A 288,358-nucleotide genomic window follows, 5' to 3' on the forward strand; every position below is an offset into this window, starting at 1 on the left:
CATTTCACAAAACATTCAAAGCACCTCTCAGTATTACTCAGGAAACATCACAAATTACAGGTTTCACAGCGACCCTTGAATCTGACCCCCACCGCTCTTCCAGAAAGACAATATAATTCTCACGATGGGTTACGTAAGGCCTTCTGTATTGTTCTCTACTGTGTCTGTGTACCTAATAAATTGGCAAGAGAGTGTATGAGAGAAATGAATATGACCTTAGCAGAGATGGTGTAAACAAGACAATTAGTGAAATCAAAAATGAAATGTCATTGTGCTGCTTTTAAAACTTATACTATAAAACCTTATTTGCAAACCTGAAGAGGTCACCTGCCAAGAAAATGTCACAAGTTGTTGTGAGAATTTGAACCATCACTTTCCTGGTACAGATAGTCTTTTCCACTTTGGCAAGAAACTTTATTTCTAATTAAAAGCATACATTTAGCACTTCAAAGGCTTTAATCCTCCAAAGGTTTAAACACACTGTATGTCAGCTGTTATACCTGTGACAGTGTGCAAACTGCATAGTTTCTCTTAGTGCATTCCTTAAACCTGAAAATTACAACTTCATTTAATTTAAACTGTATTGAACAATAAGTAGTTCAAGCCAAGCTACACAAGTGGACACCTAATAATCCAACCAATTCCCTTAATTAAAATGCCATTGGTGCTTGTGTTATGTATCAGCTCACATAAAGACACTGCTGTGGTGGCGGTCACAGCTGGACCACTCAGGTGAGAAGTCAGTCTTATCGTCAGCATCAGTTGTTTTAGCTCAAAGAGTGTTGGAGTTGTACAGTACTCTGCCAATTCTTAAATGAACACATTGGAATGCACCAACATCCTACATCATCAGAAGATGCTGCTGCTCAGCAAAATTACAAAATACACTTAAAGAGTGTTTGGTTGGATCCCCAGTGTCAGTACGTGATTGACATGTTGGAGAATTGGAGCCTCAAACCTCAAACATTCACCAAAGACGGCACAACAAGAATTTAATTGGTCTCCTCTGACGTAATCTGATAACTAGAATTCATACGATATGAGGAGCAGAAGAGGTTTGTAAGTGCAGACTGAAGGGAATCAAATAACACACTGAATCCCTCGAGTTCAAAGTTCAAATGTTGACTTATAACAAATAATTGGCACTGCTGTTGGTGACAGGGATGTGGCAGTGACGATCATGGTGGTAGAAACCATGCTGATGGACTTGCCACGACATATTCGGGATGTTTTGATGTGTCAAGTTTTTTTGAGCTGATCCGCGCTGATTGGACATCTTGCCTGACCTAATCTAACCCCTTAACAGGAAATGGATTTCCCATAATGAAATTTCACTGAACTAAACCAAGGCAATGAGACTCATTGACAGCCGTGTCTGAGCACACTCACGGGAAGTCTTCCTCCAGCCCTTCCAATATAATACACTCAGTCATGCTTTACTTCAAATGTCTCACCAATTCCTTGGAGACACTGTTACCTGCCTGCACTGTCAGACCTGGTTGCCACTGACGAACATGGACAGATTCCCAAACACACAGAAAATCTCTGGAGACACAACCTGCTCCGCATTAGCAGATTAGCAGTTGTAGAAATTGAAAGAGCGCAGATGTGAGGGTTTTTAATTGTCAAGGGTATAAAAGGTGACAGTGATAGGACTGTCAACCTACTCCTGGAAGACCGTTTTGCTCTGAATATCTGCTTACAGATCAAGAACTAGAACTGCCATGTTATTGTACTGCTTTAAATGTAATGTAGGTTGCATAGCAAGACTGCTGTGAAATGAGAGCATTGGTTCAAACTTGTACTTGTAGTTGCATTGTATCCCAATTTATAGGCAACTTCAGGATGAACTTTGCACTGCTTTGACCTGCAGAACTGCCTGCAGAGGTTCCACAGTGGTGTGACAAAGAGGATCACTGACAAAGTGATTCACATTCTGCCTAAATGTTGCCAAAATTTTTATTCGGATCCTTTCTCAACATTTTTGTCTTCACTTTCTACTGGCATTGTGTTGTCATCTTGACTGGAGGGCAATATGAAATGAAGTGAATATTTTTAGCGTTGAATTAAATAGAAGGAAAAGAGAAAGTGGAGGAAGTGCCCAAATGTTACACCATCCAAACTTACAATTTTTACTTAAATCCTGTTGCTCAAGAGTCTAATAATGTGATAAAAGATTTTTTCTGGGGGGGGGGGGAGTAAACGTATATGTGTTTCTTTAGGTACTTGACTGCACACCAAGTTATGCTTTCAAGAGACAGCACAAGCGGGAGACAACTAATCCAAATGAACAGGAGATGTTGTAATTTTATTCGCTGTGATCAGCTGGATCTGGTCTTGTGCATTCCTGCTTTCGTTCATCTCAATCTGCTCATCTGTAATCCACATTCTGAGGAAATGTAAAAGATGGTAAAATGGAGTCATTGCACTTCTTCTGCAACACATCTGTACAGATGGGCTGTTGTTTCTTATCCATTGATCAGAGGAGAGCCAAGCTGCAGATGTGGTTTATCACAACAGCCTGCCCATCATTGAAAGGCTGTTAGTGAGCTGGATGTGAGGCTTATCTAACCTGCAAAAGGCGTGACAGACAGCCGCCTGAGCCAAGGCTGCCTGCTACAAAACTGTCAAGGCACTGAAAGGTTCTGCACCAAATTAACTTCACCCTCTGACCTTTCAACTCATTCCCCACTTTAATGGCTTCATAAAGATGAGAGCGTGTTGCAGATATTGGTTATCTGCGATGGTTGGATTCAGTTTATATTATTAATCCCATCGATCTTTCGGAATTTGGTGTAATGCAAATCACACAAAAAAAAAAAAGAAATCGACATCTATGGCCTAAATCTTAAAACTGATTTCTGATCATCTGCCTCACCCCTGCGTCCACTTCCCTCTCTCCTCTCCAGTCAAACAATAACGGAGCATTCACTCATGTTCACTACTGTTAATGTTGGGTCTCACATATGAAGATATATGAGGTGAACAAACAAAAGTTTGTCATTCCCGCTCTGCCTAAACAACGCCTGCATTCATTATTGGGTCTAGCCAGCGTGGGCCAACGTTGCCCCACTGCTGCTGCACGGCGCACAAAGGAATGTTGGATGTTTGCTCAGAAAATAACATAAATGATTGTGATTGTCTAAAGAGTTATCAAGAGACGAGACGGCTGAATGTGTGACGATCCTGAGTATACTGAAGATACAAAAAATCCAATAATGGATCCAGTTTTCATACCAAACAACATAATAGGTTGTTTTTGAGTTCCTTGCAAAAATTGTCATTCTAAGACTAATGATACCACCATAATCTGTGCATTTATATTATTATTATTATTGAACCAGCTAACTGTAATTTGAAAGACATCACCCACGGTAACAACTCCAAGAGAGAGAGATTCATCATCCAACTCTGCTGTCTCTCAATGCTACGGAGACATTTTGTAAATAAACAATGATCCAAACCTTATTTTTGTTCTCAACTGCAACTGAAGTCTCATCAAGCTAACCTAAAAAAGCTCCTCTGAGCGTAATGATGATACTTGCTCAGCATCTAACAAAAGACAGATGAAGTTGGAGACTAAAGCTAAATCAGATAGGGTTTAAGCTGTAGAGGTTAAAGTTGTAGAAAAGTTTAACCAGTCAACTTTCAAAAAAACCTGACATCACGGGATGAAACATTATTTTCGTATAATCTTGTTGCATTCTGCTGTTCCCCGAGCAACAGGGAGAATGATTGCTGCTGCGACGTCCTTTCCTGAGCTGTACAGCGAAGGTGTAAATTGGCATACAATTCCATGATGTTGTATTGCTTCTCATGTTGGGATTTCTGGTAAGCGTAGCCCGCACAAATGGGCCACACAGCGAAATGCCTACACCGTCGCACAACCGCTGCATGAACCCTGCACAGACATTTCACAATACAACAGCTGCAGTGCCTGTTTCTTTTAAAACCAGCTTAACTGTAGAACAGTGGAAAATTCAAACATCCAGAGGAGTTTTGGGAGCCAAAACAAAGCATTACAGGTACATTTTCTATGTGATGAGGTGCTGTAACATCTAAATTATCATATGTCATCTGTTGTTTCTCCGGTCAACCCTTTAATTTGTTTAGCCCCCAGGAGCTACTATGGGGGCTTTAGACCTCTGGTCATGTTGTTTCTCTCGTCAATGTAAATAGCATCAGTGGCTGAAACCATATGCTCCCTCCTGTGTCCACTGGCACTGTGGGGGGAGGGTGTAGAAAGTGCAAAGGCAACAGAAAACCAGAGCAATGATCTTCAACCTATTAATTCATCTTTTCCGATTGGAAATTCCTTCCTGAAATAGAGAAGGACTATGCTCTGCCTTCGGGGATTTGGAAGCGCGTTTACGAGGAGGAGGGGGAGGAGGAAGAGGAGGATGTGGGGGATGCTGGAAAGAGGGGGGGGGGGTTGGAGAGGAAAGAGAATAGTTCATTTCCCAAGGAGCTGTGGCAGAGACTATCGGGTTCTGAGGAGTGTTCTCTCAGAGAAATTCCATTGCCTTTGCATTTTTGCCCTCTGTAAACAGTGTTTATCTACCCTCACCAACTTTTCTACATCTGGATCCTTTTCTGCATTTTCATGAGCTGCTTTATAAAGCATAACAAATCCACTTACACTGCAGCTGTGATGCCTTTAACTGAATCATGCTGCTTTGCTAATGCATTGTTTTAAATCCCATTTTTAAAAACAATTGAGCAGAAGTGTGCCTCCCTCTTTAGTTTGCCTTCCTGTGTGTGTGTGTCCCTCTCTCTTTCTCTTTACATTGTCATTCGTTTCCTCCCCCTACGTGTTCCTGTAGTAGTGTGTCTTTGTACACCATGTGTGTGTATGAAGCATCGCATAATTGTTGATGCCATGAGTTGGGGAAACAAGATGTGGGCGAGTGTCAGGCCAGATTACATCCAGCTGGTCTCATTTCTTTGGCACCCATACACCAGGAACTTCTGACATGATGTAAATAGTCATACGGCCTGAGGATGAAGACGATAGTCTTCGTCATCATTATCATTTTTATGATCATAATCTTCCCACCTCAATTCCGTGGTCCCTTAGGCCTCTTTAGCAGGATGTAATAAATTCAGACAGAAAAATGTAAGTTTTGTTGACTCAGAAGAGAGACCCTGAAATATATCGTATTTATATTTTATGAAGGTTCTGTGTGCAGCATCTCATGTAAAACTACTAGCACACCTTCAGCTTCATTGCGTCATCGTGTCTCTATTCTGCTACTCTCCTACAAGGTAAAACAGCAACTTTTGTGTTAACTCAATCTATCTTGTTCTATCTGGCACCCCCTCAGGTTTCATATGCAAACAACCTTTCATGACATAACGCATGTCTGATGGTTCATTTTTACCCTAATAGCATGCAAATGGGTACACACACAAATATGCATATGTAAATTCATGCAGCTCACATTGTGTGCGTATACAGGATGTAGTCTTTGATAGAGGTATCAGAGGTGTTTAGCGTATACGACTGTGTAGGGTTTAAGCAAAGGTGTGGAAAAAAACATTAGTATCGATTGCTATTTAAGGATTGAGATCCACTTTAACTGCAGCTGCCTTTGTTTAATTTCAGTCTGTCCCTTTCAGCAGTGTGTGCTGTTTACTGTGACCTCAAATAGATGATGTCATCAGCCAGCCATCACAGCTACTAGTGGGAGAGCATTCCTTTGGGACAGTCCTTTCCCATCATTTGTAGTTAAAGAGGAACTAGGAATGTCCTCTCCCTGGGCCCTGACTACCCAGCTTCCTTTGCATTTGCAGCAAAAGCCAAAGCCATGAGCAACATAGCTTCCCTCTGTCAGTGTGTGTGAGTTTGTCACATACACACACAGCTACACAAATATTGTTATGTAAACCCACTGCCATGAATACCTTGTCACATGATGAGCCACTGCCCTGCTGCAAGCTCGTACACAAACCTCCCTGTGTATCCTGATCTTGGGGCGGCACGGCTCAGGAGGAACAGGGCTCTCTAGTAACTGACAGGTTAACTGTTTGATCCCCACTCCTCCTGTCGGCCATTTCAAAGCATCCATGTTTCTCAGCCTTAATTGCTCCTGATGAATAGGATGGTGACTTGCATGGCAGCCCCCACCCTCAGTGAGTGAGAGTGTCTATGAATGGGTGAAAGTAGCAACATATGAAAGAGCTTTTTGAGTTCCATACAGGTTAAAAAAATAGCACAATAAGGATAAAGTCTGTGTGAGGACGTCTGTGTCACACACCTTCCACTCACATCTGAAACAAAGTGATAAACTGTGTGCTTCAGCAGAAAGCATCTATGCTCGAAAATAAAGCGAGCCTCCTGCTGTTAACCCCCAAGTGCTCAACACATCCTCAATGTGAGATGCAAGCAGACAAATTAATGTTTTATCTAAAATCTGTTGATAAGGAGTGCTGAGTGCTATCATCTGAACCATGAAAGCACAAATTACTGTGTTTGGACAGTTGTGGTTGAATACCTTGTGTTTCCCCATCTGCAGCACATCTGCTTGCAGATATGTGATGTTGTGTGACCTTAGTAAGGGGTTGCAATCCATTCATGCAATCTATCATTTCTCTAGATGACATCTGACTGCACCCATCCCCCAAGGGAATGAATGCAGTGAACGAATACTGAGCTGTATGTACCAGAGCATCAACAACTCTGGGTGGATAATACTTTCCTTCATGAATAGCGCCCCGATAAGCCAAGCATGACAAAAGTTCAACGTGGTGAAATAGGTTTTATCTGTGGAGTTGTTGTGACAAGGAGAATAATTGCATCACAGCCAGCATGACATGTAATCCAGTCAAGGAAGAATGTATTTAAATTCACAAGGTTCGATGGACAGTGCTGGTTTCGCAGACAGAGATGCTCATTGGTGCTGACGAAGGATCAACAAACATGACAGTGGGCTAACGCTGAGTCACCCAATGCGTGCACAGCCTGCTATATCACTCACAACCAAAGAATCACAGTGATTCAAGTGATATGTTTGAATTCACAACCTCAGTCATTGTTCACAATGAATCTTGAGTACAGAGGTGAAGTTTTTTTCACTAAAATTTTGTTCAGATGTAGCGAACTTGTGAACGTAGCAGCCTCAACCACACCACTAATCACATCTGAAGTCCACTTATCTCTGGACAACCATGCCTCTCTTTCCTTTCCCTTTTTCCTCCCTCATCCCTTCCTGCTCTCCTCCTCCTCTCCCTGGCATCTCTTCCGACTCAGTCCAGTGATTCCTCTCCCACGATTCATTCTAAGTACTGTTTGGGGGTTGGTGATCAGCTCGGGTGGATATCTGCCTGAGACTGAACCCCCACACCGGGTCTGTCTCAGCACATCCGACCAGTGCAGCCAAGGGACAACTTGCCTCCACTTTCACACACATCATTCATCTACTCAGCATTCAATACCTCCTAATCCCATTCAATCTTTCAGTGACATATTGTGGCGTGGATTTTTAAATTCTAATCCAACTAGACGACTAGTTTCCTGCAGTCGAACCAATATTTTATCTTAAGGCACACAACTTTTAATTATCCTTTTTGATTCACATTCCACCATGGACATGGCATGATCATTACAGCCTTTCACTTTTGCTGTAATTCTCTTTGATGTAAAGTATAACATGGTTTATGTTGCTTGTATGTGTTGAAAAATGTCCTGAGATTTTTTGAATAAGGATTCACATTCTTGTGGGTTAAAATAACAACACTTAATAAGCCCCCCCCCCCCCCCCCCACACACACACACACACACACTCTTCTTTATAAGAAACATTCCTACTGGAGAATGAACTGTGTGCTTGTGATTCCACCCAGGTCATTCTCCTCTTCATTAGTTCTGTATTTAGTCTTAATGAGTCCATACAATTAACACAGTAACTGTCGTCCTCCTTTTCATTGTGGTGTGCATTCATTCATGTTCCATGTGGGAACCGTAAACCATCAGTATCAAATTATTTTATTCATCAAAGACAGTATAATTGGTCACGTCAGCCGTGTATTGCATGTTGAACACTCCAAATGTCTGATATTTTTAAGGAAAAATAGACAAAGTTTCAAAGATATTGAAACATATAGACACAAAATTATGTGCCCCCCCCCCCCCCCCCCCCATCCTGATCTACTGTCTGACATACTTCCAGACTCCCTTATGTAAAAGCTGCTTCTCTTCTTTTGGATGGTCAAAGAGTGTTGAACTTCAGTAAAATTAAAAAATTGCAGACTGAAGATAATATACAGTACCTATCGCAGCATTTCTACCTGGACTACTCAGGAGGCAATAACAGATAAAAAAGTTTTATACCTGAATGGGATAATCTGTTGCAGGATGTCGTGACTTAAATGAGTTTCTGGAGTGAGGTTAACGGTATTTGGCGCATGCCACCATCCACAATCTGCCATGAAGCAGAACTCAGATCCGGCTGACAGAAGGAGGCGGGGGCGTAGCACCTCCTCTGGACATGAACCAAATTGGTGGCGGTGGGGAACCATACACTCAGGCAACACAGTTTGTATCTGGATTGTTTCATTGTGTTGTTGCATTGATTGGATTTGTCTTGCTTCAGATGGTGTTATCTGGCCGGATCTTTCAAAAAAGCATCCATTGTAACTCCAGCTACTAATATCATACTGCACATAATGCATGGCCCTCAAGCTGCACATGCATTAAATGCATCGCAGGCACATTTTAAAGTACACCAATTGTTTCGAAGTGCAGAGGGTGCACCTAAAGTATTTTGAGGGGGCATCTCTCCTCCAAACTGGCTCAATTTTGGAGCATCAAAGGGGGAACTCAGTGCTTGAAACCAGCTGCTCTGTGCTGTGAGCATTTCAAATCTAACCCCTGCGGTGCGCCACAGGGACGCCAAATGATGCGTGCCACTCGCTGTCTGTGTGGGCTGTAAGAGTTTTTGCATAACCTGAACCTGACTCACTTGAATAGAGATTTTGGGAAATCTTCCTCAATTCGAATGATTATTGAGTTTCGCCAGTAACGTAGCCACAAACTTCCCAAGGCCAGGAATAATGCATTACTCAGTATCTTCCTTTGGCATTGCTTTGTGTACTGACTCTTGCCATCAAACTGAGATTTGCAGGCAGATCCTCTTTAGTTACCTTTCTGTAATCTAATATTCTACAAGTTTTTTTCCATTTGAAATTGTGGGTTTACATGTGTTTTTATCAGACTGTAGAGTTTACGCTGTAACTCAAGAGGTCTTAAGGTTTTAGGGTCAATATAAGAAACCCCTTGGATGAGGAGTAAAACATCATCTACAGCCAGATCCTGTTGCCCTTCGCTCAGCTCTCTTTGGATGAGTGGGAGACGGCAGGTTAGAGCGGGGCTGGATGGGAGAACGCAAGGACTGAATCATCTGACTTTAGCTGACACGAGCCACTTCGCTTTCAAAGCTATTTCTCAAATGTAATTAAAAACTAATTGCATTTCACTTTCAAAGGTTTTGATGCTCTATAACAACTTCAGCAACACACCATCATGCTGAAGAAAAGTCCTGCCTCTGTCTCCTCCAGAATGGATGTGGATCACAGCGTGTGTATACCGTGGAAAGTTATATGGGTTAAGAATACATTTTTATACAAATATTACATAATAGTTGATATAAATTCATAGGGTTATACAATGAACTAAAAAAAGATCAGAAATATTGATTGGGTATGACATACCTGGCATCGAATTAGATATTAATTGAAGATTATATATGTTTCTAAATGTCATGGGTTTTAATGATTCCTCACAGGCCAATTAAAATGTAAATATTAAAAGAAGCCTTCTCCCTGTGTGTGAAAAATCTATCAAAATATGAATAATAGATTGACTGGTTATCGCTTTATGCAGCATTTCTCCTACAGGACTTAATCATAGCTCAGCTTGGTTGTAGCCTGGATGCACAGTCGAAGTGTAAAACTAATCAAATGTGATCAAAATGTGTAGATTTTAAAAGTTGATTCTGATTTATTTCATCTTGATGTGTCTTCTATGGTTGATACCATTTCAGCTCTTTGGCTTATCCTAACTCCTTGTTCGCTGGCGCTGATTCTAAGAAATGAGGACTCCCACTAGTTATGCGCCATTCAAATCCCACCTACAGATTTATGAATAAACATGATTCTTTATTGAAGCAATTCGACTGTTTCTTTCTCAAGTCAGGCAGAAGTAGATGCAGAAATGATGCTCCTGTTGCATGCTTATTGTAATGTACTTAGGGATTTACAGTTTCATGTCAGTTTGTTTACATGCATGGGGCTGCTGGCTTAACAGAAAGAAAATAGGTTGTTTTGCTCACATCGTTATTCATCTCAGTGGCGTACTCTCATGACACATTCAGATCAGATTGTACAGTTATGAATAGTTTCATGTTCATCAACCAATGTCCTGTATGTATGTGTCAGTTGGTACATCACTTCCCAGCCACTTAGATATTGACCCAGAGCAGGACTGTGTGGGTGTTCTCTAGGTTTCTTGATGGATATTCAGTAGGGCTGAAAAAGTCCCAGTGCCTGCCCCTGCATGGCTCCTGATGACTGCTGTAGATGGTGTGTGAATTATAGTACTTATTTTAATAGGTATAATGAGGAACAGATGATGTGAAAAGCTTGACCTCAAACATCATAATGTAATATTTTAGACTCCTGTCTCTCTTTCTGAGATAAAATGTGTTTGCCAAAATGACAGAAAACAACAGGAATCCTTTTTCGACAGATGAGCTTAGGATGTCATCTGAAGTGGAACACATGCAGCCTGTTGGTTGACTGAATGGTAGAAGAAAGACAAACGTCTGCTAGAGAGAACAAAGTTGCGTTAAAGCTTCCCATTTGGTCCTTTCAGTTAACTTTGAGAGGCTAAGCGGCTAACTGCTATAATCTTAAATAAAGGAGGAAGTGAATGATCCTTTAATACAAACAAAGGTAAGGGACAGATTTTGTTCAACCTCTTTGGAGATTATTTTCACCCCACAGTGATATTAGGAAGTGAAGCAGATACTTTCCAAATCGATGTTCATCTGAAATCAGTGTTAAGTCACTGCCAGGTTTGAAGGATCCTGTTTAATGAAGCCGTCATTGATTTTTTTAGGTCCTCAGTTACAATCATTAGCAGGAGGTAAGGAACTCGGCATCAAGGTTTGATGGAGTGTAGTTTCAGCCAACTTCACCAGGGATTCTGTTAAATATATTTAACAATGTGAAGAAAAAAATGTCAGGTAAGTTCCCCTGAAATTGCACTGAGGCGACCACAACATAGTAACTCTGTCTGGTGTGGGGCAGCTGTGTTCTAAGGAGGAAGAGGAAGAGGAGGAGGAGGCGATTGGAGGGTGGATCCTCAGTGCTCTCCAGCTGTTAACACGGCCAATGTTACCCACAGAAAATATCAGCTGCTCAGCACTGATTGTTTTATCAGCAGGGTAATTTATAGATGTCAAATTTAATGTGAAAATAACAGGCAACATTGTGCTGCAGCCTCATGTCATCATCGTAATTGGCCGTGAGTATGGGGGATAATGATAAACAACCCGTCGTCTGGTTTTGCGGGTCAGGGCCCCGTTTCTCAGTCTCAAACAAGCAGGAAGCCTTATATCCTGGTCGTCTAGGATACTTAAATAGTCATTTCTGGTACTTGAATACTGGCTGTGTGCGTGCTTGTTATGTTTATGTGCAGTTAATGGAGGAAGTCCAGGGAAAGGCCATCTGTTACATTCCCACCTCAGCTCTCTCTCCCTCTCCAGACTCCTGTTGTTTTCCCTCCCAAAATCTCCTCCTACCTCTCAATAACCTGATTTACTACTGCCTGCTGCATCTGAAACCTGATGGATTTTCTTTCTAGTGTCACATAATTAAAAGCAACTGAATGGGACCCAACTGATTCCAGATGAAGGAAAGTGAACATTGTTAAGTATAAGTAGATCCTCCAAGGGGGTATTGTCTTTACTCATGTCAGTTGGTTTCTTTGTCCATTTGTCAGAAGGATTACACAAGAATAACTGGTTGGATTTTCACAAAAGTTGGTGGAGGGGTGTGGCATGAGCCAGAAGTTTTCCTGAGATTTTAAATTTTGTCGCTAATCCAATTCAGAATGCTGAAAGCTGCATTTTCTCAATAGGTTGCATGAGGTTATGACAGGATTAAGCTAAATGTACTGTGCCTCCTTTAATGAAACTTGCTGGACAGGGGGGGAAAGACCCTTTACAATGACCAGATTAATTTAACACCCTGAAACAGCAGCATTTTTCCTACTGTAGGGATGCACGATCATATCGGCACATTATTTGTATCTGAAGATATTGATCATTTTCAAAAATATATCGGCCCAGTTTTCGTCAATTCTCCCCATCTGTTGTTCAGTCGGAAACTGCAGTTTATATTATTTGTAGATGTTTCCAAATGTTGGATGAATAAATAAAAACTTCCATCTTCAAATTCACTATGTTAAAACATTATTTTTTCAGTATGTACGAAATGTGAATACTTGTTCTTACACAGAAAGTATGGGCATCAGCTATCAGCAGTAAATTAAATATCTGGATCTTCAGGGCCCACGGTGAATATCTGTGCCTTACTGAGCTCCCTTCTGCTTCCTTGGTGAAGGAAGGACTAAGAAAAGCTGAAATCTTCTCAGTGGGATTTTTGGCATCACTTATTTTAGCTTTGTTTGGCTTTCTTCAGGTAAGCTACTCTATGTATCTACATCTCTCTCTATTTTTATGTCTTCTTTTTTTTCTCTCCTCATAAAATGGATCTGGTTTCTATACGTCAGCTTATTTGTGCCTGTAATTACACGCTGCAGCAAAAACCTGTTTGCCAGGAATTGGTCAGTAAATAACTGTGAAAAGTGCTGTATTGTCAGAGCAAAGTCAATGAAGAGATTAATAACACAAGTTCATACAGTAGAACTCTCTGATAATTGCTCTCAAGGGGAATCCAACTTTGCGCGTGTGTGTGTGTGTGTGTGTGTGTGTGTGTGTGTGAGAGAGAGAGAGAGAGATGGGAAAGACAAGCTATGACTACAGTAAGAGCAGCTGCAAGTAAATCACAGCAGAGCCACATTTATCACAGAGGCTGAAACATAATTAGCCTGTTGTAGCAAGGGCAGCCATATTCTCCAATGACAGACATATGCACAGACGTTTATAGCTTCATATTCTCCATGAACCGTCGAGCTGGATGAACTGTTAAACAACAAATCCTCCATCAGTACTTCAGCACGTGCCTGCACATGATTAGATGAAGTGGTGTAGCTTTGTGCTGTGTGTGCACATGCGTGAAGCAGTGTGTGTGTCCTAATTGGACTGCTACTCTTACAGCGCCCCTACGTGAGAACGCTTCTGCTAAGTCAGGTCATTTTGTGTTTGTATTCGGGGAAGCCTCGATGTCGGGCTTGTCGTACAGATGTTTAGTCTTACAGTCACAGGGCAGGCAGGGATGTCAGTGCAATGACATCTGGACAGGAGTGAAACTAAACTGCATATGTTTGCTGTGATTCTTAATGAAGCTTCGCCACCGCTGTACTCTTAAAAATCTTGCTGTAGAGGGAATCATCAGGGAACTCATCCAGCACAAAATGACCTATTAAAACTGACATGCAGGGAAGATGCGGCCATTGCAGCCATTTCCTCACTTATATGGATGAATATGACAACTCATTCTACCAAAGTTTCCCATCCACAGCAGTGTTTTTAATATGTGAAGCAACCATTAGTTCTCTTCATGGTCGTAGCATGTCATTTTTTTTGTTGCAGCACTACAAAAATGTACAAAATGGAACTGAATTATGATCCTTTTTTCATGCTGGCCAACAACTCACAAGAAGGTCTGCATTGGGGGGCAGACTGTGGTGGTGGCCCCAGCAGTCGGAGACAAGGTTTCCATTTCCTGTGTCCATGAACCCATGCATGATGTTTTCCCAACCTTACCTGAGTGTTTTTGTGCTTTAACCGAACCTGGCCACGTTGTCTTTTTATGTGCGTGGAAATGAATTTTTAGGGGATTGTAGTCAATTTCATGGTCACTTGATAAATTTCTACTTATTTTCTTGAAACTTTGCACTTTTTCATGACACAGTAAAATAGATTGATGACATTTGTGTGTCCACGATCTTGGTGGTACTGGTAATGGAAGCAGTAGAAGAATGATAAATAGTCTACTTCTAATCCTCTCATACATCTGTACACATCTGTGTGTGTGTGTGTGTGTTTTACACCTTCTGAACAAAAACTTCAATTGAAGCAAAAAAGTGAGGACGCTACAGTTGCAATTTGGGCCTGCCATACTAGCATCACTGGCGAAGATCGCAGCAGATGAGTGTGGTCCTAAAAAGAAAAACTATCACAAAACAGACTTCATTTTACTCCTAATTTACCGGCTTCACTTTGTGTTGTGTTACACACACAAAAGCCCATCTCTTAGTCATCATGTGCAAGTCTTACATAACCCTTTAATTTCACTATCAAACCATGCAAACTGTATTTAATGATATTATGGCTCTGCAACTGTGAAAAAGAAACAGTAAGCTATTGCTCAAGGGAACAACAAACCTGACTGACACTGAGCAGAATTGGAAGTACCCCCCAGTATTTTAACCTATTTTGCATTTTGGACACAACATTAATTTGATGTGGAGCACATGTTGCTATATTTTCTTAGCAATACCAAGTTGTGGTGTAAATGTTTAACCTTTGTACTCTCTGTTTATTACTGTATCCAACTTATCAACTCTCTCACTTTCCCACTTTTCCCGCCATCTCCTCTTCCTCTCATGTCCAGGGTTGTCTGAAGGACTACGAATCTCAGCAGTAATACTGACTGATGCCACATCAGGCAACGACAGGTGCTATGGGGGCCCCAGCGCATTTTGTGGCGCTTTTATCTTCCACGATGCTTTGTGTTGTTGTTATCTGGCTCCTGCAGCCTGCTGTGGAACTAAACAGTAAACAGGAAGTGCTGTGCTGACACAGCTATGCCACATAACTGCTGTACTGTCGAGCCTTCGCAGCACTCTGAGCTAATTTTAATGATAATCAGCCACGCTCTCTCTCTCTCTTTGTTGAAGCATCAACCACTCACACCTGAGCTCATGTGAGTGTATATTTATGTGAATGTGTGTGTGTGTGTGTGTGGGAGAGAAAGAGAATGCAAGAGAAAAATGAGAGCTTAGCTACGTGTACTCCAGATTATTGGCTTCTGCTTACCTTAATGCCTTTATTCCATGAATCCAGTCATTTTTTGGTGACTTATTCTCGTTTGACTTTGACATTTGTGTCCTGACACTTTTTGCACGTGTGTCAGATATTCATGTATGCAAATTAGATGCAATTCACCTTGTGAGTTGTATGCTATTGGTAGGGGTGAAACCATTCTGTTGGGGTGAAATAAATTTCCTTATGGTTTATAGGATTGTGTCTGTTAATAGTGTGTGTGTTTGTGTTTCCTGAGGTGACTCAAATGCAAATGAGCTGTGAGGACTCGGATGGAAATCAACAGGTTGTCTCCTCTAGGATGATGTATCGTGTTTATGATGTATCGTGTGTGTGTGTGAGAGAGAGAGAGAGAATGAAAGACACCACAGTTACATGAATCGGTTCTAGCAGCATTTTGTGGTCCGATTATGCTAATCTATCTCGAGTAGTCTAGTAAAATATATACAATATCTATATAGAATCTTTAAAGACTAATATCTGATCAATTTTATGAAAAAAAAAATCCGAGAACAGTTCAAGAGCAATTGTGTTATTGTTCATCTCTAAATCTAAGCTCATAGCACATAACTATATTATTATTCTGCTGCCACCCAGAATAAAAACAGGACAGCATCTGTTACCACTCATCAGTAATAATAAAAATGTCAAATATTAAATGACTTTAAATGAGAGATTTTCTGTCGTTAAAATATATCAGAAAGGGGTATCGTTTTTTTTTGAAGGCGCTCACATCACTGCAGAGGTCAGACTGGATAATCCGAGTTCATTCAGTGCAAAAGAAACACAATATAGAGGAACATGTCTGGCTTTTTTGAAAGTGGCAGGTGTCAAACAGCGCCACAAACTGCTTCCCTATCATTGAAGCCACATGGAGTTGCCATCATCCATTTACCATTGTGGGTTACAGTCTGACAAATCACCTCCAATCCAGACTGACAGCTAATCTCAGTTAGTGAGGTCGTAAACAGCAGCAGTAATTGAGACTATTTTGTTGTGAGGCATTCTGAACAGCAAGAATAATTATTGTGATTGTAGCTGTGAAATATTTCCCACAAAGGGGTTTTCAGAGGAACATCTGGAGCTTCGCATGCTGCTGTTGTTGTTGTTGTTGTTGTTGTTTTTTGTTTTTTTTCCAGGGACAAGCTTTCCGCCCATAAAGGCCGGGCCTCCCAGATTGGGGGCTGTCAGACACAGATGGGATGATTTTCAGAAATCCAAGAAGACTGAAAAAAATTGTACAAGACCTTAATTGTTTCTAAAGACAGAACTAGTATTTTATGGAATTTTATATTATTTTAAATATGGTTTTGTTCATTTCAACTGCCTGCGAGGAGAATGGGGGTCTATTGCAACCTTATTTTCAGGGTCCTGAGCTGAAAAGATAGTGAACTCCACAATCTTTATTTTATTTTTTTTAAACATCCTGGTTTACCTAAAGCTGCCTAGAGCCAGGAGGGTAATTAGCTTGTGAGGAAGGACAAAAGTAGTTGAGAAAAGTCAAACTTATTTGAGATGTCTAAATGTTGTTGGTATATGCATTATTCAAACAATGGACTTAACATTCTGTACTCTTGCAGCATGTTGGGAATTCATTATCAAGGGGCAGTCTGAACAAAGCATTTCTTATTATTCTGAAACCTAAAGGCAAGGAACCCCAAATCTTACATTGCATTGCATCAGTAGTTCTTCTGTCATAAGTGGTTTATTTTACGGATAGCATGTGTTATTCGGGGTCTGACTAGCATTAGCAGTAGTTTAACGTCAACCTACTACACCTCCTTTAACTGTATCTAACCTTCACCACCAGCCACCCCCGCCAAACAGGATGCAATGTAAATTCCTTCCTTCCTGAGGTCAGTATACCCTCAGTAATGTAAATGCATCCGTGATTACCAGCCATAGGGATGTCAAACCTGACCATCTAGTGACAATAATGAAAGACGTGTGAAACTATAGTTTTTATAATCCTAAAGCGCATTTTAATATCGTGGTACTTTGCAATTCTTGAAAAAACAATACGTTTTCATTCCTACCTCTTTAAATACAGCAACTTGGCCAATGGCCCTTGATAACGAATTATAATGTTTGATGTTACACCCCTCCGACAAGTATTTTGATGGTAGCAGAGAGATATAAGAGAATGAGAGAGAAACAGAATGACAAGCTACAAATTTACAAGGGGTTAATATGTCCATCCATCCATCCATCCATCCATTTTCTACCGCTTATCCTGTAAAGGGGGGGCTGGAGCCTATCCCAGCAGCCTTCAGGTGAGAGGCGGGGTTCACCCTGGACAGGTCACCAGTCCATTGCAGGGCCAACACATAGAGACAGACAACCATTCACACTCACAGTCACACCTACGGTCAATTTAGAGTATCAATCAGCCTCGTCCTCTCTTGATGTCTTTGGACTGTGGGAGGAAGCTGGAGTACCAGAGAGAACCCACACAGGAACAGGGAGAACATGGAGACTCCACACAGAAAGATCTCGTGCCCGAGCCGCGGCTCAAGCCCCGGAACCTTCTTGCTGTGAGGCGACAGTGCTGACCACTGCACCACCGTGCCATCCGACTTGATATGTGAGACGAGCAAATCTGGTGCCAACATAACCAAACAAATAGTTGCACAGCACCTCAGGGTACACAGTATCAGTACTCGCAATCATATCTGAGGTGACCACAGACAGCATAGCAATTTAAATATAACAAAGCAGTTATGTTAATGCCGTGGTTTGGATCTGGTTAGTTTGAATAAATAATGTTAGGGGTTACATGCACTTTCTGCTGAAAGAATGACTTCAGAGGTGAAACTGGCTCAGAGTATTTTAGAAGTGAAGGTCATGTGAATATCCATGACAAAGATTTCCATTCCTCTAATATTCGACCCAGGCTTATAACAACAATTATTCTTGAATAGTCCCCACCTGATAATACCCATAGCCTCAGCTGTACTCATATGTCATAGGAATGCTAAGTTGTCAGGTATTATAGGTCAGATGCACATCCAAAATATAAATAAACATGTTACATCTAAAATTCTGTTCAATATATGTAATTAAATCATTAAAGATACGTATTTTATTCGTAATTTTATAACCGCTGTTCATCACCCCTATGAATGGCTTTTCTCATTTTTTTTTTGCAAATGAGCTCTTTATATCCACTACGACATGACAGTGTGTGATTTACTAAGTTTGGGAGGTTAGCTGGTCCCCGTGGTGAGTAAAAGGTGTCTGGCAGAGGGGGATTTTTATCTGCAATGCAGCAGTTGGGTGAACCGAGGAGAGGACTCTGACTCTGCCAGAGACTTAAACACCCTCCGATTGATCCATAGCATCTTTGTCTGCGAACCCAAAGACCACTACTCTTTCTCGAAATGTTGGCTGAAGTCCAAAGTGCTGCTGTTTTCTGATCTTTTTGGACTAAAACGGGTAAACGTGGAACTTGAAGAAATCCATATTTGTTTCACAAACTGAAACTCTGTCCAAACACAATCCCTGTCACAGCTTTATCTTGACCTTGGACTGTATGAAAGGACCATCTACGATTTCATTGTTGTGCCCCTTCTGCAAACAACAGACACTTTCAGCTTAAACTAGAATGTCATTATCATTTTGATTGTACATCAGCTCATAAGAGGCAGAATGATGCCTCTTTCATTCCTCCTCTCGACATCTGTTACTTGAGCTGACTGAGCACGAGCTTGTAGCGCTACTTTTAAGTACTAGAGAAGAAGAATTGTGAACATAAAGACAGGATCATTTTATGAAAGAACCGTAGAGCAGAAAAAGAAGAATGAGGAGCTTACCCATGCTCGTCCCTTAGCCGTTAGCAACTGTTTTTAATGTATAAAACTGCTGTGGTTTCAGTCGAGTGAACATTCACATCACAATGCTGAAGCAGACGAAAAAATGCCGATACTCCTTTATGTACATTATTATGTGTTTCTAAAGTGTTTTTTTTTACACTTCTAGCGACTGTCTGCAGCTCAGGAAGTAAACAGTGGCGGGAAGCTAACATTGCCACTCCAGCATTAAGGGGCCTGTTGATGTAGCGTTAACAAAAACACCCGAAGCTACAGCAGTAAAGCACGACATTAACAGTAACAGCAGTAAAGATGAATGGCCTGACCATGGATGTATAAGGAGACCTGGATAGAGTGTCTGACGCTGGCCTTCATTCATTCCTATGAAACTTGGGGGAAAAAGACATGTAAAGTAAAAAAAAAAAAAAAAACACCACAGACTTCCAGTTTAACCCCCTGTTACTTGTTATTCGACTGAATGAATCAAATGATTATAAGAACAAGAGTCATCTTCTCTAAAGCATCCACCTTTTTATAACCGCTTCTTTTGCAATATCCTTCTTTAGAAAAAAAAAGTCTATATGGGGCACAGTGCATCATGTGATGAACACCATGCTTGTAATTACTTGGTTTGACCACCATTTGAACTGGCTTCAACCCTGTAGTCTCTTGGCCTTTTCTGAATCCTTTCACACTCTTTTTTTTTCTTTTCTAAGATGTCGAAGAATTAAACCTGCTGGTCAAATCAGCTGCTTTCTGTAATAGTTTCATTTTCAGTGTCACTGACCTGAATTTAATCCTTTACAAAATTCTTTTCTGTAAAAGTCTTATTTTCCTTCAACAAAATACTCAGTTCTGCTGCCAATATTTTATGACACAGTGGTGACACCCCCAAGAGAGATTAATACTAGGGCTCTAAAAACTGAAATGGACGGCGGGTAACTTGCTCGAGTTTATGAATTTACTAGAAATTCTTCCAACATCCTGACGTGAACCCAGCGTATTTTTCCGGTTAATCAGTGCACCCATAACAACAACCCAATTATTTATTACAAATGCAGTTTGTCTGGGGGTTGACATGCCTGAATAGGATGAACCCAGTTGCAGGAGCTCTGGATGGACATAGCTCCCTAGTGCCAATATGAAAATGTTAATCCTGAAGGCAATGTGAACTGATACCAGCAAGTGTGTCGACAACCGCCTTCTTCAATGTTCTAATTTCTCAACATGTATATATAAATGTGTTCCTTGAAGCTGATGGTCATAGGCTGGATTTAATGCTACATCAGCCCATGGCTACCCCTTTATGCTTCAATGAAAAGATTTTAACCTCTGAAGGCCTAAATAAAGGCCATCTGCCTGTCTCATTAGTGCCAACTTTCCTGCGTTTATGCCTCCAGAGGATAAAGGTCTGTCATGGGAGATGGTTGTATGATATTTTTGATTCTTCTGGGTTAAGCTGAAAGCTTCAGTTATTCTACCGTGACCTTTTCTAAGCACACAAATCTTGTATCTGCAAAAGTCACAGGCATACAACAGCTCAGAATTTGTCTTCACTTCTGGATGTCAGGAAAAAAAAAAGGTAAACACACAAACATACACACAAAGAAGCAGAAATGTTTATATCGACAAGGATCACCAGAGGTGTAGATCTTGGGCTTCGTGTTCTATGTGGAGCCAACAGATTAGGAGGAAAGAGGCAGTCCTTCGGTACAGTAAAGAAATATAGGGAGCGTGACACTAGTCACAGAATCTTGGCCGACGAGGGAGGGAGTGATTTACTAATACAGTCACAATTGTGTCCATACAACACATGAAGACTAAGGGAAGTTACAAACTTCTTTACATGATGATTCAAAGAAATTTCAAAATCAACATCAAAAATTGGCTTTTAAGATGCTAAGAATGTCTAAGATTTTGACCAACATTGTTCTCAAGATAAGGGACAATAACTGTAACATAATGCTAATTACTAATACTCAGTTTTCAGCTTTATTGTTTCCTTTGAAATTACTATTTGTTTATCATTACTGATGAAATTGGGAAAGCTTTTTGTTTTTGCTGTTTTACAAGTCTTGATAAAGTAGGAGTTTCATGATAATTGTGATATTCAAAACTATCAACTTTTTATTTCTCACTCTGAATATCTCATAAGTAGTCCAGTGTCAGTAATAATTTAGTGAACACTCACTACATAGACGGCGGGATTCACTCATTTATGTGCTTTGCGGACCTTAATCCTGTTTTGCCAAAAGAAATAAAACACACTGAAATATGATTTTGAATGTTAAATTATTGTTTTGTTGAAATTACTCAAAGGTATCACACGAGTAGTCTCAGCATGCAATTTTCTGACAAGGATAATTGGGGGAAAATCTGATATCAGGAGAGCCCAACTAATTGGTGAAACAGTCTGAATACACAATACACATGCAGTAGCACATGAACAATATAATACGAGTGTGATGGATAACTTGTGACTGTGAGGTCTAATGCTTTGTCACATAAAAAAACATGATTTATGGCCTCATGACCCTGGTTTTGTCAAATGTAGTAGCCTAAAGGCCCATCTGTTATTCATAAGCATTCGTGTTCAAAATTATGTGGACCAAAGATTGTTCCCTGAGGTACACCATAGGTGGGAAATGTTTACTTGTTGAGACAGCTTAATATAGTATGACCCTGTAATACTCAGATATTTAAACCATATATTTAAGAGTTCTACAGTAGATTTTTACAGTATTGAGCTTATCCAGTGATAAAGAAGATCATTACAGGGCCTGACACTAAGTATAATTAACTTTGTTGAACTGTGAATAAAAGATAGTTTCATATCTAAAATAAAACATAAAAAATCGGTACTATAATTCAATAAATAATTAAATACTGAGGCTTTGCTTAGTAGTTTTTGAAACACTAAACTGTAGTTTTAGGTTGTATGCAACTAATCCTGGAGGGAAAAAAAAACTGTCAGTGAGTGAATTTTGGACAGGTGATTCATCTAGAAATCATTCCTGTACTTCATGTTCTTTTCAGCGTTTTCAAAAATACATCACACATCCTTAACTTTATTTGTAAAACACAATAACAGATGCATTTGAATATGTGTTTGGAACTGTTCTGTAATGTGCATATGGGGAATGAAAGTGGAACATACCGTGTTTCTCAAAGCATGCCCGAGGTTAGTACCGGGAAGCACATGAATGCTCATTAAATCTGTTTGCCAGGTCATTGGGGTGTATAAAGGTACGTTTGCAACATCACAACATCCAGCTGAAAAATTCCTGAATAGATTCAATGTAAAAGAATGAGAGCACATGCACTATTTATTTTGTGGATGCTGTAGAAACAGCATGAAAAAAAACATTAACAGGGAAGATCTTGAATATGGAAGAACTTCAGTAACGAGAAGGAGCTTAGATAACTACATAAAGGCAAACTCTGCCTATAACCCAATGTACAATTAGGAGACGCGAGAACATGCACTCATGATATTGTGTTACAACATAATGTAATGTTTATGCAAATCAAATGTTTTTCATGTCAGGCTTAATCACTATGTGTTGCATTAAATTTTAAATTCAGCTTGTGGACATCTTCAGGCCAGGACTCTCATCAAATATGTGAAGTTTGGGAAAGATCTGACCATGTAGAGTCCAGTTACAACACTATAAATACTGTCAAATGCCGTGATTGGCCATGTTGCCACAGTAACAATGTTAAACTAAAACTCAGTCCTCACAGTAACCCACGACTGAGTTCTTAAGGGTTTTTTTTTCTGACCAAATTTGAGATAGATCTGGTGGAGCCACCGGAGTACATCAATGTGTCTGGCCCAAAATTAAATGGAGTCTCTCTTGGCTCCTCCACCGGATTTGGTTAAAATGAGCCTCATAGATCTGGCGTAATAGTGCTGGCAGACGAACAAACAAACAAAAAGACAAACACCATTGAAACCATGACCTCCTTGTCAGAGGTAATATTGTAATCAAGTACATGATGTCTCAGTCTGAAAGAGAGTCGTTGAAAGAGATGATGATGATGATTTTTGTTATTCTGGCTTGAGGAGAGGGAAGAATGGAGGTGGAGAGGACATTGGGGGTCTTTAAAATCTGTCCCTTGATAGCCAGTGAGGGAGTGCTATAACAGATAGCAATGCACAAAGAGAAAGTGTGGAGAGTGACACTGAGATATGAAAGGTGTTGGTTGGGGGGGGGGGGGCAACTACAAGCCTTTCTACTTTTACAGAAATGCCCCATTTTTAGTGATAGGGATGAATGACAGCACTCTGAAATGATAGAAAGCTATACTGCACAACTTAAATATGCCATAATCTTTCCCAGACACAACTAATCTGCTCTTTTAACCCAATCTTAAATCACATTAAACTTGAGATGACCCATTTCAAGCGCTTAAATAAATGAACATTTCCCTTTTCTATCTTTGGATGAGCACAAGTGCTCTGCGGTAATTGGGAGGATCATATGGGTCAGATTGGCAGTGAAACAGCTGAGGTCCCAGGGTGCAGTCACTGTAATCACCAGCAGGGGGTGAACAGGGGCCATACACAGCATTCTCCACGCAGTTTCCTCCTCCCCCTCCACCACCAGCAGCACGCGGTTGCGCACACTAAAGTACACACATCCTCCCTCTGTTCCATGTGACAGAGGGAATGGGAGGGAGAAATGTGACTTCGCTAGAAGGCCAGACAATTAGTGGCTGTTGGAGGAACGCATGACACACATCCCAGCTGAGAGAGGAGAGCAAGACTGACAGAGGGAGGCAGGCTCTCGCTCAAGCGAGGAGAGCCGAGAGATAGAGAGGATGAAGGAGATGGGTTTTATTTGTATGTTTAACCACCGCGAGCCAAGGCTGGGAAGAGGAGAGGGCGAAATGATGTGGACCTCCATGTGACACTCAACCTGCATTGTTTTCATTTCACCGTGTCCGTCTTCATTTGTCTCTGTCAACATGAAATTAAAGCCTCAATTAACGAAATGTCACTCAAGGACAAATTAAAACAGATGGCTAAATCACCCCCCGCCACCACCACCACCTCCTTCCCCTCCTCCTCTGGTGGTGCCATTTTGACGCGGGCTTTAGTGTAGTTTTTATGATTATAAATAATTGTTGGGTTTTTTTTGTGTCTGACACAGCTGTGAAATTCAATCATGTGCATTTCATGACGCTGATGGTGTTTTAATACACCAGAGTACATCGATGAGTAATCTGCATCACGAATGAGCAACCATGGATGACGAAATTTCCTGTGAGAGATGTAATTTGATGATGTAGCGTATGGCTGTATGAGCGTAAAGCTCTGTGTGGCTCCATGGTATTTCTTTTGAGAATGGACGCTGCCTTTTAGCAAAAGCGTGTGTGTGTGTGTGTGTGTGTGTGTGTGTGTGTGTGTGTGTGTGTGTGTCCATAAACGCGCACAAATGCAACATGCACAACCCCCTGACGGAAAATTAAAGCAATGGCACCTAACGTCGTTCTTCAGTGTGTGACCACAGTGCTCAAGGTTTATTGGCCAATTACATCACTCTAATGCCTGTATCGGAATGTGTAGTTTTGCATGTACTGTTTAGAGTTATGGGTTCTGGCCCATTGAATACACGCACACGCACGCAGTGTTTCATCCTCAATTCACCTTCCTTCCTCTGCATCCTTCTCAGTCAAGGCATCCCGCGGAAGACTGTGTGTGTGGGTATCTTTGTCTGTGGGCTCAGAGAGAGTAAGTGTGTGTGTGTGTGTGTGAGAGAGAGAGAGAGAGAGAGAGAGAGAGAGCGAGAGAGAGAGAGTTTTACAAGGGAGGGACAGACATTCTCCAGCCAGAGAGAAAATCATCAGTCTGGGCAGCCAGGAGTAGCAGCAGCATCGCTGTCTGCCTCCCCATCATCAGCACCACCACCCGTCTGCATCCCGCTTTGGACTAGACACCCTGTGCTCTGACACTGTCTACAAGCAGGGGTGTATGACCTGTGCAACCCAGCTCGCAGCAGTATACGGCAGCATCCTCGGTCCCCTCATCACGCGAGAAAGGGATCACAGTGACCGAGAGAGACGGGTAGCACAGAGGTGGCATGGATGAGGTGTGTGTCTGCGCGGAGGCAGGGCTGAGGGATGTGGTGTCTGACGGACTCGGAGCGATGCTGTGAGCTCGGGTATTAGCAGGCAGCTGCGCACCAAGCCGCTCTCTCCCTCCCCTCCCCAGCGTCGCTGTTCTGCTCTCACCGACCATTCACTGAAACCGGGGATCGGCTCCACAGGGCTCGCGGTGCACTCCTCTACTGGCGTCCTGCACGGGGATTTGACACAAGCAGGTATGTGCAGCGGCTTACACCGTTTGGGCACTGGATGCGTGTTTGCATGCCGTGGGAATATTGACTCATTCACTTCATCCTTTTTCTTCTGGATGCCCCTCTTCCCTCTGTGGCCCTGTCAGACGATTGATGAAATGTTAGTTTTGAATGATGCGGTGTGATGGCATCATCTGTTGGCGTGACGGGGATGAAATAATAGACCTATAGGAACGTAAAGTGTCACGATCTAATTTAGCCGATATTTTGTTGTTGTTGTTGTTCAATACAAAATCCACATCATCCACATGGACACACTGCAGATTCCAACAGTAACCCATTGCTTTTCCTCCTCTAACATTTCCCCCATGCTGTTAGGGTACAGCTTGAATGCATGTGAGCTTTGCTGTAGTGTCACATAGTACAAACGCGATGAGACCACTTTTCATCATACCAGCCAAAGAAACGGTAATATTTTGATTTACGAGGGTGGGCAGTCTGTTGTGATGTTGGCTGCTTTCCGAGGGCTGCAGGCAGATATTTGACTTTTGGGAAATACACAGGTTAGGAGACAGAATCAAGGATGGGCGTGAGGGCAATATGATCTGAGGATGCACACACCCTCACATACTCAACCCCCACTGGTTTGCTATTCTCTCCTCTCAAAGCAGCAAATCCATGTTCAGAAGCACTCGTGCACGGAGGCATGCATGCCGCACATGTGAGTGCATGCACGGCTGCACACACAAGAAGCACAGACACGTATAGGCTACGCGCCCACATGTGCAATAATCCACACTTCACCATAATCCATAATCATGTGTTCTGGAGACATGACGTAACACATCCCTCATCTGTATGAAACCTATCTGTTTGTAAAGGTTTATATACTGAATCTGATCCAGGATATGGGAATGAACAGCACACAGTGCAGGCCCACAGCATCTAGTATAATTGCTCGCAGCATAATAACATTAAATTGGCATACTTGCGTTCTCATCCAGAGAAAAGAGCAGATTGCACTATTGTGGGAAATAGGTTAGCATGCCTCCAACTGAAACTCGTGTTAATAGGAGAGTGGCAGGGATCGCATGGCTGTGAAACAAAGTGGTTCAGAGTGCTCTGCTAATCAGATGCATTAAGGGGGGGTGGGGTGGGGGTGGGGGTCCTTGGACAGTAATGCAGGGCTTTGAGCAACAGCAATGCCTCAGAGCTTGGGGAGTGGGTGTGGCTGAGGTGTTCCCCTCTCTCTGGAGGTTTCTCTCTAGTCTGACTCATAAATAGGAGGGGTACTAGGACCACAGGGATCCCCAGAGTTGGTCACAGTAGCAGGCCACTAGTTTATGGGTGTTTGCAACATGCATGTGATCGACTGATAAATAGGAAACGTGCATATTATTCTATACAGCAGTTGGACACAGAGTGCCTTGCTCAAAGGCACAGAGGTGTCAGACTGAGGAACTGTTACTGGGAGCGGTCACTCTTGCATCCTCATGCATTGAATGGACAAATACAAAAATGTATTTCTTAGATGTGTGGAACATGTATATGTGTTAACATTTAAAACAATTTGGAACATGCAAATAAATGCAATAATAAATACAAACTGTAAGCACTACATGTTTCAGGCAGGGCGGTCTTTTATAGTGGGTGGAGGGGGCGTGTGACATTCCATTTGAGGAAGTCACCTATATACATAATGTGTAAATTGCTTATTAATCATTATTTGTAAAACCAGTATGTTGCACTTATCTCTACTTACAGTGAATGGTACAGTCTATTATTCTGCTTATCATGCCACAAAATGCAGACAGGATGAAGATTAAGGCAGAAATGTGAATACTCCACATCTAGCATCATTTCATGCACTATGACCGAGTAAGAGATATATGCATATGCTGCTTTCAGAGCCAGGCTTTTCTGGATTTTGTGGTCTAATACACATGAGTGGGAAACACTGATCTAGATCTATGTCACCCTTTTTCTGCTAAATCTTGCACCATTACGCTGTAATGGGAGGATACAGGCGCTACCTCATAGGCATTATCAAGTCATTTGTGTATCAGCTCCTGCTCTGGAAGAGGGTGAAGGCTTCATTCGTCAAACCTTAACATGCACGTGTCAGGATGTTGGCTCTTAAAAGAGAAAAGCTGCTCCCTAATTGTTAATCAACACTTATTTAACACTCGTTTAGTGTGATTTGTGCAGACAGAGTGCAGCCACACAGCCACAGCACAGTGCTCTCTTTCAGTGATTTCTACAGTAAACAGCAGCGTATCCCAGACGCTGTCTGGTTACCAATATTTAAAATATGCATCACAAAGTAAGTGAGTAAGTAAGTGTATAACAATTTGAGATGAGTGTTGCATGTTGATGCTTCATAATGGTTGGCTAATTCAACAAGAGGAAAATAAAGCAAGCCAAAAACCAAACAAACATTTTTTTGATAAACTACCATAATTTGTCTGATCCGTTATATTGGTATGGTGAGTTAGTTTGTGAGAAATTATGCAGAATTGACTTTCTTAAAGCAATTTGTTTTTAACAACTGATAGAAACCTGTATATGAAACAGGATTTGAACTAAATACATCTTATAGATTCTCATTGTCAGCCAATATTTATTCAAGCGGACGCAAGAATACAAACATTATAAATCATTAGTTTCACAAAAGAATTTAAGTCCAAGAGCTTTTTATGAATATTGATGGCTAGAGTTAATGAAATAAGTTATATTGTGTTTTCAACCTGTCCATCCATCCATCCATTAGTGGTACCACTTATCCCTGAGACGACTGGGGGGGTTGGAGCTGTCCCCAGCTAACACAGGGTGAGAGGCAGGGTTTACCCTGGGCAGACTGCCAATCAATCACAGCACCAACTCCTAGAGATAGATGACTATTCACAGCCACCCTAGAAGAAGTTTTTAGCATTGCCAGTAAAAACTATAACAGTAACTTAATTTGAGTGAAACCAAAACACCCAGAGGAAGCAGTTTACAATTTAGTTCTTCAAAATTAAAATTAATATTCATAGGTAATTTTTTTTCTTAGCTAATCAGATTAATTCCTTGCAGCCTACTTTCAACAATTCCCTCTTAAACAATAGACCAGTTATGGTTTCTTCTATTTGTGCATTTCTGACCATGAATAATGTAAGATGTCTCTTTATGTTGCTTTTCCTTTTTCCGAGCAACATAAAAACTATCACCTCACTTTCTGCTTGAGCTGCAACATTCCATTTCTCCTCAGTTCATCCATGTTATTGCTTTTTTCCAAATTTTTTTCAGCATATCATTTTTGTTGTGTTATAATTGTGTATGACTAAAATATCATTGAACACCAATCTGGTCTGTGTGCACCCCTCTGCCAAGGACTTAATCAATAGAGGAAAATAATTTTAACTCTATTGGATGTGACGACATCCTGTACTATCTATTTGTATATATCACTCTGCAGGGAGCAACAAAATAGGATAAATGTAGGCTTATCCTTTCGATCAGTGATAGCACTGATCAGTCCGAAAAACGTATTTGATCTGGGGAAGTCACAGTCATCAACCACCAGAGCTGAGTGACACCCCACTGTATTCATCAGCTGTTTGTAGCTGTCTCTGTTTGCTGCTGAGATTGAGCTTGGTGTATATTAAATTGTTGAGCTGATTTCCTGTGAAAGAGCTGCCAGCCATGACTGAAAACGATGAATGAGGGGTGAACGAAAATAGTCAAGTTGCAGCCCAACAGCCAAACATTGAGTTTACACCTGATACTCTCGAAGATTGTCACGATGAGCGACACCACTGACATTACTCAGTGTCATTTGATTCATTACCTCTGCCAGGGAGGTAATGTTTTCCGTGTCTTTTTTGTCTGACTGTTAATAGAATTGCACAAAAACTTTTGAACTGATTTCCTTATAACTTGGTGGAAAGATGGGGCAGATCTGAATGGGGGCAGATTTAAGACATCTCAAAAAATGAATGGACAGGTTGAATGAAATCTTGTGAAAACGTGATTTGAAAGAAATGAATGAGTATTTTTGTAGGTAATCTGGATCAAAGCATCGATACTGGATCCTAAAGACTGTTCTAGGCCAAAGGCAGAATATAGCTACTACCTGTATTTTTCTCCTTGGTCTCAGACCTTAAAAAAATCAAGGTAGATGTTCAAGGAGGAATCAAGTGAAGTCCTGCAGCGGCCCAGATTTTAACAGTGATGTTATTCATATCTGTAGCTGTGAGACTGATTGGACGCTAGCTGAAACAGTATAGCTCTAACCTTTCACTGTTGGGCATCCAGTACTACCCGCAAATCAAAGCAGCTGTAGTAGATTTGCAGTAGATTCTCCTCTAAATCTTGGGATTAATTTTGTTTTATTGGCCATTGATCTTAGGCACAGTAAATAGCCCTTAGGAAATACAAAGCAAATTTAGTTAAGATACTTAACACCCACTCAGGTGTTTTTAATTACTCTGGCTGATACGACATCTGCTTGGGTGTAAGATTGGAAGCTCTGATACCATCATTTACATGTTTTATGCCAACAAAGTGATGCTATAAGACGTCCAACCCCCAGATTCAGTAAAGCAAGTGAGAGAGGGAGATGTCAATCAAGCACCGTCTGTACATGCCTGAAGAGTCCTGAGAGGAGAACTACTCAGGCAGCATAACTGATATTACATGTTGGACTATAGGTCTGAAAGAGCTTTAAATGTTCACCTGAAGTGAAAGTGTAATCCTTGAAGATGGATTTTTAATGGGATATCTTCTCAGTAATAGGGGGGAAAAAAGATCATAACACAAATACGTCCATGTGGAGTAAGCGGATAAAACCCTAACCTATAGGTGCACCTGAGTAAGGCTCTTAACCCTCAGCTGCTTTCTGATTATCAAATGCTGCTCCTCTCAGTTTGTGTATGCAATTAAAGGCTTGAATTTCAGATTTAATCACTATCCAATAAGTCACTTATTTATAGACAGACTATCAAATTCAAATTTATAAACATAGCTCAAATTCACAAATTACGATTTGCCTTGAAGGGCTTCACAATCTGTACAAAGTACCTTGCACTCTGTCCTTAGACCCTCAATTTGGTTGAGGAGAAACTGCAATAGCGCTGTGTTTTTTCGCCCCTCATTTGCAAAAGGTTGCTTCTGGCATTTAACAAGCCTTCAAGTAAGCTGAGTCATGTACCATTTTACTCTTACTATAGAATATACTGCTATTCCTCTCCATCTGTCTCTGTAACCATTCCATTTTGTAATGGAGTTAAGTAAGAGTTTTTCATTTACCTCCAGGAGAATGGCAGCCTCATATAGTTATAAACTGTAGCTCACATCATCCTATCAGTACCATTGTTCTTAGACCTCTCATATAATAGCAAAAATACTGTTAAACATTTCTTCCCCAGGCCTGCCTCAAACCATCCAGTGAAGTTAACAACTACTCAATTCTCTGGATTCACTTCATCATACAGTGCTGGAAGACACACAGTTACAGTATGTTGGCGTTGGCAACCTAGCCTTAAGCCCTATTTGCTGATGCCTGGTCGTTCTTCAGAGCCCAGCAATAAAAACTAACCGTGAGGGTGTGTTTCACAGCTCATTTGAAGTGAGCATGACTTTGTGGTCATGAGACTGTAGACATACCAAGCTCTAAATCCCAGAACTAATGTGGAGCAGCTGTCAAATCCTCTGGACAACAAACATTGCTCTCTCGACTCACTTGGCCAGTTTCACTCAATAGCTAACACACACCTCTTGCAGCCACTCCAAACTGTTCAAATGTAACAATGTGAAGCATGACTCAAAATGACCTCTCTGTAGCCATATTGTCTGCTGCACATCCATTATCATGCTGGAATGGTTGAAGCGCCGAGCCATTCCAATTACGACTAATTGGGACATTAAATGTATGACAACATATTTCATTAACATCATTTTTTGTATTAATTAAGACATTATAATCAATATATGGAACATGGGAAAGATGACAAACACATTTTGTCTTCATTTAGGGTCTGAAAATGCACGTGTTGAAAAATGTAAAGAAATTTGCTCAGCTACTGTATCAGGACTAATTTACTATCCTAGATTTGTTTATACTATTAACACTGACATCATCATGATTTAGTATGGTATGGTAATGGTTCATGTTGGTACTTCCTGACTGAGGAAGCATAGAGCGCACCTACCATTAAAAAAATGAATTTTTTTTTCTCTTTTTCATTAGCACAGTCACACTTTTTACCCATATTTCATTAATAAAATGATACATTGCCTTTAGTTTGAAGTATCTTTATTTTCTATCTTTTTTATCATTATCTGAATAACCAGTTAAGAGACATTAACAGTCTATGTCTTATGTACCATTACCTTAATCAATTTGACACCTCATAGTTTTTGTTCTTCCCTGCGTGATACTTTTAAAATGACAGTATTTGAAGAATCTATTAACAAAATTTAAAATAAATATTTTTTCCTTTTTTCTTTCAGAGAGATGGTCCTTTCCTGGATTTAAAACCCCCCACTGACAAGAACACTGTTAGTACTTGACTCACCAAAGTTACATTCTTAAAACTGATGAAAACTAGATGACAAGGAACAGTCAACAGGATTGCCATCCATGGTTTCTATCCTAATCAAGACTATATCATCCTACATTGAAAAGATTTGCAAAGGAATGTTTACAAAGAAATTGGCAAACCCAATTAAGAAGAAAGAGAGAAGCGAAAATAAAGAGCCAAAATTGACCACAGATTTGCAAGCACACAATCTAACACTCTCTACCACACTGAAGACCACGGTTAAAAAGATTTCCAAATGCTCTTCAGCACGTAACATATCACTCGAAGAAGACGACGGAAAGAACGACTGCTCATCCCTGTCACCAACTTTCAGTTATCGTGTGGCTATTGCAAATGGACTCCCAAAAACCTCAATTTTTTTGAATAATAATGAAAGTATCTTTCCTGAGGTTCTTTCAATTGATAGCAGCTACTCTGACTCCCTGAATGAGACAAAGCCTATCCGGAGACTGGATGAGCATAAATCACACACTATGCCAGTAAGACGAAACAGGAAAAGCCTCATCAGTTTGGCTCCCTCTGATGGCAGTTCTGAGGGCGAACGAGTGGAACGCTCTAGTCTGCACACTCTTCGGCTGGGTGCCCTACGCAAGTTAAGAAAATGGAAGAAGAGTCAGGAATGTGTCTCCTCAGACTCCGAGGTGAGCAACTGGAGGAAAACTTTGGGCATCCGGAGCAAGTCCTTGGACCGTGCTGGACGCCAGCAAAAGAGCTCAACCCTGGAGCCTGGCTCATCCTCTACAGGTTGCATCAGTCAGACACAGGATGTCATGGAGATGATCTTCAAGGAGCTTCAGGGTATTAGCCAGATTGAGACAGAACTGTCTGAACTGCGTGGCCATGTAAATGCTCTGAAGAGCTCTATTGATGAGATCTCCAGCAGTGTTGAAGTAGTTCAAAGTGAGATTGAGCAGCTTCGCTCAGGATTTGTCCAGTCAAGAAGGGAAACACGTGATATCCACGACTATATAAAACAAATAAGCCACCAGGCCAATAATTCAACCTTGCGGTTTCTCAATGTTCCTGAAGAAAGGTTAGAGAAAACAGAACATCTTATATATAAATTACTTAAAGACAAAATGGGTCTCATTGATGCCCAGAAAACAATTAAAATTGAGCTTGCTCATAGGTTAGGCCAACAAAGAGAATGTTCTAATGCAAAACCCCGCCCTATTATAGTTATTTTTGCAACACCCCAAGATAGGGATTTAGTCTTGAAAAAATGCTATAAACTTAAAGGAACTGGTATCACAGTTTCCACTGATAGTTTAACTCATGATGGAAAGGAGAGAAAAGACAAATCAATGTCTTCCTCCCAAACATATGAAAGTATGGACATAAAGGTCTCAGGAAAAGATAAAGTAGTTGAAAGCGATGACTGGGACTCAATGGACAGTGATAAAGAACTGGATGAATTAAGCAGAAATAAATATGCAATGGTGATTTCAAAGCCTGTTCACAAGAGCAAATCAGAGAAAAAACGATCCCATGACCATTGCCGGTCAGGGGAGGAAGCAGGCTATTCAGGCACTGTTCATTATGCTGATGACACTTACTATGACCCTGACAAGCACGCAAAGGCTTACTACTCTGACATGACCCCTGGTTGGCTTTCCCAAAGTGACTATTCTACACCTAAACTCAGCCGCTCTGAGTCTGACTGCTCAAAACTTTGCCAGTCATACTCAGAAGACTTTTCAGAGAGTCAGTATTTTACACGAGCAAATGGCTGCTCCCTGCTGTCCTCCTCAGATCAGGAACTGTGGCAAAGAAAACAAGAAGACATGGCTTCCTCCTGGTATGCTAGTCCCAGTCATCCACTCAGCCAGGAGAATCAACCCTTTGAACACAATGAAGTTGAGACAACCGAGACTATTGATAGTGGGGTGAGCAATGGACTTGTCTGCATGTCTAGGGACAGAAGCCACTACAGTAGCTCCCAGCTCTCTCTGCAAGGGGACCTGTCACCCTGGAAAGACTGGCATCATATTGAGCAAGGTGCTGACTCTGGCTTGGAAGCCTCAATAGAAATTAGCAGTCCCTTTGACCCATCAACAATCCCAGGTTTTCCAGAGAACATCACAAAATGCCAAGAGGTTGATTTACAGTTTGAAGGAGATGAAGAGTTCATGATGCTTGACAGAGAAGCTTCTCTACCCATAACCACCCACATCATTCCTCCCATCATAGAACGAGAGTCTGTCAAGACATCTGTTCGGCAGTCTAAAGAAGGCTCTAAGGGGATCACAAAAGAAGGCACCAAAGTATTATCAAAGGATGCCACTAAATCAACTGCTAAAGCGACACAGAAACAGACTAAGTTAGCTCCAAAAGAGGAAACCACCAAAATATTACCAAAAGAAAGTCCTAAAGTATCTGCTAAAGCTTCCCCTAAAGTGACTCCAAAAGCAGCTCCAAAAGAGTCTCTGAAAGAGGTTCATAAAACAGCAGCTAAAGAATCCTCTCATACTGTCCCTAAAGACAGTCCAAAGCAAACACCTAAATATACCACAAAGCCCACAGCTGAAGAAGTATCTAAAGTGACATCTAAGGTAACCTCTAGTGATTCTCTTAGGGTCACTAAAGTGGCCTCAAAAGAGAGCCAGCCAATGACACCTAAAGAAAGTCCTAAAGAGTCACCTAAAGAGAGCCCAAAAGCCACCCCAGTTGAGACTCCTGCATCAACCCCTAAGGAGTCTCCAAAAGAGTCCCCTATTGAATCACCTAAACAATCCCCTAAAGCTAAAGAACCCCTACATGTCACATCTAAAGAGGGTCTGAAAGTTTCTGCTAAAGAGTTTACCAAAGAAACTGCAAAACTATCCACAAAAGAGGTCATAAAAGAGATTCCTAAAGCGCCATGTAAAGAGACTGGTAAATTAACCGCTAAAGATGGTCCTAGTATCCAGCCTAAAGAAGCCCCTGTGGTAGCCTCCAAACAGAGTCCCAAGGTGGCCATTAAAGAGATCCCTAAAGCAGTCACAGCAGAACCGCCTAAGGTAGACTCAAAAGACATCCCTAAAGTAGTCTCAGCAGAAACTCCAAAAGTAGTCTCGAAAGAGATCCCTAAGGCAGTCCCAGCAGAGACTCCTAAAGTAGTCTCTAAAGATACCCCTCAAGTAGCCTCTAAAGATACCCCTCAAGTAGCCTCTAAAGATGCCCCTAAAGTAGCCTCTAAAGATGCCCCTAAAGTAGCCTCTAAAGATGCCCCTAAAGTTGCCTCTAAAGATGCACCCAAGCAAGCATCTAAACCAGTTCCTAAGGAAAAATTTCCTGAACTAGATGTCAATCATAGCTTTCACCAGACCCAGAGCAAATCTACATCCATGTACCGCAGTCAGAGTGAGATTCGAACAGAGAAGGTCGAGGAGGTGCCAAAGTCTTGGAGCAGTAGGCTTAGCATAGATCTCAGTGAGAAGTCCTTTGGTTTTGGCTTTGGCTCTACACTGCAAAGGGCAAAATCAGCTCTGGAGGTTGTTTGGAAGTCTGGTTCTCAGACGACTCCTGCCCCTCCAGAGGAGCCTACAAACTCCTCATTTATGGGGCGTTTCCGCACTCTCTCCACCTCAACTACAAATAACTCCAGTGCTACAGCAGACTCAGATGTCTCCACAGAACCTGTCTTCTACAAGGCAGAAGAAGAGAAAAAAAGTGCTGAGGCAGATGCTGGTGAACAATCTGTGGACAATGAGACCCACTATGTTGAAGTAATGGAACAGGTACTGGCTAATTTGGAGAACAGGACTAATGCAAATGAGACAGAGGAGCCGGTGCAGGAATGTGAGGCTTCTCAGGACTTTGCTGTGTCTGATGACATTGAGGCCCCCCAAGACGATGATGTCTCTCAGGATTTTAAGACCTCACAAGATGTTGAAGCTGCTGGAGACCAAGAGGCAGGTAAAGAGGCAAATGTTCTAGAGTATGATTGCAGTTTGGATGAGCCATTTGATGAGGATTACAGTGAGGAGTATGAAACCCAACTGACTGAGGACACTGCTGAATATGATGCAATGGTGGAGTATGTGGATGTAGAAGAACCAGACGAGACTGAGGACAATGATGTTACAGAAGAGATGGAAGAAGGAGATGAGGAGCTGGAGGAGATAGAAGAAATAATAGAGGAGGCTGTTGAGGTGTGTGAAAAAGTTGAGCAACAGGAAGATGAAAACAAAAATGTTCCTGAGGAGAAGCCTGCAGAGGTCCTACCTAAGAAGCGTATGCGACCCACATTCAAGGAGGCAGCTTTGAGAGCCTACCGGAAACAGATGGCTGAGCTGGAGCAGCAGATCCTGGCAGGAGGTATGGCTCTTTAACTTCATATTGTGTCACTTGGATTAAATTAGCTTTACATTCTAAATTTTGAGAAACTTCGCATTTTGTTTTGTACTCCATATTGTGTCACATGGATTTCATTTGGCTTTACATTCTCAATTTTGAGAAGTTTTGCATTTTGATGTTATAGTCAAGTAAGCACTCATAAATTTTTCAGGTAATTGAAAGGCACAAACAACAAGTAAACGTGGATCTCAGGGAAAGGGCACTGCAAATTTACAATGGCAGCTCTTAAAAGTTATCATGGTCAACACTAAAATGTTGGGGCATTCTTGGCCACAGCAGCAAGGAAATTTGTAAAGTGTTTGCAGCTTGTGTTCTTGCTTACATGATAATTGCCAGCTGTGACAGTGTGTGACTGGTGTTATTTTCACCTTATGCGAATGTGTGTCATTGCTTGCATCATGGAAAATATGATCCTTGGAACCTACTGTTGTTGGAGTGATCACAGAGTTGGATTTAAGTGCATTGGCAGTGGTTTATATGCAGACATTGAATTATATGATGACAGTGGTGGTCAGCTTTTTTCATAACAAAACACACATAGTATTCTGGAATTCCTTGAATAATTCCTTGTCAACCTACGCAATGTTGAACCAAAGACTCTATCAACATGGCAGAGCTTAGTTTTTCTCTAATAATTATCTAGGTTTGTCCTTTACTAGAATTAAAGGCATAGACCACTTAAAATCTGAATTTTGCAGCTGTTTACTTCCTCTGAAAACAAAACAACAACAGCAAAATAAATGTACAAGATAGAGCTTAGTGTATAGACTGAAAAGTCTAAAGTTATATCCTTTTAATTGACTCAGTAGTGGCAAACATGGATTTGGATTATGATTATGGATTTATTTGTTTCTATTTGGCTATTTTCAAGGTAAGACAAGAGACACAATCTAATTCAGGAACTCTAAACAGTACGGAGGTAAAATACAGAGGGCTTAATGGGCAATGACTGGTGCAAAAAAATGTACGCTCCCTCATTATCTATGGGAAGCTGCATATTTGCTGCACAAGGCATGATGGGTTACCTCGCAACATCGATCAAACTAGTGGTGCATGAAAAAGCTTACTAACCATTCCAGGTGTGGGTTTGTAAGTTTGAATTACATGAATTTATGTGGTGAATACAAATCCAGGATTTTGCTTTGATTTCCTTTTTTTTTTTGGTTTAATATGATTGAATGTGGTGGCCCGGTGGTGCAGTGGTCAGCACTGTCGCCTCACAGCAAGAAAGTTCCTGGTTCGAGTCCTGGCTCAGGCACGGGATCTTTCTGTGTGGAGTGTGCATGGGTGGGTTCTCTCTGGTACTCCAGCTTCTTCCCAATGTCCAAAGACATGCAATTGGGGACGAGGCTGATTGATACTCTAAATTGACTGTAGCTATGAATGTGAGTGTGAATGGTTGTTTGTCTATGTATGTTGGCCCTGCGATGGACTGGTGACCTGTCCAGGGTGAACCCCGCCTCTCGCCCGTAGCCGCTGGGATAGGCTCCAGCCCCCCCACGACCCTTAATAGGAATGGGCTCGGTAGTGCAGTGGTTAGCACTGTCGCCTCACAGCAAGAAGGTTTCAGGTCCGAGTCAGGCACAGGACCAAGATGTTCAAGCTGCTGGAGACCAAGAGGCAGGTAAAGAGGCAAATGTTCTAGAGTATGATTGCAGTTTGGATGAGCCATTTGATGAGGATTACAGTGAGGAGTATGAAACCCAACTGACTGAGGACACTGCTGAATATGATGCAATGGTGGAGTATGTGGATGTAGAAGAACCTTAGAAAGGCACAGGACCCCCCCTCTGTGGGGTTTGCATGTTCTCCCTGTGCCTGTACCTGCGAGGGTTCTCTCCGTTCTCCGGCTTCCTCTGACAGTCCAAAGACACGCAAATTGGGACTAGGCTGATTGATACTCTGAAGTGGCTGAGCGTGAATGGTTGTCTGTCTATATGTGTTGGCCCTGCGATGAACTGGTGACCTGTCCAGGGTGTACCCTGCCTCATGCTCGAAAGCTGCTGGGATAGGCTCCAGCCCCTGCGTGACCCTTAACAAGATAAGCGGAAGAAAATGGATGGATGAATGGATGATTGAATGTTGAATTGAATGTTAGGGAATATCAATGTCTGATCACCTGACAGGTGTGTTGGGGAACCGGTCATTGATTTCAAGTTGAAAATACAGAAGATGGGAGTCTCTGAAGGTGGAGGCAGTGACGTTGTAGGCACTAGGCTATATATATTCCCATGGCATCATACTACTTTCTATTGCATTGAACTGTAGCTTAAGGCATGAAGTTGTCAAACATGTTTTCTGGAGGTTTGTCATTTATCATCAAAATGTAATAGACCTTCACAGCTACAATAGAACCGACCTCTGGAGCGACCATCAATTCATCGTAACAAATGAACCCATTAGTTCTTTCTTGTTTTTTAGACTGACGTTAAAGAAAGTGAACAAGAAGTATGTATACATACTGACTTACCACCCAAAATGTTCGGTATGCCACTGATGTTTTCACCATATATGTTTAAGTTCGAGATTCTTTGTACTTGACTGTGCATTTAGCAGAAAACTGTGCCAATGATTTCTATAACATTCCTTTTATTTACTGCAGTAGACGGCCTCAATCAAACAGCTTTATAGTTGAAAGGTCAAGGCTCTTTTTTAAGCATTTATGCAATTTAAAAACAAATGTGGTGTATAAATGGTTAAGATTGATTCACTGAAGTCTACTGAGTGGAATGAAACAGACCAGGGAATTCTAACTCTCACTTCAAATGAAAAAGATTTTGACCTACATATGAATTTACAACTCGGGCCCTCATGGTGAAGGAGGTACTTTACGTCAGAGAATAAAAGCTTCAGACTGTGAGGCTCTAGGATGGACGTGTACTAAATGTTTTGGTTTCCATATTAATAAAAAAACCCAGCATGCCTGTTTTTTTTAAACTTGAATAACTGTTGATATAAGATTTTTTCTTCTTTAATAAGACACATTAACTATGTGTCCATCACAAAAAGAACCTCCAGTGTAACTGACTTTGTATTGAGTGTGGTCCTGCGGTGCTGGCATGTCATTCTAAAAGTCATGTCATATAATTACCGTGTTGTGCCACCGTCACATGCGGAGGTGAGAGTGTGTGATCATTTCTTGTATTTCTGTGAGATTGTGTTGATCTAACTGACTGACTCATTGACAGATTGACTCACTCCTCGATGTTGAATCATGTTAGTGCGAGGTGAGGCATGCAGAAGACTCCCGGCAAATAACTCCAAATGAAATTTTGTGACCAGTTGTCCTCTCTGTGGAATAGCTTTTAGCTTTGTTCTCTGCCTTTTTATAACAGAGCTATTGGTTTTTGGGTTGTTTTCCTTGGTGTTCAGTTGTGCTTCTCCTCCTCTATGAACAGTGATATATTCGTCTGTATGGTGGAGGTAGTCAGTGATAGTTTTCGGTTCAGTGCGAAATCATTTGGCGACATGATGAAACGGGCTGAGATGATGAGAGGAAACCTGAGGAAAGAGGAATCATAAACAAAAGGAAAGCCAAGTGTGTATTCCGGGTGGAACTGATGTGTCATCTTAATTATGACATATATATGACAGTATGATTACTATAGTTTATTGTTGATGAACGGAGGCTACTCTAAATATAGTACTGATATATGATTGCAGTGACATGCACATTTTTGTGTTCAGCAAAATAATAACTTGAAATCACCAATCATCTGTAATATCAAAAATATACCTACACTGGCTTTGAGGTTTTGTAGATAAGTGGTTTGTGCACTAGATAGATATGTACTTTCATCATGACAGTATAGAAATTCGGCCCTAAATAAGTCACTCTGCATCTTAAACACTCCTGCAATTGTTGTTTTGTCACACTGGAAGCAAATGCCTTAGCAATAGTAATAGAGAAATAGCCATAAGTGGAATTACACACATGCATACTCCATACTCCCCTCATTAGCTTTATGCCTTCATCTCTTGTAGCTGATGTGTGCTCATCATGCTTGTGCTCTGAAGCGTGCTGGCTGGTCTGTGTGAAAGCTGTGATGGGAGCCTCAGCAGGACCGCCACTCCTGCCATGCCTGTCTTCAACTGGCTATAGCAGCGTCTGTATTCAGATGCTAATTCACACTCCCAAGGGCATTCTGTAACCAGGTCAGCCTTGCTTGGAATATTTATAGAGGTCTGCTGCTAGTGAAGTTTTCTGCTTGCTCCTGGGGGAGCAAAGGAGGTACACCCTCTTTATGCTTAGTGCGTCATTTCTGAAGAAAGTGTGAATATTTAAAGCATAGATAGAGGATGTGAAGTGTCTTCTTTTGTTTTAGGTGATACCACCCAGTTCAAATGGGGCTGATTCAATATTGCTGTTTTCATCTTGTTGCATTAACATGGAAAACCTTGTCTCAACACATTTTTCTCACAACATGGAGGTCCCACAACTGTAGTTTGTAATCTGTTGCCTTTAACTTTTGAGTTGGGCATTTAGGGCCTATTTACACTGGACTAGCTGTGTTGGAGTGATGCAAATCTGACCCCCTAAAGTCCAGTTCTTGTGAGTGGTGCGATCACTGATGCATGGTAGATTTTCTTGACTGTGGCACGGTTTGAAGAGGTGGCTTCAGCATGGTGTGATAGCACATGCACAAGCACAGTCACGGAACTTGAACATCTGGCAGTTCAGTGAACGAAAAGGATAAATTCTCATAGTATGATGATGTCGACAAAATAATCAGCCTTAAAGCAAGTTGCAAACCTACAGTTTTGGAATCCAATTTGAGAACACCATCTGCCACACTGGATAACGCTGCAGAGGACTGGAGACCCCACCGAACACTGAGCGACATGAGTCCATGTAGGCTCTTATTGACAGCTATGATGCAGGGTTGTAAAACAGTTACACTTCAGTGCAGTTTCTGTTACAGAATGTGCACTAACCAGTCAGGCCCGCGGCCATGCGAACATGGACGGTGGTGGTGGTGTGGGGGGGGGGGGGGGATGGCAATTAAGCCCCAGAACCATACAAGGGAAGAGGGCCAAGTGTGTCTGCGTATCCATAACACTTTTCTAGATTGTGAAGCTGCCACATTGTCCTTTTATTTTGTTAAGCCTGTCTGTTTCCTCTAAAAGTCTCACTCACATAATAACATCACACACAGTTGTCTTTGCGTACGATTTAAATCTCAGTTTGAAACCCAAAAGAAGGATTTTCGTTCGATCAGATATAGGTTGATAACCCATTTTACCCCTGTGCTCTATTCCTGGTTCATGCCTAGAGGGATGCTACTTTTGTCCAAAACTGAACTGAATAAACCAGCTGACATCAGCCTGCAGCAAGTATTCAGTTGTAGTTGGAAAAATAAAAGAAGCTGTGGGGAAAAGTGGTGCTACTGTTGCAGATATCGTAATATAATGTAGTTGATGCATTCTTTTTTAAATAATCGGAAATTGAGTGGTAATTTGGTGTCAGATGGGTAACTCAGGGCTCTAAAATATTCGCAGTGTAAATACTTTAAGTTTAAAGTTTAAAGACAACAAATAATTTTAAAAGTTATAGTGAATTATGACAGACTTCAGTGTAAATATCTGAATGACTACAAAAATGTATGAATGCGTCACTGAAGTGAAGCGCATCTCTTTCAGCACAATCAGATTGTTTTATCATTTTACTTTTGAAGTCCACCAAAGTTTTTAGACTTACAAATGCAAGTTGGTCGAAAAATACTAATTCAACATGGATTGTGAAAACTTTTTTCATATCGACTGTAGTTTCATCAGTGTTTTTGAAACTTATCGCATGCTTCAGGTAAAGGGTTACTTACCAGAAAGTCATTGCCGTAGGCAAGTTTTTAGCTCTTCTTGACCTTTTTAAAGATGCCATTTAAGTTAGCTGAAATGGTGGAGGAGGTTTTAAGAACAGGCCAAATTATATGCAGCTATAACTGCAAGTTTAACTGTGGAGGTTTCTCTCATTGACATTTTAGTAGGGGTGCTTGGTTACAATCCGGAGGTCCCTTTTAATGAAACAATTCATTGTCAATCTAGTAAGTTATGAGAGGTAGTGTAAATCAAATTAATGTTGTTGAATAAAATATGTCCCCCCCCCCCCCCCCCCCCAGCCACAAAGTAGACTTTTTAAACTTTACATAATATATCAAGCCGAGTTGGAACTACTCATGTCAACAGTGACTGTATTCCACTTCAGTGTATTAAACTGCCTGGAGCATATTAAACAACACCTAGATGCCTGCTGTTAGAAGAGGCAGAACTACTGTAAATAAGTGAAACATCATTCATATTTAGTGATTTGAGCATTCCCAGGGATCGTTCAATATCAACACAGGAGGCACGGAGAAACTGAAAGCTGTTTACAACTTGCTGCTGCGTCTCCAGTTGGCTTCCTTCACCTCCCTTCTGTCTGTGCGATGCTACTTGTTCCCAGGAATCCACTGGATTTGAGACAGAGAAGCAATCAGCAGATTCTGTCTGAAAGCATTTGTTCTCTTTTGGTATTTATGGCAGAGAACGGCTGAGTTGTTTGAATGAACTCAAGACAATTAGGGCATCTCAGTCTGTGTCCCACATCCAACATGATGTCCACTTCAACACTTCAACCCCCCTCAAGAGGTAAGATGCAGGCAGGAGTCAGATGTGTTTGACTTCTACACTCGGGACATGTCTTTCTGGTTCGTGCCACCCTTGGCCCGAGGTGGTCAAACACCCAAGGATCCATTAATGTCCACATTTAAGACACTTGACCAGACATCATCAGATAGAGTTTGGCTGTGGTGGCATCTCCTCTTCCCACACAGGTCAGAGTTGAAGTCATTCACTGAGGGAGGGCAGCGTCCTGTCACCATAATGAACATCATAACTAGATCAGAGCTGGCCATGTCAGAGGATATCACTTCTATCTACCTCACAGAATGTCAATGAGCAAAGAGAGGAATGGGATGGGTGTCAGGTGCCTGTGGCTCCAGTGGCAATAGAGGTGATTTCTTATCTCTCAGTTGATCAGACTTCAACTCTTTATTGCCTGGTTCATCTTCCAAGACAGGCCCATATGGTGAAGCAGCTGCTGTTTCAGATGAAGCAAAATGAAGATGATCAAGAGGTAATTCACTTACTTCACACAAAGCACCAATCAAGGGAGACAGAGGGAAGCGTCTTCAATTAGAATCGGAATTGGTCTCTGCTCCAGGTTCTTCCTGCTGTCCCTGTCAGTCTGAACATCCTGGTTCAAGAAATTTGTTTTTGTTAAGTGCCTCCAATCACTTGTAGTCCCATGTGCCTGCTAATCTAGTTTCCTGTCGGAATTCTCAACTTCAATTTCCCCTGTTGTTTCTGGAATTTTTCCAATCCCATTGGCTTTAGTGTCTCCTCCAACAAAGCAGACTGGAGAGGGTCAAGAACTTAATAGCTTTTAAGGAAGCTGCTTCTTATCAGGCAAGAGGAGGTGTGAGTATACAGGGTCCAAAGCAAATGGAGTTGAGGGCTGAACAAGTCACTTCTCTGGTTCTGTGCAACTGGGCCAGAAGTATGCTGTTGGTGTGTTACAAGCACTGATGAGGTGATAGTCTTGGAGATAAGCCGGAGGACACATGTCTCACTGGCCCCTGCTGCTTCCTATATTGACAATATTCTCAGCTTGGCTTCTAATTGGTGAGACTGTAGCTGCAAAATCTCCAGACTTTAGCCAAGAGTCTGCCGTGGGCACACAATTCAAGCAGCAGTTACTTGTTCAAGGTTATCCATGTTCATATCATTAAAGCCTCTATTTCCTCTGGCTCAGAGGACCATTTGTTTTACATGAATGTACGAGGCTGGATTTAACCCACGTGAGCACACAAGGAGAAGCAGGCAGCAGGTTTCATCTGACATTAATTTGGTATTTCTGTCAGACTACGGTGTAGGTGTGATGATTTAATTTTCAACATACAAAGTAGAAGGGAGCCTTTTTAATTGAAGTGCAAACAAAGAATGACTCCACTTAGGGACAGATTTATGAAGAGTTTGCTCAAGCGCAAACCCTTTTGTGTAAGAAAAAAAAACCTTGCTGTGGGGATTTTCTAAAGAAAGATGAAAAATATAGAAACAGGTAGTTTGGGGCTCATTGCATTAATAATATCAGGAACACTTTGGGGGCGCAAATATAGTGAGGGAGTATTTAAATGAATTGTGGCATATGATTTACTAGGGTTTGTGGGAGGCAATGAACTGCCACTTGCACCACTATGTAGGGAGTCGCTGTAACTTTCTGGTCTCCTTCTCATCCCCCCAAAGTTAGGTTATAGATAGACAATAAATAATAAGATGAAAGTGTTTTAAATGGGTGGAACTTGGGCCAAGGCGAGACCCATTCATTTTGATCAGGATTTACAATGTGAGGCCTACGTAGTTGCACAAGGTGGCATGTTCAGTATTCTTCAGATAAACATTCTAGTCACACATTTGCTCAGTAACCCTCCAAATGACAGAAGTAATCTCCAACTGTCCTTTAGACTTGGATGCGCGTGGGAAGAAAGTAGAAAAAGGACCTCACCAGTGCTATATTTTCCATATTTTTGACACCACTATCAAGGTGGGGATGTAAACAGTCAAGATGTAAACATTAAGGTGATGACGGTTATAGTACAGCCTCTGAGAAATAAGAAAGAATTCAGGAGCGGATTCTGCTGATATCTGTGCTTTTCATGCTGTGTTTGAGCTCATATTTTTGTTAAAACCATTCTTATTCCATGAACTACTTTGAGACATGAGGTTGAGCCCTGTTTCTCTTCTAAATCTCATGAATGGAAATTTTCTAAATACTTCATACTGTATTTTATTAATTTTCTTAAAAATTAACATAAAGCTATCATTGATGTTTTCCTGGATTTCACAGGAAATACTACATGGACCTCAGTGGCCGAATCACCCTCCTCGTAAACTTGGTACTGTTGATTACTGTATATTGTGAATGTGAACTACTTCGCTGTGTCCAAGATATTTGATGCTACTGAATGTGCATTATCTTTCCACACAAAAACATTGCTTGACCCCCCCCCCCCCCCCCCCCCCCCCCCCCGGGTGTGCTGGTTGGCACTGTACATAGCAGCTTCAGCCATCACTACTGTACTGTAATGCGCTTTAGATAAAAGAGTGAAATGAATGCCGTCCATTTGGAGGATGCACCGGCGCGTTAAGCCCATTCTTTAAACAGTTTCATACCTACACTTTTTTCCGGACCCAATGAACTGACTTTTTTGTCTGATGGCACAGCCTAGACTTGCAAACCAGGAGTAATCATTTCATGGCTTTGATTTGAGCGTCCATCCAAATTTCTTCACAAACAGTACTCATCCTCTTCCTCTTCCTCTCCACCATCTTCTCTCTGTGACTTGCTTTCATCATCTTTCAATGATCATTCTTTGTTAAGCCGTTTGTATTTTTGTTGCACATTTAACACAACATAAGCAAAGTGCTTCCCTAAAAATAACGCAAAACTGTCTGTTTTGCTTTATTTTTGGGGACAGATTGCATCTCCAGAGCAAAAACACATGCAGAGGTAAAAGCGAGAATACACCCGGGCAAGAGACAAATGTAAAAACCACTGAATAAATAGGGCAAAACAAATTGAAATAGATGAAAGCATCAAATAAACAAGCTAATTCAACAAAAGCGTAGATTTAAGAATGTTTCTTGAACATAAAATAAGTGCTTTGTGCCAAGCAAGACCTTAACTACAGTATATTAATAATTAAAATCAAATATTGATTTCACAAGTGAATATTTTTTCAAGAGGTTAATAAAATAGTTTAAAAAGGTTTTTTTGTTTTTTGTTTTTTTTAATTCCAACACAACCTTAATCATTACTGGAAGAGTTCTGTTGTTGAACCAGTGGTTTAGTGAGTCCATCTGGAAAGGGCTGACTCATAGCTTTTGGTGGTCGCTGGTTCCATGAATGATGCTGGCATGTCATTTGAACAGATGTCGTGCTGCCACCATGTCATACGGATTTAAAAGGTTGTGTTAATTTCCGTGGTGATTTCACGGAGTTCTACAAGATCTGGGTTGTGACATTTTGACCTTTTTTTTTTAATCGTCTTGTAACATTTGTTTGAAATCTTAAGTGGTCAAGCATTTCACATTAGTCGAATAGGTTTGAAATAAGCTCTTAAGCCTGACGTCATCCTACTATCACAGATTTTGGGGCTTTTTGGTTATATAATGCTTGTTGCGCTTGGGTGGAGGATTTTTTTTTTGTGCGAGGTGCACCTCTGACTTTCCTGTACTTTTGCGTGTCCACATGGGAAGACGTAAACATGTTGTGTTTGAGCAGTGAACAGTCCTGGTTGTACGTTCAGCCTAGTGTGGGCCTTTCTGCTCTGGTGAGCTTTGATCTATGTGTGGTTTGATCATGCGTGGCAGCTCTCAGCAGATGCTTGATTTACTGCGACTATTGCAACCTCAACACTTAGCATACAGCACACTCTTAGGTAGGTTTCTTACCGATCGATTGTGATTTTGTTCTTCAGATGTAAGGCATCTGTGCCATGAGGTTTAGATCAGCAGATCTTGCTTTATCTAATACTGCTGCAAATGAGACGGGGCTCTATACAGTAGAACTGGTGCTGATTGCTGTCCGTGGAGGCCACTCACAGCTTAGCTCTTTTCAAGTGTATTTTCACAGTGTGTGTGAGTGTGTGTGTGACTTGATGTCACCCCATCCAATGTTTTGACACAGTGGAACAAAAAAACACCCAAACATTAATTTCTCGACTAAATACATTTTCGGGCATTAAGGAGAATACATATTTAAAGTTTTTAAACAATCAAAGTCAGTAAGAGGGCCAGTCATTATGAAAAGTTCTTATGTGGTGAAAAAAAAAAGCTTCATAAAGCACCTTGGGTCCGTGTTGGTCTGGGGGGGGGGGGGGGGGGGGGCTGTCAGTGAAGGGGAAGATGAGGGTGTATATCTTGGTCCCAAGCTTTGTCGGGCACCTGTTTGGGGGACTGTAGTTATTTGATTTTTGGGTATGTAGGTGTATGAATATGTGTTTGTATGTATATCAGGTGATATTCAATATTATGTTAGATAAATTATAAGGCAATCAAGGACTCATAGACTAGGGGTAGGATTAAATAAGTTTGTACTTTCTATCCTTTTCAAAAATGTGAACAGATTCATCAAGTGCTCGACAATTTCTTTTGCATTGTGTTTTGCATTCTTTAGATATTCAAATAAATATTTCAATCAGTCAATTCATTTTATATTTTAAACTTCATTCATGATTATTTTCATAGGTTTTTTTGCCAACGTTGAACTTTCAAGTTGGCAAAAAAAATGTGAAAATTAAAGAGACACGCTATCCAATACAGTTTTGTGCTGTACTAACAAATACATGTCAACAACAAACAAGATGTTATGTCATTTTAACCAAAGCAGATAATTGATCATCCTGTTTTGAACAGCTGTTTTTCAGTCTGTAGCATATTACATCACGATTGCGCTGCCGTTCATCACCCGTGGATCAATAGTACCATAACTACAACTCTGCAGTCCAACGGTTAGCTCCCTCACAGTTTGTCTCGACGATGGCAAGATGATACCAACTGCTTATGCTTACCGAATGTCCCGTGTCTCTAGGAGTGTTGAATCATTGAATGTTATTGATCAAAAGCATCATTTAAACTGTGTTGTATTGATTTAGATGAATTTATTTTCAAGTATGGGCTTCCCATTCAAACTGTTAGCAGAGGTCTTTCTGCTGCATACGGGACTTTCTCTATAGTCCTTCTGTAGATGGTATTCCTCTGTTCAGAGCCACTTTCCCTGAGGTGCATGTTGACTCTATCCCCATTTGTGCATAAATCGTTTGGCAGAAAAAGGCAGTAATAGCATATTAGTGCCCTAACTATGTGTGTGTATATTCTCCAGTCAGCTGCTCCTTTCTAACTCCACCTTCCTTTCATTTTCTCCTTTCAGACTGCAGTGCTTTGGATACTCAGGTTTTAAGTCATTGTTTATCATGAGCCATGTGATCTCCTTGCACGTGCATGTGTGTTTCTGTTTGCGTACTACTGTGGTGAGATGTGTCACCCGAGAATTGGATTTGAAGTAATACATCTAGCTGAGTGTATACGTGGGTGTGTGTTTGTTCTCCTGTAGTTAAACTGAAATGACACTAGTGGGACAAAAGAAAATTTTGCATGTGCCTATGACGACTCATCCTGTTGTCACTTTACGCTGTTATCCTTTTATTCCCCTCTTTTCAAAACAATGATTTATGTTTCAAATTGGGTGTTTTGGTCAGTGAAGAGGGAGCATTACACAATAGGCATATCTGGCCTGAAGCACCAAGAGCGGCAAAATTCTCAGTCTTGAGTCTACAAATTACATTGATGTGGAATAATTTGGTCTTTTGCCTTTAGTGCTTCCCTCTCTTCTCCCTGTGCTCTACTCCTCCTCTCCTACTATTTGTTTTGTCCTGAATTGACTCCCAAAAATACAATATATTCCCAACTGTATCATGCTGTATATTCATTTTGTTTGTAAATTGGCCATATTGTCCTTTGTGTCTGGTTGTTCGCACTTACCTGGTGTGTGTCTATGTTGTTTTTGTTACATTGTGTTTCTCTTCTCCCTGCAGCCACGCAGTGTTCTGGACCCCAAAATGCTCGGCTTGCAGTCTGGAGGGTGAGTGGTGTCTAACTTTCTTATCTTATCACTTCAGGATCCCACAAATGTTTTATGTGCAGTTTTTTTTAATCCCCATGCTGAGGCACATGAAGCAGCGATTTCACAGGCATGCTGTTTGCCTGGCGTGCAGCTCAATTAAAGCAATACTTAAACCATAAAGTTTATTTTGATACAAATAGGTGCCATGCGCTTAAGAGGACATTTTTTCCCCACGGCTGCCTCACGTTTTGGGACACCAGAGGACAGAAAAAGCCAGCTACATAGCCACATATTGAAGCTAACTATGACTTATTGCCAAGAATTGTCCAAAAAACAAGTTTATAAATTTAGCAAAATCCACATCTTCTTTATTTAGTCTAGTTTATTTAGAAAAGAACAGTGTGCAATTTAACACTAATTATTCACAGGGAATTAAAAGATGTACAAACCAGATTTAGTAGGAAGTTAATTTCCATCTGCAGTCCTTTATCTTCCATGTGCTCAGGTTACTGGAATGTTACATTGGTTCAGTCTTGTTCAAGCGTTACTTACTTCTGAAACACCAGAACTCATCGTCATATAAAGATAGGTAAACAAGAAGATAATTAATTCGAACATTAAATAAGAGAACACTTATTGTTCAGCATGGGAATAGTGGGTTACCCAAGCGTGCAACGTATAAATATACTATATTATATATATAATATATTATTATGTAGAACCTTGTGTATCATATCTCTATCTATCTATCTATCTATCTATCTATCTATCTATCTATCTATCTATCTATCTATCTATCTATCTATCTATATATATAGATAGATATAGATATAGATATAGATAGATATATATGTACATGGATTATCCTGGACGATGTGCTTGAGATTTTGAAGAGATTTTTTTTGATAGTTTTGCTATTGTTTGTAGCTGGTGGCAGTCACTTGTCGTTAGCCTCAATCTAAATGTAAGTGGCTGGCTCTCACTGCATGCTGAAGAAACAAAGAAGTGATACAGCATTAAAAACTAACATCTTTTTGAGCTGAACACACCTATTTGTGTGTACTTGAAAGACAAAAAACACTTTTTGGTGAAGTTTTGCACTGTTTATTTTGAAATAGATCAGCGAGATTGGATACAGGCCTGTATATAAAAGATGTTTCACACCTTCATAACATCTGGAATGGAACCTTTCCTCTTGGCGTCACAGGTCTCATTATGATTTTGAAAATGTATGAAATGTTAATGATGAAAAGATATATAAATTAGGCCAACTGTTTTCATAGAATATCATGAGGGAAAAACTAGCTAATATTTAGCCTCCATGACCCAGCTTACTATGCAGCCATCTGCAGCATGCATTGTGCATAAAGGCAGCAAGAGGCATTAGGGCCCCAGGGTGAGGCAAGGGCCTGTGCAGCTCGTCACATTGTGTAACTTTAGGGTCATACCACTGATGTCGCTGAGAGGGCTGACAGAAAAGCTCGAGGAGCTTTATCTGTGTGGAGGCATTGGGACCTTGATGTCATGTTGAGGTCATTAAAGAGGCTTTGAGTGACAGTTGAGGTGATGCCACTGAGAGCCTCATGGGAAAGGAGCAAGACTGGTGTGAGAGCTGAGGCGGATGTGGAGTGTGCGCAAGGGAGTTACAGGATGGAGTGGGTAAGAAAGCTGGTACCTAAGTGAGGCAGAGCCGGAGGAAAAACCTTGCTTTGAGGAGTAAAGCTGCTTGATGGCCTAGTTTTTGATGCAATATTTAGAAAACATCATAGACAGTATTCCTATCTATCTATCTATCTATCTATCTATCTATCTATCTATCTATCTATCTATCTATCTATCTATCTATCTATCTATCTATCTATCTATCTACATAAATGTATATACACATACATACACATAGACATATCCTTGTATGCATGCATCAATAAGGCTTTTTTCAGCAGTATTATCTTGTTAAACAAATTACATTGCAGAATGACTATGTGTGGAACACGAGAGGATGAGAGGGATTACAAGGTGTGGATGGACCGCACCATGTGAGGAGGTTAGACAGGTTAGGTAGGAGGCATGATCCATGGTATTTGCTAGCTGTGTAAATCAAAGCCCGCGTTTCTCTGTAGTAATGCCTCTCCCACCATGGTATTATTATGATATTAATACACCTTAAATCTGTCTGCTTCTCTAGGGCTGGCAGTATTCTTTATGGTATTGACAGCATGCCAGATTTACGTCGCAAGAGGACAGTGCCTCTTGTCCGAGACCTGGTGAGTCATCTGCTTCAACAAGGTTATGTGTGATTTATGTCAAATCTATCTGAGTGACCCCATATTATACCACAATGGTGGAATCCTGCTCTGTGTGAGTATAACACCTCTTGAAGTGACCAACTGAACTTTCTTGTCAACCTGATAAAATGTCATTATCTGCAGAGTGATGGTGTTTGTTTCTCATCTTCGGCAGCTCAAATAATGGCAGTCATTTTCTTTTACCTCAAATCTGTGAGGGAAAAAAAAATAATTCTAGTCAAACTTAATCTGAGTTTGTAAAATCAAGTGATGTGTTTCAGTGTGTGATTGTGATAATTAAAATGACTAACCACGCATAGAGTAAATTGATTTTTAAAAGCTAAACTTTCATTGTGATCCAAAAACTTAGTAAGTACGGACACGATCAGTGATAAAAACAGAGCTCTGCTTTGTGGGAGTGATAAATTGAACTTTAGTCATAACTCTATGGCTTGATTAATTAGTCTACAGAGAGTGTTGGCATTGCATCACAGTGATGCTCCCCCATTTGTTTTTATTGCAGCATAATGTGTCATAACATATCCCACAGAAAGGCCTGTTGCAGCACAGTCTACTGTAGCAGTCTGCCAACTGGTTACTCTTTGTGAAGGACAACAGGCTGTTACTCTTTGTGACAGGCAGCAGGCTGCCATAATACCAAAAGTATTCATGTCTGCTGATAAATGTTTGTCCTGTACGTGCACAGTTGCCTTGTCTGTCTTTTGTATGTTTGTTTCTCATCATCATGTAATATGGAGAGAAATATGATTTCATCTTTTTAAAATTAAGTTAAAAAACAAGAACTGTTTTAACCTTTTTCTCTAAAGATTAGTATTCGTATGTGAAGTAATGCAACCTACATTTTATGTAAATGATGTCATACACATAGATGCTGATGAATGTTTATATCACAGTGAACAACATGAGTTGATGCTGTATTTGTCCATATCTCTCATGAAATTAATAACCAACAATGTCTTGGTAAGTATGGGTTGCTGTCTTATATTTTTAAATTTTTTTTTGGATTTTGCGTGTATATTTGCCATTCCTACATAGACCCATAACAGCTATGGGTGATATTTTTCTGTGAGTTGTCAGATTTCAGCCTAGCCGATGACATTTTTCTTTTTCTTTTTTTCTTTTCTTTTTTTCTTCTCCTTTTTGTTGCTCGGCAGGTTTTGAAAATTGGATGTAACATGAAATGTTGACAACTCAACCCAAAAATATATCTGAGAGACTTCATTGGCTTCTGATTTAACTGTGTGAGGCTTTTAAATCATGTAAAAGTGACACTGAATAAGCCTTTTACACGTGGGATGAAGTCAGTAGTCAGAAAACGAATCGGTCCCCTCTCATGCTCTCCTTTGTCAATGTCCCCCATTTGCTGTGTGATTGCTTCAGGGCAGCAACAGCGCTCGATTGGATGGACAGTGGGCTTCCCCTACATAATGGTGGAACGTAAAAATACAAACAAGCAATGTAAAAAAGTTGAAAATCGATTCACACTGAATGCTATATTGTAGCGGAACAGATATTATCTGGACAAAGGGTCATTGTATTGCCCGCAGCAACCTCAGCAGTGCTGGTGCATGTTGATAAACTTACATAAACACTCACGGTTCATGTAGAGGTCTCCTACATTCTCCATGGCTTCCATGGATCTTTACCAGAGCTGGGCTGAGCAGACATGAGGGTCGTGGTAAAGACTGATCCAATATTGTCAGCTGTCCATGTCTGCACTCCTTTGTTACCTAATTTCCTCCAGTAAGAGGTAAATGTTGATCAATCTCTGGTCACCCACACTCAGTGGATATTAATAGAAAATAGATCACTCATGTGTGTGTGTGTGTGTGTGTGTGTGTGTGTGTGTCTGTGTGTGTGTCTGTGTGTGTGTTTGAGAGTGTCTTGTGTGAGCGTGTAATTGTTTATAAGGTTTAAAGTTTGTGAATGTCTGAGCTGGTGTGTGTGCTATGTTCTGTGTGTGTGAGTCCATGTTGTGCAGTACAGCTGGCTTCACCCATACATGAATGTGTTTGTCTTGTGTTTCTCTGTTTGTGTCAAACGAATGTGCAGAGCAGACAGCAGAAACTCTGATCAAAGCTTCATCCAACAGACAACTGAACTAAAATGTCAAGCATGACTGCAGTCTAGTAACTTTCAATGCATGAATGGATAAAGAATCATGCAACGGCTGTATAATCTCTTTTGATGAGTAATTATCTCTCTTGAGCTCTATGCCTTAACCAGCAGTCCTGCATGGCAGTTGAGACACCTATGCGCTCAGAATGGATAAATACTGTTACTCTGCCGTTGGTGCTTTCAGTATGATGATCACACTGCGTACCTAATTCACTTTCTTTACTTCTTTCATTCTCTATTTGTGGCTTTCTGGATACAACAGGCTTTGGTAAGGTTACTGCCAATTTCCACTTCTCCACATTCGCTCTGTCATCAGCAACTTCCATTAGAAATAAGTTTCGTTGTGTTTTGAGCAATTATTTACTATTGTAGCCAGAGGCAGCTGGGTTTATGTGCATCTTTGTTTCCCCCCATTCCAATTGAAATCGCTCAGATTGTAGACTTCCAGTCAGCCGTTTACATTGGTCATGATCTTATGTGGACTCGTGATCAGAATGGAATCGTGTGTTGCTCTTTTCAAACCAAGCTGGAGATCTATCATCTATGCACTGCGGTAGTTATCGCGCAGCCCTAATATTGTGTGTCAGGCTTACATCCGTTATCGATGTTGAAGGGGAAACTTAGCTGAAATGCTAACCTCAGCTTTAACATCATCTCAGGTAACATCAAAAGTCTCCCAATCACATGATTCACCCTCAAACCCTCGTATCCACACCATGGGTCAGTTATGTTTTCAGCTGTCTCTTGCTCTATAGCCGCACAAAATGGAAATATATTTGTAATTTATATTAGTGGTTTTCTTGTTTTAGCACGAATAGAATTCTGTCACACGGTGGAAAACTGTGTTGTTCTACTGGTCTCTGTACATCTATTGCTATACTATGTTAAACTGCTGAAAGTTAAAGAGGATAAATGGATTTCTCTCTCATTTCCTCACTTTTTCCTTGTCTTCTCTTAGACCCTCACTGCTCGAAAGGCAGGCATCTCGTTCGCTCTGGTGAACCGGTCCACCCTGAATAATGAGGACCTGGTGAGTACTAACGTGCCTGCATTGCCTTCATGGAAATCATTGGGTTGTTATTGTGAGGTCATAGTGGGTAATATAGTGTTCTGCAGGGACATGGGATGCTGAACCTGCATGTTTTCTCATTATTTTTTATTGCATTTTTTTTTTAGAGTGGAGGGTGCAGGAACCTTGAGAAATGGGTCTGTTTCATTCATCTGTTGTACTTGAGGGTCCAGGATCACAGGGTTCCAAAATAAAAAATGGGTGTATTGCATTAGTTTTTGGCCTTTTTTCATTGAATTAACATCCAACAAGCCATTGGCGGTCTTTCTACCTGTCTCCCTTTCTCTCTCTCGATACTGCTGTTTATTGAAATGGTCCCTGTGTCTGCATACTCCCTCTACTCTTTCCCCGAGTCCAGTGATGGAACTATCATTTCATTTAGAATATGTCCAGCCATTAATAATGAGCGCTGTGCATTGTGGGAGGCGGAGTTATAGATGAGACCAGAATGTCTCAGTCAATAGCAAGAGACACTTCTGTGTTGACCTCTAAAGCTCTCTTTGTATTAATTGATTGCAGTTCTTTCCTCCCTGAGGGAAGATGGTTTATAAGCGACAAACAGCAGGAGAGAACACTTCCTCACTAAGACAAACAGGCAGACAATTTCATATCTGACTTTGTGCAATATGAGGATAAAAGATTACAGGCTTCCGATGTGCTCTGTGCTCCATGCACAAATATTTAATCTTTACAAACAAGAGATTTGGCCCCCAGTTTGTGTACGTTTTCATGTCACTTTAATGTCTTACACACTTGACTTGGACTTCATGGCGCACATGCTCTGTTGCCTCAAGTGACGGGGGTCTGGATTGCTTACAAATAGCTTTTTGTTTGAGTAAAGGGCTTCAGGGATGAACAGCACACCCCAGATGAGGGAGAAATGATGTGAAAGGTGCACATTTAAATTGATATAACTCGGAAGCTGATTCTTAAACAAGTTTGAGACGGTGCAGCGGTGGTTGGTATGTAATGATTGAGACTTTAGGAGTGGATGTCCTATAGCCTGTTCTGATTTGGGGAAATGGAGAGTTTAATTTTTTGGTGGTTGAGTGTTGCTTTTGTTCTTAGCAAAGCTGCAGATTATGCAGTCTTGGTAAATAGGTCGAGCAGATGTCGGAGTTTTATCTGCTACATTAAGTCCAGGAGAGTGCTTTCCTTTCAGAGTTGCAAGAGTGCTCTCATAAACAACCATAACTGTTTAAATATACGGAGGCGATATGGGGAGAGAAGAGTAAGAAAGAGTAATTGAGGGATGGAGGGATGGAGAAAACAATGGGCGACGAGTAAAGCAGAGTCATCCTGACCCTTGTACTGATGTTACTGATCAAGCATCCATTTTCTGCCCTCAGATCCCTGGAGAAATGTTTGAATACATCCTGTTGATACCAGCTTAACTTTAATCAACCTTCTTTGTTTTTCTTTGCTTTGATACATTTTGATATGATTTAATTGATGCAACAGCTGACTTGCAGTCTTTCTCAGTGTTATTCTCTACCTGCGTCATCTATCCAAACTATCTGCTTTTTAGAGCAGAAAGGAATGTTATGTGTGGGCCGGCTAACAGCCTGTGTGTCCGCTTAATGTTCGGAGCTGTGTGTGATCTTAGCACCAGAGCTTTTCAATTGTGACTGTTAACATAAAACTGGAGCTGCTGTACCTGCTGAGACAAAGGCAGGGACTCCGTTTGTTCACAGGAAGAACCAAGTCACAAAATGACATGGATCAAAGAGTACCTGGAAATAGGATGTGATGTGTTGCTTTAAGTCAATTCAGATAGCATCAGGCTTATTTTGAAATACCTGCCTTTCATTCCTAACTGGGGTCATTTTAGGTTGTTTTGTGAATGAAAAAAATATAATAGTTTGAGCTTAAATACTTGAAACCAACATTTTATATCTCTGTGGACAACTTGGGCTGGAATATTACAAATATAAAAGGTGTAGAAGGCTGGAAGTAGATGTGGAAGAAGGCAATGTCAATGAAGTGGCTGACAATGACAATAGGTGGGGAAATTGGAAAGGAGGGGTGAAAGGAGGAGGAGAAATTAGATTTCTCTCTGTCATGTTGCTTTCAGGCAGAGACTGCAGTTGTCAATCAGCCAGTGTCTTGCACAACATCACCAGGGTTACCTCACAGGGTAACACATGAAACGTACACAAGCGCTTTTCACACATCCACGGCGCGGTGTGACATGTAGTGTCAGGAATGAGACAGGCCAGGAAGGGAAAAAGGAAATAATAGAAATAGATTGTCGCCACATGCATGTCGAACAAAATGTAGGTATCTTTAAGGTTTCGTAACATCTGGGGAAAAAAAAGTATAGGATGGCGAGATAGAAGCTGTGAATAAATCTCAGACATCTGCTTCATCTCATCGTCTGCAGCTTAAAAGGAAAATCTCTCTCTCTCTCACTTGGTCTTCCTCTGTGTTTCATTAAAGGTCCTCCAGGGTTCAGCAGCCTCTCACAGTGTTAGATAGCCTTGTTGTTCTGTCATCTGGTGTCATTTAATCATCTCTGTAAGTGTGTTTGTGTGTGTGTGTGTGTGTGTGTGTGCGTGCGTGCGTGTGCGTGCGTGCGTGTGCGCGCGCGCGCGCCTGCCTCCGTCTGTATCTATGTGTGTGTCGAGTGGGCAGTGCAGTCGTCTCCGTGGTGAAGTGCCGAGCTATTGTTCAGGTGTTTTAACACATTGTCAACACACGAGGAGCTGACAGCAGAGAGAGAGCGAGAGAGAGATAGAAAGAGAAAGAGAGAGAGCGGAGAGGAGGGATGGATCTTGAAGATTTATTCAACTACCGTACATTTTCTTTTTTCCATCACTTTTTCACACTCTCTATTTCACTATCTTTTTCTCTCTCAATCAGGATAATTCTCTCTTTTAAAAACCTGATTTACAGCATCCATTGATTCTCCCTTCAAGAATTGGCAAGTTCAGTCCTTGTGGATCTCAGAGCTACTGCAGTAAAGCATTCAATTTGAAGAGGCTTCTGTTACACAGCAATCAGTCTAGACAAGCTTCTTGTCAACTTCACTATTTGGTCTGGAGAAGCTTTAATCAGTAAAGCTCTCAATCTTAACAAAGCCTATAGGCTAAGGTTGTGGTTAATCGAAGATGAGTGATATGTAAGGCTGCTTTACTCCCGTACAGCCTTCTATTCCATTGATGATAAGGCAATCAGATAAGAATCAATATAACTTCCAACAAATAATTTCTTGGAGTAATGTAATCTGTTAAGTCCCTCTGAAAACACTTCAGCACTCGTGATTGATAGTTGTAGTTTAACTAAATTATACACCAATAAGCTAGAGGACAAATGATCAGGATCAGCTCCCATTATTAGCCAGTGCCATTCAGCAGTGCTTCAAATTACAGCCTCCAAAATGACAGTTAATATAATTAACACGTCTTCTTAAACAGATTTGATAAAAAGTTGAACATTTTAATTCTGGACTGTTGTAATGCCCTCAATATGAAACCTTGCAGTGGTTTTAATGCTTTGATGTAAATGCAACTGAATCATCCATCCATCCATCCATTTTCTTCCACTTATCCTGTTAAGGGTCGCGGGGGGGCTGGAGCCTATCCCAGCAGCCTTCGGGCGGGAGGCGGGGTTCACCCTGGACAGGTCACCAGTCCATCTCAGGACCAACACATAGAGACAGACAACCATTCACACTCACAGTCACACCCACGGTCAATTTAGAGCATCAATCAGCCTCGTCCCCTCTTGATGTCTTTGGACTGTGGGAGGAAGCTGGAGTACCAGAGAGAACCCACACAGGAACAGGGAGAACATGGACACTCCACACAGAAAGATCCAGAGCCAGCTCATTGAGCCATCATTGCATTTTTAATTCCATCAATATAACGTCTGAATGAATGTATAGGTGATCAACTATTTTCTACCCCCTTTTTTTTCTTTTTTCCTTCTATGTTTCAATGCATGTTTTCAATGTTTCTTCTATAAGGATAATAATAAGAAACAATAAGTTAAACAAACAAAGATCTCGAACCGGAAATGTGAGAAAAAAAATCCTGCTGAAAAAAAACCACATATAAAACAATGAAAGCGTCACCTATTTAGCAGAGATAATGGAGATTATTGAAGCTTACTCAAGACTGCCTGCACCTTATTGTTTTTCTTGCCTCTCAATGGAAGATGCAGAATAACCCCTGTAGTTTTGAACAATTAAGCACATAGCAATTTTCATGAAAATTTGCAGTTGTGAAATCTTATTTTCTGTATCCTGTGGTGCAGTGAAAGTTGAACAGTGTACCCCTTCTGTGTTCATTATCTTCCCCCATCAGTCTCTGGATTACTTCTCAAAATCTTGTCTTTCTTTTCAGAAACTACATGTCTTCAAAAAGACCCTCCAGGCTTTGATCTACCCGATTTCATCCACGACACCCCATAACTTCGAGGTGTGGACGGCTACGGCGCCCACCTATTGCCATGAGTGTGAAGGACTCCTTTGGGGCATCGCCCGGCAGGGAATGCGGTGCTCAGAGTGTGGTGTTAAATGCCACGAGAAGTGCCAGGACCTGCTCAATGCAGACTGTTTACAAAGTAAGAAAGTAAATAAATCTATGCATCAGCATACTGACAGGTGGTGCTGAGTCACCTATTTCTTTCAATCGGAGAATGCTTTGGTGCGCACACAAAGATTTGAAAAGAGCGTGTCTGTAAGAGTAAGCTTGATTTGCAGCCAAAACAGCATCTCATCGTGAATGCATTGAAAATATGGATCGATTCTTGTTCTGTTCTTTGTACAATTTTTAATTTTAGTGTTATAGACTTGTTACAGTGGGTTGACAGCAGAAACATTAAAATCAATAAAGTGATATTAGTTAATCTCTGAGGCTGAGGGTCTGTTGTGGCTCCAACATGCATGTTTTCAGTCTGTATTTTTCGTCTCTTCCTCACACATTTCTATAAATAACAGCTATATGTCCCACAGTGCGTGTAAGCGCTGTGTTAGGAGCTGTGTATTACATATCCCCCAACACTCATAGCTACGAGTACATGCATTTAGACTGCTCGCTCAGTCGCTGGCACCCATTACAATCTCCAATCAGCGTTTTAATCAGGCACGCCCCCTGTAACAGACTCATTGAAACAATGTGACATGCAGGCCTCGGGATGATCCTCACGGCAATCCACTCACACTCTTAAGTGGATTAGCTACACCCTGGCTGTTATAAAAGTCAAGGTTTTTTAGCAGGTTTAAACAAGCATAACAATGTTTTATAATTCCGACTGTGATTCATCTTTATCATATTGAAATCTGCACTAATGAACGCACTGCAGATGCATGATACAGTGATCAGATATCAAAAATTAACCGTCGCTTGGGCCTCTTTTATCTCACCGACGCACATAAATAAACATGCATACATTCCCCATCCATCACAATGCTCATGCAGGCAGAGTCATAATGACGCACATTAGATCTGATTTGTTGCTGCTTGCGATATAACTCAACTTGGTGCGTCATATTTTTCATATAAATTAATGTCCCTCATATTCAAGCCTTCGCTAAATGAGTTCTCACGATGCTTATTAAGCTGAGGTAAATCTGTCTACATCTCAAGGTATGTGGAGTTTGTGTGTGTGGACATGATACATACTGCACACGTGCACTGGAAACGTCACACTGGCAGAGCTGTTTTTTTCCAGATATCATGTTCTGCACTTTAGATCTTAAGATAAAGAACAATGTTGAAAACCAGAGAGATGTTGATAATAAAGTTCCTTGAAAGGAGGCAGGAGTACACCAACTACCGAGACTAAACACGTTGTGGCTCCTGGCTTGTTTCAGGGGCAGTGGAAAAGAGCTCCAAGCATGGTGCGGAGGACAAGACCCAAAATATTATCATGGCAATGAAGGAGCGCATGAAAATAAGGGAGAAGAACAGTCCTGAGGTGTTTGAGGTGATCCAAGAGATGTTCCACGTCACAAAAGAGGAGTTCACCAGCCACCTAAAGACAGCCAAGCAAGCTGTACTGGATGGGACATCCAAGTGGTCCGCCAAGATCAGCATCACGGGTGAGTATGGTTCACAATTCAAACCATCCGAATCAATTTTTGCCACAGATCCTACCAAAGTGCCTGTCGGTTATAATATAGAGTGGTTCTATTAGCTTTTAATGTGATGCTAAACATCAATCAGATCAATAACATCAGACCAGTGTCCTGACACGCCAGCTTGTGACCCTTAACCTTTGACCTATTGACCGCGTCCTATTGCCTTTTACTCTGTCCTCCATCTCCAAATCAACAAAACTGGCATAACGAGCCAAGCTCATCTGAAATAACAAACACACTTATTATAATTTGTATTTATTTATCATTAACCTCATGACCATGGTCATTGACCTCTGACCTTAAACCAAAATGCAGACTCGAATGGTAGATATTTTGTTACTGATGCAACACACCCTGAGCGTGGGTTGTCATGAAATACGTTTAAATGAGGATAATCCAGTGTTTATTCCTGGACAGATGTAGAGCATTTCTCCTATAATCAACCAATTTGCTTTCTTCATAGCGCACCTGGAAGTCCTCTTGCATTGTAAATTTGTGTTACTCTGCAATGAAAACAAGTTGAGACCTTATCGTGATGTGACAATATTAAATGGCGGCATAGGAAATAAATATAAATTGAAAACCAATGAGGTTTTATCAGAGTGAGAGAGTACATTCACCACTGACACCCCTTATTATGAGCTCACGAGAAAGAGATGAGCCCATCACACATCATTTAGCAACAGTACTTATTTGGATTCCTTCAATATTTTCACAAGTATTGAGAAATGTAGATGAGTCAGTGTTGCCATGGTGATTGCTATTGATGTGACTATGAGCCCAATAGATACAGCTGCCACTCTCAACCACAGCACAGAAATGAGTGGAACCATTATGGCTTCCATTTGCAGGCGCAGTGCAGATAATGATGTAAACTGATGCCGCTGACATTCACAGCCATTGTGTAGTCCCACTGTATGTCAACATTAGCCCAGTTTAATATGCCTCTCTATAATCTAATACTGATTTGTTAATTTGGTCACATTTGTTCTGTTCCCACTTTGTATAGCTGCAGCAAATATGATTTCAGCCTGCTATCTGGAATATAGCTACAGATAATTATACTGATGAACGGTCTCATGAACCTCAAGATCTCTCTCAGGTGACCATCAACATCTCTGCCCCAGGTTAAAAGTAAGATGCAGCACAAATTGTGGAGGTTTCTGTCATTTTAAGATTAGTTTTATGAGATTCTATTAGTTTCTTCAGTTACATAATGGTGAGGTTAATCTCAAAAAAATATTTTACCTGCATCAAAAAGGTCAGTTGTTTGCTTGGCTGGCTGTTGATGATGCCAAACCTGGCTGAAGATGCACAGACGAGCGTATTGAATGTTCGATCTGGATCATCAGGCCATTATGAACCAGGCCTAGTTAAGTTGGACCGCATGAAAGTACAGATATGTGGTGATGAATAATGTACACAGCAATCTGTGTGTGTGTGTGTGTGTGTGTGTGTGTGTGTGTGTGTGTGTGTGTGTGTGTATGCGTGTGTGGTACACTGATGATGCCAACAAATCGGAAATAACAGTGTGAGAGTTCAACTTTTTCTTATGTGAGGCCCAGCGGTTGATGCATTTAGATTGTCCAGCTGTTATCAACCATTTCTTACTGAGGACTATAGAGAGAAACAAGATTATGAGGACGGAAAGATTGGAATATAATCTGGTAAAGAAATGGGTTCATAGTCAGAATATTAACAGCAAAACAGTAAACATGGAGATTTTATCATTATATGCGTTTGTCCAGCTCCTGCTTCTCTGCTCGCACAAGAATGTATCGTATTTATAATGGTAATGTATTGGATATTGTTCCTTTTTTTTTTTTTTGCTCATAATTCACAAAATTTATTTTCCTTTGGTAATTTTACCTCATTTGTCTTTGATTATCAGCTTTCTTAGTGAAATAGAATTTAATTTCATGTTTGAAATCATTGTCATCCTATGAACCGCAAACACCTAAAAAAGTCAGCAACCTTGAGGACTACGAGGCTTCTCTGCAGCTTCATTTCTTCATTTCATTGCATATACGACTCACTGCTATTCAATGACTGAATCTGCAGCTAATTAACTGGCTAAAGAAAGAAGGTCGTGGAGGTTGTCTCAATAGTGGATTCCATTTCTGTGGTAACTATGTCAGTCCTTGCTCAGCGACTGCCCACTTTGCATTTCTGGCATTGATGATACACCAGAGAGAAACAGAAACTGAGGGTGTGGGAGATAAATCAAGAGTTTGAGGGGATATGAATTGAGGGGGAGATGATTGGAGGTGAGGAAGAGGAGAAAAGAGACTCAAGAAAGCGGGAGTAGGAGTGCGCCGGGAAAACCCAGCGTTGCCTCTGTCAACACCCTTGGGTTCTATTGAACGTCCCATTTTGGGGCGTATTTATTGAGCTGTTATTTATTTATCATTCATTAGACTGACACTCCACAATCAATGGCTGTGAGACAGGCCTATTCTGGATCCGGTAAATGTGCACATTAGAAGGTCTGGCCAAGAAAATATCAGCCTTGAATATGAACAAACAATGATCGGCTAATTATAACATCCCAGCTGCTGTACGTGTAAGTGCACCTGCCACCTTCTTGTCAAACACTGAGTTACATCACTATTGAGGGTGCTCACTAGTTTTCTTCACGCAGATTTTCTTGATGTCATCAGACTAAGTTGTCTTTGCTTTGAATTTAATTAACGAGTATGGCTGAAAGACACCCCACCACATTTCACACTGTGAAACTACATTCTCCTCCGTTCTGTGACAGTTCTTACCGCCATGTTGTTCCTTTTTTCCTCTACGATCAAAGGAAATGTCTCACTTTTCTCATCTTTTGTTCTTTTTGTAATTCTTGCACTTCTTTTACTGTTTTAAATGCTCTTAGAAATGCTCCAAATGAACTTGTTTTCATATCAAGATGATTGCCCCTTTTAAGACTTAGCATGATGCACTCATTTATAGAGAGGAAAGTAAAGGAGGTGCACGCTTTGAAAAAAGGCCTTACACAGCCTGCAAGTTATTGAGGAAGGGGCTTTAGATTCTGTTGATAGTCAGCACTTTATTTTACTGACCTGACCTCTTCATACATTTGTTCCCCTCGTAGACCCCTGCTTTACCACAGGAGACATTTGATTTTGAGTACTTCTGGAACAGGCAGGCCATGGCTCTTCAAACCTCGATCCCTCCCCCAGCCCCTCCCAACTCCTGTCAGCATTAAGCTGAGGGATATATGTACCCTGAATTATTTAGCCAGTCTCTTATACATATTTAATGCCTCAGTGTCCTTTTTACCCTTTATGGTGCTGTGAAATACTATCGTGTCTCCCGACCTTCCGCTATATGTTCAGAAGCAAGATTCAGGGATTTCTCTGAGCCAGGTTTTAGCTCTGCATGCTGTTGTAGAGGTGGTCACACATGCTTTGTGGGGGTTCTACCATTAGTCTGGCTATAGAAGCAGATCAGTCAGATTATCTTAACATTTAGTACAAAAGTCAATGAACCAAAGCTGAAGCAAAGGCATCGTGAACTTGACTTTGAAGTTAACTTGTACAGCTGCAGCAAAGGACCGATTTCATAACTGAGACAAAATGTACATGAGAAATGATTGAATTATTTAGCCATATGTATGAGCATTCATCTTACACCAAAATCATGTTGTCATAAATGTTGCTTGAAGTGCTAACGTGAGTCTTTCCTTCATGTCGTCACTCCATCCTGCTCCAGTCATGAGCGCACAAGGGCTACAGGCCAAGGATAAAACTGGCTCCAGCGACCCATACGTCACCGTCCAGGTGGGAAAGACCAAACGCAGGACAAAGACAATCTTTGGCAACCTCAATCCGGTCTGGGACGAGAAGTTCTACTTGTAAGTGTTGTCTCAGAATTTAACCTCATTAAATCAGATAAGATGAGGAGTCTTCTGTCAAGGGAATCTTAAAGCATTATTGAGTATGTAAACCTGGTTTAATGTCTCTCACTTAATAGTTCAGAAAATTACAATTTGTTTCAACATCTTACTCACCAGCTGTGCTGCAGCTTTACAATATCATCCCTCAGGGTGAGCAGAGTTCTTATCCCCGTTGATTTAACAATAAAAGAAATCCTTTAGTGTATTACCAGTATGTGACTTCATGCTTTCTCTATTGAACTGTCCATCTGTCTCCTTGTTTATCCCCAATCTGTTAAGAGCACACTAGCCAGAAGAATATCACCTCTCAGTCTACTTGTCAGCAACCTGTCTCCTTTTTTATTTATTTTTTGTTTTGTTTCTTCTGGCTGCAACTAAAACCCAGGAGTAAGCTGGTCATATTGGGCCCCTTTTTGTGAGTGTGCAATAATCAACACCAACAAATCTTTGACAGTTGGTGTTTTACTGACCTTGAAACAGGCTTTGCTGGTTTGGCTGGTGTTTGGATTTTTTGCTCGTGATGGATAGGTGGGAGGAGAGGTACAGTAACATGGAGGAAATGCAAATGAAGTTGTTAGTTTTCCTTAAATGGGGTTTTTGACATGCGCCACAACCATATCAGATGCACTTGAAATAACTGGCGATTATAAAAACAGTCCTTACATTGTGAATACATATCTGTAGTTTAACCTTTTCAACCCAGTATTTAAGTGTACAGGGAATGTGAAGCTCAACATGTTTAAAGCAGGAATGTGAGTAAATCAGGCACCATATCTTGATATTCACTGTACCAATTGTCCCCAGCTACTGTGTATGGTAGGAAAGCTTCTCCCTCAGCTCATTAAAGCCCTGCAGCATCTGAAGGCAGCAAGATATGTTGATAAATCTGCAGCTTCTGATTTGATAAGTGCCGAGTCAGAGCGCAGTGCCATTATGCACAGCCGTCCCCTGTGTTTACATTCATTAAATCATGTGCATATGACATGAGGCTGCTGCTGCTGCTGCTGCTGCGGCACAAAAAACAAAAAATCTCTCTCTCTCTCTCTCTGTATCTGTCTCAACACACACACACACACACACACACACACACACACACACCTCATCAGACTGACCTGTTATAACTTGCTATCTCATGCGTTTACGTTGGAGATGTGGGATTACTAAAGCTCATTAATTTGAAAAAAAAACAAAACATCGTTGCCTCCCTCCTAAAGATTTTTTTTTAACAAAAGTGACAGTTTGTGTGTTACTTTTGCGATATATTATGCAATGGAACAATGTTGCCTAATTTAAATGACTAAGTCTATGAGAGACGCAGCAGAATTCCGAGTGAAATGGCATCAGTCATGCGATGCAATCAAAGAGCTTCACAACTTTCAGTGGTTCTAATCAACGTATTTAAACCCAGGCTCTTTGCCTGCGACAGCAGATTTACTGTTGTGTGTTCATGTTGTGTGTTCATGTTGTGATGCTCTGCAAAACCTGATATGATTTCCCTTGGAGGGCTCTTTCTATTTCTTCAGCCATTGTCATGCCTGACTTTAATTACGACAGCTGTTTTCCAGTTAAGAGACGAGTAAAGGGAGTTTAATAATCACCTTCAGTCAGTTTCCTCTTTATATTACACCACTTACATGAACCAAACTAGGAGGTTCATGAACACACAGTCTGTATGGCTGAGCGTCAGGAAGCTCGTGAAGACTGTAGCAGCTGTCCAATGATGGCAGAGATTTTTGCAATGATATATATTTTATTCAACACCTGCAGTTTCTCCCTGTGCTACCATATGCATAAAGATATTTTTTACATTTTGTTTAGAGTACCAATCTTTGCCCTCGTCCGTCCTCGAAATGCAGGTCTTTTAATTAACATTTTTAAATCTAGGTGAACTAAACCAGAACATGAGCGTATTATTAAGACTGTATCAGGGTTAATGTCTCCTGCCAGTCACAAACAGGCTCCACACCTGTAATGAGGCTTCACTGGTCGCTGTAATAAAACTCCTCCCATTACTACCGGGATGTAGATTAATAGAGCGATACATTACTGTGTGCTTGGCAGAGAATAAATTCCCAGAGTAGTGCAGCAGCAGCACACAGTGTTTCCCCAAGAAAGAGATTAGTTAAAAAATACTGCAGATTTGTTTTTTTTTCTTCTTTTTTTTCTTTCTGGCTTTCGCACCCAAGATGTCATTAGAACAAGATGTAATCTGTTGGATTTAATCTCAGACACGAACAGGCTGACCCCATCTGAAGCTGAGTGCTTTAGCCACCTCTGTTCTGTTTAGCAGTGTCATCACTGTGAAATGCCTGTCCGCTGAACTGACTCGAGGAGGGCCAAAAAGATGGATTTTTTTTAATGCTATAAAAGTTTTCACGAATGAAGAACCCTCGCTATGAATGTTACAGTCATTCGTGTTTAACATTCAGCTGTTCTCTGTTGACTTTGCATATTTAAAAATGTAGAGATGCAGAGTAAATGTCATGCAATATCTTGGGGTAATTCTTCCTGCCAGGCAGAGAACCCTTCTCCGCACATAAACGCAGGACATCTCACTCCTGCACACCCACGGGTGCACACCAACACGCATACTCTCATTTGGATCACGGCTAAGAATTGTTCTCCATATGTTACTTGGAGAACGGTCCAGTAGTATTTATCTTGAATTATGCATTCCGCTCCAGTGACTCACCTAACGTGATGAGCTGTCACTTAATGTGCTGTGGCTGTTGTTGTACATGACGGTGTGATTGTTTTGACGAAGCAAAGTCATCTTTCCCGTCACAGTGAATGTCACAACGCCACTGACCGCATCAAGGTACGTGTGTGGGATGAAGACGATGACATCAAGTCTCGAGTGAAGCAACACTTCAAGCGCGAGTCAGATGATTTCCTGGGCCAGACCATCATCGAGGTCCGGACTCTCAGTGGGGAAATGGATGTTTGGTACAATCTTGGTATGTACTATATTGTAATATAGCAGATGCGACTAGTTACTTTCATTTGAGAGTAACAAGTTACTTCATAATATTACTCTGTGTGTGTTTGTGTGTGTCTGTGTGTGTGTCTATTTTTTTCTTATAGTATTTGTATGTATGTATGTAATAAAGTGTTTCTGACTCCTAATTTCACATGCCACTCCAGCTTTTGCTTCCTGTAACAGTTCTGACTGGTCGATCGCAACACGTGGTACACTATGGCGGTATCAACAACTAACATGGCGGACACTGGCTGTTTTTAGCACCAAAAAAAAAAACGTGAAAATGTTTAAAACTCCAAAAGGACATAAAGCATATTGAAAAAATTTGATCGTAAAAAGACTCCTAGAATTCACTGAAGTTTCAGGCTGCATAATAAATGTTCTAAGATGACTTATGTTCTCCGATCAGATTGAAAATGACGCAGTGGTCATCATCCGGGAATTTTTTTACCGCAAGTAAACTGGTTACTTCATGGAAGAACTACAAAATGAAGCTGTAACACAGTAAGAAGAGGGTTGATTTCAGATGATGAGATATTACCAGACACAGAGATGTTAATAAATATTACAGATTTTGTCTTTTTATGAAAAAAATGGTCTTTATTTCATTACCCCATGAAAGTTATGTATTAATACCCCCAAAACTATGATATTAGATGAAATACCTGGATGCCTCCCTTTGTTGTTTGTCCTTTTTAGGACCACTTTATGTTTGTCACCGATAGCTAAGCAACATCCGTTTCAACAATTTGTGTCGAAGAAGATAAGTGCTTTCTGTCTCTTTCATAAAAAAAGCCAATTTTCTCAAAAGCGAATTTTTTTTCTACTTTGCAAATGTTGAGATTTTAGTAACTAAATAAGTAAAGAAAATTAATTATTAAAGAATTAAAACAACATAATGTTAAATCAAATCAAATGAAGAGCCATTTAATCCATCTTTTGCCACTTTTGATATTCTGTCATGTGGTTCTTGAGTTCTCTCGAACCCAAAGTCTACTTCATCTGACTGGTGTGAGCTCAGTGGACCGTCTGAAGATATGAAGATCACATGAAGATGAAATGTGGTCGAGTGCATGTGGTCATTACTGTTCAAGTCCTTACAGGACCTGTGGTTTCTGCTGTTTCCGCTCTCACACATGACCGCATTCATCATCCTGCATGAGGTTGGATGGCACCATAATGGAAACTCCAACTGCTGCAGAAGTATTATGACCAGAGGCTGCTCCCGTTGTTTGTCTCTCTAGCTAAAAGGAGGCAATTTGTGGTAATAGTGACCCCTGCCCTCTGTTGCTGCACTGTGTCTTTTTAAATATCCACTATTAATGTTTAAACAGGCCTTTGATGGTGTGGGTGTCCACCCCTCCAACGGCTCTCCTCTCTAAGCCTCTTCAGCTCCTCTTCAATCTGGGCTTTTGTGTTTATAGCACACGTCTGTTACTTTGCCTCGTAATTATTTTTCACTTGTCTGTCTCTTGACCAATTGACTGTAGAGGAAAAATTCACTCATTTGCCACAGTGAAGATGAATTGTATATGAGGGCATTTGCAGTCTGTAACGAACCTCAGCATCTGTGGCGTCATTCGTTCTCAGACCTCTTAGGAACGTGTTTTCTGGCATTTGTCAGCACGCGTGAGCTCGGAAGAAAAATGAACATTGTACATGATGCCACGGCAGTAATGTTTCTTGCATTAATCCTTTATATTCACAAGACATATAAGGATTTTGGAGTCTAATATGTCACACAGATATGATGGTTGGCAAGGATAGATTCACTATGTTGGACAATCAAATAATTTTTTCACGTATATCCTGTCACTTCCTGGAAGCACTCCTCATGAGCTTGATCAAAGTTGTCTTACTTGAACAAACACATTATTTTTGTCGCCTTTTTCTACCATTTGTTATTTAAAAAGTCGAATGAGAAAAAAAGAAATCAGTCTGTTTCCCCTGTGGGAAAAAAAGATTTGTTACTGTGTCTTTTCAGGTAAATGTATTTTCAGTTTAGCAGCCATATAGCATATGAAGTACCAGTTTAAGCCAATATGTTGGTAGTCTTTAGTTAATTTTAATTCATTCCAATTAGTTTAGACCAGGACTAAATTAAAGTTTCAGAGCACCAGAGCCAATATTTGTCAAAGTTCTGTGCCGCTAAATCCATGTAAACTGAATTGAATTGATTGTGTCGCCTGGTTGTGTGTTACAGATAAGAGGACCGACAAGTCTGCTGTTTCTGGTGCCATTAGACTCAAGATCAGCGTGGAAATGAAAGGGGAGGAAAATGTGGTTCCACCTCATGGCCAGTACACCTGTTTACATGAGGTAACCATTACATTGTGACTCAGGATAAGGAGAAGTAACTATATATGTCATATCTTTTCTAGAACAGTTATATTTACTAAAAAACAACAACAACAACAACTACAGGTTGTGAGTATATTTTCAACAAAAACTCCTAACATTGTATTCCTATAGGAACACGTTGAAACTGTCTCCAGCTGTGATGAATGTCTTAATCTACTGGCAAACATCGAGCAAAGACGTCTCTTATACTACTTGCTGTGACACTGTGCTCCATCACCGTATCTGGTCCTCTCTTATCTCCCGTGCCACTCACAGAACCTGTTCCACTACTTGACCGAGGTGAAGAACAGCGGGGTAGTGAAGATCCCGCAGGTGAAAGGGGACGAGGCCTGGAAGGTTTACTTTGACGACGTGTCCCAGGAGATAGTGGATGAGTTTGCTATGAGATACGGAGTGGAGTCCATCTATCAGGCTATGACGTTAGTACCACCCTGATCTATGGCCTTTTACTTCACCAATCTGTCATTGTCTCATTTGAGAGAGTGGAAAAGAGAAGCTGATAAGAGAAGGAGAACAGAAGGAGAAGAGGAGTAGTAAAGATGTCTCCTCAGCAGAATTAGAGCTTGCAGGACTATCGAGCTCCTAAGTTTGATTGATTAATTGCTGGTCCCCTGGGAAAAAAAACTCCTAACCTGCCTCCTAACATTGATCATGGACATACATAAACACTCGTTTCCCGCTCTGTCTCCCCTGATCCGCCATGACCTCGACCATCCATAAATAGCACCCTGAACGTGGCTTCCACACACACATACATGTAAAGAGCCGGATATTAAAATCATTATGTATTGATTAGGTTCATGCGATGCCATGTTATGTTATGTCGTTTTATGTAACGGCACCCACTTCTGTGTGAAGTTCTGCGTGAACATTTGCGCTCTAACCGTTGGAAGTACTGAGGATTTCTTTTGCATTTATGGTCACACTGTAAAGAGTGTAGCTGTGAGCTTTACTGATATTCTGTAGAAAAATGAGCCCCTCGGTGTGTTTGATCCACAAGTTTTCGTTTGTAAAACTTGAATGACCTTTCTTGAGGATACTTCAACATCCAGCATTAATGGCATTTACATCCACATAAGTAAGAACTCCAGCTGCTACTGCCACAGCATGTTGCTAGCAGTGCATTTATGTCCCTTTTAAATGCGGTGCTGCTAGGAAGTTCTTGGGTGACACCTGCTTCAGAGGAGCTACACGCAGCAAGATGTGAGAGATGTGAGATATTCTTGGGTTATTTAAGTACAGACAAGTCAAGCAGGAAGTGGCCTTGTTAGCAGCTTTTCAGGTGGAGTTAATGCTTCAGGCTTGATTCATTTAGGATCTTATCAGGAATTTATGAAAGGCCCCATCTTTCTGCTTTCTCCATCACAAAACCTTCACTCCCAGACACTCATGACATGATAGCTGCATAAATCTCAGCTGCTGCAGAGACTCACTCTATTGGCTCCCTACAACCGCCAACATACTACAACATATACTCCATCATCACTCCCTAACTGCCTTATCTCTCAACCCCCATTTCTCTGTCTCTGGTTCTCATAATGTTTTTCTCATTTTTCTCTACCATCCACAACAACAAAATGATATATGAGTGTAGTATGTAGCATCCATTGGTAAAAAAAAAAAGGCATTGTAAGAGAATTAATATGTTGCTTTTGAAAAATTGGCTGGGACAGAGCTCTTAAAGTAGCGTGGTAGTTTAGCAGATGCCATCATCAATTTTTTTTTTTTTTTTTTTTTTTGCACTGCTCTCCTTGCTCGCCTAACCTCAAGTGCTCCTGGCTAAATTGGAGGCTGAAAGCAGGGTAATTAAGGAGACCTCCTGATGAGAACACATTTGTGTTTCTATTTGTGTGCATGTGAATGTGTGAATGCACATGCATTGGCTGCACTCAGGAGGGGAGTAAATCTGTGATCATTACTTCTTTTCTATGGAGGTGATGCTTCTCTGAGCAAGATTCTTAGCTTCAGTATCTCTGTACTGTACTGCCAACATGCAGCTCAGTAATACTCACTTGTTACTTATAATAAATGAAAATGTTTACTTTCGTTAATGAAATGATTCCTTCCCTCACATTATATAACATATTATATAATTTACAGAAATGTAATTCCAATTATTTATCCCACAGGCAAAGGCTTGAGAGATATCAGTTTAATTCTCCTTTGGAAACAACGATATGTAGAATCAAAGCCTAAGATAATGGATGAGATTTGTTTTTGTTGTGGGGCATTTTTGCATTCATTAGACGGCTGACAGGGAGGGAGAGGGAGAGGGGCACAACAAGCAGCAAAGATGCGGATTTGTTGACCACATAAAAAGTGAGATTCTACGTTTGATTGCATCAAGAAAGAGCATTAAACACTGTACTGCAAAGAGCACCAACTAAATACAGATATCTCTTTAGGTTTAGGTTTATATTATAGTTAACATGCAGATTATTGCACTTTTACATTTTTTTTGTGATACTGAATAACAAGGTTTTTATGTGCCGTATGGATGGAGGTGGAGTTGGCATCTGCTCTTAATATTCACTACACTGTTAAAAAGGAGCATATGCTCCTCACTCAGGCAGAGATCTGTGCTCAACACAGGCCTCTCAGGCTCGGGCCAGCAATTAATTACTGCTGGGTAGTGTTGTTACAGATGTGCGTGCGTGTGTGTGTGTGTGTGTGTGTGAGTGAGAAAGCGAGTAGAGAGAGAATAGTATTAGTACACCACATACAGTAGTCATATTGCCATGGTTTATCGTCAAAGTTACTAGTGCCTACTTTGCAGTCTTCAGTGATTTGGTTAAACACCTTTATTTTCTGTGGATGATGCTCAAGCTCAGTTCCCTGTTAATGTCGTCATATATTCTTCTTTCTCTGGGAGTTATTGTTTAATCCTGCAAAGTAGTCAGAGGGTAAAAAGAATGAATTAATACGACACTGCAAAATGTCTGCTCAGCTCATGTTTGTAGTTACTGGAGGCAATGAACAGAAAAGGGGGAAGGGATTTTTGTGAGCTTTGGTTTTATGTGCTCTGGACAGTGTTCTACTTAAAATCCGTATTTTGTGGATTACCTACGGGCATATTGAATCTTTTATCACCTTCTCCGCCTGAAAAATTTTAGTTGATGTGTGGACTCAGATTATCTGTAATTTTCCCCATGGCTATCTGTGAAATAAAATCCCAGACATTATGTCTATGTCCCTCATCATGATGCCACGAATAACCTGAGCTCACTACAGGGAATGACTATTTACTCTCCACTGCAGGCATTTCTCATGTCTGTCGGCCAAATATATGTGTCCTGGTGTACCGGCAGTGATGAGCAACCTGCTTGCAAATATCAATGCCTACTTTGCCCACACCACCACCACCACCACAACCACTGCCTCTGCCTCTGATCGATTTGCTGCTTCTAACTTTGGGGTAAGTGTACCTAATCTTGTCTTTCAATCTGTCAAAAGTTTTATATAGACATAGAGTACAAAATAAAATTGTGAGTTATGATCTCTGGGTAAATCTGTGTAACGTATTTTGGTGTTCTATACCCAGATATTGAACTACTGACATTACGGTATTTTGTTGATGTGATTTGAGGTATTGTCTAAAATAAATGTGCATCTAAAATCAACAGAACCTCAAGCCAGTGCTTTCCAATTGGACATGTAATAAACTAAAGTTGTAAGGTATTAAATATTATTCCAAGGCATTGAGCTGAGTCTGTAGCTAAACCTCTGCATTTTATATCAGTGAGTAAAATTGAATGACTGCAGGCGTACCCGTTCTACTGAGCATGCAGTGTCGTAAATTTTTCAGAGAAAAAAAAACCCCGTGTCTGACATTCTGAAACTGAATTATGTTATTCTCATCCTGCCAGAGGGAAAAATTTGTCAAATTACTGGACCAGCTGCATAACTCTCTGAGGATAGACCTCTCCAAATATCGGGTACGTATCAACAGTTTGCTGGTGGTGGGGTGTGACTTCAAAATAGGGATTATTTTAACTTTTGTGTTGAAAAAAAAAAAAGCTGCAAGAACATTTGTAATTTTCGATGGAAATATAGGTTGTTATTTAGTTTGCTACATTATTTTCATGCTCCTCTCAGCCATCGTATTTTTGACTGAGATAATGGCATCCATGCCTTCGTCCTCTTGGCTGATTTGTTAAAAGCTCCCTGGTTCACTCAACTTTGTTTACAGTACAGTGTGTGCTTACTATATCTGGAATGAAGCAGCAACAGATTCACATGGATACGAATACCGAATGGGTTCTGTTCTCTCTGCATACATGATATTAACTGGACAGTTTTCTTCCTTTGCTGTATTTTTCTCCCAGTGCAATGCAGTTTGCCTGATATGAAACACACAGTAAAGTCACTCAGGATGCAAATACCAGGGATTAAATGACAGGATTATAGTAAAGAAAATAGGATCATAGCTGTGTGTGTGTGTGTGTGTGTGTGTGTGTGTGTGTGTGTGTGTGTGTGTGTGTGTGACGTAATGTGAAGTATGGTATTTTATGATGTTACATGGACTCTACTGTCCCTACAGTATATGCAGAAAAAATAAGGCAAGTTTAAGATTACCATTACTGTTCAAGGGAAAAAAGACTATTTGAGTCCATCTTAATTTAAGGTAATTTGGAATTAGTCCATCACCGTTTCAGATAGTGGCCCCACTGGTGTAATAAACTGACTCTGCAGTGTCCCGCAAATACCTGGTCATGGATTACGACACTGTAAATGTCTGAAACTAGGGTATGTATTCCCAATGTAAACTATAGCACCAACAAATTAACTCTGGTCAACAATATAACGCATTTTACTTTGAAAATACATTCAGCTAATTATGCTGCTAATTATAAGCCCCCTGCCATGTTTGTTTATATAGGCACATTTCACTTTGAGGTAGTTAAGAGGCCAGAGTTTGTTTGAATGTAAATTGTACTGCAACAGTTCTATAAAGGCTCCAACAATCAGTGTATGTAACAGTATGAGTAGTTGCAACAAACTGTACCTTTGTGAGAATAACATTATTTTTTTTTGTTAACAATGTCAGGAAAGTATAGTCAACTTAAAGACATAAATGACCCTTCATTAGAGTGTGAGTGGAACTAATTTCCCATTCGTTACATAAAGGCTTTTAAGCCTGGAACCAAGCAAATCAAAATGAATCATCGTGAAAACAAGTAAACAAAGAAAATTCAGGAAAACTGAAAAGAAGACAAAGTTTGTAAATAATGTAAGCAGTCCTAGAATTCAGCAGTGGCAGTACCTCGACACTCAGCGTAACATACACAGGGACAGTAAACATTTCCAGCACAGGGAGATCCAATCATGTAGGATTACTGGTAGCGTAGGACTTGATATCATACAAAGGTGAGGCTTTGACAGGAGTGTGTACCATCATTTCACAATCTCCCAGCCAGTTCGGATGGGTACGACATTATTGCTAATAATCAAAACCTCTGTGGAGACTATGAATGTGATTTTCCACTTCCGTAACATTGCTGTTTAGCTCAATGTAAAATTATTTGGGGGAAAAATGATAACACATATGGATTAGATAAGACATCATCCCCCCCAAAAAACTGATATGAAGAAAGTGGAACCTTGCAAACAGAAATTCATTTGCGATAGCCCCAGCTCTGGCAGTGCAGGGCCACCAAAGGTGCTGCTGTATTTCTACTCAGGCAGATTGAAATCCTGACATTCAGTACATAATCTTCTAGAACAATCCCATGAGAGCTAATCCTGTTAGACACAATACAAACACACACACACACACACACACACACACATACACACGTACACGTACACACACACAGACACCAACTCACCTCCATTCAGCTGGTGCATAACACAATGAACTGTAACTGAAAGATGACCCTCTCACTTTTAATGGGACGCGAAAGGCAACGTGCCACTGAGTAGGTGATTGCTTTAGTTGCCTTGTAGTGTGCCACGGCTCATTGTGTGAAACTACGTGAAATTACAGAGACACAGATTACGGCTGATCCTGCTGTCCAACCATGAAGACACAAAAGAAGATATGATGGGGAGGGGGCAGCAAGTAGATTGCGATTGTGAATGAGATAGAGACAGAAAGAGAAAGAGAGGATTTGAATGAGGCATAGAATTTTATGTGCAAATAGCAAGAGAGGGATAAAGAGGTTTATGCAGAGGGGTACATGAAATGAGGGGAGAGGGTTTCAGAAGACGGAAGTATGATAGGGATTTGGAGAAATGAGAGATGGCTTGGAAAGAGGATAAGAGAAACAGATAAAGTAGGCATGGTGGGTGGGCAAAAGAGGAGGAGAGATAGCTTCTTTTGTTTTCAGGTGGCCTGGCTGTCTGACAGTGACACGTTCACTGGGAGAAATCACAGAATATCGCATTAGGCTTCGCTGGCCAGCACTGCCCCGCTGATCTCTTGTCAAGCCTGCTACAGAGCGAAGATTCACACACACACACACACACACACACACACACACACACACACACACACACACACACACACACGAACACACAGATCATTGGCTACCCTCTTTCATTCTTCCACTTTCTGAAGTCATCCCACAGAGAAATCCTGCCACGATTGGACAGGAATAAGATTCAGATCTGGCTGCTCCATCGGTTCATCGTATGGATTTCCCCATAATGACATTGTGGGAGAGATAGAGTTTGATTTTGTAAAACTGAAGGCTTGAATCAGCAGAAAGGGAGAAGGGGTGGATCCAGGATAAAACTAGAAACAAATTCAGCTTTGGCAGTTTGAGTCTGGTCTGGCTTCACTCCGCCTACACACACACCTGTCAGGGCAAGTACACCGACTTTCACGCAGAAGCTCAGTTACTAAATTCACATGTAGCTCGACAGGAATGACAGCTCACATACACAACATGATGCCAACAGCCTATAAATAAGCTAACACTCACAGCCTAGGGTGCAATAACTAGAAATGCATTTGCCTGTAGCTTAACAATTTACAGTGCACACTCATTTAATTAAATCCAAAAGCATATTAACTAAATACCCCGATGAGTTGAAGATACCCTGAAAACAAAGCTTAAAAACTGTCAGTAAGTCAGTAAGATTGATAACAATGTAACGTACATTTTTGATCCTAAAACGCATTACAGTACCAGCCTCTTAATGTCGACGTCACATTGATTCCTTTTCATAACGTACATAGGCAAATGAGCAGATTCCCAATAGTCATCATTTTTTCTCTTAAGCCCTCAGCTCATGTGAGTTGCACCATGAAATCAGATGAAACTTAAGTTATGATTACCAGGAAACTGAAGCACAGCTTTGTTGTCTTATTTTGCATTAAACGTACCTGTACCAAAAGAAGAAATGACTACAATTTTGCACATTCTGCACACACAGGCTTGTTTTGAGGATTTTGGTAAAAGGTCAAACGTATTAAACTGTCCTGATTTAATTTATTTACATTCAGCTTTATTTGTGACATTACACGAATGAGCCGACTATGACGGGAGGGGAGAGGTGACAATATTTGGCTGTAGCCTATCAGGACCCCCAGTCAGATGGGGCCGTTCTAAAACCAAGTGGAGAGCTGCCACTATTTTTCTCTACATTTGTAGTGCTGATGGCCCATCAACAGCCAGGCTGCTAGTGTCTATAACCTCTGAGTATATTTACTACAAATGCATTTCTTCAAACTTTGTTTTAACAGCCCTGAAGCACATTGGCAGACTTCCACTTGTCCCTCAATAATCCCACAAATGCAAATGCACAAGTAGGAAAAGTGCAACTTTTATTTTGTGTTCCTGTACAGCCAACAGAATACAGTTTCAGCCCTGTGCGATCTGTTAGCGCAATGCCAACAAGGTAGCGCATCCTCCCCTTAGCATTCAGATCCTGTTGCAAAGGATTTTTGGTGTTAGTTTAACTTGGACTCTTTGATATAAAAGGATGTTTGTTCAGAAACACCCCTGAGGGTTGTGTGGTGTTCTCTGAAAATCGAGGCATGTGTCATATTAAACTGACCTATAGAGAATAGATCACTTCATGTAAAAAAAAGCCAAACAAACAGTTTGTTGCTTTCTGAAATGCAGCAGTTGATGGTGCCTTCTTCAGTGACAAAGAGTGTAAAGTAGATGTTCCCTATCTGCCACTCCCTTTAGCAGAATTGTGTCATTTTCTGTAACACTAAGCTGTTAACAGAGGCGACAAACTGTCAACAGAGGTGACATGACACAAAGAAAAAGACATAGCTTTGATTATATCTTCAATGTTGATCTATAGCACTGACAGGATACGCTCACTGTTGAAGCTGCAACCAGCATATTCTAATTTCTTGAGAAAAAAAACATAACGTATTCCAGCATTGTCGTTGGGATTATCTTATTTTTGCAGGGCGAGTTTTCGGAAACACATACAGATGATGTCAAAACCCAAACGCTAATGCAGAATATACCTCTGAAGAAACCTCGGTGACAACCTATAACAGGGGAAAAAAAGTTTGTCAGAAGGGCACATGACTCGATGTCTGACGTGCTCCGCTGCCTTGGAAAATAACAGGACACAGACACATGAATATTTATACCTTATTAACCACATGAGCATAGTGCCGATAAGTGACCTTAACATTTGAGATATATACATGTAACACTATTTCTTATGTTACAGAGTAAAATTAAAACGCTGATATATTTTTTCTACATTAGTCACCACATTGAAAAATGACAGCTGTCGATTGTTGAAACGCTCAACACACACACCAACACACTGACACAATCACGTCTACCTTTGCAGTCGTGCTGTATTCCTGTGACAGTTAGAGGTCCAGCGCCTGTCAGCCACTACTTGTTGCCTGGTGATTAACCCTTTTTCACCACTATTCCTGCCGTTGCTCATCTTCACATTTAAAAGAGTGTTCATTGTAATTTGAGTGTGCCCTCCACTATGTCTTATCTTTCACTTCAGTTGGATGTTTCAGCTTCTGTGTGCAGAAAGATGGACGATATAGAAAGAATTTGATGCTGGAAGGCTGCTTTTATATTCGTCTACTGAGATTGAAACCCCCCCCCCCCCCCCCCCCCACGTACCTCACTTTGAATCTGAATTTAAAGTGTGCAAGGGGATATGTGGCAGAGAAAAAAATGGCTCTGTGAAAACATCAGTCATTGTGACGTCAGCAAGAGAGAAATTACAAAGTACTGATAATTATTAAGTTTTGAAACCGACCTTGAGATCAGATTTGAGTTAAATCCTCTTCAGTTCACTTGCTTTTACTGAAGATGATGCATTTCTGGAAACTCATTTACAGTGAAAGACGTTTTACAATTATCAAATCGAAGAGAGGCTCGTTTTGGATATAGAGAGCTGGTTTTGGTGATGGGACTCAATTCCCTCATCTGCATCAACTTCAGTGAGTGACGGTGAGCACTTGACTCTCTTGACCTCAATCAGCATAATTATACTGCTACATTAACTTCTGATGGGGAAGAGCCCAGACAGACAATATTACATTTTGAATGAATATATTGATTTCGAAACTTGGTCGATCACACCCCCACAACCAAAGAAGGGCAAAGAATTATTTTCTTAAATCGAGGTCTTAATGCATCACCATTTCATACTCGTTACACTTGGAAAGCTGAGGTCTTAGCGGGTTCGCTCCCATTATTTTTTCTGAATTATGTTATAGAAAAAAAGAAAAAAGCCCCGATGTTGCTTTTTGCTTATCTGCCAAAGCAACTGATAAAAGGCACATGATGCTGCAAGTGTTGCATCTTCTCTCAGGAGATAACAACGTTAAAGCTTGCAGTGGAAGATAGAATTCATGCTTTAAGGAGCCGGATTATTTTACTTGTGTCTGAAGGCAACATTTATTTGAGGTTATTGTGAAAGAAATTACTTTTTTCAGAGCAAAAGAAAGAGTAGTGACTGATGGCTCTTATGTGCTCTGTATACGGCTGGCTGTACAGTATCTGCTAGGAAATCATTTTATTTCCCTGATATTGAAGGATTTGTAGGAAAAGAAATGTACCAGCATCTGTGTGCGGCTGAATAAATCATCTTTAAAATTTTGAACAAAATTTTCCTGGTTGAAACTAATGATGCTCCAACTGTAATGTTGCTTTATCTTTATTATCTCATCAGTCAGTGATGATGAGAAATAAACTACAGTTTCAGCAGATCGCTGACTGTAAATCATTAATATGCCTCTCAGTTTTTTCACTTGTTTGTTATTTATGAGACCAGTTTAACATTTGTGTGAACTTACTCTAATTGGGCAGAGTTCCATTGTCTGTTTTCTGTCTTTGAAAACGGGTCAATTTAGATAATTTATCAACCGGATAAGAACTCAGTGTTTCGCACGTCCAGAGGATTGATCTTATTGAGCTCTCCTGGGCTGGGAGGCCAGGCTGCAGCAAAGATCTGACTCTAAATATCTGCTGTACATGTGTTATCAAGGAAGAAGAGACATAGAAAACAAGCAAAATTTTATCAGAAGAAAAAGAGAGAGGAGAAGTAGGATAATATATGGGGCAGTGATGCCTTTCCTCAAGGCTGTCAAGGCTTTATATGCTCCCGTCACGGTGCTCTGCACTGCCTGATGACTTCATGGAGGTTTTCATCAGCAGAGACCTCCCTTGTCCACTAAATGATTAGACAGACAGTCATTTTATTATGATTGCTGGGGGTTGATCTGTTATCAATTTCAATGTTTTGGCCTAAGTGATGTGATGTGTTGGCTGAGGGTCATGAGATGAATAAAGTCTCTTTTCAACAAGATCTTCACTCCACCTCTCCAGGATAATTTTCCTGCTGGGAACCCTGAACGTCTCCAGGATTTGAAGTCTACGGTTGATCTGCTGACCAGCATCACCTTCTTCAGGATGAAGGTAGTGTGTGCATACGTGTGTGTGTGTGTGTGTGTGTGTGTGTGTGTGTGTGTGTGTCTGGAACAACTGGGATGGGCTAACATGGCACTTAAATTAAAAGGAATCGAAAGCAACATAAACAGAGTAATAAATGATGATGGAGTGCAACAGTAACTAACCTTTGCAGTTCTCTGAGATTTGTTGTGTCACATAGAACCTTTTATCGTAGAAGTGCTGTGCCCTTAACTGAGTGACTGTGACACTCAGTTGTGGTCACAGCCATAAAATCACCCAACGATCATTTGTAAACATAAACTCGGATTGATTTTGGGCACATTTCATTTGGGAAAAATCAATTTAATCTCATAATTCCTGGGACTGACCTCTCTTCACACCACTGACTCTTCAAAAGGAAATGATGTATGATTTTAGAAATTCTTGACTGTGAGTGAACAGGCTGTGTTTGTGTCATGTGTGTCGACTTCCATACTACAGTAAGCCTCTTACGTTAAAATGCTTCCAGCTTTTTTTGTTTCCTCCCACTCCCTCCCTCAACAGTATCTTTTCCTGCTATATAAAAAGCTCGGTTCCATTCTTTTGGCGGGAGTGTGGGTGAAGGGCTGGAGCGCTGAGGCACAGCTAAAATGGCAGCTGTGAGCAAAGGAATGAAAACTGTCACTTTAGGTTACCAAAGCTTTCACTCTATGCCATGGCCATGCTGAGCTATACTGTGTAAGCATCGCTTTACTTGGTAAAGTGAGCTACACTGTTACTACATAATGTGCTGCACACACACACACACTTAAATGCCACTCTTGCCACATCAATCATGATGTACATAATGGATTTAAGTAGGTAGACCTTGTCGACAAGGAAGTGATGCCTTATTTTAAATATTTCAAACATGTAATGTGATACCATTACTTAGGAAGTGGGCATTTGGAGAGTGCATACCTCAAGTTTACAGGTTTATTTAAAAATAGGATAAAAAACACAGCTATACAATGAATATACACCAATAAAGCCAAGTGATAATACATTAATAATAATAAAGGAAACATGTTAACATGGAATGGGTAAAGGTAATACTAATCGAAAGTTCTATCTTTCAAGAGGTTTTATGGATATAGTGTTTACAGATGTAACACTTCAAGTTCCTCTGGTAAGTCGTTGAAATTGGGGTACCAAAGGTAATAAATGCCACCTCAAACCTGAGTCAGAGGACCTCAGTGATCCCGAGGAATTTAGCATTTAAATACTGTACTGACAAGTAGTCAGGCAGTGGTTTATTTAGTGATCCAAACACCAATAAAGAACATTAAAATCTATTAAAAACAGCGCATCAATGACGAGATGTTTGCTCTCCCTCTGGTCTTGGTCAGTGCATGTGATGCTGCACTCTGCATGATCTTTATCTATTAAAAAATTAAGAGTTCAAAAATAAGGTTTCAGATTTAATAGTGTTTTCTCAGTAGCCATGTTGAGAGCTTGGGGGGGCACACACACACACCTGTCAGCAGGGCGTGATTTAAAACCGCCAGCACTTCATCCTCTTGGCAATTAAACATGGTCTTAAAAAGATAGTGAGCAGGAGCAGTTGGATTTATTTCAGTGAGAGTTTCTGAGAATTTCTTCATCATCATCATAATCATTCAGTCTTACTGCTGCAAATGCTGGATGGTTTACATTCAGCCAGATTCTTGTAAGAGAACCTGTCAGTTGTTAAGAAAAGCATCCCAAGGTTATAAATTTTAGATATCCTCTTTGAGAATTCACCTTGAGGTGTTGGCCACAGCGCAGGTAACATGGAGCTCTGTTATTCTCCATTGATGCTCTTGTTTTCTGCAAGTTTTAAGATCCATTTAACATGAAAACTGGTATTTTATTACTCTGGGTTTGGCTGAGGTCGCCCGGGCAGAGGTATATCCTCTACATGTTGCCTCTAGTTCCCAATATTCCTACTGGTTTCTTGCTCAAGCTGTGTGAAAACCATTACTGATGGTTGGAAAAAAAAATGAAAGAAGTCATGATATCATATCTTAATTTTCATAAAAATTAAAATGTCAGTGGCAAGTCAGCATGTTTATTGGCAATATTATGATTGAGAAGTGACATTATTTCCCATCCACTCTGCCTCAGTACTGGATGTGGAACTTTTAATGGAATGACTTGCTGTTACATCATGAGGAGTAGAGCTGAACTAATCTCACAGGTTGCCTTCCACAAATGTTTAAGGGCTAGTTCAGAGTTTTTTCAACTGGGGTTATAAGAGGCAGTCACACATACAGTACTGTGGGGCTGACTCCCAGTAGATTTGGGTCAGTGGGTCTTCAAGACAGCAGCAGCGCTCTGATGCTCAGGTCCTCGTAAAAAATGCATTCACCTAATATACGCTCAGCTACATGTACACTATATACGCAACGTTTTCACAGTTGCTCTTTTACTGTCAGAAAACCCTTTCATACCCTGCACTGCATTACAGATCAGCTGTTTGATACTGCTGGCTGCTGTGGAATACATAAAAGAGCTGTATAAGTAGAGCAATGAAAATGTTGCAAATGTGGTGTAAATGTAAATAGATATAGATTTGTTTTCAAGTGGATGTTTATTTGTTGGATGAAATATTTTTCTTCCAGGATCCCATCCACAACAGCTCATTCAGGAGCCTCATAGTAACAGGTACTGTCGCTTTCTCGGTGTAGAAGACATGCTGACCCAAATCTAAAGGTCAGATGACTACCTCGTACAACCCCACCTCAAAAGAAAAAACCCAAAACAGAATTATACCTTTACTAGGAAGGAAATTAAACTGAAAACAAACAGTTACAGTTAGGGAGCAATTTGTTAAGTAGTCCAAGCTCCTCTTAGCTGACTATGGCAGCCTTCAGTAACACGCTAACTGATGCGATTGACTGTTCCATTTGTGGGGGTGATGTGATTACATTATGGCGGCTTTAACTTCCTCCGTCTTCTATGAAAGCCTTCTAAGAGAAGCCTGAAAGCATACCTATGTATTAACAGTGTGTGTGTGTGTGTGTGTGTGCGTGTGTGTGTGTGTGTGTGTGTGTGTGTGTGTGTGTGTGTGTGTGTGCATTTATAGGTACAAGAGCTTCAGAGTCCACCGAGAGCCAGTATGGTGGTGAAGGACTGTGTTAAGGCCTGTCTGGACTCCACGTACAAATACATTTTTGATAACTGTCATGAATTATACAACCAACTCCTCGACCAGGTAAACAGCGTGTGTGTCTTGTTGTGTCACACATTTGTTGTCTAGTTCTGCTCATCAACCTTTTCATTTCTTGAAAGGCAGAATTCTGTTGCACAAGTAAACATAAAGACTCTCCAACAATACTGCACAGTGCAGTTAAAAATAAAGTAGACAGCTACGGGTTGAAGCCTCTTCTGCACATTATATCCTCCACAGATGTGGTGAGAGAAGCAGCATTGATTTCTCATTTGGACTGACTTGATGTGTATAAAGGGTTGGCTTCATATAGAATCTTCCCCACTGTAGAGGTCCAGTATTTGGGGAGCAAAGCAATCAAACCAATAGACGTGAGACTACTAGAGAACCACTCTAGCTTCTGATAAATGCTGCATGCAATCATGCATGATTTAAGGAGACTATAGACCGAGCTCTGTGTGTTCACTCTGTGTGAACCTGTTCTGTGGGAAAAGATGAAGAGCTTTGGTACCAGATATGTCACACATCTACTGCAATCATCATCATCATCATCATCATCATCATCATCATCATCATACAGTTCCTTTTTACCTTGACGTCATTTCTTAATTTGTGTCGGAGGCAACAAGGAGGACGTAAACTCTCTACAACTGTTGTTGAATTGTAAATTATTAATGCGCACTTCTTCCATTTGTTCAACTCATTTATAAAGTTTCTCTGGCACTTTTTTTCAACTTCAGTGCTGTTTTGTGTCCTTCATTTTTTTTATTATTATTATTATTATTATTATTATTTCAGAGTCATAATCCAGCCCACTGTTGGCCTATCCAGAGCAAGTTAACAAGTAGGATTTCTTTTATAGCAGAATAACTTGTTACACACATCTGAGTTTTTAGCTAATAACAATTCTACAGTACAATGTGCTGCTTTTCTTTTTTCTTTTTCTAATCATCACTCGATGAGTAAAACAATAGCACATACCTACTCAACAGAATTCTAAAGGTTTTGGAACCCTCTGTCCTTAGATGCTCTTAGTATTTGCCCAGGGGGGAAAAAAATAAAAATAAAAGCGAATAGCAGAGGCAGAAACCATTTTTATGGACAGGAGGAGCAGACATGTTATAGATGCAGTAAAGACACATTATACAACATTTACCTGGGCAGATATGAAAGACTCTCTGGCTAAGTGAAGCTGAAGGGAATCATTATGAACAGGCTATGTACTCATTTACTCACTTAGCCAGCTGTTTAAGCTTGTTGATGCATGCTTAAATTTATATAGAACGTTATATGAAAAAATCAATTAATTGCTTGTACTGTCGTCCTTACAGCACGATTAATAATGAATGCCATTTTTATTCCAGCTCTCCTGCTAATCCCTTTGACAGAAACTCAACATGAAAACTCTTAAGTTAACTGCCAGGTGCTTTTAACCAGCTCCCACTCTCTCAGTTCATTCATTCATCTGTCATCCTCAGCCTGTCATAGCGCTGACATCACTCTTTCCCTCAGCTTTAGTGAGCTTTCTGTGGATGAGAACAATTGCTAGAAACTCAATCCAGCACGGATTGTGTTTGACATTTACCAGACAATTAAAATGTACACCATGTCCTACACGTACTCATCTCTCGACATTGAATAACGCCGCTCCCAGCTCGTCAAGTACTTACATTTCCTTATCCCTTCCCCTGCGTGTGTCATAAACTAACACACGTCACCCTTCGGTATCTGTAAGAGACACAGCTGCCTTCAACTAACATCAGTTCTCAGTCAAGACTGTAATGGCAGCCACAATGTCCTTGTTTGCAGTGAGTTGTCACTGTAAGTGGCCTTTGTTTATTTGTGGGCCTTTAAGCAGGAATATTTCGCCAAATTTGATGGAGGGGTAGAGCAAAGGCCACGGAGGAACCTGTTAAAATTTGATCCAGGTCCATACAAAGACACTCACACGAGGAGGTATTTCTTGTGCCTCTCTGATGCAATTAAACAAAACAAGTTAAAGAGAAAAACTTTTCCTGCTGCGATCGAAAAAATAGAGCACAACTTTTCACGCCAATGATTTTTTAAAAAAATTGCAAATCTAATGAATTTGTGATGATCTTAAAGCTTAAAAGACAACCACAAGTCCATTCAGTGTGGAAAGTCTTGCATAAGATTGGTCTCATACAGATGCAAAAGGTTGCCGTGCGCATCCATATCAAAGGCTATTAGACAATTAAAGTATTTGATGAACTGGGAAGAGAACAGTCTTGCAAACTTTGCATGAAGGACTTCAGTCCTTTAAGGAAGCAAGAGTCCGTAGTGAAGCGTTGTATAAGAGCAGCCAACCATCGTGCAGCACTTACCTTATGCTAATCACAACTGTTAAGGACTTTTTTTTTGTGCTCTAGAGTACAGAGATGGATAATGTATGAGTACAAAAATAGCTGATAGCACGCTGCCTTTCAAATTCTTCATGTTTAAATATAATATCACTGGCTTCCCGTGAGCAGCTGCAGGCGTGTTCCTTGTATGAGACAACACAGATTCATTTAGTAACATTTTCCAGAAAGACATCATCACGCTGTCCACGTTTCGGTTGGCTTTGTGCATGTTTACTTGATATGCAATGGCCTTGCCTGAGTAAATGATTGGGCAACAGGCAACCCTGCCTGATTATTTTACGGTTTACTTCCTGAGGAGAATGGCCACCACACCACAGAGGATAACGTCTTTTTAGGTCGTAATAGGGTACAATCCTCTCACAAGTTGAATAATAAGCTTGCTTTGTTTAAACAGCCTTAGGGGGTGTAAGCAATTACCAAACCAGAGAGATAGACACTTTCACTAATTACATCTCCTCCGCCACAGTCTCACAGTAGACAGCCTCTCCATCAACGTTCCTCCACAACAGAAGAAAAAGACATCAGCTTTACCCTAAAGCAAACCTCACTGTGACTATAAATTATTCTGTTCATAAACGCCAAGTACCCTTTGACGCCATGGATAGAACCCATTTCAGACCCCAATTCTCCAGTTGCTAACTGTGACTGAGTGTGGCGACATGAGAGCTGACACAGTGGTCAGGCAGGCAGTGAAATATCCCAGCCACTATGAGGCATCCTGCATGACATAACAACAAAGTGCTCTGCTTCCTCCGGGGTGGGAGGGTGGGCTGGTGGAAGGAGAGGCAGAAGACTCTAGCTAACAGACTCTTAAATCCTGACAGAAAAAGGAGGATTTTGAAAGGCAAGATCAAGGGGAAATGGAAAGAGCAATCATGGAAAAGGGCACTGGAAAAAAAAAGCAGCATTATTTTCTTGTGGCTGATCTGAAGGAATGTTGAGAGGCAATAATAGCGAGAGCAGCCGTGGAGCAACCGGTGAAATTCAAATGGATTTTATAAGTAGCTCTCCTGGACGTTATTACATATTTGCCACTAATACCCAACTGATTGACTTAACTGTGTGTGAAAAAGATGTGTTTTAAGAATATTTGGGTTTGAGAGTTTCACTGTTCTACCCCCCTGCATTATCTCGTGGGAATCTACATTTTCTGTGAACATCCTTCAATCAGAGAGTGTAATTTGTAGAAAATGTGAGAACTGATGCGCAGGCAGTTGTATGCTAATGCTCATTTCTACCACACAGGGACTAAAAGTGCTTAACAATAAACATAAAGCTCTCGGTACCCTGTGGGGGAGTGATGCGCTACTATTAATCTTACTGCTACTGCCCCCACCACACAGGAGGTAGTGTTACTACTCCGCACTCTCAGCTCTGTACAGTATTCCCCTCCTAGTACATCCGAGAGTGAAGCCCATGGGTTTGTTGTTGACTGTAAAAAGGCAGCAGGCTACTTAATCACTTCTAACAATGTGGTTATACCTACTGAGGTGAATACAAATAAGCAAAGGGAGTTTTCACTAGGTTTTAACGGGATGCGTACTGCACCCGATTTAATCGTGATGACATAACCTTCACTGTCCTTCACAGATGCATACAGTTTTGCACCTGCACACACATACAAAGACATGTGCACAGAAAGAATTTGCATAACTGACTCACCTCCTGCAGAGACATTTGTTTCATTATTCATGTCTCCAATTTAAGAGAACTTTAGCATAGTGCATGTGATTGCATATCTTACCCCGATGGGCCAGTCCTCTGTTGTTCCTGTAAACCTGCCATCATAATTGTTGGTAAATCTGTCTTCACCACTGTTTTTGGGACGCCTCATCAGCTCCAGTGGTAAAGATGGTTTCATCCTAGATGTGAACTCTGGCAATGTCCAACCTGAACTTGAAAATCCAAAAAAAAACAATCTTCTGTTGAGTTATTTGAAACTGCTTCTTTGTTGCCTTCACAGTGAAGTGTTTCTGCTACATAAACAAAATGCAAATGAGAAATTCATGAATCTATGATGCTGGAATGGGAATTCAAATGCAATGTAAAGTAATGTCTTTTCATTACTTTGGCAGACAAGAATATAGACCACATTTTTTGCGGCCCCAAACCCGGATGATTGAAGTAGTCGACCTTGGGTTAACAAGATAAACTGTCACAATCAGCTGTAAACCCGATTTGTGTTTCTTGTTCCCATGAGATTAAATTCTCTTGCTCTCCCAGCTGCAGCATTGCAAGGCATGCAACAGTATCACGCGCCTCCCATCAGTAAAGATTTTTGAAACCAACTTCAGCATCACTGGACACAAGCTGATTACTATAGGAGTTGATTCGATGATAAAGATTGCATTGAGGATCAATGCTGAATTTTCATTTCTCAAGCTCTTCCTACAACATCTCCTCTGTGTGCTGCACCAAAGTCAATATACTGAAGGTTGCTAAATAATTCAACCCAAGTGATTAAATAACAGATGGGAACATTTCATTTTTAACGCTATTTTCTATTGAATACTTTACAGTTTATGGGCACAAATGAGAGAGTGTGTATAACACGCTTGTGCGGTTATGTCGTAAATTATATTTGTCATTATCCGTGTGATAAGCATGTGGCTCTGATTACATGTAATTATGTCAGTGTATGATACAGATCTTTGACTTTGGCTGAGGGGTTCGCTCGAGTTTGTGGCACTTTTGTGGAGCCTCTTCAAGGCAGACAGAAAGAATGTGACAGTCACACACTGAGAGGAGATTATCAGTCAGACAGATGTCAATCGCTTTTAGAGTCAATAGTTTTCACCTCTTGACAGAAACAGATTTCACTTTGAGACCCATTATTTTATGGCGATGTGTTGAAATGAGACTTTTCTTCTAAAACTTTTTGTCTGAGGGCAGCGAACAATCCTTCAGCTGATGCATTGTCAGAAACGCAAGCAAATGGTATTTCTGTTTACAGCCAACAAGCTGCTAACACAGAGATAATCACTTTAAGGTTATCAAAGTTGAAATGTATAACTGTTCCTCATTAAAAGTTTCTTCTGCCACAATAACTTCCCGTCCCTGTTCATTGTAGCTGATTAAACTGCAAGCGAAGTATCAGTTGCACAGAAAAATTGCATTTCTTGAATTTGACACGCAGTACAAAACATATTGTGTGTTCAAAGGCTGCTTAATAACAGCATCCTTCCTTATTTCACTGGCTGTCTCTTTCTTTTCTTTTCCTGGACAGTATCTACCTCTTCATTCTCCCTTTCTGCTGACTCATGTTACCTGCATTCTCTCTCTGCAGAGCCGTAAGCAGGACCTTCCCCGTGAGGAGCAGGGACCATCTATAAAGAACCTGGACTTCTGGCCCAAGCTCATCACCCTCATGGTGTCTGTAATCGACGAGGACCGGACGGCTTACACCCCTGTCATTAACCAGTATGTATATACTTTTTTTTGTAACACTCATTGTTTTGAAGCAGTTTTCCTCATGCAAGCTCTGTCAACATGTTATTTGCAGGTGTAAATATTTGCCTATGTACCCACTGAGCAAACCCAAGTGCTTATCTACAGGATCAGATGGTGACAGGGCTGTCTCACTGATCCTGATTGTTTCAGCGGCATCCATCCACACATTAGATAGTTTATAGCCCCTGAGAACTGTAGTACCAGTCTTCTCTTTAACATTAAATATTTGTCACTAAATAATTGTCGCAACATTTTGGGTAATAAAAACAAGAGTTAAGCATTCAGAGGCTCGCCTTATCCGCTTCACCTTGGCCAGAATATTTTTTTGAGCCACAGAAATCTGAAAAAACAACTCTCAATTTGTTTTTATTCAAATTCTGCTCATTGATTGATGACCAAAAGCCTGAGATGTTTCTGAGAGCTTTATGACTCTTAATGACCACTCTAAAACCGACTGATATGCTGAGAAAGGCTTACTTTTCCACTAATATCTGCTGTGGGCTCGTTTATTATTTATTTGTGCTCCAGCCATTAATGAGCAATTATTTGTGCAGGTTTCATACAACATTTAATGTAATAAAGATAACGTGAGATAACACGATTAGGGATTTAATAACTGTCATCCTAGATAAATATTTACCCATTTGCATATTATTTACATTTTTTATTACATTTGTTTGCGACTTCATTTGGTAGGCCGTGTTTACCAGCAGTGTTACCAATGTTGAGTGAGCTACCTCGATTAAAGCATCACCTCATACTCATCCAATACTGATTCATTATTAAAATTACCAATTACTGGTTGTGGTGATGCCCATGCGAACAAAGGGATGTGTATGGGAACTATTAAGCAGCTAGAAGTGAACATACTTTGCTTTGAGTGCTGACTCATCTTATAGATGGGTAACGGGGAATCGCAGTGATGCTGAGTTATATAACAGACGAGCGTTCCGTTCGTACAAAAGGGGACAGAGTGCTGGTTGCGGTGACGATGTCGAGGGAGGGGTAACATGTTTGTGTCCATTGGATGACTTGGTTAATGAAATCAAACAAATTAGATGATACACCTAATGAAAATAGAGTGGAATGGATGTGCCCAACAAAAAAAAAAAAACCACATTATTTTCTCTTTCTGTCCCATTATACATATTAAATATCCTCCCATCTCTTTATTTATTTAATTGTGTTTTTAACCCCCCTCCCCTTTTTTCCCTTTTTCCTCTCTCTGATTTACGATGCTTGTTATTACTCTGTTTATGCCCTGAGCCTTCTCTCCTACACTGTCTAATGATAGATTTGCAACATTTATGGCTATTTTCTCCACTCTCCCCTGCTGGTCAAGTTCCAGAGTGACAGCTTCTCTGGTGGTTTTTCACCGTAAACTAATCATTCGACCTGTTGCATTTAAATAATGGGAACTGTTGCCGAAGGGTGGAAGAGATCGGTCTGTTGATCTGAGAATATTTTCAGGAGCATTTAGCCTAAACATTATCAAGCCAAATATTAATATTCTGATAATTTATTGAATATATTTGGATGTTGCATTTTTTTTTAAGTGTATACGATAAGAAGCTTTAGAGAGATTATTTCCAGAAATACTTAAAAGGCAGATTGCAAAGCACATAACATTTCTTTCACCACACTGACGCAGATTTTCAATCATCTGCAGTTTTCCATAAATTGCATTTTATGGAAAACTAAATTAGTCATAAAGTTTGAAAATACATTGCCAAGAAGACTTTTTCGTACTGGTATTTGCATGATCAATTATCTGGTTATAAGAGTCTGCACCTGAGAAAGACGAGAACAACAAACAAAACAAAGCAGACAACTTTATATATACACATTTATTTTTAACTTCTGAACCCACAATTACAACACAGCTACTGGATAATGAGAGTGGTGATTAGACAGTTACAGTGATTATATATTTTCAGTATTGTCAAATTCAACAGACCATCAGTTACATGCAGCTGGTGGGAGTAGGGGTTTTTCTGAAATAATTAAGCTCTGGAAAGTCAGGAAAACCAAACAGTAAGAACACTTGGATTCATTCGTTCATTCCATACGAGTTTGGATGGAAGGTTGATTTCATGTCGGTGAAATCTCTGTGCTGATGAGAGCCTGATGAGAGGCTTGAGGTGGGCCCTCTGGAGTGGGTCAGTACGGCAAGCAGGCAGATTGGAGAGACTTGTACCTGTCAGCTTGTCTCAATGTCTTTAAACGATGCTCCTTTAAAAATAAAATTTAAAAGTTTATGACTCATGGAGGAATCTGACAGCCTGACCTGTCCTCACCCCCTGGGGAGTGTGTTGAGTACCTGCTTTCACATGTCTGCCTACAGTCAGATGCCCCTCCACATTAGCCACCCTCCATTTGGTAGTTGTATTCAATAATTATGAAACAGTGTAATATTGTATACTTCTGAGTACAGATATGGGTTCCTGAGATCGTGACAGTAAAAATGACACCGAGCATTAGTTAACTTGATGTATTCACTCTTCTTTATGCTTCTCAAGCTGAGCTCTCAGAAACAAAGATGAACTGTTATTACCATTCTATGTTGTTCACTGCTGACACCTTCATACAAGATTTAAATCCTTGTGAACTTGAAAGTTACAATTTGGGAGAAATATGGGGTAGAAATCCCCAGCAACTAGATAAATAAAAGGTTTAGGATGAAGAACTGCGTTGCAATAAATTCACCGTTTAAACAGTCGTGTCCCATTTGGTCTTAAGTTTTTACATTCCACGAGCGTCATGGTTACGCCAGGTGATGTGGACCTGATACCCTGCCAGCTAACCCGTCTGATGGACAATAGAAGTTTGTTCTGTAAAGATGGCACTGGTGGTGGGTGAAGGGCTGCGTGGGAGATAGGGGTTAGCAGGGTGTTTGTTTCTTTATTTCCCGGAGTTCTCTTTGTTAGCTCCTACAATAGCTACAGATGGTACAGTCATTTTGCTATGAACGATTTCATTGTCTGCGTTACCTACAGTACACCATGTGGGTGCATGACGAGACTGAAGAATAACTGAGGCAGTGAGAAACATCCTGAGAGTGATAGAGATGAAATAGGAAGCAATTGTTCCTGGGATGTCTTTTTTTTTTTTTTTTTTGATTTGCCACTGGGAGCACAGATCTGCCTTCTAGACCTAGTGTTTTTTCTTTTACTCCACAAAAGGATGAGCTGAAGGTTGGAGAGGAAAGCCAGTGTGTGTGTGTGTGTGTGTGTGTGTGTGTGTGTGTGTGTGTGTGTGTGTATGTGTGTGTGCGTGTGTGCGTGTGCGTGCACACACTTGGGTATTAGTTTCTGCAGGAGTGTCCTGGCTGAGCAGATGATTGTTTCAGTACTCAGACAGATGTGTGTGTTGCTGGAAAAAGGGCATTTGCCAGAAAAAGCAAAACATTTCTGGATGAATTGACCTTTTGCGGGCCAAAGCCCTGTCATCTGTAAATGTCCTCCCACCTCCTGTCTGTAGAGATGGATAATTAAAACATTGACATCTCACATTCAGGCTTGACTGAAAATCTATTGTATTCAAAATAGCAGATTACTTGTGAAAGAGGCTGCCTCCTCTGCTCCCGTCTCAGCTGTGTCATTTCCTCCCGCGGATTAAAGGCCCCCTGATGTCAGGGTGCTTTTTGTTTCCACATATTTACATGTTTTTATTGAATTTGTGAATCTTGGGAGGAACTTGATGCAGATTTTGACTGGCGTTTACGTTAGCAAATAGCGCTTAATGTGCGTAATGCCCGGCAGCTTGTTTTTCAAATGTTATCAGACCAAATGATTCAAATTGTGATAGTGAAATGAGTCATTTCTCAGAGGTTGTGTGACGCTCAAAACCATTTATCCGCTGTTTTGCTGTCACTTATTTCACTGTATGTACTGTATTAGATAAGTAAAAGACGTCAGGGGCGGCAGTGGATCATGTGACCAATGGAATTGACGTGTAAAAACAGAAGTGTTTTTTGAATGGAAGCTAATTTAGTACCTGCTGAATTTGTTTTTACAAAGAAGAAAAAGAAACGTTTGGGGTTCATTTTTTCTTGTTTGATACTGGCAAAATAAAAGCAACAATTATCGATTAGTTAATGTCAATCCATTTCAAATTTTAATCGTGCCCTATTTCAAGAAGGTTTGGAAATGGCAGACAATCTTTACCTCTAGTAGGGGAGTTTTTTTGTTGTTTTTTTTCCCCCTCTTGCCTGCATCTGTTGGGTTATTTGTCTGACTGTCAGCAAGTAAGGACCCATTACATTTTGGGCCAGATCCAGACATTTTCATTAATTTCTCAGGAAATATTACACCGACTTTGGTGGAGAAATTCACTTTAACAAATTCTCTTCGAGTGAGATAATGAGATTCACCAAGCGTGTCTTCTTGAACAGTTGTTAAGTCGTTTGTTAGAGATTCAGGCCAAGCCATCAGGCCACCCAGTCTAGCATGTCATTACATGGAAATCAGTCTGATTGGAATCCCTTTCTATTCCACCAGGTTTCCACAGGAGCTGAATGTAGGAAAGATTAGCGCCGAGATCACGTGGAACCTCTTTGCCCTGGATATGAAGTATGCAATGGAAGGTCAGTGACACCGCTTATCAGACAATTATCTCTTGCTTGAAGGTGTGTGTTTGTGTGTGCGTCTGAAGATAAGATACATTCATTGTGTTAGTTTAGAATTTAAAAAAAAATAGGTAAAACTTAGAAATATTCCATGAGTTCCCACTGAATGCAGAACTTCTCATTAGCTATTCTCTAATTAGCTATAAACTTGATCTTGTTTCGTTACACACAAACTGGTGTGATTCTGTCTTATGCCTGCATTTATCTGAGTGTTATTAATTGTCCGGTGTCATAGTGTTTTTTATCAGCTGTTCTGGATGGGGTCGGCTGCACTGATTAAGCTCTATTGATCACTCCAGAGAAACTAGACTTTCTTTCAACCTAGATAAACAATCGATCAGGCTCACAATCAAAAGAAAATGGAGTGCTGTAATTGTGCTTTGTGTCTAAGTGTGTGTTCTGATGTTTTGATGCGCATGTTTCATAATCATTACAAGATAAGAGAAAAAACAGTTGTGTGTCAGAAACATGATAGTTATGCAATTCAGTTGGACGCTTTCAAGCAGGATTGATCTCTTGCTTGAACCCATGACTCCCTAGCAAGAAGCATCATGGTACCTCCACAGAGCAGTTGTCATACATCGTCGGTCAATCATTTCTCAACGTACGCTCATGAAATATTTGGATGATACTTTTTTCCAAAGCTTGTGCTATTCGTGCAGCATTCTTTGAATGCCTGAACCATGAGTGTATCTGTGCAACAGTCACCTGTGGGTAACTCACTGCCGAGCACCTCAAGAGACATGCTTTACAAATGCTAGCCCTCCTTCTGTCCTCTTGCTGGTGCATCTGCCTCTCAGGCCGGGGTCATGAGTGCGAGGCCACTACCAGCCTGCTGCTTACACCTGTGCAAACGTCTGCAATGAGAATTACAAACTAAATGCCAGACATTTTTGTTCGTCTCAGAAGAAAATGCCATATTTCACGATAGATTTGACAAGTCTGTGGTTTAAGTGTCACCAGAACAATACCCGAAAGTTTCCTTTTGTCTCGTGTTCCAGCTCACAATTAAGGGGTAAAACTACAAACATGGACTTAATGAACAAAATGTTTGAGCAGCAGGTTCATACTGTGGTTTTAATATAATAACATGGAATTTTGTTATTCTGGCTGAATAGAACAAGTGCCTGAAGTGTGCGGGATTAGTGCATAAAAAGGGAATTTTACAGTGACATGCTTCTCACTGAGGTAATGATATATATCATTTTTAATCTTGTAGCATGAACCAAACTAATCAGTTCCTTCCACTCTCAATTATTACTAAAGAGAGAAAAATCCATTGCTCACTCTCAGCTTGTGTAACTAATTTAAATGAAAAATCTGTAATTCATGTATCCTTATAATCTTTACTTGTTCAGAACAGATTCTGTCAACATGTGTAAGTCTATTTTTTTTTTCTAAAGACAGGAGAGACTCTTGGTGATCAAGCAATACATCTCAGATCTGCTCTGCTGGCAGGAAGACTGATGTGCATGGTTTAATGTGGGTTTCTTCAAACCCCTCCTCCTCTCTCTCCCTATCTCACCCCTCAACAAGAGGTTTTCTTTTGGATCAACCTCCAGGATAATAGGATATATCGTCTGGAGGAGGAATGCAGGGGAGTTAACATTCATTCACAAACCTTGCCCTGTTAAGATGGCTGTGTGTGCGCGCGTGTGTGTGTGTGTGTTTTTGTGTGTGCGTGTGAGAGAGAGAGTGAGTGAGTGAGAGAGAGAACATGAGACTTGAGCCATGGGTTCTGATTTTGTGGGAATTTCTGCTCCAAAGTTGTATCCGGCTTAATGAATGAAATGATTTTTTTTTTTTTTTTTTAGCTTTATTGCCCAGAAATCAGGGAATACGAGAACAAAACACATACTACACTTAATTTGTCTTGCTTGTCAGATCTGCTCATGTCAAAATCTGGCTTTCTGTAAAATACTGCTGTGTAGGACTCAGTTTTGTATTTCAATGTGCATTCCCACCACATTCATGAAAGTAGAGCAAATGTACTGTGCCTCAAATGAGGTATAATCATCTGCTAACAAGTCATTAATGATCATAGATAGATCTATGAAAATCTAAACTTAGACTTCCTTCCGTCGCAAGCAGGAATCAGTTGAAGCTTCACAGTTTTGTTTTTGAAATGAGCACAGATATTGGTTCTCATATCATCAGTTGAAACCAGGATATTTGTTATGGTAAGTGAGAAGATATGGAGAGATTCTGTCTGGATTTTAATAATGCAGGAGGACCTTTGTAGTTGCTGATTATCGCAGCCCCCCCCAAAAAACAAATATTCTGTTGCCTGAGACAGTTTCAACTTTGCTCAGATTAGGAATAGAGGATTGCATTTATATATGTATAAAATCAAAAGCACAGTGGGTGTAATAATGTTGTGGTCCATTGTTGTCCCCATTAAATATTTTAAAAACAGCCAGAAACAGTTCAACATGTTTGAGTTTTGTAATGGTTAATGTCATTTCTGGCACTTTTGCATGAAATGTTACATGGCTTTAGCAATCAATTCATTGTCAATATAGCTGCTGATAATTATTCTGTTGAGCAGCTCATCAGTTAATCAACGAATATTTTCATTTGTAATCTGCTGCTGTAATTTATCATCAAGGTTCACACACCAGATGTGTTTTCTAGTCCCTAAAAAAAAAAAAAAAAAGCTTTCCTTGGAGCAAGAACAGACAAATGGCATTTTTGTTGAATCAGATATGAGAAAGGGCAGGATATTTTCTGCTTTAATGATGACAGATGGGGAAGAGGGTGAAGATACGAGAAGGTGGGGGATCTGACTGAAGTGAAAAACTGTGAATGCTTTTTATACTGTGTATGAAAGGAAAGGCAGAGAAAGCTTATTGGTGATTAATCCTCATCTCCACTGCACATACCTGCTGCTTCCTCCTTGCTAAGCCATTTTGAGTTGCTATGGAAACCAGGTGCAGAGTGAAGACACTGCAAATCGCAGCTATACCATACACACTGACACTACAGCACACGCATAAATGTAGCGTATATGGTATATTATTTGTATGGATGGGCATTTCTATAAGTGATGGCTTTAAATGCGAGTGTATGTATGTGTGTGTGGCCAAGATGTTGGAGAAAAATAATGAATTTATTGTATATCTTTACATAAGAGAAGTCACTAGGAATGTGTCCCACGTGTGGTTCATTAGCTCTCACTCTTTGTTTTTTGCAGCACACGTTATTGAGACTGTGTAGAAATTTCAGAAGTCATTTCTGAAAAGACATTTTGAGGATTGAAAGTGAAGTTGAGAGGAAAGATGTTCCACCTTTGAAACTCCTACTGTATTCAGTGCAGTGAATTTTTTTGGAAAGGTGTTATATATCAGGTTATGTAAGTACTTAGCAATCAGAGGTAAAAAAAAAAAAAAATGAAGAGACTGTGATTTTTTTTTTTTAAATCCTTCAAGCTAGTGACCCTGAGGTCAACCCTTAGGGAACCCATTTCTTTATTTTATTTTTTTTAGGAACAAGCACTTGAGCAGGGAGGTTCAAAATCTACATCTTTTTTTTTTATATTAACAAGACAATTTAATTAAATGTGTATTATAGTGAAGTAGCCGTTTAAATTATTTGTCTTTTCACATTTTAAAGATCAATTCAGACGCTTCAGTCAATCAGTTAGGAGAAAGTGAGACCAGATATGTTTCCATGTTCAGATGTGTGCACATGTCAGGGCAGCTGGGCTGTTGACCACTGGTTGTTATTGACTGCTGTCACAGTGGTGTGTGTGTGTGTGTGTGTGTGTGTGTATGTGTGTGTGTCTGTGTGTGTGTGTGTGTGTGTGTGTACCAGGAAAGGGGCATTTCCGTCATCCTCCTCCAAGGAACACTTTGCATGAATTATTGCTCATTTCTTGTTGCTCCTTCTGGCTGTTGGAGTTCTAGGTTTGGTTCGGTGGAGACAGAAAGGTGCTTGCGTGAAGGAGTTTGACAGCAGTTAAACCTCATCGACAATTCAAACCACACGACAGGCTTAATGCACAAATGCCGATCAGTGCCAGTAGAAACCTGAATTGAGACAACTATTGATAGAAATATTGATACAACAATAGAATCCCATACTTTGACTTGCGCTACAGTGTATTGATACACTGGCACCAAATGTGAACATTCTGCTACAACAGCTGCTGGTGTTATACACTGATTGATTCTCCCAGCTGGAATGTTGTCTTGATCTGTTATTTATTGTTCAGTATGTGTGTGTGTTAATGTTCAGGAGGCTCTAAACTGAGACCCTGCACTTTGTTAGACTTGGTTTCCATCTGGGTTGTCAATTTTTGTTTTAAATTGACACCACAATGCGGCACATTGATACAAAATTCTTGCTTTTCTATAGGTACTTCCTCAGTTCCACAGATAAGATTTATTGTAGATCCATCGTCTTACAATTTGTCAGTTAGAAATTACAGTGAGTAAAATACTGCGGTATATCAACTCACTTTTCTATGAGTTCTGTGAGAAAGCAGCAGGTGTCGGTGTAATTTTCATGCTTAAGATGCAACTCCCAGCTGACCTGTAGACATGTGTTACATGTATGTGCTACACACATGTATGTGCAGATTGTTTATGAGATATAGTAAAGTTAAAAAAAAAACTTGCTGGTTCCACTTGGTTCTTTTCTGAACAATTGTAGACACATGTATCTTGCAGTGTGTATGAACAGATTCCTTCAGCTGTCTGATGCTTTTACACAGCGAGCAACAATAATGAGGGATGGAACAGCGAGCTAGTCAAGCTTTCTGCCTGTTTTCTCATTCAGACTAATGGAAGTAACTCAGAGTGACCGGGTTACATAAGAAGGCACACAGAACCGGCCAGGCGGCTAACAGAGACACCCTGAAGGAGGCAGGCCAGAATGTCCTGCTTTCTTGTTCCGTGTGTGTGTGTGTGTGTGTGTGTGTGTGTGTGTGTGTGTGTGTGTGTGTGTGTGTGTGTGTGAGTGTGTGTGTGTGTGTGTGTGGGTATACACTGTCATGCTTGCCTGTTAAGCAGCAGCACAATTGTGCTGGTTTTCAGCTGTGTAAAAAAGAATGAATGAAATGAGAGATGATGTGCAAGAGGTGTGTGTGTGTGTGTGCGCGTGTGTGTGTGTGTGTTTATATGTGCATGCCTTTTCCTTAATGAAGGCTTTGATGCATCCTCTGCTTCCTCCTCAGAGTCCTTTGGTGCCAGTGCTGGTGCAAAAATGGATGTTGCTAATTTTAGCATCTCTGTGTGAATCTCTGAATGTGTGAGGGAGAGGAAGAAAGTGTGAGGGAGGAGGGAAGACAAACAGGAGAAAATATGAGACAGATGAAGAAGAAGGGGGTGTGATATTGTAAATGTCGATGGTTACATTCTAAGTAATTTCTTCCATTTGATTTATAAACAACTCAAAATGCAGTGGTCAGCACTGTGGCCTCACAGCAAGAAGGTCCCGGGTTCGAGTCCCGGCTCGGGCACGGGATCTTTCTGTGTGGAGTCCCCATGTTCTCCCTGTTCCTGTGTGGGTTCTCTCCGGGTACTCAGGCTTCTTCCCACCATCCAAAGACATGCAATTTGGGCACTAGGCTGATTGATACTCTAAATTGACCGTAGGTGTGACAGTGAGTGTGAATGGTTGTCTGTCTCTATGTGTTGGCCCTGTGATGGACTGGCGACCTGTCCAGGGTGAACCCCGCTTCTCGCCCGTTGACGCTGGGATAGACTCCAGCCCCCCCTTAATGTAGGAATAAGCGGAAGACAATGGATGGATGGATGGATTATTTCTTCATCAGTGACCACTGACTGACAGGTTCATCTATTTACATTTGTCCTTTCTTAGGGGCAAAAGGTCAGGACTTTACATGTAAAATTCAAAAAGCAGCCAGCCCACCAAATCTTAATTTAAATAAAGATCACCAGCCGATTAAAAAGTCATCATTAAAAGAGCAGAAAGAAAAATAGTTTATATCAATAATTCATGGGAGTTTTGGTATCGAAAGAACACAAAATAAAGAGGAGGGGAAAAAAAACTGTACTACTCCACTTCACAAGAGTTTTACGATGAAGTTCAAAGTACATTCTGTATATCCAGTATATGGCTGCTAAATTGCTGTGGTCTCTGGAGCATGTCATTAAAGAGCCAATACTCCAGCAGCCCATTAACTCATATTCTGCCTGTTGGAACAGCTTGACTCCATAGAATATTTTAATTGAATTTCAATTAATGCAAGAGGAGTTTCATTTCACAGAAAGATGTTATTTACAGGGCTCTGGCTTGGCATACTTAACTTATGTGTTGCAGTGTGATTTTAATAGCCCATTCTTCAACAAGTCTCTAAAGCCTTTTTGCAGTTTTCAGCAAAGCACTACACTTAATACTGATCTGCTCACTGTGCCCCAGCAGCCTACGGCTTATTATATTTGCGTGGATGGAGTTTATGAAGCACTGGGATCCTGTTCCAAATGTGCAGGTGCATCTAGGTCATAGAGATATTATAAAAGCTTTATAAATTCTCTCCATTTAATATAATACTTTTGGTCTGGCCACTTAAAAGGATAATGTTCTGATGGACCCTACGTTAGTGAGTCGTAGTTTTGACCACTCACTTCTTTCATTCCAGGTGGTCACATAGTAACGCTTGGAACTGATGATGTATAAGGTTTTGCATCTGTATGAGATGAAGCGAGCTGTCAGTTACCATCAGTGTAAAGCCTGTCCTGTCACTGTGACACGTTAGGAGCAACTGCTCCAGCCCCCGTGCACACATCTGTTTTTAAGGATGGTGTTGATACAAACAGTATACAAAAAAAAAGAGTCATTATAATGCATAATTTGCAAAGGGGAAATTTGACCACCATAAATGGCTGCTGTAAGAGTCACACGCTATCTGGGTAACTAGTGTCCAACCAGCAACAATGATGGAGATTTTGAGCCATGCTGAACTAAAGTTGTCGAAATTTTGCTGTACGATAATGTCCCTTTATTAAGTTTTATTTTTGGAGGGGGTCAACAAATGAACCATTCAGATTCCTAACATGGTCAGTTTATACAAATAATGCTCGTTTAACAATATACTTCTATGAGGGAGATCAGCCAACCACACAGCCGCCAGCAGCCTGACTCCTTCCATGCTGTGAGCACCATGGTGACCACCCATTGAATGTGGGGTGAATGTCATGCACTCAGCTCTCTGCAATAATTTACCTTTGGCTCTGATGCATCTCTTCGATAGAAATCTAACTACTGTAGTAACCATGTTGCCAGTTTTTTTTTTTTTACCTAAATGTCCAACTAAATGTCATAATTTTACTGAGCAGCGCTGCCTCTTGGGCTGGATTAAGTTTTTTATTCCTGCCACAGATGTTTCATACTAAGATTAATCCAGAAAACTCCTGGTTGTAAATGAGAGAATCAAACAATGGTCTCCTGCTGCAAAGTTCAGTGTTTGTGGGACCAATCCACCATCTCAGCCCTCCTCATTATGCAGACTTCTGATTTCGTCTCATATTGATGTCAAAAGCCGAGTGTGTCTGATATAAATGCAAATAGGTTTGGACTGAAGCTTGAAAGGCCACTGAATCTCATACAGACATCAAAGGGTGTAGTGGTAGAAGACACATGGGGAGCGAGACAGGCACCACAGGACATCGGTCTGACTGTTTTCCAATGCATCTCTGGAGGCTCTGTGCTGTTGTAGCAAACCTCTGTCAGTGATATAGCTTAGGTGAAGGAATTGTGTCAAAAGGCAGACACTCTGGTCGCTGCCTGCATTGTGCTCCTACAGCCTATTGTCCCCCTCCTGATATATTCACTGAATAGTTATTTGAGAATGGAAATGCTGTGGTAAATTGCTTCAGTTCATCATCATATCCCTGGCATTTAAATCAATGAGGCGGAGACTGAGTGAGTCCCGTGTGAGTTAGTATGTCCCCGTGGGCTCAGTCAGACAAGATGACATCCTCACCAGGGACCTTGAGCCTACTCCTCCCTCAGGACAGCTGACACTATTTACCACCAGCAGGGCACAAAGACACACACAGATATGAGTGGATGTGTGCAATAAGAGCCCAGTCACTTGTTAATTGGTTTTATAAATGTGCAGCCAACATTTCGGTAGAAGCGTGGGTGAAGTTGAAGACAATATGTTGGTATGATGATCATTACCTTCACAGCCAGACATATCGTGTCTGCTTGGTGGTCAAGGAAGAAAATATTTCTCTAAATGCCCCCAAAAAAAGGAAGGATGGTGGCAAATGTAAATGTGCGGTGTCATGAGCCATTTCACAATTGTGTGAATGGAGGTTCGAAGAGGAACGGTGGTAGAAGTATTCAACCAAACATTGCAGTGCAGTTAAAACACAGCAAAGTAATTGGATGGTTAAGAATGGGAGACTGGTGTTTCAGTCCTGGTGTGTTTACCTTAGAATAGCTGCCCTATATTTTCAAAATTATACTTGCACAATACCACTTCTCTTGTAATCAGCCAAGTTTAACAGTGCATGTCATGCTCTCGTTTTTGCTGCTACTGTATTAGTACCTTCTTCAGACAGTTCACATTTGGATTTAAGTGAAATAGGAATGTCTACCTCTTCAGGCTCCAGTCTTTGTGATACTAACACCCTGAGACACACAGGTGAACGTGCACATTCACTGCATGTTAAACCGCGCAGGTTTTGTCAGTACGCCACCACCAGGCCTCATGAGGCTGAACACAAACGGCATGTATAAATATAACTCAGACTTACAGTATGTTGTTTGCAAAGGTTTGTGAGTAAAAACAAATACCTTTTTTTTTTTAAATTCCCATGGAAGAATTTGTGGAAAGATCATACATGCACAGAGTCCAACATTTCTATCTGCACCCTGCTGTAGACCCTGTACTTATGCATTGTTTTTTTTAGAGCGAGCCAAGCCTGATATGATGAAATGGAAAGGAGAATGGGGTGAGACAGAACTAAATATCAAGCCACATGACAACAGAACAGAGCCTGCATTTTTTGTTCATCATGTTTTTTCAATTTAATTTACCACACATAAATTATCGAGTGTTTACGATCAATCCTCCTTCTTACTATTAATGACTGGAGCTATAAAGAGCTGACATTTTGCCCTTATGGTTGTTTGGAGGGTTGTTGTTGCATTGTTGGAGGAGTTTGCTGATGTGACTTTAAGAGAAGACTCGTTCGAATGTTCTGGCTCAAGATGATATTTGGCTCGCACACCGACTAGTGCTCAGTCTTCCAAGACTTGTTCTCCTTGAGCTGTGTGGAGAACTGGGGCTAGCACTCTGAAGCCACAGCCAGTTCTTCACACAGCTCAAGAAAGAGACCCTGCATTCCCTGTTTGTCCTCAGCTCCTGGGTTCCTTAATGCAGTGACATTTCAGAGGGTTCTGGCTGACAGTTCTGGAGTATCTCAGTCAACATTAAGCTGTGTCATGACCATAGTGTGGGAGGAAATTATTAATCTGATTTGGCAGTACATCATATTCCCAAACACTGCAGGTGAGCAGACTAGCATCAAAATTCAATCTGTAGCAATGTCCAGTTTCCAAGCATAATTAAAACAAATGACTGCTCCCCTGTTGCAATATGAGCACATCAGGATGATGAATTTATATTTATAATTAGAATGCATTTCCCTTTTGTCTGCATCCAAATCAGTTGTCATACACAAATGATCATGATAAACGAGTTTGCCAAGTGGCCAACACATGTTTATACTGTTTTAAAGCAGTGTAGGGAAATTAAATGCAGTAATGTGCTTCGGTTGGCATCTTTGCAAGGTTTGAAAACCACTATCCTCCTGCATCCCTGGCAGCTACACTTTATTCATCCACAGAAGGCAAACAACTCCCAGTAGAATGTGGAGCATTATAGCTCTGTTGAGGAGTCCACTGATATTCTTGAAGGAAAGTGGATGTGCCCGGATGCATCTGAGGCCAGATTAGCACATCAACTGCAAAGCTTTTAGAGATTATCTGGACTTGTGCAATGTAGCACACAACATGGCCACCTAAGACCTAATGACCAGAAGTCAGATCCCACTGGAGTCAGCTCAAAATGGCCGTGACATCAAGTAAGTGGGATACAACTTTTGAAATGGGTTTCTTTTTTTGCTAAATACTATAAGAAAAAAAAGGGCCAGGCTTTTTTTTCCCCAACAAATTCATGCCTTCACGTATTCCCTGTGTAAAGATAAACTTAATAAAACACGACAACACTTCTGACTTGCTCCACTTCTCTCAATTTTACATGAAAAAGGTCATGTAATGCACAAGAGCAAATTTGTGCAAAAGAACATCTCACGTGTCAGGCCGATGATTGCACAATATCAAAGTTTACAAGAATTTCTGAAAGTAGAAGGAAAGTTATAGATATAAACAATAAATTAATCACAATAAAGTGCAGCGACATTGAATGTTTAAAGAGGATATTTGTGTTGCGAGATACATAAAAATGCAAGATGTCTCTTCCGTTTTTAGCAGGAATTCATACGTATAAAACATTTAAAACCTTTTCTAATAAAAGCATGATGACTCATTCTGAAGTCAAGCAGCTCTTAAATTTCATCGCTATATTTTTAAAACATTATTCCCTGTGGCCTCATTTCCTGCAGATTCTCCTGTCTATTCAAACTATCACATTTGGTCTCAGTGAATGAAAAGTGGCTTTACATCATTTTGCTTTAATTCAGTGTGTGAATAGAGGTGCATTCTTTCCTTTGTGCTTCCATTTTCTGGAGAGAGTCTTAAAATTGAAAGAAGTGTTATTGTAAAATGGTTTGCTGGCATTAATGACACATTTTCATTCAATAAATGAAATTACACTCATTTAAATAGTCCATCATTAGAGTACATTGCTAAAGTCTAAGTACGTATCCCAGTGACATTCTATGTCAAAGTTGTTTTTGTTGTTTTTAATTTGTTAGTCCATACATACATACATTCAGGTGCACAAGCAGTATATGTTCATTTATAATGGAGACACAGTTTACATACTCTTTCAGTACATCCAGTACACATCCTGGAAGCTCGCAGAACTTGGCTTGCAGTACCGACGAAAGCAGCAACTGTCCTCTACTTTTCACATCTGACCTCCAATTGCTTTTTTTAGTTGAAGAGGTGACTCATGAGCATATGACATTGGATTTGTGTGGGAATCCAGCTACAGGCAAAATAATCCCTGGCAAATAATCAATGTGTATGCATGTCTGGGTCCGTATGCACAAGCTGCCAGACAGTGCCAACCCTACCCAGATATTATACACAGCCTCTGTAGCAGAATAAATGCAGGTCATCTTGGGGGAAAAAAAGAAAAATCCCAATATTCACAATGTTGAAGCCACCTGCTTCCTCTCTGACACAGACACACACATGCACACACACGCACACACACACACACACACACACTGAGTGACTATGAACCCCAGGTGAAACCTTAAATCCCTCTGCAATCAAAACCTCTCCGACCATGGAGGCTGGGTGTAGATGAAAGCAGTGATCCCTGCAATTTTCCAGTGTAAGGCTCAAAAATAAAGTAACTGTAGGGCATTGTCCCTTTCCATTTCATGCAGGATATTGCAAACTTTAAGTAGTCTTCTAATAATGCACCTAGGATTTGTGAAAAGATTTCTCTCAAAATATCAGAATCTTTACAAGCAAGTTTAACAAACACCAACATGAACATTTACAGAATTAGTTAGAAGAAAGCCTTTGCTTGGTTTTCTTGGCGATGGTATTTCTCATGTCATTTCACAAGCTGTTGAGGATATCACTTGATAAATAATTTTGACAACTGGTGCCAACTATCCAGCTTCAGTGTCTGAGACATCTCAAGAGATCTATATTGGCAAAGCTTTCACAGAAATGTGTCTATCCTTGTAAACAAGTGCAAGTACATCGTTTTACTAATGCTACCAGTGTAAAGTTGATTCACACTGCACGTAGAAGTGAAAAAGCACCTGTCAAAACTATTTACAATGTCGAGGGAAAACTACCATAAAAACTTCCGCAGTTGAACTTGAAGACCAGTTATTTATTGTTTGTTTAACAGTGATGAGACAAACATTAACATTCCTAGGATATACAAATCACCCTAAAATCTAACTGACTGACTTACCGGTACATTGGACAACTGGGAAAACTGTAAATAATTTGTTGTGTGTGTGTGTGTGTGTGTGTGTGTGTGTGTGTGTGTGTGTATATATATATATATATATATATATATATATATATATATATATATATATATATATATATATATATATATATATATATATATATATATATAAGATAGTCAAATATTTAAAAATCAAAATTGATCATCTATTCAATGGGGGCTTACACATTGATTGGGGTCATACTGACAACAAAAGACAATCAGAAGGTTAAATCCAAATGAAGGGGGAGCATCCAGGGACAGAGGGAGAGGACTGAGAATTGAACCTGAAAGTTTTTTGCCTTTGTCAATTCAATGCTGTACCCTGTAGGTGTAGTCAACCCTTAGTTTCAAAAGCAGATATAAAAAAATGAGTTGAAAAGACAAATACAGACAGATGTGAGTGGAGCCTTCAGAATCTTCTCCACTCTTTTGAGTAAAATATTGCATTGTTCATTTGAATACATGGAGAGATAAATATGTTAATTAAATATATGTAAATACTCTCCTCACGGATTAAAGCAAAGTGTGGGATGGCAGGCTTTGCTCTATTCAGCGTAAGCACTCAGGTTCTTATCAGGATTAAAGCATGACAACTAGGGACAAACCTGTCTTTGATGTTGTTTGATTCGTGACTGCTGTATTGTCAAGAAGGTGCGAGAATGATGTGTATTGTAATGTTTGTGTTACCGCTGAGAAACACCTGCTGCGTAACACAAGAGAGCATTCCTTCAGAATTCCTTGCTTCTTAAGTTTAGACCTATTCTGTTGAGTCTAGACGTAGTAAATCAAAATTGTGCCTCCATTTAGTTGAGATGGATTACAGGTCACTCGTGAACCAGCAGGGCCATTTGCCTCAACTGTCAGGGGATTCCTCTAAATGTAGCATGCTCTTTCTCACACCATTATCCAACCACATCTCACCTGTGATTCTCCAGTGACACATTAAAATGTCTTAGCATAGAAAATATATCAAGAGATTGCACAATTAAGATTTTTTTCTAAATGGACAGGAGGTCAATGAACTTCAGATCCCACCATTCTCAAATTGGGCACCCAGTTTGCTTCACATTTAGTCAATTGTTCAACAAGACATAAGGTCTGTAACAGTTAATAATCCAATATGGCTGCCACAGGAAATTAATTACAGTGACCAAAAATGATAGAGATCCAAGTTGGACCATAACAAAAAACTTGTAGAGAGTTTGATAGGATTCTGTGACAGTTCTCCAGTTAGAGTGCGGACACAAACAGCGAGCAATGACGGATGTGTCGGCAGCGGTTGGGGGGTGAAAACATACTAACTGTGAAACCATACATTGCCTGATAAGATCAAGGTTAAAATAAAAATCTCAAATATACACATAGTTCCAGTATCTCAAAAAAGCTGTCTAACTCGTCAGAAAGTATTCAGTCAACTAACTTAAATAAAAGGGCACATTTTAACCTAAAACTAACCAATTGTGCCTGTCCAGGGGGAGACCTTAACCGTGGCCCTGTGACCAGTGTTCCAGCCCGTTAGCAGTGTGTTAGCCATCTGTTAGCATGTCTCTCAGAGAAGAGCTCCTGGGCATTGTAGTCCTTTCATTTCGACAGAGAAAGTGTTTTAGTTGAAATTTCAGTCGTGTCTTTCCTGCAGATCTGACAGAACACATATGCATCTCTCTTTTATTCATCATCACTGTCCGCACAGGCTTCATAGGTTTCAGTCCCACTTTGACTCTATGCATGATAGTGCTGCTGCTTTCACTGCATATTTAAACACGTCCTGGTGGCTCCTCTCATCCTTGAGCGTTTACTCTCTATTTGATGCGATGTTTACTCGTTCATTGATCTCATCTATGTTGCACCGATGGCCTCCTGAACTTTATTTTTAGAATTACAACATTCCTCCACAGCACTAATCTTTTTTTATGTCTTCTTCCACTTGGTGCCATTGCTTCCTCTGCTGGACTGCGATAAACACAATTTATGACTTGCATCATTGCTGCTGCTCAATAGTTTTCTTCTCGGTGGACTTTGGCCTAAAGTTGCTCCCCTTTTTCGTCTCAGATCCCTTTCACTGTTTCTACTTCAATGGTTTGCTTTTCCATCATCACTTTTTTCTCCACTTCCTCTCTTGCACCATTCATTTCTCCTCTAGGGGATCGCACAGAAATGTTTAATTGTTCTGAAATGTCTACAGTGAGCTGAACTAAACGAGTCAGCAGCCATGTCAGCCGACATGACAATCTAATCTGATTGTTTGGAGTCATTCAAGGGCTTTCTATCTTTTCAAGGCAACTGGGAGCATTCACAGACAGGACTTATTTTCTTAGTCTTGCATGGCTTAAGGCAAAATGAGTAATTGAGGCTGTGAAGGTGTCAGATTTAAAGCAACGGCTGCTACCAAATTCTTGTTATGCTTATTAAGATACTTGTGTCTTTCTTTTTGAGTGTGTGGGCTACATTTTTACTTGTGACATTATGGAGGAAATAGAAGGAGGGCTTGCTCTGATTCTTCTGCGCTGCCCCTCTGTTTGCGATGCTCTGCAGTCCATCCAGAGCAGTACAACTTGTTACGTGAGATGCTTTATGTTCTAACATGTTACCTCCTCATGTTTTAATCTGCTTTACAGAGCATGACAAGCACCGCTTATGCAAAAGCACCGAATACATGAATCTTCACTTCAAAGTCAAATGGTTCCATAATGAGTATGTCCGTGAACTGCCGGCCTTCAAGGGTGTTCCACCAGAGTATTCCCTGTGAGTGTCCTCTCGTTTTCACACATACATATGCACTGAATACTGTATATAGTATGAATAATTTATGAAAAAATACCATGGAGTGGGAAGTTGTAAAAAGAGTCGTGTATCAAAGGGGAAGTAATGGACTTATTGTTTCATTATAGCAGACACAAGTAAGACTACTTGAGAGAGAACAATGTCAAACTGTTCAAATGCCTCAAGATGACATGAAAGCTGTTGTTCAGTGTTTGTCTCTGACATCTTAACCACTTCATAGTTCACCAGATTGCAAAACAAGTTAGTTATAAAACTGAGTGAGTACCACTGAAAATTGTGTGTTCGGGCTCATGCAAAATTAATTTAAAAGTCTTTCTGTTTCCTAAGAGCGAGAGAGAGAGGGACTGCTCTACAAATTAACTTTGAACTCGCTGCCCTACAAATCAACATTGGACAAAATAACAAGTATCCTACGTTGTTTTAGTTTTTTTTTTTAAAGCTTTATCCCTGTGTTTCCCTCAGATCAATTCTGCCTATTTTCCCTGACGTTTAATGCTTCACAGCAGGTCAAATGCTCCACAACATGATTGAAGCAGCCTGTTATTTATGATTCAATAGACTGTGTTCATGTGTCACCAAATCTCTCTCACTGATCTGTCATTACTCAATAAAGCACTGACCTTTTGTTGAGCTGGCGACATGAGGAGATCTAGCTACACTCAAATAAAATGGAATCCCAAATCTTTTAATCAGCGGTGTCACACGTGGCAGGTGGATGATTTTCAAGACAAAAGGTGAAGTGCTCGTTAACATAGATTTTAACACATTAGCTAACGAAAATTGTGGGAAAGGAACAGTCTTTTATTGAGCTTGATAATAATGGGGGATAAAATGTTGCGCTGCTGCCTATTAGAATGGGCCTTCTCTTCAGGCAGTGCTCAGATAAGAGGGAACGTTGACCCCAGAGAAGCCTCGTGGGTTGAACTTTTGGGACCATACGCTATTTCATGGTTGTCTTCTCTCTGGTAAACGAGCAAACCAACCAAAAGAAATGCATAATGGCTCGAATTAAAATGATCTATTTTTTCATGTAGGTGACTAAACTACTATCTCTAGATTTCCTTGAGATGTGTGAACTATAATCTCATACTCATCTGTAATATTTCAATCTAAAAATATTGTCAAGTTTAACGGCTTTTATTTCAAAAAAATCTCAGGTTGATTTTCAGTGTTTGCACAGCACAGCAATCACAACCCCGCATCACACGTGTGTCTCATTGCCAACCGCACTTGGCACCTCCGATGGCACCAGTCACGCTCACATGAACATGCCTTAAAACGTAGATTTAATGGAAGCGTCGGGAGATATTTTCCTTTCAGCTCATTAATGTGGAAACGGGCTTTTGGGGTTTAAAACGTTCACCGACATCATTCTGCACTGTGAAGCTCACACACATCCAACAGGAACGAAATCTTGGCGATGTTTTTTCTTATCAATTGTGGTAACAGACTTTTAGTGCTAACACTGATGCGTATAAATTCAGCTCTACAACATTCTTCAGTTACACATTAAGTAAAAGCTTTGGATGAAGGTGTGAATGACAATGAGCGCTGGCGCTACAGATCAATTTAAAGTTAAGACTGAATCTATAAATCTGTCATGTTGGGCTTGCAGTTTATTGCAATGTCTTTAAACAAGATGATCCATAAACTGTTTTGGATGAGGAGCGAAATTTATAGTCTTAAAGCAGGTGCTTTCACATATCCTGGTTTTACCTTGTCTGTGAATAATTACGTAGCTGCAATCAAAGCATGTGGAATTCAAACAGGGAATGATGCGCTCTTCTATCCTGCCAGTCCGTCAGAGTAATGACTCCCCTTTCCCTTCTCCAGCACTGTCACTCAAACACCATCTCTAGCAGAACTGATGCATCCATCGGCGCTGGCCTAAACATTACACACACACTCACACACACACACACACAGCCACTCTCGTCTGTCTCTTTCACCACACACACACTATTTAATGGTTTTCCCTCATGTGGCAGATGCCCTTAGCCGCAGTTCAGAGCAGTTTTTTTGATGAGACAAACGCTGCTTTTAGAACAAATTCTGGCATTATTAAACAAGGACGTGAACCAGGCAGAACAACATTATGATGTCAGTCTGAGCCTTGTAGTCTCATCTGTCTAAAGCCTGATATCAAAGCCTGCATTAAATGCAGCCTCAGCTAAAACCACACTGAAATCCATTGGGTATTCCGGTGTACCTTTTTGAGTCTATAGAAATGAAATAGTTCCTCTTGAGGTATTAAGTAATAAAACAGCCTTTCAGTTGTCTTCACATCATCAATGAAGCTGGAAACATGATTCATTAGATGAGCATCCTTCATTTTGAACATCAACTTGGAAGCTTTAAAATCCTGGCCTGCATATAAAAGGGGGGCAAGTTTAATGTAAAATGAAGAGGATGAAAAATATTTTTGTAGTAAACTGACAACTACACCTTTAAGAATATTTCATTAAAAACACCTTGTTTAATAAGAAGATATCAAACGGAAGTAATTTTAATTGTCTTGTACCAAATCATAAACAAAACACCACCTTTTTTTGTGGTTCTCCAACTTGTGATATTGAACCGTTTCTCATCCGGTCCTTCAGAAAGATGAGATGCTCTAGATCAGCACTTCCCCAAACTTTTATGCCCACACACCCCCTTTGATATCCCAGCCGGGTTCATGCACCCCCAGTTCCCCACACCTTGGGTAAAAAAAACAACCCAAAAAATCCCACAACAATTCCACATACAGTGCGTAGAAGATAACTTCTTCTACACTTCATCTTAAGATGAGGTGCGTTTCAAATAGCCTGCTTTTATTTATTAAATAATATGTCAACTTTTGATTTTAAATTTTACAAAGAAAAAGTTTATTGACACGTTATTATTGTGTGGGAAAATTTAACTTAAAAAACACTCGCTGTCACATTTTTTTTTAATCTCACACACCCCCTAGTGGCAGCTCGCGCACCCCTGCTCCACACTTTGGGAACCCCTGCACTAAATGATACTGAGTCTTTTCCTTTTGAAGGTGGTTTGAGCCATTTGTCATTCAGTGGCTTGATGAGAATGAGGATGTTGCCATGGATTTCCTCAACGGAGCGCTGGAGAGGGATAAGAAAGATGGCGTGAGTACAGACTTGATTTATTTCTTGATCTAAGTGTGACCTTTTTGTTCAGCCAATCAAGAACGGCCTGCACTGACAAATTTCCCCTCATGTGGAAGACATGGGTAAAATTGGAACTTTCACACAGTCTAAAACTCTTCTCTCTCTGAGACATTGCAAGTCACGTACTGTATATGAATAATTTTTTTTTTTTACATCAGTAAGTATCAGCACTTTATCTGCTGCTGCTAAAAAAAAAAGCATTAAAAAGAATTGCTAAAGGGTATCATTTTTACCTAAAGTTAAAAAAAAATTGTTCTGGTTTTTTACAAGTTTAGGATAACTTTTTCTTTTTTTTTTAGAAATTGTTTAATTTCCTCTTCAAAATCTTAATCTCTGACACTTCAAGGACAGAGGCATCTCCACTGCCGCTTGTGGGACTTGTATGATATCCTCTATGACTCTCAAAGCTTTTAAGAATTGAAATCAATAACAGAAAGCAGGAGTTACAAAATTGGGTGGTTAAGATGTTAACATGTCTTCAGCAGTCTGGCAAGTCCTGTCAGGTTTTTGTTTTTTTTGTTGTGTGAAATCCAACCAGACCATGAGGTTTGTTTGTTTGTTAGTTTGGTAAATCAAAACCTGATGGATGTATATTGATTAGATTTGGTGGAAAGACCTTTGTACCTTGTAGATCCTGAGCACGTTCAGGCCGTTGGCGGGACATACGACTGTATAGTTTAGCCTTCTTGACGAGGTATCTGCTCTCTGGAAGTGAAAGGAATCTAGAAGAATTGAGTACTCCTTTAAATGTAACACTGATGAAGTTTGTGAAATTAATTTGGCCGATGACGTGGCAAAAAGCTTTGGATCTCCTGCTCAGTCGAACTGGTTGTCTGTTGGTACAATAAAAATGGAAATCTTAAATGTATATATTCAATAATATTGACCGAAAGTTTGTCTTGGTGAAAAAATGTAGAACCAGGAATCTTTAATGTCACGCATCGCAAATAACATGTTATATGTGTGAATACATTTACATTGATGTCAGTCATCAATAATAATATAATAATAAAAACCCCTTTGTATTATCAGAACCAAGCAGACTAGATTCCTGTTTCCTTGAGGGATGCAACTGTTCCATTCATGGCCGGTTCTCTGCTCTAACCACACAGCTTATAGTTTGAGGTGTTTTAGGATCTGCTATTTTACCTCCATCTCTTCCTTTCTCCTGCTACAGTTCCAGCAGACCTCAGAGCACGCCCTGTTTTCCTGTTCGGTGGTGGATGTGTTCACCCAACTAAACCAGAGCTTTGAAATTATCAAGAAGCTCGAGTGTCCGAACCCTCAGGCTCTGGCTCACTTCATGTGCCGCTTTGCGAAGGTCAGACTTTGTGGCGAGGCAAAGAATAAACCCGAATTATTCCTGCTGGGAGTAATAACTTAGCTAAATACTTTGCCATTGATCTAAGAAGATCCTTTGGTGTGTTTGTTCTGTTTTTATATTACCTTGTTATAAGGCTGTGACTACTTACAGTTTTTCAAGAATAGAACAGGAAACTACCAGAATTATAATCCAGACTCTCCCTCCCTACAGACTATCAACAAGGTTCTTCTGCAGTACGCTGCAATCGTATCCAAGGATTTTCCCTTGTATTTGAATAAGGAGAACGTGGTGAGTATCTTCTCAAAGTCTGCAAATATTCAACGCAAATGTTACAATGTTTATTTGTTTTATTTACATGCATATATTTAAGTTACGTAATATTCTGTTGGCGTGAAGACTGTGTGAGAAATGGCAGCCCTGTCTGTTTGCAGAGCCCTGCCCTGCCCTCTCTAATGCACAGAAGTGTTACTATTGATGGTTATTTTTCATTTCCAGCCCAGCTGATGGCAAAAAAATCCCTGGTATTTTCTGAGGCTCTCTGTCCATTGTTAAATGTGACGGATGACTAAACTCAGGGTCCTCGGAGCGGTCTAATTATCCACACTGGTTTTTGAAGTTGAAGTGAAAGATAACACAGGGGGTCCTAGCAGATGCTTCTTTACACTGTTGACAGGCTCATTACAGTTGCACCAGAGAAAACAAGTTATGTCCCCTGCTCAATACAGGAAGGAAAACATAAATGTTGAAAAAAACCAAAAGGGCAGATGATGGCAGAATCACATCAAATTAAATCTAAGCTCTGTAGCGATATGTCTTATTATGTTCTCATAGAAAGCAAACTGAATTTATGTTGGAAAGTGCAATTTCACTGAGCCTGACAGTGAAACAACAGCCACAGCACTGTGAAAGAGAGAGGCAGCGATTCTGTTCTCCAGTACAGGGAGAGAGAGAAAGAGAGAGAGCGAGAGAGTGAAGCGGAAAGGACAGGGGAAAACCTGTAGAGCAGGACAAGAGGAGGACAGATGATAAGAGTGAGAAAGGAGTGAAATGCAAAAGTTGAAATATGGAGCGAAGCGAAAAAATGTGTAATCTAGAGCTAGGAAGGGTGAAGAAGAGAATTTGTGTTGGGAGATTAAGTGGAAGTCTGGATTTGAGAGAAGCATGAATTGTGAACAGAATGAAGAACAGATCAGAAAAGAAGAGCAGAGGTGAGGGACAGACGATAGAAAAGATATACCGTACACGGCATGTGGTCTTTTTTGCACCTTTATTATATTTCTTCTGTATTCTGGAGGACGTAATCAGAGCCAGTAATCAGAATTAGAAGTACTGATCTTTTTTTTTTCTGCCTGCTATTCTCTAAAGAATGCTCCCTTTTCGCTATCTCTTATGTTCATTTTCAAGAATTAAAGAAGACTTTTGCTTGGTATTGCTTTTGATTTGCAATTACAGCCACCCAGTGTGTTATGAATACCAATGTGTCAGATAAGTCTGCAGAACTCTCCTCTGGGATATTACAGCAGGTTTCAAGTTGAGCAACTTCAAGCTCTTAACTATGTTAGAATTTGGTAAAGCAACATTTGGTTATTTTTGCCTCATTTAGGATAACAAGCGAGGATCTTTGGCAAATGTTTTCAGATGACAGTTGGAGAAACTTTAGATGCAAGACTTCTCCGACCTCGGTGAATACAATGCATATTTTTAGGCCTGTTATTCTATGCAAATGAGAGGTTTTTTTTGAATTGCAGAAAAAAACAGGGTTTTAAAATGACACATTTCTACCCATAAGTTGAGACCATACTCATTAGCACTCAGTCCAGCAACTAGGTCAGGTCTTGCAGTCGTTTTAATTTGATTAGCAGTTTGATTTTTTTTTTGTTCTCCATGGATTTTCACTAGGATACACGGTTAAGCATAAAAATCTGACAGCTATCAAAGCCACCCTGCTAGATTCTGATGTACATATTAAGCAAGTTAGCCCAACAATCCTATATTCTATACTTGATCCTCTCTCAAGCTGGAAATATGTAGCAGAGAGAAATCTCCATCGCTCCTCTTCAGATTTAGAATCTCTAATCACTCCCATACAAATACGCTCATAAATCTAATGGAGAGGAACCCATTATGTGCTGCCGCAGAGACACCATGAGCTGCTTTGGGGATTGGAAGACACCAATCATCTCCCTCCTGTGGGGTACAGAATTACCATTTTAGTGCTATCCATTACCACTATCATAATTATGGGGTTTTATTTTTGTCAGTTGTTTTTGGGTAGATAATGTACATGATATGTGACTGACTGAAAACTCTGAAGAATTGCTCATGATCCAATGAAAGAAAAAAGAAAAAAACATTGGTGTGATTAATGTCTCATGTGTTAAATTAGTTGAGGCACCGAGGATCGATAATGGCTGACATATTCAGTGCAGACATTTCTCTCCCTGTTGTATTATGTATTGTGTTTCCCTGCTGACTGTCAATGTCACACAGAAACCTTGCGTCTATGTATAGATGAGGTGTCAGGAAATCAAAACGGATGGATTTTGATGTTGTTGCCCTTGTGATTTTTCCTGACACATTTCAATTTGTTTTTAATTATATGGGCTAGTCTCATGCTAACATTCTTATGGTACAATGTCAATAATAAAAAAGGGGAATTCAGAGCACGTGTTTTTTGCCACATGTCAATACTACGGAATAATGGGATATCTTTCTGGCACACTGAATAGTTCACTCTGCTGTACACAACAATCTAATTATAATAATACTCTTTCTTTCACAGCCCTGCATACTTCTCAACAACATTCAGCAGCTCCGTGTTCAGCTGGAGAAGATGTTTGAGTCCATGGGCGGCAAACAGGTCTGTCCCCACCTGACCCTCTGTGTCTGTTAAACCTGTGGCCAGTATTGAGGTCCTTTTTTTTAGATTTTAATTGGGCTTTTACCTTACATTTAAAATATTATGTTATACCAGATTCAATCCACACAATCACATCAGTTCCTTTCTTCAGGCGGTATCAGAGCCGTCATCAAGGCTTGTAGGCATTCCTCAAGGACACTTCAGCCGGACTGATACCAGCTAAAATAGGGGGATCAAACCTACATCCTCAAATTAGCACTCTGCTGAGAAATAAATGATGTGTCATGGTTATGGAAATTACCATTTCAGATGACATTTACTGAAAATGACCTCAACAGCATTGTACTGTAATCCTTCCCTCTCTTCTGTCTGTAACCATAATCTGGCATGTAGTTCAATATCACTTTTCTACCTTTACTAGTCTTCAACCTTAACTGTGCCCCCATTACTGTGCACCCCTCCCCTAATCCTCCTTGTGTATAATGTGACTTGCCTTATGATTTTTGTAAATATTGAGTTAAACCCCGTAAATGTGTGTGTTGGGTTTTCCACACGGTTGCATATGTTAATCTGTCAGTCTAACCTGAGGAGCAGCCGCCGCCACTACTTTTAACTTGCGTGCATGTTTCTCTCCAGTATCTAACGCCTGTCTTGCCTTGCGTTTTGTCTCCTGTCGTTGTGTCTTCTGTTTCCCCCATTTCCTTTTTTGTACTCTCTCTCTCTGTCTCCAGGAGGAGGGGGTTGTGTCCTTCTGTAAGGTGTGTGCAATAGGACTTGTCAACAACCCTTCCCACCATTTACTGAATGATACGAAAAAGCACGCCCCCTCCCCTGTGCCTTCCTGCCACCCCTCATGCTCCTATGCTTTTCACTCCACCCCCCAACCCCTCCAGCAGCATGTGCCACAGAGCATACGGAATCTGAATTACCCATCACCCCTCTGGACAGGCTGCTCAAGCTCACCATCCCCGGCGCTCTGGGGATAGTGGCTCAAACCACCCGATCCCATCTTTATTTTTAGCTTGCTTTTTTTTCTGCCACTTCTCTGTCCATGGCTAATTTAGAAGTGTGATATTTATTTCAGTTTTTTTCGCCTTTTTTTATCCTGGCGTCAAGAGCAGAGTCACAGACTCGTCAAATTGCTGGTTGTGGTTTTGACCATCTTTATCCATTATCGGGGCTGCAGCCACAAAGTGCCTCTGAGTGGATTTTTCAGATCACGTTTAATGAGCTTTGCAAACACTTAGCGATCTCTCTAGCTGTGCCCTCAGCTGAGGTGCTGCCTATAGTTAGCAGATCGAGACCTGGATCCCACTCAGACAATTATTTTCAGTAGTGTAATGACTCCAGTAGTCTTTACAATCATTCAAAACAAATTGTGACTATCCACCATTGAGGGACAGTCAGGTACATCTATTAGGCCATCCTCTGTAATCTCCATTGAATGCTATTATACAGCTGAAGGTGAAAGGTTTCCATCAGGTTCCTCTCTGTGCAGTTGCCTATTCATTAAGAATTGTTCCCTATTAGCTGCCAATGTAATTGCCCAGAGCTGTTCATAGCTTTACCAATAAGAGATTTGAAATAATCTCTTGCAGATTTGTACAGAATGATCGTAAGTGACATCCCCATATTAGCATTATTTCGGGTGTCACCCTGTTTGACAGTATGATTTCCCACGTTGGAGACAAGGGTTTATTAAACTTTTGTTTACTTGGCACCGTTTGTAATCTAGGGCAAACTGTGTCTCAGAATAAAACCTGCCAGTGAGTGGCTGTTGTTGAAACAGGAAAGGAAAGCAAAGCTGGGCTGCTGTTGATAGGCTGTCAGCCAGGGGAGAGTTTCTCACTCTGGAGGACTGAGGATGACAGTCAGCTCTGAGTGGAACTAGCTACCATGGAGGAGCCAGGTGCTCCATAGATTCTAATCTTATTGCTTCTTTTTCGTAAAATAAACTTTTAACTCCCAGGATGAAAAATTCCTGTTATCAAGTGTAATTAGTGTGATGATTTTTTTTGTGGTCACTGATACATGTATAAACAGCTGAAGATTCAGTCATTTCTTACCATTTTTGTTACACTTTAATTTTCTAAAAACTTACAAGATATGTTCATTCAGTCTTTTTAGCCATGATGAAATCCCTATTTTTTTTTTCCAGTTTCTATGTAAAACATTGCACACACAAGTGTAACCACATCATGGCAACAGTTTGCCTCCCTGTTGTTTTTTTTTTCTGAGACCTCGCTTGATCAAATGCGTTTCTGTGAGATCCCTGCATGGACTCACATGTCTGCAATTGTTTATGATGAACACCGTGTGCGGTCCAGCGTCATGACTGAATCATTCAGTGTGTGCATTCTTACGATTGCATGTTAAAAGTCGATTTGAATCCGTTATGACCTGTCTCCCATGCTTTCTGTCATTTGGAAGTTTTTGCACCAGCTGTCACAAACAGTAAAACACACATACACAACCGCATACAAGATACTCAGAGTGAATGAAACAAACTTGATCAGTGTATTTAGAAGCCGATTAGGTGACAAAGTTAAGATGAACTAAATTGATGAAGAGTTAAGGGTAGCTCAGGATATGTCTTCTGACAGAAACCTTTGCTTCTCTTTACCCCTAATCGTTTTTCATGAAGGACGGGCACAAAAAGTGCATTGGCTGGAGAAGTAGGTCTTCCTATTTCCTCACCATGTGGGTGTCATAAATATCACTCACGCTTGGCAATTTTTAACGTTGTATGTAAAGCTTCTTATTGTCATTGGCAGTTTCCATACAACAATGGGATAGAGAATTTGACACTATCACTGGGCTGTATAAATTCACGTATCCTCGCCTTTGACACCTTAAACTTCATGAGGTGTCACAGAGGGAACAAGTTCTGGTGGCCTCTCTGCATGCTAGTTTATGAGCGCAAATGGAGATCCCAAGCCATTAGACACAGACTATATTCATGGCCTTCCATATATATTTATATAAATGTCATTCATTATTCTATACTTGACAACCTATCCCATTTCCAAGCTAATCCTAGACTTTATCTGGAATCTGACATTTCAGAAGATTAATCTTTAACGTTCCTTTTGCAAAGCTGCCTCATGTACTGGGAAAAAGTGTAGAAATGATTTTCCAATGATATATAAATGTGTGCCACTACCTTTGAATGAGGGCTCTTCTGACAGGATTGAGGTCTTTAGGTGGATATTTGACACATAAGGCATATAGAGTCTAAATGGACTTTTCTGCTCTCAGTGAGTGGTAGGTGCCTTGGTTTAACTAAGAGTGTGGTGAATTTTCATAGCTAGTGTTTCCATTAAGACCGTATTCTCGAGGGGGGGAGACCATCTCATTTTCAGAGATTGTCAGGCTACAGATTAGAGGCTAGACTTAAACTGTCCCCAGGCCAGTCTGACTGATAAAAGACTGAAGCCTACAGGATTTTTGTGCTATCACTTTAAAAGATAATATTCTTTACAGTGAAATCACAACTCCATCCTGTTGGGAGTTTTTGTCATGTGACCAAAACATTCTGCATGCTGCAATCAAGCGTACTGACGTGAAGGTAGTAAGAGAATATGTGCACAACACTTGAACAGTACAAATTTATCCTTTTCATGCTGCAGGAATTTCTGCAGAAAGACAATGGACACGAAAGGTTAACATATTCGTTCCCCAGCTGAGCCATCAGCCATTAGAGAGTGTGAGATGAGCAGCCCCATGTCAAAGCTTATCAGGCCTAGTTTGGCGATATGTCATGCATGTGGTGCAGCGCCTGGCCTCACACATCTTCTTTAGGCACTGAACCTCAGCTAGATGTGTTCTCCAACCCCCACCCATCCAAAAAAATCAATATTTAGACATTTGTACATGGGGATTGTAATTCATGACATAATTGTATAGCAGATATGCACAATTACTGATTCAAAAATACATGTAGCATGGCTAAAATGTCAAATATCCACCCATGCATTTTCTCCAATATGGACACAACTGTGCATCCATCACATATACAGAAATTAATTAAGGTAGTGCAGAAATCAACCATACATGTGCACAAACTGAAAACATTGCATAGTGTTTATGAAAAAAATTGTGCATTGCTAGTTCTGCAAGTCTGGGGTTTGTCCCTTTATCGAGGCACAACTTGAAACAAGTGTTAATCTGGATGCAATAGCATCTTGTAAATGAAAAACTAAATTTGAATGAATGAATTCTGAGGTGCAACCAGCACATGACCAACATTTTTCTGCAGCAACAGTTTTGTTCCTGAAAATATAAAGTCAGTCAGAGGATTTCAGGATCAGAGCATCTGTAGATTCAAGGCTTTAAGTATGTAGGACAGTAAGCTCCGTTCCCCTGAGAAGGCACAATGTTGACACTGGCTGACAGCATACTCTCTCAACTGTAACTATGTAGTAGTGCACAACATTTTTTCCCCCTTCTTAGAGACCACTAGCTGGCAGCTACTTTGCTGACACCATGTCTTATGACTCGCCAAGCAGTCCTTGCAGCGCTCCGAGTTGAGCCATCCATTTGTATTCAGAGCGTTGCTCGGCACAGATGGCAAGCAGAATGAGTGGGAGGCCACCAGTGAGCAGGTTACCTCTCCTCTGTGGCTGTCTTCTTCCGCAACATCCCCACCCCAGTTTAGGCATCCTCCTGAGATACAGAGTTCTAGTCAGTGTAGCTTAGCGGATGAAGCATAATCATGTAACAACTGTCCTTCCTCCAACAGCTGGATGCAGAGGCCAGTGATCTGCTGAAGGAGCTGCAAAATAGACTCAACACAGTTTTGGATGAGCTCAGTGGGGTGTTAGGATCCAGGTGAGCATGAGCATGACTTAGTGTACCTGCGTCTGCACCTCTGGTCTCAATACCTTTTAAAATTAAAATAGAAATAACAATAGCAAGTTACAGTTGCTATCTGTATCTGCTACGTTATAACAGAAGCCCTTCAGTGATGATGTTTTCCCTTCCCCAGTTTCAAACCCGTGATTGAGGACTGCGTGAAGCAGATGAACCAGGAGCTGGTCCAGATGAAAGGTTCGGCTAAAGGGAGTAATGCAGCCATGGATGCAGAGAGTGTTCTGAGGCCTCTCATGGACCTTCTGGATAAAAAGTGGGTATCTATTAAATTCAAGGTCAGACTTGAACTTCTGACATGTGATAGTTAGCACATGGTTCCATTAGAATCTGGATGAGAAGACTGATTAACTAAGTTGTGGCTACACAAATGTCAGCAGCCTCTAACCACTCATATTCTGAGAAGTCCTCATAAAACGAAGTGCCATGTTTATAAAACCCATGAACCAGTTTACACTCTTTCAGGAGTATAGGAATCATGAAAATGGCTTACAAAATGAGTGTAGAATTGCAACTACTGCCATTACACAGGGGATGGAGGATAATTAAATAATTCTTGTAACTCTGAGATCCCATTTGTGTAAAAATCCATCCATCCATCCATCCATTTTCTTCCGCTTATCCGGGGTCAGGTTGTGGGGGCAGCAGCCTAAGCAGACTCAGACTTCCCTCTTCCTGGCTACTTCATCCAACTCTTCATGGGGCATCCCGAGATGTTACCAGGCCAGCTGAGAGACGTAGTCTCTCCAATGAGTCCTGGGTCTTCCCAGAGGCTTCCTACTGTTTGGACGTGCCCTGAATATCTCCCCAGGGAGGTGTCTGGGAGGCATTCTGACCAGATGCCCAAGCCACCTCATCTGACTCCTGTTGATGTGAAGGAACTGCGGCTCTACTCCAAGCTCCTCTCAGATGGCGGAGCTTCTCGCCCTATCTTTAAGGGAGAGCCCAGCTACCCTCCGGAGGAGTTTCATTTCAGCCACTTGTACCTGCGATCTTGTCCTTTCGGCCATTAGCCAAAGCTCATGACCATAGATGAGGGTAGGAACGTAGATCTTGTAAATTGAGAGTTTTGTCTTTCGGCTCAGCCCCTTCTTCACCACGACGGACCAATGCAGAGTCCACATCACTGTAGAAGCTGCACCAATCCACCTGTCGATCTCTTGAGCCATCTTTTCCTCACTTGTGAACAAGACCCTAATTTACTTGAACTCCTCCACTTGGGGCGGGGTCTCATCCCCGACCCGGATATGGCCCTCCACCCTTTTTTGGGTGAGGACCATGGACTCGGATTTGGAGGTGCTGATTCTCATCCCGGCCGCTTCACACTCGGCTGTGAACCGATCCAGTGGTCATGGCCTGATGAAGCCAGCAGGACCACATTGTCTGCAAAAAGCAAAGACCCAATCCTGATGCCACTAAACCGGATCCCCTCAACACCCTGGCAGCGCCTAGAGATTGTGTCCATAAAAGTTATGAACAGAATCTGTGACAAAGGGTAGCCCTGGAGGAGTCCAACCCTCACCGGAAAAGAGTCCGACTTACTGTTGGCAATGCGGACTGAGCTCTGGTACCGGTTATACAGGGAGTGACCCACCTGAATCAGGCAATCTGATACCCCATACTCCTGGAGCACCCCCCACAGGATCCCCCAAGGGACACAGTGGAATGCCTTCTCCAAGTCCACAAAACACATTTAGACTGGTTTGGCAAACTCCCATGCACCCTCAAAGACCCCACCCATCCAGAAGTCGTCCCCATGGCCTCACCGAACTCCTCCCATGTCAGAGTTTTTTGCATTGGCAACGGCCAAAGCCGTGCACCGCTTGGCTTGCCAGTACCTGTCGGCTGTCTCCAGAGTCCCATGGCCAAAAAAGGCCTGATAGGACTCCTTCTTCAGCTTGATGGCATCCCTCACCGCCAAGGTCCACCAGTGGGTTCTAGGATTACCATCACGACAGGCATCAACCACCTTAGAGCCACAGTAAAAATGTGATCTGAAAGTCAGAAATTCTCTTCATTTACAAACTCTCCCTCATCATTCCTCTCATGTGGTTCTGCTTCTCCTCCTGATAGTACATTAAAGTCTATATTTTTTATCCTCCATAAGCAATGTCAGTAATTTATGCTTGACAAAAAATGTGGTTCACAGCTCTGCACTGCCCACGTTTCAGAGAATATCATTAATGCATAAATTCGCCACCCATGACCCATTCCTGTTATTTATAATGTTAAGTGATTCTACTGCCCGATAGCGTCATTTTTTTTTTCAATTAATCCCCACTTGATGTTTTGAATTCATGAGGATTTTTTTTTTTTACCCTGAACGACTTCTTGATTTTCAGGCTTTTGCTTAGAGTTCAGATAATGCTAGTGTTATCATTGTAGCTCGAATCAAATGGAGACTGAAGTTTACCAGCAGTTAAACAATACACAACTTATGTTTTTAAACTCTGAAACATGTCACCTTATCTCATGTAAGACATTTTTATTCAGCAGTATGCTCAATGCTACAAGAACACCATTCTTTGCATCTGTCTGTCCCTAACCTTTCCGGTTGTTACGCATTTAACTGCAATTACATCTGTCTATATACACAATATGTTTATCAAGTGTTCAAGGATTTTGGTGATGGCAAAAAGACCAGAGTTTATGTACACACACTGGGTAATGCTAATTACTAAGACGTTAGTTTGAAATAGCAAGCAGCTGATGTGGGTTTCAATCTAATGACTCATGAGAAATGCATCAATTTAAATTAATCAAGTTATTTTCGACTCCAAGTTTAGTTCTTTGATGAGGCCGATGCAGTGCCCTCTTTTTTCTTGCAACCTACAGCCATATTTGCAAGGTCTTGCGATCAATTCACTTTCTCAGTCGCTGTTTAGAATAAATACATAAAATGGGTGTGCAAAGTCCCTTTTGTTCATATGGTGTAATATGGGTTGCAAACACATTTTTTTATCCTTGGGACAACAGGACATTATTCTCCATTATCCTGTCTATGATGTTTATTTTTTTTCCTTTCATGATGAAGGTCATTGATAATAACTGTATTTGCATTTCTAATTCCATTTGAGGTCCTCCAGATGGGTCAGTCAGTAAAATGTCTTCTGGAAGACCTACATTCCTATTAGAATTTCTATTAATTCAACCAAAGCCTGTGTTTACTTCTGCATCATTCTTGAAAGAAACAGAGACGATGTGGTTCAGCTGAGGTCTGGGAGTCGCTTTCAGCTATTTGTCACAGCAACATTGAGGCCAATGTGGTATTACAGGGAATCCTCTTAATGATATGGAAACACCAAATCCTTCCTCCTGTCTCTGAGACCCTGCATACACAATAGGGTGAGATTAAAGCATTTCTAGGGTCCAGACCTTTAAAACCCTCAATTCCACCCAGTTGACTAAGACAATCAGCAACATATATTGACCACCGCTTGTCGTGTCAATATCGCTCCACATTACAGCTTGTTGCTGCTTGAATCTCCTGTTAGAAAACCAGTGTGTAAAACGTCGATAAACATCAGCACTGACTTTAAAATGACGTTAAAATTCAAGTAAATATGTCGGTGCCTATAAGTAGAAAAATGACGGGCCAATCAGTCACTACCAATACAAGGCCTTGTTGTTTCTGGTGTTTGAATTTCAAGTTTCAAGTTGATGAAATAAACGTCGGCTGCTATCACAGTACAGATAATTTATGGATAATCCTCGCAAGACTTTCTAGGTCTGCTTCTGACCCTTTGCTGCGAAATGAGTCCTAAAATGGCAAAATTATGAGGCACACGGGTCAGGAAGAGGTGAGAGAAGAGGATCAGTAGCAGCCTGCTGTAAATGGGTAGAAATTTAATCACAGAACACAGGTCAATAATCCCTAAGACAAACATAAACACATCAACCATAGAAAAGTTAGACAACAAGCTATATTATTCATATCAAAACAAGCCATCGCTATGTGTACCAGCTGTTTACCAGGTGTGCATGGAACACAAAGTGCATTTCAGGGTTTAGAAATTCAAGAAATATTCTAGGGTCTCCAAAATTGATTCATGCATTTTAGGACATATTTTGGTGATGCTGAACAAAAAGTATGCTTTTGAAAATTTGAGATATTTTTTGTGTCTGATGAAAATGTTCAAATGTTTTGGCTGGTCCGGATTTGTCTTCAGTAATTGATTGGCAAACCTCCCATACTTAGTCAGTTTTTAGAAGATTGAAATAGAGTTGACAAAGTGACAACTCTGTCTTAGATGAAACTAATTAAAGCACAAAGCTGCAGCTTTCGTTCAGTGAGTCACATGTTTTTTTTGTTTTTTGTTTTTTGCTTAATCACACTGCTTGGAAGTTGTTGTCCCTTGCCGCCTTCAGCCATATTGGCTCAGTGTTAGACACATGCTTCGAGTGTTGACCTGACAAATGCTTTTCTTTGACCACTTTACAGCTTGATGTTATTTGCCAAGATCTGTGAGAAGACTGTGCTGAAACGAGTCCTCAAAGAGCTATGGAAAATTGTGCTTAACACCATCGAGAGAACCATTGTTCTGCCTCCGCTGAGTGACCAGAGTGTGAGTTTGATCAAATATCTGTTACTCTTTCCATCTGCTTGCCCTCTAACTTCCACTACATGTCCACCTGCCTCTTTTTTCTCTTCCATCTGTCAAGTTGTGCTATGCTCCCACATAACACAGAAAATATTTGACACATTAAACATCTCCATATCTTTAAATCTTCACAAAGAGTGCCCTATTTCATACTGTTAATCCAAGAGAACTCAGTTCAGTGTCTAATAAATAGATATTTTTTGTTGTCTTTTGCAATTTAAAGTTACTGTGTCCAGCATTTCCTTGCTCATGTAACCACAGTTTCTAAAACAGGACTGCTTTATGTCACAGGGAGCAATTCCCAACAGCAGACAGGGAGGAGGATTTCAAAGTCACCCTCTTTGGGCTACCACTAAGAGGCAAAGGCGGGATTTTAGGAGAAATTAAACTGTAAAACAACCTTCACTGCTGTGCAGCCGACAACACTGGGATCATAACCCAAAGAATGCAAATACGATGAGCTGTAGAGCAGGAAAGGGAGCTACAAGGGAATGGCCAGACCACTTTGAAGAGAGGGAAATGAGGGCTGAGAGCAAATTCTCTGGAAGATACACACAAGAACCAAGAGGCAGGCATGCTTCTTCTAGCTCTGTAAAAGAGACAGTGAGCCAGCACAGCATGGTGAATCACAGGGCTACATGTCACCTTCCTACTCCTGGACCTGATCTGGGAAATCAGGCTGACCTACCTGCCTCTCATCAGGGGTAATCACCCCACACAGCCGACTGATGAGTGGCAGTTGATAGCTGCCCCGCACGGCTCTATTTCATATTTGAGATTTTGCCCCTTTATTTTCCTTTTCTCTGCTGTCCATGCAATAAGGTGTCTCCTTGTTTCCCCCATAGCAGGGAGCACAGATGATCTTCAGCGCAGCAAAGGACCTGGGACAGTTGTCCAAACTGAAGGTAACGACCTGTGAGATGGTTTTGATAATCATGTCTAAGTCCAAATGGACGCGTGGAAGAAACCGTTAGTATCTGCATTTGCTGCACTTAAAGCGATACTCATTTCACCTTTCAAATAATTCACACGTTGGTGCCTTGAGCTCATGAAGATGTTTTTCTTTCACCACAGCATCACATCTTTGTGTTTCCAGTATGCGGAAAGAGCCAGTCACCTATATTTAGCTTGAGGCTAATGCACCCCCAGGGTTACCAGCTATAAACAACAAAACTGTCCCACGTCTTGTCTATCTAGCTGTACTCTCAGTAATGAACAAACTCTTTGCTTCGCTAAAAAGAAACCAACCATAGCCATTGTGGTTGGGTTCTACCATGCCCAAGTGCAAGTGGGTTGGTTCCCCTGAATGTGTCAGTTGGTTGCAATTGGTGCTACAGTGAACAAGCACTGCAACAGAAGAGTTATAGTTTGTTTTAGTCATCATCCTCATATTTCCAGACAGTTGTCTTACTCTCATCTAAACAGTAAACTTTCACAGTTTGCTATATACTACACTTACAATATTACATATAGTACAGTATATAATATATTTGGGTTGATGGGCTATGCAGTTCGGTTGTGTGCAGAGTAGGAGTGGTAATGCACCTTATGAATTGGTTGCCAAATGCCATTAAACCAAAAAGGAAGAAGCATAAAGCTCCTTCAATGATTCAGCTTTACAGCTCAGTGTAACACTAAACAAGGCCGGTGTCTAACTGCTGACGTGACCTGAGGGGATTTAATCCCTCAGGTTTTGTGTAGTAAGCCGTCAGGATGGATCAGTAGTCACACTTTGGTTTTACTAACAATGGTGCTATGACATTACCTGAGGTATGAGTCATACTGTGGATCCAGACTGAAGTGTTCATCTGCATTCTGGTGTGCCGTGTTTTTGTGGGACTCTGTCAGCTGTCCTTTGAAGCAACATCTGGATACTAGTAACACAGATGGGTGTGTTTCTGTATCTTGCCCAAATCATTAAAGTGGTTTATCTTCCTCTTGTTATTTCTGATCATGAGTGATAACCTTCCACTAATTTTACACAATTATATGGTGTGTTATACACAAGGTAGAGACATAACGATTGTCTGTAGAAGCACTTCTGTTATGACTCGTGTGTTAAACCTTATTTGCTACAGCTGGTAACATTCAAAGTCAAGTTTTATCATTCTTATATTAGATATCTATTTATCTATTTATATCATGTATTATTCGGTTGTTGTAACCTTTTCCCCATAACAACACAGACTGGAACAGCAGAAGAGCTACTCAAGCAGGAAATCTAAATCAAATAACACTGTATGAATGCCTAATTTCATTATTGTGCCCTTTGACCTCAACCAATCCCATCATCATATCTAGGCTGCACTTATCTTGATATCATAATAGGTTTCAAATGGGTTCCATTATTGTATCTGCTTCTAAAAGTTCAACACTAAATTTAGTTGCCAAACTTTTCTTTCTTATTTTGAAAAGCACAACCTCATATTTATCTATTTGACCCAAGTTCAGAGCACATCAGGGCATCAGGATTTCCTTCATGCCTGAATTTATATGTTTTGAGGGGTTACACTACCATGTTTCAGTGGATGGAGGGATTATTGGAGCTGAGGCAATGAAAATCAATGTCCCCAATACAATATGTCAGCTAAAACAGCTTATATCTGTGCATGGATTTTGATTAGAAAGGTCACTGTCTCATCTCAGCTCTTGAAAATCGATTTAAAACAGACTTGTGATTGATTAAATCTATATTCTAGAAAAACCAGGTCAGGAAAATTGTTTCATCTGCAGAATCTAAAGCATCCACTTTACTGCACTGAACACTACATTCATCTTACAGCCTGGAGATGTTTATGAAATCTTTCCATCCAATACATGCATATGCAAAATATTGTCAGCTAACAGACTTGTGTGCTCTTGTGCACAGCGTTTGACACTGTGAAGCATCTACACCGAGATTTAGTGCCTTTAAAGTCATTTTTATAACGCATCAATACATTCATCTGCCCTCTCGAAGGTTAAGAAAATGTATTTATGATTTTTAAAAAAAAAAAACTTTTAGAGGCCTGTGTGAGATGGCAGGGTTCAAATTCATTGAAACTGGTGCCGTTGACTCACGTGGATTACATTTGGTCATAATAGCAAAGAAACATTTTAAAATTCCTGATTGTAATGCATGTTCTTGTTTTTTCATCTGTGGAGTGTCTGACCAGATTCTGTATCTTTGTAGGAGCATGTTATTCGAGAGGAAGCCAGAAGTCTGAGTCCACGACAGTGTGCAGCCATGGACCTTGTTCTTCCTACCATCAAGGTCAGTTTTATGTCAATATATTATTGGTAGCAGAGTAATTGATTCCTGGATGGGTAAATCTGAGTGTAAGCCAGCACAGCAAAAGTACACGTGACAAAAATGAGCAGATATACGCAAATCGACTCAACTTAGTGTTCAGGGAATCAAAGGAAACTTCAGTGTTTCAACCTTGAATGCCACATCGAAGCGAAGTAAAATCTGGTCAACTGGACGTAAGTTTATCTTGAAGACGTTTCACCTCTCATCCGAGAGGCTTCTTCAGTTCTAGTGAAGAGTGTGGAAACTCCAGCTTATAAACCTATGTGGGAGTGGTCAGTGCTATTGTGGTGGAAACAACCCTCCCGAGACTCACCTGGCCTCCCCAAACGATAGGTTTATAAGCTGGAGTTTCCACACTCTTCACTAGAACTGAAGAAGCCTCTCGGATGAGAGGTGAAACGTCTTCAAGATAAACTTACGTCCAGTTGACCAGATTTGACTTCGCTTCGATCTACGATGACCTGGATGAATGAGAACCTGCACAGACATCTTGAATGCCACCTTTTCCTAGATTTTATTCCTGGTGTTTGTCTGGAAATTTCATCGGCTGGTAAAGTAGTAATGTAGCACATGATAAGCAAAATTGCAAGATAAGTGGACTAGCAGCGAAGTCAGGTTCTTCACTAGATATCCAGATGCTATGAGAGAGAGAGAGAGAGAGAGAGAGAGCGAGAGAGAGAGAGAGCGAGAGAGATGGTTCTCATTCTATGTTTTCTGATGGACTGATGGACACGAAATCAGGCTCGATCCAGAGGAGGATAATGTCATTCATCTCAGTACATGTGGAAGTGTGCCCAGACTCAAAGAAAAGAAAATATGCGGTGCTGCAATGTTAATTTACAACTGTATCATATTAGGGTGAAGCAGAGCAAATAACTTAAAACTAATTGATTCTGCTGTCTCCAAGGAAACTACCCGGAGGTTAAATCCATCGTGTTGCTGGAATTTTTTCATCTGTATTGCTATTGCATCTGATAGAGTTGGAGGATCAGATCAATAAATGCAAAATGCTATCTGTCATTTTTATAACTGTAGTGTAAAAAAGACAAATTGCAGGATGCATTGAAGTGGAGGAAAGATTATTATAAGCAAGGATTATTAAATCTCTTGAGGTCACAATGCTTGTCGTTCCCTCTGAAAACCTTTTATCCAGACTGAACTTTGAGCCTGTGAGAATTAATGGGTGGGATAATGGATAAATGCGCTGGGCCATACAGGCATCCATATGTGACAATGATGGCATGTAGTTCATTAGACTGATTCCCAATAATGCACCATTTGCTTCTTTCTTTGAACTCTGACCTCTAAGTGACAGTCGTGGGCAGCTGGGCCGCCACTGCCGACAAAAGCTTAATGTACTGTAGAACTCAGACGCCGTTTTTCTTCAAGAAGTTATTAGAAGTATTATGACTCATATTATATTTAAATTATAGTGAAATAGAATCTTACCAATTTAGGTCATTTGGAGTAAATTAATGAAATATAATGTTTAAGTCTTTGGAATAAATCCTTTCTTCATGAGTCTTGCTACGTTGTATGGATGTATGTTGAGTCTGATGCTCATTTTGGAGACTTTAAATTGTGTTGTGGATAAAATGTACACTATTGGGTTGAACTGTGACAAATTCTTACTTTTTTGACCATTATAATATAATAAAGAATAAAAAGAAGTTGTGAAAATGCAGCTTCATTGCTGTGTTTCACACATGGAGGTTCCCCCTCCATGTTCATTTGACACAGAAAACAAACTTCTTCTTTTTTTTTAATTTATGTAATGCCATGACTACTACATGCCCCACCCCTTTATCTAATGCAGTGCCCATTGTTTTTGGAGTGGGGCCGTGGGTTGAGGGATGATGTCTCAGACATCTAATCACAATTTGGCCAAAAGAAAACACATTTGGCACCAAAAGCAACTTTTTGCAGCCAAAAATGTCAGGATGATGACAAAAATGTCAATCAAAATTCTGACGTCTGTCGTTTGAATTTCTCATCCTGATTACTTTAAGCCCTGCACTGCACTATCTTCGGACACAGCAATGCACACACCAGGTTTTATGTTGATCACATGAACGGTTGGTGAGATAATTGAGGAAAACCCATACAGAGATTCCTCTCTCTATTAGATAGACACATTTATTATTTATGTCATTCCTGTTTCAGTGTATATTCTTTTTTTCTTGGTTTAAACTCCAGTCATAGCTCACCCCTTGCATGCGAGATTACACCCAGTTTTCATGAGAGCAATGCTTGTCAAATTTCGTTACTCACAGCACCGGTGAGACACAGAATTGCGCCTCCTGCTGTTAGTCACCTACCGAGTCAGTGCCCATGGAGAGTTACTGTGTTTGGGGAGATTGATGAAAGCACTCCCTCTTACTTCTGAAAAGAACCTCCACAAACTGCAAACACACTAGCAAATCCCTCTTGTGCCCGTAATGATTATGTAGCATGGGCTTTACATTGAAATGCCTATAATTAGCTACAAAGGTAGCCATTACTGATGTCTCTCATCTGGTATCTTTATATATGCTCCTCCTGGTAAAACACATACTGTCCACATAATCCTGGACAAATCTCCCACACAGCTCCAGCCCACTGTCACGTCTTAACTCAGAAACGCTCATGATCGTGTTTTGAAATTTTCCATTTTCTTTTTTGCAGCAATACTTCCATGCTGGAGGAAATGGGCTGAAGAAAACCTTCCTTGAAAAGAGCCCTGATATGAAGTCCCTCAGATATGCTCTCAGCCTTTACACTCAACCTACAGATGCCTTGATCAAGAAATATATATGCACCCAAACCTCTCAAGGTAAGGAGGCTTTTTCAGCCGGGGACCAACTCAATTATGTCTAATTTCAGAGTTTGATTATATCTGCATTAGATTATTTAATATCATTCAACAGATGGGCTCTTTGTGTACATAGTGTCTCACATAGGGGATGAAATGAGGTGGAATTATGCATAAAGATGTAGAGGTGGTTGAAGGAGGAGGTTTAATACACTTGATAAACAAGTGGAGGGCTGGTACGTTCAGTGTGGTTAATGGCAGCTGTTCTTCACAGGTGATGCATTATGTTCTCTGTCCATTTTCACAAGAAACTCTAATTTACTTTCATATTGCAGATTCCTTTGCTACTCAAAATGGACTGAAAAGAACAGACTTCCAGTCCTGGCTTGTTCTCATCTCAATTATGTGCTGTTGTCCGTTCAGTGGTAGTGGGCTAAAGGGATCAGGTTGGAGTCTTTTTTGAGGGAATGATACTTACAGTGAGTGGCCATCGCAGTAATTACATTTAGCCCCTCACTGCAGAAGGTGTTTGTCCTATTCAATGTGAGGGGGAAAAAAGAGCAAATTTTCTGTGGCCTCTTCACCTCTCTCTCTCATTAGAAACACACAAAAAGTACATCATGACAAATTTATAAGATATATGTGTCTATCTCGTATGCTCCCTTTTCTCTCTCTCTCTCTCTCTCTCTCTCATCACTGACCCACTTTTACGTGTTTTCCCATTCATCCGTCTCTGCATGAAGCATTTCCCCCTGTCTCTCCCTGTAACAAGATGGAAATACCTCCAGGTGTCCGGAGAAAATCAAAACGGAATTCAGCCCAGTTTCTTTTAACATGTCCAGCCTTGCAGAACGCTACATAGGGAGGCGAAAGGAAAGCCAGTCAGCCAGCCAGTCAGCCAGCCAGCAGGCCACACAGCATCGCTGCACACTTACTGTACTGGCAGATGGGCAAAGACTTGTTTTACTGTATGCTATTTTGAGATTGCTCACTGTGTTGCTCTTTTCCTCCATATCTAAACCACTTCTGCCATCCCTCCTTACTTGAGGTCACACTATGTTGTCTCTTTATCGGGGTGGACCGATGTGATGTTTATAAGTGGAGGTAGTGAGGTGTTTGATGTGCATTAGGTCAGTAAACAATGTTGGGATGTGCTGATGGTTGATGTTGCACAGTGGACACTGTTTCATTAATCACCGTCCCCTGAGCACCGACAGCGACACATTTAGACCACGGCGTGCTCTAGTTTGTTCATTCAGAGAAGCATGCTTGTCTCTCGTCATTAGGGAGCGAGCTGAGGTTATATAGCTGCTTCCTTGGAAATGTAGTACTCGAAAATATGTATACATGTGACAAATGGTTGCATCACATGATTAATTCCTGCCTCTAAATCCATCATCTTCTCATTTGTCACTTCTTGTGCGCTCAAGGTAGAGTCCTAGAGGCTGTTTACACCTTTCATTAAAGTGCTTCCTCTGTCCATATTCTATCTGGATGTGATTTAGCCTGATTATATTAACACCTGGTATTATCATGTGATTATCTGATCGCTCTGATTGATGACACATACACACAATGTATTAATCTGCTTTGCTTGCTCTCGCTTGTTCTCTGCTCTCTATACACAACATCTGCACTGAGTGATACTAAAAGCAGTTGCATTACTCCAGCAACACAAGTGATGAGGAGTGTTACAGACGAAGGCTGGCTGTCTACTGGATTTGATATGCAGAAAACTGCCACTGGTGTTATCCAGAGAACTGCCCTCAGCCACGTCCCTGGGAATCGCATGTGGACTGAAGAGGCATACGCTCTTGCATTTGTCCAGTGTGGTCAAAAAGCGTCCTTCCCTGACCACTAGTGTAATAGAGGGGTGGAATGTTTCTGCTACATTTCCAGAAAGTTTCCTGTAAATTTCCCCCCAAAAAATGTTTGAAGGGAATTCTGGAATTTGGGCTATTTTCACCGAATTCTGCTTCGTTTTCATTTGATCAAGCAACTTCTGATATCAATCCAGTCACCCAAAAAGCATTTTGAGTCCAGATGTGAATGCGGTTTACATGTTCAGTGCAGCAATTCAAAGCAGAGCAAGTCTGCATTCATTAATGGTTGTATTATTTCTTCTACCTACTAACCTCCTTCTGCACCTTTGCTTCATCCCCTTCTCTCCTGTATCTTTTTTGATGTAGTATGCTCAATCCATCATGGTCCTCCGGTTCTCCATTCTGTAGTGTATAAGATTGCTTATTGCACTGAAGCACTAATTTTAAGTGTCTTGCACTAGCACAGGGAAATATTTCTGCCTCCCATCGAAAAAAAACGATAGAATCAATTTATTTATCCCATTATTTCAGCCTATAACTGAAGTAAATGTGCCGGGCCATTGCTGTGTTAATTTCTCACAAGGCTTAATTGTGCCACGGCGGTGTTTCTCTACCCTCCCCCTCCTCTCAGGGACTTCATTACAATAAATCACAGGGCTTGTTTCTTCATTACCTGCTATAATGCACACAAACATGTTTGGCACATATTGATTCGCTATTGGATCAACATAGCCTTTCATCAACTACACCATCACTTTTAGCCTCTCAGTGCTCAACGTAGCCGCTGCAGGCTTCACGGCAGTTGTCAGAGGCAGATGAAACGAGCAGGACGCTCTGCACCAGGCAGTGAGACACATGGTCAGCAATCAGGTCTCACTGTTTCTTGGCAACAACGTATCAGCTTTTGTTTGAAACGTATATAAAAAGAGTCAAGTCTCGCCACTCTGCAGCCATCTTTGTGGTAAATGAATTGGGAGCGAGCCATAGCTGCATTCGTCATGGTCCAAAAAAAATGCACGAGTAGAATCACCTGATACAAAACGCTTCAAAGGTTCGGTGACTTTGCCTTGAAATAAAGTATAAAGTGCACATTTTCCACGCCGCACAAAAGCTACTTTTGGGGCATTCATGAAGCAACACTGGCTGTAGTTTACATGATGCAACTGTGCAGTTGCTGATTGATACCAAGTTCATCTCCAACCTCTTGATCCTGCCAGCAGCGTCACCTGATACTGTGGTCACGTTTCCTGGTCTAGCAAGTGATTGACAGTTAGGGGGAGGTTTGACATCACAATCACCATGTTTTGCCCTTCTTTTTTTTTGGGAATATATCAGTGGTTTGTTTCTACTTTAATATCTAATCTCAAATGTTATGTGATGCCTAAAGAAGGAAAGTAGCTAATTCTGCTTCTACATTAAATTAGGGTTTTTTTTTAGCTTTGTTTTTTTCCTTCCTGCACAGTACCTGCCCATCTACTTGCGCCTTCATTGTTTGTCTTTGATTTTCATTTTACAGTCAAATCCAACGTTTTGTTTGTATTTCTGTCGAATTTGATGAATTCATCATGTAGACCATTATTTATTTAGTACATCCCTTCGCACCATCTGCCTCTCCATGGCCTTCAGACCAGACAGAATATTTCATGTGCCTGCTTTATCTCCCTGTTGTTGCTCTTGTTAACCCCCCAAGCAAAAGGAAACCCTGGCTGTGCTTGCTAGTGTTCTGCCACTGGAGTGAAATCAAATGTGCCGCCTCCCTACTGTTTATTCTCGGGTTTAGGTTTTCTTCTCTAGCTTTGACTCAGAGATTTTTATTTTAAAAAAAGCTGCACCCTCAGTTTTGGATTCCATCCTTTTATCCTCCCTTTCTCTCTCTCTCTCTCTTTTATTCCTGTTTACCATTCACTACTTCTCTCCCTGCCCTCCTCTCTTCCACCCCTCCAGTCTCTGCGATTGTTTATTATGCCTCCTTCTAATTCTCCTGTTGCTGTTTTGGTGTGTGTCCAGGTCAGTCATCCAATGGATCAGTGGGGGAGGTGTCGATGCAAGTGAATCTCATCTCTCACCCTGGCACAGGAGAGCACAAAGTCAGCGTGAAGGGTGAGATTTTCCTTTGCCTTCACTTTATGTTTAGAATATGTATTCAGATGTATTCATAGCTGTTCAAGAACTCACCACAGACAGCTCGCGGTGGTAATTCTGTTGCCATAATAAAGAAATTTGGAGTGTGGATTATTATACGGATGACCAGATTCACAATGTGTGCTGCACTGGTCTTTAGTCATTTCTCTTTTTACATTGAGGCTTTTGTCCATTTCTCTAATCACACTCTGTCAGTAACAGAAATGCTATGACATCCATCCCGCCTCCTCCAGCAGCACAATTCACCAAAGCTCGCAAGCTGCTATTAGCAGGTGACAGCAGTAACATGTCTATGGATTGCCAGACAACTCGGGTTACCATGGCAATCATATATCATTATAGATGTTTGATGATGAGGGATGCCAGCAGCCTGCTATGATACAATGAAGAGCAACAGCTCAACTTATTTTTCCCTCTCATCCCACAAGCGGTCTACTTTTTATACAAAGTCAGGCTATGCAGCTGCACGCTGCTGTTGCATCATGGTCTGTCGTGGTGTCTGCCTCCTTCACGCCGCATTTTTCATAACCATGAGCCTTGAAAAAGAGATACAACGTATCAATGTTCTAGTTAACTTGCTGTCAAACTCCATGTACATGCTCTGAAAGGATTAGTAGCCCCCCCATTTTGTCACTTATCTGTTGTAATTATATGCACCCAAGAAATAACATGGCAAATATACCTTCAATCTTGTGATTATTCCCTTTGAATTTCGCAGTGGTGGCGGTGAACAACCTCATCTGGCAGACCAATGCCATGTTCCGGCCGTTTGTGGAAGTCAACGCCGTGGGACCACACCTGGCCGACAAGAAACGCAAATTCAGCACCAAGACCAAGAACAACAATTGGTCGCCGAAATACAATGAAACATTCCAATAGTGAGTGGCTGGCTGTTTCACTGTCATCACAGGGGAATGGAGAAGGCCGCGGAGAGGCACTTTCATTGTTGGACTGCACAGTGTTTTGATTGCCACACAGTTCCTTGTACACCACTCTGTTCAGTGGGCTGTTGGCAGTGAATGCCTCTTGTTGTCAAAATCCCTCCTGTTGTTTTAAGCACTGCTCTGATTTTCATTAAAGCAGTGGAGGAAAGTAAGGAGGCCGAGTTAATCATGTATAGGTTTGCACCCTCTAAGCTCCGATTCCCTGAGCCGAGTCACAGAGCTACAACGCCACCAGTGCGATCAATCCTGGACCGCTGCTGGCTTCATATAGATTCACTGGCATTGTCATTGGAATTTTAAAAAGCCATTAAGTTGCAGGGAGTAAATTAGAAAACAGCCTAAAGAAAAAGCTGTCTCAGAGTAATGGCTCATTTGAATAGAACCATAGATTTCACACACAAAACATGATTGAACCGTCTCATCATAGTCACATATACTCTACAAGAAAGCGGCCTTTCACCGCTTGACACTGACCTGACGTGCCACTATTTGTATGAATAATTCAGTGTAAATCATGCAAATGTCTGAACATGTCTTTAAAGTTATCTGTACCATCTGCCCTTGTCATTTGTCCCAGTGTTCTGAGTAATGAACATGGTCCGGAGTCTTACGAGCTGCACGTCTCAGTAAAGGACTACTGCTTTGCCCGTGAGGACCGTATCATCGGCATGACGGTCATCCAGCTCCGAGAGCTGGCGGATAAGGGCAGCTGCTGCGCCTGCTACCCCCTGGTGAAGAGCATCTCCATGGATGAAACGGGCCTCACCATCATGAGGATACTCTCTCAAAGGACCAACGATGAGGTGGCCAAAGAGTTTGTGCGTCTCAAGACGGACACGCGCTCGGCGGAGGAAGTGTCGTAATGTGGAGCATTAAAAAAAAAAATGCAGTATTATGAGTCGTGTTGTCTTAAGTGAGAGACTGTTAGAGAATGACGAAGGAAAAGAAAGATCGTCCAAAGAGAGCAGGAAGAAGCCTGATAGGGCAACGCAGAGAACGAGAGAGAGAGAGAGAGAGAGAGTTGTGTTTGTTTGTTTGTTTTTGTGCATGTGCGTAAAACATCTGTTGGAATGTTCATTTTAAACTACAGTATGTACAAGTGTTTACTTACCGTATGCTTACTATTAAGTACTATATTCGAGTTATGTTAACAAACCATGAAATACCTTTTGTACAACATTTAGTCTTTTTGAACAGAGATTTGTTCCAATAAAGTGCCAAACCAGTGAAAAAAGAACAAAACCAACGTATATCAATTATGGTGAACTTAGTATGTTTGAAATTTGCTTGATTATTTGGTCCGGTGTAAGTCATTCTCTGACCGTGTGTCGTTTTGATTGTTGCGAAGTCTTTTCATTTTGCACCCTCGTTTTTTTTAATGTTTTTTTTTTTTTTGATTATTTGTTTGTTTGTTTTTTGGCTTCACGTTCTTCCACACAGCACTGTTGTGCATGTCCTCTTCTCGGTCATGTTTCTTCCATGATTCCACGGTGACCACCAAGCAGGGTCCTGCTGTCCCCTTGCCTTCAAACTGTTTGTATTTTAAGTCGACCTGAAAATAGACCATGTTTTTTTAAATGGCGATGACTGCTATGTAAACCTCGTAGGTGTTTGTAATTTTATAACCAACCATGACAACAGTGACAACGGCCTCCAGTGCGAACAGTCTTAGCAGAAAGGATGGAAATATTTTCTTTTTTTGTTTTTTTTTCCTTCTTCTTCTTTTGTAACCATCAGCTTCCAGCCTTTCTGAATGACCACTGTGAACATGAGCTTTGGAAGGCAAGCTTACATGACATTGCTACAGTTTGAAAACATTTCTTCATATTTTCAGATAATTTTGTTCCTGATAAACTGCCAAAGTTAGATAAAATATTTGTACAAAAGCAATCCATTACATGTATGAAGATATATATATATATATATATATATATATATGTATATATATATATATATATATGTCACACATGTGATCTATTACTTTTTTAATGCTAATATTTGGTTGTTGATGGGGTGGTGCGAAGATTTCTTGATTTCCTGTGAAGCTGTTAACAGGTAGTTGCACATGTTACATCAAACATTAGTTAAATCAGCTTCTGTCATTTTGTTTTTCTTCATAGAAAGGAAAGAGTCTAACATTTGGTAAATATGCAACATTCCTATGTATTGCACTGATGGCAAATTGTATGTCATGTAAATATATTTAGTGAGATATTGTACAAAAGTCTACTTTTTTTCAACGTGCATAAAGTATGTGCAAATGTGTTACAATATCTGGGTCGTTATGGGGTCAACCATTTTCCAATCGGTAGGTTCGCAGCGAACAGAATCATTTATCATCTTTGTTTTGAGCTTTAAGGTGATAGAAAACAGCCTATAAACTTTTATTCATACAAATATTATATTCGTACTCGCATTCTCATCCAAAATATAACCATTAAACGAAACTGTTCTGCATCTTACATCGTGTGACCAAGTTTGCAGGAAGGTTTTTATATGAAATACCAATGTTGACATTACGAAACATAACTAATACAGCCAGATGCACCGAAAGAGGACAACTCAAAACAACATTTTTTTAGATATCAGTTTTTAAAGAAAAAGAAACTTTAATATAAAACTGTTTTCATCACATACTCCATGTATCACATTTTTATATCGAGTCAATATTTTTATTGTTGAGTTACAGGAATACCCACAGGCTGGTTGAGTGTTTGACTGCATTACTATTCCGATGGTGTCTGAGCATGGAATCTGACACTAAACGGAATATCAGATATTTTTTACACTTCTTTTCAAAATCATCTGTGATGTCTCATTAGTTTTGCGTATCTTTCTTTCAAAATAATTTTCCTCGTCTGCTGATACTCAGGTGAGACAATAATCCACATGAACGCTTTCTCACTGTGCAAGTTTCTCTTTTTTAATGCATTCATGGTGCCTGGAATAAGTGTTTTCATAGCCGTTATGCTCTACTTACTCTCAGCCACTTGGCAAAGACAGAACGAAATCCTACCGACCAACCTTGAAGAAAGCCCTGGAGAACCACATGGAACGTGCCAGGAAATGTTTTCTTTGCTGCTGCAACAACAACAGTATTTCCATGTCTAGCTTTATTTCATGGGTAAAGTAATATTTCAGTACTCCACATGGGACCACTGCTGCCGTTTTGCTCATTAGATATAAAAATAGACAAATCAATCAATAAATAAATATAAAAAGCCCTCTAATAAAAACAAATAATCATGAATCTATATAAATCAGTGTTTATGCAGTTTTTTTGTGGGGTAACAATCCTTTTTAATTATTACATTTTTTCATGATTTGAGAGTGGAACATTGGGCAGGACGTCACTTTGTCGCCAGTAAACTAAGAAAATAAGTGAAAAGTCAACATGGAACACAGACAGAAGGCATTTTAACAGCACGTACACGTTGGTCTGCAGTAAGTTGAAAACAGGTTTGAGCACCCCTGCTTTAGATGAGGAATGATTGACAGCCTCTTCCTCTGTCAGAGGAATGTCACACCTATGCTCATCCATTTCTGAAAGACCAGAGGACGAAGTTGTTTTGGTGTCAGAGCACTGAAGTAGTTTTATCAGTTTTACTCAAGGTTTGTCACTAATTCACTACTTTGAAATGTTACCTCTCCGTGTCCAGTTTTAAACCTCCTGCTCCTTGGTGACTGTCGGTTTGAGGATCACAGGCTTTGCAGGGCTGTGAAGTCTAGCGTTTCAGAGGCCATCTCTCCTGGGAGCGACTACACTGCTTCCTATTTTATTTTCTCATTATGAGGATTAACATAGATTTGCCCTACAACGAATGTCATGAAGACATTCTCACCACTTTTAGATGCTGATCTAGTCACCAAATAATGAGTAGTTATGAAGATGAAACCTCAAATATCAACTTAACGTGCCAGAGAGCTACTTGCTGGCTTGAGAACTACTAGCAAAAACATTACAGTTGGCCAATGTCCCAAAATTAAAAAAAAAAAAGAAGCGCTTCTTGAGCACTTTTTAGCTACACCCTTATATAACAGACATTTGTGTTGTCAGGCTTTGTTGATCTAATACTATCTCACAATTACATTAAAAATGTGTCTATCGTACCCACAAGTGGGTGAGGGGAAACTTCTCCCTCTTTGTTTACCCTGCGGACTCCACATTGACTACTTATAGTTTATAAACTTGAGAACGATTGTCAAATTCACAAGGTGTCAAATCGGCTCTTTGCGTACTTTAGGATAAATCACAGCGGTATATTTTGACGCCAAATTGCAAACAGCCTGGCTGTTAACAAATAAAAAAAAAAAAAGCCTGTTAACTGCGGGAAAAATTCCCACATGAATATCGCCTGGCAAGATTTGAATGCCAAGTTTGTCATGTTTTTCCAAGGCATCTCTTTAAAATATCTGCCAGGTCCTCAAAGTAGATTTGATTGAAAAACGATCGTCACTGCAGGCCCACACAGTTCATCTAATCACCTGGAACCAGGACAAAAGAATGCCAGGCCATGTGATTCCATTTGTCAGTGTCAGCCGTTAATCTCCTCTATATAGATGTTGTCCAGTTGGAGCAGAAAGGAGAAGGATAATTTGCTAATTCCAGAGATTTCTACAAAACTGGAAGAGAAAGATATGAAGACATTTCAGATTAATATAAAGATAAAATAAAGAATTCATCTTTCGCGTAATCTTTCATCAGGTGTTACTGAATTCTATCCACGTCAAAAGTAAACATACTCGACATCACAGCCCATTTTATACTCTACATTTTATAAATATAACATAGAAGGAATTTGAGGGATTTAAACGTTCATCACGTATTTCCTTGATTTTTAGGATTCATTCCTATAAGTCCCTCTGTGAGGCAGAAACACGTTCCAGACGCTTCGGGCTAGAAGCAGGCAGGAGACAGAGCTGCAGAAACAATATGGGAGCATGCAAGAGGACACACAGTGGGAACGGCTGATAGCGAACCAGACACAGGTGAGCAACGCTCGCCTTTCACTCCAGGGCACCTGGTCGTCATCAAAGCAGCGTCAGGGACTCAAAAACAAGAGTCGTGACAGGAAGAGTGGGAAACTCTTTCATGCAAACATTTGCTTTGCTCATTAACATAACCTCGGAACATTTTAGCCTGTAAACATGTTGTTCATGTTGTTTTCTTTTAGGCGTCACTCACTTGTGCTCGTCCCCGTCGTCGGGGTCATTAGTTACACCTGTGAATTCCTCTCAGCTGGTGAACATCAACCTGCACTGAAGGTTATAAGTAGGAGGGTTTCCCTCTGCTCATGTCTCCAGAGGGTCAAAGCCTTTGTTTGGCTCTTTGAATGTTTGTGTTGCTTATGTTTTTGAAGTGGGATTTTCTTTTGTATTTAATTTGTAGGAGATTATTACCTTTCACCAGCCCCCGTTTCCCCTCTGCCCCCCTCCCATCAACTCCCAACTGAGTCCCTTGTCTGGCTCTTTTGTTTGCCTGTCATTTTGATAGAACCAGTGGGCGGCTGTAGGAAGAGATTTCCTCAAGTCTCCTCTCCAGTACACGAGGGGCTCTACTTTTGTTTACTGTTTTCTCTAACATGTGGTGTTTCCTGTTGGATTCCCAACTAACAGGAAATAATTTTCACCACCATAAAAAGAACTCTGACATCAGCCGCCCCCCCCCCCAAAAGGATCCTGTAAATTCCCAAGCCAATTATTATCAGTAACCAGAAAAACATGGCAGAAAAGATGGCAGCCTGCAGAGAGACAGCCACTCGAAGGATGCTTGAGCGGGGTTCACTATGCCCTTACAAGCCTGCATCCGGAAACACGCGATGTGTGGCCTCATTTTGAATCCACTAGACGAAAAAGATACAGACCAAGAAACACCTGGTGTCCTGACATGGAGACAGACATTAACTGGTCATACATGGGGACAGCTGGAGAAATTGGACTAGCATCAGGATGCCTGGAAAGCATTTGTTGGCTGTGTGTGTGTGTGTGTGTTGGGGGGGGGGGGGGGGTCCTCATTTTAGCTACATTAGTGGGGTCTGACTGGCAGGGTTAGATGTACTTTGAGAGGCTGAAAATATGGTTGCTCTTGGGTGAAAATACAGTTTTATGGCTGGGATGCAGTTTCATTTAGGGGGAAATGAATTGAATGCCAATGAGAAGACCCCACAAAGGTGGTAACATTGGCTGCGTGTGTCCATGTCTATCTGGCAGGGAGCCTATCTAGCCAGATGATTCCTCTTACAGATGGGTCTTTGGATTAAATGACTGAAATAAAGTGTAGATGGATTTCAGGGGCAACTAATGAGCATAGGACAGGAGGATAATGCAGAAGTGACTCTCAACAAGAGTAGGATCCATTATCTAGAAGTTGTGGAGCACAGAAGCATGTCCATCTGTGTGATAATATAATGCAACCAGCTGTTATGTATACAACAGCTGATATTCAGCATCCAACCTTTTCTGTGTCCTTCAAAGCAGAGGGCTGTTTATTCTTAAGGGGAAGATTGATGAAGCTCACCTCCAGGGAGGGATTACTCATTCACAGAAGGATTTTCTGAAACCAAGTCAAGGAACCAAACCTTTACTATCACACTATCACTGTCTATCCATCTAAATGATGCAGTGCGGGGCAATAAGCAACAACATGCAACTGGGTACGGTTTCATTTATTAAACCAATAAAACATGGAAATATGACTTTAAAAACAAATATAGGACCTATAATTCACCCTCTACTGCTTTGTTTTTTTTGCTTCTGCAGTGTTTACTTGAAAATAATGAGATGGTTTGCATAAAAAATGTACCTTTTGATTATCACGCTCGAGTTGAAGATCAATCAGGATGCAGACAAGGATGAAAAATGTATTTATTCACAACTGTCAAATGATAACGTGATGTTGAGGGAACAACAAAGGCACAATGTAAATGCAGTGCAGCACTACTAGCTCTCGTGTGCTGGTTAACTCAGTTGGATGGCAGACTGTGTGCTTTTTGAAGATTAATTTTAGTCATCAAATAGTTACCTGTGACATGAACAAGAGGCTGTCTAGCAACCAAAGGGTCGCTGGTTCCATCCTCACTTCCCCTAATTGCTCCTGATGGCCCTGCGATGGACTGGTGACCCATCCAGGGTGAACCCTGCCTCTCAGCTGAAATAGGCTCTGCCCCCTGTAGCCCTTAATGGATGAGCGGAATAGAAAAATGGAGATGAACAAGTAAGAAATGACATTTTGTTAACCTACAATGAAAAACAGTTCAAGTTAAATTACATAGACACTGATGCTTTGCCATCAATGCATAATTCAGTGTTAAAAGCTTTAATCGTGTTTTGTCTGATTTCAGTCACTGTTGGTTGGTCTGCACACAGCTGCAATAATCCAGGAAATAAGTTTACAAAAAAAAAACTCCCCACAGGAATACTGGGTCTTCTGGCTCACCACAGTGGCTCAGGAATAGTGGAGCAATATCAACACTTTGGAAAGATCAACGAGGAGCACTATCTACTCAGACTAGGAAAAAGTATAACAATGAAAAAACACTAGAAAACAGTGACGAGGAGGCGAACTCAGAAAACTGCTTACTAAGAGGCACAGAGGGTAAGCAGGTCTAGACAACGACCACAGTTCAATATTCCAGCAACACAGAAACAACCAGCTCAGGCTTATATACCCAGGTGGGTAATCAGGGGAATTAGATTCAGCTGGTAGTTCCTGTGTGCCACAAAGTGACTGACAGAGGGAGCAGCCAATCACCAACCAACAGGGGCGGGACTCAGAACTAGGCAGAGGGAGAGAGAAATTTAACACAGGAATGCTGGATCCTAACAATTATAGTATTACCACAGCCGCATCATACTGTTCTTCAATGTATTTACCTGGAGTTGCAACAATTACTCTGACAATACAGTAAAACTAGGCGACTCATAAATTACTAAAAGTGGAGCTTCCTTGTTGAGTCCACTTGTACAGAGCTGCTGCGGAAAAAGTTGTTCTGGTCTCCACAGCAACTCTCCACAACGTTCCCATCCCCTCTCCATCACCGCTGCTTCCCCTTTCCTCCTCCTACTGCTTTAATAAATCATCAGGCCCTTGTGTCTGGGGAGTCATCGGGGTCAGCTGAACCATATATAGTATGTGCTGTTAAAAAGATAACACTGTGTGACCTGCATGTGGATGCACTGTGTCTTGTGTCAGCAATATACTATAATGTACACTCCATGCAGAATGTGCTTAAATATGTGTATTTTGTATCCTAAGGGTTTAAGCTTGGCCTGCCCCTGTCACCAACCAGTCTGGCTGGGTGTGATTACAGCTCAGTTTTTGCTGCAGGGAGCAAGCTGCTCCTCCCACCATTAAATTGAGGAAAGGACTATGGAAAGAACGGGGAGGTGAGGTACAGTGGTGGACTCTGGGTTGCTCGTTGCACTGAAATGGAGGCAGGAAGTGTAATCTTCCCCATTAGACAGGTCGAAGTGTCCTCTGCAGCAGCGACACAGGACAACAGGCTGCTGTTTTGAGGCTTGATAAATGAGAACCTAAACCGCGAGTAACCAACCGTTATCGTGTCGTTGCCACAAACAATGGTGTAATTGATTCCACTGGTTGACGGTTTTATTGCAAACACACATGACGACACGGGAAGAGGAAACATAATTTATTTCCTTCAGTGATAGTCATCTGGGTGTAGTTTTCAGCTGACTACACTCTGTTTCATTTTGCTGCTTTTGATTAAAAGAGAGAGCCTGGATCTTGAATCTGGGCACCAGATCGCTCAGTGGTGACTATATCACTTTGATTTGACAAATCATTATATTTTGAGGCCTCAGCTGTCTTCAGCAAAGCATTAAAAAAAAACAAAAAACCTTTTGCACTCTAAAACAGCTCAATTGGGGCTCTGAACAGGAGAAATATCTGCAACTTCTTGTACACAGAGCGGCAAGGCTACTTAATCATGCGAGCGGCATCCTTAAGTGCTTTAAATGAAGCTTTATTTAACAGGTAAATAAATTCTCAAAGACTCTTGTCCCTTGTTTCTTGTCTTTTGGCTGACAGACGGTCAGAGTAGGCCTGAAATATGTTTCTGCCGCAGTCTGCAGTGTTCCACTCCAACACGACCGAACACAACAGCGGTATTATTTATATTCCTCACTCGTAAATCACCTGCATGATTTCAAAGAGAGAACAAAAGACGCAGCTAGCAGGGCAAGCACCTTTCCTACTCCATCTTCTCGTGGGAGTCCACAAAGACTCTGCTACATTGTATATTGTTTGTATTACAGCTGCAGTCAGCAGATGCAGCGGCCAGTTTAGTCTTGAAGAAAGTAAATGTTTATCATTTTCAGCCAAATGCATGTCTGCTCAGTGTGGTTTGATGAAATGCTGTCAGTGACTCAAATGTGGAGCCTGCTCAGGTTCAAGGGCTGATCATCTTGAATTTGAAGACTATTCAGGTGGACGTGAATAGGAGCAACGACCCAAAGCTTTTTTATTTTAAATACACAGCTCTCACGGATCCACCTTTGCTTCTCTGTAGCCTGAACTACATATATCGTACACGGACCATTGCATGTAATAGTGATGGAGCCCAAAACACTCTAGTACATCTATGGCCAACATGCCAGACCCCATTTACAGTAAACAACACTCCATGTGCAATAATGCTTAGCATGAGGGCAGTGAGAGCTCTGTGCACTGCAGGTAGGAGGTCTGAGAGAGGGAGGGATTGGGGGAGGAGAGTCCCCCAGAAGGACCATCTGTTCATGTATAATTACGTCTTTTGGCTGGATCGGTGTCTGCTAAGTTGGATTCCTCGGTTGTATATAGGTTAGCCAGGAGGCTAAGCATGCATCGCAGCTTAATAGCTACGGATAATGGAAAAAGCTGTTAAATAATGTCTAGATCTGAGTATGAGGGAAATCTGAGCAATTATTATAAGAAAGCCATAACGTCTTTAAAAGTGGGCCAAATTTTTTTGATAATTTATGACAAATCTGCTGCAACAGTGACATATTTGCAGGTGTTTGTCAAGGCTAAGGCATCAGACTATAAACCCATAACTGCAACATAAACCTGTGGTGTGTGTGTGAGCTAGTCAACATGTACATTGAAATGAAAGATGTGTGCAAATCCAGCAGCAGTGTGACAGAGCTGAGAATTGTAAGTCATAATCACAGGAATACCCCGTTTGCTTCCTGACACATGACATGATGGATTTTGCACATGTCTATTTCTTTACAAGCTTATGTGTGTGTGCATGGATTTCTGTGTATTTGTAGGTCATTTAGGATTCCAGCAGGTTGTCAGACTTGCACAAATCTTCCTCTTGGCTACATCTCCCACTTGCCTTGCCATCAATAACCAGGCATGGATGTTGGAAGGCATCTATGTCTCAGATTCAACACAGTGTGCCCTGAGGAAAGCCCTGTGGCAGAGTGAAGGGTTTCATCACTCTGCACCAAACTGTCTGTGGTTCTCTACAACAAGATGTGGCAGCGCAACGCTCCAGGCCCTTCATACTATTGCAACACATTTCCACAAATTGAAACGAGAATAAAAATGGCACATTTGCATTTGTTTTGAAAACAAATCTTACCGAAAAGCTTTTTTTAAACCATAGAAGTGGCATGGCTACAAGGTTGGCTGTCTACTTGTCTGTTGGTTGGACTATAAGAAGGATTCCTATGCATTTTTGGAAGTGCAGCTTACATGGCTATAGAATAAACAACAGCTCCTGTCATCCATTACCACAAATTTATGGGCTTCAGTGTTTAGCCCTTTAATAACAAGTCCTTCAACTCGTGCAGCTATAAATGTCTTCACTCGGAACCTCTGATTATGGTTTGGCTTGGTTTAGGTACAAATATACTAAAAATATGGTTCTGGTTTGGAAAAGATTAAGATTTTGGTTCAAATGGACTCTGTTTTGATGTAAGAGGAAACAAACACACACCACTAGTAACACTGCATCGACAGCTGGCTCTAGCAGCAACTGCACAGCCTTCCAAATAACCTGTCAAAACAAACAGCATTAAACTGCAGCGACCATCAAAACAGCTTCCTCCAGTCAGTCATGAGCACGAGCCTCCAACATTGCTGTAGCCATTTTTTGTTTTTTTATCTTGAGGCTGTGCACTTTTCTCCTGAAGTCTTCTTGGTGTTGCGCAACAGATTTTTCTTGTGGCCATGCGGCCAAGTGGTCCTCCACCCTCTTGTAGGCAGACTCGTCGTTGTCCTTGATGAGGCCAATCACTATGGTGTCACCTGCAAACTTGATAATGGTATTAGAACCATGTGCAGGTCGGCAGTCGTTGGTGAAGATTGATCACACAGCCCTGTGGTACACCAGTGTTTAAGGTGAGGGTGGAGGAGCAATGGTGGTCTAACTGAACATGTGGGGGCATGTTGATCGGAAATTCCAGCAACAATAAATCAGCCAGGTTCAGATTAATGTGCTAATTCATCTGTTGCACCACAGTTAAGAGTTTGTAAGAATGTATTAATGTGACGGGAATCGTTCAGTGACATGAACAATCAAAACACATAATTACGCAGAATTAAACTGTAGGAGGATGGGTTGAAAAGCAGTACGGAAACAATTCCAACGATTCTTTCGTGGCGGACACAAAAACTCTCGTTCAACAAAGTAACGCCATGGGCGGTTGTTAATGTTTTGTATTTTATTTTTTACACTTTATTTTACGGTTAGTTTTATTATGGTTTTGAGTTAATTCACTGACAACAGATCCTTGAAACTAAATTCCCTGTTGTAAAATAATGAAGCCGTTAGCCACAATTATGGTGTTCAGGTGGCTCACTGTGGACTTGCGTCGACGCTAGAAATGACCTACTACCTTATAATAAAAACCCTAATTGTTTTGGCACCAAACCTGCATTTTAAATGGAGTGGGGAAGTGTAAATGAAGTCTAAATGTCAGGGTCTTCCTCTAATCTTGTTTGCTGATTATTCCTGGCTCAGTGTAGAAGGAAAAGTAATTGAATAGTTAAGCAGGGGTGAGGTCAGTTTATTATTTTGGGAGAAAAGGGGTGGTAAGAGGATGAGGTGGCGATGAGGTTTTAGCTCAACATGGATGATAAATGGGGAGTGGCCTGGGACTCCTGGACTCTACCTAATACCTTACAGGATGGCCTTTCAAGACTAAAGTCATTTAGACTTTTTGCCTATTCATCATAGAGAAATTCTCATTGGAGCCCAGTCAAAACAAATGCATAAATTGTGCAGCAGGACAATCACATACAGTTTCCTATTTTTAATTATTAATGGCTATGGCTGTTCTGTTTCAGCATTAAACGTGATAGATGGCATGTTGAGAGATGCTGGTTGAACTCAGTTGTGGCTGCTATGAATTGACTTGGAATGAAGCCACGCTTCATTTGTTCTTTCAGGGCTGTTTTTGAAATATTAATTGTCCACCACAATCAATAGTAATACATTGATCAGATGATTTTAAACAGTACTGAGATAACAAATCATGCTCACAGCAATGTATTCTTTCTAAATCCAGATATTTTAAAGTGACGGACTATTTGAGGCACCAAGGTAAAAAAATCTGGCTAAATGGACAGACACGAGTGGAGAATACCTCTGGTGATCTACGGCGAGCCCACAGGATGTTGTTGCACAGGGACTAGCGGTTGGCTTCAGTCCCAATAACTATAAACATAGCGAAGAAAATGAGTTGAAAGGACACAGCCTGGGAGGATCAGTGTGAAGGAGGGAGACTCAATCCCATATCGATTTTCCCCTCTCTCCCCAGAGCCCCAGCCCTCAGTCCTTTGGCGAGACCCAGTCTGGTTTTGGTTGTGGAACTGCGTAGATGGGGTGATAGCAGCTATGTTATAAAAAGGCCAAGCTCAGCCTTAGGTTATAAACCGATATAAGAGAAAGTGTTTGTGCTGTATTAAATTTTGCTGATCGGCTGTAAAGAAGTGATCTCAACCCCCTTTGAGGGATGGGATCAACAACGCAGCAGTTAAGAACTCATCGGTCCAGTCTCTCCATATGGCTGTGGCAGAAGACCTCTAATAACCTTCACTATACTGCTTAGGGCCCAGGGACTTGCCTGCATAATCATCTCAGGCCAGGCTAGTATCCTCGGGGCCTCCTGGGCACCTGTTTGGAAGGTGTCTTCCTGGGTGGCTGCACTGAGTCACTAATGTATGCAGAACGCATGCGGAGCAGCTGCTGCAACATTATAATTTCAGAATAATCAATAAATCTGGCTGTGTGAGTGTGCAAAGTTAAGGTCTGCAAATATATAAAATAGACCATCTCTCTATGTTTTATGTGAGCTGTGCACAACATTTTTCACAGACAATGGGCAAAGTGTCAATAATTTTTAAAAAATCAAACACCAATTTATGACTCTGGACCTCTTAATTTGGTATTGTGAGTGTGTGTTTGCCTCCAACCAGCATTCTTTGATAATGGGTGACAAAAAAGGTTAAAATGACAGACCTGATGACATGAAACGATGGAGGCAGCCCCCATCTTTTCATCTTGACCAAACTTCTGGTACAAAGTGAAACCAACATTGTAAAATGTTGTTGTCTATGTATTCCCACCCAAATTAATTTCGAGCATCATGAGGGTGATAGGATTAGTAATGTTGGAACAACAATCAAAATACTGTACACCTAAATGTTGTCGGGAGTCCTGATAGGAAGGTCTTACCAAGGCACTGTATTCAGTCCAAATCCACAGCTGTCTTTTTTTTTTTTTTTTGAAGCCACACATGAAAACACAATACATACCATAGAAGCAGGAAAACAGTTGTGGTCCAAACAAAATGAAGGCATCCATCCCTTCCACCCTCTTCTGTGCTACGCGAAACTGATAGTGGCAGTTGATTCATTTTATCTCTCACAAACCTTCAAGATGGCAGCCTGGGGTGGATGTGCTCTGCTAACGGTCCACATGTTACGATCAATGCATCCAGGATGCTGTTTGCTGTTTTTAAAGTCCCTGCATGGAAAATTCACTCAGAGGAGATGCATTTGAAGTGATTAAACTTTTTTTCCGTCTGTCATTGTGTCCTTATTGTGCCAGGTCAAACAGAATTCACAAATACAGGATTGGCTTTTTTCACTCGAATACCAAAGGCTGGATCCCCAAACCTGGCTCTGGCTGTGACTGTCACAGCTCACATGATGGTATCGACCAATTGTTTTCCAACAGTTTCTGGTTGAATGGTGCCTCCTGTCAATGTCTTAGCAGCAGCTTCACACTGACTCCCTGGAAGATTCGTTGATAACAAGGCGCAGGCTATTTCTCCAGGGTACTGGTCAGGAGCCAATCCTTGGCTTTATAAAATAAACAGAAATGAGGGTCAAGCTCAGGCCATTTCTGCATCGTGCCTCAACAAGATTGCCTGTAGATGGAAAGCTAATGAATAGAAATCTGCTGCCAAGAACCATGATTGAAATCACCCTGCCTCTGTTTTTATTCAAAATTGTTTTTGCAGGTTGCTCAAATTAGACAGCGACGTATTGGCCCCTCCTGTAAGATCAAAGTGAAACAATGAAATGAAAATGTTTTTGCTGATTCACATGTCCAGTCTCTCATATACTCTCCTCTGAAGGTTTCCTGAGCTCTCTTAAATATATACTGCAGTCCATGGGAGAGTTGCAGAATGAAGCATTACACAAAATGCATCTCCTATGTAATTAACCTCTGCCTCTTGTGTTCTGGACCTCTCTCACAAGATACCAGCTGTTCTTGTCATGGTATTGCAAGGGAAAGAGGTGTAACGCTCATCCTGTCCAGTAGTGCTCTGACTTCTAAAGTCCTCTGCATGAATTAATGTTATATTCTGAAGCATTTTTCATCTTTTAAATGTTATTGTGTCAAGACTGGACACCAATGTCCGCTACACTGTCCAGGTCTAGTGTTGAAATGGACACATCGCTTATGAATCTGAAGGGGAGAATCAAAATGAAGAATGAAAATTATCTTGTGACCTGTCTCCGTGCCTCTGAGCTAAACATCATGAGGGCGGCTATACGCATGTATCCTGTCAATGTGAGATGTGTTTTGATTGAGTAAAGATTCCCCACCTCCACCCTGGCAGCAGTGTGCATGAGCAGTTTAATCCAGATTAGATATGCTCAGTATAGACCAGAATAAAGGCTGTTTTTAGCAGCATCAATTTGCATAGCATATATTAAAAAAAAGCAGACTGTGCTTGTCCTGGTGGGTTTTTCTTATTCTGGACCAGACATGACTGCTATTACCCTTAATGACTGATGCAATGACACAGAGGTTGCCAAGTAACAAGACCAGCCTGCTTCCATTATTCCTCCCGCTATTGCCACGGTTTAGCCTCACATGTGAGTTATATGGCCATTATCATAATGGGTCAGATAACACTGCGGTTCCATAATACATTTTACAGACACATGGTCCTTAAAATACCTCAAGGACATGTACAGTAATGTAAATAAACTTAGCAATGAACAAGTCGTGCATGCACTGGCCAGCCCTCAGGCACCAGTCATCACTGCTTTAGAAAGACCCCTGGGTCATTGCAGGTTAAGTGCAACTTTAAATGTTATACAGTTTTCTGATTCCATTTGCTGTAACTAGAGAATCGGCAGAGACCTGCACAATTTACCTGGAGGATGTACATCAGGGTTAATGCTCATGTCTGTCTCTTCAGAAATATAAGGTTTCGTCTGTTAGGAAAAACGAGCTACAGTCCTCATCCTTGTCACAACACACTTTTTAAGCGTTCACATTTTCTGTCTCTCACTGTTGCACACTACCTTCAGTGCCACATGAAGTATTTAAACATGACTGGTGGGACAAGAGGGTTAAATCTTTCACCATTGGACCAACAAGTACAATAAAGGCAATGTAACACATCTCTTATATTTATTAGTATTGAGGCACACCGACCACCCCGGGGTCTAAACTAATGACAGCGTCCAACTTCCTTGAATCCGTTGGACAGCGCAGTGGCAGGCAGGCAGATGGACAGTCATGGATGGCCGACAGCAGTGAGTGCCGTGTACTCCTGACACAGAAAAGAACTCTGACTGCAAACATCATCGTCTCTCTGGCTGAGTGAGCTGACACAACATATAAGCAACACACATTCCGTATCAAAACCCAGCTATCAGCAGCATATTTGTTAATTACTTTACAGACCAGTTGTTGATCTCAGAATACCTAATTGCATGACTGGGTGATGGCTTGTAGGCTCGCCTGCAGGTGATAATTCTACATTCTAGTAACGGGACCAAAATGCATGAATGGAAAATAATGAGTCCCTTTTTTTTCTTCTTTTTGTACAAAGAGCAGATTGTGGAGTTTGTTTGTTGAGATGTGGGTCTGGAAGGTCCAGACAACCCTACAATATCACAGGTTTGGGTCGATAAGTGACAAGTGACCTTCAATAGGATGTTTTGTTGTTTTTATTTATTTATTTTTTTAACCCAGACGGATGAAACACCTCTGCCTGCTGAATCTCTCTCAAGGTTTGTTTGGGCACAGCCAAGCAGTGATGCACATCATCCATTCATGCATTACTGACACTCATGCTCACAGGGATGTCATTGGTCAGGGTTAGCATCCAAGGCAGGGTGGTATTTGTCATTTTGCTCTGAAAATACAGGCTCTAAATCCATCACACCACCATATATGCATCAGTGTGTTGTGACTGGATCCCAGGGTATTTAGGCTCATTAATAAGCAAGAGTCTTATCTTCTTCCATGGCTCTCCTCAGAAGGATGGCACTGAAAGGCATTTGTGCAGCGGCGTCTTGGGCTTCACCCTTGCCCTGTCATCTTCCTCTATCTATGTGAAGTATTTGAGTCCTACATTACTCATTCAGTTTTATGTGTGGCACGACAGATGAACATCATTCAGGCCTGACTTTTTATGGCTGCGCCAAATGGAGCGCTCTTATTCCCATCTTCATCGTTTAGTGGGTGCACTGGGATCTGTTCTCCCTCCTTTATAGAGGAAAAGGACGTGTGGGAGAAATGAGTCATTACTTGGCCCTTCTTTTTGTCTCTCAGGGTTGGTTTGGTATTTGCCATGACGCAGTAAGTATGTTAACTGCTTGTGTGCCCGACGTCACATAAGCATCGACAAATCAGCTTCACCATGGTTACTCAGAGCTTTCTAAGAAAGTAGATGTTTAGGATGATGGTAGACTTCCTCAGGATTATCAGAGCACTGACTGTTGTGGATCATGGTAATTGGACCCTGGCTCGGTCTGTGCAACTGCAACTCACAAGTTATCAGCATTCACAAATAGGTCAGCGTGCTGTTTGACCTGATATTAAAAACTTGATGTTTTCTCTACTTTAAAGTAATGGCTTATTACTGTTAGTTTTGAAAGTTTTATATGCACATTTCATTACGTTTGCGCTGGCCTGGTTAGCATAGACAAATACCTCCACTGGGATGGAGTAGATCATAGCAATAAGCCAACTCTGGACATTTCTTTGTTCCACACGACAATTTTCTGGCCAAATCAGCCACACTGACAAAGCTTCCTCAGCGAGTCTATCATGGTAAAATTAAAGTGACAGCTTGTGTAAAACATACAAGAAACCATTTTTAATGAAGTTCTTGATGTTCTTCGGGGAAATGACGTTAATGGCTGGCATGTGCTACTGTTGACTCCGCCTCTTGTCATGTAAATCAGACTGAGACGTGTGAATCAAGATAACGGCCGAGTGCTGTGTGACACGCAACGCACAACGCTTCCACGTATTTGAAGAGCTGAAAAGTGGGTCACCCTGCCCACTGAGAATCAGTCTGTACCATTCACTGATGTGGAAGTAAGTCTCCTGCATCAGGCCCAGTTAGCAAGGCTGCGTTCCCAAACACTGGCAGCTTTTTTCTACACTAAACCCTGCAAATGATGAGTCATCTGTACCACATCTTGGTTATTATGCAGGCCAAGTCATTGTTTTGCCAACTTTCAACACATGCTAAGAGGATAATGTGTTGCGCTGAGGAGTGAAAACAGCCGTGCTGATTCCAAACAGCATACGTGTCCAAACGGCTTCCATTAGCGTTAGCATGCTTGGCACTCCCGGGCATAACCCAGTCTGTCAGACACTCCTGTGTCAAGTGCCCTGCTCAAGATACTTGTTCTTAAAGAAAAAAAAATTTCATTTACAATTTGACAAAAGTCAAATTCAAAACATCTGACTGTAAACTTACATTTTCAATATTTGTCTGCACAAGGAGCCGGAAATATACTATATTTCATGGGTTACGGACATTTCCAATATTTGGAAATCTATGAAAACCACAGAATTTCTGTTCGGATATGAATTCGTACTATTCTGTATGAAATTAAGTTTGTGTGAAAGAAATGATCTTAACACTGACAATGGTAACTTTTATAATGTTTCCTGGAGTAAAAATGAGATAAGGATTGGACTGCAGCCTCTTGTCATACAGGTCAATACAAGATTGAATCAGAAATACGATCAGCCTAGGGAGCCTTCAGAGTGATATTTCCCTCTGAAATGAGTCTATAAAGCAATGAGTTTTCAATCCAAACTCTGAAATGAGTCACACTCTGAAACTAACTTACAGCAAGCATCGGTTTGTCTGAAATGGTTCACTTTTTTCAATAGCCTTGGAAAAAAGTTCTGAAAAGGTCTAGTTCCCATTCATGCTTGTGAAAGAACCTTTTATTCAGGTTCACTTAATAACATGAATTTGAAGTGCACTTCTTTAAGGTAAACAGCCTTAAACACAAGACAACAGTCTGAGCTGTCATGGACCAGGAGGCTATGATAGCATCGATGCAATCATGGACATTTCCCAACTGTTACTCCTGTGAGACATGCAGAATAATGACTTCTATTCCTTGAGTTTTGAGGACCCGTGTGTTTATGTGACTGCCAGGTCCGGTGTAATGTATGCAGAGATTGGAACTCCTGCAGTTTTGACATCAGGTCAGAGTTTGATGTAATGTAAGGGCAAGTGAAAGTGTTGTCGGATGACTGATGGCCAGAAGCCAGCACTTTACTCAGAGCAAACCCTCACGCAGGCAGTCTTTAATCCACATGCACATCTAAAGCTGGAGGATGTCTTTGTCACGCTTGGCTCACGGCTATAGCTGGATCAACTCACTGTTGGCCCAATGTAAAAAGGGTGAAGCAGCATTGCTGTCAGCTCATGACCATACTCAATGCACCCCACCACATGTCCATCAGTAACAGAGCTTGTTGTGACTCCACTTACTGTAGCACACAGAGAAAGGTAAATAGAATTTTTTTTAAAAAAAGCTTAGATAGATTATTTTTAAGGATGCACTATTTTTTTTTTTACTTTAACAAGTGTCAAAACTGTGTACTATAGAAAATTGGTGCACAGTGACTTTTCAAGCCGCTCTCCCTCTGGGGTCCTATTGTGGCCGGCCAATATTCTAGTGAATGGAGAGCTGCACAAAGACCCCAGGGGAGAGCAGAAGCTGCAGCCAGTCCAGAGCCATTACTGACAGCTCCCTGCCTTCTCTGCCAGCCATGCCCTTGCTCACATTTTACAGCTACTTTTCAGGGTGTGTTAAAGCTTATTGTAAAACATGCAAGGTTCAGTACAGCGTAAGGGAGATGTAGTCTATATTAAGAGGACGTCTTCCCCACACATCCATCCTTTCAAATCCCCCTCTCCCTGACTTCATTCATTTATCTTCTGCCTTATCCTGCTCTACTTTCTCTCTCTCCAGGCTCTCTCTGTTTAGTTTGGGGAATATTTGACTGATAGGTTATAACACACTGTAGGGCTGACATTGAGAAAATGTCTTATCAGTCAGAGGTGAAGTTCTTGAGGTAATTTCAGAGACTGAACATGTTAATAAGGAGTACAAGCACAGAACAGCTTGTGCAAGTTGACAACGACAAGGTAAGTTGTGATATCTGAATGTTAAATATGAACTTTTAAATTTAAGATGTTACACTGAAGATGGGTTACACACCGTATAGAACATATCTGACATTTTATCTGGGAATATTGAAGCATGAAAAAGAATTATTGTGAAAGGCTAGACATCAGATCATCTGCAAACCTGAAAGAAATGACAGAAGAACTGAACGAAGAGGGTTGCTAAGGTGAATGTCAGTTCTTTATTTCTTTAACACGTGATTGGTCTTCACCTCACCTTTCTTGAATGTACTCTTCCTTGAGTTTCCGATCTCTAGAAGCCTCGAGAATAATCAGTAAATACCAGGAGGTCCTTTAACGTAGCCTTTGAATGATCAAAGATCTCACAGAGTTCAGCAGTGAACCAAGCAGAGAAGGAGGTGGCTGTTGTAGTGTAGCGGCAGAAGGGCTGCTTCAAGAACTTCACACAATTATTCTCCCAAAGGCTTGGAGCTCTAGCTCATTAGCACAAACCTCACCTGACCCGCTGGGTTCTTCTCGCCTTCCTTTATTTGAAATATGAGACAGGCTGAACCAGTACTTTTAGGAGAACAGGAAAATAATGTACATGTTAAAACAACTTTACACATTTAGGCCCAGTATCTCTTCAGTATATTACACTAATACTTGAAGTGTTGTTTTCAGCAGTATATTTGTCGACGCACTTGTGCTCGGCTGTGCCTGTGCCTGTTTATGTACAGTAGGTTTGTGAATGGTGATGAATTTCTCTCTCTCTGTCACTAAGCGGGTACTTTCATCTAATCCTTCAGGGGATTCGGCCATGTGATGTCGCCTCTGCGCTCCTGTTTAACCATGAACTGAATGGCCTTTCCTGGGAAATGAAGCCAATATGCAAAAGTGTCTTAAATCTACATTCAGCTGCAGCATGACTCAACCGGTTGCAAAATAAAATCAGATTCTCTGAGAAAAAATGTCCCTACTTCTCTCTGGATGTATTACTCTCCCTAAAGAGTTTATGGTCTCAGTTGTTAGTTTCAAGTCATATTCAAAAACAGGATGATGCTCATTTTGGGATTATAGTCTAATTTACAGTCAAACAATAAAGCAGGGTAAATTAAAAGGCGTGGCTCCTAATTTGGCAAATCTACATCTGCAGGCACCTCTACACTGCCTTCTTACAGTTAAAAATGTTGGGCCACAGTTTCCATCCATGCAAAAGCTGATGAGACAGAATTGATATTATTCTCCACAGCCAGCAGCAACTTCTAATAGATGCCATAAAAAATGAAATTTAAAGAAAAAGTCCCAGTACATGTATAAATAAAGCGTATTTCAGCATGCAGTTTTACAATAAAATCACATAGTTATTGAAATTAACAACCAACTCTAGAGGTGAGAAGTAGCAGAAGTGGCAATTGCAGTATTGTTCTGATCGATTCAGTGATTGGGGGGCCAGAATTGTGTTCGGGATTCTGATGGCATCTGTTCTGGCTCAGAAGCTCTAGGGCCTCCTACCAGATGTGAGGAGGGCAAAAGAGAGAGGTGGGGTGGGACAGGTCAGTTTTTCTAAGCTAGGGGTTTTCAGACAGACCTGGTGGGGTTGATGTCAGCTGTGCTGGAGGGAAACATACCAGTAATCCTTTGTTTTTACGACCACTGATCTGACACGTCACATCTTTGCAGCAGAATGTAATATAAATGCTTACACCTGAGCGACATGAAAAAAAAAACAGCTTTGTCTGGTCTGTGTAAAAAAGCCAAGGGTCATAATAGAGGGGTTCTTTTTATAGTGGTGCTGTGAAATCTCTTGTCTAAAACTAGCTTGTGTGAGAGATCAGCTCCACCCATCGCTCCTCTCCAGCTCCACCATCTTGTCTGAATATGGTCACTTCTGTTAGAGGAAAAACAAAAAGCAAATGAATAAAAAAAAAAATCAGGATTCCACCCACCAAAATGCTGAAGTCACTGCTTCCAATGTGGGTCCACCATCCAATAAGTGATCTTTTTGATTGGCTTTTTCTGTTCACTTTTAACAGTCTGCGATTTTACCTCTCTGTCCTCATCTCACATCCTCTCATCACCTCCCTCCCCCCCTGTGTTTTTCACAGCCAAACTCTCTGTCTTGACTACACACACACACACACACACACACACACACACACACACACACACACACGGATATGTGCATGTATTTGAAATGTATACAGGCCTGCCCTCTTCTGTTTTCACCTCTTCTAATATGATCCTGCAATAATAAAGACTTTTCCACCATTTGTGGCAGAAGAATATGAGGTCAAGCATCAATACATCAAGTGTCACACTCCAACAGCAGGCTCTCCTATTGGGAGTGGCACTTTGTTGCATTGCCTCTTTTCAAGAATTGATCCGAATGATGATACTGCCCCCCCGTGGTTTATCTATGAATAACAACTGTAACTGACAGGTGTCCTGAGGCCTTGCTGGAGTGACAAAGGCGGGGCAGAAAGGAACTGAGGGTATGTGATTGTAACGGGATGTTAGGATGTCAGCTGTTACAATGCATGAAGAATTTTTAGAGTAGCATCCTAACATTTAGATGGTTGATCTGGAAAACAACCGCAATTCAAAACAAGTCAAACTATTGTACCTGAGTATTAAATTGCACTAATCTAACAGGACTGGCTGCTGTAAATAACTGTCCTCTAAGCAGGGGTGTGTATTATTTTACAGATGTGCAAATGTGACAGACGTTAACAGATTTTCCATGTAAAAACTTGGTTCTTTATGCAGTTTTCATGAATGCAGAAGAACAGATGTAGGCAGGTAAGAAGGGAATAGGGATCGATTTGGTGGAGGAAACTGGATGACTAAAATCAAGCAAACGTGTTCTTGCACCTGTTCATCAGTCTATGCTCAGTACCATGAGTCTTCAAATCTCAACTCGTTTTCTCACATACGACTATCACATGGACAAGTGGTGAGATGAACGCCTGGCATTGTTTCATGGTGTTTAATGTGTTGTGCTAAAAATTATGTATTGAATCTGTTTGAGGGGACGCTGCCCCCCCCCCCCCTTTTGAAACTGGCTAAAGTTCATAACTGGAAACAAACGAGATAATGTTCAATCATCAGTGTAGATAAACCAGAGTTAAATTGTTCTGACTGTTTTAAAACAAGGACAGATGGATTATAATCTAGAATGTGAACCGGTATGGAACAAATTAGGTTCAACAGACACACTAAACAACAACACACAGATGTCTGAATGCCATTTGGCTGATGTAATTGCAGGGAAACAGCAGGAAATGACATTAACCGACATATCAGGAGATGAAACTTATTTTCTTAATAACTTCAGTGAGACTGAAGTTGTTTGAAGGAATGCACATATTTGAAGAAGAACACAGAGTCTAACTTGTCTTTCTTTGATGTTTATTTACAGAAGAGTAGTTTCCGCAGGCAACTTGAGTTGCTGTGTGTTTCAGCATTTTCACATTTGGTAACACAGTGGAAATAGTTCTACAAACCACAAGTACTAACTATCCTGTGACTGATTCCTCTGAACAAGCAATCTTTCTATCACAAATCATGACTATGGTTGCCATGAACAACACTGAGTAATCATCTGTCATTTTACAGACTAAGTAAATTGCACTTCTAGAAATGTAAAGATGACAGTCCAACATCACCCATGGCCCAAGAGGAAGTGCTAAACTATGTTAAGTGCTGCTAGTTGATTCTACAGTAGCATCTTTGACATGAAGGAGGTCCTGTTTGGCACACAATGATCACAGAGGTGTCTGAGTAGCTGGAAAATGTTGCTGGTGGCACACGACCAGAGTCTTGTGCTTACACATTCTGAGCACAACTGACCTGTTACACATAAGAGAGGATGTACAAAATAATAATAATAATTTTTTTAAAAAAGCACAACCATGGGGCATCACTGGATAAAGCAGCTCACCACACAGCACCAGTACAGAGTAAAAGACAGAATACATTGAGCATTTTGTACAAAATAAAACATCTGTGCATACGAGTTTCCTTGATTGACTTTCCCGAAAGGGAAAATGAGGCGTTGCTCGCTAAAAAAACAAGACATGTACAGTATGTGAATCAAAGATGCTGGCATGGCCATCTACAATTTTAAGCAAAGATGGGACACCTGAGTAGAGAAGAGACAATTATTTCAACATGGCTGAACTGAGAGGAATGACCTTCTTGGGCAGGATGTCCCTTTAGCCCTTCTCTCTACTTTCGTGCTTCAGTCAGTAACTGGCTCTTAAAATGTTACCCTGAAGAAGCACCATTCGCAGCAGTAACTTGTATTGCAGAGTAACAATGTAAGAGTTGAGAACACGCTCTCTTCCCTTCATTAGTTTAATCCTTCACCAACTGGACCTCCAGACCATCCAGGCTGCCGTAATGAGATTAAACTAAACACTCAATCTTTTCTCCTGGGAAAAACTTGGCTCACAAAACAGGCTGCATATGTTTAAGTTCTACACTGTGCAGAAACATGCCAGAAATCAATATGAGCTTTAGTGTTTCATAAAATTCCAATGGATATAAAGTTTATCGCTATGTAATGACAAATTCCCTCCCAGAAAACAAGATCTGATTGTTCCAGCTGATAAAAAGGCAAAAAAATGATAATATGAACTGATACATTTGTATATACATCGTTTAAAAGTCTCAATGGCACTCCAAGGAGAGCATACATCCTTTTGTTTTAGCTGGACGCAGTTTTAATACTAATCTTTATTCCAGATCATCTGTCAGGTACACCTGCAACCAAAAATACACTACTGCATCAAAACTGGTATAACGGGATGAACTGCAATATTTGAACTAACATGAACACAAAACCTCTAAATGTGAATACTGTATGTTACAACACTCTTCTATCTCATACCAGACAGTAGCTACATGATTGTAAAATCTATCTCCTGAATCATGGATGCGTATAACTGAATATCACACAAAAACTGAAGTGATGAATTTCACTGAATGCTCTTGGGTCTCCGTGGAAGAAGATGCAACGGCTACCACAGGAGCAAAGCAAGTGTTTCTTTGTATTCAATTGTAAGAAAATGACTAAATACATACTGTAAAAATATATAAAGTTGATGTGATTTTTTTTGGGGGGGGGGGGGTGGCCATGCTGGGTAAAAGACAACTTCACGGTACATTTATTGAAGGATGAGCATCAAAAAAAGTTTAAACAATCATAAGTCATCTTCGTTAATCTGACAGTTTACTTGAAATACTATGGTACTGCTCTGATTCAGTGAACCCCACTCACGTCATAGTCAAAGCAGTATTGCATACACGTACGAATTCAGCTCCAGTATTTGCAAAGTGAATGAAAGACCTGAAGCCATGTCGGCATGTAGCAACATTCTGGGGTTTTTAGCACTTCTCCTCTTAAGGTGACATGGCTAATCCTGGCTGTCCTGCACCCAGAGAGCTGTGTTTAGGTACTGGAATGCTTTTGAGAACATACTTCTGTCTGGACTCAGGACAAATATCAGGTTGATGAAATACCAGTATCGTTAGAGAACAGTATCAGTCAAGAACCCGGGTCAAAAATATACACAACACACTTTGGTAGTTTTTTTTATGCATATAAAGTTTGAATGATCATTGAAGCAGGAAGCAGAAAACTGGCTGCGTTGCTTGCTGTATGTTAAACTTGTCAATGTCACAACAGATTATTGACTTTGAATTGAAACCTGCTGACAGCGATATTTCCAGGGTACATGTCAAATATGCTGCACACTAACAATTGCTGAGTTGAGGTGCGCAACAGCAGTTTACTGCTCTCTAAATCTATGTGTCAGTCTGGTGTGGCAACTCGCACGAGTCTGATAAGACAATACTACACATAAACCCAATAAAACACGCTATAGCAAATATTTGACCCAGGTCTGCTGAGACACACATTCAGTACTTTCAATACATCACCTCTACCATAGTTAAAATGTATATTGCATTGCAATATAAAAGGGATATTTTGGATTTGTTGACGTGGTATGACGTAGTAATTAGCGTACAGGTCTTAACTTCAGTAGATGTGGGTCAGCACATCTTTGGAGCGCAGCAGTCGCTCTGTAGCTTAGCATCGCACTGCAGACAAATCTACTTTATCAAACAAACACCCACCAAAAAATTCAATTTCTGTTTATATGTTGCTACCTTAGACATTCTGGCTACTACTAGCGGTAGCTACTTAGAGGTCTACAGTTTAACAATACTTTCTTTGTATTCCTATGGGTGTATTACTCCATAGCACTGCAGGTCAGCTGTTTGAAATGCGTGGCATTGTTTTCTTTGAGTGGGACTATTTAGGTGGATAAAATTTCTTATTTTGTTCAGGGATCTTGTTCACAGCAGTCAAGTGCTGCAGAGCTGCCGCGGCACAGAGGACGCACTGACCCGAATCGACTGAAGACCTGTACCATGAATCACTACCTCATACAACCCCACTTCAATAAATCTGAAATACTCCTTTAAGTACATACATGAAAAGGCAAAAAGAAAAGGAAAAAGAAATGGTAACAACCATGCCTTGTCATCAGAAAATCAAGACCATTATTTTTAAAGATTTTTATAGCCAACTACATTACGTTCTTGTGTCATGAGGAGCGTTAATACTCAGTTGTTGGTGTGATTGTTTTGAGCTGGTGAGATTTAGACACTTGTACTGACACACAACACATGCAAACAGAAAATGGTTTCCAAGGTTCATCCACTTCTATTTCACAGCTGAATGACGAGAGGAAGATGAGACTTGGATTATACAAGCCTCCAGTTTCAAGTGCATGAAGCTGGTTGGGTGCCAAAGTGTGTTCTAGTTCTTATTATCATTACACTGAGTGACACATCGAGCTGAGATCTGACAGGAAGCTGCAATGCACTGAAGTGACGACTTGCTGTTTGACTTTACACAGGAGCATACAGTGAGTGTCGGACGATTAATTTGTAAATACCAGAGGGTGTAAAATTAGAAGTTAGTCACATAATAGTAAAAACCACGCTGGAAACCATTCTGAAAAGAAATGAGGTAGTGTTGTTGATAAAGAGTAGGAATGCACCAGATCCCCTTATATTGTGTGTGTGTCTGTGTGGATTGTTTTAGTTGACCAGTTTGCGGTCAAATGCTGCATGTTTATTTCTTAAAATCTATTAATCTTGAAAAAAATAGCAGGCAACTGTATAAGTATCATGTCAAATTAAAAAAGGACGACTGGCTCCAATTAATGGTTTTATTATTGAAACAGTGTGGACATTGGTGCATCCCTAATTGGGATCCAAACAGATGGGTGGTTTTACCATCTCATCTCCAACCAACCAAAGAAACCATAACAAAACTAATGTGAACTTCATGTAAATACTTCAAAAATAAAGATATCCACCATCTGATGAACAGCAAGACCACGTTTTAGTTCCGAGTGTCCCTGATTTACACAATCATTCCAACTGGATATGTATCATTTTGGAAAATAGTGTTCCAAATACATTTTTTTTTTTTACATCTTGAGGGTTTTGTTCTCAAGTTGCACTTGCACTGCATTATACTCTATAGCAGAATACAGAGTTTATGAATACGCCGAGAGTAATTAGGCACCTGAAACCTCACGCTCCAGTCACATAATGTGTGTTTATGGGAGTTTATGAGAGATACAGAGGAATCAACACATTTCAGCTTTTGAAGCTTTCTGAGTACATGTGTGGACCCTGAGACGACAGGAGGCTGGAGAGAGACAGGTGTTCTACTAACTCAGAGTGCAGATACTCTTAAGGCTAATTATTCAACGCCACAGTAAAGTAGCATCCACAAAACGGTGCCAGGTGAAACCCACTGATCCGTCCACGATGATAAGCCTGTCCGAGTGCTCACTCACACACTCACCCAGTCAGGGAACATTCCAGACTTCCCCATTCCTGAGTGGAACAGAGAGGTTAAGTGAAATCTGTCTTTGCTTTCCTACGAACAGGAAAGCAGCCCAGAGGAAAGTGTTTGCAATGTAAGAAAATGCATACCCATATGCAGTACTCTACCACTAAAAATATATTGTATATGTATAATGTATATACACATGTATGAAACAATGGAAACAATGTACTTATAAAAAATTTGCAAGAAAAGAAAGATGAGGTGCATGAAAAATAATCCATAGGGATTCTTCCTGGGTATGTAAAAGGAACGTGTGTGTGTGTGTGTGTGTGTGTGAGGGTCAACATCTTACATGCAGAGGCTATGGGCACAGATAACTGTGTGCCACTGAGGTAGAGTGGACAAGGCTGGAGCTGACAAAGGGAGCAGGGGACAAACCAGCAGAGATGGCCTTCCCCGATGCTGGAGGACAGTGTCTGGAGTCCCCGTTTTCCAGATGCTTTGACCTCAGCACAGACCGCACTGTCTTAGGGGAGTGGAAGCCATTGGTTAGTCCCACTCCAGGCTGTGTCTCTGTTTCTGCCATGCCTTCTGGCTCCCCGTTGTGATTGGCCACCAATTTTACTGAGGGAAGACTCAAGGGACCTTGGGCCTGTGTAAGTTTTTCAAGAGGTTTCTCCTCTCTTGGCAGGCTCTGCTGGCTCAAAGGGGAATATTTGTCATCTGCTAATGAGGGTCCCCTGGTGATGTTAGTGTCTGTCTCGATCCCGCTGCCCTCCTTCTCTGTCTCCCTCCTTGGATCCGACAGCTCAGAGTGAACGATGACTTCTGCCTCGACCTGGTTCCTACACAGAAGATCCTGCAACATACCGATGACGATTACTTTAGCCTTTAACAGCTATGATGCAGTAACCTGCTGTATTCCGGCATGACAGGTTTCACATAAATATCATCAGATGATCACGATTAGAAATGACATTTGAGTGAGCGACACCAGAGCTCAGTTTGGCCTTATTCAGACTGCAGCCAAAGCTGATTTGGGTTGTTTTTTTTTAAGGACCTTTTTTATGTCAGTGCTTTAATTTGCAACTGATCAAATGGGATTTGCTGTGTCCAGATATCGGCAACCTATCAACATGGGTTGCTATGGTAATAACATAGATGTCAGGCATTATGCTTGCTGGTGTTGCTGCTGTCCAATGAAGAAATATGAGATTAGGGGCTCCGTCATCACGCCCTCTAAAAACATTGTGATGTTGCAGGGTGCAGAGCGCCTCAGCTGCGATATATTGTGCTGCCCTCCTCCCACACTCGTGGGTGGGGACAAAGCCTGCACAAACAGTGTCTTCTTGCAGCAGCAGGATCAGTACCACGGAGAGCGCTCAGCTAGGGTCAGTCCTCCTGATACTATAATCCATCCATCCATCCTTTTTCTACCGCTTATCCTGTTAAGGGTCGCGGGGGGGGGGGGGGGGCTGGAGCCGATCCCAGTAGCTTTCGGGCGAGAGGCGGGGTTCACCCTGGATGGGTCGCCAGTCCATCGCAGGGCCAACACATGTAGACAGACAACCATTCACACCTATGGTCAATTTAGAGTATCAATCAGCCTCGTCCCCTCTTGATGTCTTTGGACTGTGGGAGGAAGCTGGAGTACCAGAGAGAACCCACACAGGAACAGGGAGAACATGCAGACTCCACACAGAAAGATACCGTGATGGAGCCGGGGCTCGAACCTGGAATCGTCTTGCTGTGAGGTGACAGTGCTAACCACTGCACCACTGTGCTGCCCCAATACTATGATAATGAATCACAAATACGTATAAATAAAGCATTTGTGTGGAGACTTTAGTATTTGAGCCATTACCATGAATGATTTCCATAATTGGTGTTGGGCGGCACTTCGAAATACTATTTGAGAATTCAGAGCTTCCAGACCTTCCAGACTGAGAAGCATCAGTTTAAATCTGCATTTAAAATGAAAAGAGGGAAAATAAATCTGTCTACATTCATTCTGGATATGCCAGAAATCAGATGTGGCCTGGCAGTCTGAACAAGGCCATACAAGTAGTACTATTAAATTCATTCATCTACCGTGCAGTTCTCATTATTTATGTTGAGATCTCCACTAATGAGTTTTGGAGAGTCTTCTGTAAGGGTGTCTCTGTATCTGGTGATCCTGTTGGCCCAGTTATGACTCACAGAGCCATTCCAAACAGCCTGTAAGATTTAAAACACAGTGGAGGCACAATAATTACAACCATCATCCCTCGATCATCGTGAGGAAAAAAAAAAATCAGTTTCAAAGGCCCATCTGGAGAAGAACCCCACCCCCCCACCCCTGCAGGTTTCAACCTTGGGTTCAGGTGCAGGGGCATGCTCCCCTTCCCCTGGATTCACACTTGCCATCAGGCTCTGCTCCTCTGGGGCCTCTGCTAGCTGCTGACCAGACTCCTGGCTGCCCGTGGGCATCAGCGTCTCCAGCTCATGGCTATCGCTGCACTCTGGCACATGAGGGGGGGTGGGGTAGCCTCCTCTCCTGTACTGAGGGGTCACAGCTGTGGAGTCCAGGCCCCCAGATACCCCCCTATTTAACACAGAGATAAAAAGAGCCACAGTAAAGGAATTGGACTCTGTAGAAGACTGAATGTTACAAAGCCCAGTCAGCTGGGTTGATGTAACACATGATTACTAGAGCCACTACTGGTGCGCTATAGAGGTCGTACCTGCTCTTGCCGTTATGAAAGCTGAAGCACATACAGAGGAGGATGCATATTAGCCCCAGACACACACCAACTATGATGCCTGTCACTGCATGGATGTCCAGCTCTGTTAATGCAACAGACAATGGAAGGAAAAGAGGAGAAAATGTCGAGTGAGCATCAACAAACAAACAAGTGAGTTTCAATGTGTTCTGCATCGTGTTCCATTTGGCAAAATGAGATAAATTATGGTCAATTATGAGCAGAATAAAATCCCTGTATCTCATACCGCTGGGGGAGCAGTTCTGTGAGGTGGCGTGGTTCCTTCCCCAAGAACATTTTCTAAAATATTTGCATCCAGTATCATAGCTGCCTGGTAGTTTTTGTATTCATTACTGGTTATTCCTCATTGTTGACTGAACTCTTCACGTCTTTCGGACAGCAGGTGTGATAATTTAATAGTCTTGTGTGGAATAATCTCTCAGGAGGGACCAAACGGCTCTGTATTCATGACACCTTCTGTTTTAAAGACCAAAAGGGGCATTTAATAATTACAGGCAATGCTAAAACGCTGACTTATGAGTAATTATAAAGTGTATAATGAGTATGCGAGCTTAAACACAAAGTGACACGAGAGTAAAGAAAACGCTTCACGTAGCAATTCTTCTATGCACAAGAGGCCAGTAATTCAAAGATCTTCCCTGAGGAGGTCACTGATGGGGCCCTCCCTTTGATATCTACTTTTAATATTACACTCAAACGCTCTAGAATAGGAAACGCATAATAACAATGTCATATTCAACGCTGGCAGGGACAACTTAGCCACTTCAATATGAAGGATTGTGTGTGTGTGTGTGTCTTTGTGAGAGAGGGAGGAGTTCATGTACAATCACAGAAACTGCAGAAATGAATGAGTTTATGTTGTTTTCTATGTACGTTAAGTCTAGATCACATTGAGTCTATTTTTTAATCACACTGTAAGTATTCCCATTAATGTAGAATGTAAGGAGTGTTTTCTTTCACGTGCTACTTACTTTAAATGTTGTCATATTCTACTACACCACAGCCCTCCGGCACAATAATGCCTCCACCCCAGTTAATGTGAGGGTGCTGTTCCTTTCCTCATTACCCAATCTTAGCAACATCTCGACCTTCGAACTGCTATGTTGCTTTATATTGCTTCCTCCGTCAGCCTACATTTCACATTGTACCTTATCGCTTCTTTTTCTCACAATCAATCCTTCCTCCTCTTATTCTATCCATCCATCCATTTTCTACCACTTATCCTGTTAAGCGTCACGGCGGGGCTGGAGCCTATCCCAGCAGCCTTCAGGCGAGAAGCGGGGTTCACCCTGGACAGGTCACCAGTCCATCGCAGGACCAACACATAGAGACAGACAACATTCACATTCACAGTCACACCTACGGTCAGTTTAGAGTATCAATCAGCCTCGTCCTCTCTTGATGTCTTTGGACTGTGGGAGGAAGCTGTGAGGCAACAGTGCTAACCACTGCACCACCGTGCCGCCTGTTACTCATATTATCAAACTGAATATCTCAGCCAAACAGTTGATCCATTCATTCTACAATTGCTGTCACTCATAGATATGCAATGTGACACATACCATATTGCTGATGAGGAGTGTGAACATCCTTAACAAGTGAATAAGGACCTGGCCCCACCTCAGTAGATGCTCGCATTTTAAAAAAGTACTGGGTGCCACCGGACAAACCCTGGACCTCCACACTGGTAACACTCCCTGAAAACCAAAGTTAGAGCAGATCAATTGAAGAGTGTTACTGTAAGAATTTAATGGAATAAAGGTGAAGGTCAGGTCATACCACCAAAAACCTACCATCCTGAGAGAGGTTTTTCCATAAGTAGTCTGGCTGGCTGAGGTTCCCACTGTATAAGATCCAATAGCTGGTGATGATACCATTAGGCTCCAGTGGAGGGCGCCAGCTCACCAGCAGAGATGAGGAGTCCAGGGCAGTCAGCTGCAGCTCCTCTGGAGGAGAGGAAGGCCCTGAAGGAGACAGAGGGACTGGGTCAGTAATTACAGCCTAGAAATGAAGCCTCACAGCTGGGGAATGTATATTGTCTTGATGGGGGAGTGGACACGTTGTGTGACAACCATCTGCGTCCTAATGTCCCTGCCACCTGGGTACAGAAAAGAGGGGACAAGCAGGGCAATGGGGGATTGAACCGGGGCTCAGGTGATAACACATGGTAGCAGAGAGCAGGACAGGGTGACTGGTGATGATAATGTCATTAAAAGCTGCACACTCTCCTCTCACCTGCCTTTATTTGGCTGACAGACAGTGATGCTGCATGGCCAACATGAGACACTAGCACCCGGCTGTTTTATTATAGCCAGTAATCAGCCGATGATACACATCATTAATTTGCGTGTCCACTGGCCTCAGGCCAGCCAGCAGGCTGATATGAGTAAGAACACACTTCCGCATGCACAACTTCACAAGCACATACAAAAGAATCTGCTCTGACCAAAACTCAACTTTACAAGCCAAATCAATGAATCAGTGAATCACCCAAGGGTTCTCAAGAGCAGAAATGGGAAATTCAATAATATAGTGAATTAAATTAGTCATCCAGGAAATACCCTGAAATTTAAGCTCTTACTTGCTTTTCATTGTAGTTCCCCAGAGAAGCTCAATGTCTCGCTCCAGCACGCTGCAACTTTTTTTAAGGGAAAGGAGTTTTTCCATTCATTAATACCAGGTGAACAGAAGTGCACACGAGCGAATTCTATAACCCACTCAATAAAAAGCGCCATCGTCAGTTCATGGGACATTCCTACAGTACCCACTAAAGGTAGACTCCCGAGTGGTGTTATGAGGTAAAATTGAGGATATCTGATCTTTAGGCGCTTAAAAACAGACTCACGGTCGGACAGAGTGGACTCCTCCACGGTGCCACTGAAGGGTCCCACCACATCCACTCCATTAGACTGCACTGCCAGCTCATAGCGAGTGAAGGGCTTCAGCGCCCTGAGCAGGATCTCCTGAGCAGAGCTGTGATACACAAGAGTAAAATATGCTGTGTTTAATGGTCTAAACACAGAGAGATAACTCACCTGTTGAACCACATTGATATTTCTTTGTGTTAAAAGCCTGTTTGTATGATTGTGTGTGTGTGTGTGTGAGTGTGTGTGTGTATAAACACATTTTCATCAGACTGTTCTGGAACATGTTGACACTTAATATTGATGGACGAGAATTAATTGAAAAGTTACTTTAAATATAACGGGTGTTTCTTTAGCAATGAACAATTTTTACATGCAAATTGTAGAATAGCTCAAGGTGCTCTTGAGAAGACGCATTCTGCTGGCAGAACAAAAATGGAACTGACAGCTTTTATTTAGTATTGCAGTTTAATAGCATCAAACATGAAATGGTTTTTACCACACAGGGTCATCCATAATTTCATCCTCTCAAAGAATTACTGTCAATCTAAAGACAGACTATTAATACACAGTTTCTCCTTGCTCTGCCAAAGAGAAGCAGGGGAATATTACTTTCTGGCAGCCAACTTTATAGCTAACATCTTACAGAGGAATTCTGCCATTTTAAAATGTGCTAATGTTGACTAAGACTTGAGAACTGGATCATGTGTCAGTTGTTCATCCAGAGCACTGACCTGGTGTGGTAGGTGACCAGAGAGGCGTTGGTGGTTCCTGCTGGGCTACAGCGTACCGTGTAGTTGATGATGCGAACGTTGCTGAACCGCGGTTTCTCCCAGCGTAGCCAGATGGCAATAGAGCTGTTAGCTGTAGCTTGAATGCTGCTGGGAGGCAGTGGAGGGGGGCGCATGGGCAGTGATGATGCTTTAACACAAACACACACGTGAGTTAGCTTGACTGTGGCAAAATGTAATCACTTGCTATCCCATGAAAGTTCTCATTTCATTTGTTAATTGTTTACAGTATGTGCACATATGCAAAAGGACTCTCTACCTCGATCATGAACCTTGTCAGTCCTTCCCTTCCACATGGCAGCGGATCCATCGATCTGCTTGCTGAAAGCCCAAACCCTCACCTCGTACTGCTGGTCCGGGACTAGCAGAGGTGGAAAGATCAAGGGAGGGAAAGAAAGAAAAGAGTAACAAGTGAATAAAGTAATGATTTTCCATGTATAGATATGTTACACCATATGTCTGGCTCACTTGGGGCCCTACACGAGAACACACTAGGACCCCTCGCTCCTATGAAACCAGGCCGAAACACAATTGGACACACTAAAACATGGTACGTTTTAATTGTTGTACAACAAAAACAACGACAAAAGTGTAGACACAATAACTTCTGAAATACCTGCTCATGTTAATAATAGAAGACCTAACACAAACTGAAGATAGAAATAAAATATCAAACTCACAGTTTCATCTGTGACTTCAGGCTGTGTGAATGTGAATGCAGATATACAGTGCATGCTTCACAGTTATGTATTTTTAAAGGATGATATCATTGCCTCTATTAGGGATCACCACAGCTGGTATGGACAATAACAAAATTAGCTTTTTCCACCAGTTAAAGTAGCAATCAAAAATCAAAAAGGAAAGCAAAATATGGCACGAGAACCATCACGCAATTCCTTTTAGAAAACCAACTTGTGAGGTTCTGAAAAGGTGTTTTAAAAAAGATTGGAGTCTTTAAAAATGTAAGACATCACACCTGTGACTCACATTTTAAAGTCAGAGTCAGTAAAGCTTGTCACAAAATCACGGTGAGCTTAGAGCGTGTGACTCCTTTTCCTCCCTCAAGCAAAAAGGATTCATTCTGTTCTTGATAAACTTACCAAGTCCAGTGAGAAGATGATATCTGGCCTTCTTCCGGAGCCTCACGGTGTAGGTGTGTGTTATCTTTTCTCCATTAGCTGACTGATCCGCGTCCACCTCTCGACAGGACAACTTGTAACCAGAGATCAGTGTGTGATTGGGTGAAGGATGCCACGTCACGTTGAGTGTGTTCACTCTGGCTCGCACTTTCAGCTCTGTAGGAGCAAAGATCACTGGAAAAGATTGGAAAAGGAAAAAGCATGTGACTTAACAACTGGAAGAGGAATAGCATCTATACAGTATTGCTACTAGTCATACGCTGTATATCCAATTAAAATTGATTATAAGTCTGAAACACAACAAATGAGTTTATGTTGCAAAGAGCTTTACATGACAGATGAGAGTGAATGTTTAGTTGTTACTACCTATTTCCAAGCAGTGGGTGTCAGTGGTTGTTATTTGTGGTTTGCTGGGCCACCTGATCCAGAGGAACCTCTTATCCACAGCACCTTTTCCATACATGTTCTTACATTTAAACCTACAGTACATTAACAATTACAACTAATTAAGAGCTTGACCTACTTCTTTCTTTAGTAAAATGTACTCCATATTTAAGCTTACCAAAGTATCTAACCAGACATTGTATACTGTGTATATACCACCATCACCACAGACACAAGCCCGGCCTGCTCAGCGCTGTTCCCACTGTTCCAATTAGATCTAAAAGGGTTTGGTTGAAAACGCCTGTGTGGCTCAGAAGGACAATGGGAATCCTGGGACAGAGTTTCCCCCAACAAAGGCAACACTCAGGATGGATTTCTTCCATAATACTGAATGTAACTGGTTTGACATTCTTGACAAATATCCTCACTTCCTGTCTGTGGATTACAAAAATGATACTCCCTGACCAGTAGGAATTCTGAGTGGAAAAAGTAAGAATTTAAAGAATTTGTGATTACTACGTCTGCCACGTCTGGGGTCTCTCTTACCCATGCGATGGTTGCTGTGGTTATAGTGGGCTAGCGTTTGGTGCTGGGCCCACTCAGATGGAACCCCGAAGCCAACACCTGTTCCAGCTGCTATCCTCAATCTGTAGGTCTGGTTGGGCTGCAGCTCTCTGAGTGTGAACTGGGTCTCATTACCCCCCACCTCCACTGAGAACACAGTGTCTGCTGTGGGAAGAGAACAAAAAAACAAACATAACTGTGTCTACTAATAGAGACTGTAAACATCTCTGAAAATGCAGACCATATTCTCTGAAATAGACGATTAATACAGTAAAAATACCTGTGTGTTATTCCTGCCGTAAGTAACCGCTGTCTCTCAAGGACTATCTGTTACAATCCGTTCAGAGTGAACTTGATCTCTGGAAACCCTCTTGGCTGCACAAATGTGCCTTTGTATCGTCTAAACACTCAAAACCCTATCAGATACATGTCTTAAATTCTCAGGCCATTTCATTACAGATGGAGAATGAAAGAATGAAATATCTGTCTTTTTAATAAACATAAGAAATTGACAAAATTGCTTTTTCTATGCTTACAGTCTGTTCTGGTCAACCTGTTGTATTTCACTTCATGGAAGTTACTCACCCTTCTCCAGAGTGCTGTACTCAATGCGGTAGCGGGTAACAGATCCTCGACTGTGCTGCGATGACAGTGGGTGCCACATCAACCTGATGTCTGTGGGGGACGTGCTGGCTATGGACAACTGAGGAGGAGCGCTAGGCACTGCAGGAGGAAATAAGAAGACATCCTGAGCTGTCTAAACATTCAAATCAAAAATCTCTACACAGCGGCAATTCATCTTTAATTATCTCCACTAAGCTAATATAGCTTGTCACTGGCATGTGTCTGTTGGTTGCTTTGATTGCAGAATATTTACATTTTGATTAAATTTAGGGGAAATATTACAAAGGAGCAAGTGAACTTTGGATACCTCCTGGATCAAATTGCGGATCCTAAATCCTCAAGGATGTTGTAGCCTATTTGCAGGGTAAATCTATAAGCTGTATTTTTCTGGACATGTCATTAAATTCCTTGAGTCCCCATGACACAGTGAAACAGGAATTCATATTGATTATATCCAGAGACCTACTTTTGTTATACTGCTTGATATCTCCCAAAAGTCTAAGCATATTATGATATAATTCATTGAGGCCATGAATTCTTTTTAGAGAGATGAGTACTAAGCTCCCCGGTGAGATGCTCTGGATCGTGCTGTGGATCTTTGAATCAGCAGAAGCAATATTTGGGGACTGTGAAGAAGATTTATGAACAGATTGCAATATCTTCATATTCTCTAGCAACGTCACCTGCTTTAGCAGATATTCTCTGTCTGTGCTTTCTATTCTGCTAAGTCAAGCTTTCAGTATACATCAAATCAAAACGTGGACGGGGGGATTTTAGCGACATGTGCAGTAAATATAGTGACTAAATGATATAAACCATATAAGATGTTCATGTCTGTTTCTTTTTAGTGGCTGAAAAACAGATATTTCAAGACCTCTATAAACTCCTGTACAAAAAAGTATTCAGCGGTTGATACTCACCATCCTCCAGCATGTGTACAGTCACAGGCATGGAAGGGCGACTGGCACCCATGGGAGAATAAGCCACTACAAAGAATGTGTAGGCAGTATGGGGAAGAAGCTCTTTAAACTGATACTCAGTTGTGTCGTTGTTCATTGCAAACTGGTACTCCACATTATCTGAGCCTGAAATAGAGGATAATATGCAAATTAATACATCTTTTTCTACTGCAGCGATGGATAGTTATGGCTACACACACACGCACACACCTGCAGCCCGCTGGCAGTGAACAGAATAGCCGATGATTTGGTCCGAGTTGTACTCCGGTTTCTCCCAGGTAAGGAGGGCAGTTGTGCTGGAGTAGGGGGTAACAGACAGCTGGCGAGGAGCACTGGGAAGGCCTTCCCTTACAATGACCGTCAGCTTGGCAGTGGCGCAGGCTGTGCCCAGACCGTTGTCTGCTATGCATTGGTAGTAGCCTGCATCCTCCAGTGCCAGCTGGTTGATGAGCAGAACTCCAGGGCTTTGGATCTTCACTCGTCGGAATGACTTGATGGGCTGGCCGTCCTTCAGCCAGTGCAGCACTGGAGTTGGCTCCCCTGAGCTGTTGCACACAAACCTGGCTGTGTTTCCCCGGGAGAGGGACACTGTCTCCGGGGGTTGGAGAATTACTGGAGGGGCTGGTGGAAGTAGAAAGCCGATGAAATGCGAATCTCAAAAATGAAAGACTAATTTTATTACCTCCACCAGGGGGGTAATGCGATCACAGCACTGGTTTGTGTGTTTAACAGACGGACTTTGATGAAATCTGGTAGGATGATGGAAATCAGATTGAGAACAATCGATTCGATTTTGTAATTAATTTGGCTCTAGATCCAGAGCCAATGATGTCATATTGCCTTGGTGGAGGTATGCGCTCTCCAAGTGCCTTCTACTTTATATTTTAGTTTGAAAAAACGGCCCTGGGAAAACACTGAACATCATAGAGCAATAAAATCTCCTGATGTATAATTGTGGTGTATTATCTTTGTGAAAGCTGCAAGTGGGTTTTAAGAAGAAATTGCATAAACAAATATACAAAAATCTGAATTGACAGCGTTGAAGAATTATAATAGCCTGTCCAGTGTCTATGCTAAAATGTTATCAATAACCCACCTTTGTAACAGCGGGTGCTGCCTCAGAACTCCGCTCGAGGAAACTAATTTGACATTCACTCAAAGGTAATAAGGTCTACCAGCAGGTACTGTAAACTGCACATTAAACTCTAGTCATTAATCTACATATATTAAAGACTTCATAACCTCTCTAAACGTCTATGAATTCCACAACAACACATATTCCACTTATTCTCCACCACTGAAACCAATTATTTTGTGAGGTAAGAGTTAGTCTGTCATTACACACATTAGACGAGCTGGACCTTACCAGGCACATGCAGCACGGCCGCAGCAACAACAAACTCCCTCGTCTTGGGCTTGTTGACTCTGCAGACATAAATGCCGGTATGGTGTCGCCTGGTGTCCCTAATCACCAGGTTTGTAGCGAGGACTACCACATCAGTGGAAATGGGTTTTCCATCTGCTCAAAGAAGAAAGCAATAAAGAACAGAAGACCGTCTCAGCTGATACTGATGGAAAGCGGAGATTGGCCTTGAGAGAAGCAGAGATAATTTCTCAGGCTTTCAGTTGCCTAAGAAACAAAACAAAGTAGAGAGAGGCTGCACTTTGATGACATAGCTGACTTTGTTAGGGATAGAACACATCTGAACATACAGTGCAGAGCTAAAAGCCATAGCGGTGGCTTCATCAATCAATAGATGGGTCTGACAGACTCATTTTGATTTGATACATTATTATTGTAGAATACTTTGGTATTGTGGTCTACGGAAAATTAATACTCAACAATGTAATCTCCATGGAAGTGATGGAGACACAGCTGTGTAAGTGAAATGTCAAGGAATGACTAAACTAGAGACAGCTTGGCTCAGTAAAACAACTTTACAGCCAGTGTATGCAAATTATATTCAAAATGTTCTTTGTGTGTTAGTCAGAAGCAGTCGGTGAGGAACACAAAGACTATGGAAGAGTGACAGATGCAGTTACAGAGAAAAACAGAGGATGAAAACAAATGATAGAAAATATTGAGCATTTGGAAGTATTACCTTGTCTGCTCCAGGACACCAATGGTTTTGGCTGGCCTTGTGCCATACACTCCATCACGGCGGGATGGCCGAGCACCACGGTTGCATTCTGAGGAGGCGCCACTATCACCATTTGGGTCAGGGCTTCAGTAGAACCTAGAACAGGCAAGATGTCGGTAATTCTACACAATATTGACAATATATATTGTACAGTTTAACCTCTGAATTGCCCTTTACATTCAGCCAGATTAATAGGCCATGATGGTATTTCACCTTCTCCTGATAAATGTTGGAGCTTCACCCATCGACTCTTTATTTAACCCCCAGCATGCAAACAGGGAAGTGCCAAAACCATGTAGGTTAAAGAGGATAAGATAAATGAGGCGAGGGGGTTCATGGGACCTGGTCTCTCCTCACATGGACTAAGGTGTTACTTCTGTTGGTGCAAGGCATGCTGGGAGCTACTACACACCTAAAGGGCAAAACTACCTCTTCTTCTATTTTCCTATATCAAATTACATCATGGGATAGTCCGTAACAAACCCTGGGATAGAATCTATATACCGGTACATACTTTATGTTGTTAAGATTGGTAGTGAATAAGGAGTAGGAATTCATATGTGTGTTTTCAAGTTATCCTGTGTTTGTACATATATTTTTTCTTGTTAAGAACTCCATTGATTGAATACTTGTGCTTTACATTTATATCATGTGTCCTGTACTTATTTCTATGTTTTCTCGAGTTGGTTTACTGTGGAAAAAAAATGTTTAGAACATTTTTGAGAGACTGAACTACTTTATTCAGTCACTGAGTTGATTTACTGAAGAAAAGCAATGGACCATAATTGATAACTGCCAACTGTAAAACTACTCAGTAGCTGCTTTAGGAGGAAAAAAATACAGAAAGAAATGGTTTATTTGTATTGAGAGGATCATTAAATGTAATTGAAACCTGTTATTTTCCCAGTCTAAAGAATACCCATATCATTCACTGTCATTCACACAATACATACCATCAATCTAACTCTGTTCAAGATGAAAGTGTTCATCCCTTATATCTCAAACACCTAGTGCTCAAACTCACATTAGCTCCCACTTCAGTGCAGCTGAGGATTCAGAGGGTGACAACAGGCCTCACCTGTAGTGACAGTCAGCCGGGTTTCATGACTGATGTCCTTCCTGGCAGAGTTGGATGCAACACAGCGGTAAACGCCTTCGTCCTCCTTGGTAACCTCGAGAATCTGGAGCACCCCATTTGGAAGGGAAATGAACCTGTTGCACACAGAGCAAAACTGGAGCGATGACAGAAGGAGAAGGCAAATAAGAACAACTGTGTGGCATCAAACATCCGGCTGCTCGGCAGACTTCCTGCTGGGTCCTCACAGGGCCCTGTGCTTCTTTATTCATGAGTGAGATTATTGTGTGCAATGGCTACAAGGAAAATTTGTAATTATAAGTCGACTAAAAAGGTGAATGCAATATGAGGACATCAAGGTGAAAGTTGTTTTCCGGACAAGGTCGAGCACTGGAGGTTCACAGAATCCCAAATTGTGTCTGGAGGAACAGTGATTAAGATATTAACAAGCTCCCCGTCTTCCTTCTGTAAGAACGTCTCTCAGGACTCTGGCAGAGTGTGCGGATAGACTTTAGAAAAAAAAGAGTCAAAAGAAAACAAATGGAGTATTGGAAAATGAAGTGGATGGATGGATGGATAAAAAATGATATGTAAGAGAGAGAAAGAGATGAAAAGAAAATTACGGCAAGAAAAAAGCAGGAACCGCTATTGCAGAAGAACAAAGGGCACATTAGCGCTGGCGAGAATACGGAAAGAGGTAAGTCGGTGATGTGTCTCATCTTTGAGACGGGCCATTAACAGTGCCTGAGGTAGGAGAACCAAATGTCACAAATAAGCCCTCATGAGCAATGAGCTGTTAGCAGGTCATGCACTTCTACAACATCCATTAACACTTAGTCCTCTGCAATAATGCTAGAACGCCACGGAAATTGGGGAAATGTCAATACCTTGAAGAGATCCAGAAAATTAGAACATTTGTGAGAAAGACCTGAGAGGGAGACTTGTCATACAGGTCTTGAAGATGTGGTGGCAGGTCGCCTGAGTATTATGTTAACAGCTCATGAACCCCCCCCCCCCCCCTTTACTCACAATATATCCTTAAAATTCACAGCCTTCACTACCACTGTGAAACAAGAATATCACAGATTAAATACATGCATTGTAATGATTGTCAGTGTGTTTTCCGAGCACTCAATTGTCAAGGTGAAATCAAGGGACTGTCTCCTTGGCTCAAGCTTGTAATGGCAGGCAGTATGTGCTCTGGAAGCATATGCATGGAAGAGCTAACGGTACAGCTACGCTCACGTGTACCCGAGACAATTGTACACTTATATTTCATATATTCAATTAAAGCAGAAAGAACATTTAAATGTCAAATCAAATTGGATGACAAAAAGGATTTCTGACCCCCCGGTTCACTATGCTGTATTGTTCTAACCTTCACAGCAGACATGCAGCACGGCTGGAGAAAACGGGAGTCATGCAAAATGGCTTCACCTCGTTTTGTTCAAAGTGACATTTTAACACATTCAAAATCGGTGAAAACCCTGTGGTTTCTCAACATTTCTCCCCACATCTTCTAATGTGTCAATAATTATGATTCTATCTTATTAAACTGCACTGATAAGGTTTACAAGACTTTCTGTTTTGCTGCATATTTCCATCTTTAATACCAAAACAACTTCTGCAGGGGGAAAAAAAATGCAGAGCACATAAGTAACTTGAACACCACATCGCTTGATAGCCATTTAAGTATGACAGGTGCTTCCATTTCTAGCATTTCTTTGGAATACAGCATTCAATGTTTTTTTTTTTTTTTTATAAATTAAGTACAGACAACAGCAGCCAATACAGTGTCATTGTTAAAGTAATCAGACATTGAATTGTGAGAATTTCTTTTTGTTTAATCTATTTTAGGATTTATTTCTTACTATGAGAAAGAATAACAAGATGTTGATGGAGATTTACCCAGAGGATCAACCGTTACACTCAAAAACTTTACATAATGTCTTCCTCCTGTTGTTGCAAGGATTTGTGGTGTGATATCATCAAAAATACTGAAGCGTTGAATCCCTGCATTTTAGGGATTAAGACTGAGGTCATGAACTAAAGCAACCTCCCCCCTTTGCGTCATCTTTCCTTCATTTCCAGTCTCAACTGGCACTATCCATAAACATGATTAAATGAAATGGGCCAAAAATATTATTTAAAAAAAAAAAAAAGCCTGCACGAAAAGGAGAGATGCTAGAACAACAATAAGATGAAGGACAATACCAACCCATACAGAATTACCTGGCATCCACAGGGACAGCAACTTTGTCCTTTTCCCAGATAATTACAGGTGTGGGTACTCCCTCAATCTGGCACTCGAAGCGGGCCGCTCCCCCAGCGGCAACTGTTTGGGGCGATGGCTCCAGATGAAAGTGAGACAGACCTGATGTATATAGATGATAAAGATCAAGGGTCATCAAAGAATAATTAGCAATGTAGCCACATTACACCGCACGGAAAATAGGTTAGACATTTTAGATTAATACTGGAGCCGTCAGTATGCTCGTAGCTAAAAATAGAAATAGAAATTAACATTTTTATTGGAAATCTGCATGTCATCTACAGATATCTGTGATATGATGAACATGGCACAGTTTTTTTAAGTAGGTCACACAATGATTACCAACTGGTCTAAACTGGGTCTATGTCGCTCTACCAGTGCCAGTATGGATGACATAAACTGGTCAACGTGGGAGCTGAAACCAATCTGGTCAAAGATACTCGCTGTACAATGCACAAGAAAATAATACCAATCACATTCATAGCTTTTGTTCAATATACCTAATTCATTCATTCTTTACTCGCTTTATTGACACCAAATCAGCTGGCTAATAAATTCATGCTGCAAACCTATATGACCATGCATTTTTCTGTGAACGCAGGTGTTTATTTGAATCCATAGTTTTGTCATGTCTAATTTAATTGAGGACTTCATATTTTAAACACAGTTCAATGTCCTGATTAGGAAAGGTCTCTGTATTTAATCAGGCTCAGCTCGATTATTCTCCAGGTTGAATCTTGGCAGAATTCCAACTGGAACCACCTCAACACTTTGAGGCACAGACGGACGCTTCCTACTCTAGGTATTACTGAGCACCAGGGGGCAACAGTGAGCAATGTCTGAGGGCCTCTAACCTTTGACCCCAACAAGCTGAGAACAAAACTGGTTGGCTGTCCCAGCCTCTTCGCCTGTAGCCCCGACTAAGGACTGGAGAGTGGGGGGTGGATCAAAGGAGAGAGCAGAGAGAGAAGAGAGGGCCGAGAGAGTTAGCTGAGGGGTAAAAGAAAAAGACTCCAAACCCCAACTGGTGAAAACGTGTAGTATATGTGCAACACTATGAGAAAATAACATAAATCACTAACACTAAATTAAATTGTGGAGATTGTTATATGGGAGATGTGAATATATAAACCCATCCAGCCATGAAAGTGTGTCCTTTTGTGTTTTCACATCCTGCTCTGTAACACATTTACTCCAAGTGGAGGTAAAGTTAGAGCTGATCCATAGCAACTGCCCACAGCATGAAAACACTTCTAGATTATTTAGCAGTAGCATAAATACATTAAGCTATACTTTGTAGGAAGGATGGTGATGAAGTGAACAAAGAAATGTTTTGTCAGCAGGTAAACCTAGGGGTAATAATATGCCTTTATGCTGGTTCCTAAAGCTGTTTAGGACTGAAGATACTTAAAATTAAGAAACTGTGCCTAGAAATTTAACTGGGGAAATATTAGATTTGTATGGATTTAACTGTTGAACATAATTTGACCTGATGATGCAAACTGAAAAGTTATCAGAGTTATATGAATATATCCAATGTACATTTTAACACAACAGTAAATCTGCTGGTACCAAGACCAAAAGACATACGGGGCAGTTTTGTCAGATTATCATTCTGCTATGACCGACCGCATTTTCTTTATACTTGTATTTGTGTCACAGCACTGTAATGACCCTCCCCCAACTGACATGGGAACCCCCCAGCTGGCTCCAGCGCCAGGGGTTCAATGGAAGACACTTAACCGTCTGAGAACAAGAATGGGATCATCAAAAGCTGCTCGGGCCAAATGGAACTACAAGACTGTCCCAACCACCCGAGAATGTGGAGAAAAAGAGCACATGACGACAGCTCAGAGGACCTCGCACGGCTCAATAAAGAAACGGAAATTCGGTATCGCACCACTCAAAATGTCCAACCACAAGAGCATCAAAGTTAGCTTGCAAACTGACGGTTTTAACATCTAATGGACTATTGTAAGCCAAGACAAATAGGGCAGGTTTTCCTTCAATAGCGTGGGGGGAAAAAAATCTACATAATTACAGTATTTTTCCTTGCTCTATTGTTAGAAATAACACAAAGTACATAGACATACACAGTAGCACAAGTCGTTTGAATCATTTCAGGAGAACTTGCATTGACTGCTGCTTGGCAAGCTTTGCAGGATGCGTAGATGATTAACCAGCCATTACAGCATGATGCCCTCATGTAAACACACCAAGTATATCACCACCAAAGGGCCTGATGAGTTGCCAGAATCCGTGTGTGTGTGTGTGTGTGTGTTGAACTGCTTCTCCCTCAACATTTTGGTGTGTGTGTGTGTGATTACATTACTAAATCTGTGTGTGAGCAGGGAAAAACAGCTGATCAGCGTGAGTGCACATTAGCTGACATTAATGCAAAGCGGCTGGTGGGTGTTCAGAGAAGACACTTTGCCCATGCTGTGATTGAACAATGGCGGCTCGCTGGGCTTCCACCTCCGCTCTGTCAAAGAATAATCATATTAGTCTTTTCCCAGGACTCAATGAGTGTCCTTAAGCCTAGAATGAAATGGCAGATCCATCCGGCACCAAGCAGAGCACACACTCAGATACTTCAAAGTTGACACTCCGGCATGCCATGATACACATCTGTGATTTTCCGAGTGAAAACTCCTAAATGACGTCAAAAACATGCCTAATCGTTTCCTAGCTACAAGCTCTTGTAACTTTGTTAAAAGAGCTGCTCTGCCTAACACCTTTAACCTCTCCACGTGCCGTATAAAAACTCATCTTGTCTCTTTGCTCCCTGTCATTTATCTTTTATCCATAGTGTTTCTCTTTCTCTCTCTCATTTTTTGCTCATCCTTGACTTTACCCTGACTCTCTCTGTCTTTGTCCGTCCCTCTATCTATGCCCCAGTCTTTGGCCCCACAGCTATCAGATTGCAGTGTTTTTCCCCTCCCCGTGTGCAAGCAGATAATTCCACCCATGACCTCTTTGCTATCCAGCTTTCAGGCTGAGTTACACTGTGAAAACCCATCAAACATTCCCCTGGTGTCAACAGATATTTGGGTTGGCTACTGGGGAATATAAGCACTACGGCTTTTTAAAAAAGAAAAATTCATTCATAACTTTGTAAAAGTGAACCCTTTTGTGGCAGATTGCCAGATAAACACAATGGCCAAGATAAACCACTTAATGTTTCCATTTGTGATACACCTTTTGCAGTAAAAGCCTTTGGAAAGAGAGTTGTATTATACAGTTTTATATGACTTGATATTGAAATCGCATAACAAGCACAACTACATGTAGGCTGTGACAAACATTATGAAAGAAGTGTGTACAAAACTTATAAAAACAATATTCTCTAACCTTCAGACAGAGAGAAATGCCTGTTCTGTTTATTTCCATTTGAGTATGACGCAATTAAAAATGCATCTCTCTGTAATGAAGACAACAGAATTAAACTAAAGCAGTTTTCATTGTAAGAACAACAACTCTGATTGAAATGGGTTTGAGAGGCTGTTAGGAATTAGAAAATATTGACATTCACCTCAGCAGTCTCATAATGAGAAAGGTTAATTGTTTTAATTCATGTCAAAAGCTGTTTTTTTTTCCCAGTAATGTGATGCACACTATATGCTGCCTCATGCATTTTGCTGAGAGAAAAGTGATTGAGACCCTGAAAGGCCATTTTACTTTTTCATCTTTATTCTCCTGCTCTCTTTCTTTCTCTCTCCCTCTCTCACATGCAACATATACTGCGTCACACAGGGAAACTGGGGCAGGTGGTTTTTGTAATGTGTTTTCACAGATGTGATCTGTGAAACATTTTGACTTCAGTCTTATTGCTGCTCGTGAAGACGCAGTAAGAAGTGAGAATATCCCCTCAATGCCAGTGATGAAGCAGTTCAGCTTTGACCTCTTACACAAAGACAGAATCTAGATATTTATTCAGAAACCGCACACACACACACACACACACACACACACACACAGAGTTGGCGTACATTAACAAAATAAACACCCTCCCTTTTACCCTAATCTTAACTATTAACTGAAAGCCTAACCTGAGCCTCAAACAAAGTCTTCACCCTCAAACAGACATTTAGATTGTGGGATCCAATATTTTGCAACTAAAAAGCACGTCAGACCCAAAAAAGTCTATTGGGCTCATAGTTTTTGGACCCCAAAAACACAGTTAAATGACATCACACATACACAGATTCATGCTCACGAACACAAACTTAAACACACACTGATCTGAAGCCTTTCCTTTCACCGTGGCTACAAACTCTCTTCAGCCTGTACCGCCTTCCCACCATTCATCCAGCGTCACCCTCCCTCCCCTTTACTCCTTATTGTCCCTCAAACAAGAGATCCTCATAAATAGGCATGTGACAGCTGACAAAAGCGTGGGCATCCACAGAGTATACTGTCTCATTTTACACAAAGCTAATGACTCAATAAAGACTACCTCTTAGAGTGTGAGACAGGGAGGCCTCCCTGGAGGGATGGATATGCTCCCCAAATGGACACACAAATGGACAAGTGGTACTCTCTGTTTATACTACTTTCTGGAGTCCCCTTGGAGGATGTTTCCAACACACACACACACACAAACACACACACACAAACACTAGATCGATGTCTACGAGAATTGCTCTTTTGCTTTCCCAGCACAATTGCCTCATACACCCTCTGATGGTGATATTTACATCACCCTTGCAGTCCCTTGCATACATGTGGATGAGGACAATACCAAACCCCTGTCTGATCATTTCACCAAATTCGATAACTTGTTTGATAAAGTGTTCCCGTTCTCAGGATACTTTTCAGAACTCCACTTGAGAATTACTGTAGACTCCTGTTAGAAGCAGAGGAGAACCAAATTCCTCTGGTGCCTTGTGAAGGATGGAGTTGGGCAAGCAGTAGAAATCAATCAGTCGATTATCTCAACAATCCTTCAACTGGTTGACCTGGTGTGTGCTTTACTGGTTATTCAAAAAACTGCAGTGTTGAACTTGAAGGTCAGTTGTCATTTTTAGCTATAAGACGTCTGGTCAAAATTTTGACTAGCTATGATGCTTTGTGACATCATCACAGGGCACATGTTCTGCCCTCCACAACTGCACTTTAGTGATCTGTGCAATGTACCCTAACCACTTGTCCGTCACATACACTCCTACGCTTAGTAGTTGTGCTAGGAAAGAGAAGCTACATAAAACCGAGGTGTTGCTGGACACTTACTTGCGAGGAGCACATTCACAGTTCGGCTGGTCAGAGCTCCGAGGGCGCTGGCACTCACGCAGCTGTAGCCCCCCTCCACACCCTGGGGGGGCAGGCCATCCTTGGTGGTTGGCAGCAAGAGTAGAGATCTGTTGGTTAAATACTGCTGGAAATCACTCCCCCTCTGAGGCAGAGGCTGGCCATCCTGCTGCCAGGTGATATTAACTGGTGCGTCACTAGCCCCGAGGTTGCAGTCCAGCAAGAGGGGCGAACCTGGCTCCAACACTACATGACTGGGCCCAGCCCCACAGCTCAGCTCCACCAACACAGGCTTTTCTGTAGGACACAAAGAGAAAAAGACAAGAGTGTTCAAATGCTCTGCACAGAAACCAATCTTTATTTAAAATGTTCCCAAGTGCATAATATATTGTACAGTAGCCTTGCTGCAACCCTCTGCAGGAACCTTTTTATTGCTCTGTGAACACACTCACCACTCAACTGTGAATTAAACACTGTGCTTTTTTTCCTCATGGATTATATTATTGTTGCTTTTTTAAAATCTGCGTCATCCCCCGCTATTTTTACCAACTCTATCAGTTTCAGTGTTTGGCAATTTGTCATTTTATAGCACAACTTCAATACAGTCAATAGTGTTGACAGCACAGATGGATTGGGGTAGAACATTCCTGAGGCAGGGACAGAGAGGAGAGGAGGCCTGAGTCAAAGGAGGAGGAGGGGCTTTGAAAATGAAATGGGTGCAGCAGCACAGAAGGATTTGTATGTCAGCAGCAGAACATTAAAGTCAGTGACAAAGAGGGGAAGTCCAGCCACGAAGAGGTTGACGATTTGGTCTGAGATGAACGACGAAATGCTTTATGAATGACGGTATAATGAGATTTTTACAGATTGTCTTTTTAAAGAAAATGTATAATGGGCAAGAGGTGCCAATCACAACAACAAAACAGGCAAAATTTCCCATCATATCTAAAAAGACAAAAGCGTGGAATCGGAAAGTCAAATCCAAAGAGTTGGCAAACAGCATAATGATAACTCACCAAACACAAGCACAGAAAGGCTAATAAATTACCGCGAACGTGAACCGACTGTTGGAAAACAACGAACAAATGATGAATAAATTAACAAGAAAAAAACCCCACAACAAAACAGAGAGACCCCTGCTTCTGGTTAAAAATTCATTCTGGTCAATAGCAATCACACTGACCACTAGAAGTTAATGTTGCTGTGGTATCTGTTTTGAACATGTGATGTCCAGTTTGAGTATTTTCTGGTTTGTCTTGTTTTCAACGTTGATTTGCCAATTTGTTGTTTTTTTTCCTTTCCTCTTTTTCCTTTTGCCGCTGCGTTTTGCAATTCGCTGCTTTTTCAGTTGGCAGTATGATGTCCCTCATGCTGTTGTGTTTTTTTGTGTGTGTTTGTTTTTCAATTGACATTAGCATAAAAAGTGCCAGATGGAGCAGCTATAGTCATTACGACCAGAGAAACTGAGATGACATTAATATCATGTGAGAAGGTCTGTATAAGAAGAGACTTCGGGGCTGTAGGTGGAGCTTTGCCCCAGGAGAAAGCTTTAGGATCCCTTTCTAAACAGCAGTGAGTGGAGGGTCACTGTTTGTTTGGGTCAATGTCCCCTAACCTGTGGGTCCTTGGGACCATGGGGTGTTAGCCAGGGGGGCTGCCATACTTTTCATGATCCATATGGCTGCAGTAGCTGCCTCCAAGTTATCACTCAGTCTTGTTTGTGCTGCAGGCTCGTCCTCAAGCTAGAAACATCTCAGCTCAGCTGCTGCGCTCTATTAACCAGCACCAAAGTGTCGGTGCTGCCAAACCCAACAGGTGGGGGCTCCTCCAAGTGGAGCGAAACAAACCAGGGAATGTTTTCTCCACCCTCATTACGCACTTTCAAAAACGCCTTGATATTTTTCATGTCTTCCTGTAGGCCTTTGTCCAAATCACAGCAAGAGATGCTTTCCGGGAAGATTTCAGTAAGATGTCTGAAGCAACCAAAACAATTTAATTGGGGTTTAGTGTCCTCATTTTGACTATAAAGTTCATCTTCTACTTTCACACTAGTTGTTTTACAAGTCTCTACTTTTTGTATGAGTGTAAACACCACCTCCATCATCTGCTGCACCGCTGCCGCCATACTCCAGCCCCTAATTATACAGAATTTAATGTTCAATTTCCATAATCTCCTCTCTTTTAATTACTATCTGACCTTCAAGGTTTGGAATTATTTTCCCTCTGTTTTATAACAGTAAGTGCTGTGAGAGCCATTTTAATTCAGTTCGGCAGAAAAGAGAAGCAAATAGGGTACAAAACTGTAGGCTGAAGGATCTTAAGAGATCTAATGAAAAAAAGAAAGGGAAGATCGAGAGAGGAGAGAGAGATGGGAGATGAAAGGGCTGGAGACTGATAATCTTGAATGACATGATGGTACTTAATTAACTTGTATGAGGAAGCAGGTTAGAACGAGGAACAAGGGGACAACATGAAACAGGTTAGGATCAATAGTGCCTCTAAAATTTGATGCCTAACTCTTCGTATACATGTCACCCTGAGCAGTCCAACGTTTGTCTCCATACATTATTCTCTAGTAGCTGTCCTGTTATCTGCCTGAAACCAAAGGCAGATTTTATCCTTCTAATGGACATTGCACTTGTTCTTCAATTCCAGGAACAGTGAGTGCATATGCCAATAAAAATATCAAAGGTTCCAAATACATTAAAATATTTTGAAATAGATGGTAAGTCACCCATTATAGAAAACTACAACGCTATCTCCATAAAATACCTCTCCCATCTCTGCGCTTTGTTTCCTCCTATGTTGTGTAACAACAGACTGTGTGCCTGTTTCTGTCTCTTTATGTCGGTATTGCTAGAGGTAAGTGAGCAGCCAAACAAATAAGGCTAAATAACACTCAGACAGAAGCAGCAGTGAATGAAAACCGGTAGCAGCGAACTAATATTAGCATCACTCTAACAGTAGCAGCGAGCTGGTTGATGTAGCATCAGCAAAAACAAGTGCAGCCAACTAGCACATTAACAGTAGTGCCAGTTAAGATGAATGGCTTGAATTTGTTTGTTTGTGAATTGCTTATAGCTTTCTTAGATTTGTTGAGAGTCTCCTACAGTCTCACAATACCTTGCATTGCTCCAATCACTTTGGCTGACTTTATAAGCAGCGCCCCTGGGTAATGTAGTTTATAAAGTCCTGACCGTTTGGGAGAAGTGCAGTGAAGTATGCGAGTTACAGTATAGGGACTATAATGTAGAAGAGCCAGTATGGTGCATTAGTGAGAAGCGACCCACTTGGAGGACTGAGAAACCATGTGTGAATTTAGGTTAGAAATATGTTCTTATATACATACAAAGGTACATACACACACACACACACACACACACACACACAGGCAGGTTTCCTTAAGCTTCTCTCTCTCTGGTGTTGAATTAATTAAGTTAATGGGAGATGGAATTTTTTTTCCTTGATTAAATGAGGTCTGACCCCCCACCATCACATCCTGATGAAGAGTCTGGGTAATGCTGAGAGAGACTGAACAGTGCTCGAGTGCGTGCACGCACACACGTTCACACACACACAGACTCACACATTTGCCACGGTGACAAATAAATATGCTTGTGCACATGTTTTCATATACCTTTTCATAAACAGTAACACATATAGAACATTAAAACATGTATCTTATCTTGTAGGGACAAAAATCCCACACACATGTACAAGCACACACAGCCGTCCACTTCTCCTCTCTTCCTCGCTCCCATTCCACCTAATTAGGTCTCATTAAGTCATTAGAATGTTAGCAGCCATTTCCAAGCTCACTGCCAATAGTTTCACTTGGCGAGAGGTGGAAATCATTAGATATGTAACCCATTACACCTTATAAAATGGAACAAGTGTGATGATTAACATGCTAAAAAGCAGGGAAGCCTTTTAATAAACTAATTGAACTGAAATGGGGAGAAAAGCCTGTAATCTAATGTAACATGAAAGCTAACATGACCCACAATACTTTATAAAACTATGCAAGTTATTACATTTTATTAAAAGTGGCTTCTGGGAATAAAACATACACAAACACACCTTACAATGACCTGGATATGTGTCCTTGTGCAAGACACATACACACACACACACACACACACACACACACACACACACACACACACACACACACAGCCATTACGAGAAAAGCGTGCACCCACACAGTAGCTGTCAGTGTCTCATGAGGACTCAATGTGTTGAAGAGGGGAGTTCAGTGAAATAGTCATTTTGCCATTTTACAATTGAGAACTGCAGGAAAAGACGAAGTGCACTCTGGGATATAAGTAGAGGCTGTGCAGTCTTGCCGAACTCTAGTGAATGGATTGTGATTGCACTGCACCAAGACGACGGAGGTTCAACGTAGAAGAGAGAGACAATTAAATCGAACCAGTCAGACAGCACAAGTCAAATACAGTAAATAAATATAATGAAGAAAGCAAGGCAGTGTAATATATCACTTGTCTGGTTTTGTTGTGTTGAAATTGTGTTGTCAATAAACAAAGAATAAAGGAGTAAAGTCTGGTATTTTATTATATATTTGAGATTGTATGACTGTTTTCTGAAAATTGATTATTGAAATTTGAAGAATGCACTTCTGTATGACAAATCAAAAAGGACAAGATAAATATTTGCAATCCTTTTCAGGGTCAAACATACAGAATCGACTAATAAAACCAAACTGAAAGCTATGAAGAGACAGATTCTACCATCACTAAGAGACAGAATAAAGCCAGTGGTATTACAGGCAGCGCTCCCTTATTCCATCTTTGTTAATGAACAACATTTTGGAGAGCAGGAGAAAGTGGAGGACAAGAATGACGCAACACAGTGAATATTTCACCTGGTTGAGCTCTCTGTCAACAGAGACTGGACACGCCGCAACCCTGAGGTCACAGGTCATGTTACCAAGCCTCTAAAGTGAAGCTACACAATACCTCCCGCCTCGAGGGAAGTGCAGATATCTACAAAGATAATGAGGGAAAAAAGCATGCAACATGGAACAGCATTTAATTTCCCCAGCATCATACGTATTCAACTTATAGGGCCCCGCCGGTCATATCACTGTGGTGTTTATGAATAAAAATATTCTTCACAGCTGTTACCTTGTTCTGATAAACATCATATATATTTTTATATCCTGTACATATTTGAGTGACTTTAATACCAAGGTGGTGGGAATAAAATTGCCGGACTGACAGACATTAAAAACAAAACTAAGAATCCGTAGTGTTATTACTGTTGGGCATGTCAGTATCCTAACATGCAATCAAATATGCTACCCTTAAACACATTTGTGAGGTATTTTGACTTAAAAAGATGCATGATTATAAGAACAATTTAATGTATGATTGCTTTTACAAATAATGTCGTACTGTATTCATTAATTGCAGAGTTATTTCATCCAGATATAGAAGGTGCTTCTTCCAAAATAGAAACTTCTAACGCTTGAATCCCTGACACGGGTTCAGCTGGGAGACTGAGCCTACTGAAATTGACATGACATGAGCTGACTGCCAGGAAGATGTTGGAGGTGCTGGAACTAAAAATACACTCCGCAGCTCATTTGTTACTTGGGTGTTATAGATTAGATGTTCTTCTTTTACAAAATGATCCTTTCATACCTGACAAATGCCAAGTTTAGTTTTGACTTGTCGCCTATTTGTTCCCTGACAGCTGCTCGTAGGATATTTTCTACACTGATTTGTAGAGTAGTGACGATGTTGGGAAAGTCTGACATACATTGTGATCCTCTAGTGTGACTAAAACCAGCAACTACAGTGGCGTGTGACCAAGTGTTCTCGATCCGAGCAGGCGGAACCGTTTAAAAAAAAAAGGTGAAAAACAGTGTAAGAAATAGAACGGGCTAGAAAGAGAAACCTTTAAAGACTGAATGAGATGGGAGACAGAGGAGTGCAGATAAGATTGGTGCAGCCTTGAGTCTCTACACAGAGATGGCAGCAAAATATGATTACTTTTGTGAAGAGGGATCACGAAGGTACTCAAAAGCGGATATAACCAGATTGCCATGAATAGCACATCTGATAAATTGACATACAGAGGCGACATCTTTATGAAGTGTTCCTGAGATATGTGCAATCTATTGTATTGCACATGCACTGGCCTCAGAGTTACAAGGACATCAGTGAAACCTAGACACCCTGCTGAGTGAACAGCTGGTTTGATTGATGGGAGCTTGAGCAGTTTCAGGAAACACAAGGAAAACTCTGCGTGCGTGCGTGCGTCTGTGTGTGTGTGTAAACCACAACCCTGACACGATCAAGTAGCCCCTGTTTTTCCAGCATTGCCTCTCGTCCTCTCTGATTGAATTATGTATATCGATAACAACGAGGTAAAAATAGCTTCATCATTTGTATGAGCTTGTGGCAAAAAGCTCCTTGCCATGTAAATAAATCAATATTTTGAGGCAAGTGTTTAGGTGATGTGGACAGAGAAGCAGCAAGCTAAACTCTACAGGGAGACTGAAGTTTTTCGATTTCAATATGCTGGTGGAACTGCCTGAACACAGCAGAAAGTCTCCCTGTCTAGAGCTAGTTAAGCAACATAGAGAAGACCAGGGGGCAGGCATATGTACATTGGAAAGCGCAGTGCAAATAGCAACTTGTTCATTTTACGAAATGAAATGTACAAAACCTGGCTGATCACGTCATCAGCGCATGTCACTGCCCTCTGAACTGTAACGTGCAGCTGCAGACAAACAAGCTTCTGCATTGTAATGCAAGTACGGAGGAGAATGAAGTGAAAATGAGATGACACGGAGTTTTTTGATGACAAAATACTAGTATTGCTTCCATAATGGGAGGTTCTCCTATTCATGCATGAAATAATTAGCTTTCTCCCACATTTTTTGATAACAGAATACATAATCAGTCCCTCTTTATTCATCTCCTCCCATGTTTTTCCTACTTTCCCCTCCCATTAATGAATATGCATGTGAGCACAACTTTCTATTCTGAGCTCCTTCAAACAGGCACAATGCAGTTTTAGCCATGTGCGATCTGTTTGTACACACCGTGCCATTTTTAGGGCGCACAACATTACCCCTAAAATGGGTGCTAAGGTGTCAGTACATCTGCTCCTGGATGTTTCAGTGGATCTCCAGTGAGGCAATGATTCACTCAACAATGTGAACAGCTGCCGTATCAGGAGTTAACCATTCCAGCTGTGTTTCCTCCCATGACGATACTACAGGGTACTTCTCACAGCCCGTCATCCAACCGCGCGCGCACACACACGCACACGCACACACACACACACACACACACACACACACACACACACACACACACACACTCACGCTCAAGTTTACTGTCAGGGAGCTGATACAAGCCAAGATTTTAATTGCTCCTTGAGAGCAGTTTTGTTTTTCAGCCCAGGAGAGTTGACTGAGTTTACACATACAGACAGGGCTGAAAAATTAATCAAAAAAAAGAAGAAGAAGCTTTGAGAGCCGCACTTTTTTTTTCTTCTGGCATCTTTCTGAATTAAGTAGTCTGGATGCCCAGGATTCTTAGCCTTGTAACTCTGTAAAGAAATCAAAAGTATGACTGTACTTCATGAAAGCTTATTATTGACTTTTAAAGACAAATGGGCTTGTTTTGCCACTGCCTTCTTGAGATTTATTGGACCACCAATAACATTCTTTTTTAAAGATAAACAATGCCAAATCCCAGTCAATGTCAGGGAATTTATTTAGATTTCATAAGTAAATTGCTTTTGATTATGAATAAAATAACATGATTATTTAATAAAGACCCTCAGGTCCTGATGGTGCCACTGTGTCTGACTAATATGGATATGTTCCACATTTTGCATTTCTAGTATTGAACCACTAAACTAACATTTACACACTCACATGCAAAACACTGTAGATCACACACATCATTTATATATTTAAATTGACAGCTTTAAATAGCAAGTAGAATGGAATTCCCACTGAATGAAAGAGTGGTGAGACAAACATGGCTACTGTGTGTGCGCATGAGAGGGGCAAAAGGGAGCCGGACAGACAATGGGAGACAGAGAATGAGAGAGGGGCGTCCTGGTACAGGCCCTTATGCCTCCTGCTCTATGTACAGTGCTCATTCATCCTCGTCTCGCTTCCACCAATCACAGAGCAGCGCTTCTGTTTGCAAGGCCTCCCAGCACCATGGGGCCTCCACATGGCCATGTCAAGTGCCAGGCCCCCTTGCATGAGTCAACAAAGCTGACAATAAAACTAACATAGGAGTAACATAGGAGATCCAAATCAGATTCTGGTTGTTCACACAGCAGCGTAGCTGATGTAAAGGAATGTGAGCGTGTGACATTAGAGGATGAGCTGGTGCACAAGCAGTGGTTCCCACTAGGTTTGTGACACAACTCAACAAAGCCGAAAAAGCACATATAAAGAAGAAAAAACACTCCGGCAGACATTTGAAAAACTGTCTAAACGCACTCCCTCCCTATTTTTTGAAGCAGCTCTTTGAAGTAAAGTGCATGGACTTTATCATGCTCATGTGCAGTGAAGATCTAGGTTGAGCATCTCACACAGTGTCACAAGGATGAACGAGACAGGGATGTGTCACTACCTGGAATGAATACCAAGGGCAAACTGTGCTGAATAGGCTTCAAATATCAACCTTTGACTCCGGCTCTCAATACTGACATTTTCCATCACAGATGAGTGAGAGAAATTTTCTCTCACTGATAGAAATTTTCTCTCACTGATAGAAAATTTCTCTCACTGAGAGAAATACCGCATTTGAAGTACAACAAAGGAGGCAGGGGCGCTCAGAATGAATGCACAAAATCGCAAATGTGTATTCTCTCTTGAATGATGGTTAAATATTCATGATGTTGGAATTCACAAACATAAACAATAGCTTTCAATATTTTATTCTGTGTTTATCACCTCCACTGGAAGCCTTTTGCTGTCATGTGATCAAGACTGACAGCAGGGAGGAAAAGTGATGGAATTTCTTCCTCAGTACAGTCTCCAAGTTGCAACAGGGACTGGAGGGCCTATTATTACCTTGAGGAAGCCAACATGGCCTAATCCCTCCAACTATGTGCCATTATAAATCACAGAATTGTATACTGCTTTATAGGCAAACTGTAAGCTGTCTGAATCTGAATGACTTAGGCCAAAAACTGCATAATTACATTCAGCAAATAAGTAGATCAAGAGAATCATTCACACACTTCATACCATTTATTTACAGCAGGGATGTCATATACTCTACAGTATTAAATGTAGTAGTTTGTACCAGTTTCCAAGACTCTTAATACCAAAGTCTTGGCTAACTCCATCCACTTCTTTGTCAAACAAAACACAAGAACTTAGCTTTGGCTCTTGAGGTGTTTAAGCATCAATCCCCTGTCAAATAGCCTAAATTGTTCCTTTATTGTTCTTTTACTAGTAGTTTTATTTAAGAACACAGCAGTGCCCCAGAAAGGCACACACGCGCACAAACACACACACATACACACTGACTATCTCTGACTGCAGACTCGCTGCAGCACCAACAGAAACCCTGCTGTCTCACATAGTCTCCGTGTTTTTCTTTCCACAAATCCACAAGCAGACCTGTTGCTGCACCTGCACTCGCTGCACTGCCGCCACCATTTCACATGTTGTTATTGTCCAGTATCTCCAGTAGCTACACTACCTTTGGTACTTTCACAGAAAACAGGCATTGTCACATTTTTAGGCATCAAAATTTTGTACAATACAACTTTCTATTGTGAATTGAAGTTGTTTTTTTTTTCTCCTCCCACACAGACAACTATTCATGCAGCAACTAGCACAAATATTTCTGATCTATAGGCTGTAGCCTTTTTTATGAGCAGAAATAACTCGCAGTGAAACTTCCTTATGGCTTAGGAGCTACTGGTGGCTGATCGCAATGGTTTGCTGCGCACTTTGAAACAGTCATCCTAACGGCATATAGAGCAACACAACAGTCGGCACCAGGGCCTATAGTACACTAGGAAACTATAAAAACACTGTCGAGCAAATGGGCTTCCTGCCAAAATGTTATAACTCAGATTAAAGCTTTTTCTGTTTATTTAGGCCATTCTGAAATAGATGAAAAAAAACAAAACAATATAACAACAAAGATTTGATTCACTTGCTGTTGCCTCCTGATTCAAGTGGCTTAGAGAAATAACCCGGTTCAATGAATCTGATTTTCAGGCTGTCCACTAACACGAGGGAGGAATGGAAGGAATGTGAATGCAGGTTATTTGACTAAGTGAGTGCAGCCAGACATCTACTTCTCACGCAAAAGCCCCCCCCCCCCCCCACACACACACACACAAATGCAACACTGATAGAATAAAAAGTACAAAAAAAATGTACTCTAGAATCAATGTTTGTTGTTTTTCTCAACCACATTCTGATTACTTGTGGGAAAAGTCGACACATTACTATGCAAAAAGTACCTGAATAAATTCTGTGCTCCAATAAGGTGACGGACTGCCTCTTTAATCATGGGTAACACCACTACACAACATATTCATGCAACTTCACTGAGAAGTCTTGCAATGTTTACACACAGCTGATGTCACATTGTTGAAAAAAGGAGCAGGGAAGTAAAAAAAACATGTTAAATATGCAGTTTGTGCGCTAATACCAGGCATCTGACATGTTCAGCAGCCAGTGCCAGTGTTGAATCTGGCTAGTGAACAAATTTATGATTGACCTGAAGCTGCTGCTAAATAAGGCGCAGAGCCTGCCTCAGTATTTTACTGTATCACCACAGCCATACTGACAGCATCAGTTCAAAATCCAATCATGTATAGGTATGAATTACTCTGTTGCAAACCTCAATGAAATCTGTCAGAGCTACATCATGGCTGTTATAATATATAATACATCTTTTCTGGGGATTGAATAATTAATATGTATCAGCAGTGGCAAAGAAAAGCTTGAAACTGCCTTGCACATATTCATATGTTCTGTATTATGCAATTAATGTGCAACTCTGTGTTGATGGCAAATTATGTCCATGTACTATTTGAGGGACATCTTCCATTCTTTGATTAAATGTGAAGAAGGCTTTGCTTGGGAGAAAAAGATAAAATGCACAAGATTGAATGAGATGAGATGTTTGTGCTTTGAATACAAACCAGTCAATATTATGACTGAATGGAGGTTTTTTGTGAGCTGTGCAACCATTGTGAAGATGCTGGGTCAGATGGCAAAGTTGAATTAATGTTGTCTCTTGGAGTGGGAAAACATGTTGATGCCATGTTTTCATGAACAACCCTAACTTCTGGACCCAATTTCCTGACATGAAACAATGTGACTCAGTCTAAAATGATGCCGTTGTGACTGCCACTGAGAATTAAACGTCTTCGATAAACACAATTTATGGAAATTGTGATCAACATAAGACCTACAAACCAATCCATGCACTGGATTTAAGTAGTCAGCAAGCTTTCCTCACTGTAGAGAGGATGCCAGCTGATGTCAGAACAATCTCGCTTTGGTGATGTCAAGTCCGAGTCAGAGTCAGGACAGCAGTGATCAGGGAATAAAGCCGCGGTGGCATCCACAGCCATTCAACACAATTCTGAGTTACCAATCTACTGCAGAACAAATCGATTTGATGGTTTATTTTATTATTGAAATTTAAAAAAAAACTTGACGCGAGCAGCTGTCAATCAGTATGTGTGATATAAGCTACACTAAAATGTCAAACAAAATTTAGCACAAATATAGTAGAGGGGTACCTTTTTTTGTTGTTGTTGTTTGACTCAAGCCAGATCTGCTAACATGGAATACAACCTGCCACCAGGGAGCGATAAAGCTCGTTAGGGTTCACTTTTTGTGAGTTCTCACCACATCTCTCTGTACAATAGGATTAATACAATCACAAATGTTCTGAAAGTACAAGCAAGTAAACTTTTCTATGTTCTTTTTAAGTTGACATTATGGTTGTAGATGGAGGATAAAATTTAAAATGTTATTCACATGTACATTTATGAGAGAAACTATGAGAAACATGTATGATGAACACCATACACAGAAAATTCCGTCTAGGCTCGCCTTAAATACATACAAAATGATAATTGGCATAGCTAATCAGGCTTACTTATATGAAGATGTGCAACTGATAACCAGCAAATACATGCAACTATTTATTTCCTTCCCATGCGTGTGAATCGGCACACACAGAGCACCACAAAATCATGTCCTATTCCCTGCACAAATATACTCAGCTGAAACTCAGCCCAGGGCATCTTTAAATAAAATACATCCTAATTTAGCATGGACTATCTGGGGAGGGGATCAAGATGCACTCAGAAATCACAGCTGACACACCTTCAGTTTCAAAAGAGCATGGAGACACACAGGGTTTATGTACCTCATTTAAAACACACACACACACACACACACACAAACATATACTATAGGAACTTAATTCACCACTTATGTGTAATGAGCAAGTTCTCTGCAGGCGCTGCTGAATGAAAAGCTCTGATTGTAAAACTCAATTGATTGGCATATGTATGTTTGCAAAGTGAATGAAGAAGTACAGCCTGATCAGTTTGGGCTCACATAAGCTTAAACAAGGATAATAACTAGAATTAAATGCCCTTTTACTTACAGCACAGGCAGTGAGATTCAAAATGCAATTACATGGTGCCATTAAGGTGGTAGAGGACCTCACTTTTCAGGGTAAAAAAGGGTAAAAGTGCAGTCGGCCATCCCTCTATATTATATCATACTCCATATTCAAAATTCTGTACCTGTCTCTTCAATGGAAACTGAGCAGCTGCCTCTCTGTTGTAGAAACCAAACTGGAGCTGAACACAATGAAACACTAAAGATGATAAAGGAGATCAGGAGAAAACAGATGTCAAATCGTAGGGGACCTGAAGGTGGAGACTAAAATTGACTCCATCAAATGGAAAGCCCAGCAGGGAATCCATTTTCAGAAGTGGCTATGGAGGTTCAACCTGCCAAAAAAAGGTGATTCACTGGTAATGGCGTTGTATAAAATACCTTTTTAACAAGCACATAACAGTTCTGTATTTCTTTTATCTTTTTTTAAGCAGGTACACTGAGATTCATTAACTTTGATACAAAAAGGAAGATCAAAAAATATATTAAAACCACTGGTTTACCAATTCTTCAAATGGACTGTTGCATCAATGAAATAATTAGACAGATACTTGTTAATTTCACTAATCTGTATATTAATCAATTTCTTGCATAGTGAATTCACAACTATGAAGAGCCTCCAGGTCTAAAAGTAGATTTTGCCACTCTACCTGCCTGTGTGAGAGATGACATACACAGCTGGCTGGGGGAGGAAGCCAGAGAGCAAGGTAACCTACCCAGGCAAAGACACCCAGGGTCAATGACAGTGAATATGGGATGCCACCTGCTTGTGCATGTATGCAAATAATTACCTTCATGTTAGCCATGTTTATTTGACAGTATGACATAATGGTATTCACAGCTTGCTGATGCACATTCCAGTCTCAAACTGCGACAATGACAATTTATTATCTGAGTTGACAATCTTAACTTGCTAAATTCTCCTAAAACTCACGGTGTTTGATTTTGCACGTGTCTGGTCACACTTAAGGGCATACAGGCATCAGAAATTCAAAGATTAGGAGGTAAAATGTTGTATGATTTGGAACGGAAAGAGAATCTGTTGAATAAACGGAGAGGTTCCTGTGATGTGTTGCACATTAAATAAAGAGTACAGAAGTTAACACAGTCGTTGAGATGTCATTAACCACATCATTGCCCATTATCCAAATTTTTTACGACAGTGCTGGACATGACTTAATTGTGCTGAAATGAGGGCCTTTTGTAAGGCTCATGAGCAAATACATGAGCAATTTTTATTGAAGAACTTTTCAAAGTTTGTGACACTTCAACCTCAAAAGACTCCAAATTGGACCAAATACAACCCCTTGTGTAACATGACAGGCCTCTGATATCTAAGCTAGGAAATGGACTTTGCCTCTGAGTACCCTGGTGCAGCGTGTGGAATAAATGGTTCACTCAAAAAAACCTTTTCCCACCCACCACCACTGCACAGTGTTAGCCTACTTAAGCACTAAGATAACTGCTGGCTACTTTTCCTGGGGTGTTTAATAAAAACATTGTCTTTGTGAGAAACAAGCTGCTGAGATGACTTTGTCTGACCTGAGAATATTGGAATAATAACAGTTTTTCCCTCTTTTGTGTAGACCAGAATGTGAGTTGTCCATCTATCATGATTGGCGCTTTATCCTCCCTAGAGCTGAATCAGACAGAAGTTTGAGGCGGAGATGGGAACTCGAGTCAAAAGACCTGGACCTCATATGTATTAAGTTGCAAACATATGTGCCTTAAGGCTTGACTTAGACTCTGGGCTGTGGGACTCAATCTATATTTGACACATTAACACTAAGGAAGTATCTGACATGCTGTCATCTTTCCCGTCACACGTATACGAATCAGTCCGGTGCCAGAGATACTACAACAACAAAACCAGTGCCAGCAACAGCAGCAGCGGGTTATCAAATGCCACTGCAAAATCTTAAGGTTTTCACTCACAAAACATTTGACTCGTGGTTCAAAGCCATGACAGTTGCAAAGTTATTCATTTCTACTGAACTGTGAAACAACCATGTGCACTGGCTCTTTGGTTTGATTTCATGAAATGAAATGAAAGAACTAAACGAAATTTAATCAAACAGCAATTTCAACAGTGCTACCTTATTCAACCTTACCTTACCTTGTTAATTCTATCATTTTAACAAGTGCATATGATGTTAAAAAAATAGTAAGCTATTTAGTATAATAGTAAGTATATGATTGACTTTTTGTTGAAATGTTACAGGAAGAAAGAATGTGATCAAACCAGTAGAGCCATCTGCAAACAATACAGTCAATTTTATCTTTGACAAATTTCTTAGTCGGAGATTCCAAAGGTTCATGATACAGAGATCTAGCAAGAGGTCTCTTTAGGGCTTTCAATATTTGTCATGTACACTTAAAACCCACAACCTTTCCTCAAAATCGAATCCATCAAGACAAAAACTGTTGTAGACAAATAGCTTTTTGACACATTTAAAAAATCAGCTGCGTCTTCCAAGTTGAGTGTTTATAATGTGTGACACCTGTTAAAGCCGCAGCGATTCTCTGCATTAAAACCACTTTTGGTTACCAATAACGTTTTTGTTTGTGTTTTTTTGCAAGCTATCTGTCTGTACATTACTGGGATGCTCCTGACTTCCTCCCAGACATGCAAGATAAGTGGTTTCGAGATAGGCTGATGCCTGATTGCAGGCAGAACAAGAATGTCAAGCACCCACTCTTTAAATCAGGGTATATGCTGCTCTAGGGGAATTGCTCAGTGACAAACAGCGGGAGACTGCTGTTGCACTGAGTTATCTCTGTGGCATTAATATGTGAAGGAGCTAATCTATGGGCCTAATAAGCACTTGCTGCAGAAAACAGATGACTTCTGGGACATTTGATGACACAATATGTGGACTGTCTGATAGTTTCTGCCATTTAAACAGTGGTTAACACTCTCACAGATTTGGGGTAATATGTACTAGGGTGACTTTCTCGGTCATGCCAACACTTCCTCATGCAAATGTTTCTGTGTTGACATTTTGCATCACAATAGTTAATTTGCTCATTGGCTAAAGTTTTGCAGGGCTGTGGATGTTTTCCTCTATTAACAACTGTGCTTCACTGTATGTCTACAAACACAAAGACACCTAGGCACTGCCCTTCCATTCATTTGGTTGTGATGCGTTAAGTGAAGCTGACATATTTTTATTTGATGCTTCAAAATGGACAAAACAAGCTCTTAGTTTGTGGGTCCAGGCATGACCCTTGGCCTCTAATTCGCCCCACCAGCACCCGCCAATTCATCCCTGTCCTAGAATCACCCCTAGCCCCCGCTCACCAGCTTCAGTTCCCACAAAAACACAACAAGCAGCAACACCCTCCACATTCATGCTCCAGTTTCTCAACCTAACAAAATGTGCATCAAGACAAACATGCACACTCCTCAACGATCGCATTGTTATTCGTCATCAAGAAGAGCAAACAACACAATGTAAATTTTCAGCCACATAAAAGTGTACACTATTAATGAGTGTAGCTTTTGATTTAAGCAAAATGCCAGATTGTCATTTACCTCCCCAAGATTTCATCATTGCGATGGGAACGTCCCCCGTGTCAATAGAAGCTCAAGGAGAGTAATTCCCTCTGTCTCTGCGAGAGTCTGCAGGGGATGGTAATTTGGCTTGATATAAAACAATATTCTCTGACCTTCTTTTACTACAGTACACTGGATGAAAGTCAAGGAGGTATACCCCGAGCTGCCTCCCTAATAAAGCCCTTAAATGCACAACTGAACAATGAATAATGGAACCTATGTGATGGAATTACAGTATACCTAAAGGGAAGGCGGTGCCTCCTCTAATGTGCATAAGCACTTTAGTTTCTAATATATTCATTCTGACACGCTTGATTTCTCCCCACCACACCAATCCCTGTGCATACTTACTACATCCCCTTTGTCCCCGGTGGGACATAAGGCAGTCCTCCTCCATAGAGACCTGTCTCACTCTGTGTTAGGCACCCCATGTTAGGCCCATCTTCTTTAGTTCAGCTGTCACAGTTTGCTGGCAATTTGTTTGGGACCGTTCTTACTTCATTTTCCCTGGTGAAATCCCTTCACCCATGGAATTTGTTCCTGGGCCAGTCTGAAGACATCTAAGTTTGCAAGTGTTTGTCCATCTTGTGTATCTGTTCATTTCAAATCACCTCAGACCAGGGAAAAAAGACTTGTTTTTCTGAGAGGCATCAGTCCTTTTCACATGTCACTTGTGGTCACGCACTCTCATTCTGAGCTGTACAAAAGCATTGACTTTACATTGCTGCAGTGCTTTGACTCCCAGATACGCTGCAGCCTATTGAGCCTTCCCAAGCCTCGCTCTGATGTCCTTTTGTGTTGCTTTGTCTTCGTTAACAAGACTTCCAGGGTTGGTTAACCCCACTGACATTGCCAGGAGTGTTCCCATTCACTGTGATTGGTGCATCAGGAGTGGCATTAATGTACCTCACTTGGGTTTAGGGGGCACTGATTGTCTTGCCTGTCTATTTGGCAAACTCCCTCAGCCCCTCACTTTTCTCCTGCAGATGGATATGGTGTGAGGAGATCCAGTAAATCAAGGTCAACAGCAAATTTTAGACCTGTCTAGAACTGACCTGATCAAACCAGACTATGAGTTGAACCATCAAGACAGTTTTCCATCAGTTTCATTCCTCATTATTGCACTGGCAGGAAGGTAGCCATACATAAAATATCTAAGAAAAGCTTTGAACAGCAGAGGAAATTTATATTGAACAAACAGGCTAATGAATATATTAAATGATGGCAGATAGAACATGGATTTTCCACTTTTCTTCTACATCATTAGCAATATTTTTTTCTAATTTATAATTATTATTTTATCATTATGCCATATTAGCAATATTGTGCTACTGTACAGTACCAGCATGATCAAGTGTGGATTTCGAGGATCCATTTGTTCAGAATCATTTGACAAAATCACCAAAGAATCAAACTAAAAAAAACTTCATCTGAAGTAACAATTAGTTGAAACCAACAAATGTGAAAGAATCAAAAGTCTATATGCACTGTACAGATGAACACAAAGCATTTGGCACCAGAATTAGCTGGTTTTCATCCATATCAACTATGCTGCCATAGCTGTCTGTCAGGCAGTTACTTGATGAACAGAAGCTGCAAAGAAAAACAATATGGCGATTGTTGTTACATCTTCGTCTGATGCGGGGACTCAATTTTCCCTATAGGTTGATTATAATGGATACAATGTCAGCCACGATGTCACGTAAGCTCCCAACTAAAGCTCTAACAATGATCTCGTCATGTGAAACTAAAAACTTTAGAGACATTAAAAAAACAACAACACCAGAAGGGGAACCCAAACCAGCGCTAATGGGTTTTTCTTATTATTCATCTTGTTTGCCTTTTGGGTTATTTTCAAATTAGTCCGATCACTTGTATTTCACTTCATTTCATTATTTGCTGATTTGGATAGATGATTATAATGAAATGAAATGAAATCCAATGTTCTCCCTTTCTATTTAAGCAGATATTTAATAATTTGTGGATAGGCAGCAAAAAAGGGAAGTGTTTATCAAGTGTGTTTCCATCAACTGGTTTTATGCAACTAAATGAAGCTACAGTACAAAATGCTGCAAGAGAACAACACAATGTGCAACATTATGCACAACTGTATCTTTGACAATAGAGTAGAAGAAGACAAGCCAGCCATCAGCAAAAACAACAATCTAGCAAGGTCTCGAGGAATCACCTGCAGTTGGATATGTTGTAACTGTCCTTTGGTGACAGCTACTACTGGACATGTCTCCATCCATCCCTTTTCTACCACTTATCCTATTAAGGGTCACGGGGGGGGGGGGGGGGCCTGGAACCTAGACGGGTCTCCAGTCCATCACAGGACCAACACATAGAGACAGACAACCATTCACACTCACAGTCACACCTACGGTCAATTTAGAGTATCAATCAGCCTCGTCCCCTCTTGATGTCTTTGGACTGTGGGAGGAAGCTGGAGTACCAGAGAGAACCCACACAGGAACAGGGAGAACATGGAGACTCCACACAGAAAGACCGAACCTCGAACCTTCTTGCTGTGAGGTGACAGTGCTGACCACTGCACCACTGTGCCGCCCCGGTAATGTTTCCACTGATTTTAAAATTCTGTCTAAACGAGTGTCAGTACCAGAGACCTGAGTCCACAGAAGCTGACAACTGTCTATAATGACGGTATACACACACACACACACACACACACACACACACACACAGATTCCCTCTAGTTTTTACAGGGTAGCTCATTAACATGTTAATATTCAGCGTGTAAAACCACTAAGCTGGTATCACCCTCCCCCATTCCTCTGTTCAGCATGGTATGGATACTACATTGTTGAAGTGTGTGGTCCGGTTCAGTAATTTCATAAGAGCCATGCTGAAATGTGTCCAGATGTCAGTCCATGTGACACAACAGCTTGTGAACAGACAGGTGCACAACTGTAACACGTGAACTTCTGCTGACCCTGACCAGCGGCAACCTGCACTCATGTCCTGCACAGGTCTTTGCCATGTAGAATCTTAAATAGCCAGTTTTTCACCCACTCGGTCTCCTGCGTGGGCAAGACTTTCTTCTGAAACCAGCTCTTGTCCCCTTTCAGAAGGCACCACATTGCATTTCAATGTCAGAACTCTGAGGTACTTTTCCTCTGGTTTATTTGGATCATACATGAATATGTTATTTAATCTGTCTCAACAATCCTCTCACTCCACTCTCTGAGTCAGATGATCAATGAGACTCCCCATGTGCACAGGTTATCAAAGTAGAGGAAATAAGGTCCTGGTGTTTTAATTGGCTAAACAATTAACACATTTAACACTGAGCTGCCTTCAGGTAGCTCTAACCACAAGTCACTTTAAAACGAGTCCCTCTTTGATCCAAAGTTCCCCGGTCGCTCTAGAACCCTCCGGCCACCCTGTGGCAATATTCAGGGCTGCTCCCTTGCTGGCGATGTGCAGCAACTCCGGAACGCCAAAGCTCACAGCGTCCTGAGAGAAACAGGCATGAAGTAACAATACACTCCTAACTCGGGAGCACCGGAGAGACCACAAGAGGTGGACAAAGAATACTAAGGGACAGGACAGATCAGAGCCGGGACCGTGCAAGGTGTAAATTCGCCCGGTGGCTCTGTATCTTTCATCAGAGCTCACTTCTGCTCTGAGTAACTGCACTTTAGGGTAATAGAAGTGGCCCGCTGCCTCACCCATGCACTCCCCTGGAAAAAAAAGGGATCAAAAAGAAAAAAAACATGCACATGATTAAAGTGAGCTCTTTACCTTGCTTGGATGAACCACAAAACAGCAAAAGAAGACTGAACAGCCAAATTGTTCTCTCCAACGCCATGTACAGCCTTTGATTTCCACCAGTGGGGCAGCAGCGTGTGTCTATACAAGCAGTTATACCGTTACAGCGACATGCATATGTAGGAATCCGCTATTGTCTCCACCGGTGCGTTAGGGACTCGTTGTGAACGTGGAGGTCTCTCTGGTTAACAGTCCCCCCGCTTTCCTAAAAAAACAATACGCTTGCACGGGGAAGAGCCGTCGTGTCTCTCGGCGATTCAACGCCATGTTGCGAACGAATGTTAAGTGTATGGCTGCTGGTCCACACACATATACGCACACGCATGGACGCACGCGCACGTGCGCAAACACGCACATTGCCAGACACTGGCTGGCGAGTGGAGTCCTGAAAAAAAGCTGTTGGTGCTTCTAACACAGCCGTTCTTTTCTCCCCCTCTCCGTTTTGTCTCGGTTCGGTGTATTTATCTAACACTTGAGAATAATGCATTCAAAAGCCACGTGGCTGAAGAAAGACTTGAAATACCAATTTTCTCAAAATATATTTTACCCCAGGCGCCCTCTGTCTCTGTCTGGAATGATGAATTCGTTAGTGCTTAGTGTGGAGGGGTTCAGCCTCTCTGTTATGATTGCTGTGTCCCTGAATGAGCCCAGAATTTTGAGACACCGGTGACGTCCATGAACACTCTCAGATTCAAACATATATTTTTAATGTACAACCCTGAACCCAAATTTATTAACAAGAGCAATCAGCGTGTTCTTATGTTTTATTCATTTCCCCTCTCAGTATCTTTGCACACATTTTTTGCATGTATGCTTGGCTCCATGTTTTTTAAGTGTGAGATAAAGCAGGACTGGATACGAAGAGGGAGGGCACATGTGCTCCCTTAGCATGAACAAGCATGAGGAGGAGGAGAAAGAGGAGGTGGGGAAGAAGGGGGCGTTGGTGGTGTGCATCCCAATCAATCAGCCTGCTCGCCCCCTGCACTGAGTGCTGAGGGACACGCTGACTTCTGCATGCAAACACATTGCAGGAGCCAGCTGGAGCCCAGCCTTCCCAGAGCAGACAAAGACTCGCCTCATGTATTACTCTCAGCATCACTGATACTAACAGCATCCACCAGCATACAAAGAAAGTGCTGGAGAGCGAAGCAAAACAAAGACTTTAACCATTCAGACATGGTCTTATAGCAGTTTACAATGTACAACGTACAACGTAATGAATAAAGGATTGTTCTTTGAAGTTCTGAAGTGCAATATGACTGAATGACAGCCAAGCCCTTACTAGATTCATCGTGTACCATTAGTCTTTTAATCATCTGTGGTTAAATAGCAGTAAAGGAGTGCTTTGTATTTTGCCTACAACACTGAGAGGAAAGACACGCAGTGATAAAAGGCTGAAATGAAGAAGTTCCCTTTGGTTATAATACCTTGTCCAGCTAGATTGCTCATCTCAGTGTATTCATTTAAAAAATGATATACAGTTGATTTAAGCTGATGAAATGAAATGGGATGGATGTATTTCCCAGGTGTCTGATTAAAGCAAATGTCTGGGCCATCAGATTATGTGATTGCATTGGAAGACTAATAGCATTGCTGTGTCCTCTGTGATTGTGGTCAAGCTGTAATTTCCCCACTTCTCATTTTTCCTCCCCAGCTGCCGTAAAATAATGAACACAAACTACCAGCTGCTCACAAATCACTCGACAAAGTGCTATGATCTGTAGGCACAAACCATAGCTTTACTACGGTTGTGTCATAAAATGTTGACTGGTGAGTGTTTTGCTTCATGTTTTGGCTTTGTGCCTCAGTCCATCACCAGATGTGCCATGCAGGAAACGATTGTACAGAATGTTTATCTCGCAGCATTTCCAACAGTCCTGACAAACACAAATGAAATGGTGTGTGTCCTCATAGGAGATCAAAGGCTGATCTGGTGGCGGGTTCAACCAGGTCCAGGTTCTGTTCTTCATTAGAAGTAACCTGATTCCCTTGAACCCCTGACAGTCATGGCCCTGCACTCTGGTTAATGTATATTATGACATCCATGTCTCAGTGATTGAATATTGTTGTCTCACTGTTTCGAATAGCTTTGAACAATAAGAAGAATAAAAAAAAGAAATAGTATGTGGTCCAGAAATTACAGACGTGTTCCTACGAGCGCAGCTTCTGTTTCAAGCAGGAGAAATAAAGAAAGCCAAGACAGCCAAAGGAGAAAATGCTGAGAAAATTATTTACACACTAGATTCTCTACCCACTGAGACCAATTAAGATTGGACTGGTCTGGCTTTAGTCAAACACAGCGAGAGGCTTTCCTAGTTTCTCTTGACAATAAAGGGGAAGGTTACTGTTGGTGTTTAAATTTTTTTTTTTTAATGCAACAGGAGCTGAGTGTTTCTGCAATACTCTAGAAAATGTCCATAAAAAAAAACTTCCGGGGTGAGATAAAATGAGATAAAAACTTGCGTTCACAATCGTTGTTTACAACTATTTCCTAATTAACTGGCAAAGAAATGCGATCTGCATTTCATTCAAATACAGGAAAACAAGTCAGAGCAAACACAGTCAACACAACAACACAGTCTCTTTGTTTTTGCATTAACTGATTCATTTTTAAGATTATTTAATATTCTTAATGTGTCCTGTCTTTTGTAGATTAGAGGTTGCTCCTGATTTTTCAGGTGCAATGCAGGCGCCACAGTCACAATTATTACAGTGATATATGTTAATATACAGAAGTTAAGCTGCTGTTTGCTTTCCTCGATTTCATAATCGCTTTTATTTAGAGGAGTAAGAGAACCACCTTTGTACTGTGATATTAAGACTGATTTAATGGTGATGAATTTTAAGATGGACAAAGCTGAAAAAATAGCATTAAAGCCCGTAAAAACAAAGTGGAAAAAAAAACAACTAATCAGAGATACAGATATAGATGAAGTAAAATAATATCCTAAAAACAAATGAATCTTCAAAATATTGCCTTCAATGAAATTTAAAAAAAAACATGATTGGCAGGGCAATGATTCTGACAACTTGCTTCTATATTCTCATCCTTTTAGTTTGTATCTTTGGGCCACAGATGAATTGATTGTGTGAAGTTTGTGTATTTAAATGCTGAGGACATTGTGTGTTGCTTCTTTGTCAAGTTCGGAGACACCAGCTCCATGTGACAGCAGGGTGTCCTCTGAATAGATGAAGAAACATGAAAGACGGACTGACGGACAGATGGAACAGTGCCCCCAGCTGGAGGTGCTGAGGAGTGATCACGTCAGGCCAGACATGCATCATTCATGCAAACAGTACCCAGAAAGGCATGCTGATCAATGCTGAAAGATCCTTCCTGGTGCACAAAACAAGACATTAAAACATTTTGCCAGAAGTGTGTATTTCAAATCGAGTGTCCTTTCAATTTTTTTCTGGCTTGTATTCATATAAACCCGTATTTAGTTATCAACTAAACCATGAAACTGAGCAAAATCGATGTCATTTATCTGTCCTTCATTTCCAGCCGGGTTTAATCAAGTACTGTGAAATGTTTAGAGAACAAACACAGTATGCTATGGTCCATGGTTCATGTTTGGATATGTAAATGAGGTGTGCTTTGCCACAATGTTATTCCACCTCCTTCCGCTGGAAGGGGTGCCCTCCACATGCCTGGTCTGGTGGAAAGCGTCTCCATAGAAACTAACACAACAGTGGCACATGGGCTTATAGGGTGACTGGGCAAATGGTTTTTCTTTTTCTGGACAATGGCACTGGGGTGCACTGGTGCTGGGATGGAATTGAGAGTATCAAGGGCATTGAGAGTCCCCGCTTGATACTCTTAACAGACACTCATTTTTACCCATTTAAAGTGCATTTACTCGCCCGGTGATGAAGATGAATAAATGCATTCATGTATTTCAAAAGAAATAAGGGGTTTAGCATGTATGTGGAAGTATTTCTTTGTGTACAATGCCCACTTTCGTGTATGTTTAACGCCAGTGTTTGTCCTGTGTCTTTGAAAAATTTAAAGCAGGTGAATGAAAATATTTTAGCACAATAAGATAAAGGCAGCATTAAGTACAAACTAAATGAATGCTGCAAAGAATTTTTCCTATCATTTCCAGTGTATTTTCTATGTGTGAAGCCCTTCCCTCCGCCCTTCGCTTCCTTTTGTCTCTGTCTCCTAACCCTCTGATTCGCTCAGCGGTGTATTTAATATCCTGTTCTACATCCAAACTGGGATAATGACAAAGTTTGCAGTAAAGAGGATCCAGAAAAGACTTATTTTGTCATGTCAATGCTGTGTTGGCAAAGCTTGCGGGGGAAATCTGACATTCCCAGTCTAATCTGTGTGGTTGGCTGCTGGGGAAGTGGTGTGCAAGGGAGGAGGTAGGTGGGCTCTGTTGATGCAGAGTACAACTATCACTCCCTGAGAGAAGCAGCCCTTGTTCATCTGAGCTCAAAAAAGTAGTTTCGGCATTAGAAGCTCAGATGAATATTGTGTGAGAAGATCTCATCTGGATGGTTTGTGCGGTATAGAGAGTTGGACCGCCTTCTGCTTATCGCGCGGTGACCTAGAACTGGCCTGTCTAGACTGAAGCTATTCTGCTAACTATTTATGACGGGAGAAAAAAAGAGTTTGAAAACATGAATGAAAGGAAGAGATGTGTCAGCTATTCCAGCTTTTCATCCCCAATGGCAATGGTTTGACGGATAGTTTTTAAAATCGTTTATTGATTTATCAAGAGCTGCATAGGCTCTTTTTTCATTGCAATGCATTTAATTGTATCAGGCTTCCTCTCTGCTTCTGATGTGATAACCTTCATTGGCTTCCTGACAAGATTAAATGTCTCATTGTGCTGCACCATTTGCAGACAGGCAACCTAACCAGGGTCTGCCCCACTCTCAATGAGAGTTTAGATTGTCTCCAGGACCCCATACTGGACGGATGGACCCACAGTGTGACAACTGAGCATGAACCCACTTGACTTCTACTAATTGCACAGCCGAATTCCTCAAGTCAAATCTACTGTAAACTACTCTAAGCATTTTAACCTGCTACTTGGGAAGATATAAAGGGTGAAGGCACATCCTCTCTAACCACTTTGGTTCCTGGAGAAATGTATCTGTGTTTTTTTCAGGGGCAGTAAATATATACCGAGCTTTCACACACGTATTCTCCGGAGAACACTTTTAAGGTCACTCACTGCTTATGTAAAAGAGGTTTGTTCAGGTTTTAGCTCCTCAGTGGCAAATGGGAAATCAAACAAGGCCTTTGTCACAGCAGACGTGTTGACTTGTCAAAGCAGGAAAACTACAGGCTTAAACAGTTACAACCACAGCTCCATTAAGTGTCCCTGTAAGCCATATTGGCAAGGGAGCATGCAATAGTAATAGAGCTTTGAGTCTGCACCTGAATTATCTGCAGCCAGCATTTACTTCCTTAATTCCATCTGTGCTTTTCTTGCTTTGAGAAGTCAAAACATCTCAAATGAAAAGAGCACATCAACATATTTGTCGTGTCTAATCTTTATAATTCCATTATTTTTATTTGTATCAAAAAAAAAGTAAATGTGACAAAGGTCATTCAGAATCAAAACCTCTCCTCCCTCCCCCTGCCCCTCTGTCCGTGACTAAGCTGTACACAGTTCTAGTTGACTTCATAGTCATGTTGGCTATTGTCACTTGAATCAGTTTGCATCTTTAGTGATGCAGAAACAACAGAATTATCTATTTCATGATATCATCTTTTTCTTCAAGACACTATTCTGTACTCTCTGTTGCCCAAAACGGCACCCTAGTCTATTTTTACTAGTAAATTTGAGTAAAGGCAAACCATTGCAAATGTGTTTCATCTGCAGTGTTTCACTTTTAAAAACAAGTGACTCAATCACTATAACCTCATTCATTTTTGGAATTAAAAATATGCTCTGTCTTAGACGTTGATAGCCATGCAAAATATGCCGATATGTGATGGCTTCCTGTGGAATCAGCAGATATCCACTCACCCCTCAGACTCATCCAAAGCAATAATACAAGCACTCCGGCGGTTAAATGAGCATCGACATGTCAACATTGTATCATGTTTGTCAAGTAAATCCCTGCACTGCTTTAAAGGAAACACTTAGTATTCCTCACACTGGCTGCTGCTGTAGTTATTTCACAATTAGTCTGTGGGATGTTCCTCGGTTACTCGTTATTTCCCGGTGTTTGAACAATGTCTTGCCAATTGACCCTTTGCAGTTGATCCGATAGCGGATTGAGCAGCAAAGCTTAAGAGACGAAAAGCCATTCCTGCTGGTCTCCCTGTCGATACAGTGTAATCAGGTCGATTCATTTAATTGAAATACTTTTATAGTGATGAAAATACAAATATCATTAGCTGATTGTTTTACTCAGAGATTTGTACAGCAAATAACATGCCACACGTTTTTATTACTGAAATGAAAAAAAAATCAAACAAATGTTTAATGACCTCAAAGTGAGGTGATGCATCTGTGTGACTGGGTGAAAATCTTAGTGTTGTGCTCACTGGTGGCAGAAGAGGCTGCTACTGTACAGTTTTTGCAACTCCCCATTGTTTACCTCGGTCGGCAGGCTCACTTCAGCACCATGGACAGAGAGCTGAACACTGATTGGGTCAGTAATTACACGTCAAGGATTAGAGTGGTTTGCCCATTGGTCTGGATCAAAGTGACAGCAGAAATACGGACGATGATTGGTCCAAGTCTCGGCTAGTCAGGATTTATCGCTGTGGCTGTGTCGTACGGAAGAAAGTAGCTTGTTATTAAAGACTACTAGTTTGCTTTTAGAGATCGTCTGATTGTCAGTCCTGTTTGATTCAGTGTGCATTTGAAGGCACCGGTGGGAAAAGCACTAGAAACAGATAGACAGCCGCTGTCTAAAGCAGGTAAGCAGATTAGGTTTCCTGCGGAATCTCCGTAATTCCTGCCAATGATGACAAGCTCTGTGTCAAAATACCCAACCGCCTTTGTGAACGTACACCGTTTACCACCGGCTCGTTTCCTCCGGTGGAGTTGAGCTTTTATGTGATTGCAAGCAGCATGAGAGCCGGATCTCATGCTGCCGGAGCGCCGGCATTTATAGTGGCTTCACTGCAACCGTAAGGATTCAGACGTTAAAACCGTATCAGCACCACTGGGAAGTGCCTGGAGGGCTCACACATCAAATCCCCCAGCACAACGTCTTAATGGCGACGTCTACTTTAGCCCCCTCTGCTGAACGCCTTTGACATTGGCTGGGCAACGACGCAGTAAAACCAACTACCTCGTTATAATGAAATATTGAAACATTACCTGCAGCTTTTCTTATATTTAACAGACTCACTAAACAGGAGTGAATCTACCATCCTGATGGCCGGTGAGTAACGATGCAGTGCGGCTCTACTAGACAAGAAAACTCAGATTGCCATGTCTTACTCTTCCAACAATGATCTGTTGCAGAGCCTAACTTCCCCCCACTGCCTGGATTCATTCCGCTCAAGCCCTGCTTCTACCAGGACTTTGACGAGATTCCTGAGATGCACCGCAGCATGTGCAAGAAAATGTATCACCTGTGGATGTGTGAGTGGCAAAAAAAAAAAGATGCATTTTTACCTCAGAAGTTCTCATTGTCCATGTCTGTAGACTGAACTGGAGAGCTTAAATTTGAACTGTTGAGACTCTAAAATGCAACCACAGGTGCTCCAAGCACACTCATCTGAATTGTCTGGCCTTCTCTGCAGCCAGATCTCAGTCACAACTATACGACAGAAGGGAAATGGGTGAAAAGAGTCCGACTGCAGCGGCCTCTCCAAAGCAGTTTTCAGCTGCTGTGGCTGTGACATCCTGACTGGTTTATTTGCTAATGAGCCACAGTGCTGACCAGATGGCCTTCGTTTGAGCAGAGCAGTTACTATTGCAATTGTTTTAACAGGTTGTTGTTGGGGGTTTTTTGGCCAGAAGCACTTTCATCAAAGTTTATTACTCCATAAACAAACAGTGCAATAAGGTTTGCGAAACTGTTCTACTCTGGAAGCTCTCCGCTCATCCATGAAGGAAGCAGAGGGCGGAGGGAGAGAGGCTTGCATAGGTGCTATGACATCAGCTGTGCTGGGCAGAACTGTAACGTCAGTGGCTGTAAAACAATAACATGAAAATCATGAGGACTAACAGGAATTTGGCGTGTTGATGCAAAGTTGATGGGCGAGTAGCCACTTTAGTTTGGCCAAAACATTCAACAGTGACAATCAGCTGTCAGAGCTCGGAGCCAAACTGAGTAATACTCTGAGCTTGTTGTCTCATTAGCTGTTTAGATGTTGAAGGGTAGATATTTCCCCACTGAGCGTGAAAGAGGTTTTCAGCCATGCTTGTTTTTCTTTCTTAAAAATAAGCAAATTTGTTTTGAGTCCTTCCAGAAAATGATTGGTCTGAAAGACATTAGCAGACTAAACCGGTCCAGAAGTCCCTTTCACCAACCACAGTTGGAGTTTAATAGATAACAGACAGAGAAACATATTTATACACCCCCAACAATGTATCCGGCACTGAACTGTGTCATCTCTTTTCTTTCTGCAGGCTTCCTCTTTATTGTTGTGCTAAACATACGCAGGTATCAAAAGTCCAGTACGCACAAAAACGCAATGTTTCAGTATCAAAACTGCACTTTCTGCATGAGGCCGAGTGCTCTCAAGTGTTCTTCTCTCGTTTGCAGATAATTTCTGGAACATTTCATTTTCATTCATCTTACGCATGCTTGTTGCTTCTTGTGCATGTTGTTTTTGTCTCATTTTATGTTAGAAAATCATTCCAGTAACTTTTTTTTGTTCATTATTTTATTCCAGCTAAGTTTAACTTCACAATTCTTTTGCAAAATACGTTTTTACGAGTTAACAGATTAAATAGCAGGAGTGTTCCTATGATATTACTGACAACTGATAGAAAGGAGCCTGCAATAAGTCTAGTCAGGACATTTTGTTTGTCCGATATTATACAGTTCACATTATGTCAGTGCTGGCTGTTGTATTCATTTTCTGTTCCCTGCATGTTTATGTTCTTGTGCTGAACACACTGTTTTTCTGAGCTCCAGTGCCTTCAGTGTGTCTGTTGTGGTCTTCCAGTAAACAGCGCGACGCTAGCTGTGAATCTCATCGGCTGCTTCGTGTGGATGTTTGGAGGAGGCGGAGTGACCAACTTTGGGCTGGCTATCATCTGGCTCCTCATGTTCACCCCCTGCTCTTATGTTTGTTGGTTCCGGCCAATCTACAAGGCTTTCAAGTGAGTACATGGATTCATTATTTTTGCTTTACAAGTGATCAGTAACTCAAACATCAGTGAGTAAAATTTAGTGTATTTGACTGTATTTGCTCCACAGAAATCGTGCTTGTGTGATGTGCGTTGACGAACAGATTTATAGTGTCATCAAGGAACAAACTGTGACCAAATGACTATTTTTGGCTCTGATACCTATTTTTATACCATATTACCAAAATAGCTCCATGATCACTCGCGTGGTCCTTTGATAAGAGCTTTTTCTGGGCTCACTTATGCTGTCAGGGGGGAACGTGACAGGCTGTGCTCACTCATGAGCTCAGCAGAGAAACTCAGTGGCTCCACTCCTCCACTCATACCAGCTCCAGCCTGAATTATGCATCCCTATATAGTCTGTGCTATAAAGGGGTGGGTGGGGTGTTTGAACTTCAGCAAGGACATTTCATCCATCTCAGGGCTCTCACCTACAAAACTGTCTCAAGGGCATTGCGAGATGTTTGTTACGTCATTTTTACATGCTAACGAGACCGCCGTGCCTCCCGAGGGAAGGTTTCTATAATGCAATGTCAGTCTTCCCCACCAGTCAACGTGCAGTACAGGGTTGCATTCATCCTTAATGTAGCTTTCCACCTTCATTCTGGTAGAATCTCTCTCTCTCTCTCTCTCTCTCTCTCTATATATATATATATATATATAGAGAGAGAGAGAGAGAGAGAGAGAGAGAGAGAGAGAGAGAGAGAGATATCAATCACCATAGTTGGGTTGCTTGAGTGCCCACAGAGCAAATTTAAATCATGCATAAAATGATGCAGAGGTATAATATTATAGAGATGCATTCAGCATGAAAGTGTTAATCTCTCTGTCCCATTTGTTGTGCTTTCCTCCTCAGAAGTGACAGCTCTTTCAACTTCATGCTCTTCTTCTTTGTGTTCATGGCACAAGTTGGTATCAGCATCATCCAAAGCATAGGCATCCCAGGATGGGGAGTTTGGTAAGAGACACGCTATGTCCCAGAACTTAACATATACACATCTTTTTCCCTTGATTTCTTTTTACTTTTTTTTTTAAAAAGAGATTTTCCATTTAAGTTCATATAAACCACCAAACTTAAGCGTCAGTTATCGCACTGGCAAGTCACTGCATGCCAGCAATTCCTGATACAGTGCTTGTGCCTAAATCTCTGAATACTACAGGAAGTGGACATTACGTGACAATTTTAAGTTACAGGGAATCACAACTCAGTATCAAACTTAGAGTCTCTACCGGACTTTAGCAGTGGTTCATTTAAACAAGAAAAAGTTTGTAAAAGTGGATTAATAAGACCATAAAAATCTGCTTTTCATATGAAACATGATCTCAAATTATGAAATGGGATTTCCACTTCTTTCATTAACATGACAGTGACGAACCACCTGAAATTACTCTTAGAACTTTTATGATAGTTCTGTTATTAGTTTTTAAGAGGCTGTTAAGAGACCCTGCCTCAGCCTGATGATCAAAATTAACATTATGACAGCCTCCATAAAGTTTGTAAATGTCACTATGTGCAATTGGATAGGGACCTCTATGAGCAATATAATTTAACAATATAACTGTAATCTGAGGTACTTTAAGTCCAAAAAATTCTTGTCGTTTAACATCCAGATGTTCAGTGGTGGTATCAAGCTAATAATGAGGAGGGGCTGGTTTTAGTGATTTTTAGCCCCTGTAAGAGGCAATCAGAGCGAGTGAATAAAACTGGAGGCAGCACTTCCCTTAACTAGCTTAGTTACCTCAGCTAACATTACACCTGCCATAACATCAGCTGATACTATTCTGCCTTTCTATTGTGGCTGTTTAATTCAATCACCTCAGTTAAATGTTCATTGCAAATCCATCCATCCATTCATCCGTCCATCCATTTTCTACCAGTTATCCTGTTAGGGTCATGGGGGGCTGGAGCCTATCCCAGCATCTACGGGTGAGAGGCGGGGTTCACCCTAGGCAGGTCACCAGTCCATCACAGGGCCAACACATAGAGACAGACAACCATTCACACTCACAGCCACACCTACAGTCAATTTAGAGTATCAATCAGCCTCGTCCTCTCTTGATGTCTTTGGACTGTGGGAGGAAGCTGGAGTACCAGAGAGAACCCACACAGGAACAGGGAGAACATGGAGACTCCACACAGAAAGACCCTGTGATGGAGCCGGGGCTTGAACCTTGAACCTTCTAGCCGTGAGGTGACAGTGCTGACCACTGCACCACCGTGCCCCCTCATTGCAAATCCATTTTGTGCTATGTAATGTGGTGGCAGGTGGATGCAAATGCTGGCATACGCAGGCAGGATGGGTACAACGGATTTGAAGATTCATTTTTCAAAATGAAGCTTAAAAAATAAACAGAAACGACAAGAGGACTTGAATGCAAACTGAGGTAATGAGACAGTTAGCAACAGGTGGAAAAGCACGAAAGCAGGCGACTGATGGAGAAACACAAGAAACGAGGACTGGTTGGCTTACACAGCACAGGTGACCACAGTAAAAAGGAGGGAAAGAAAGACTTGTAGAAGAGCAAAGAAAGATCAGAGGTGACGCGTATTAACAGAAATCAGGACCCAAGTACAGCAGCAAACTAAGAATCAGTACAAAACCCCCAAGATCCCAAGAGTACAAAATAATGGTCCAGAGCTGAGTCCATTATCATAACACAAGGAATCCAAAAATCATTTTGGTCCAGATGAGACCATAATGCTTTTTGGCTGGCGAGGCCCCGAGCAATGCATATTGCAAGATGTTATCTTCAAAGTGATCACAGATCCTGAAAAGTAATCAGTTGAAAAAGTCTGTCCTGTCTGTCTCTTCCAGTGGTTGGTTGGCAACCATCTCCTTCTTCAGTTATAATATTCTGATAGCACTGGTCATGTTGGTTCCTACCATCATGTTCACGGCGGTGGCCTCTTTGTCCTTCATTGCCCTCACAAAGGTAAGAACATAGTGCATTTCTATACAGAGTCATATTCAGATTTTATGGAATGCATGATGTGCAATTTTGTTTATTAAAACTTGAATCCATTACTCTTTTTTTTGTTACCTCCTGACAAAATCCTACTAAGATGCAGTTTGATGTTTTGTGTCAAATAATAAAATGAGCCTAAACCACATAATAAGGGCGTGTCAGTAATAACTTGTGATGCCACTTTGCTTTTCAGATTCATAATTTCTACCGTGGAAGTGGGGCCAGTATGTCCAAAGCCCAGGAGGAATGGGCCACAGGAGCCTGGAAGAACCCTCATGTTCAGGAAGCAGCCCAGCAGGCCGCCATGGGGGCAGCTGCTGGAGCCATGCAGGATCAGTACTCCAGCCCGCAATATAACGACAACCAGATGTAGCCTCTTCAAGAGCGAGGTGTCAAAGACATGACATGACAGTTATGCCAAAGGTTAAGCAACAGAGCTTACCTTCTCCCTCTCTGTTACTGAGAGGTTCGTTTTAAAGTTTCACGATCATGAATTATTCAGAAGAAGCTACCCATATTAATTGTTTCATAAAACAAACTTCATTTTGAAGCTATTTCATCATTTGGCAGGCAATACTGAACATTTATTGGACACAGAGGGTTTTCAGCTTTGCTGAATTCCTGTATAGGGCATCATAAGTATTTGTAGGTTTTTTTTTATTCTTGATGGTGTTAATGCTATATTATTTTTTTTCTGATCAGGGAAAGGAAATGAAATTAGTTTTATGGATTGCTTTAGATGAGAGTGGTGTATGATTTTTTTTTATTTCCGTGTTCACCATTAACTGTGGTGTAGCTTCAGATTTTGTTATTAAATGTATTTTCACCATCATCTAGACAAACTGGTAGGATTATTGGAAGTATGTTACTTTAATACCTGTTGTCGCTGTTATATATTCATTTCTGAAGCTAAAACAAAAAAGCAAAACAAAACAAAACAAACAAACATGAAATTTGTATTTTTGTTTTAAAAGATTTTCTCAGGATGTGACCTCAGGATGATTTCATTATATTTCTATGCAGTAGATCAGTGATTGCACTATGAAAAGAAAGAACATTGACAGGGAATCTGTTTGTATTACTGGAATAAACAGTATTATTGCGAGCTTCTGGATCTCAATAGACACCGAGAATAACAACATTTGAACTTGCTGGTCTCTTTGATGTACTTGAAGCTTCCTGTTGACGTGTCTCCATTACGCGGAACACATCAGATTTTCATCACAAATGACTGAAATCTATGTGAATGCCACTACGTTTGAAAATAAAAAAGTTAAATGTGTCCAATGTGTTTTAGCACAGTTTTAAGTGATGACGGTTTTCAAATAAAAGATATTCAGTGTGATCTTTTATAAATATGTTGAAGAAGACAACATGCCTGTTGCTATATGTCTTTTTCACCACTGAGAGGTGCTAATGGTTCTAGTATGAAATTAAAAGCTTCAACATGATCGGATTACCTTCATTCATCCTTCAAAAAAATAATGGTCCATGTTGTCCATCCATTTTTTGCTCCCCCCCCCCCTCCTTTTTTGGTGTCAGCATTATTACAATGAATAATAAAATAAAGGTACTTTCTTGTGATGTATATTTCGTCTTATTTTGCGACACACTCTTGCAGCTGCATCACATTTGTCAGTCACTGGCAGTGAGCGCCTACGACGGTGACCTGTTGGAAGTATTTCCGTGAAGTGAGCAGGGTGCTCTCAAGGACAGTTGGCGTAGCCCGCAAACTCCTCCCACCCAGCTGTGGACCGGAAACAGCTTTTTTTATTTCACACCTACCAGCAGTCAAAGAATATTGAATAACAAGCAAGGACCAGTATTGCTGTTTCATATATGAAGATGCATCACATGCACATATTTCCTTCATGCTTTAACTTCAGTCAGTGGGTCTAAATCTTTTATTCTTTATCAATCGTGGGACCAGTTTGATGCCTTCTTGTGAGCAGGAATTAGTCTGCAGTCATTCTTGGAGGCTGTTTTGCTTATTTCTTCCTTGTTTTTTTTGTTTTTTCCCCCTCCCCCATTTAATCGAGGCATCATTCTGAGCCTGTGAATTTGTTTCCAAAACATTGCACAAAGCAAATGGTACTGCTGCCACATTTGAACACCGTTAAATCTTAGCATAAAAAATAAAAATAAAAATGACAACAGGGGGGCTAATGTGGCCTTCAGGTGGCAGTGTTGGCCCATTTACTCTGACTGTCCACTGGGGACAGTGAATGACCTTTAATTTTCTTCCCAGTGATCCATCTGTACAGCTTCACATGAAAGCTGAAGTAATTTTGACAGTACTATTTGACATTAATTTTGTATTTTTGAGTGGATTTCAGTGTGGTTTTTTTAAAGTCCTTTCCATTCTTTCTGCTTTTCAGTGTTCAGGAATTGATAGAAATACTCAAGAGGGGATGGTGGTGGTGGTGAAATTATACAGTGATGTAGATACCCAGCAGCCGACAAAAAAACAATGTAATTGCTGTACACATGAAAATCCCTAGAGCGGAATGGTGCGACAGCGAAGACGTCAATCATCAGGTGAACAGGGCTGGTTGTCAGCAACAGAATAAAGTCATTGATTTCAAACAAATCAAGAAAGTAAGACACCTCTTTTCTATTTTTTCACATCTACATTGAACACAGTGCATTCATTTTGACAAATGGCCCCCCAAGACACACACCTCCTTCAAACACTGTGTGGAAGTTGGGTTGAGGGTGAGCTTCCAATGGCCAGTTGGTTGGTGAAGTCATCTCACAACTGCAGGGCCAGAGTTTAATCTGCTGTTTAATCCCCACACATGCCAAGGTACTCTTGAACAGGATCCTTACCCCCAGCCTGTGGGTTTGCAACATTCTTTTGGTTCGGTGAAGGGTACAACATTTGGAGGTAAAAAGTGAAAATGTTTCTCAACAAAATGGGGTCCTAAAAGATTAGGAAAAAAGACATATTAGGAATTAAACTGTCAGAAGAACTGTATTGCAGTTGAGATATTTTAAGATTCTTGGTGTTTTTGATCAGTACAACAAGCAGATGGTTGCTTGAAATGAGAAGAGAAAGATATTAATTCCTCCTAGGAAAATTATGAAATATATATATAAAAATCAAAGCATACACACATACACACACACGCACACACACACACACACACACACACACACACACACACACACACACACACACACACACACACACACACTCGGAGTGCTGTGATACACATGGCTTCTTCAGGATCAGTCATAACAACCGAAGAAGACAGGGGGTGGAGGAAGGAAGGAGGGGTGAGGTCCATGTAAAGGGCAACGTATGACCTAAAGTTGACAGAGCACAGAGGGCCTTTTTGTTTAATTTCTCAGGAGAGATGGGGATAGAGTGCCCTTTCATGCTGTTAAACACACACACACACACACACACACACACACACACACACACACACACACACACACACACACACACACACACTTGTATTTATGGTTGTGCAACACTCACATAGATAGACATGTGCACATGGAGCACATGGTCTTTGGCCATCTCCTTAAAAACTGTTTTCTCAGGTTCACAGACTCACTCGGAAGTAATGTGGGGAAAATGTAATGTAACTGACATGAGGGAGAAGAAGATTAAGGTGCTCTCTCATATCCATATGCACCACAGCTAACATCATTAGCCACTTTTCCTTTCACTAAATCATACAAATCATCATACAGCAAAAATTCCCACTCTAGATCATCTTTGCATAGTGAGTGGAAACACAGCATCCAGCCAGCTACTAAGGAGGGGTCACCCAGCTGTCTGGAACAGGGTCATGCTAGTCAGCGGCAGCGAGGGAGTGCTGCTGCCACCAGCCTGTGAAATCACTGATCTGATGATGGGAGTCGTCCCCCTGACAGTGCAGGAAACGGTGACAGTGGGGGTTGGAGAATGAGTCTGGTGAAATATGAGCCTGTCAGAGGGAAGAAAGCCTGAATACAGTGGCACTGGGCTGTCTCTCTCCTGCAGCTGACTTTATCATCGACACTCCCATAAAGCAACTGGGTTAGGTGGGTGTGCAAGTTTTTACAGGGACCTGGTTAAGGGATATCTTACCTACTCAAGATCTTCTCCAATTTATAACCTTGGACTATAAATATGAGTTTCCCAACTTAAATGTCTTTCAAGAAAGAACTTGCCTCAACATGAATTTATCACTGTTGCTGCAAGCATGTGGATTTACAGCATTGTGAGAGGACAGTCTATTTGCTTTTTCATTAAAAACAAATCAAAATCAGAAATTTTTGAACTAAATAGTAAGTAAGGAAGCAGCTGAATGACTCAGCTGCTTCCGTTTCTCTTTTAATCACTTTCAATGTGGAATATACACACAGGAATAGAAATGTATATAGATGATATGTCTATATGGTGGGTTCAGCTCAGCATAAAGTGCTCAGGATGAGCTATGATCAAAACAAATGAGCCAGCAACTGCAGCTGCATGTAAATTAGAAGAGAGCCCCTCACACACAGACACACAATTCATTCATTCACTATCTTCCAGCCAGTGGTTTCTTCTCATCTGTCTCCATTCTTCCTTTACAAAGACAGCATTTCCTCTTACCTTTCCAGTGCAGCAATGTGTTTATCCCTACGGAAATGAAGATTTCTTCACATCTTTATTCATTTAATTAGGTCGCAAAGCAGAGCTAGAGCCAGAAGATGAATTACCTGTGGCCTTGATACTGTGCCACAGAATCTCTACACAGTAGGCACTGCAGAAATTAGAATTCAAGTCTGGAGGTGGGCTTTTTGGCAATGATGGCTCACAGACTAGTCCCTGTTCTCTCTTTCCACTAAATTCAATTATCCTCACATAAACCTGCTGTAGTGAAGAATACAGGTCTCAAGTCATATTTTTATCCCAGCATCACTGTAAGCAACAGGTCAAATTATGTTGGAGTGGTTTAAATCTTTGTTGACGACCATCTTTCTTGAAAATTGACTAAGCTGGGCCAAGGGAGTGGTAAAAAGTTGAGAACTCGTCTCATGAAGGACGTAGGACTGTGATTTCAAGATTAGATTTATTACTAGAGGTGACTCTATTAACAATGTACACATAGCATGCTAAATGGCTAGCGCAAGCCTGTTCCATCATCCTGTAAAACCACTTGTAACCTTGAAAGGTGGTGGACAGTGTGGACAGTCAAGTGTGCCTTCGGTCAAAGATGAGGGAATAAGGATGTAGCACAAAGTAGCAAATATTTGTAAGAAAAATCGTGAGACCATTGAGTTTGTTTAGACAATTGAAAATGAGTCTTTAGTAGGGTCTCAGCTACCGACACCCTAAACGACACAAAAACATAATTCCCAAAGGCTGCAAATGAAGATGATAGCTATAAACTGCTCCTAGAATTTCTGCAGTTGTTTACGCTGTCTTGCTTTGCCATCATTCAAAAGATAATTGTAAAGTTAGATTTGATTTATCCTGAGGTAAAACTAAAATGGCAATAAGCCTCTCCCTAATTTTTGAACGTGCGATATACAAATAAGGAAGGAAAAGTGCTCCAGATTAAAAAAAAAAAAAATTCTGATTACGCGTGAATGACAATTACAATTTGGGTAGCTACATACCAACTTAATGTGAAATCAACATGAACTGACTGCAGCTAAAAAGGGACGGGAGTGGGGAGGGGGGCTGAGACAGAGGATTCTATGTGTTTCGAGGCACTGGACGTGAGTTGCTCACCAAGGTTATTGGTAACCCAGATTTAATTTATGTTAGTCCAGTGTGTGTGGAGCCTCCTTTTGCTGCGGTGGCCTGGTGATTACCTGCTCTCACCCGTCACCTATCAAGGCTTCAATGCAGCAGGATTCAGCCTGTTATACTACTTAAAGGTTTGCAGGGCAGAGCGTGACATACAGTAGATTTTCATCAGGGGATGTAGTGGGCAATTTGTTATGATCATGCAGATTTTACCAGCACAACAGAAGTGCAAAAAGAGCACACGAGCACCCACGGAGAGCACATAAAAATGAGGACGCTGATATTGTATGAGAGTCACCAAGAGTTGCTACCAGCATCTTAATAATTCTACACTAAAAAGACAAAGCAGCTCCTCTTCTTGCATGCCTGTCGACATTATTAGTGTGAATGGGGGAATAGATTTTCCTGTGGACACTGATCTACTCTGCATGTGTGGAATGTGTTCTTGAAGCAGACACCAGAAATGATATTTGAAACAATCCATATCTGGGCCAAATGGTCTCGTACGCATCTGGTTGGGAGTATAACAGAGGCTAAGGAATACAAGTGTTTCAATCAGATGATACCACTAACTTTCCCCTAGTGGAGTAGATACAAAAGCTGGATTCTCAAGTATTCCCTCTTTTGGTGTTCCCTCATGTCCAGTACTCTCTGCTGTTTCATCTTCCTTGTGTTGGCTTGTCCACTCCAGCTGCCTCAGCATCCTGATCAGAAAATCATTCTGCAGCCTGCCTATCTACAGCCTCAGCCAACCAGAACACTCTTCATCCTGCTTCCCATCATCACCCCCAGGAACTGTTCCCCTTTTTTTCTGTTGCAATAAAACCTTCTTTTTCTGCCACCCTGCTTTCTTGAGCTTCATTTGGCTCCAAAGGAACCCTTAAAGCATCAGTTTTGGATGTGCAAGACTGGTTGCAAAGGTGGAATGAGATGACATCTATGTGTCAGGTGGGTGGATCATTAGACCAGGGTAGATCAAAGTTGTCATCACAGATATAACAACCTCCTCAATCCAGATCAGCAGGGTTTAATCGCTTTCAGCTTCATCCCTGTGTAGACAGAGCAACTGTCACACCATCAAACTGCTGCACAGGTCAAAAATTTAAACTTATTCATGGTACCCCTCCCTCATTTAGTCATAAGTGACAACCTCAAAACTAAAAGGTGTCTCCTCATGTTTTTTTAATGTTCAGCGTCATCAGCCTTACACTCATAGCTTCCATTCCCAGGGAGATTGTGTAGTCAATGACATCTCAGCACGGAGAATGCTGGAAGGTCTAATCAGTTGTGCTTCACTTCTCTTGATCTGTTTCCACAATTATGCTTCAAGCTTGCAGCTGCAAAACGCTTGTTGCTTTACATAGGTTTGCTGGTAAAGTAAATGCGGCATGTTGTAAAGGGAAATATTTGTCGGAGTTTTTTTTTTAATAGCTCTCTATACAGCACTTTTGCTTATCTGCTGTTAGATATAACACTTCCTGCCCAAAAGCAAAGAATATTTACATATTTAACAGAATGTAATTTGCAGTTATGTTGCAATCTGATCTGTGTGTGGTTTCGAATCTTTCCCTTTTTTCAGAATGTTAATACACCATCTTGCCACATGTTCTTTTGATCAGATTCCAGCTTGTAAGCAGAGCTCACGCACTGAGTGAGGCTGCAACATTCAGCGGGAATTACAACATAACTGCTGCTGCAGATTTAGCCGGTAAAGGTGCTATTGTATTCATAGAATTGTCTGCTTTAACCATTGATTCGAGCAGAGCGTTGACGTTGCATGACCAGTCAGGCCATTAAAACAAACCACTGAGGCACTCTGACAAGATGCTGCGTCCGTTTGCTGTTAGACTTTGTTCTCATATAGTTTTGCTGATTTGTACCTCAAGTACCCCCGTTCTAGTTTCATATACTCATGCTTGCGTTGGCATTTCTGGCAGTGTGCATCATGTATATTCCATATCTCTATGATACAGAATGTGTCTGCTGGGTTTTATTTCATATATCCCTTCTGGTGTTTTTCTTCTCTCCACTCTGAAGCTCACACTGTTTTGATTCACTTGGGTAATTCCCTCTGGTGCATTCCTTATAAATACAATTGCACATTCAGTTGTTGGAGGACACTGTCCCAAATCATTTAATAGTCCTTAACGCTGATGTTTTGACAGACAGCTTCGATCCTGCTGTTGGGAATGTGCTGTGGTGAGTCCTCTATATCACCAATAGTAACAATAGGACGCCAACTCAGTAAGAGACACTCTGGACATTGTGCATTATTGCCCCCAGACTACTGAAGTATATAGGGCTTTATTTAAGCTACTTAACTAGCAGCCGCAGAGGAAAATGTAGAGGCTAAAAAAAAGGGGGTGTTTATGAGGGGGGAAATTGTGACTTTTCAGTCTTTTAGGAAGAGATTTGTCTTCCCTGTTCCTCATCAGATTTTGCATCACTCCCCCCTGTCTTTCATGTTCTCGTTCTCTCTCTCACACACACACACACACACACACACACACACACACACACACACACACACACACACACACACACACATTCATTTATACATACATGCCACAACATAAACACATGAGGTCAAAGTCAAAGTCAAGTGTGTCCCAGCACACAAAGAACTACACCACTTTCACAAAACAACATTGTGTAGCATGGAGAGCTGGGATGGGGTGATTTCATGTGAACAGCCTGAATAAACAGCCCATACAAAGAGGGAGTGTATAACGGGGGTCAGGGTTTTGTTAGGACAGACCAAGTATGAGAGTGAGAGCTGTGTATCAAAATGACCGAAAATGAATTTTCATCCATCTGGGGACAGGAAATATCTCTTTGAGGAATGCCTACATGTCTTCTACATATCGTATCTGACAGCTGAAACAAAGCAGCAGTCGATGCGGGATCATCAAATTTAGCCCAATACCAAAGCCCATAGGTATTGCAGGTACTATTATCAAATCAGTGGGTATGGTATTAGATTACTAAGTTCACCAGGTCTATTGAACGACCCTGAGATTCTTTTTTAATGTTGTCAATTTCATATATGTTCATAACAGGGCGAATTTGGTGTAGATTGACATACAAAGTTATTCATTGCACTGAAAGATTGATTTTGAATTTGATATTTTAAAGGATCAATTGCGTGCGTATGTGCGCGTGCGTGCTGCATTTGATGTTTTCTCTATTTTGCCTGACCCTCTCCTTTATTTCTCTCCTTTTCCCTTTCATTTTTTTCCAGAACATATTTTTGCGGCATATGTCATCATATTTCCAGAGTGTGTGGCATGGATGACATGTTTTTGGAAGGCTAACTTAAGTTAACATCGCCATGGGTTCCCTCAACCAAAAGAAAATGCTTTTTGTTTTTTACACGACTTTTTAGATTATTGAAGAAAATAAACTCTATGGCAGGGGCTGCACGGTGGTGCAGTGGTCAGCACTGTCGCCTCACAGCAAGAAGGTTCCGGGTTTGAGTCCCGGCTCGGGCACGGGATCTTTCTGTGTGGAGCCTGCATGTCCTCCCTGTGCCTGCGTGGGTTCTCTCTGGTACTCCAGCTTCCTCCCACATAGGGGACGAGGCTGATTGATTCTCTAAATTGACCGTAGGTATGACTGTGAGTGTGAATGGTTGTTCGTCTCTCTATGTTGGCCCTGCGATGGACTGGCGACCTGTCCAGGGTGAACCCCACCTCTCGCTCGTTGATGCTGGGATAGTCTCCAGCCCCCCCCCCCCCCCCCCCGCGACCCTTAATGCGTAGGAATAAGCTGAAGATGACGATGGATGGATGGAAACTCTATGGCAAACAAAAGTTAATCAGAATTTGCCTACATGTTTTGTTCAGCAATATGATCTTCTAAAAGTGACAATGAGTTCAACATCATCACAAATAACTAGCTTGGTGTGCGATGACGTATCTTGTCTTCACTTATTAGCAACCGCTGTTTTTAAGGCACATAAATTCCTCTCCAGTGCCACACTGACTGACGTGATTTATTTGGTTGAACAAAATGTCTACATTTCCAAATTCAGCAACATGCTTTTTTCCTCCAGTCCTTGTTTCTATTAGGCTATGAAAGATGTGCATGATTGGAACCAAAACAAATACCAGTGATTTGATTGCCTCCCTCCTAGATAAAAATATTGTATATCGTTGTTTGTGCATTTCTTCATTATGAGCTTCTCTCATTGTTGACATGGTGCTGTTTTCCATGTTATGACCCTGCATTAAGTGATTGAGCTGTTTGTCGCAAAAATCCAAGAATTGTCAATATTCAGTGTACAACAAAACATACAACAATAAAAAATGTTTTCTGAGAACTTGTAGAACTCATGACTTAAACTGACTTCTACACAGTGTGTTACGGCTCTGGCTGGACCAGACCATTGTCAGTTTGTATATGGACTGTAATTATTATCTTGTGTTACTTCCTGTCGATGTCTGTTTCCAACTGTTCCTGTTTTAGTCATTCACCTGTGTCTTGAGAGTTCATCAGCCCTTGTCAGTCCCAGCTCTGTTCCCTGTGTCGCTCATCCTATCAGATCCTTCACTGCCCTCCTGTTCTCCCACCTGTCTCTTGTTGTGTCATTAGTAAAACTGAAATTCAGTTCCTCATTGCATGCGTTGTCACGTTGGCAGTAATGTTTTCCTGTCGGTCTTTGTGTCCATCTTGTCAACTCCTCTGTAACTTGTCAGTTATTTTATCATTTTGTTGCATCAGCTTTGTTGATCATGTTTTTGTCACTGGAAATTTGGCTAGTTTGTTTTTTTTTTAGTCAACATGATCATTTCCATGTAGCTGCTCAACTTACTGCTGCTGTTTCTGTGTTGAGTCTACCTGCCTACACACCAAAAAAGGCACGTCTGTCAGTTCAAATCACACACAACAAACACATGAACACCAAACTCATGAATGCATATCTTCAGTAGCACTGAGCAGTTGTTATTCACTGTCTGGTGTTTTAGGAATCTTCTGTTTGTAAAGGTCAGATTTGCCTGCATGAAAGAGAAAATCCAATACGGAGAAAGGGGCTGATGCATTACAAATATCACACCCATCTCTTCAGAAGGAGATGATTTCAGTAAATTGTCATGCAGGTTTTCTCTTGGATCGACTCATGTATTCCCTCCAACTTGCAGATGTGTTCTCACGTACAGCACAGCGAAGCAGTGCAGCATAAAGTCATATTCCAGTCTGCAAACACAGCACATGTGTAAATGTATTTATTTTATATGACATTTTGATGGGTGCTCAATCTTATTAAAAAAATACAAATGTCATCGCCATGTCATAGATGCCGTATTAGTGTCATCTGCTCTTGTGCTGTTGTTCCGATGAAGGTCAGAGTCACATATTACTGCATTTTCTCAGTAAATAGCTGATATAATACTAGAGTAAAATAATTTTGCAAGTTAAAAAACAAACAGTATTTACAATACAGTAGGAAAAGTCTGTATACGGTTGTCAAAAGTTGGATAATTTTACGTCGATAGTAGCATTTTGATCATAATTAAACTCCAAACATTTAGCATTGCAGAGAGAACAACTGCTTAAAACATCAACCCAAATGTTGGCACTGAAATACATTAATACACAGTTATTTTCTAAAAGCATTATTGGATATCTCTTTGTTGGAGTACCAAATCACCTGTTTTGCAATATGTTGGGGCTTTTTACCAGGGTGGCAGGAAGCCAAAGTGAGTACTGACAGGAATTTCCAATGGAAACCAAACACATGGGGCATTGTTTCCTCTGAAGGTTTGTTTCCTCTGGTCCGAATCAGTTGATGAGTAATTCAAGTTTGAGTGTTGTTGTTTTTTTTTCTTCCTGTGTTCATTAGTAAATCAGTAAAATCCAAGCAAACACAAATGCAACATTCATTTTGCTGACTGGTCAGAAGTGACAAAATGGTGTAAGACAGTAAATGTGGGGAGACGGTCCTGTGTTTTGGACTAGTGCATGTTTCTACTACTTTTGCATAGTTCTACTTTCTTGTACTACAAACTGCTACAGTTTGTATAATCTGCTGCACCCAAAAATGCAAAGCACACCTGGTTACAGGAACCATTTAGTTCAAGTTTGCGAAGTTCACCTGGTTAGTTGGGTTTGTTCAGACCACATTCACTCCACAACCGAACCAGACCGGACTAAACAAAGGAATGAAACATCTCACTCAGTTGGAGAGGTAGGTTGAGACGGCTGTCTGGCACTCTGTGTTACAATACTGTTTGTGGCAGTAGTGTTTTACTTCCAATCACACATACCATTTGAATAAAACAGAATAAGTCAGAAGATCAATAAAAACAATACATAGAAGTTCAATAAATTTCACAAATTACAGTGACAGGCAAAAATGGGTAAACAAATACAATCAAAATATTCTCCACCATTTAAGTCATGCATCAGTGGAATATTTTTATGTACATTCTTCAAAAGGTATAGATGACATATGTGCCATCTGACCAGTGTTGGTAGTTGAAGAAGAGACCCCAAGAGAGGGTGTTATATACTGAGAGCCTTGTTTACTGGAAAGCACCTTTTTTCTGCAAGTCAAGATTGTTCCTGTTTTACTGCAATAAGAAGGGATGAATGAGGGCACATTGAAAATCCAGGGAGAAGTGCAGCGCCTATAGTCTGTCAATAAATTGCTCTAGAATTTGATCAATGTATCAATTTCTCAACACAATATTAAACAGAAATGTGCCCACAGAATCACAGTATCCCAGCCCGATCCACTGCAACAGTACAGAAAGAAAACAAACAAACAAAAACACACTATACTGTAGTTCTCCTGAGCCGCTGTGCATCTGTCTGCCTCACACCGCAGGAATGAATACAAGTGGAAAGACTTTGTCCCCTAATTTTATTAGTTGGTGTGCAGCTGAACTCTCACTTGTCTGGAACCTCTTAATTTAAGCACTGGCATCATTTCACACTTAATTTACAATTCAAGCAGGGACGCTCTGCAGGGGTTGTGCATGGATGATTGTGTCTGTGTGCAGATACAGTAAATCATATATTCTGTTATTATAACCAAATCAGAGAAGCTGCAGTTGCAATATGAGACAATAGATTGCTAGGATCTTAACTGCTAGTTCATTATTGGAATATTAAAATGCACTATACAACATGCAATGCGTCTTGTGGTGTATTTTCTTTTACACCCCCCCCCCCCCCCACACACACACACACAAACACACATTCTTATCAGTGCCAGTGGATTCTTTTCATTTTTTTCCAAGGGTCCAGAGTACCAATACAGCATAAAAAACCAGCAAAGACGAACTACACTGAGCAAACAACAAATAGATTCCATTCACATTTCAATGGAATAGCAATCGGGGTCTTTCTAGCGTGGCAGTCTTCCAGTGCCTGATCAAGACCTGCAACAAATAACACTCTTGTTAAAAATGTTGTACACTCACTACAGGATACAAAGCAATATGATTTAACACGTGTTCACACAAAATAACTGCTAATATGGCATCTATCATTCTTCTAGACACAAGGTATTACAAAACTATACATTCAAGTCCAATATTACATTGCATTCATCATCATCAAGGTGTTTGTGTGCGTAGTCGACTAATTAGAATGTCTCCCTTCGGTTTCTTGTTTGTTGCTTAATGCTACATTTTCAATAACCTAGATGCTAAGCTAGTTCTTCTAGCAGCAATATGCTGAAATGACTTGTTCTTGGCGCTGCTACAATGGAACCTTTCAATCAAATCATTTTATCATTCTTCTGCAGAAAATTACACCACCAAGATTTTGTAATCAGCTACAATGATCAGCACAACACCACTTGTTTCTAATAATGTCTCCGTTTGATTTGAAACCAATTCTGACAGGCACAACAAATTTTAATAAATGTGCTTTTTATTCCAAATTACAGTATATTTGATTTCAGCGCCATGAACAATTTATTGAATCAATGACTTATTTCTCATGCGAGTGTTGTGTTAAACATGTGACATGTAATAAATTAGGTTGAAAATATACTCATATTGGTGTGACATGATAATTATAGAGATGAGCTTGATTCAAGTTGATGTTTTTCAAATAAAGAAACTATTAAAATATTAGCTTTTAATTATGGAAGTGGGGCTCATGGAATCTGCCAATGTAATTATTTTATTGGCATCATTTCCAGCTTTCATTAACTCTGGAAATGCTTTAGCAAGCATATTTCAAAGTGTATGTTTGAGACTAGCCAGAGAAATTGAATCTAATGATGGCTTGCTCATGCATATCTGCTGCACTTCCTAATAAAGCTATTGAAAAAGTTCAGTAACCCCCTCCATCTCCCTTTGAGGGACAACGTGAAAGTTCCAGAGCCCATTAATCTTAACAACAACATGAGAAAATAGTTTGTTAAATCATTAAATATTTCAGCAAGGTGATTCAATATCTTGTGAGGTTATTCATACAAGCGCATTGTGTTGCAACCATATCGAGTGTTTCAGGGTAAATTAATGGTGGCAACATGACATGAACGCCGATCTACAGTTTGTCTTTGTGCGTTGTGTACATTTGCAGAAAAATATGCAGTATTACATCGCATGACAAACTGAATATTCCTTAAAAAGCACAAAATTGAATTCTTGAAAGAAATTTCAGAAGAATTTCAGAAGACTGAAACTGTGCCAGTGAGTTCATCAACCCTCAATTCATCATATGTCATACTTACTGCGCTATCTTGCATTTGGTTGTTGTGACAAACCGTCCTGTGTAGTGGATGTTACACCTCACAACGTTGTTGGTGAAATCGGATTCCTGCACCAAAAACTTGGGATTGACCTGGAGCTGAAACACAAAAGAGAGAGATGGCATTTCCGAATATTGACTAACTTTAGCAAACATCTACCGGGGTCAATACTACTTTAAAAGAGAAAGTTTTTTGGACAAGTAGTATTGTATTTATCATATGCGTGAGTACACCCTGCAGCCGTATTGACCAAATAAAATATGTATGAAAAATAGCCGATGTGATGAATGGGAGACTTCTGCCAATGAGCCCTATGATATAACCTGAAGAACTCAGCTAAAATAAAAATGTTCAACTTCAAAACTTCGTGTTCGGTAGCTCAGATGGTTATTTAAGATGTTTATGCGCATTAGAGTGTCACTTGACCCTTACCTTTAGAATGTAGTTTCCAGGCTGGATGTCTGTGATATCGATCCATTGGCAATCAATATCAGCATTATATGTGTCGTAGCAGCCTGGGCTCAGACCCTGACGAAACAGGGTGGTGGGAGGAGATCAGTATGGAGTAGTGATAGTGTACATTGGTACAGCTATGATTTGAAATGTAAAATAATGTAGATATAAATATGGTCGGTTACAAGAAACTGATGTTCAAGAGGAAACAATTGCTGCTTAGTTTAGTCTGGAATATTATATTGTTAAATATTTCTCAATGCTGGACATAAATAACAGACTCACTGTTAATCCTGGACACAAACAAGTTATGGTTGACTATTAATCTTTTTAAAACCTGGATAAACCCGCCTTAAAAAGCTGATTGGTCCCGGTCCCATTGCAAGTAGGTGGACAGTCAGCAAACACAAACTGATGATATTACAGCACGGCTTGAACATCAGGTTGAATTAGTGGCTGAGATGACATTAAGTAGTGGAAGTGGAGACGACAAGCTGTCATCGCCTCCATGTTTATGCTTGATAGTCGCGCTCTGACCGCTCTTTGCACGTAGACCTGAAATTGGGGAAACCTGTTGCTATTGCGGACAAAAGCCTGATGCAAGTAAGCGCTAGTGGTTGTTTTCAACCAATGGGAACAGGACTTTAGGGAGCATTCTACTTAGGTTTCTGGATTTTTGTAATTAAAGAAATACTACAGCCCAATTACAGTGGATGAATATTAGCCTAATAGAAGAAGGAAGTGTAATGAGCTTACCATTAAATAAGGGCGATCAAGAGTGCATGAATTTAACCTGCTGTGATACATTGATGACATTTTACCTGAGTGTGAGCTGTGCACGCATAGCGTTTCAGATGACCAAAATCACAGGTTGTGTCCTCTAGACAGAAGCTGGCCTTGTGTCCCTCTGCAACTTTACGGCCAGAGCTTACTTCCAATAAATCATAGTGGCTGAACTCATCCATACTGTGATAGTGCCTGGTAGAAAGAACAAAGAAATCGATCAATTAAACATATCACAGTATTTTAGTTGATGGAACAAGCCAAGACTTCCAAGATAATACTCAGTTCCTTTTATGCTTCAGAAATTATGTCATAGTATAAATTATACTGCACGTAAACTCCCTGAAATATAGCATATGCACATTTAAATGCAATTACATTAAAAAGTGTTTCATTTCTTTTAGGCTTTGCCCTTGATAAGTTGCCATTATTGGGTTTATTGCTTGTGAGTCGATTCATGCAGACTTGTTTTTTTTCATGTCTCTGTGTCCTGCACTAGAAGCTCTTACTCATATCCAGGGAGAAGCGTATTTCTACATTACAGCAGTTTCTCTTAGGAAATTCTTGTGTACAGGAAATTTGATTCTTCATTTTAATACCAGTGCAACCAGCTTTAATTTGGCTATTCTCTGGCCCTGTGCACATTCTCCAAGTGTGTGAAAAAGCTTTGGAGCCATTACGCAGAAAAGGGATCAGGCTTTTGTCCTATTTAGACGACCTAATCCTCATGGCATTCTCCTCCTAGGAGAAAGCTGCACTCTTCAGAGTGGAGCATGTTCAGAGTCTGCAGACATGGTTTCGCCATAAACTGGAAAACAGCTCTGCTTCACACCCAGTCATGAATTCACCAAGGTATGGAAATGAGCTCCATCACCGTGAGAGCAAAGCTGTCACCAGTCAAGCTGGATGCACTAATCTAGCTGCTACCATGCACTGAGCCCACAAAGCGGTGATGTCATTGTTCATGATGTCACTGCTTGTCATGTGGTTCTTACTTAGAGTTCCTCCAGACAGAAAACACAAGGAAAATCCAGATTTGGTTCATTTTTTTTCTGCTTGACCCAGTTTAGCATTCCACCTGGCATACTAGAAACCCCCTCCCCTGTGTTCTGTCACCAGGGGTAACCTTCTGGAAGAGTGGTCTCACACACATTTGTGGACATATGGACATACTGTATCTCTCTCTGGCTTGAATGGAATGTGCGAGGCTTTGGTCTTGAGGGGGAATGTTGGAATCTTGTAGCCCTCAGAGTACGTGGAGCAGCTCATGGTACTGAAAATGTTTAAACACTTTGCCCCCCCACACAAACACATGTCAGGAAAGACACATGTGGCCAGCAGCACACATCACATGTCAGGGTGGTCACAGGCTACGACATCTCTCACATAAGCCTAGAGTGCAGCAAAAGTAGGGCCTCTGCAGGGCATTGGGGTGCATTCCACAAGAGCCTCATCCTCATTCACAGCCCTCCTCAAAGGAATGGCAGAGGTAAACATCTGAACCATGGCATATGGGGCTGCTCCATTCCTCATCATCCATTTCTGCCTCTGTGATAAATCTGTGTACTCATTCATTTTCTGAGCATGCTAGATGGCAAGTGAAGTCTTAGTAGGATCTGGCATTTTTTTGGTAAAAGCCAAATGGTTCCCCACAAGTTACATTCACTCTTAATTAACGGACTTCTTGTCCTTCCATCCTTTTTTATTGTCATGATGGTGCACCTTTCGTCCATCCATCACAAATTAGTGGGCTGCATAGGGGGACCAACCTTCTACAGCAGGCATGTGCAGAAGGAGTGTTACATCACTCCACCCTTGTTTTCCGGACACAGAGTTAACCATGGCACAGATAAAGCCTCCCACAGCATGGATTGACTTCACAGCAAGCAGATCAGACCAATGATCCACAACAAGACTGGATGCAACCGGTAACATTATACAGCTACACTCAGATAGACATGATGAATCCTCAGAGACTCCATGCAACAGCTTCACTGCAACTAGCAGGTCACACTGCTGCAACTCTCTCTGCATCAATCTAAAATCAATTTTTTTGCATTACAAATTGGTTTGAACTCGATGGGGTGAAGCTTTTAGGGATAAAGACGTGAAACAGATTAAGGGCTTGTGTAAGGCACAGGGGCACAAAAGAAAATCTTTCTAACTTCAGATGTGAACCTATAACAAACAGCTCTCGCAGGGCAACACCTATACCCATGGGACCCAGAGTTCCAGTACCTTAGGCTTACTGCATAATCTTACCTATGACTTCATCCATTAATATTTATGTAATATTGTCCCTTGAGCAACATCATATTATTGTCTCAAAGGGCAATTAACACTAATTGATGAAGTATTGTAGAAGTGATTACATTAATACTCTGATACTGTCTGGATGTTAATAAGCTTGTATCAGACTGATCAGACGTGTTTGTGTGCAAGCATTTAAATGTATTTGTAAGTGCTGATGGTTATTTTTATGCGTGCATGCATGTATCTGCATGTGCATGATAACATTTGTGTGTGCATTAGTGTATTTATCTGCTGGCAATGTGTGTGTGTGTGTGTGTGTGTGTTTACACAGCTTTAGCAGCTTTGGTAGGCCTGGATGCACATGGCCACTAACCATTTGAACTGAACCGGAATTTTAAAATAAGTGACTTTTAGTGGGTGACTGTCAATGAGACGGTCCATTTGAACTCATCTGCACTATTAACGGCAATATTGCTTGGACTTCTCCCAAATGTCAAAGTGACCCAGTACGCCAGTCACTTTATACAAGCCTGCTGTGCACATAATTGCAGGACACAGTAACACGGGCTAATTTGCATCTGTATGACAATAGTTTTCCTAGTCGGGGGAAAAACCTCTACTTTTGTCATTGCTTTGATGAGCTCTGCAGAGCAGTGTCAGAGAGGTGCTTATTAGACTTTGTGATCATTTTGGAGGATAAAATTGTTCTGCGATTGAAATATATTTGTACAGCAGTTTAAATGCAAACATTTAACCTCTAAGATTACCACAGTGATGAAACAACTCTGACACTGGTTGCATGCCTACTTGGTGACTTCTAAAGCTGCTCAACAGGGATCCTTTACAGGATTAGAAAGGCAATTTGATGCACATCCAGAGGATTATGAACATTTGCAGTGTCAATTGTTGTATATTCTGTGAACTGTTCTGTACTTGCAGCATCCATTGCATCATCCTGTGAGAAAGATCCCTTCTTTGGGGCTCTCCCTACCTTTTTCACATTTTCCAAGGAGGGTCCAAGGAGGACATCCACTATTTAAAACCCTCTGAGAAAAATTCTCATTTGTGATTTTTCTGGCTTCATAAACACAGTCAGACATTTCTTTTCATTTTATGAGGCAAAAATAATCCATCCATCCATTTTCTTCCACTTATTCCTGCTAAGGGTTGCGGGGGAGCTGGAGCCTATCTCAGCGGCTTTTGGGCAAGAGGCAGGGTTCACTCTGGATGGGTCGCCAGTCTGACAGTACGGTCAATTTAGATTAGCCTCGTCCCCAATTGCATGTCTTTGGACTGTGGGAGGAAGCCGGAGTATCTGGAGAGAAACCACACAGGCACAGGGAGAACATGCAGACTCCACACAGAAAGATACCGTGCCCGAGCCAGGACTTGAACCTGGAACCTTCTTGCTGTGAGGCGACAGTGCTAACCACTGCACCACTGTGCCGCCTGGCAAAAATGATATTTTGAGATATTTTGGACAATGCTGTAATGAAGGTCTGGTTAGGTTTAGGACCCAAACTCACCTGGTCTCCAGACATCTCACTGAAAACATTCAGTTTTGTCACCAGAACAACAGCTGCAAATGTCCCAATATCTTGCTCCTGGCTCCTGGTTCATGATTACGTGTGTTAATGAGAACAGCCTGACTTAAGTGGTGTTGACTTCAGTTGTTGTAGCAGGTGAGGTAAGCTCTGGATCTCTTAAGAGTCAGACAAACTCAGACTGTGTAAATATTGCCCTTTGGCCTTACTTCGTGTCCCATGCTTCAACATAGCAACAGCTTTTACTGGAACAGTCATTAAAGATTGAATGATGACTTGGAAGGAAAAGCGGGAACTTTCCACTCATGGAGCAAGTGACCGTTCAAGGACTCTTCCACTCGAACAGGCGACCAACTGGTACTGGTCTCAAGTGGAAACCTGCCTGTTATCTGAGTCTGAATATGAACTTTATTGTTACTGAGGTTATTACTTACTTGCTTGTCTCTGTTGAAATGCATCTAATATATAGTTGATAACATCTCAAAACTCCCACTTTAATCACAGATGTGTATTGAGACATTACATGTGTGTGATAATGAAACACAGTCAGAGAGAGACCAGGAAGCAGGGGAAAAAAAAATATACAGAATGGGATAGAGAATGCCTGCTTGGATTCCTGGATCCACTCAGTGACTATGTCAACTATAGAGAATGTAGTGTTGGAAAGACACATAGAGGATTTAACAGGAATAGCTTGTAATCGTAACATACAAAAAATTCAAATCCTTTTTCATAGTCATGAGTCATTTTCCACTTTCATTGCCACAAAAAAGACTTTCAGGGTCTCACACATCACAGCCTGGCCTGTAAAAAAGAGAAATACAGTCGGTGTATTTAGTAGACGCCTGACATTCGCCTTCCGTGAAGTACAACCAGGATATGAAGACACGCACCGAAGCACCTGCACAAATGGCAACCATGATCTCTGGCCATGAGGGTCACATAGTCGTGTAAAGATATTCAGTAAAGATTCAAATCAAGCATTAGTTAATGAAAACTTACAATATCAATAGGATCAAAGCTCTTTTAATGACTTCCATTTGCTTTCCATATTGACTGTCATAAAAATACTTCCCAAATGGAATTATGCATCCTGATAAGAAAATAGAAAATTCAAACCTTTTTTTACAGTCCGTGACAGGAAGCTGTTCCCTTCCCTTAGAACTCAATACTCAAGTGAAAAAGATTGCGGCGAATGCAATGAAAAGCAAAATTTTCAACAGCTTATTCAATAAAAATGTAGGGCAAGAAAGTTTATTGTGAGAATCCAGGCTAAAGATTAAATTCCCCTAAAGAGATTTCTCTGTCACCAAACACTGTGCCCCAGTAACCCATATCCACCCCATCGTACTTCAGCAACTTTGTGATCCGGTGTCACAGATCGACAGAAAAAAAGTGATTGATTTGTCATTCTGAGTACATAGCCAGTGGAATGATTGCCTTGGCTTCCTGCCTTCTGGGAACCACTGCGTAAATGCAGCCTGATGTCAGACAGCAACAGCACTGCCAATCTCCTAACAACCAGTCACATTCCTCTAAGATGGGAATAGTAAAGCAAAGCTGGACACTGGTGTCAATGGATGGACTTGCTGAAACTGAGATAAAAGCCAGTCTACATGGAATATAACATCAGAAAACAAGGGCGACACCCCCACAAATCGCTTCATCTGCATTTCCCGGGAGATCTTAAGTCTGAGTCACTGCTCCCTCAACAAACCAACTAAAATATGTCCATGGAGAACACAATGAGAAACATGCTTGCTTGTTCGACCAAAAATGCACACGGTTTGGAATTTAGATGGTAAAGTTATGTGTTTCACACAGGCTTGACCATGTAAGGGTCCATTAGTTGGACCAGCTCTAAGCTACGTTTCCCATCTATAGTAGGTTCGCTCCGGTCTGGATAAGTGGATGATTCTCAAGATCATTTACCCCTTGGTAAGGTGTCTTTTCACACAGAGAAAAATCAAAGGGAACCTATTGCTATCCTGTAAGTTGGTTTGCCAATAAACAAAAAAGAAGAGGAGGAGGAACAAGAGAACCGTCACTGTTATGTGTCTGGGGCAGGAGCAAGAAAGTAAATGGAAAAAGGTCTTCTGTTCAGGCTTTTGCATATTTATTCATTTTTCTGCATCTTCTCCTTTTTTCCTCCATGCAAACTGCTAGAATTTGAATGCTCTGAAAAATACAAAGCCCACCTGGTTCCAGGGGCCGTTTAGGTGGAGTGCACTGGTAGCTGGGTCGGAACGAGGTCATATCATGTTCTCACCACAAACCAACTGCACCAGATTTTATTTGGACGTACACCGAGACCACCTCGTCAACAATGTCTCGGCCTGCCTGTGTGGTCCTGTATATACTTTTTTTGATCAGTCAAATGGCGCCAGCATAATTGCTTCTTAATGTAGAAAAAAAAAAACCCCAACATATTGGGAAACCATCACATGTTGCACAGTCACGTTTGCGTGATGATAACTTGGTAATTTGACCCCCAGAGCCATGACTGACATCACTCACTTCCTGTTTCCTCTTCTGGTCATCCTGTCAGCAACCCTTAAAGACGCCTAAATAAGTTAGAGGTGTTAATTTGCCAGAGAGTTACATATAACAAGTTTGATTTTATGAGTAAATGCAGAGGTGTTGCCTCGGCCACATGCTGTTCTTCATATTGTTGCCGCGGTGGAGTAAATATGAATCATTATTGATCAAAACTCAACGTATTCATCAAGTCATGTGTAAATGTTAGCACACCACATGTCTGCTCAGCCAGCCACCTCCTAGCAGCTGTTACGCCTCGCTAATCAACCACAGATGATACCAACACAGGAAGTATTTAATCAACCTACCAGGTGTTCGTTCTACTTGCTGAGCTCCTATGGAAACACCTTCCTCCTCCCCAGCTCCTCTTTTATGTTCTACATGCCTTCCTATTTTTTCCTTAACATCAATTCAGCCGTGGCAATGGTTGCCTTGAAAACACTGCTTGTTTTTTTTACTTCTTGCTTACATGTATTATTCCTGTCTGCAGTTACGGTATTTAAGGGGACTACATTTATGCTCGTTATGAATGTTTTTTTTACATGTAATCTTCTGTTCTATTACCCCATGTTGTGCACACTGGCATTCTACAGTCTTGCCAAAGTCAATTCCAAGGTGCTAAATAGCTTCAAGACTTTGCAATTTCCAGTTGTCTGGGGCGAGAGTGGGGCTCATGTATCAGTCAACAAGGTAATTTGTTGTGAATTTATTGGAGCGTTAATATTCAAATTCACTGTTATGTGACCACATTTACATCATGCATTTTACAAGTGTTTGAACATGTTTTACAATTAAAGCTGTCAACAAGAACAGTGCATTTTACGATACTGCAATAACCTTGGACATGTGTAACATATCTAAAGCAGCATGTGCACCTTATTTCTGCATTTAATGTGTGAAAATAATGGAGAAATACGTTAACGTGATACTCGGCTATGTCAGAATAGAAGTTGGAAAGACATAAAATGTTTGCTAACCATATTCCCTGCTCAATATAACTACTGATTCTGCAGCCAGTAATGCATGACTAGTTGATTAGGTAAAATCTGTTTTGTATTAGTACTCACTGATGACAGCTGTGCCACTCCCAGGTATGACGTGGCCTGTTAGGCATGAAGTCAGCAGTCCCCTTGTTCTTCACCCTCTGTGGGAAACGCAGCAGGACTCTAATATCATAGTCGCTGGAGTCAGGGCCATACGCTGAGCTGAATGGTAGACAAATAAATTAAGACAAAAACCATGAGAGGAAACTGCAAAAGTGGCTGCAAAAAGTATGTTGTCATGTCTGTTTCTCATAAGTAAGACATGAGGGAAAAAAAGAGCAGAGTTGGAAAGGCTTGGAGGCAGGAGCGTATCTACTAAATAATTCATTCTACAGATTACAACCATCTCTGCAGTTTCAACATAGAGAGAGGGAACAGACCGTGGTATTCACTCTGTTGCATGATTCACTTTTTGTGTGGAGGAGGAAGCACAACCTCAAGCTCACCATAGCACTGAAGATCTAAGCCATTCATCTTGTGGCTGTTGTTGACATTGGAGTGTATGGCAAATTACAACAGCCCATCTGTCGGTGATTGCTGCAAACTCAGACAGGATATGAAAGGGCTTTGAGGGATGGTTGTGCTTGTGATGGGGAGAGGGCAAATAGAGCAGCCATGGGGACAGCACACTTCCATCATTTCAAAAGTGTCCTTAGTGCAGAGTCAGTCAAAGGGTCCAGGCCCGGGGCTCAGGGCATGCTATCTACCAACAAAAGAGAAATGAAACAAACGATTCCTGTATACCCAAGGGTGACCAGGATTTAGTTCATGTTGTGCTTTTGGTAAATCTTTCATTAATTCTTTTTAGTTACTTTGCAAAGGTATAATCCTGAAGGCTATGTGAGATTTGAAGACGGTTCACTCGCAGGTGAATGGTGCCGAAAGGTAAAACATCTCACAAAGTATTCAATCCGTCACGTAAATTAACATTTTGTTGTAAATGTGTGACCCAACCATCTAGTGTCACCACCTCCCTGTTCAGGGATATGAAAGCCTGGGATGGCCCAGCATGCCCTGTGGTACGAGGCAGTATAGAACCTGGTCAGGCGACATTAACACAGGAAACAATTTATAGCTTCAGTTTACAGCCCAGATGCAGATGATGCAGAAAACATCCAAATCTGAACACTCTTCAAAAGAAAAAAAAAAAAGAAGAAGACAAGAAAAATAACACATTTAGTACAGTCATATTAGAGAAAGTCAAACAGCAAAATCAAGCCATTAAATAAGACCCTGAACTTGATCTACCTTGACAGGCATTTTTCCTCTGCAGCACAGCGAAGGGAGTACATGTGGGCTCTCTGAATGTATGTAGACGCCTGCACGTAGTTTGGATCAGGAACCAGGTCTGGGAAACCTGACATAAAAAAAGACTAATGATCAGGATCACATTTTCATTTGACTTCTAACAAAGTACCCTGTATTTTTTTTTTAACCTAGAATTTATCTGTCTGTAAGATCATGCAAAAACTAGGATATAGGGTGAAAGGGTGTAGAAGAGAAAAAAATAAAAAAATTTCCGGGCAGATCAGTCATAGCACCACCTGGTGGTAACAAGAAATAACACATCTTTTTCCTAGTGCGTCGACCAGACCCTTTAGTCAGAAATGCTTAAGGACCTTGGTGATGGGTTCCTGTGAAAACGCTTTAGTTTTCAACTTTTTCAAAGTTTTATGAAATGGCAATAATGTGGCTGCCGGCAAACGTTCACACTCCACTATAAAACACAAATCTGTTGTAACTGGATTCCACATGTTCGTTTCCCCCCCCCCCCCCCAAATTTCCCATGTTTGAGAGTTCAGACCTGGAAACATCGAAACGCTGAATTTAAGTGATGGCACCACCTAGTGATTAGAGGAAGTAAGTTTTCTTCTGAAAACCTCCATCACCTTCTCTCGTCCCGTCTGGTTTTACATGGGTTTAGTCTGAGTTTCTCGGTAGATTCTCTCAGATTGTCCTCCAGTTGCAAGAATGTAATTGTAATCACACCAAAAATCAAACCTCAATTAAATACCGGAAACCTTGTAGTTACTAGAGAGAGTGTTTAAAAAAAAAATAAAAATTAATCATTAATTAATCTGGATGTTAATGGTTAGTAATCTGTAGCTGGTAATCTCTTGATCTCTGAATCCCAGCCCTTCCTAACAATACCAGTGATGACATTGTTAACAAAAACAACGCTCTCACATATTTGTACTTTCTTAGGTTTTTTTTTTTATGTCCTCGTGTTAAGGAAGTGCCGCTGGAAGATATGTGGGGCAACACTGACAGGGCTGGCAGTTCAAGATGGGGTCAAACTAGAGAACGCCGTTGCCCACTAATTACTGTGCATTCCAGGTTTTTCATCATGGTTTTCTAATGAGATACTTCGGCTCCATAGGCCTCTCAGACAGGGCTGAGTTTGGGGTGACGAAGAACAAAGCTTACATGTTGATGTTCTTGTGTGCAAATTCTCATAAAATCTGAGGGACATATAACATCAATTTGGCACATTCAGCCACGAACCAAATTTATTTTGCGATTCTGAAAAGTGCAGGTCACATTTTTCCTCCTTGACGAACGTGATTTGATGTTCCTTGACACTGATTTTAGTATGAGCTTGTCACTTGAGGTTAACCTTTTAAGATAGAAAATGTAGGCTGACTAGTCCTACCTGCTGGGAATAAAGCTTAACTTGGAGATGTATAAGCTGTTACAGGAGCAGAGCAGACTGTGTTTTTCATACTTTACAGAGGTACAGCTGGAGAACCAGACAGAGACACATACATGCCAGGGAAAAACAACAGTAATCTCACACCATGGCTGTTTTTTTTTTTTTTTAAAGTGGGCCACTGACCAAGCCTGTCAGAAAACCTGAGGACCAAGTTAAAAACAAGCAGGCCTGACTTTTCTGAGTACATGTCTGCCTCATTCCTTGTAAAGGCAATGCCAGCAAGGGTCTCTGCTGTAATTTATCACCCTTCTCTGTTAAGCTCACAGAAGCCAGACACTCTTGCTTGTTCAAGCAACAGAGAGTCAAAGTATTTGACCTTTAAGACAAGAGACATTAATACAATTCCAAAGATGATATTCAAGCTTTGTTTGTCTGCTTCACCATACAAAAGCTTGGAGATGTAACGCAGTGGCATTTTTTGATAGTGAATTACATCAACTGGATTATGGTCTGTGTATTCAAACCAGATAGGAAGTTTCCCACTTCATATTTTCCTGAGTGTTTAGCATCCAGGTGAGTCTCTCTTCACCAGAAGACAGTTTAAAAGATGATTGATGAATGATGTACTTTCCTAGGCTGGGTGCTATACAAACATCCCATCTGACAACTCTGTCTGAGGCAGACTATCGACAGGGGGACATTTCCTGTGGTAGACCATGTACACAATGTAAAACCAGTGTGAAATGCTGAGGTTTTCCAACTGCACTCCTCAACCCATTTTTTCCCTCTTAACCCTGTGAAGACTTTGTTCTCTGCCCTCTAATCTTTTCAAATGGGAAATTAGGGCTATTGTAGAGGAATGAAGTGTTTTGAGAGGCCAAAGCTGCTCAGCTCTCACCAGTATGTGACAAAACCAGGCATCACACTCAAAATGGGGCACGAACAAAAGAACTTGAATCTCGCCAGTTTTTTTTTTTTTTTTATTGTTTTATAACCATCTAATATGACACAATAAAGGCTATGAAAACTCCATCTCCTCATTTCTCCTCACAGATGTTCCTGCTTTCAGCTGAAGACAACATCAGAGGATTGGGCCAGTCTACATTCACTGTCAGGGGTGGGCTGGATTTTTTCCCTACATGGCAAAACTCCCTTAGATGAAGTAAGAAGGGCCACACATTGGTCAGTTTGTTTCAGATGAATTTTGGCACCAATTATCAGACTTTGTAAAACTATTCTGCCTGGCAAAAAAAGAATACAAATAATTTCAAGGTGTTTTCCCCCCCCCCCCTCTGCTTTTTTTTCCAGGTTTTTTTTTTTTTCAGTGTCAGTACGTGCCATTAGCACGTGTGTTCAAAAAAATGTCCTTATGTTGTATTCTTTTAACGCTGCAAAACTCTCTTGGCATATCGAACATACAGCTTTGACAGCGACATTATTAAGACGACACATTGAGGCTTGCTATGCTTCTGTCATCCCAACAGCAAACCTTAGCAGCATGAGTGAGTGGAGCAAGAATCAATTTGAGGCCTACAGGTACACAACGACCTCTGTTTGAATCAGGTGCAACAGCAGTACAGTGTCATTTTAGTAATTCAGAGAATCATGAGCTTAATTATGCCCTTTTGTTGTGCGCGGCCTTGTTGCTTCTCTTTGAGGATGTTGAAAGCTTGTGAGCTTTCCCTTTGCATTAACCACCATTATAATCAACTGTTTGACTTTATTGGTAAGTTAAAAGAGAATATAGAGGTCCTAAAAATGCTCCTTTTGACATGAGGCAATGAAGCTAAAACTGAACGAAATAACTGCCGTATGATTTGCAGTTACTTGCTCATCTGTACCAATTATAGTGGAATTATTCCGTCCTCTGACTACTTGTGGCTTTATCTGTGAATATGACAGAAAAGATGAACAAGAACTAATGACGATGGGTGAATCTGAGGACATTTTAACCAGTCTTTGCAAATATTCATAAATTCCTACAGTGAGTTCTTGGGATATCTTCATCCAGCATTAGAGCATGTGGATGGATTTACTTGAACGTGAAGTAAAACTTTTGAAAGTTTTGAGCGAATTTTAAACGCATCACAATTATTATGGCATTGTGACAGCTTAATACTGTACGATGGAGCTGTGCATTAAAAACTTGTAATAGCTCCCAATGGCTGGATTTTCATCAGTGATAACTTCCTGGGAACATTAAGACATCTGCACACATGTTGACATTTTGTTTTGTAAAAATGAGTCCCAGCTCTAGAAGTACTTAATGAAGGATGGATGTAAAGCTCATAACACACTGGAGAGACTGTTGCACAATAAGGCAGAACACAGAGTCAAACAAGAGGTGTGTCTGCATTAAGACTGTGAGAATCTCATTAAGGATCTTCATCTCACTTCACTTCAAACAGCATGCAGCAGTCAGAACATGAGAAAAGTTGTTTGCGCGGAGTAAATTGATTTCTTTTTCTTGGCATGAAACAGTTATCTCAGGGGAAACATCCTCCTCACTTACATAGAGAAGTTATGAAAACAAGATTATCAACTGCTTTTTGATTCAAATTGTCTGTTATGCTAATTTTTTTTCATGAGTTTGTACCCCGTCTGTTCTGAAACTGACAACTCTTCCTCTGAGACCTCTAAAATATTTCTTTGATTTTCTGAAGCAATGGACCTTGTGTGTAACAGGGACTTTCCGCACTCTCCCTCCCCTTCATGGGAGTGGTGGAGTACTGTAACCCCCTCCCTTGTTTACCCTCTCCTGTCCTCAAGCCCAGGAGGCAGCAACTGCCCTCCAAAACCCCCCTCTCACTAGACCCGATATGAGGTCACCATTACCATTACCAAACTCCACATGCCTCATGAACCGGTCTTGTTGCAGGACAGAACCCCTCACATGAATGCACAGTGCTTCTTGTGTGTGATCTCTGGGCATTGGCAGGGCTTTTGCAATGCCTGGTTTCAATAATCATACATGTGGGAAAATATGAACCTTGCATCCACACTATTTTTGTTTGTAAACTAAAAAAAAAGTGGTCTGATTTTTAAGCAGTGGTTGAAGTTTGGTTACTTCTGATATCTAACAAACATTAAAAAAAAAAAATTGGAGCAGCATTAAGGGGATGGTAATCTCTCCCTACTCTCCTGTGTTTTGCCTATTTCAAATTCACATATCCCACAATAACAGAAATCAAATGACACGTTTTTCATTTTCTGCCAAAAAGACAGAAATACTTTAGGGGGAGTGAAGTGCTGAGAGCTTTCCCTGCAAAATATTTAAAGAGCTTTTGAGTGTGTCCCAAATTACATCCTTTCCCATCCTACTCATATGTTACTCGCTCACTTAAGATGTGGCTCATCTTCCTGAAGAAAATATAAAATCTATATTTTGTTCAGTTACCAAAATCAAAAGCTTACTATACCTCTCTGTTCTTGCCGGTACACACTCCCAACACTAACACTGGGATTCTCAAGGGCAGAGTTTGGTGAGTTCCTGCCAGGGGGAATGGGCTGCACGAAAGGAGGCTGGGGTCTTCCAAATGGAGGAAACTGCTCGTACTGAGGACTCCTTACTGGTGGTTGACCAGCTGGTCCCGTCCTGTCCACTATCAGGGTACCTTGGTTAACATCAGGAACAGGGGCAGCAGAATCCTCATTGTAGAGACTGTGGGTGTATCTGTGGTCCAGACCATCTGCAAATGGTGGTTGTGGAGCTCGTGCAGGGACCACAGGATTGGGCCCGTAGCCATAAGATTGGTAGTAACGGTAACCATCTTCAGTAAAGTCTGAAGGAGAGCCTGGGAGCACAGGGGCCATACCGCCTCCTCCATACACTCCTCCTGCAAAGCCCCGTCCAGCACCGTAGCCTCCAGCACCACCATATCCCCCACCAATGACAGGCTGAAAGGGTGGCTCATAGCTCCTGACTGGTCCCTCCACAAAACTGGGGTCATATGGTAGTGGCTGGAAAGGAGGCTGTTGTGGAATTGGATACTGTTGGTAAGATGGTATGTTGTATGAAGATGAAGAATATGATGATGAAGATGAAGATGAGGAGCCTGTGGATGGCCTGAAGCGAGTGGTAGAGGATCCCTGGAACTGGGTACCACCAGTTGTTCCAGCAGTTTGTCTCCAGTTATCAGGCACCTGCCCAAAGCCAAAAGGATGCCTGGCCTGTCCTCGGACAGTCTCAGAGGACCCTCTTGATGGTGCCTGTCTGCGTACGTTTCCTCCTTGAGGTCTACGTGATGAGCGTGGAGAATCTGCCACTACCACCCTGGGAGCTCTATCCTGGGCTGCTGTACCAGCAGGAACATATTCAGCTCCACTGTTCAGCAGGCTAAACAGACGGCCATTGTTCTCCCACTGAATCACCTGCCTCCAAGGGGTGGCAGAGCTGTCATGCCCCTGGGCTTGACTGCGGCTCTGCCCTTGTGTCTGTGCGGCAACCTGAGCATGCCCCAAACCGAGCAGGTTGAATAGCAAACATGCCACAACAATAGGCAACATAGTGTGTCCAACAATGCCACAGCTCACCAAAAAGGAAAACATCCTCCAGTCCACAAGCAGCTCAAACTCAAACCACCTGCTTTGGTGTGAGTGTTGAGACAGATGTGGGGTTGAAAAGTAAGCAGCCTGGAGTTGAGTGCATCTGCAGGTCTTCACTGGCAGCAATAGAGGAGGTTGAATGTGGATTCAAGCGCATTCACACACAGCCACTGGTGGTGTTACCATCGGTTCTATGTTGTTACTCTGCTGGCTCGCATATCAGCAGACTGAGCATTGCTCTCTGCCTTCTGGAAAGACGTGCCTGTGCACTGCTAGGCTGCAAGTTTCTATTTGCCTGATTGCTTACAATGAGCTGTGAAAAAAATCTGAAACTTTTTTTCTTTTTTAAGGAGGGGTCCCACATGGCCCTAGTGCTAGTGATGTTTCCTGGCCTACAGCAGCCAGTGCTCCATGAGACTTCCAGAATTAGCATTACCATCTGCAAAGGCATTCAGACATACTGTAAAACACATTCCATTTGGCTTTTCTCATCGTGGAGGTTGTTGTTGTTTTTGCTGAATAGATGGCAGAATGTGATCCACAGGTGTTTTAGATGCTTGAAGTACTGTTGCTTTAACTTAAAACCTTAAAAAAAAAATTAAAATAATCATGACCAGATGTGAAATTACCTAATTGGTAACAGGGGAACCTTGTCATAGAGAACCACTGCACTGATGAAGTTTACATGGAGGACAAATAGTTAAACGATCTTGTAGCACAAAATGAGTCAGGACATACTGCCTGGGAATACAGAATCTTATATAAATAGAAAATTGACATCTTCTTATCCCCATCCACTGTTTATTGGGAGGGTATGTCAGGAAATGTGGTGTTTAATCCCTAACCCTAACAAAAAACAAACTTATGAAAGTGTTTAAGATCCTCCTCCCACCACACACACACATACACACACACACCCCTTCCCTCCACCCCACATTCCCCTTGTTGCTTGTCGTACACTGAATGCACAAACGACATGCATACATGCAGTGAACAAGACAAGACTGTGTGCTGTTCTCTCCAAATACTATCAAAGCCCTTCATTTACACAAATGTACTGAGAGACGAGTCATTTGTGAAAACATTCATGCAGGATTTGAATCAGCTTGGTTACTAGTTGCCTCCCTGCCTGAGCGCATGCAGGCAGAATCAGATTTCCTACTGTCATCAAAGTCAGCAGTTTACGGGGAATTTTCTTTGGCACAACTTGCATGGGCCAATGGTCATAATGTGCCACAGACCATAGAGAGGACAACATTCCTCAGGGCCTTTTGCAGTTGTGTCTCTCACAAAGAAAGCCATAAAACAGTATTCAGTGTAATAATGGAATACGTGTTACATGCATATATTTTATTGATTGTATTACAAAACGTGCTATGACAAGTGTGATTGGTTTTCTTAATTTGTCACACCATGCATGCTGTCTTCGAGCCACTAGTGAATGAAATGTGATATGTTATTGAACCTTATCATGAACCTCCCAGAGCATTTCCTGATCCCAGCAAAAAACTTCAGTGAAAGAAAATGATTGTGAGAATCAGATCTTCATCACTTACTGGAAAAATCATCAGTCGGTGACCAAATATTTTTATACAATTCATAATAGCTGTGGAAAAACAGCTATTGGCAAAATATCGTTAATATCCTGCCAATGACCTAGAGCAGTCATCAGGGTCCAGGACAATTAATCCAGACAAGATCCACTACGTAATTATTTCTTATTTTTTATGTTAAATCAAATCAAAATCAAGATTAAGAAAATTGAACCAAATTTAATCAAAATCTGTTACTTTGTGTTTGAAGTATTGTTACTAACTCCAATAATCACATTTTTAGTGGTAATAATAATCCTTGTGACACGAGGATTTAGTGCAGAGCTTTTATTGCATTAGTTTTATTGAGGTGTACCTATTGAATTTGCAAGTACACGACGTATAATTTTGCAGACATGAGGCGTTGCATCACAATGTTGCACAACCACTCAAAATGCATTTTGATTGGATTGTTTATTGTACAAAGACTACACCACAGTAACAGCAATATTTGCACAGTGGGTTAGAATGGAGAGATTCGTGGCGGAGGGATTGTGTCTGCACCCTTTGTGTCAGCCAGGATTCAACATCCCTGATCTGCATTGTTTTCATCTTTCAGTTCTGTATTTACATTGTCCTCAGACTTTATGGTGATATTCATCTTGAGTTGTTTCCCCCCTTAATTACAGCTTGATCCCAGGGGCTTTTCCCCTGAAAGAGAAATGGCTACTTTAAATGATGGAGACTAGCAGAGAGCCTCAGAATGTCTTGAAACCTTGTCACCAAAACATTCCATACAGATTAGTCAAAGTAATGACGCAAGATTGTTGTTTTTTTGTGTGTGTGTGTGTGTGTGCTGTGGGTGTCTGCTGTCTGCGCCAAACACTGTGTACCCTGTGAAGCATGGTGAAAGAACATATTGATCTAAGCGATGATGCATCACAGGAGGAAAGCCCTGGTAGACAGGTATCCTGCAGAGAGCAACCTTTAGCTGCACACAGGTAGAGCGAGGGATGCTCCGATAGAACTTTGGTCATCCTAAAAGTTGGTGTAGTCGATACAAGATGTCATTTTACCTCATAGAATTCAGCTGGACAAAAGCTGGCTGTGCCAAGATGCTTGATATTGGCAAGAATCGCAACGAGCAGTCGTACATGCCAATTCAGAGTATCCAAACATGCTCAGTGGGTGATGTGGCTAGTGATGCAACAGCTGGGAATCCCACCGCCACCACGGGGCTCTCTGTTCACAACCCTGACATCAGCAAACTGCTCGCCCACATGACACCGCACACGCCGTCTCCCATCTGCCAGGGACAGTGTAAACTGGGAGGAGCATTGCCCGCACAACATCGATCTGCTGTCGGTTTCATGGAGACAATCTTGCAAGTGAAGTTGTGGCCGTCGAGGGCCGGCGTGGTTACACATAAAAAATGTCAACATTTGTAATAGATGTCAATGCAAAATCTAGGGTTAAAACTGACTATGATATTACAGTTCTGCAAATCTGTTGAGATATCCATGATGTCCAAATTTGTGTATTTAATGCCTGATAAAAAAACCAAAAACAAAACACTGACGTTGCTTCAGAACTTGACGCATTCAGCAGTTTATTGTCCCACAGCTTCCTTCCTAACTGCAATCTGCTGGAACAACATGAAAGATTGCTGGCTGTATTTTCCATGGAACATTTTCAGCTATTTAGGAAATTCTTTTGAGGTCATGGTAGGATTTTTTTTTTTTTAAAAATCACTCCTTCCCTCTTGTGGCTTGATTTATTTTACTTATTTTGTCTTTGTGTGCTTCCCTCTTTTTTTGGTGACTTGTCAGTTAATCAGTCCTCGTCAGTCTCAGCTCTGTTCCTGTTGTTTCTTGTCCAATCACCTCGGTCCCTGCCGTTTCTTGTTTTGTGAATAGTTCAGAGATGTTTCAGTTCTGTTTCCAGTCTCAGTCGGTGTCACATTGTCTCTTTTTGATCTTTGTGCTTTCCCATATATTTCATTACTTACCCTTCAGTTTTAGATGCTTAGCTTTTGGACTCCTGGCTTTTCTTTTACCTCCACATAAATCTCCATTTCCACCTACCTGCTTGGCAGCAGCATTTGGGTCCAGCTGCCTCCTCAACACACTGTGTTACATAGCTGGTGAAGCCTTTGCCTGCTCACAGTACCTTTAATACATCCAGTTGACTGAATTAAAGCAACAGTGCTGTGCCTGCTGTGTCAAAAGGAAGATTTTTAAATCCTTTTAAAGCACTAAATGGTCACAGGCCTAAATACATGAATGATTTACTTGTATTCCATGAAGCCTCAAGACCCCTCAGGTTAACAGAGAAAAGTTATACTTAGTGAAGCAGCTTTTAGTTATTAGTCTCCCCAACTGAGGAACAAGCTTGGCGAACACCTGTTGAAACCTTCAGTTCATTAACTCCAGGGCTTAATACATTGTTTACCGTAGCTTTCCAATAAATTAACTTGGTAACTTTTTATATGCACCTGCTTTTTATTCTTTTGTCCTTTTGAATGCCATTTTAATATCTCCGTTAATGTTTTTATTGTCTCTAAATGCATTTTTAATGTTTTAATTTTCTTGTATTCCTACACTCTGAAGCATTACAAATAGCATCGTGTCAGAATGATGGCTTAACAGTTCATTAGTCACGAGGCAAGGTCCAAACCAACATTATGGCTGGTTCACGTGTTTGAAAATGTGGCGTCTATCTTGACTGCTATTTCTTTTTTTTTTTTTTGCTATCATCTTATTCTCCAGACTGCTCAATGCCAACCCGCCGCTATCGCTACAGTTCTGGTCCGGTCCGAAAAACCATCTCTCCTGAGTTTTGTGACAGTATTCTGTGCTGTTTCAATTTACATTTTCAGTACAAAATGGTTGCAGTGCTGTTGCTCAACTCTGATCAAACAAGTGATCTAACTGGTGAATCAGTTGTTTTGCCTATATCTTGCCTCAAATGTTTTCAGAAACACTCTTTAGTGGACTGTTTGGCTGTAAAATAAGATTGTTAATTGACAGTCACGTTGGAAACAGTCGAGTCAAAACTAACAGGTCGGAGCAATCAGTTCTCTTGAAACTACAATTCACGCTGATTCATTTTGAGTGAGAAGCAGCCAATAGGAAATCCGAGCTCAACCACTCACCAAATGTGGAATAATTATGTTCTATCCAAGAGACTCAGGATCTTAGCCTCTTTGTTGTCCATCATCTCTTGATAGCTGTTAATTTACCGGCTAAATAGTATCCTACTTCATTCATTCATTACCTGTGATAGCTGAGCTCCCTCGGTGGCCTTATACCATCCAAGAACAGGCGATCAACCTTTATAATCGTCTCACAACCCTCTTTGCCATTTCTCTACGCTGACTCGGACACCACTTCCTCCGCCGCCTGGTCCTCGTCTTGCCCTGTCACCTTTCCTCCGCTTCACCCCCACCAGTTGGTCCCTGTCTGGGGAGGCTCAGATCCCAGCCTCCTTTAATTGGTTGGATCATCTCCAGCATGTACCCAAGACTGTCTCCCATGCTCAAGAGTCTGCTGGACACTCCTCATGTAACCCTGCAACTATTTATTCTATTCAGGAATAAAGCTCTTATCTAACTGCCCCCCGAGTCTTTCTGGTGGAAATATGATTAGTGCGTGACATTTGTGTTTATAATGCACGCCCCCCCAGACCAGCCAGATGAAATTAATAAAAACGATATTCAATGAATCAGAAATGAGGATAGAATAATATTGAATTCACATAATTGTTTTCATTTTGTATTTGATTTTTTCTCCATTTTAAGAACAACACATATGATTTTGTTGTTCCTGCCGACGGAGCCCCAGTTAGTAATAAGAAATAGAGAGTGGTGGTGGGTAACGCTGAACCGCACACTGCTTCTGCTGTATGACCTTGTAATAATTGTTGACTCCTGAGAAACACAACAGATAATTTCTCTTTCATCTGCTCCTCTCACAGTATCTCAAATATAAGTAATTACTTCCATTCACAATTCTGACTTCCACTTCAGCATGGCATAGATACAGCAGCTGAGGTTAGTGATTGCACACACATTTGGTCATACTGTCGGCGTAGACAGCCTTTGAAGTACCCACCTGCTTTCCATTAATTTCATTTTCATTCAAGGAGAGTCATCAGGCACCTGCACTCTGTTCTTGGCTCAGTATCAGACATCAGGAGAGAGAAGACAATAAACATGCCTTCAATCATGAGATAATATGATTTTTTTTTTTCCATCTTCCTATAAAACCACTCAAAAGAGAAGGCTTATTTGTTGCACTCAGCATGTACATTGGAGCACTGTTGGTTTTGTCTTACATTCTCTTGTACTGTAATTGCAGTTGGGGCATGTTTGCAATGTCACTGCTCACATAAAAACAGAACATTATGCGCTCTGAAGTGCATGGTGAATAAGGGCTTAAATCTAAAAGGTCTTGTAACACAATATCATCAAAGTCAACATTCTTTCAAAATTGATATCCGCAAGGCTGAAACTCCCTCAGTGTTTTTTCTGTTGCTCTCATGTGAAGTCAGTTCGATTGGGTGAGTTGATGACTTGTAACCCTAATCTGAGATGCAAACTTCAGAGGCAGGTCTGATTTGAGCTCGCATCTCTCATGAAGGTAGCCTTTGGCACAGACAGCTCAACCTCGAGGGAAGGACACTGAGGCAACACACAATCTAAATCAGAGATTATAATGCAAACAGCCCTGTGGGGCTCACTAATGACTAAGGTGAGCCTGAGATGCAACTTCAACTCTGCTTTGGAATATCAATTAGGTCTCTCAGGGATATGGGGATGGAAGGAAGTGACTGGCATAGTAAGTGTCTATTGCTTTTCTGTGGGCACCTCCAACACACTGGTGGTGACTCGTGTGAGAACGGCAACAGTCTAGATAACCAAAGCGGCATGGGTGGTGGTAAATTGTGGAAAAGAGACAATTCCATTGTCATGTGTTTCTCAAACAAAGACAAGCCTTTAAATTTGTTGAAGCAGTCTATTCAATTAGCTCCAGATTCCACAGCTGGTCTCCAGAGAGTCAGCTCCACAGATGTGGTGTGTGTTCTGTTGTCTCCACACCCCAGGGAACTACTCTTCCCCTGTTCTCCATCTCGTTCTCACAACTGTCTCCTCCCCTCTTCCTAACACTCTCTAAAAACACAACAAGGTCTTGGTAATCAGATACAGAGCATCTAGACAGACAACAGACCACATCTGAAATCGTCTCACACCCCAGCTTGATAGTGTTCAAGGAGAAAGAGTCATCTCAGGCCCTTCTCTGTGCACACACAATGGCAGAAGCACACATTCTACACAAATAATGGGAAAAAAGTAACATTCTGAGGATCGGTGGAGGTGTGTAGAAAGCTATCTCTTTGGCAGGGTAATGCTATGCCATTAGTGTGATACTCTACCTGTGCTGAGAGAGAAAATTATTATAAAGACATTCTGGTTGATCGTAGGAGCTCCAATCTCGTTGCCTGGTACTGCTTTTCATAAGAGGGAAGACGGGAAAACATTCTGGGATTTTTCATTTCTATTTAACCACATTTTTTTCTACTTTTTAATATATTCTTTTTTCTCTCCCCATCCCTTCTTACCCAGAAAGAGTGATGAATCTGATATGCCATTGAGTCAGATTACATTATGCAGTTCTCACTGATAAGAGAATAGTGAAACAACTATTTTCTTTACCCTTATCTCCTCCAAGAGGCTGTGTTTCTAAAAGGAGAACCAGCCTCCCTGGTCAGATTTCATTATTCATTTTGATCTGAGGCCTTCACTACTGATTACACTTTATAGGCTCAGACATTTCACACTTGCGGTCAGTGGTCCTAACTTTTTTTCCCCCCTAAAGGTTTTACCATCCAAAATATCCCATGAAGCCATGTTACAAAAGGAGAGAATTTGCTCGTACATTTCAAGCACCTTAATTATTTAGGTCAGGAGTTGAATGAGGAGCATCTTTCTGAAATTCCCCGTTTAAAGCCATGTCTTGTTTCAAGTCAGGGAATGAATTCAAACTACTTCCTCTCCTCATCCTTTGGGGGCGAGTGCAAACAATAGTTCTGCCTCTCTCCACAGGGGTTAAAAGAATTTACTGTTTATTATTCTGAATGACTGCTGCTATAAGAAATAAAACCCACAGTAAATACGGATCATTACTGAGATAAAGATTCAAAATAAAAATGACATCACACGTTCCTTTCAATTCAAATGAAGCATGTGTATCGGCCTTGACGAATGCACGATCGTCCCATCAGGATAGCAGGATCTCATATACTATGGGAGGGTACTTCTGAGAACATCTGACAAAAAAGTGCTGCTTCACAGTCAAATGTAGACATACCCAAGCTCAGTAGCTTCATAAACACATTTATGGCAGCTGAAAGTGAGGTTAATTGCCTTGCTCTTGAGCACATCAGCAGTAAAGCTAAGGCAAGGCAAGGGAATCTACCTCCTTGTGATAAATATTTCACACGCTCCCTTGTCCCAGTGGAACGGTGGAGTATTTCTGCAGTGTATGCTGCTATGTGGAGTCAATGCCAAATGCTTCAGAGGAAGAAAGACAATGAGAGCGCTGTGCAAACTGACTACAGAGACCAAGCCAAAAAGTGACTGGAATATTTGCTCTGGGCTGCCTGATTCAATACTTTGGCATTTTGGATTAAGATGGGCAGGTTAAAACACTTCTCAGGCATTTTCTGATGATGACATTGTAGGCCGACATCCTTGAGGCTGCCAGATCAGCCTACATGAACATGACCTACCGCAGATGAAGATGTGAGGTCACACTCTTTCTTTCTCTGTGTTCAGAAGTGTCATTTCCTCAGGAACTAATTTTCACTTCCTGAAATTCGAGGTGTATCATGACAATGCCACGTCTTATCTGACAAGGACATCAACAAATTACTGCCCCCTTGTGGATCTCTTGGAGGCCAAATGAATACTAAACAGTCATCTCTTTCACCTCCTCCTCTGAAATTTGACTTGTTTGATTTGTATGAATAATATTGATTTCAAGCATTTCAACAGAGCATGATGGTCTCTCCCACCTTTTGTAATCACCATACAGAATTTTTAGACCTGTCAAAGCACATCCAATCATAATCCTTCCAAACATCTTGATTGTGTCAATTGTTGTCATGGGTGGGAAAATCCTTGGGATCTCATAAAGTGATTGAATCACTTCCATTATTCTCACTTTAAAACCCAGATAATTCAGGAGTGTTTGTGGAAGATAAGCAGATAGTTGTGATGAGGTGATATCATGCTGCATGATGTGTTTCCTCAAGTGGTGAACGGATAAAACGCTCTCAGTCTTTTTAAAGCTACTTTATTCTCCGTTGTTATGTGATGGCTTGTAAACATAGATTACAGTATACTACTGCATGTAAACAGTCTGCATGGAAATAGACTTCTACTTCAGTATGTCAACACATTTATATTTAGGGTTTTATTGTGTATGAGTTTCTTTTGTCAAGCCCCGGAGGGCTGACTTGAGATCGGCTTTGCCAGACCTTCTCCTCTCTCCTTCACTATTTTGAGTCCAGGATTGCAAATGGATGCAGGTTTGTTTCTGTTGCAATTCAATTAGGCTAAATTATTTTGGGATTCCTTTAATTAGCTTGTTAGCACATTTAGTGAGGCACAAAACGCTCATCCGACAAGGCCCAATGATTTGATGTTGCATGTTCTAACAAAGTTTCACAAAAGCATGCACGAGAGAGAGAGAGCGAGAGAGAGAGAGAGAGAGAGAGAGAGAGAGAGAGAGAGCGAGAGAGAGGGAGAAAGAGATAAAGAGTGAGTGAGGTCAGATACATGAATAATAAATCTCAAGAAAGTAGGCCCAAAATGGAAGAGTCAGTAAAATGTGAGAATCTTGTTTGGTGCAAAATCAGGATTCTTTTAGCATCTTCAGTGTACCCTGCCAGGAGGGAGGAATCCTTAACCCAAAAGCAAATGTGCAGAAATCAAGGAATGTAAAGGAAGAGCTTATTATTCTTGTCATGGTACGCTTCTCGGGTCTTTATCAAGCTGCAACTTTCCCAATACCGTATCTCTCACCCCTTTGAGCCCCAGCGGCTGGATTCTCCTTCTCTTGTGAGATAAGACTGCTCTTTCTGCACTGGAAAAATGCAAGATTAAGAATGCAGGATTTGTCCTCTGCATTAAAAACAAGACAAAATAACAGAACCCTGGTTCCTCGTCCCAACAGTTGAAAATGTCATGCTGGCCCTGCAATAAATCATATGGGGGTTGTGATGTGTTTACTTATTGCAATGGGGTGCATCACTGTCACCCATGCTCCTATTTACTCTGGCCCTTTGCTCACCTCAAAAATACACTTCAATTTCAGCCCCATCCCCTTTCTACCGCACCTTTCCTCTCTTATATTGTCTCACTCGATCATACTAAGTGGTACATAGAGCTCCAAGTGTTTGCTTAAACCATACACACTCGGTTCAACACAAGAAATCTAGTTTAGCAAGACCCTAAAATTTAATTTCCTCACGAGAATGGTTCAGTCACTCTGTAAAGCACAAGATACCAAAAGCAATACGTGTAGGGAGAGTATAAGAATCTCTTCATCTGACGAAAGAAGTTCTTGTCAGAGGAACAACACGAAAAAATATTAAAAAAATGAGACCGATAAGCACAAACCACATCTCCAAATCTCCAAAAAGAGCAAAACTGAATAAAACTTTGTTGCACAAATCAGTCCAAGTTAGAGGCAAAGTAAAGGAATGTCAAGGGTATCACATTGGTCTTTCCTTAGTCTCCCATCACTAATTAGTAACACACTCCATAAAGGTAGAAGGAAAAATAAAACACATTCTTGTGGAGCTGATAAAGCACCTTTTCTTGTACCAGTGGAGGTGCTCAACAGCCAGTTCTAATGTTAGATGATTTTTCATGGCGCAATGCCGTGAGGTGGTGCTTCTAACACTGTTTCCCAGGGTGGCGAAATGAAATAAACCCAAACACAACAAAACAAACAAACAACAAACCAAAAAAAAAAAACCCTGAATTGTTGAGGAAATTTCTGTTTTCTCTGAAGATGTTCTTTGAGGTTACGGTGGAGATGAGGAAGGAAGCAGGCACAAAAGTGGCGGCAGTCTGATAAGAGCAACAGCTGGTAATTACAGAGGCAGTAACCTTTGTTGTTGGGACAGAGCCGTCTCAAATAGACCGAGCAATTCTTACTGATTATTTTCCTTTTTGGTTTTTCTGTTTGTCAACTCACAGTAAGGTTACTGTTCTTTCTGTCCTATTTGGAACAAAATATGCATATGGACAAAAAAAAGCCCCCCCCCCCAAAATCTTCATTGATGCGAATTCATCAACCTTTACTGACCGTTGAATTCCCATTCAACTGATAGATGCATACTGAAAGCATTTCACTTCGATGTGATGAGCTTCACTGGGTGAGATATTTGAGTACATGATCCAGGATATTGTAAAATCCAGCACATTTCTGTAAAAGATATAAATAAAATTAAACAAATGGCTTCTGTGGTTTTTTATTTCATTTTTTTAAATTTCAAGAATGGGCTTACTACTGAAAATATAAGTCTTGGTTTGAGGAGGGTTTATTTGAAACTTACTGTAAAGAGTGCGTGCACCTTTCACATACCTTGCTAGGTTATGTCAAGTAACTTCAATATGTGCAACCGTAACAAGGCAATACTCAGTATTTTCCATCAACTCATTCCTATTAAATTGATAACGGCCTTTTCTTTTTTCATATATTCCATAATTCATTTTTTTTACACATTTTTAATTCACCTGGATCAGCAGTTTCCATGAATGTGCCTTTCCCATCTTGTGCTCGGCGTTTCCAGATGATGATGTAGTGCTTCTAGCAGATGAGAGATTGGAGAATTGGAGCGGGGATTTCAGTGCTGCTCAATTGTTACATTCTGTGTGTCAGCAAGTTCCCGCGAATGCCCAGCACACACAAACCTGTCTTTTAGACGATGCCTTTTCAAGTGGGAGGTCAGATGCATGTAGAAGTATAGACAAATTACACATGGCTCCAGACAAAGAAGCAGGAGAGCAGGGGAACAACACCGTTGGTCTCAGAGCCTGGATTTGTCTCACATGACTAATGACACTGGCCGATGGTGGATCATACATGTCATGATTGTTCAAAAGCCTCAAATCCAGTCCCTGAAAGGAATCTTAGTTTTTCCTCGCCCTCTGGCCCTTTCCCCTGGGTGATCATTAGTGAGGGTTAAAATCCCTCCTCCTATCAACCAGTAGATGGCGTGGGTGTTCCGACGGCTCTGTCAGAACTACAGATGGAAACTCTGCATCTGACTGTCTTCATAATGATGTTGCTGAATTACATAAGAGTGCAGTATCTCTCAGCAGGCTCTCCATATGAAATTATGTGTTAGATCTCAACCCAAACCCGCAGCTTTTCTTTCGTTTTGTCACTGTGCAGAGCAGAAGCAGAGAGCCACAAAAATGTTTTTTCCCTCCCATTCGAGTGATAGAAAAATCCTGCTTTGATCACTGACCTAATTAATGAAGCAATTGATGAATGTAAATACCAGATTAGTTATGCAAATGATCACACCACAGGAAAAAAAATACACTTCCTCTATTAGCAAGTTCTGAGGGTGCAGGAAGGGTGAATCCATGACACTAGATCTTTTCTATATGATATATATAGAACATGTGGAAAACGTGGATAAACACAAGTAAATCTGTAGATTAGGGAGGGTGGCAGGATCTGCTCCGTGTAGGAGTGATCTGAATGGGGATGTAGGATGAGGGGTTTTGCATTTGCACAAACTGTGTAACTAATCCATTTTGTTCGAGCAATTTGACATTCTCAGCTCCGTATGAGGCAATAGAGTTTCTGCTGGACTCCTGATGGTGATGGTTCTATTGCCATGGTGTAACGGGAAACACAGAACACATGATGGAGTGTTTAAAAACATTAATAATATGTGTTGAGTAGGTTTTTGTGTACACAAATGTAGATGGATTGGCTGAGTGAAAAAAAAACAGAATAAAAATCTAAACAAAATCGGTCAAACCTGCAGGTTTTGGAGGTGTAGTTGTTGTTCATGGTATTACATGGTGTCAGTGGTCCACTAAGTAAAGATGAAAGAACCTGATTTTAATAAAGCATTATCAAATTATGATTATGTAAAATATTCATCAGAGAAATACTAAGCATTTTATCCATTCTCTCTCAAAGGAAACTAAACTTTCTGCCATGCTCATCACTGCTTGTTGGAGCAGAGAGCACAGGAAAGGTGTCAGATTTCACAACCATGCAACTGAGGGCATGCAAAGGACGAGGAGCGAGGGGTGATGAGATGAAGACGGTGGTGTCCAAGAGAAAAGCAAAGTGCCTATTTGGCAATATTTCTGACCAGGCATAGCGCCAGGATTTTAATTTTGCTTGGGCCTTTTAATTACAGAAGTTAATAATGTTTGCCTTCCTTTGACAGTTTCCAGCTGATAGTCTTGCTAAAACAGAATGACTGATATCAAGCTCTAGAAGGTGATTTGGTTGATTATGCGACTTCCTGTGCCAGCTCAGAAACTTCAACCTGCGTCAGGGGCTGCTGATCCACTTCTACAGTGCAATAAACTAGTCTGTTCTCTGCACTTCCATCACCGGCTGCTCCGCTTCCGCATTTCAACGGACCTTCAGGACTTCAGAAAAAAATCACTGGCACTGACCTGCCAATGATTCAGGACTTATAGATGTCCAGAGTGAAGCATCAAGCAAGTGACATCATAATAACCAACTCCTCCCCTGTGGTAGGCGCTATAGAGCACTGGGACATACCAACCTCCCTCATGACATCACTCTTAGTCCAGTGTCAGGAGCAACCTGCATACAATCAACCTGTAACCCTGAATAACCACTGCACCTACAATACTGTGTTGTTAATTATTATTATAATACAATACATATTTTTAATACATTTATATTTATTAAATAACATTGCCCTTGGTACGATTGTACAATTTCTGGGATCCTCAAGTCCAATAATTTAATAACATGTGTCCTCTTATCTTTGCACTGTTGTGCTCTTGGCACATAGTTGTTTTTATAGACATACTTCAAACAATCCACATATCAAAATAGATACACGATGTTTATATCTATAAGGATTTAGGGGGAAATGTCAACCAGAGTTGGATTCCAAGAATGTGAGCGCTGGTAAATAAAGCTGATTCTAATTATAACATATTATATAATATTAAACATAGAAGCCTATCCATCCATCTATAATCTTAATTTTTGCAATGGATTGCGAAGACGAACCAACTGTAACCCTACGTTTAGAACACTATTTACAAGACATGCCATATTGTTTACATGATCTGACTGGAAAGAGTGAGAATGATCGGGTGACACTGGTTTTTGGGGTCAGTTGAGAACCGATCAATTTAGGTTAATGTGCAAATGTGTATTTTTCTCTACAGAGCAATCTCTGTTTGGGCGAACAAAAAAGAACCCTTTCATTGGTCTAGAATTCACACACGATAGAAGTAATGAATATCTTGTGGTAATAGTACTTTCAATAATACATTAAAGTACATACTGTGAACCAATTGCAAAAGTGGGTGCTCTCAGGCCAATTAGCTCACCCAAAACGCTGCACCTGGTTCAGATTTAAGCCTAGTGCTTACAGGGAACCTAAAAACGTCAATGAGGCAATCTGTAAAGTTTGCCTGATGAAGGTGGCAGCATCCTGAGTTAACACATCTCATCTACATTCACCTTCAGGCGCTTCACAAGAGTGAGGTTGCTAAAATGGGCCCTGCAGGGAAAGGTCGACCAGAGGAGAGGCCAGAGACACAGCCATCCATTAGCGTCACACAAATCACCAAATATAAGAAGGACAATCTAAGGTGGAGTGCATCCGCGAGGTGACCTGTATATATCTGCAGAGAAGGTTTTTACAAAGTTCCATCAGAGAATATTTTGTAATCATTTGCAGTGAATAAATGCGATACTGTGTGTAGCAAAGCAGGCAAATCACGAGGTGCGTGTGGTGCTATGTTTCGTTTGTGTCACACTGTCACATTAATAGTTTGGAGGAGTTGCAGGAGCGTAAACAGCAGCTCAGTCGAAATGTTCTGCCATCATCTCTCTTATTCCATCCATCCATTCATTTTCTTCCGCTTATTCCTGTTAAGGGTCGCGGGGGGGCTGGAGCCTATCCCAGCGGCTACGGGCGAGAGGCGGGGTTCACCCTGGACAGGTCGCCAGTCCATCACAGGGCCAACACATAGAGACAGACAACATTCACACTCACAGCCACACCTACGGTCAATTTAGAGTATCAATCAGCCTCGTCCCCTCTTGGTGTCTTTGGACTGTGGGAGGAAGCTGGAGTACCAGAGAGAACCCACGCAGGAACAGGGAGAACATGCAGACTCCACACAGAAAGATCCTGTGCCCGAGCTGGGGCTCGAACCCGGAACCTTCTTGCTGTGAGGGGACAGTGCTGACCACTGCACCACCGTGCTGCCATCTCTCTTTATTTGTTTTGTTAATTAAAAAATTTGGATCCATGCAACATAAGTGCGTCATACTGTAGCTGTATTTTATAAAAAATCATGAGGGAAAAACCTAATATTAAGGATTTAATTAAGCTGCGTGTTGTACACACTGAATAGGTGACACTTTTCTTGTAAAAAGTCCTGTGTAATGTTACATATTTATTATTTGGTGAGGAAATGCCCTCGCTGTAGCTTCCCTGGTTTGATGATATACATCTACATTAAACAACTTTATGTGCATTTTTCACTCTATTACCTCTGACAATACATATAACTCCCCTATACATCCCTGTAAGGAACAAAATAGCACAAAGTGATGTTCAGATCAGCAATAAACACTTTAGCCCTCACAAGTGGTCACTCCTCTCTTCCAGTCACTTCACTGGCTCCGTACTCATCAACAAGGCAGTTCATCACGCTGCTCCTCCCTGACTACAAGCTCTGCTGCAATCTACCATGCTTCTACCACTCCTCCAACCTGGCAAGCTGCCTTGCCCCTCCTCTGCTACCCTGACTCAGAAGTGTTCATCGACTCTCCTCATCGTCAGCACCTTCACGGTGGAAAGAGCCCCGCCCTGGTGTCAGAAAGACAGAGCCACTGACACGACAGACACAAACCATGAGGTCAAACCAGCTAGAATGTCTTGATTCAGCCCTTCTATAACTCATCTATCCACTTACCCTTCATTGAAAGAAATCAACAAATGCCACGGATGAAGACTGTTTAGTTCCTGAAAAAAATGTACTATTTGAAAACTTTAGACAAAAACTCTTGCAAAAACTTGTACTTTCATTTAAAACTTTATTTTATATCTGATACATCGACTGACACCTTCCATCTCAGCGGCCCAATTTTTTTTTGACGAATATGGTATGTTGACCCCTCACCCTACAAAGCTGAGAAGATCAAGCTGCAGTCAACAAATGAAAGATTAATCAGAATATTGCTGATTATATTCTATTTACAAACATCTGCTATTGTTGGGTGCTTGATGTCGATCTCATTTTGATAGTTTCACTTTAATGCATCATGTTTTCCTGACTGAACCTCCCCTCCAAGAAGTCCCACAATGCTCATTAAACTGACCCTCACCAGGTGCATTTTTTTAACAGTATATGGAGTGTGTATACAGGTCCACATTCCAGTGCTGACAGGGCGGGGGGGTTGCATCCTGTCCATTGTATATGGTCTAAGCATGCACACCAAAGAAATCCCCTGGCTGTTATCCGATTAGCCCTCAGCTAACTTGAACACTACTATGTGGCTCTTCTGGACTTTTAAAATGTTATCAAACCAAATAGATCAAATTCTCATCGTGAAATGAATTATTTCTTGGGGGTTTGGGCTGCACAAAACAATTTATCTGCTGATTTGCAGCTGCAACCGTATCAACAGAGTAGGCTAATGGCGGAATCTGTGCTGTAATGTTCCACACTGTAGCTTTTATTATGTACTGGGAATAAATCTTTCTCTTAAAATTGTTTTGAGTTTTAGAAGTGTGCAGTTCTTGGTGTTTTTTCCCCCCCCCCTATATTTACAAGAAAATTCTCACAAGTTGCAGTGATAAATATGGACAGGGATAACAGGAACGGTCCTGTTGGGATTTCTTCAAAGATGATTACTTTAGTTAGTGTTCTGCACATGAATCAACTCGATTGGGATGTGACATTATGGTTGAACAAGTCTGACAGTTTGTGACACATGCAAATGTGCTGTTTCAGATTTTACAGCTATCATTACAACTGGTGCAGTCAAATCCTGCAACCAACTAATATTAGGTAGCAGAAAATGTTAGACTGGAAGGTTGCTGGGACAAAAATCTGCACCAGCACTAAAATCTTGGCTTTTAAAGTGAATGAATAATCCCCTCTTCCTAACCCCAAACAGCTTAAGAGGAGCTATTTAGAGACCTGCATTCGAAGACCGTGGTCATGTTGGGCAGCTCTAACACATGGATGAGCACCGTGAGTAAAGTAGGACATTTCTGCAGAGGAACACAAACACAGAAGTTAAAAAAAAGAAAGAAACAACAACAAAATTAAATTACGTCTCAAAATTTTGGATAAATCTTATATTTCTCTGTTATTTATTGTGTAAAATCTGTTTACTAAAACATTGTTAGCTTCTGATACGTGGAGAATTCGCCGTCTATCCTGAGTTTTCAGTAAATGAACTCGAATGCAGGCTTACAACTGATCGTTAAATTATCTGGATTTGACACATGAAATAAAATAAAATGATTTAGAAAGATATTGGGTGAAAACGAAAGGTTCCATGTTGTTTTTGTCCTGTTATAAAGTATAAGGAAAGAATAAGCTTTCATTGTCATTGCGGAATACGAGTTCTGGGTTATGAATAAGTGACTTTTTGAGCTGATCAATGAAAATGTGTGCCCTCTCCATTTTATCATAAATACAAGCTGTACAGATAAGATGGTGCCGCAGATGGTGGCCTCTGTGTTTTGATGTGCACTGATTTGCCTTGTCTTCTAGTCAAGTCAGTGTTTTACCACATAGCTTTTATACCAGAGAAGAGCTTGTGAACCAGGCCCAGGATTACAACAAGGATTGATTTTTCCTCTTTCACTGCTTCATCAGTCGAATTCCATGATATTCTGGTCAAAGGTGCCCTCGCCTTTGTTCACACCAAAAATAATGCGTCGACAGAGAGGAAAAACTGCAGACCAAGCTTGCAGATTTGCTCAGCATTGGAGTGAATAATTCTCCTTTTATTGTGCATTTACTCCGAAACAAACTGGATGAACTTCATTTACATTTAGGGAAGAAGAGAGACTCTTTTTCGTCTTCCACTCTGTCCTTCACATAAATGCAGCTGCAGATCAATACTGGACTCTGTGCTGCAGTTGGCAGACCTCCAGCTCTTTAGAGCGGATCACCACACAGAACTTTCAAGCGAGATGAAAGGTGGAGGTATCTGTTTTAACACCAACACCGGCTTGTATTACGTGACAGTGTGACAGTGACAGTGATCCTATACAGCAGGATTCTCTTGATCTAGACTCATTTTTTTCATTAATTGTAAATGTTTTTGTGATGTTCCATTCAAAAATGTCACCGACTCACTTGTGGACGTCCTGCAGTTTATTTTGACACATCATCACAGAGTCTCTCGGCTGACTGTGACTGACTCCACCCACAGGTTGTTCTCTGACTTTCTGTCTGGAAGGAGGGAGCACATGAAACCAGGACAATACCTCTGTGTCCTACACCAACTCCACTGGTTCCCCTTATGGCTGAAGTCTCACCTGGTCTTCTTCTGGGACACTTAAATATTCATGTGAACTATAGGAGGCCATAAAAAAGAGGTGCGTCCTGTAATTCCTGTCTAGGACAACTAACAGGTACTGAGTTAGATTCCTGAGGTGACTTGACATGCAAGTTGTTGAAAAAGCCAACAGTAAATTTTACAGTATATGAAAAAAAGATTTTGAACTACAACATTGTTATAAAATACAGGAATCAATCAAATGTGATACGAGTCCCTCGGTCTCCTGACATGTAACTAAGAAAAAACACGGAATTTTGGAGTATATGAAAATCAATGAATTTAGGCACCTTCACTCATATGTCAGTCACACTCTGGACATTTTTTTTGATGACACCGCACCCCCTTGGACTCATCTCTTGTGGGGATGAATAGACCTGTCAGAATCGATGATGGTGCACTTCTGCAACACCATCATTGAGTCCATCCTCACCTCGTTCATCACCATCTGGTATAGTTGCCACTGTCAAGGACAAGGGCAGATTACAGCATGTCTGAGAAGGTCTACCATTCCTCCAGGATCTGTATGTCTCTAGGACACTAAGGCAGGAGACAGTGGTTAGCCTCCCTTCCCTAAAAAAGATTTATTTTGCAAAAATTTGCATGTTCATGATCCTGTTGTTTCTGTTTCTATTTCAGACGGAACAGAGAAATCCTACCAATCACTGTGTATTGATCAGGGTGGAGACCGTCGTGTTCTAGGAGTACTATCTGTTCCCTTTGTACACTGAGGTATGAAGTGACATGTTCTGGCTTCAGCTTTACCGAGTTATAGACACAGCCTGAGAACGAAGTAATGCACCATTTGACTAACGAAGGCACACAGACTTCCTTCGCTTTGTTTGAATCTCTCTTGTTTATTTGGGTGTATGTTTTTGCAATCTCTGTCCAAGAATGTTCCTCTTCAAGTTTTAATAAGTATTCTTACTCCTCGGCTCACAATGTGTTTACTGTATGTACTTAACTATTGCAGTGGAACTCTTTCCATCCTAGGTTATCGTCTCCAGGGGTCTTGATCCTTAAAAACAATTAAAAGAACGGCACCAGTGTGCTTCATTCAAGCCATTCCAGCATCAACAGGTGCTCATGAGTTGAACTAATTCCATCAAGAGCGGTGGTGACCCAATTCAAGTTTGTTGTTCAACACTGTCACAGACCACAGGGACTGGCACTGCTGCCTTGCCATTACTTCATGCTGCTTTACAAATTAAAACACTTTGATCAGAGGAACTCGCACTGATTCTGGTAAAGATTCCTCATCAGATAATAAAGCCTTTATTACTGTCCACTATTGAGGTATTCTGCATCAATTTAGTGTCCTAAATTATGCAAAATGCAACAGAAAGCTGAAGGATGTAGAGTTCATGAGTAGCTCATTTCTAGACTGGGACTTCAACACTGCTCTTTAACAGTGGTGGTGACAAAGTATCTAATTTCATTTCTTTATTGGTAGATTGGTTCTTAAAGTCCGACATCAACATATTAAAGACCTGTGCTCCATTTCATGAAACTGACCTCCAATTTCCACCTCAGGGTAGCTTAAAAAAAAAAAAAAGTTTCATAAAATCTCAACAACTTCCTTTGTTCCTGCAGATCAGCTGTTTGAAGTGGAGAGTGCAGCAGCAAAGTGCAGTACATGACAGATGTAGGAATACTAAAAAAGTTCAAAGAGTTTAGAAGTTTACAGATTTCTCCTTTCATTTTTTTTTTTTAGCTCACAGCTATAAATATTTCCTAATTATATTATCTCAAGCTGAAGTTTGCCCACTGTTTCCTAAAGCTTTAGACCATTTCGAGTTTATGCGTCTTTGAGGGGTGGCATCCTTCTGCTGGTGTATTATTAGCATCATTAGGTCTTCGGATCCAGGTTTTTTGGATTATGTTAAAACAAAACTACAAAAAATTCCTCCAGGAAACATGTCACATTTATATTTTTTATATCACAACTTGTGAGAATTAACAGCAGGGTGAAAAGGGGGTTATTTAACAAGTGCGGCAGATGACTTCAGATTGTTGTGGTTTGTAGCACCAACACAAACTAATTTGTCATTATCATATTTCTACAAGCTACCAGCTGTGAGTGAGTCACTGGACTCTTGCAAAGACTGATCCTGCCAACAGCCTATCAGCCTCATGGCCTGAACACAGCTATTAGTGTAACATGATGAATAGAACACAGATTAAGGAACACAATTTCCCCCATCTAATATGACTGCAAGTCTCATTTGGAGATATGACTAATCTTTACTCGGCTCTCCATCTCCATCGTGGAGCCTCTTCTGAAGCCCAGTGAGACAGTTCCTCTCCTCCTCCAGTGACAAGCTCACTAGAGCAATCTGGCTGATAAACGGCGGGCAGATTACAAAAGGGTGGTTTCATTTCAACATGCTCCTTAGGCTGCACCCAAAGACAGGTCAAGCCTCTATTTTCCACCCTTTAAATTCTACCCTGTTTCTTCACTCAAAGACCAAGACCCGCTGAGTATGAATAATGCATCTGGGTAATCAAAGCTTCTCAATAGAGGCAGGGAGCATGAACTGGATAAATATGGCAACAATTCGGCATCATGACTACCTAGTCAGGTGTACTGAGGAGGTTTTAGGAGGGGGAAAACTAGTTTATAAAATAATTCTTTATAGAGAACGCGTAGATCTACAGACTTGAGATACAGTTCACTGGCTTTGAATGATTTAGTGTTGCACAGACTGCAGATTTACAAGAATATTAGTGAGCTTTTTAATAGACTACAAAGTGCTAAAAAACACAAGGATTGAACAATCAAACATATTCAAGGTTGATTTCTTTGCATTGTGAAGATTATTGGAGGACAAAACTCATCCTCCTGCCAGTAGCAAAGTCAAACAGCTCGCAAAAAACAAGATGGCTTTAACAGTTTAGTAAGGCTGCCCATCAAACGATAATGTCAGCTCTTCTTCTCTTCCAAGGAACTGACCAGTTTGTTGTGTTTGGACAACGTTAATTTGAAGAAGTGTATAATGACATTGTCACTCAGAGGGCCACAAGATGCATGCTGAGGACTGATATTTGCACTCTTACTCTAAAGCATCCTGCATTTGTGCATTTTGAAACAAGAGGCATGTCTTGTAGCTCCAAACCATGTGCAGACTCACTGATATCCTCTGCTTCCACATCTGCTTAATTCTAAAATCAGTGATAACTGTGAAATGCTTGTCATATTGGTCTTTGGCAGGCCTTTTTTCCAAATGGAATTTTCCACCATGTTGAAATGTTGAAAGCATGATGCATTATGTTATCTCTGGGTGGGCTGAGGAAGGAACCCAAAGGTCGATGAGCTCATCCCAGCTTTGGCTCCTAAGCTTGAGGGAAGTCATGGAGGCTCAGTATTGCACACAATGACCCCATTTACATGGACTGTAATGATTAGAGGGTATTCACTATTTCTGAGATGGTGGGCGTCCCCTCAGAGACATTTCGGAATAAGGTCCCCCCACGATAGGTTTTTTTCTGGCACTCGGGAGATTAAATCCCCCCCCCCCCAAAAAAAAAGTAAAACTGTATAATGTTAAATTCACTTTCACACCTGTAAGCATATTGAAAGGTCCCTCCAACGCCAGCATTCCACCTAAGCTCATTGTGTAACCTGATTCTGGTGGTACTACTAAGTATTTGATGAGTGTGGTCCTCACTGACCTAATGTTTTATGTTCCTTCACAGTGGACCAAAAACATGAAAACGGTCCTGACTCACATATCATTATCTGATTCTTGGAAAGTGGGAAGACCAGTAAAATTCCCCGATACACCTGTATCTTTAATCATATCACATACCTTTTTGGCTCTTCTACAGGATGATATCCTTTACCTCTGTTTGTGGAGCCTCCCCCTGAAACAGCCTGAAGCCCCAGAGGCAAAGCCTGCCTTACACTTTTAAACTTCTGAGTTAGACTATTGACCTTACTTTAAATATGAATTTTTAAGGTGAATGCATGAGTTGCACATAGAATATGTCATTGCTATTTGTGTTTATACAATGCAAAGTCTGACTAACCTTTGGAATTCTGGTCAATATCCTCCTCTCAGAAACATTCAGTTGAATTTTTAATGGCAGTCATATTTTCTATTGTTGTTTTCAAGCAGTTACAATGCCATCTGTGTCACAAACTGCAGCAAATATTCAAATAGGACTTCATGTACGACTAAGGTGTATACAGCATATTCAGAGTATTGTTTATTTGACCTTATATGGGTCAAGACAGTCCAAAAATGCTGTTTACGTGGTAGAATCATATGCATATCAACCCTCTGAGGCCTTACACCCTTTTTAATTTATTTTTTAGCCTGGTCTGTCTGATAAACCTCAACACTGTAATGCACAATCAAGTGCAAAATTCATCTTTTTTTCCCAGGATAACTTTAACTGACTAAATATTCAGGATAAAGTGGTTTTCAATTCATATATCATTCTGTTGTGTGATCATAAAGAATAAAGAAAAAAAAAGCCAAAAGGTAACATGCAACCATGCACATTGTGGTATCATCTAGTTTCAAGGAGACATTCTTGACTTTGCCATTGGTAAAGTCGTTTCCATGTCTTACCTATGGACAAAGATCATGCAAAAATGATGCGAACCAGAGGATTATGGCATTTTTTGTACATACAAAATACAGTAACAGTGTATGTTTTTACAGATGCAAAATAGGAACCTCCAACCCCACCACACACCCCTCCCCCACCCCCAAACTCTACATACACATTCAAAAGCAAATGAGGCCAAAATACAATTTCCATGGAAATTTCGAGCATACTTATAAAAGGCTTTACATATGATGTTACAAAATCTCTGTTTTATTTGCTTAACCTTTTGATTTATTTATACATTTATACCTTTTTCCTTCCATCTCTGTGTTTCTCCAGCTTAATACAGGTTTGTGCATTGACCAGAATGTCCAGGCATGAGCTGTTTTACGCTGCCTTTTTATTTATTCATGTGACATCTTGTCCTTTTGCCTCATCCAGCTCAGTACTTTGCAGGGATACAGATGCTTTAGATAGTGGACACATTTGGGTTGCACATGCACTGTTCGTATGCCAGCCTCTCAGACAACACCATTAATCTCTCTTATCAGCATCTCAGTGGGTGCTCTGGCCCCAGAATTGTATGTTCTGGATTGGGCTACCATTACTCAATGGATGCTAAATAAACCCTAAATAAACCACCTTGCTCCCTTTAGTTTACCCTCAGTACTGAGTCACAACCCTTATCTGAGAAGACGAAAAGGGCCATTGCTCTCCCAGTGGCATTGACCACTTTGTTATTGTTAGTTCCTTCAAAGTGTTCCTGGCCTCTTACACCAACGGCTTGACAATTTTGTAATTGCATTGTGTGATAAAAAGCTAATTAAGTTATGGAAGATCTCTTATCTGTTTTATTTTCCTCAGCTCTATCCAGGGGATGACCTCGATAAGATCAGTTAGAGGCGGCTGGGTTTTTTCACTGGTGCTCTGTGTTAATAGAGACAGCGATAACTACTGTGGATGGTGATGAGAAAGGGCTCCTTCATGACAGTAAGCTTAACACAAAATACAGAGATACAGGCCCTGATAAAAGACAAGGAGTGCTTGAGGGAATCACCCACCAATAAGTTCTAGTTCTTGTGATCCCATAAACAACTGATAAGACTTGGACGCCTAATGAGTAGATTTACTTTACTGACACTTGGAAAATGTGGGTTGACTGCTGTCTTAGGAGGCAGGACAATATGCTCATGCATGCAAATTTGCACTATGAGCAACAGAAAATGAGATTGTGAAGATCCTACAGGGGCCAGGACTGGTTGCACCAACGATGCACACACCTCATTGCTAAGTTGGTCACGACATGACATTGTTATTTTGATCAAATAGTTCAACAGACTGCGCGCGCGTGTGTGTGTGTGTGTGTGTGTGTGTGTGTGTGTGTGTGTGTGTGTGTGCACATTTATGTTGAATTTCTGTCCCCCATAATGAGCACACATGGAACAAAGAAAAGTGTGTCTGGAGCATGAAAACTGAATGACGGTTATGTTGAACCAACACGACGTGTGTTTGTGTTGTACCACTTAAAAATACCATATGTGACTGTGTGGAATAATGATGTAGGTTTGGCTAGAGAGGTGTTGCAAAGACCTTTCATCAGTGGAAAATGTAACAACGTCCAACAATCTGGTCAGAATCAAGATTTAACACCAGTATGTGTATCAGTGGTGGGCTGTCATGGCCAGCAAGGCCTCTGCTGGCCTAACAGAACCACAAATCATGATCAGAATTGTAATGCAAGTTGATTTCATTTAAACATTTTTTGTAAATATGTACATAAAATTATTCTCCTCTGTTCTCTTCTTATCATATTATATCCATTTGGTTACGTTCCTTGTTGTATTTCAAGGTTAAAGGTTTTATCCAATCAGAATTCAGCTAACTCGTGTTGCCAGGCTGTATGAAATCTGCCTGGGGCCTTCAGAATCAACAGTGCAGGCATCTGGCATATATTGTTAGTTGCAATAGCCAATCAGATCACAAGTTGGTGACAGTAAAGCCACGTTTGAATGTGACACGTACGCGTCCTGTAATTGGATACTCACTTGTGAGGGCCTGAGCAGAGGCAGTGCTATGCAGAATACCCAAGCTGCACCTGGAGACCGCTGGTAGACAAATCAAATATATCTCGCTTTTTTTTTTAACCCACAATGACTGAAGGAGGAGAGGATTTGGTTGCAGATATACCTGCAAACCCATTATCAAGACTTTTCAAGAGAAGTTAGATCTTGTGAGAAGAAGATGGCCGACCCCCAAGCTAGCTAATCTGTCCCAGGTAGGGAAAGGGTTTGTCCGGCACTTTCAGTTTAGCAACTAGAGCGTTACCCCTGGCTCATGGCTTCCGAGGGGTGCTGCAAATTGTTCTGCTGGGATTGCCTTTTGTTTGCAATCGATCAATCTGGTGTTTGGAGCTACACTGGATATGCGAACGTAAATTGTTTTACCAAGGCAGCAATGAGACACCAAAGCGCGGCTGAACACTTGCAAGCTACAGCGCTTTTAAAAGCTTTTGGGGACTCCCGCATGGATCTTCAGCCCAACAAACAGGTGTGCAGGGAAAGAGTGTAGTGCAATTTGGTGTGTAATATTGTTTAAGCTAGCCTATTTTTAGTGGACTTACGAAAACTTTGCGGACAAATATTTTGAAATTGCCTTTTATTTTTATTTCTCACAGAAATACAGTGATAAGTTTTAACCGCTGATGTGGGTTTATTGATTTTTAAATGCTCCAGAAAATGGCCTTTGTTATACAAGATTAAGGTGATGCTACGCCCAGTAGTGCATACGTGTGCCTCTGTGTATGATTTCTCGAGCCGTGGTGTCATAAATTATGGTGTTATGAGGGGTATTTATTCAAGTCAGACTAAGTAGGACATCACTGAAGGCCTAGGTATGAAATGCACAGCCTGCCACTGATATATGTGGACAATGTTTAACAGTAAATGAAAATGTAATTGAAAATGCTGTGTTACATCCCATCAATGTTACCAATGAAACAATCAATGGTGGTGCACTGGTCTGCTGCAGCTTGCTACTCCACTGGTTCATTGTTAGTTACAACTGGAATACACCAGGCATGTGTATGATTGGTTGTTTGTTGCAGGTTGTTGCTTGGACAGATCAAAATTTTTGCATGGCTGGTCGACTTTTTCTCCTTATTTGGGTGATGATGTGTTCCTCCAGGCATGTAAAACGACAGAAACTCTGGAGACCTGTGTAAAACAGTATTCAGAAATATTTAAAACAAATACCATATTGTGTCAGAAGCAATGTGAGGCAGCACATCAAACACATAATGTATTTTTCTCCACAAAAAAGAGAAAGCAAACTGATTTCTGTTTGTGATCATGTTGTTAAAACACTTTTTTTCAATTTCATCTTTCACAGTCAATAAAATACAAACAGAGCAGCTAATAATGTCAGTGAAAAATGCGTTCTCCTCCTAAAAAAAACTCTTAGCTGGCACATCAGTGCACACAGCTGCTGGCAGCATGTAGCCAGCGTAGCCACTAAAAAACCCACTCAGCTCGCCGATGAGCCTGGTGTCTTTTGTTAGGGAGGGTAGAACTGCAGTCTTAGATTGGAAATGAAGGATATCGGTTGCTGCCTTTGTCCTCCCTGTGGATTTTGCAGTCTCTCCATTGCCCTTGAAATAGCTGCTGAGCGATATTTCGGCAGGCACTCGCATTGTGGCACTGAAGAAATTTTCATCGCAAGAGATCTGTGAAGTGTGCACAACTCAGACAGTTTCAGTGGATGACTTCAGTTTCCAGAATGCCATACTGATAATAGAGATATAGTTTTTATTGATATAACATCATAGATTGTCTGGGAGACTTCAGGTGACCTCCATCTGTAACAGGAAGTGATTGGAAAAAGAGGTGTGACTGTGGTGGATGGTGGGAAAGCGAGTCCCTACAGTGCAGTGGTTTTATATTTGTATTCTTTTGGAGGTGTTAAGGCTGTATCTAGAGGAAAATTTGACAGAGCACTCACCATGCATTACCTAAATGAACTGTTATCCTCAGCACTCACCAAGGCCTTGTTTGGTATTAAATAATTCAGGACATTTTCTGTTACAAACTTCAACTGCATGCACCTCACGTCTTTGCTTGCTGTCTCCCCTGTGTTTCAAGGGAGTAATATATTACACTGGCCCATGATGCAGTAGAGACTATTTTACACTTCTCTATGTAGCCTAATATGTCAACTTCACATTCACCAACCCAAGGGTGTGGTTACGATGATGGTGGAAAGAGCGTATTCTATTGCACTTTCACCAGCACTCTTGTATACATGTTTTCCTGAATCAAAAATCTGCAGATAATGAAGACAGTCATGTGATTAAAAACATCTACCCCCAGTAGGCTCTTGAATATTTTATACAAAAAGGATATAACATGGAGTGTCAGTCAAAGTTAGTCAGAAATTACCTCAAGCCTCCCTTCATTTTGCCCTCATGCAGCAGGAGGTTTACACGCTAACAATGCTCCATCAGCAGGACTTGTCTTGAAGACCCTGTCTTGCAGAAATTTAACTGTCTAACAGGCTAATTACTTCTTTGGCGCTCGGCCCTTCCATTACAGCGAGAGAAAATCCGAGCAGTGCTTTCACAGCTATAAGATGACCTTTTGACACAGTGTCGGAGGCCCTGCTGGGATCGGTGTATTGATCAGATGTGGTAAAAACCCATCAGTGTGAACTGACGTTTAACATGTGACCAGACCTGGGGGGTCAATTAAAAATGTAGACTGTGTAACCAATGTGGCTAGAAAAGACACATCAGCAGCAAAGGAGGAGGAATGAGAGTAAACATCAACAGTAACCCAGCGAATACACACACACACACACACACACACACACACACACACACACACACACAAAACAGAAACATTTTCACACCAATAAATACATGACCACATCACAACATTTTTAGCTGATATTTGTGATTGTTAGTGGTACTGGATTTCTTTTTTTGGGGGGGGGGTGTTTATCGGCAAAAGAGAACAACATATTGATGTTGCATTGGAAATGTGCCCTTGACAAGCGGGTTCATTATTGGATGACTTAATGAAAGCCTTTCATTCAGAATAGATTTTGGTCAAAGATAAATGATGTATGGGTGGCATCAAGAAATTAGAATGCCGAAAAGTGTGTTGCTGTGTCAGCGACCCCTCAGCTGGACAAATTCCTCCATCCAATTGTGAAAATGAGCCCAAATCAACATCAAGCTTGTGATAACATTATCTCTCAATTAGCCTACTAGATTCAAAGGTTTAAAATTGATGGATTTCACAACTCCATTTCATAAAGGTGTCATCCCTCACAGATCTGTCACTATGGTGTTCACGTGCACCTGAGCAGGTGCGTACATTAAAAACACACTTCTACACCGGACATCTGCTGCCCCAGAGGAAATGCACCGCCGGGTGAGCTGCTGACATCATTCCAAGTAGGAAGACCACCCGTATTGCATTGGCTGTAATCACGTTGCCACTTTTTTTCCCACGCATTGTCCCAGCGCAACAGTCCAACAACAATCCTGAAGAATACAGAGCATCTCCTGACTTCAGGATTTGCCATTTCTTAACTAAAATTTGTGGAGCATTTATAGATGTATTATTCAAGGACAAAAAAGATGCAGTACATGTGACCACTACCTGAACACTCACGGATTTAATGGATTAGAGGAAGGCGTGGTGAAATACCAGAAACTGATTTATTCACCATTGTGAAGAAATGGGACGCTTTTTGTTTTTTTCATGCCCCAGAGTTAGACAATGAGATGAATGGTTGCATTAAAAGATAAAAGTAAGTGAACAAGAACTGAATACAAAAGAGAGGAGTGTTGTTCCAGAGATATGAACTATAATTCTTTTCATTACGCAAGCACTGACCTGCAATACCATTGTTCACCCAGCACTCTTCCTCTCTCTGTTGTGGCATTTTTTTTCTTCTCTTCAAGCTCCCAGACTACATGGCAGGAAATGTATCAGCTCTTTTAGAAAAAAATAAACTCTCCGTAGGATGTAATAAAGTAGTCATCGTTGCATCTTAACACACTTGATGCACGAAGTGGATCCGTACCATATATGTTGTAATTTGGCATGGAAGCTGTAGCAGCAAGTGAAGTAATGATGATTACATTTAACGAATAAACAAAAAGGAAAAACGGGACACCCAAACCCAAGTAAACTCAAAACATTATCAAAAAAACTGACTCAAGCTAGCAAGCTAATAACAATCTCACACATACAGAATACAACAACAAACAACTGAACTATTTTTTTTTTTTTTTATAACAGAAGACAAGGAAGGAGCTGATTTAGTGAGAACACAATGTGCTGCAGGGCCGACATATATTGCATGCCAACCTGGAAGTTAGCATCAACATGGGCTCCCTTGAACCAAAAAAACAATGGGATTTTCACATTGGATTCTGGATAATTCTAGAAAAAAGCTGTGTGCTAAGTAAAGTGTGATATTTAGACCTTTTATTTAACAAGATCTATAATTATCACTTTTGTACATTTTAAAGTGAAATGCAGTCATTACAAGTCCAAAAGTATGTTAGCAGTACAAATATGCATAATTATACAAATAAACAAAACATTGTTTTGTTTGTACCAATTGAAGTCCATCCATCCATCCATCCATTTTCTACCACTTATTCCTGTTAAGGTCGCAGCAGCGGGGTTCACCCTGGACAGGTCACCAGTCCATCACAGGGCCAACACATAGAGACAGACAACCATTCACACTCACAGTCACACCTACGGTCAATTTAGAGTATCAATCAGCCTCGTCCCCTCTTGATGTCTTTGGACTGTGGGAGGAAGCTGGAGTACCAGAGAGAACCCACACAGGAACAGGGAGAACATGGAGACTCCACACAGAAAGATCCCGTGCCCGAGCTGGGACTGGAACCAGGAACCTTCTTGCTGTTAGGTGACAGTGCTGACCACTGCACCACAGTGCTGCTCCAATCAAAGTCCAAAACTGAAAAGCAACAGTTGAAACTGCATTGTGACATTTTTTCTATCGTGCTTCATAAAGAGAATCTGATTCTGTGTTTGTTTTTTACTGTAATTGTTGCCCACTGATCTCTCCTCTCATGACATCTTGGAAGTGATTATGTCTGATTAGGGGCATCATGCAAGCCAAAATTGTGGCGGTGACACAATTAGAACAGCTATTACATGGGATTCCGTTGCAATTTTCTGCAATATTTCCTTGGGATAGTGAGAAGATTAGATTTTAACTGAACTAAATCTGTTTTTGTAACTCGGTAATTCCCCCATTTCTATATATTGGCCTACATACAGTTTGCATGTATGTATGTGGAGATTTTCCTGTCAGTGATTTGGGATGCAGATGATGACTGTGATGGAAAATTACACTTACTAGGATTACTACACGAGGCTCCACGCTGTTGCCACTTTTCTTGACAAAGGGCTGTACATCTTGTACCCCTCCTTGAACCACACCCATTTTTGAACTCCAAGTATCTATGTGAGAGCCAGGTATATCCTGGTTTGGTTACTATGACAGTGGCAGTGAGGTAGTTCCTGCCACAATAGCCTGCATGACTTCATTTTACCATTATTACCCACTCAGACGCACAAGGCGAAAACAGCACAGACCACATGCTGTCAGCTGGTAAAGACTACTGTATATCCTCAATGCAAATGACTTTAGGGAACATAGATGACAAAGACAGAGATGAAAGGCACCTGTCAACATGGTACCAAACAAAAGCACAGGAAACAGCATGATGACATGGAGCTGACACACACTATCATTATAAGGTAACAGTTAAACTTATCATAATCATAATGTGCCTGTTGTCAAAATCGCCATCAGCTTGCTAGCAGCTTTGTTTGTTTGTTCTTGAAAGAATGGCAGATGTTCATCTCTGTAATGGCTTTGAGATATCAGCAGAAATTTGGTGTTTTAGTTTGATCACTACAAACTAAAATTAGCTCATAAACACAAGATGCATAGAGCTTTATTTGCCTATATCAGCTAGGACGCCATATCATACCACAACATGCTAGCAAGGCAGATGGCTAATTGGATAAAAGAATGGCTACTTACTTGCCAGACAGCTAACTTGCAATGCAAACTTTCTCAAATCCATTTAAGTATGTTAAACAAATTGCATTTCATTTTCACAGTTTTGAAATAAGGATTGTTGCACTCCAAATCGCTTCAGCACACTATCAAGGTTTAACCCACATCTCCTCCAGGAATAGAGTGCTGTGCTCACATGTTCCTGCTGTTATTAACCAATTTCATCCTGCAACATTTGGAGGAAACTAGTGAGGTGAGGAGGAGGGGGCGTCTCGTGTCTGAGTGAAGGATGGGAACAAATAGTGATCAGTATCTTACTGACAGTTAGGCAGACAAATGCCATACATTGTTGGAACAGCTTCATGTCTCCTCTTGCAACTATTCCTTGTATTTTGTTCATTAGACAGTACCACATTAAAGAAATGGCTATATGCCCTATCCGTTCAATTTGCTTGTATTGATCTGGACAGTAACTTTGTGCCTTTGTGTTGCTACAATCACCTTGAGTCATGCCTGGAGAGCGGCCAGACTACTTGTAGCCAATTTGCGTCACACTAACAGCACACAGTGTTTTCTTAATAGGATTGTCACAGTGCTAGTATAGGGTCCATCTAAACACAGTGCTTTTCCAAAGTGCTGATTAGTCTTAGAAAAGACCCAAGTAGGCCCTAATGCCTTCACTTATCAGTAGGAAAGTACCACACTAGCTGAAAAGCACTCATTAGTTTCCACATTTGCCTGCATTTTCCCCTACCATATGACACAATGAAAAATTCAGTTGCTGCAACAGGGTACATCAAATCTGAATATTTTTTTTTCAATCTGGGTCATCTTCACCCTGTGCAAGAGACTGAACTATGCAGTGAGAGTGAGTGGTATCATTCCTGTTCAAGCAGGTGCACCAGATTTTTAACGTCTTCAGTAAATATGTAAAAGAACCCCCCCCCCCCCCACACACACACACACTTTTTTCACAAGATCAAGTAAAAGATCTAAGAGTTCTTACATGCAATCCTGCATTTAGAAGCCCTCCACACTAGAGGTCTTAGTCAGGTTTCCATCCAAAAGTATTGTACATTTTAACCAAATTTTTTGGATATGCATGTGAAAGAAAATGCAAATGTATTACGATGTATTTCATGTATTCTATCCACTACTGTTAAGTGAATATTTGGAGTTGGTTCAAGATAAGCAGTAGGTGGCATGCCAAGTCTTCCCTCTTCCACTTTATAAGAAAAAGGGTGCAGTGAGATGAAATAATTTAAAGAATGTAAATCAAGCCTCAAACAAACAATGATGCACATGAAGGACACCAAAACAACGAGATATAAAACTTATTGATGGATGGAGAGTTTTGATCTAATAGTAAATCCTAAAGCTCTTGGAAGAGTTTTGGTAACCGCCCTGACGACGACAATGAGCCCCGACCATCACGAGATTTGAAGTCCATCATCTTTTATTCAGTGAATCTGTTTCCATTGCTTCATTCACATTTGTCTTTTATCAGAACGTCTGTGTGATATTTAGAAATTAATTCAAATTTTCCATGTTTCTACTTCAAATTTTAATTCAATATGAAATGCAAATAGAAGAACTGGATGTTAGAGTGACCTTTCACTGTGACCGGTCCAATTAAGGCCCACTTGTGCTGTTTGATCAACCTGCTTATGTTGCACCTGTTTGGTGGATGGATTCTGGTGGCAAAGTGACCCACCAACCCAGGTCAATTTAGAGTATCTATATTTAACAGAGCTGCCAAGTCCCACGCTTTGAGAGTGAGAGTCACGCAATTAAGCCACTTTTCACGCCACACTTGCCATTTCACACGCTCATTTGCCAAAGTTGAGATTTGCTCAAATTCAACGAAATCCGTTTAAATTGGCGTTAAAAAGGGCGCACTGACCAGAGGTCTCACTCTTGGGATTTTCTGGAACGTGGCAGCTCTGATTTCATACATTGGTGAGATAGAAACATTTTTATGTTCATATGAGAGGTCTTAGATATTTAAATAGAGCTTGTGAAAAATGGGAGCCGAAACAACAATTTTATATTTTTTTGTTTGGTGTACATCAAATTGCAGAAAATGTCTTTATCACATTAATATCTTTTAAAATTTCTGGGCACAAACTCCCATACAACATGTGCTAAAAGCCCTTTTTTTTCCCAGCGGACGTTTTGACCCAACACAGCAGAGTTTATACTGATGCAACTGATTTGATCAAATTGTTCAAGGTTTCAGTCTGGGTGTCACGGCAAGTCCAGTGAGGCAGCATACACACCACCTGCTCCTGCTCTCCACTACACCTTATTTGCTCTTCAACTAAATGTCAGAATGGTCAGTTGTGTCATGATCCTTGTCTTGTTCCTGTTTTATTTTGTAGTTGGTGTCCTGTCTTCCTGTGTTCTCTTGTGATTACCTCATGTGTCTCACCTGTGTTCTTTGCACCACCTGTGTCTCGTTCCCCTCTGTGTATTTAACCTCTGTGTTTCCCTTCATCATTCATTCATTCATTCATTGTCGGTGTCTGTCGTTGTCTTTGCGTGTGTAAGAGTTCACCCATGGTATTTCTCCATCTGTGTCCTGCTCCATGTTTTGCTCTGTTCCTAGCTCCTCTGTGTTTAGTTCTCAGCCTTATTTTTCACTTGTTTTTGTTGTACTTTCTCTAGACCAGGACTTAGGTCTGTTGACCACCTTGACTTACCCCCCCCCCCCCTTCCGTTGGTGCTTTGACGTTCCTGTGTTGTTACTTTGCCCTTTGCATATTAAAATACTTTAGTTTGTACACCATCTGCACTTGGGTCCTGTTTTCCCCAATTGTAAGCTGTGACAAGTTGTGCATGTTTGTTCAGAAGCTAAAATGTACTCAGTCAATGAAATGCTGGCTTATTTTTCTATGACTTCCTATAAAAGTACAACTTAACTTTCCCTCAACCTGCTTAACTTTCATAGCTCCCTTCTCGGGCAAACACGTAACTGCAGAATCTGTTCGAAGTACACACAGATGTGCATTTGCTAAACCAGCCTAGCAGTAGATGTTCCGGACAATTTTACCTCCAAAGTGAAGAATTTTACTGCTTTTGAAAGACAACATCTGAGGGTTATGTTACCACCTGGAGTGTGGAGCAATCTTTTTTTCTATGGCTCACAGAAAAAAAAACATCTAAATTGCAGTCGGTCACACAGATTTATCTCCATAAGCACAAAATACTGATCAATATGTAAAGTCACAAGCTGTCTTGCCTCCCGCAGTCTAAAAACATCCATCTGAATTGCGGTTTGTCTCTGAGATGACCTGTTTTCAGGCATCTGGTGAGGATGCATCCCTCGGGAGGTCTTCCAGGCATGTCCGACCAGGAGGAGCCCTTGGGGCCGACCCAGGACACACTGGAGGGATTATATCTCTCGGCTGGCCTGGGAACACCTCGGGATTCCCCCGGAAGAGCTGGTGGGGAGAGGACAGTCTGAGCTTCCTTGCTGAGGCTGTTGCCCCCACGACCCGGACCCAGATAAACAGGGGACGACAATGACCTGTAACATTAAGCTCTCATTCACTGTAATACTTTCCCACCTATACAGTGTTGAGTTATAACTAACTACGATAACTAGTTAAACCTGGAACAATAACTTATGATTGGAAGATGGTCTATGTTTAGACAGTAAATTAACCAACAAGCTTCAACTTAATTTTCATCACAAAGAGGCGTTCACTAAGCTACACAGGTAACACGGTGTACGATGAGGTCGCTTGTGAAATGACAGTGATTTGCTATCGGGGGAACTGAGCTATTCTAAATGTTACCAACAGAAATATGGCTGTAAAAGAGATGGTTGTGCAAACATCCTCTTTCAGGCCTAGTTAGCAGTGACCAGGACTGCAGCACACAGGAAGCTAGGCAGCTAAATGATGGAAAAACTGAGAAGACCTGAGCTTTGACCGATGCCCTGCTGTTCCAGCTCCATCAGTTGGTAGCATGTATTCAACCGGAAGTGCAGATTTACTGTGTTCCTAGAGTGATAATCTTCCACTGCCAGTAGCTTTATATTTCCTCTTATATCTCAGTATGGCTCTATGTGGGTGCCTCCTTTGGTGACCAGGAGCAAGGCATCACCCATCAGCCATTATTAACACAATTTGTGCCCACTTCTTAACACAAGTGGGGGAAGAGAAGCTTATTGATCACAACCTGAGCTCTTAAACTGCCCACTCCAGAACCTCACTCACCAACCCTCTTAAACTGGTGTTAAAACCACTATTTACTGCTTTATTTTGCGCCCCTCTCCTAAATGGGCTCTAGACCTGGGTAAACAGTTCTAAGTAGAGGTTATAAATAAATTCAAAGCAACACTTGACCAAGGCACCCTAATGGATAACCCTATCTTTTTACCATGCCTGTAACCTCTTAACGGCTATAATGCTGTTTCAAGAAGTGTGGGTGCACATTAGTTCATCCTTTTACTGTGTATTCTGTAAAATGGTGAAGAGCACAGTGCTGGTATTCATTGGAATATGTTACAAATATTACTTTATGATCACTGATAAAGGCATTCAGACTTTGAGTGTGGTACAAGATGGTGTTTTGACACAATGTTTTATTTTCATCACTTATTCCTTTCATATTGCAGCTGATCATGGATCTCAGCCTCTTATTTTGCTTATTAGGTCTCTATTCAATCTGAAAACCACTGCATTTTATTTATTGTGTAGACCAAGGTTACTAAATATACATGTTTCATGTGTGTACATTATTTAGTATATAATTTAAGTTTCATGCGTGCAAAGTCAGAAAGTCACTGCAATAAAGCATGAATCCCTGTACATGGCATCTCTGTAACTCTGGGGATATGCTCCAATCTCTCCTACCTTGCAGTAATGCTGACATCCAAAGCTGCACTCACTCCCTCACCTGCCTACACTAATATATGCATTACACTCAAAGAATTGAAGTAAGAGAGCAACATTTACATTCCATGGTTTTCCCTGATGCAATTAAAGTCTTCTAAACCCTGAGCAGTGGCATAATCTTTTCCACAACTATTAAGCGGTACAAATCATTTCCCCCTGCTGCTTGTGAACTTTGAAGGTGATGGAGACAGCACACCTCCTGCAGGAAACGCGAGGTCACAAACTCAGTTGCCACATCAGATATGTAAAATTAACTATAACTTTGATTTGAGCTTAAAACAAAGAAACTAAATCTTCTTAGCTGGTGTTATTGTGCACAAGCAAGTTAATTAAACTTAATGCACACACCTGCCTGGCACCATGAATGATTATTGGCCTTATTATTTACGGTATATATGTGTGTACATATATGTATATACTGTATATGTGTGTGTATATGTATATATATGTGTGTGTATATATGTATATTTATATATATGTGTATATATGTATATATGTGTGTGTATATATATGTGTATATACTGTATGTGTATATATATAATATGGATAGAGAGAGAGATTTAACCTAAATCAGAGTGTTTGTAGATTACTGAACATACGGCAGGATAAATAAAATGTGGATTATTCCTGTCACAAAGAAGTTATGCAGTTAAAACACTTTGTGAGTGCAAGACATATACTTCAGAGGTAAAATTTTGGAGAGGATCACTTTAAAGTCTGGTTAGATTTTCACTCACAAAAAAACCCCAGTTTGAGACCATTGTTTGCTGTCTTTAAGATGAGCTTTGGAAAACACTGAGGCTGAAGTTAAAGTTGTAAATGTGGTCGTTGAAAATGGTGCTTGATTTGTGCTATTGCCTTTGTAGAATTCTACCGTCTTCTCAAAGGTGTTGATGAAACTTTTCAAACAAATGTTGAAACAGTTCATTTTGTGCTTTTATAGCCAGTTTTATTCTTGCAACTGGCTAAAAAACAGAGGAAAAACAAGACAAAAATAAAGATAATGTTAGTTACATAAAGTAATTTCCAATTATATGAGTGTAGCCCAGCAAGAGCTATTGGCTTCATCCCTTGTGTGCACCATATTACACCCTTGTATTCTATTACTATAAAGATCTGTATATGAATAGGGTAGGTTAATTTGGTACATACCAACTGTGGCACTAAAGCCTTGGGAGACAGAGAGAAGGGCAAAATATAGGAGGGCCAAGGTGTCCTCCAGGTCTGGCCACTGTAACGCCACCCGCCAACCCAGAGCATAATCGCTCATGAGTCTGCTCCAGTTTAATTATAGAACTGTGTGCTTATTAGCCAAATAAGCAAGTAAATAATTTTCAGTTTTAATGGATGGGGATGATTTACGGTCCTTTTGACTTGTGCAGAGTACTTCATTGTTTGGATGTAACTGTTGTGGGGTTTGGTGTCTGTGTGACATAAATGAAAGGGTCAGACAATCCATCTGATAGAGATTAAAAAGACAAGACTGAAGGCAATTAGACATGGTATGCAATGGGATCCAAGATTTATATTTTCTTCCATCAAGTGACGGATGGATTTATGTCACTAACGCCTCAGATCAGAGGAGGACCAGAGACCAAAGACATGCACATTATTCATTCAACACTGCTGCATGCATAATTTTAGGTCTGTATTCCATTGAAATATTGTCTCTGAGGTCTGCACATGGCAGTGAAATGGAAACTCTACTTCACTACAGCTCATACTATAGTGGAAATGTGAGGTTCTTTTTTTAATTTCATCGCAGGAGGGTTTAATTCTGCCATGATGCATTAAAATAATCAATCTAATTACAAGCCTTCCATTTGCAGCGAAAGAAAAAAAACATGTCAATGGGATTTTGAAAACATATTTCCAGAGACTGAGGCAGAGAGCGTATCTGCAAATATTAGATTTTGCTGTGAAGGGAGCAAATGGGTCAGGGTAACATAACAGCCCAGGAAAACAATGAATAAATGAGACCAAAGAAAAATATCAAATGAAAAAGCAATACAATAAGTCTATCATCAAAGATTGCATGTAAGAGCTACATACACTGTTTCCTTACAGGTTGATTAGACATTAAAAACCTTACATTCCTATGTAGAAAAACTTTTAGTGACAATATCCTTTGCTCTTCATTTCAATGATTTAAACAACGCATAGTGTGTACAGTGTTATGACATTTAAGTGTTCGTGCAGATACAATTATGAAGGAACATCATCAAGGCATATCAAAAAATTTTAAGGGGGTTAGCAAGAGCAGGGAAAGTACTTTGTGTGTTACAGTTAAGGACACAAAGTGCAAGTGACGGTAAATGTAAGCAATGTTCGGGGTGAGAGTGGTTCCAGGAGCAAAAAACTTATCCATGAAACATGTCATGGCCCATATATTGAAATGGCAGACTCGCAGGAGCAGTGGAAAAGCAACAACATGTACAGTGTAGACTACTGTACATGACAGCTGTACAATAGAGGACTGGAGTTTCTTGTCATTTTATCATATTGAGTTGAGAATACACACACACACACACACACAAACACAATCGACTATTTCTCCCCTAGAGCTTAACACTTCACTACATGTGGCGGGGACTGTGTCCACAGTACACTATGGAAATTCATGGGTGGAAACGTTGCTTATATGCAGGCAGTGAAATTGAAAGCCGTGCTTGCCGTAGCTGTTTGTAAATGTGTGTGTGTGTATATATGTATATGTATATATATATATATATGTGTGTGTGTGTGTGTGTGTGTGTGTGTATGTATGTATGTATGTATATGCTCGAGCACAGGATCTTTCTGTGTGGAGTCTCCATGTTCTCCCTGTGTCTGCGCGGGTTCTCTCTGGTACTCCAGCTTCCTCCCACAGTCCAAAGACACCAAGAGGGGACGAGGCTGATTGATACTCTAAATTGACCGTAGGCGTGACTGTGAGTGTGAATGGTTGTCTGTCTATATGGGTTGGCCCATGCGATGGATTGGCATCCCATCCAGGGTGAACCCCGCCTCTCGTCCGAAGGCTGCTGGGATAGGCTCCAGCCCCCCCATGACCCTTAACAGGATAAGTAGTATAAAATATGTGTGTGTATATGTGTGTGTGTGTGTGTGTGTATGTATATATATATATATATATATATGTGTGTGTGTGTGTGTGTGTGTGTGTGGCTCTAGAATATTTTCTGAGGGACATGTGCAGGACAGATTAATAATAAAAATAAATGCCTAAAAAAACCAGGTTGGGCACAAATTGATAAGCAAAATGTTACAATGTTTAAGGTTCAAAGCAAGACAAAGGCATGCCTTGTGCATGCCTGAAAAATGTCAGAGTAACTGGCGCAGAAAGTGATATGCTCAAGTAGGACAGTAGCAATTAGTGGCACAGTGGAGTGCTGAGCCAATACGGACAGATAAAGAGCCCCTTTGCCCGCAGTTTTCAAGCTGTAATTATGTGTAATTGTGATTTCTGTGTGTGTGTGTGTGTGTGTGTGTGTGTGTGTGTGTGGCTTCTGAGCTGCTCTCAGCACCATGTTCCACTCAAATGAGTCCTGTGGGGCTCACCTCACTTTTCCTGCTCAGCACTTTCATACCACACCTACTGATGGCCAACCAATGACTATCTTTCTATGTGGACAACAGTCCTCCACTTTCTCCCACTTTACAAAAATAAGGCTAAAACATCCTTTATATGAGCACTGGGGATGTCATTTGGTCTGCACAGGGGAATGGAACCACAGAAACAAAGGCCCATCATGAGTGATTGAGTTTATAACAAAACAACATTACTTTATATTTTGAAGATGAAAAAAACAGTCAGGGCAATTTCCCTACATACTGTAGTTTTATTAAATAACTGAAGTACATATGGGCTTCTGCTATCAGTATTCCACTCAGTGCAGCTTTCAAACACATCACACCCCCTTTTGTGTGGCATTTAATTAGTAATTAAAGCCAACATTTTCAAAAACATGATCACACATAAGCACAATAAGAGCTATAATGACAAAAACCATCACGAGGACACAGAATATGTGATGTACACTACCACCAGCCACCAGGGACGATCCCAATCTTTTGGCTTTACTTTTGATGAGTTCTCAAGACATCCAATCCATTCTGAACCCTATCATAAGTGATCTCTGTGGGGGGCCCATCATCTGTCGTTCTGTCTCTGTAATGCACCTTTTGATTCTTTTTTTTTTTTTTTAAATAAAGAATGGAATCGACACAAAAGAACACAAAAAATGTTATAGTTATTTGGAAAAGCCTGCAATCAGAATGTGCATTCAAGAGTCTGTCACCATTCAACATGAGGAACACTGATGCAGTGGCTGCAAGGGGAAAATATCCTTTACTTTTAAGAGTAGCTGGCAAAATA

General features: G+C 41.0%; 4 protein-coding genes and 1 long non-coding RNA gene across 12 annotated transcripts in view; 3 read left to right on the forward strand and 2 right to left on the reverse strand.

Annotated features, from left to right (window-relative positions):
- LOC147269639 (uncharacterized) overlaps positions 1 to 82 on the forward strand; it is a 15,827-nt gene extending 15,745 nt beyond the window's left edge. Inside the window, exon 3 of the long non-coding RNA XR_015110476.1 lies at positions 1 to 82. This exon is cut by the window's left edge and continues 264 nt beyond it. This is a non-coding gene — a long non-coding RNA (uncharacterized LOC147269639).
- A 24,783-nt stretch (positions 83 to 24,865) lies between these two features.
- Positions 24,866 to 139,399, forward strand: unc13c (unc-13 homolog C (C. elegans)). 5 transcript variants are annotated; one of them, XM_086188250.1, is made up of 33 exons: positions 24,866 to 25,365; positions 31,834 to 36,224; positions 48,229 to 48,251; positions 48,893 to 48,939; positions 51,107 to 51,185; positions 54,304 to 54,375; positions 58,761 to 58,980; positions 60,233 to 60,460; positions 64,217 to 64,358; positions 67,188 to 67,357; positions 69,584 to 69,699; positions 69,997 to 70,160; positions 73,000 to 73,156; positions 73,608 to 73,676; positions 80,520 to 80,609; positions 83,689 to 83,817; positions 89,443 to 89,576; positions 94,106 to 94,191; positions 108,994 to 109,120; positions 112,188 to 112,284; positions 113,504 to 113,647; positions 113,861 to 113,938; positions 116,433 to 116,510; positions 117,242 to 117,268; positions 121,252 to 121,340; positions 121,498 to 121,635; positions 125,821 to 125,944; positions 126,826 to 126,885; positions 129,153 to 129,233; positions 131,937 to 132,084; positions 135,894 to 135,986; positions 136,747 to 136,906; positions 137,550 to 139,399. In XM_086188250.1, the coding sequence occupies exons 2-33, from the start codon at positions 31,964 to 31,966 to the stop codon at positions 137,833 to 137,835; spliced, it is 7,917 nt and encodes a 2,638-aa protein (XP_086044376.1). In that variant the 5' UTR covers positions 24,866 to 25,365; positions 31,834 to 31,963; the 3' UTR covers positions 137,836 to 139,399. The 5 variants fall into 5 exon arrangements, with proteins under 5 accessions (XP_086044376.1, XP_086044386.1, XP_086044389.1 ...); XM_086188260.1 differs by having other exon boundaries at positions 126,829 to 126,885; XM_086188263.1 differs by having other exon boundaries at positions 54,322 to 54,375.
- A 24,569-nt stretch (positions 139,400 to 163,968) lies between these two features.
- igdcc4 (immunoglobulin superfamily, DCC subclass, member 4) lies at positions 163,969 to 205,860 on the reverse strand. Of its 3 annotated transcripts, none has more exons than XM_086188294.1 (20): positions 205,537 to 205,860; positions 185,525 to 185,839; positions 180,256 to 180,397; positions 178,027 to 178,160; positions 176,910 to 177,044; positions 176,174 to 176,326; positions 175,018 to 175,428; positions 174,769 to 174,933; positions 173,810 to 173,947; positions 173,207 to 173,386; positions 172,238 to 172,450; positions 171,397 to 171,498; positions 171,081 to 171,267; positions 170,328 to 170,455; positions 169,276 to 169,446; positions 169,045 to 169,179; positions 167,444 to 167,546; positions 167,073 to 167,304; positions 166,812 to 166,937; positions 163,969 to 165,579 (listed from the first exon to the last, which is right to left on the reverse strand). In XM_086188294.1, exons 1-20 carry the CDS (start codon positions 205,601 to 205,603, stop codon positions 165,082 to 165,084), a joined length of 3,735 nt encoding a protein of 1,244 aa, XP_086044420.1. In that variant the 5' UTR covers positions 205,604 to 205,860; the 3' UTR covers positions 163,969 to 165,081. The 3 variants fall into 3 exon arrangements, with proteins under 3 accessions (XP_086044420.1, XP_086044429.1, XP_086044411.1); XM_086188303.1 differs by having other exon boundaries at positions 167,124 to 167,304; positions 173,207 to 173,389; XM_086188285.1 differs by having other exon boundaries at positions 173,207 to 173,389.
- A 6,409-nt stretch (positions 205,861 to 212,269) lies between these two features.
- LOC147269642 (secretory carrier-associated membrane protein 5-like) lies at positions 212,270 to 219,378 on the forward strand. Its single transcript, XM_086195398.1, has 7 exons — positions 212,270 to 212,455; positions 212,887 to 212,925; positions 213,009 to 213,128; positions 214,664 to 214,820; positions 215,704 to 215,805; positions 217,664 to 217,781; positions 218,008 to 219,378. The coding sequence occupies exons 2-7, from the start codon at positions 212,919 to 212,921 to the stop codon at positions 218,185 to 218,187; spliced, it is 684 nt and encodes a 227-aa protein (XP_086051524.1). The 5' UTR covers positions 212,270 to 212,455; positions 212,887 to 212,918; the 3' UTR covers positions 218,188 to 219,378.
- Positions 219,379 to 228,692: 9,314 nt separating this feature from the next.
- On the reverse strand, positions 228,693 to 248,352 carry loxl1 (lysyl oxidase-like 1). 2 transcript variants are annotated; one of them, XM_086188317.1, is made up of 7 exons: positions 246,945 to 248,352; positions 242,121 to 242,229; positions 240,897 to 241,034; positions 233,533 to 233,689; positions 232,691 to 232,786; positions 232,241 to 232,356; positions 228,693 to 230,933 (listed from the first exon to the last, which is right to left on the reverse strand). In XM_086188317.1, exons 1-7 carry the CDS (start codon positions 248,071 to 248,073, stop codon positions 230,927 to 230,929), a joined length of 1,752 nt encoding a protein of 583 aa, XP_086044443.1. In that variant the 5' UTR covers positions 248,074 to 248,352; the 3' UTR covers positions 228,693 to 230,926. The 2 variants fall into 2 exon arrangements, with proteins under 2 accessions (XP_086044443.1, XP_086044453.1); XM_086188327.1 differs by lacking the exon at positions 228,693 to 230,933 and having other exon boundaries at positions 232,237 to 232,356.
- Positions 248,353 to 288,358: the final 40,006 nt, after the last annotated feature.

This window comes from Aulostomus chinensis, chromosome 2 (genome assembly GCF_037954235.1).
Source record: "Aulostomus chinensis isolate RoL2024-O1b breed Wild chromosome 2, RoL_Achi_v1.0, whole genome shotgun sequence".
Taxonomy (NCBI): Eukaryota; Metazoa; Chordata; class Actinopteri; order Syngnathiformes; family Aulostomidae; genus Aulostomus; species Aulostomus chinensis.

Coding starts and splice junctions, on each gene's coding strand:
- loxl1 (XM_086188317.1), bottom strand. CDS start 248,073: ATGTTTTCCTTTTTGGTGAGCTGTGGCATTGTTGGACACACTATGTTG. Junction 241,035..242,120: donor GAGGAAAAATGCCTGTCAAG/GTAGATCAAGTT, acceptor TCTACCATTCAG/CTCAGCGTATGGCCCTGACT. Junction 233,690..240,896: donor GAGTGGCACAGCTGTCATCA/GTGAGTACTAAT, acceptor TCTTTCTACCAG/GCACTATCACAGTATGGATG.
- igdcc4 (XM_086188285.1), bottom strand. CDS start 205,603: ATGGCGTTGGAGAGAACAATTTGGCTGTTCAGTCTTCTTTTGCTGTTT. Junction 180,398..185,524: donor TGTGAATGTGCTCCTCGCAA/GTAAGTGTCCAG, acceptor TATATACATCAG/GTCTGTCTCACTTTCATCTG. Junction 169,180..169,275: donor GAAAAACCTCTCTCAGGATG/GTAGGTTTTTGG, acceptor TTTGGTTTTCAG/GGAGTGTTACCAGTGTGGAG.
- unc13c (XM_086188250.1), top strand. CDS start 31,964: ATGGTTTCTATCCTAATCAAGACTATATCATCCTACATTGAAAAGATT. Junction 69,700..69,996: donor AGTACACCTGTTTACATGAG/GTAACCATTACA, acceptor TGCCACTCACAG/AACCTGTTCCACTACTTGAC. Junction 89,577..94,105: donor TACACCCCTGTCATTAACCA/GTATGTATATAC, acceptor CTATTCCACCAG/GTTTCCACAGGAGCTGAATG.
- LOC147269642 (XM_086195398.1), top strand. Junction 214,821..215,703: donor CCAATCTACAAGGCTTTCAA/GTGAGTACATGG, acceptor TTTCCTCCTCAG/AAGTGACAGCTCTTTCAACT. Junction 217,782..218,007: donor CCTTCATTGCCCTCACAAAG/GTAAGAACATAG, acceptor TTTGCTTTTCAG/ATTCATAATTTCTACCGTGG.